At 55.2% G+C, this 240468-nt stretch overlaps 60 protein-coding genes and 1 non-coding gene across 61 annotated transcripts; 33 read left to right on the forward strand and 28 right to left on the reverse strand.

Moving 5' to 3' along the window:
• The first annotated feature begins 237 nt into the window (after positions 1 to 237).
• On the forward strand, positions 238 to 2634 carry BZA05DRAFT_402713 (uncharacterized protein). Its single transcript, XM_051484138.1, has 3 exons — positions 238 to 646; positions 746 to 1926; positions 2006 to 2634. Exons 1-3 carry the CDS (start codon positions 412 to 414, stop codon positions 2450 to 2452), a joined length of 1863 nt encoding a protein of 620 aa, XP_051337869.1. The 5' UTR covers positions 238 to 411; the 3' UTR covers positions 2453 to 2634.
• Positions 2635 to 3042: 408 nt separating this feature from the next.
• Positions 3043 to 6041, forward strand: BZA05DRAFT_402717 (uncharacterized protein). Its single transcript, XM_051484139.1, has 5 exons — positions 3043 to 3702; positions 3759 to 4140; positions 4215 to 5110; positions 5165 to 5655; positions 5723 to 6041. The coding sequence occupies exons 1-5, from the start codon at positions 3163 to 3165 to the stop codon at positions 5868 to 5870; spliced, it is 2457 nt and encodes an 818-aa protein (XP_051337870.1). The 5' UTR covers positions 3043 to 3162; the 3' UTR covers positions 5871 to 6041.
• Positions 6042 to 6190: 149 nt separating this feature from the next.
• BZA05DRAFT_446320 (uncharacterized protein) lies at positions 6191 to 9023 on the reverse strand (the record flags this gene model as incomplete). Its single annotated transcript, XM_051487071.1, has 5 exons — positions 6191 to 7523; positions 7575 to 8177; positions 8242 to 8266; positions 8329 to 8585; positions 8638 to 9023. The coding sequence occupies 5 exons, from the start codon at positions 9021 to 9023 to the stop codon at positions 6191 to 6193; spliced, it is 2604 nt and encodes an 867-aa protein (XP_051337871.1).
• Positions 9024 to 9412: 389 nt separating this feature from the next.
• BZA05DRAFT_322844 (uncharacterized protein) lies at positions 9413 to 10561 on the reverse strand (the record flags this gene model as incomplete). Its single annotated transcript, XM_051480455.1, has 1 exon — positions 9413 to 10561. A coding segment is annotated over one exon (1149 nt), but the record flags the coding sequence as incomplete, so codon positions are not given.
• A 276-nt stretch (positions 10562 to 10837) lies between these two features.
• BZA05DRAFT_355460 (DNA polymerase alpha/epsilon subunit B-domain-containing protein) lies at positions 10838 to 13142 on the forward strand. The gene is made up of 3 exons (XM_051481385.1): positions 10838 to 11564; positions 11618 to 12863; positions 12929 to 13142. The coding sequence occupies exons 1-3, from the start codon at positions 10903 to 10905 to the stop codon at positions 13082 to 13084; spliced, it is 2064 nt and encodes a 687-aa protein (XP_051337873.1). The 5' UTR covers positions 10838 to 10902; the 3' UTR covers positions 13085 to 13142.
• A 1011-nt stretch (positions 13143 to 14153) lies between these two features.
• Positions 14154 to 15901, reverse strand: BZA05DRAFT_402724 (Alpha/Beta hydrolase protein). The gene has a single exon (XM_051484140.1). It carries the CDS (start codon positions 15593 to 15595, stop codon positions 14318 to 14320), a length of 1278 nt encoding a protein of 425 aa, XP_051337874.1. The 5' UTR covers positions 15596 to 15901; the 3' UTR covers positions 14154 to 14317.
• Positions 15902 to 17666: 1765 nt separating this feature from the next.
• On the forward strand, positions 17667 to 18877 carry BZA05DRAFT_339957 (origin recognition complex subunit 4 C-terminus-domain-containing protein; the record flags this gene model as incomplete). The annotated part of the gene is made up of 2 exons (XM_051480953.1): positions 17667 to 18311; positions 18359 to 18877. The coding sequence occupies 2 exons, from the start codon at positions 17667 to 17669 to the stop codon at positions 18875 to 18877; spliced, it is 1164 nt and encodes a 387-aa protein (XP_051337875.1).
• Positions 18878 to 20534: 1657 nt separating this feature from the next.
• Positions 20535 to 23366, reverse strand: BZA05DRAFT_419943 (fungal-specific transcription factor domain-containing protein; the record flags this gene model as incomplete). Its single annotated transcript, XM_051485617.1, has 1 exon — positions 20535 to 23366. The coding sequence occupies one exon, from the start codon at positions 23364 to 23366 to the stop codon at positions 20535 to 20537; it is 2832 nt and encodes a 943-aa protein (XP_051337876.1).
• Positions 23367 to 33867: 10501 nt separating this feature from the next.
• Positions 33868 to 35366, forward strand: BZA05DRAFT_446326 (uncharacterized protein; the record flags this gene model as incomplete). The annotated part of the gene is made up of 3 exons (XM_051487072.1): positions 33868 to 33946; positions 34011 to 35297; positions 35350 to 35366. 3 exons carry the CDS (start codon positions 33868 to 33870, stop codon positions 35364 to 35366), a joined length of 1383 nt encoding a protein of 460 aa, XP_051337877.1.
• A 2073-nt stretch (positions 35367 to 37439) lies between these two features.
• Positions 37440 to 39517, forward strand: BZA05DRAFT_402735 (S-adenosyl-L-methionine-dependent methyltransferase). The gene is made up of 10 exons (XM_051484141.1): positions 37440 to 37763; positions 37838 to 37863; positions 37915 to 37970; positions 38040 to 38106; positions 38184 to 38203; positions 38259 to 38367; positions 38422 to 38506; positions 38556 to 38980; positions 39032 to 39142; positions 39221 to 39517. Exons 1-10 carry the CDS (start codon positions 37647 to 37649, stop codon positions 39264 to 39266), a joined length of 1062 nt encoding a protein of 353 aa, XP_051337878.1. The 5' UTR covers positions 37440 to 37646; the 3' UTR covers positions 39267 to 39517.
• A 367-nt stretch (positions 39518 to 39884) lies between these two features.
• On the reverse strand, positions 39885 to 41827 carry BZA05DRAFT_419948 (cytochrome P450; the record flags this gene model as incomplete). Its single annotated transcript, XM_051485618.1, has 4 exons — positions 39885 to 40406; positions 40471 to 41286; positions 41345 to 41379; positions 41443 to 41827. The coding sequence occupies 4 exons, from the start codon at positions 41825 to 41827 to the stop codon at positions 39885 to 39887; spliced, it is 1758 nt and encodes a 585-aa protein (XP_051337879.1).
• A 411-nt stretch (positions 41828 to 42238) lies between these two features.
• On the forward strand, positions 42239 to 43930 carry BZA05DRAFT_87301 (alpha-2-glucosyltransferase Alg10). The gene is made up of 3 exons (XM_051488732.1): positions 42239 to 42433; positions 42484 to 43015; positions 43075 to 43930. Exons 1-3 carry the CDS (start codon positions 42341 to 42343, stop codon positions 43791 to 43793), a joined length of 1344 nt encoding a protein of 447 aa, XP_051337880.1. The 5' UTR covers positions 42239 to 42340; the 3' UTR covers positions 43794 to 43930.
• A 466-nt stretch (positions 43931 to 44396) lies between these two features.
• On the forward strand, positions 44397 to 44869 carry BZA05DRAFT_402745 (HotDog domain-containing protein). The gene has a single exon (XM_051484142.1). The coding sequence runs from the start codon at positions 44468 to 44470 to the stop codon at positions 44807 to 44809; it is 342 nt and encodes a 113-aa protein (XP_051337881.1). The 5' UTR covers positions 44397 to 44467; the 3' UTR covers positions 44810 to 44869.
• Positions 44870 to 45408: 539 nt separating this feature from the next.
• BZA05DRAFT_426260 (uncharacterized protein) lies at positions 45409 to 47890 on the reverse strand (the record flags this gene model as incomplete). The annotated part of the gene is made up of 4 exons (XM_051486000.1): positions 45409 to 45902; positions 45954 to 46473; positions 46534 to 47456; positions 47542 to 47890. The coding sequence occupies 4 exons, from the start codon at positions 47888 to 47890 to the stop codon at positions 45409 to 45411; spliced, it is 2286 nt and encodes a 761-aa protein (XP_051337882.1).
• Positions 47891 to 50197: 2307 nt separating this feature from the next.
• Positions 50198 to 51212, forward strand: BZA05DRAFT_87390 (uncharacterized protein). The gene is made up of 2 exons (XM_051488733.1): positions 50198 to 50766; positions 50984 to 51212. Exons 1-2 carry the CDS (start codon positions 50266 to 50268, stop codon positions 51059 to 51061), a joined length of 579 nt encoding a protein of 192 aa, XP_051337883.1. The 5' UTR covers positions 50198 to 50265; the 3' UTR covers positions 51062 to 51212.
• Positions 51213 to 53542: 2330 nt separating this feature from the next.
• BZA05DRAFT_339849 (ribosomal protein L10e/L16) lies at positions 53543 to 54514 on the forward strand (the record flags this gene model as incomplete). The annotated part of the gene is made up of 4 exons (XM_051480949.1): positions 53543 to 53582; positions 53751 to 53979; positions 54043 to 54246; positions 54301 to 54514. 4 exons carry the CDS (start codon positions 53543 to 53545, stop codon positions 54512 to 54514), a joined length of 687 nt encoding a protein of 228 aa, XP_051337884.1.
• A 476-nt stretch (positions 54515 to 54990) lies between these two features.
• Positions 54991 to 58112, reverse strand: BZA05DRAFT_475140 (adaptin N terminal region-domain-containing protein; the record flags this gene model as incomplete). Its single annotated transcript, XM_051488166.1, has 6 exons — positions 57902 to 58112; positions 57719 to 57842; positions 57423 to 57611; positions 56871 to 57366; positions 55137 to 56810; positions 54991 to 55077 (listed from the first exon to the last, which is right to left on the reverse strand). Exons 1-6 carry the CDS (start codon positions 57909 to 57911, stop codon positions 54991 to 54993), a joined length of 2580 nt encoding a protein of 859 aa, XP_051337885.1. The 5' UTR covers positions 57912 to 58112.
• A 74-nt stretch (positions 58113 to 58186) lies between these two features.
• BZA05DRAFT_402759 (uncharacterized protein) lies at positions 58187 to 59256 on the forward strand. Its single transcript, XM_051484143.1, has 2 exons — positions 58187 to 58544; positions 58597 to 59256. Exons 1-2 carry the CDS (start codon positions 58422 to 58424, stop codon positions 59230 to 59232), a joined length of 759 nt encoding a protein of 252 aa, XP_051337886.1. The 5' UTR covers positions 58187 to 58421; the 3' UTR covers positions 59233 to 59256.
• A 774-nt stretch (positions 59257 to 60030) lies between these two features.
• BZA05DRAFT_455175 (uncharacterized protein) lies at positions 60031 to 62712 on the reverse strand. Its single transcript, XM_051487536.1, has one exon. It carries the CDS (start codon positions 62348 to 62350, stop codon positions 60329 to 60331), a length of 2022 nt encoding a protein of 673 aa, XP_051337887.1. The 5' UTR covers positions 62351 to 62712; the 3' UTR covers positions 60031 to 60328.
• A 160-nt stretch (positions 62713 to 62872) lies between these two features.
• Positions 62873 to 63865, forward strand: BZA05DRAFT_402766 (uncharacterized protein). The gene is made up of 2 exons (XM_051484144.1): positions 62873 to 63727; positions 63790 to 63865. The coding sequence occupies exons 1-2, from the start codon at positions 63117 to 63119 to the stop codon at positions 63797 to 63799; spliced, it is 621 nt and encodes a 206-aa protein (XP_051337888.1). The 5' UTR covers positions 62873 to 63116; the 3' UTR covers positions 63800 to 63865.
• A 5561-nt stretch (positions 63866 to 69426) lies between these two features.
• On the reverse strand, positions 69427 to 69497 carry BZA05DRAFT_t225. Its single transcript has one exon. It is a non-coding gene; the product is annotated as a tRNA-Gly (tRNA).
• A 1325-nt stretch (positions 69498 to 70822) lies between these two features.
• Positions 70823 to 72371, reverse strand: BZA05DRAFT_87581 (dimethyladenosine transferase). The gene is made up of 2 exons (XM_051488734.1): positions 71903 to 72371; positions 70823 to 71832 (listed from the first exon to the last, which is right to left on the reverse strand). Exons 1-2 carry the CDS (start codon positions 72113 to 72115, stop codon positions 70933 to 70935), a joined length of 1113 nt encoding a protein of 370 aa, XP_051337889.1. The 5' UTR covers positions 72116 to 72371; the 3' UTR covers positions 70823 to 70932.
• BZA05DRAFT_402774 (BAR domain-containing family protein) lies at positions 72350 to 74251 on the reverse strand. The gene is made up of 6 exons (XM_051484145.1): positions 73975 to 74251; positions 73756 to 73838; positions 73675 to 73693; positions 73590 to 73613; positions 72856 to 73530; positions 72350 to 72685 (listed from the first exon to the last, which is right to left on the reverse strand). The coding sequence occupies exons 1-6, from the start codon at positions 74086 to 74088 to the stop codon at positions 72650 to 72652; spliced, it is 951 nt and encodes a 316-aa protein (XP_051337890.1). The 5' UTR covers positions 74089 to 74251; the 3' UTR covers positions 72350 to 72649.
• Positions 74252 to 74663: 412 nt separating this feature from the next.
• BZA05DRAFT_375587 (putative GMC oxidoreductase) lies at positions 74664 to 76678 on the reverse strand (the record flags this gene model as incomplete). Its single annotated transcript, XM_051481792.1, has 6 exons — positions 74664 to 74872; positions 74921 to 75524; positions 75593 to 76141; positions 76201 to 76417; positions 76479 to 76598; positions 76653 to 76678. The coding sequence occupies 6 exons, from the start codon at positions 76676 to 76678 to the stop codon at positions 74664 to 74666; spliced, it is 1725 nt and encodes a 574-aa protein (XP_051337891.1).
• Positions 76679 to 78650: 1972 nt separating this feature from the next.
• BZA05DRAFT_355503 (uncharacterized protein) lies at positions 78651 to 80493 on the reverse strand. Its single transcript, XM_051481386.1, has 3 exons — positions 80462 to 80493; positions 80045 to 80394; positions 78651 to 79963 (listed from the first exon to the last, which is right to left on the reverse strand). The coding sequence occupies exons 2-3, from the start codon at positions 80233 to 80235 to the stop codon at positions 78730 to 78732; spliced, it is 1425 nt and encodes a 474-aa protein (XP_051337892.1). The 5' UTR covers positions 80236 to 80394; positions 80462 to 80493; the 3' UTR covers positions 78651 to 78729.
• Positions 80494 to 81540, reverse strand: BZA05DRAFT_402780 (ETC complex I subunit conserved region-domain-containing protein). The gene has a single exon (XM_051484146.1). It carries the CDS (start codon positions 81420 to 81422, stop codon positions 80691 to 80693), a length of 732 nt encoding a protein of 243 aa, XP_051337893.1. The 5' UTR covers positions 81423 to 81540; the 3' UTR covers positions 80494 to 80690.
• Positions 81541 to 98752: 17212 nt separating this feature from the next.
• On the forward strand, positions 98753 to 100712 carry BZA05DRAFT_87648 (uncharacterized protein). The gene has a single exon (XM_051488736.1). The coding sequence runs from the start codon at positions 99063 to 99065 to the stop codon at positions 100590 to 100592; it is 1530 nt and encodes a 509-aa protein (XP_051337894.1). The 5' UTR covers positions 98753 to 99062; the 3' UTR covers positions 100593 to 100712.
• Positions 100111 to 102522, forward strand: BZA05DRAFT_87662 (regulator of G protein signaling domain-containing protein). Its single transcript, XM_051488737.1, has 5 exons — positions 100111 to 100616; positions 100688 to 101651; positions 101746 to 101958; positions 102019 to 102209; positions 102265 to 102522. Exons 1-5 carry the CDS (start codon positions 100602 to 100604, stop codon positions 102412 to 102414), a joined length of 1533 nt encoding a protein of 510 aa, XP_051337895.1. The 5' UTR covers positions 100111 to 100601; the 3' UTR covers positions 102415 to 102522.
• Positions 102523 to 103385: 863 nt separating this feature from the next.
• Positions 103386 to 104895, forward strand: BZA05DRAFT_355508 (RNA pol II accessory factor, Cdc73 family-domain-containing protein). Its single transcript, XM_051481387.1, has 3 exons — positions 103386 to 104082; positions 104164 to 104276; positions 104349 to 104895. Exons 1-3 carry the CDS (start codon positions 103492 to 103494, stop codon positions 104854 to 104856), a joined length of 1212 nt encoding a protein of 403 aa, XP_051337896.1. The 5' UTR covers positions 103386 to 103491; the 3' UTR covers positions 104857 to 104895.
• Positions 104896 to 109872: 4977 nt separating this feature from the next.
• BZA05DRAFT_419962 (uncharacterized protein) lies at positions 109873 to 110622 on the reverse strand (the record flags this gene model as incomplete). The annotated part of the gene is made up of 1 exon (XM_051485619.1): positions 109873 to 110622. The coding sequence occupies one exon, from the start codon at positions 110620 to 110622 to the stop codon at positions 109873 to 109875; it is 750 nt and encodes a 249-aa protein (XP_051337897.1).
• A 384-nt stretch (positions 110623 to 111006) lies between these two features.
• Positions 111007 to 112780, reverse strand: BZA05DRAFT_402799 (putative aldo-keto reductase). Its single transcript, XM_051484147.1, has 6 exons — positions 112530 to 112780; positions 112280 to 112468; positions 112105 to 112223; positions 111578 to 112045; positions 111392 to 111520; positions 111007 to 111339 (listed from the first exon to the last, which is right to left on the reverse strand). Exons 1-6 carry the CDS (start codon positions 112599 to 112601, stop codon positions 111297 to 111299), a joined length of 1020 nt encoding a protein of 339 aa, XP_051337898.1. The 5' UTR covers positions 112602 to 112780; the 3' UTR covers positions 111007 to 111296.
• Positions 112781 to 115778: 2998 nt separating this feature from the next.
• On the reverse strand, positions 115779 to 117061 carry BZA05DRAFT_87781 (uncharacterized protein). Its single transcript, XM_051488738.1, has 2 exons — positions 116514 to 117061; positions 115779 to 116464 (listed from the first exon to the last, which is right to left on the reverse strand). The coding sequence occupies exons 1-2, from the start codon at positions 116793 to 116795 to the stop codon at positions 116048 to 116050; spliced, it is 699 nt and encodes a 232-aa protein (XP_051337899.1). The 5' UTR covers positions 116796 to 117061; the 3' UTR covers positions 115779 to 116047.
• Positions 117062 to 118980: 1919 nt separating this feature from the next.
• BZA05DRAFT_375602 (uncharacterized protein) lies at positions 118981 to 120566 on the reverse strand (the record flags this gene model as incomplete). The annotated part of the gene is made up of 6 exons (XM_051481793.1): positions 120393 to 120566; positions 120253 to 120325; positions 119981 to 120192; positions 119791 to 119924; positions 119541 to 119728; positions 118981 to 119481 (listed from the first exon to the last, which is right to left on the reverse strand). The coding sequence occupies exons 1-6, from the start codon at positions 120476 to 120478 to the stop codon at positions 118981 to 118983; spliced, it is 1194 nt and encodes a 397-aa protein (XP_051337900.1). The 5' UTR covers positions 120479 to 120566.
• Positions 120567 to 122817: 2251 nt separating this feature from the next.
• Positions 122818 to 123630, reverse strand: BZA05DRAFT_426272 (uncharacterized protein; the record flags this gene model as incomplete). Its single annotated transcript, XM_051486001.1, has 2 exons — positions 122818 to 123168; positions 123229 to 123630. The coding sequence occupies 2 exons, from the start codon at positions 123628 to 123630 to the stop codon at positions 122818 to 122820; spliced, it is 753 nt and encodes a 250-aa protein (XP_051337901.1).
• Positions 123631 to 124105: 475 nt separating this feature from the next.
• BZA05DRAFT_87857 (uncharacterized protein) lies at positions 124106 to 125685 on the reverse strand. Its single transcript, XM_051488740.1, has 5 exons — positions 125030 to 125685; positions 124871 to 124975; positions 124589 to 124816; positions 124402 to 124521; positions 124106 to 124326 (listed from the first exon to the last, which is right to left on the reverse strand). Exons 1-5 carry the CDS (start codon positions 125315 to 125317, stop codon positions 124231 to 124233), a joined length of 837 nt encoding a protein of 278 aa, XP_051337902.1. The 5' UTR covers positions 125318 to 125685; the 3' UTR covers positions 124106 to 124230.
• A 7841-nt stretch (positions 125686 to 133526) lies between these two features.
• BZA05DRAFT_455218 (carboxypeptidase S1) lies at positions 133527 to 135801 on the forward strand (the record flags this gene model as incomplete). Its single annotated transcript, XM_051487537.1, has 9 exons — positions 133527 to 133733; positions 133788 to 133862; positions 133907 to 134368; positions 134422 to 134645; positions 134757 to 134856; positions 134896 to 135076; positions 135143 to 135283; positions 135350 to 135502; positions 135776 to 135801. The coding sequence occupies 9 exons, from the start codon at positions 133527 to 133529 to the stop codon at positions 135799 to 135801; spliced, it is 1569 nt and encodes a 522-aa protein (XP_051337903.1).
• Positions 135802 to 136068: 267 nt separating this feature from the next.
• On the reverse strand, positions 136069 to 139289 carry BZA05DRAFT_88007 (fungal-specific transcription factor domain-containing protein). Its single transcript, XM_051488742.1, has 6 exons — positions 139059 to 139289; positions 138807 to 138870; positions 138396 to 138727; positions 137637 to 138336; positions 136726 to 137585; positions 136069 to 136673 (listed from the first exon to the last, which is right to left on the reverse strand). The coding sequence occupies exons 1-6, from the start codon at positions 139066 to 139068 to the stop codon at positions 136336 to 136338; spliced, it is 2304 nt and encodes a 767-aa protein (XP_051337904.1). The 5' UTR covers positions 139069 to 139289; the 3' UTR covers positions 136069 to 136335.
• On the forward strand, positions 139059 to 140341 carry BZA05DRAFT_88056 (uncharacterized protein). The gene has a single exon (XM_051488745.1). The coding sequence runs from the start codon at positions 139511 to 139513 to the stop codon at positions 140219 to 140221; it is 711 nt and encodes a 236-aa protein (XP_051337905.1). The 5' UTR covers positions 139059 to 139510; the 3' UTR covers positions 140222 to 140341.
• A 391-nt stretch (positions 140342 to 140732) lies between these two features.
• On the forward strand, positions 140733 to 142320 carry BZA05DRAFT_88058 (uncharacterized protein). Its single transcript, XM_051488746.1, has 2 exons — positions 140733 to 141186; positions 141243 to 142320. Exons 1-2 carry the CDS (start codon positions 140816 to 140818, stop codon positions 141970 to 141972), a joined length of 1101 nt encoding a protein of 366 aa, XP_051337906.1. The 5' UTR covers positions 140733 to 140815; the 3' UTR covers positions 141973 to 142320.
• Positions 142319 to 143843, reverse strand: BZA05DRAFT_87935 (uncharacterized protein). Its single transcript, XM_051488741.1, has 5 exons — positions 143604 to 143843; positions 143452 to 143520; positions 143277 to 143383; positions 142809 to 143191; positions 142319 to 142744 (listed from the first exon to the last, which is right to left on the reverse strand). Exons 1-5 carry the CDS (start codon positions 143639 to 143641, stop codon positions 142571 to 142573), a joined length of 771 nt encoding a protein of 256 aa, XP_051337907.1. The 5' UTR covers positions 143642 to 143843; the 3' UTR covers positions 142319 to 142570.
• A 773-nt stretch (positions 143844 to 144616) lies between these two features.
• BZA05DRAFT_88038 (uncharacterized protein) lies at positions 144617 to 146119 on the forward strand. The gene is made up of 3 exons (XM_051488743.1): positions 144617 to 144804; positions 144887 to 145028; positions 145080 to 146119. The coding sequence occupies exons 2-3, from the start codon at positions 144950 to 144952 to the stop codon at positions 145952 to 145954; spliced, it is 954 nt and encodes a 317-aa protein (XP_051337908.1). The 5' UTR covers positions 144617 to 144804; positions 144887 to 144949; the 3' UTR covers positions 145955 to 146119.
• Positions 146120 to 146606: 487 nt separating this feature from the next.
• Positions 146607 to 147302, forward strand: BZA05DRAFT_88054 (uncharacterized protein). The gene is made up of 2 exons (XM_051488744.1): positions 146607 to 146971; positions 147068 to 147302. Exons 1-2 carry the CDS (start codon positions 146714 to 146716, stop codon positions 147113 to 147115), a joined length of 306 nt encoding a protein of 101 aa, XP_051337909.1. The 5' UTR covers positions 146607 to 146713; the 3' UTR covers positions 147116 to 147302.
• A 4192-nt stretch (positions 147303 to 151494) lies between these two features.
• BZA05DRAFT_446357 (uncharacterized protein) lies at positions 151495 to 151794 on the forward strand (the record flags this gene model as incomplete). Its single annotated transcript, XM_051487073.1, has 1 exon — positions 151495 to 151794. The coding sequence occupies one exon, from the start codon at positions 151495 to 151497 to the stop codon at positions 151792 to 151794; it is 300 nt and encodes a 99-aa protein (XP_051337910.1).
• Positions 151795 to 152126: 332 nt separating this feature from the next.
• Positions 152127 to 153032, forward strand: BZA05DRAFT_419974 (uncharacterized protein; the record flags this gene model as incomplete). The annotated part of the gene is made up of 3 exons (XM_051485620.1): positions 152127 to 152500; positions 152596 to 152876; positions 153016 to 153032. 3 exons carry the CDS (start codon positions 152127 to 152129, stop codon positions 153030 to 153032), a joined length of 672 nt encoding a protein of 223 aa, XP_051337911.1.
• Positions 153033 to 155309: 2277 nt separating this feature from the next.
• BZA05DRAFT_419975 (uncharacterized protein) lies at positions 155310 to 156218 on the forward strand (the record flags this gene model as incomplete). The annotated part of the gene is made up of 5 exons (XM_051485621.1): positions 155310 to 155329; positions 155484 to 155514; positions 155562 to 155696; positions 155741 to 156056; positions 156091 to 156218. The coding sequence occupies 5 exons, from the start codon at positions 155310 to 155312 to the stop codon at positions 156216 to 156218; spliced, it is 630 nt and encodes a 209-aa protein (XP_051337912.1).
• Positions 156219 to 158828: 2610 nt separating this feature from the next.
• On the forward strand, positions 158829 to 162750 carry BZA05DRAFT_419976 (uncharacterized protein; the record flags this gene model as incomplete). The annotated part of the gene is made up of 4 exons (XM_051485622.1): positions 158829 to 161463; positions 161506 to 161700; positions 162016 to 162039; positions 162503 to 162750. The coding sequence occupies 4 exons, from the start codon at positions 158829 to 158831 to the stop codon at positions 162748 to 162750; spliced, it is 3102 nt and encodes a 1033-aa protein (XP_051337913.1).
• Positions 162751 to 167719: 4969 nt separating this feature from the next.
• On the forward strand, positions 167720 to 169660 carry BZA05DRAFT_88213 (uncharacterized protein). The gene is made up of 3 exons (XM_051488747.1): positions 167720 to 169158; positions 169234 to 169305; positions 169399 to 169660. The coding sequence occupies exons 1-3, from the start codon at positions 168116 to 168118 to the stop codon at positions 169556 to 169558; spliced, it is 1275 nt and encodes a 424-aa protein (XP_051337914.1). The 5' UTR covers positions 167720 to 168115; the 3' UTR covers positions 169559 to 169660.
• A 2335-nt stretch (positions 169661 to 171995) lies between these two features.
• On the forward strand, positions 171996 to 172488 carry BZA05DRAFT_446363 (uncharacterized protein; the record flags this gene model as incomplete). The annotated part of the gene is made up of 3 exons (XM_051487074.1): positions 171996 to 172230; positions 172323 to 172387; positions 172459 to 172488. 3 exons carry the CDS (start codon positions 171996 to 171998, stop codon positions 172486 to 172488), a joined length of 330 nt encoding a protein of 109 aa, XP_051337915.1.
• Positions 172489 to 183883: 11395 nt separating this feature from the next.
• Positions 183884 to 184877, forward strand: BZA05DRAFT_88231 (uncharacterized protein). The gene has a single exon (XM_051488748.1). It carries the CDS (start codon positions 184088 to 184090, stop codon positions 184691 to 184693), a length of 606 nt encoding a protein of 201 aa, XP_051337916.1. The 5' UTR covers positions 183884 to 184087; the 3' UTR covers positions 184694 to 184877.
• A 5457-nt stretch (positions 184878 to 190334) lies between these two features.
• BZA05DRAFT_426274 (fungal-specific transcription factor domain-containing protein) lies at positions 190335 to 192508 on the forward strand (the record flags this gene model as incomplete). Its single annotated transcript, XM_051486002.1, has 2 exons — positions 190335 to 191254; positions 191317 to 192508. 2 exons carry the CDS (start codon positions 190335 to 190337, stop codon positions 192506 to 192508), a joined length of 2112 nt encoding a protein of 703 aa, XP_051337917.1.
• Positions 192509 to 193252: 744 nt separating this feature from the next.
• BZA05DRAFT_402849 (methyltransferase-domain-containing protein) lies at positions 193253 to 194709 on the reverse strand (the record flags this gene model as incomplete). The annotated part of the gene is made up of 2 exons (XM_051484148.1): positions 194646 to 194709; positions 193253 to 194570 (listed from the first exon to the last, which is right to left on the reverse strand). A coding segment is annotated over exon 2 (938 nt), but the record flags the coding sequence as incomplete, so codon positions are not given.
• A 698-nt stretch (positions 194710 to 195407) lies between these two features.
• Positions 195408 to 196344, reverse strand: BZA05DRAFT_455226 (uncharacterized protein; the record flags this gene model as incomplete). Its single annotated transcript, XM_051487538.1, has 2 exons — positions 195408 to 196231; positions 196286 to 196344. The coding sequence occupies 2 exons, from the start codon at positions 196342 to 196344 to the stop codon at positions 195523 to 195525; spliced, it is 768 nt and encodes a 255-aa protein (XP_051337919.1). The 3' UTR covers positions 195408 to 195522.
• A 3334-nt stretch (positions 196345 to 199678) lies between these two features.
• On the reverse strand, positions 199679 to 200906 carry BZA05DRAFT_402850 (uncharacterized protein). Its single transcript, XM_051484149.1, has one exon. It carries the CDS (start codon positions 200806 to 200808, stop codon positions 200098 to 200100), a length of 711 nt encoding a protein of 236 aa, XP_051337920.1. The 5' UTR covers positions 200809 to 200906; the 3' UTR covers positions 199679 to 200097.
• A 6941-nt stretch (positions 200907 to 207847) lies between these two features.
• On the forward strand, positions 207848 to 209888 carry BZA05DRAFT_402893 (uncharacterized protein). Its single transcript, XM_051484150.1, has 2 exons — positions 207848 to 208782; positions 208856 to 209888. Exons 1-2 carry the CDS (start codon positions 208146 to 208148, stop codon positions 209587 to 209589), a joined length of 1371 nt encoding a protein of 456 aa, XP_051337921.1. The 5' UTR covers positions 207848 to 208145; the 3' UTR covers positions 209590 to 209888.
• Positions 209889 to 212439: 2551 nt separating this feature from the next.
• Positions 212440 to 213724, reverse strand: BZA05DRAFT_475164 (RNA polymerase I-specific initiation factor-domain-containing protein). Its single transcript, XM_051488167.1, has one exon. It carries the CDS (start codon positions 213651 to 213653, stop codon positions 212514 to 212516), a length of 1140 nt encoding a protein of 379 aa, XP_051337922.1. The 5' UTR covers positions 213654 to 213724; the 3' UTR covers positions 212440 to 212513.
• A 2-nt stretch (positions 213725 to 213726) lies between these two features.
• BZA05DRAFT_402898 (ATP synthase subunit H-domain-containing protein) lies at positions 213727 to 214546 on the reverse strand. Its single transcript, XM_051484151.1, has 4 exons — positions 214380 to 214546; positions 214231 to 214314; positions 214102 to 214154; positions 213727 to 214040 (listed from the first exon to the last, which is right to left on the reverse strand). The coding sequence occupies exons 1-4, from the start codon at positions 214388 to 214390 to the stop codon at positions 213943 to 213945; spliced, it is 246 nt and encodes an 81-aa protein (XP_051337923.1). The 5' UTR covers positions 214391 to 214546; the 3' UTR covers positions 213727 to 213942.
• A 183-nt stretch (positions 214547 to 214729) lies between these two features.
• Positions 214730 to 215894, forward strand: BZA05DRAFT_402904 (ribosomal protein L37ae). The gene is made up of 4 exons (XM_051484152.1): positions 214730 to 214887; positions 215049 to 215070; positions 215215 to 215379; positions 215453 to 215894. The coding sequence occupies exons 1-4, from the start codon at positions 214860 to 214862 to the stop codon at positions 215514 to 215516; spliced, it is 279 nt and encodes a 92-aa protein (XP_051337924.1). The 5' UTR covers positions 214730 to 214859; the 3' UTR covers positions 215517 to 215894.
• Positions 215895 to 216862: 968 nt separating this feature from the next.
• On the reverse strand, positions 216863 to 218298 carry BZA05DRAFT_88593 (uncharacterized protein). Its single transcript, XM_051488750.1, has 4 exons — positions 218153 to 218298; positions 217584 to 218085; positions 217410 to 217508; positions 216863 to 217348 (listed from the first exon to the last, which is right to left on the reverse strand). Coding segments are annotated over exons 1-4 (855 nt in total). The 5' UTR covers positions 218155 to 218298; the 3' UTR covers positions 216863 to 217096.
• Positions 218299 to 220002: 1704 nt separating this feature from the next.
• BZA05DRAFT_375628 (uncharacterized protein) lies at positions 220003 to 222286 on the forward strand (the record flags this gene model as incomplete). The annotated part of the gene is made up of 4 exons (XM_051481794.1): positions 220003 to 220264; positions 220355 to 220468; positions 220523 to 222022; positions 222095 to 222286. The coding sequence occupies exons 1-4, from the start codon at positions 220199 to 220201 to the stop codon at positions 222284 to 222286; spliced, it is 1872 nt and encodes a 623-aa protein (XP_051337926.1). The 5' UTR covers positions 220003 to 220198.
• Positions 222287 to 222316: 30 nt separating this feature from the next.
• On the forward strand, positions 222317 to 222949 carry BZA05DRAFT_402911 (uncharacterized protein). The gene has a single exon (XM_051484153.1). It carries the CDS (start codon positions 222412 to 222414, stop codon positions 222751 to 222753), a length of 342 nt encoding a protein of 113 aa, XP_051337927.1. The 5' UTR covers positions 222317 to 222411; the 3' UTR covers positions 222754 to 222949.
• Positions 222950 to 233970: 11021 nt separating this feature from the next.
• Positions 233971 to 235935, forward strand: BZA05DRAFT_375630 (S-adenosyl-L-methionine-dependent methyltransferase). Its single transcript, XM_051481795.1, has 8 exons — positions 233971 to 234076; positions 234139 to 234262; positions 234324 to 234485; positions 234547 to 234612; positions 234679 to 234800; positions 235065 to 235303; positions 235426 to 235603; positions 235658 to 235935. Exons 1-8 carry the CDS (start codon positions 234066 to 234068, stop codon positions 235689 to 235691), a joined length of 936 nt encoding a protein of 311 aa, XP_051337928.1. The 5' UTR covers positions 233971 to 234065; the 3' UTR covers positions 235692 to 235935.
• The last annotated feature ends 4533 nt before the right edge of the window (positions 235936 to 240468 follow it).

The raw sequence follows: 240468 nt of genomic DNA on the forward strand, positions 1-240468 counted from the left end.
GCAGCATTTTACTGGGCTGGCTAGCCTTTTTTCTTCTCGCTTTGGCTGCGCTGGGCTGTGATTTTCGCTGTGTGTGCGACGTGATTTGCTGTAGATTTGCTGCTTGATTTGCTGCTGCTGCCGGGGGCGGTGTGCGCTGTGCATGGTTTGGTGGTGGTGGTGGTGGTGGTGGTGGTAGTCGGTCGCTTGCTCCGCACCGCAGCTGCAATGCAGCAGCATGGCCGCAGGTTTCATCAAGGAGAGTGAGAGACAGTGAGAGACAGAGAGAGAGAGAGAGAGACCACGTTGGCGCCGGCTGATTGATTGATTGATTGAATGATGATATAAGACGTCCGATCCGCCGCGCAGCCACCGTAGTTTCATATTCCGTTCCGCTCCGTTTCTGCTTCCTCGGCCATCCTATCCATCAGCATGACTGCCACAGCGACTGCGAACGCGACCGCTCGTCCGAATGTTACCACCACCACCACCGCCACAGTGCCAACCGACGTGCCGACGGGCCTGCAGCACCACAACCCGCTCGTCGACGATGTCGCCGCGCGCAACGGTCGCCTCACCGCCGATCGCGACCGCCTCTTTGCGCCAGAGCAGATCTCGATCGATACGCTCGACGTCAACCTGAGCGCCGAGGGGGAGCAGTGCGAAGGTTAGTCGCGGTCGCTCGTGCGGGGGGATGGCGGGGGAGGGGGGGGGTGGGGGGGGGGGGGGGGCGCGCGAACAGAACAGCCAGTTGACCTAGCTGCAGTGAAGCGAACATGGACGGACGCTGCCGAGTTCAGTGCGCAATGTCTGCAGCAGCCCACTCACGACAGTCGCTACTACATCCTGAAGCCGTTCCGGCCGAAGGTGATATCGCGGTCGCCGCTGCACATTACGGAGGAGGCGGCGCGGCAGCTGCTCGCGACGCACGAGGTCATGCCGAGTTTTCTCGACCACCTACATGCGTACGGTCGGCGCAAGAACCGCGAGCAGGATGGATGCTTCGGTGGTGGACGCTATCTCCTCGGGTTCTCCGAGGAGTCAAAGGTTACCCAGCACGAGATCGCGTATACGGTTAAGTTTGGCGTCAATAATGGCCGCAAGGAGGAGACCAGCCCGTATCTGTACAGCATCCGTCAGACAAGTGTGTATCAGAAGTTTTGCTACGATGAGCGGAAGTCCGTGTGGATCCTGGTGCAGCCGTCGGACGCGGTGCAGCGGCGGCTGTACGCGGCGGCGCCAAAGGAGGTGGTCCTGGCTGGCGGGAACCCGCTCAAGATGCATCTGCTGTTCTTCTCTGCGGCGAGCGAGGGGTGGCGGGACTACTACAACCACCTTGAAAAGATCTTCTACGAGACGACGGCGGCGGCCGTCAACTACACCGTGCAGCGGAGCAACGAGAAGTACACGCCGCAGGGCATGCAGGGCCCGCAGGTCCAGCACTTTGAGGGCACGCGCGGCGATCCGCTCGAGAAGTTCCAGGTGGATTTCCAGGATGTGCAGGATCTGCAGCGGCTCGAGGAGCTGCTCCGCCGCGTCAAGACTGCGATCGAGGTCAACTCCGACTCGATCCGCAGTCTCAAGGCTTTGAACAACAAGCTGCGGGAGCTGTCCTCTGCGACGACAGGCGGGATGACGCTCGCCGCGTGGAGCGAAGTTGACATCGAGGCGTCGCAGCAACTCGCGATCCTCGAGAGCCACAAACGCAACTTCGAGTCGCTGCTGCAGAACGTGCACGGCCGCTCGCAGCTGCTCTACAACGTCCTCGACTTCAAGAACGCGCTCACAGTCTCGCACCACTCCCAACGCGCGGTCGATATCCGCGCCCTCCAGGCAAACGAACAGACTATGATGACGATGCTGAACGAGATGTCGATGCGCGACGCCATCGGCGTGCGCATCCTGACGCTGCTGGCGACGCTGTACGTGCCCGCCTCCTTCGTGGCAGTAAGTGATCCCCCGTTCCCCATCCACCTCCTCACCCTCAAAGCCCGGGGAGCCAACTGATCCGCTAGATTCCACTCAGACATTTCTCGACGCCGGCGTCGTAACATTCGACGAGACGCGCAGCACCAAGGCGGGCATCGACTTCAGCCGGATGCGGGTGTCACGGGAGACGACTGTGTTCTACCTGGTATTCACCACGCTGCTGATGGCGATTACCTACGGCTGCTGGTGGCTGTGGCAGCGCACCGCCACCGGTCAGGTCGAGAAGAAACTCTCCATCACCCGCGCGAACTCTATGGAGCCCGAGAAGGGGCTGCTTCGCAGCCCCACCGCCGGCACTGCGGGAAGTAATCCCATGAGACAGCAGAGGAGACTGGGAAGTCTGCTCCCCATCTCGCCGCAAGGTACGCACCATCATGGTGCACCGCCGCCGATGACGCCCGTGCCGATGACCCCTATGTCACCGACGTCCCCGATGTCGCCAATGTCGCCAATGTCGACTAAGTCGAGGAGTACGTGGGCTTGATTTTTGGGCTTGATTTTTGCGTTGAGTGTTTTTGCTTTTGATTTTGATTTTTGGGAATGGGAGTTTGGGGGCATTTATTGGCGTTTGGGGATCAAAATGTAATGGAAACGAAGGAATGAATCATGAACTGCTATGCAGAGGATTACTCATGTTCCGAACAAGTACCTGCTATGTACCTGAAGTACTCTACAGCGAATAGCCGGCCATTCCAGCAGGAACGTGATCATCATGGCCAATGGCATGTACTATCCATAGCTGCAAGAATTGGCAGGTTAGTGGGCCTGATATGCACAGGTATGTACCATGTACTCTACTTACTGCCCGCAACCCACTACCTACATACTTGCCGTACTTCATATGTACAAAGTACTTGGTTACTGTCCACTCTTACTCGAACGTATCATCCTTCATCAACGGGCATCTACTCCGTCCCAGATAACGTAGACCATCCAAGCCAACCGATGCTCACGAATCTCAGCTGCACATGCTTGAAGAAAGTTGTCCAACACCACACCCGCATCGACGCTAGACCTATTAATGCAGGTCGTAGCACCCATCGCAGCCACGGGCTCCCCCGCACTCAGCCCAATCGAACCCTTGGGCGGGCGGGCGGGCGTGCGTGCGTAGATAGAGTAAGTAAGTAAGTAAGCATCCCGCGCTCACCTCTTACCTCCACCGATCAATGCACCCGTCCCCCCTTACGCTCCACGATGAGCAGCCGCGCCGCCTACGACGACCTCGCGCGGACCCTGGACCGGCTTGAGATCGTGAACTGCGACAAGAAGCCGTTCATTCCTGCGGACGGCTTCGACGGCGCCGTGACGCGGTCGTTCCTATCCACGGTCGTTTCCGACCTCCTCCCCTTCTCCGACGGCGGTGCCAGTGCACACGTCCACCTCCAGCAGCTGTACGAGTCGTACCGCAAGGTCATCGCCATCCTCGTCATGATGCGGTATGAGCAAAGCTTCGTCCGCTTCTGGGAGACCAACACGTGTGATCGCGACCTGCCGCTGGATCAGGAGCGGCTCGCGGAGATTGATGGGGACCTCTGGTGGCCCAAGTGGAATGGCCTGCAGTATAAGTTCCTCGCGAGGATGTACTGTGAGGAGACAGAGTCGCAGCAGTGGTCGGACGATTATGTCCTCCCCATCCTCGAGAAGGTCTATAGGTCCAGAGGAGCGTTCTCGGAGGTCTACAAGATCCACATTCATCCGCACTATGACCGACTGAATTTTCGGGGACATCATGAGGTGGGCTGGGGGGGACACTCTGCACATCTGGAGCACGGGCTGACACTCTTCCCTAGCCACACTGGTACGCGCTGAAGCAACTCAAGACCTCAGCGGACGCCAAAGTCAACGAGCGCAAACTGCGAGAATGGCAAGACGAAGTTGCGGCAAACGCGCTGGTGCGCAAGCAGCAACACAACAACTACGCATACAGCAGCATCCTGCCGCTGCTGCACTCGCACACGTATGGCAAGCAGTGCAATCTCGTCTTTCCACTCGCAAACTACAACCTGCGCGAGTTCTATGCGAAGGAGCCAATGCCCCCCTCCAGTCTCCACCGCTTCAGGTTTGTAGAACAGATCTCGAGGCTCGTACCAGCGCTCGGATTGATACATCAGGGAGAGATTGATTCTACCTGCCAGTGGCAGTGGATCGGCCTGCATCGCGATTTGAAACCAGGTTTGCTCCCGGGAGACGAGTGGAGTGCGGAGCTAGGCTGGGCTGGGCTGGCGGCGCTAACTAACGCACCGCAGATAACATCCTCGTAGTGTGCGGCATGACGCCGCGCTTCATGATCTCTGACCTTGGGCTCATGAAGTTCCGCAAGGTGAAGTCGGGGTCGCGCGAGTACTCCGGCGAGGAGTGGAAGCTCGGTGTGTCCGCGTACAAGGCGCCGGAGTGCGACGTCAAGGGCAAGCGCGTGGGGCGCGGCGCCGACATCTGGAGCTTGGGGTGCATACTCGCCGAGGCGATCACGTGGTGCGTCTGCGGCCTCCAGGGCATCCGCGAGTTCCAGCGCCGAAGGTCGACCGAGGACTCGTACGGCGACTCGTCGGACGTGTTTTTTTGCAAGAGCGGCTCGCCGGGCGCGAAGGAGGTGCCGCGCTTGAAGACCGAGGTGCTGGATTGGTTCGCAGAGGTGAAGAAGGCCGCTGGCGAAGAGGACCGGTTGGTCGCTGAGACGCTGGCGCTGGTCGAGCTGATGCTGAAGGAGAACGACCGGGGCGCGAAGGGCCGCCCCAGCGCGGAAAAGATCGATTGCGCGTTCTACACGATCCTGAAGCAGGAGGCTTCGAAGCAGGCGTGGCCACTGTCGATTTCGGAGCCGGCGTACTACTTCAAGAATCTCGACCGGCGCACGCACGCGCTGCCACGCGACATCCTGCCGTTCTCGTACTCGCGCTCCACCAGCTTGATGACGCCGACGACCCCCGGGCCCATGCCGTTCAGTCCGAATTTTCCGAGTTTTCCGAGGTCGGGCGGCCTGGCGAGCCCCGCTGGTGGTGCTGGTGCCGGGAAGCGCAGGAGAAGCGAGGACGACTCGTTCGTGCCGCCGTCGCTGCCGAATTCCTCGACTGGCAGCACGGTACGGCCCGTCAAGCGCAAGCGCGAGGTTTCCGCATTCGCACATCTGAAACGGCTGGATACGGTGAGCTCCCCCGGCCCGCATACGTGCACTCCACGGCTCTAACCACACCCGCAGATGTTCCTAATCGACGACTTCGTCTCGGAGACTCCCTGGACCCGAATCCGCACAACCCTTCAAAAGCTCTCCTCGATCGCGACGCAATGGGACCAAGACGGCGTAGACATTGCGTTCATCAACAGTTCGTCCTACGCCTCGTGCCTATCCACGCCGTCGGACGTGCTCTCAGCGCTCGACAAGACTGGGTACACAGCGACAAGCACGAGCACGCTCTCGTTCCGCCTGGACATGCTCCTCTCGTCGTACATCAACCTGTACAAGCGCGATGAGTTCACGAAGCCGCTCAACATGATCATCATCACCAGCGGCGACTTCCTGGCGCACGACGAGTTTGAGAAGGTTGTCATGACGTGGGCGAAACAGCTCGACGAGATCTATGCGCCCAAAAGTCAGCTAAGCCTGCAGTTCGTCCTCGTCGGCTGCAAGGGCGAGAATAGGAGGAGATTCGAGGACCTCGATGATGAGCTGTATAAGGAGTATGGCGTTAGGTATGCCCCCCACCTCTTTCTGCTTTGCTTCGGCTGTGGCGAGCTGCGGCGGCTGATAGAAATACAGAGATATGGTCGACGCCACCTGCTACGACCCAAACGAGCCGGATAGTCAGGAGGTCTTTGAGAAGATCTTGTGTGGAGGCATGATTGCCACGTACAATCGTGTGCAGGACGAGACTTCGGATCTGTCCATGATGGCGGTGGACCTGTGAACAGTAGTGACAGTGGTGACAATAGTAGGGATGTTGGGTGTAATGGAGTATTTCACGGATGTGAATGATGTGTGACTATGATCTTATATGTCGAAGTATAATACCATACAAACCCCATTTCTTGGCTGGATGAGGCTGGATGAGGCAGGATTTTGCGGAGAGAGTGAGGGAGGTGGTGGAGTGATCTCACGCAGTGACGCAGAGGCTATCGATTTTTGCACTCGAAGTTTGGAGATACCGCGGCCGACGTGAACCGCCCACTCTACTCTATATCTACAGAAACCACCCGCACTCCAAACATATCCAACCCCGCCCCGCCCCTAAGACTTCTCACACTCCCTCCACCTCCTCAACAGCACTTGATACACCTCCTCCTCCCCCCTCTCACTCGCCCAATCCAGCAACGGTTTCGCCGCCGGAAACGCTATCTTATCGACCCCGGCGCCCCTTTGTACCAGCATTCTAACCACTTTGTCATGCCCGCCCGCCGCCGCCCATGATAACGGCCCCCACCCGGCCCTATCCACGACCTCGACATCCGCACCAGCGTCCAGTAACGCGGCGACGACCTTCGCTCGCCCCGCCTGCGCCGCCCACAGCAGCGCAGTCCAGCCGTCGATATCCATGCTGTCCACCGCCGCGCCGCGGGAGAGCAGGAAGCGCACGCAGTCTGCGTGCCCGAAGTGTGCGGCTTGTGACAGCGGGGGTTTGCCGTGCGTGTCGGCCGCGTTGATGTCCGGCGGGTGCGTGGAGGATAGGAGCTGGACGATCGACAGGTGCCCGGCCCGCCCGGCCCAGGAGAGGGGCGTGCGCGTGTTGGGGGGGGATGGGGAGGGGGAGAGGAGGGACTGCACCGTGGGGAGGTGTCCAAGGACTGCGGCGCTGCAGAGGGGGTAAAGACAGAGGGAGCGGTAGATATAGTATTCGCGCGTGGGCAGGGTTAGCGTGCGGAAATAGGTGGATACACAGCCGGGGCGGTGGAGGAAGGTTGTGAGGGCGCGAGTGATGGTGTTGGGGGAAGAGGTGGTGGTGGTGGTGTTGGGGGAAGAGGTGGGAAATGATAGGTGGTGCTGCAGGTTCTGCGCTGCATATTCGAGCAGTGGGTCTTCTTCCATGATCCGCAGGTTCTGTGCGTGCGAATTCTCGTGCGCGGCTAGAATCGAGAAGGCGTCGAACGAGAGGTACGTTATACACCCTGCGGCCAGCAGCATATCGCCGCCATACTCGTTGAGGACCTGTTTCCGGAGGAGATATTCCTGCACCGTGTAGTGCACCAGCCGCACTGTGCCGCCGGTCTCGTCGATCTCGACAAGGCCCGCGCAGACGTCCGCAAGAGTCGAGGGATTGGCCAGATCCTCGTCGGGATCGAGCTCGAACTCGCCGGGTTCCAGTGCTACTGCGATGCACAGCTCGGCGATGGAGAGGGTGCGGCAGGCTTTGGTCAGCCAGGTCAGGATTCTCATAGCCAGTCCGATTTCGAAGCGGCCTTGACTACGGAGGAGCGTCATTGCGCGGTTGTAGGTGGGGTCCAGTGGGCGGTCCTCGCCGTCACCGGTGACAGTCGAGTCCTGGAGTCTTTGCAGTTCCTGATGCACTTGCCGCACTGTTGTGAGCTGACACAGGTGGTCGATATGGAATTGCACAAGGAGGAACCTGCCATCATCAGTGGCCGTCTACTCGCGGGCTCAAACACATCGCACCTACATCCCCTTCGCAGATTCCACGAGTGAGTCGATGATCTCAGATTCATATTTACTCCCCCTGATCAATTTCTGCGCCCTGCCACTATCGTTGATGCGAGCCTGCACATATCCGCGCAGGTCCTCGGCGCGCGCAGAGAGCTCCACCTTCTGTGCTTCAGCAAGCACTTCCGCTATGTCCTCGGGGTACGGACGGGAGGTGGCGAGTATCCGAACGCCATCTCTCGCCATACGATTGAGTAGCTCCAGTACGTCCCCCCTCCTCTGCGGCTCCAGTACGTCCCCCCTCCTCTGCGGCTCCAGTACGTCCCCCCTCCTCTGCGGCTCGCATTCATCCAATGCATCGGCTACGATGTAGACCACACCCGGGAAGAGCTGTTTGATCTCTAGCAGCACGGTGTACACCTTTTCTAGCCCCGGTCGTGTGCGGGTGTTGTAGAGCTCTTCGAGTGCTGAAGGGAACTGAGGCAGCTGCCGCTGGATCAATTGCTTCACAATCGAGGAGAGGACGGTGAGAGCCCTTGAGTCTGGTGACTTGTAGTCGAAGTAGATGTATGCCAATCCGGAATCCGGGAAGGCGGTGAGGAGGTGGTCTATTACCACTGATCTGCCGTAGACCATGGTAGTATCAGCCATCCGACCCTTCAGTGAACAAGGCAGTGACTTCTAACGCAAGAAATGTCTTCCCAGCTCCAGCTATTCATCATCAGCTATTCATCATCAGCGCATGCCTTCGCCCGCCAAGAGAGAAAAAGAACCCACGAATACCCTCCCCCACAATACTCCCCCGCCCTCGGCATCTCTCCACCTCAGAAACTCTGGACTCTCCAGCAACCACGCCCCACTCCCATCCGTCCTCCGTTCCCTGACATCGGCATGCCTCCTCTTCGCCGCATCGCCAGTACTGATCCATTCCAGCACCTTTTCCCTTCTCTCACATTCCTCGCCGATCTCCAGCGCCGCCAGGGAAAGATCCGTATTCAACGCATACTCGCGCAACGCCTGCGAGAACTTACTGCCTTGTCATCAGCGGCGTCTTCGCCTCCGCAGCATAAAGCGCAACCCACAATTGATCCACGGCCAGCGCCGTAGCCGCCAGAGCACACACGTTCCTGACCCTGACGAAGAAGCCCCTCGTATCCTTTTCCTTGAACGGCCACCGCCACTTCTCCCTTGCGCCTCGTGCGCCGCCCAATTCCTCGCGCACCCCCGCCAGCTCCTTCCAGAAATCCTGCAGCACGCCCTCGAGCCCGGCGATTCCTCGGCTTCCGTCGGAGGGGGATGAGGCGAGCGAGTGCAGAGACGTGAGGACAGAGGATAGTGTCTCCAGCTCGCTGGTGAGCAGCGCCAGTGTGGAGGGCGCGCTGGAAACGCTGTGGATGTACGCGGCTATTGCGCCCGTGATCTGCAGGATCGAGGCTATCGAGGCGATGAGTCCGATTGGTTCTGCCATCTTTTGGGAGTTCGCGATCAGGTGGAGGTGGAGTTAGAGGTGCTGCTGGCCACACTAATTATCGATTGCTTTGGCAGATCATACATGGTGGGGTACAAGGTGGGGGCCGGACTGCCTTGTACATACCATGTCAACACCCATGACCCCCCTGCCGTTCTGCGCAGTATTCATGTCCTCACGTGCACGACTGGGACTGTTCCATTATCCGTACTACTATTCATCCACAGAAGAGTCGAGAAACTAAGAACACATGCGAACCAGAATCGATACAGCGTAAAGTAAGAAAATCAGACCAACCACCACTACGCTTCCTCTCCGTCCTCGACCTTGGCCTTCTTACTCGCCTCCTCATCCTCGGCCTCTTCCGCCACATCATCGAGCTTTCGCTTACTGTTGCTACCACTCGACTCGGCGCCAGCCGCCGGGGCAGGGGCAGGCTTCTTCCTGACCAACGTAGTAAGATCATTGGCGCCCTTCATAGCCTTCTCGAGCGCCTCCTTCGCCAGCAGCGGGTCCTGATCGCCACCAAGGATCTGTCCCAGCAGACCCTGGAGCGCCTCATTACCCTCTGCCTCTTCGACGGGGGGATTCCTGAGATCGTGCAGACGTTGCTCCAGCTCTACAATCATGTCCTTGACGTTCTCGATCTCCTTCGCCTCCTTGGCGTGGTTCTTGTCGGGATTGTCGGTGATCTTGGCTTCCTCGACAGTAATCCGCGCGCGGCAGGAGTCGATCGATTTCTCGATGTGTGTTGCCGCGGCGTCGCGCAGCTTTTGCGCGTCTTCGTCAGACAGGTCCGGTTCCTGCGCCGAGAACTCGAGCGCGAGTGCCATCTTGAATTCTGCCTCCGAGATCAGAGTCGACTCTAGCGGGTATAGCTCGTGCTTGAGAACGAGTGCGCTGTCAAAGTCCTTTGTCGCCTGTGGGAAGTTTTCGGACTCGAGGGAGACCTCACCGAGTAGGTCGAAGACGTCGGAAAGCATCGTTTTGGTGTCGGTGATTTGCTGTGCGGAGAGGGTAGGTGGTACGGAGGCAGACGTCGAGGCGTCGCTGGTGGTTGGCGCAAGCTGCTTCTCGAAGAGGACGCGCGCGAGGTCCAGCACATCCCAGGCCAGACTCATCTCGTCGTCTTCCTCCTCCTCGCCCTCTTCACCTTCGGCTTCCTCATCATCGTCGTCCTCTTCATCGTCGTAAGCCTCGTCACCAGTGAACTGGAACAGTCCAGCCGGTTTCTTCTCCCCCTCCGTATGCTCCTCTGTTTCCTTTCCCTTCCCCTTTCCCTTCGCACTCCCACTGCCACTCGCTTCTGTGGGCTTCTCTTTCTCCTCGGGCGCGGCTCCGCCGAGAACATCACTCTTTTGGATCGCGACCTTGTACAGCGAGCGGCCGTAGAGGTAGAGTAGGTGCGCATTTGTCGGGTTGTCCTCGCCGTGGATCTCGGTCTGCAGCGTGCAGGCTTGCGCGTACAGGTCCGCCGATTGGGGGAAGTCCTTGGTCGCGTACGCCTTCAACGCGCGCGCCTTGAGGGAGGTGAGCTCCGAGAGCTTCTCTTTGTTGGCCGCCATTGCGTGTAGTTTTCGTGTGGGGGGTTCGTGAGAGTGGTGGTTGGTGGTCGTTATTGAGTGAGGAGAGAAAGGTGAAGTAGGTTGAGTTAAGTCAACGTAGACAAGAAGAATAGGAAGAAGATTTCCGACGCAGAGGAAAGTGTAAGAGTGAGAGTACGCACGCGAGCCAAGACTGCTGTGTTACACACACACTAAACGCGTCGCGTCTTCTCAACACACCGAAGAAAGTGGCAAAGTGACGAAGCGTGAGTGAGAATTAACCACGACACATCGCAATATCCAAAACACGGGCCGATCGATAGAAACAACACAAGATGCCTCCCCAGACTCAAAGCAAGCCAAAAACAACCCTCACGTCCTTCCTGCGGCGTGCTCCCGGCCCGCCCTCCAGCGAGCTCACCAGTGACCCCTTCGTCCCTCTGCCGCCCTCCTCCACTCCCTTCCGTGGCAGTCCAGCACCACCCCCGCGCGTCCTCGCGGTCGAAATCCCGCTCTCGACTCTCCGTCCAATCGCCTTCCGAGTATTCACAAAAAAGCACAATCTCACACTAAAATCCGACGCGTTAACGCTGTTATGTCAATTCGTTGGGCGCAAGTGTGGTGCCGACTGGCGAGACTCCGGGGCGGGAGAGAAGCTGCTCGATGAGGTTGCACGTAGATGGAAAAGGACGGAGGTCGCCGGCAAGATTTTGGTGGATGGAGGCGAGGCTTTGAAGACGGTGCTCAAGGGAATGGATGTACCGGCGGCTGCGGACAGGCCGGGGCTTAGCAGGAGTAATTCGTCGCTGTTGGAGACGGGCGCCGAGATTCCAAGTAGTATGCTCATGGGAGGGGGTGCTGAACCAGATGTCGAGATGGCGGAAGAGGAGAGGGATGAGATTGAGGATGGGGTGGATCCGGCGGAGTTCTTCAAGGTCGTGGATGCGTTTGACCAGCCAAAGATTGTCTACAGCGCGGTGAAGAAGATGTTTGAGCGGTATTCATCCAACCCATATGCCTTAGTGGACGATAGCTAACATATGATTGCAGTGGCCAGAAACCATCACTATTCCCACCTCCGGCCGCCAAAACCACGCTCTTCCGTTCTCGATATCACACGCTGCACTCCCGACTCCTCCGGAATGAATCCTTCCTCGCCCCCACCTACAGCAAATCCACCGCCTCCGCCCCAACATCCAACTACAAACTCACACCGATCTCGGCGTTGCTGGGACGAGCAGGCAAGAATTTCCTCCTCTTCGGCATGCTCGGACACTCCCCTTCCGGCACTCTGTCACTCTACGATCCTACCGGCGACATTACCCTCGACATGACTGTCGCCCAACCGGTGCCGGACACCAACGCCAACTGGTTCTGTCCGGGGATGTTCGTGATCCTCGACGGCGTGTACGAAGAAGACGGCCGCTTCACCGTGTATACAGCGCTATCGCCACCGCCAGAGCGCCGCGAAATCAGCGCAGACATCTACGGCCATGTTGACTTCCTAGGCACGGGGATAACGCTGGACATGTCCTCAGCCAACCACGGCGGGCAGCAAGGCCGCATCATGCGAAAACTCGAAGCGGCACTCACGCACGTGCAGTGGGTTGCCGCGGGAGAACTCGCCCTCGACGTTCCGCGCACATTCCAAGCGCTCCGGCAGCTATTCACGCACTACGCCGACGATCCGCCCATGCTATTCATCCTCTCGGGGAACTTCTCATCCATCCCGATTGCGCCGGGGGACGCCAACTCGATCCGGGGGTACAAGGAAACCTTCGACACACTGGCCACGCTCCTCGCCGACTTCCCGGGAATCTGCACCCATTCCACCCTCCTCTTCGTCCCGGGGGACAACGATCCCTGGGCCTCGCACTTCTCGGGCGGCAGCGCAACTGCATTCCCGCGCAAATCCGTCCCGGAAGTCTTTCTCAACCGCGTCAAGCGCGTGGCCAAGAACGTCCGCTGCTCGAGCAACCCGTGCCGCCTCGGCTACTTCACGTCCGAGATTGTGGTGTGCAGAGACGACGTCGTGTCCCGTCTCCAGCGCTCCGCAATACGCTTCAGCAAGCCCCCCGTGGAGGACATGGAAATGGAAGGCGACAACGCCGCCGGACCCACACAGACCCCGACACCGGCCGCAACAGCGGTGGGGACTGAGGATATCACCCTCGCTAGGAAACTCGTCAAGACCCTCCTGGACCAGGGACAGCTCTCGCCGTTTCCCGTGTCAAAACGTCCTGTCCTGTGGGATTTTGCGCCGCATACGCTCAGTCTCTACCCACTCCCCACAGCTGTAGCTACCCCCTCCCCCTCCCCCACTCATATCCCGTTACCCGCAGTCGCTAACACGTGATGTAGTTATTCCTCGTCGACCCCTCTACACAGCCGTTCACGGTAACCTACGAGGGCTGCCATGTAATGAATCCGGGCAGGTGTGTGCTGCGGCATACGGCTAGGTGGATCGAGTATGCGCCGGCGAGGGGGAAGGGTGTGGTCATCGAAGAGGGGTTTTGAGCGTATGTACTGGGGATATGTAGAACCGGTGGATTTACCAATAGACGGATGGATGGCCAGTGACGAGTGATGCCCGCGCTTCGTGACTGCTCATACGGTTTTCTTGCAGACTAGTACCACCTACGGTACTGAGGCTGAGTCTGCGCAACGACCGTTCGTAACCAGCCTAACAGGATCTTGATTCTTACTCTGTATCGCTATGGATACCGCTACCGCCATGTGTACGGTCCTGCTAGATACATGACGGAAAGGTTTCAGCAGGATCCTCCGCTACCGGCCGGCCGGGCGAGCAGATCCTCGATGTTGTGTGACACTGGCGGGGTGAGCTTGCCGAACACCACTGGAGGGATCTCGCAAGGATGGCACTCGACTGCCTGACGATTCCGGCTATGAGGGCAGAACCTGAACGTGTTTTCAGTATTACTAAGATCATCTTGCCGGACCGTAGGGGTCGCATAGATGACGATACCCTCGGAGCCCTGGAGTGGCTAAAGAGCTGGCAGCGAGATTGATTGACTGTGGCCACTAGGGGCGAAAACAAGGTGATTGAGGAGATGCTCAAGGAGTACTTAGGGGCGAGGCTTAGCCTATGTGTTTATTGGTTGGGCAGGTCTTTGGCGGGCATATATATGCACGCAATATCTCTTTCCCCTTATCATGGCATAGAAATCTTTTGTTTTTGTTTCATCATGATGTACCTATTCGACCTAGGTATCTAGGTCATGACCTTTTGCAGTCCGTTGTTACGGCACATTCGTCACCGTGAATCACTAATATCTGTCGAATAAAACGGTGGTAGTATAATGACTCACTCGTTTGCGAAATTCAGACCCCGGGCACTTTTGGATGTCTCCTTGATAGCGCCGGACGGAGTGTAATGGGGAACTCACATCGAGCCGACGACCAGCGGTTGCGGACAGTGGGGTGCGAAAGGATATGCATTACTGCCATGATTTAGCTAGGTAGCTAGGTCGTACGCAGTATGGGTCATCATCGTTTGGACAGTTACTAGTGATGATGGTCTCCAGTATATCTCGGCTGGGCTGTGAGAGACTACCTACGATAAAACCCTCGACTAGGTATCCTTAGCTTTGTAGAATCATAAGATATCACAAATACACCGCATGATCTTTACAATTTGGATATCCCTTTGAAAATACGAATTACAAATAGGAGGCTGGTCAATTTGGATATCAAACGCCGTACCGTCCCAAGCACCCAACTGGATATCATTCAGATGGCCGTGGCCAATACATCCGTTGAGACCGTCCCGACCTCCTTCACGGAAACCCAGGCGTCACCGTAAAAGACTCTGCCGAGCTCTGTGCAAACCCTGCCGTAGACTGCACGAGCCTTCTCATCCTCCCACACTGGATTCGGCCCCTTATCCCACCCATGGGCGACGCCTTCCACCAGCTCACTCCAAACCTTCTTCCCTAGTCCCCGAAGCCTATCCCTCCATCGTTCGCCCTCCGCTCTCAACTCATCCCATTCGCACAGGACAAGCATTATTTCCTCCGGAAATGCAGCGAGGACTTCCTTATCCCCCGTCATCGCGGGGGAAAGGAAAGGATTGTCCATCGCAATATCCATGGGCGGATGGAGATAGCTGGCGTCGAACAGATCAGTAAAGACCTTCGGCAGCTCCTTATCCGGCCTAATATTTGTGGCCCTCCTGTTAGCCCTCGTCGCCGTAAAATCCGTACTCGGATAGAACGCAGCGATAGCCACGATCTTCGACGACGTCGGTCTCGGGTGCAGACACAGCTCGTAGTGCAGCCGCAGCGGAACAGAAAAACACATGTTCCCGCCCGCGCTGAACCCCGAGATAGCGATGCGCGTGGCGTCGAGATTGTACAGCACCGCGTGCGTCTCGAGCCAGAGAAGGACGTCGGTGCCGTCTTCGACAGCGGTTGGGAAGGGGTATTCTGGTGCTAGGCGGTACTCGACGCTTATGACCACCGCGTCGAGCTGTTGCGTTACCGCGTAGCACCAGCGGATGTCGTCAAGGCTGTTACCGATGGTGAAGCCGCCACCGTGGAAATTCACGATGACGGGATATGCCTGCGGTGGTTTTGCGGATGGAGCCGGGGGAGTAGTGGCGGACCGGTGCGGGTGTGGCCGCGTGCTGAGCTTGGGAGCGACATACGACGGCGGTGTGAAGAATGAAAGGTCTATCGTACCCCGGAATTTCGACAGCGTGCTAGGGATGTGTAGCGTGAAGGAAGGAGGAGGTGGGACCGGTGATGCACATTTGTGAAGATACATCCCGGCGGCCATGGCCGAGCGCCAGAAGTTTGCCTCGACGGACAACGCCCAACGAGGCCGCGGCATTTTGATTATTTTTGCGAGATGTAATGAGATTTGTGAATGGGTTCGACTGTGCGATGGGAACAGTGGGGTACGGTATATATCGAGTTCAAAAATCAACGCTCGAGATGAGGCAGTGGAGGAGATTGAGGCAGGGTCCTGACGTCTGAGTAACCACTTAATGTATGTATGCCAAACCATGGTTGACGCCGCAATGACGTTAGCCGTATGTCATGACCATCCCCAAACGAGGCCCAGATATTGCCACAAAGCGGAACGGTGAATGGATGGCGAGGATTTCGGACTCGGGGGCGACAGTGCATTCGGGTGTTGAGAATGGGAAAAGTGAATGCAGCGGCATGACTCCGAGAGGACTCTCAGTGCGTAGCGGGTGATTTATCGTCCGGTAGTGATCACGATTCACGACAACGCTCCTGAATATCAGCGAGCACCGGTGTAGTGCACATGTTGACCGAATACGGAGTATCCTCGTTCCATCGGTACTACATACGGCGTCGTTGCTTTCTCTACCATCTGAAGGCACTAAAAGTACTCGTGGAGCCTAACCAATAGTAGCTTACTAAGTCCTCACCGAGCTAACCCTTATGGGCGCCCTGCAAGCGGAGATGCCCGCAAGCCACGTGCATGTGGCCTTGGCATTACGTTCAACACCGCGCCCACACGTGCCGGTCGCGGATCCAATTCACGACATCTAGCTCACAGCTCCAATCACCACGCACCAAACTTTCAAAACACCACCACTAACAACAAAATGCCTCCCAAACGAAAAGCCACCGCTCCTGCCGTTCGAGACCCGAAACGTACACGCGTCAATGCCTCCAACGAATCCGACTCGGAAGTAGAGACACGCGATTCCATTCCCGTCGCCCCTCTACCACGAGTGAAGGGAAAGGATATTTATGATCTCCCTGACGAGGATGACGACGACGAGGATGAGTTGGTGGCTGTGGTCAAGAAGGCGCCTGCGCCGAGGAGGAAGAAGGTTGTTACGTATGGCGCGAAGGCAAGGGGGAAGAAGGTGGAGGCGGTGGACGATCCACAGGCGGATGAGCTCGCGTCTATGGCTTCGCCGATGGTGACGAGGGTGGTGAGGAAGCCCACGGGGGTGAAGGGAATGACTACACGGGTGGCCACCCCTAAGGCGCCGAAGATAAAAGCGCCCGCCGCGAAGAAGAAGAGTGTGAACGGCGCGAAGGAGGTGGACGACACGCTAGAAGAGAATAAGGATGACGAGGAAGGAAAGGCAACAACGAAGATCTCGACGGCGCCGAAAAACAAGACAGCTCCTGCGAAGTCGGCCGACATCGATGCATCGAAAGCGAGAATGCGTGCGAAGATCGTGGAAACGGCGGAAGAGGAAGACGAGGCAGGGGAGAAGAGGGACTGGGGGGTGATGCCAGAGACTACAGGAAAGTCCCCGGAGGCTACAAATACCAAGTCGGTGCCTGCGAAGACACCAAAGGCGAAACCGCGGGCGAAGAAGGTTACAGTGGTGGAGGACGAAGACAGAATGGAAGCCGAAGCGGAAGAGCATGATGAGGAGAAGGTGGAAGGAGTGACGCCAAGGACAGTGGTAAAGCTTGCGAAACCCCCGAGAACGGAGCGTAAAAAGGGCACCAGCAGTGCTCCTAGAACGCGAATACAAGGGAAAATGGGAGTTGGTGTTCCGGCCGGCGGAGAAGAGCTTACACCCAGTGTTAAGCGGAGTGTCATGGTCCCACCGCCGGGCGACGGTGAGGCGAATGAGGATGAGGATCTGGTTCTGGCCAACGGTATGATTGCGCCGGCGAGTGTGGCGCGGCCCGGTACGGGAAGAAATAAGAGACCGTCGGGTGTCAGGCCGTCATTGGGTATTGAGGGATTGGAGGATCCGTTTGCTGTACCGAAGGCGGTCGCGGTGGCGCTAGGAGCAGACCGGGACGAGGAAGAGGAGGAAAAGGCGGAAGAGGAGGAGGAGGAGGAAGAGGAAGAAAAGGCCGCTTCTCCGAAAGTTTCGTCCGCAGCCAAGAGTCGCACTCCAAAGAAGGACCCTGTCAAACCCCAGAAAACCTCCTCGAAAGCTACCGCCGACGAATCAACACGATTGGGCGAGGACATTGAGGTCTCGGCAGACGCTGTGTCGGTGGTTCAGAACTACATCCTCAGCAAGATCATGGGCCGAAAACGGCTCAACCTGGTCGGCATCGATGAGGAATACAGCAATGTCCACCATCTCCTCGAACAGACCGTTACCGCAGGTGAAGGTAATTCAATGCTCATCATTGGTTCACGCGGTTCCGGAAAGACTACACTGGTCGAGACGGCGCTCTCCTCGCTCATGTCAACTCACTCGGGTGACTTTTACACCGTCCGCCTCAACGGTCTCCTCCAAACTGACGACAAGCTCGCCCTCCGCGAGATCTTGCGGCAGCTAGGCGTCGAGATGGAGCTAGAAGGGGAAGATCAACCCAAGGCTACCAATTTTGCCGACACCTTACAATCCATCCTCGCCATCCTCTCGCATCCGGATGAGCTCCAGGCGCAGAATGAAGAGAGTGACGATGCACCCGAAGACCCAGCGAAGACCGCCGTTGCTGTAATCTTCGTGCTGGACGAGTTCGACCAGTTCGCTACTCACCCCCGGCAGACTCTCCTCTATAATCTTTTCGACATCGCGCAGGCAAAGAAGGCGCCCATTGCCGTGCTCGGATTGACGTGCAAAGTGGATGTAGTCGACTCCCTTGAGAAGCGTGTAAAGTCCCGCTTTAGCCACCGCACCGTACACCTCAAGCTCCCCGCTTCGCTCGACGCCTTCTGGGACGTGGTCAAGGAAGGTCTAGTGATGGACGTAGAAACCGCCACCCTTCACGGCCGCGAGACGGAGCGCTACGCCGAGGCATGGAGCCGGTATATCGATGTATGCCGACACCCCCTCCCTTGCGGACCACTAGCTAATTTCCACAGAACCTGCGAGAAACCAAGGAATTCACCGCGCTGATCCGCAGCGTCTACGGCTCCTCCAAAACCGTCGCACCAATCTTCAACGCCGCCATGCTCGCGCTCCACACGCTGTCCCCGGCCACGCCCTTCCCTGCCGCCACAGCATACACGCGCGCGCTCGCGCCGCCCGCATCGAACCTCTCGCTCCTCCCCTCCCTCTCGGACCTGCAACTCGCACTGCTGATCTCCGCCGCGCGCCTCGAGGTCCTCGCAGACACGGAGACGGTCAACTTCGAGATGGTCTACGACGAGTACCTAAAGCTATGCACCAAGACGCGGGCGCAGGCCACGCCCAGCGGAGGCTTAGGCCGCGTGTGGAGCAAGTCCGTGGCTGTCGGCGCGTGGGAGGGATTGGAGAAGATGGGACTTGTGGTGCCGGTCGGCAATGCCGCGAAGCGATGGAGGGTCGATGTGGGACTCATGGAGATCAGGGACTTTGTCAAGGGCAGTCAGTGGGTGCGCTGGTGTAAGGAGGTTGTTTAGTGTAGTGTAGTGTAGTGTAATGTGTTGCTGCCGTACCGTGCTGTAGGATGTTTACCGTACGTAGGTGTGTCGTGGCGTGGCGTGGAATATAGATACCCATTCTGTTCTGTCTGTCTGATTTGCGCAGACCGCGATTGGTGGCGGGCGTTTAGGGTGGATGGTAGTTGATGGTTGATAGCAGGGAGGGAAGGGAGTGCTGGGCTTGATAAACAGTAGAGTAATTCTTGTAATTCTTGTATCAGCCCAACCCAATGACAATGACAATGACAACTGCCAGGCGGCTCGGCTGTGGGGATGAGTGAAGGTGAAGCTGCCTTCGATTCCAAGTTCCAAGTCCTCAGGTAGGTCTACGTCAAGGCACTCAGTATTACTACCAGCGATATCATACATACATTGGAGGACCCATTCAACCTGCATCGGACACCACTAGGTAGCCCAATGACAGCTTCCAGGCGGCTGTATATAGCCTGTGGGATGTGTGAAGCTGAAGCCGAAGCCGAAGCTGTCTTCGATTCCAAGCCCAAGCCGCCGGGTCTACGTCAAGGCATCATTACCGTGTCTACATACGATACATTAAAGGATCCATTTAACCCACATCCGCATCGAACCCCCACCCACCATGGACAACCGATGGCCGCCGTAGATGTCGCAGAAGCCGGGCTCCCTTATGTACTATATTGTATTTCACCCGTTTGATTAGAGCCCATAGGCACTCAAAAGCACACCAATACCCTCACCTAGCAAACCCGCACCACCCAAATCCCGAATCCTGAATCCCCGATATGTAGCAACTCCAGTCTTCACTCTTCAGTCTTCAATCTTCACTCTTCACTCTCCAGCACCAACACCAACACCAAAACATGGAATATCGAATATCGAATTTTATTCGCCGAACCCGATACTATATCCGAGCGAAAATCCCGAGCTAAGTACTTCAGTACCTACATGATAGTAGAACCATTTGAACCAACACAAATAACGAAAAACCGGAAGCCCCTTACAAGTGCGGAAACAAATGTGATATCCTCAACCAAAAGCACCAAAAAAGCGAGAAGAAAAAAACAAAAAGCAAGCAGAAAAAGCGAGAAAAAACACCAGACCCCACACGTACCCACACCCGTCTAATCTGCCCTGCCCTGCCCCACCGCCATTTTGTATACGAGAAGAAGGAAGAGAAACTACTACAAGTTTTTAATAAAAGGTACATAAGTAAGAGTAAAGAAGATCCGTATAAAATATCAGAAGGAAGAAAAAGAAGAAAGAAAGAAAAGAAAAGAAAAGAAAAGAAAAGAAAAGAAAAGAAAAGAAAAGAAAGAAAAGAAAGAAAAGAAAAGAAAAGAAAAGAAAAGAAAAGAAAAGAAAAGAAAAGAAAAGAAAAGAAAAGAAAAGAAAAGAAAAGAAAAGAAAAGAAAGAAAGAAAAGAAAAGAAAAGAAAAGAAAAGAAAGAAAAGAAAAGAAAAGAAAAGAAAAGAAAAGAAAAGAAAAGAAAGAAGAGAAAAGAAAAGAAGAGAAAAGAAGAGAAATACGAGTGGATGGATGGATGGAAGAATGGAAGGAAGAATGGAACCCCTGGGAAAAACAGAACACAGCAGAACACAGCAGTCCGAAACACCGGCGAAAAACACAGCAAACAGACAGACCGACAGACCGACAAGCGCTACTCCTCGTCCCTCGCATCGATCGGCTTAAACAGCAACTTCATATTATACGTCAGATCCTCGACGCCATAGTTCTCATCGATATCGCCGGCCCTACCGCCGGGCGGGGGGACCAGCGGTCCGGGGGCCGTCTTCGCGTTCTGCAGCATAGCTAGGGTGAGCTTGACATTGCTCTCGTCGCCTGATGCTCGGTAGCCGGCCTGTCTGCGACTATTGTAGCGCAGGAACAGCTTCCCGAGGTAGTAGTACTGTGTGCCATTGCGCGAGAACCCGACGCGGGATGCAGGGCCGGGGTACTGTGTCTGCGTGTCGCGGAACCACACGTCCATCCACTTGTCGAAGGCGCGGGCGAGCGTGGCGACGCGCCCGTCGTCGAAGAACTCGCTGCCAGATGGGTCCATTCCCAGCCAGTAGCTCATCCACCCTGCGTCTGGCTGCTCCGCGTGCATGTGGTGGATCCACAGCTGGATGTGCAGTGCGTGGATGAGGATGAATTTGGAGTGCGCGTTGGTGCACGCGGGTGGGAAGCTAGGCTCCGGCGACATGAACCGTTTGACCGCGTCCTGGAAGCGGATCTGCGTGCCGTTCTTGGTGCCGTGGGGGTTCACGGCGTGTGCGCGGTCGTGCCCGAAGATGCCAAGCGCTTCGGCACAGGTCGTGCCGTCCCAGGCCTCCCATGCGGCGTCGTCGGAGGGGAGAGGCAGGCTCATCTCGTGCGGCTTGATCTTGGGCGGTACGTTGTAGTACAGGACGTATGCTGTGTCGAGGAGGTATATGGTGTAGGCACACCTGTTGCGTCTTTCCTGCGTGATCCAGGACTGCCAGCTCCACGAGACGGAGCCCTTGGGGCGGAAGCTGACGTCCGTGAGCTCGCGATAACATGTGCCGTTTGCGGTCGCGCACTCCTGCCGGAGCTCGTTCTCGTCGAGCGATCGGAAGAGGTTGGCTCGTCGAGCCATGTTCACCACCACATCGTATCGCTCCTGCGCGATCGCTCGCTGCTTCGGATTGCCGTGCCACGTGAGGAGTACGTGCAGCAGCTCCATTGCCTGGATGTCTTCGAGTCCCGTGACGGATAACTCGTCGGACGAGTACGGCGATGTGCGATGCGCCATGGCCATGTACTGGTAATCCATCAGCCGTCGCACCTGGTCCACGGTGATTCCGCGATCCGAGTACACGGCGCCGATGCAGACGATCGACATCAACAAGGTATCGTGAGTGGTCCGCAGATCGAACGAGGGCTTGTGGATCATGGGGAAATGCTCCTCGAAGTGGGTGAAGAAAAGGGTCACGAAGTGCTCGACATGATTCGGACTGAGCCATGCCTTGAGATCTTCGGTATCGGCGTTTTGGTATTCCTTCTGAAGTTGCGATGATATCGGCGAGCCCGACGTCTTCTCCGAGAAGCAGAGGGCGATGATGCGGTCGCACTGGTGCTGGATGAGACTGGCGCTTTCGGCGATCTCGCTTTCCGGCCGCTGTAGCGGACCAGGGGGCGGGTACAATGACGCCAGAGTATCCAGTGGCTGGTTGTATCGCGGCGCAAAATTGTACATCAGAGTGTTGATTTCATCGTCATTCTGCATCATCCCCGCGATCGTAGGTGTTCCTATAGCTTGTGGCGTAAAATATGGGCCGGCGAACGGAGGGCCCAAGAGGCCGTTCCAGTCTACCACATCATTCCCCGCAGAAGTGGCGGTGGCAGAGGTGGCGGCGGGCAACGGTCTTCCATCCCTCGATCCGTAGGCAGGTGTTGGGGATGAGGATTGTCGCGCTTGATGTTTCTGGTGTCGCCGCTGCTGCGCATTTTCGTTCAGTTTCGAGCCACCAGCTAGCAACGAAGAAGCAGAAATAGAAGGAGAAGCCGATGACGCTGGGGATCGTTGTTCCAACCTTTGCTGTTGCTGCTGCTGGTTTAAGCCCAAGGAGTGTTGTTGTTCTTGGAGTGCTCCCCGGTCGGTCATATGTGCGTTGGGATGTCTCACAGGTGGAAAATGGAAGCCATCCCCGTGGCCAGCTGGCTGGTCGGGCGTCGAATCGAAATCTTGTCCTCCACCATCATACAGGTCGTCGCCATCCATCATTCCGGCGATGGGGCTCCGCTTCTGGTTCCTGAGATAGGTGCACACCACCCCTTTGGAGTCGCACTTGGCGCAGGGGGAACGAAGGTCGCACGCGATCTTCATGCGAGCGCAATGGTCGCACGCCTTTCCCGACCCCTTCCTCTCGCGCGACCCCGCGGCCGACACGCCGGCACCCGACGCGCCCCCCGGCGATCCCTCGGCCGACATTGACGTCACTGAGACGGCGGCGCCGGCCCTCTGCGCATCGGCAATCCTGTCGCGATTCCTCCTCGTCGCGTCGAGATGGCCGAGATTTTGCGGGTTCCCGCGCCGCACCGCGCACTTTTCAAAGTGCCGCTTCAGGATATCCGATCGCGCGAAGCTGTCACCGCACAGCCCGCACGTGTACGGACGGGAGCCAGAATGCCGCAGCATGTGCCGCTTCAGGTGCTTCGCATGCAGGTACGTCTTTTCGCAGTTTTGGCACCTGTACTTGCCGTCCTCGTCTTTTGGCGGCGAGATGCCGGCAGAGGCGGCGGCTGCGGCTGCGGCAGATGCGGCGGCCGCGGCGGAAGCGCCCCGACTCCCCTTTCTTCGCACCGGCGCAGTGGTAGCGCTGCTGCTCTCGCCATCTTCACCGCTCGCGGAAGGTGTAGACACCGCTGTGGCGTCAGCATTGTTGTTGTTGGGCAAGAGCAACCGGTTACCCGACATGATCCCGGAACCGTTACCGAACATGGGGCTGCCGGGAGAATTGCGCGTCATGGATTGTTCGCTTGATTGGGAGTGCGAATGTTGAGGCATCGGTAACAGTGGCGGTGGCGGCGGATGTGGTGCATGGGCGGAGCCATTGTGGAATTGGGGTAGGATATCTTGGTTGCGGTCATGGTGTGGTGGGTATTGGTAGAGGAGGAGGGAGTGCTGCTGCTGTTGATGTTGTTGTTGATGTTGTTGATGTTGTAGTCGTTGTTGTTGCGGAGGCTGGGATGGACGACCTGGCTGCTGCTCTTGCAATTGGCGTCGCGGCGGCGGCGGTTGAGGCGTGTACGCGATCAGATCGCTGAAGTCTGGCGGACCATTAAACTGCAAATGCGCGTTAGGGAGAGGGATTGAGTGGAGGATATTGTGGTGTGGTTGTTGTTGGGTTGGTTGGGGGAGTTGGTGGTGGTGCTGCTGGTGGTGCTGCTGCTGATGTTGTAAATGTTGTAACTGTTGCTGTTGCTGTTGCTGTTGCTGCTGCTGTTGTCGAAGATGTGGTGGTAGATGGTGGAACTGCATTGACTCCACTGGAGTTCCGGTGTGCTGATTCAGGCTCGTAGTGGAGTTTGTGACCGCGGATGAGGAAGCGGAGTTAGCGATGTGGATCCGGTGTTGTTGCTGCTGCTGCGTCTATTGAAAAGTGGATCCTCCTCTTGTTTTCGGTTGGCGGCAAGGTGGTGGTGGTGGTGGTGGTGGTGGTGGATAGTGGAAAGTCGGAGGTGGGAGACGGGATAGTAGTGGTGGTAATGGCAGTGGTGGTGGTGGTTGTAGTGAAGGTGGTGGTGGGGATAACTACAGCAATGACTGGCGGTCCACTTTCTCGTTGCTGATACTGGACCGCGGCTGGGCTGGGCTGGGCTGAAGCGAAGAAAAGTCTTGTTACTGTTGTGGGGTACGGGAGGAGTGGAGACTCGGTTGGGGGGTGCTGCAGAAGTCGATGGTGCTTCTGGGGGCTGAGACTGGTGTTGGTTGGGGGGGTATTTTTCTTGGTGCTGGATTGGGGAATCGTGGTGTTCAGGACGGGGATGGTTGGATCTGGTGTGGAGTGTGGGAAGGTGGATCCTGATGAAAGCGGCGATGGGGGGGTTTTGGTTAGTATGTGGTGGTTTGGGGTGGGAGCACCTTGTTCCCCGTGTCTTCCACTGCGTCTTCTAGTTGAGTGTTCCGTTGGTATGTATGATATGTATTATTATTCCTCAGGCGTAATGGTTGCTTCCGTGTTGGTGGAGGTGGTGGTGGTGGAGGTGAGTGGTGGTGGTGATGGCGGTGGTGGTGGTGGTGGTGGTGGTGGAGTTGGTTAATAATGATGATCAAAGCAACTGCATACGAGATTGTGGCTTGGGAGGGCAGTAATGAGTGGAAGGATTTTTATTTTTTTTGGAGGAAGGGGAGCGAACTACTGCATAACTACTCCCAGCGTCGTCGTCGTCGTCGTCGTATGTAGTCGTCGGGGTGTGCGTGTTGGATCGAGAAGAATTATCCGTGCAACTCGCGTTCGCGTGACATCCACCAGGGGTCGCGAATCGGGCGCACTTGAGACAATGATGATGATGATGATGGGGCGAGGGAGAGGACGGTGATGGTGGTATGTACCCTACATTCCTAGTGTACCGGCCGGCGGTGATGGCGAATGAAGGCTGGTTTGCTATTGTAGTTGTTGTCGTCGTTGCCGGTTGCGATGAGTGTGCTCCTCTTCCGTCGGCGTCGGTGTCGGTATCGTCGTCCTGTTCTTTTTCTTCGCCACCTTCTGACGAATTCCGCAGCCGTCTCCATCGACCTCTTCGCTTTCTGCATCCCATCCCCTTCGGCGGCGGCGGCATCTTGCTGCTATCTACTGCGGCTGCATCGGCTCGCACTAGTTATAGTAGCTCGAGTCGAGTTCGAGTCTACCTTCTAGTTAACCACTCTAGTCCGTGGGCTGATGATATGATATGATAGATAATTGCTGAAATCATATGGTGTCCCGGAAACAACTCGATAAGAAGCACCGGTCTTTCTCCTCCTTCTTCTCCTTCTCCTCCTCGCTTCAGAGCTCAACACGATTCCGATTCAGATCCGGAGTAGGCATCAAAACAGCGTTGCTCCTTCTGCTTTTTCTTCTCAAAGTCCGTCGGTTGTTGCCGGTGCAGCTGAGTCACGGGGAAAGCCGTGAAGCATTCCTGGTACCCAGCACTCGCCCTTTCCCCTTCCCCCTTCACTCACTCGCTCGGAATCTGTCCCTGGCCTCCCACGTCGTCGAACTACTGGCCAGCCGGGCCGAGCCGGGCGGAGGTCCACCAGGGGAATTCACGTCAAGCTGGAGGCCAGCGGTCTCGCAGATAAACGGTTATGTAACTGCCATGATCTAGAGCAAGTACCTACGAACAAGGTCGAACGACAGATGGAGAAAGAAAAGGCGGAAAAAAACTACCGGCGTGCCATGGCATTTGGCAGACCGAATGGACACTCGCAGCCCACACTCACCATCACCCTTCACATTTTTTTACCGCCGCCTCGAAAAATCTTCTGGCGTGCAGTGTGCACGAGATCTCGCACTCGCTCCCACGCGCTACATACGGTACGCTACTGATACATAGTGCCTCCCACCCCTCCCGAGTCCCGAATGCCAGCCTCGCGGCAGCTTCCGCGGCCTGTCCCTTCTTCTTCTCTTTCTTCTTCTTCTTCTTCTTCTTCTTCTTCTTCTTCTGCTCACCGCAACCCCAACCCTCACTATCCCAGAAACATGTAGCACTTATGTCTACTTAAGTCCGGTCTTCCGCGACACACAAAAAGTAGGGCGAACGAGGTTGCGAGGTCGGAGGGAGGGAGAGACCACCGGATATATGAATAACCACATACATACATAAGATGGATGGGATGAACCTGACCACGACCAATCGGCACGACCTCCCAGGAGCTCTCTCTCTCACCCACCCTTCCACTCACCCAACCTCTCGCTTCCGAACAGAATATAGTACCATACCTAGATGAAGAGAAAAGGAAGAGCGGGGATGAGACGGGAGGGTTGCTGGGATTTCGAGGGCTCCTTCCTCCTTGGCTGATGACCTACATATTTGTGCACTGCGAAAGAACAGACACGGACGGACATGGACAGACAGACGGCAGCTTGGCGGGCGAGGGAAGTGAGTGCACATGCGAATCGCCGGAAAAGACAAAGGGCAGACTTGTTCTTCATCTTCTTCTTATTCCTCTTCTTTCCTTTTGCCAGAGGGTTGTTTTTTTCTTTCTTTTTCCTCCTCTTTTTTCCTTTCTTTTTCGCGTAGTCCGGGGTTAGATTGGGGGGAGAGTTCTTAACCACCAACCGCGCCGAGGGCCGGATCGAGAGGGAGCGCGATCGGGGGCGAGGGGGGAGGCCCGAGGGGAAGCTGGAGGCCACGTGGTTTCCCGCCCTCTAGTTAGGTGCCGGACTTCGAAGAGGTAATCGCTCCAGCCGCGCGCGCGCTCACTCACTCCACGTATCTGTGTAGAGTTGTAGAGTATCTCCGTCGCTCTACTCCGAGCACATAAATATGTAAGTCGGTAGGTAACTACTGGACTGCGGGAGATCGAGTCTGCAATGGCAGAAGCATGTACATAGAGTACTCTATGTATGTAACTAGAGTAATCTGGCGATCGTGCTGGTGCCCCCTCTGTTGGCGGGTTGGCGGAATGCAGAGGCTGGGGAGGAGGAGCTGGGGGACTCGGGGGGTGCATTGGAGGGTCTCACTCGTGGCAGGCGGCCTGGATCTCACCGATCGTGTCGGTGCGACGATGCCGATGCGAGATTCCAATATTCTAAGATTCAAACCCTGAGCTGGGTGCATAGGTACTTAAATACTTATGCAGGGACTGGCTACTGATCGTTGAAACCGTTATTACTCCGTCTTCTTCGCCTTCGTCTTCGTTTCCGCTCCGAGTCCCTTCTAAGTTCTTCCATTCTAAGTTCCTCCCTCCTTGAGTCCTTGCCGGCTGTCCTGTCAGGAACCAAAAAAAAAAACCGCCAGGATCGGATCTCCCTCTCTCATGCAGAAGCACGAATACCTAGCTTGTAGCTTGTAGGCCCTACATAATAGTTCCCAAGCCTAGCCCTTCCCTTTCTTCCTCTTATTCTTCCGCCTCTTCTTTTTTCCGTGTCCGTATCACCAAGTCTCGGCCTTTACATACTCTAGAAGCATGTATGTAGACTCGAAACTGCCGCGCGCACAGCCGCCACACGGCAGCAACTTCCTCCTTCGATCGAACGGCCAAGAACATGCAGGGCGTTCAACCCCCCCCCCTCCCCCCCTGCCTCACGCGTCTCGCCTGGTTTTGGTTTGATGCTGAGTATATAGGTATATAGTAGTGGGGGGTACTGCAGGGATGGCGGTCGCTGAGTTCTCCGATCTTTGTAGGGTTGTAGGTCTGGAGGTGGTGGTGGTGGGGGTGGGGGTGTATCTTACGTCTAGATGTGGTACCTACCGAAGCAAGTGGTGGGTATGTCGTGACCGGGCACATAATATACTCGTGTATGAGGTAGCTGGTAGCTGGTACTTGGCGGATCTCGTCCACCGCCAGCCAAAGCAAGCCATCACACAAGTGATCACTCGAGACCGAGAGTTGAGACCGAGAGTCGAGACCGAGTGCGGAGCGGGAGCAAGCTTGTAAGTCGTCTATCGGCCGAGAATGCGGTTTGTATGTACATATTTGGCTGTCTCTCGGTCGTCCGTCCATCCGTCCGTCCGGGAGAAATGTTCGGACGGACTGGCCAAGATAAATCGAGGGCAGGATGGACTGCAGTCCAATACCAAGAAATGCAGAATGATCGTACGTTTCAACTTCTACATCCAGATGGGATTCTCGGGGACGGCAGAAGTAAAGAAGCAAACACTCAAAGCTGTCGAACAGCCGTACATGACCGTAACCACCCGAACTACCTAGGCACTCAACGAGGGAAGTTTCAGCACCCAAAGGTATTTTGTTTCTTCGTTGGTCATAAGTGCAACCAAGTGCACATCATCGGACGGCAGTCGACTGCAGTCTGTACCCAATCCACGAAATCCATGGACTGCACGGACTATATTTACGCGGTCCGTCCAAATGGCCGAACGGATGCAAATCTTGGCAGTCCGTTCATTCCAGACTGCAGTCCGGACCGGACTACTTATGTCGAACACTGGGTAAGGCGCCGCATTGTTACGGGATGTCGTGATGCTCGATGTCGCGATACTCTACAGTACTCTAGATAGATACCTAGCCAGACGTGGACAGCCGGTTGACGGGTGCTCGGGCAGAGAAGATTGATTGACCGTAGCCGACTTCCGATTCTGACTTGCGACTTCCTTCCCTACTTCCTACTCCCTACTTCCTTCCCTACTCCCTTCCCTACTCTGCACATCCCCGCCCGCCCGCCCGCCCGATCCGCTTCGGCGAACCGGAGTATCCTGACCCTTGAAAGTTGCAAGAAATCTCTAGATGTTCCCCTACGGTGCCGGTATCCAACTTTGACGCCGGGGCTCCGGGGTGTCTTTATCGAGTCAGTCTACTCTAGACGGGAGCTGACTGGCCACTGATCCGGACAATGAACAACGGCCTTATCTTATCGCCCCCGCCGGTTCGAAATTCGAAATTCCAAAGTCGAATCATCAGCCGTGACTTGGCTTAGTCGCCGAGTCCGTGCGCGGTAGGTATGTAACTATTTGTTGCGTCGCACATCCCGAACTGGCCGGCAATGTAGAGTAGAGTAGAGTAGAGTACATAGAGCAGGTAGGTACTCTGCAGTTGAGTGCATTGGGGGCTCCGTATTCCGCCGTTGTCTCCGACTCCCCGAGTTTTTCTCTCCTCGGAAACCTCCAAAGCTCGCACACAGCACACAGCACACAGCACACGACTGCCCCTCCCCCTTGATTGATACTGTACTGTTCCTAGTCGGGTAGCGCATCCATCATCATCCGGCACCGCTCTATATACCCCCAAGCCCAAGCCAGGATAGATATTCCGCGTCAATATCCACGTCCTACATACATAGCTCATACTTACATACCGCACGGTCCCTATGTACCTAGTATATACTCAAGTACGATACTTGCGTAAGTTTTGTATATAAGTACTATATCCCGCATGCGTTCCGTCCTGCATTCCGGGGAAGAACTCGGATTAACTACGCTGTATGTACCTACACGGAAATCTGCTGTGTTTAATATATGTACATACGAGTACATCCCGCTAGAGTACGCTATGTACTCTACTGTACTTTACTCGTACTCTACTCTCCCCATGTAGATACATATGTTCCGACCTCCCCTGCGGCGGCCGCGCAGGCAGGGGGGGTTTCGGATAAACTCCCGACAGTCGACGGTCGACGGTCGGGCCTGCCTCTTTGGTGCAGTGGGGGATGGCGAACGGCCGCTTTGGGAAGTGGGGAGCGGCCGGATTAGGTCTGGCGGCGGTTGCCGTGGGAGCGCGGAGCGGGAGTGGGAATGTGAGTGATGGGAAGAGGGAATGAAGCGTCCCCCCCTAATCTATCTACCTACTCTTTACCGCTCGCCTCCGCTCGACTCGCGGCTGAGACGCAGGCGACAAAAGCAAACGCGCCAACCGCCTGGGAAGGGGCATAGCGGTGAATGGGATATGGAATATTACTCGCCACCCGGCACCGGACGAAGCGATGGAAGTTGGTCGGCCTTTAGACGTTCTGTATACCGTAATTTGTGGACACATCAGCATTGGCGGGATTGGTCTCTGTACTATAGTAGTAGTCTCGACGATTGCGTTGCCGGACGGCCGGTGTGGCAAGCGGGAGCACGGGGAATCACTCGACGACTTGCGGCTGCTGAAGCGATGTCAACGCTGGCTTTCACGGCTCATGGTATTCACAGCTATCTAAAGCCTGGGAGTTTGCTATAGGAACCAAGTGGCAGCCGTATCCTAGGCTTGCTGCATCAGTACCGTATTAAACCGGAGTTCTGTAACTAGAATCCGGCTTCTGCGTAAAACCGGTCAGTAGGCGGGTACTAACAGCAGTCAAAGACGGTATTTCTGTGGCCCAAAGTGTTGGTGGGTATTCACGATGTTGCCATGGGAACCGGTGCTCTCGCAGCATACGTCATCTTCACAATACCGCGCGAACAATAACCTCCGATAAATACCGATTCTGCGGCATACGTTGTTTCTGACAAAGCGAGCTGATTTTGTCACACCGTATCCACCCCTCCTTCTGCAGAATACGGTTGGACGACGGAGTCAATTTTACCCCGGTTTTTGCTACAGTAGGTAGGTACTCTATGTATCCAGCAGGACCGTATGTATGGCAGGACCGGTATCCATAGCGATATAATGCGCCATCCTCGACAGCAGGCCCCGCCTGGACAGGGCTGGGCTGTGCAGTGCTGTATCTTCGGTAGGATTCATTCCAGACAGAAGCAGCAGCGGCTTCTGCTGTTAATAAGCCGACTCATCGGCACGTGGCTCGGAGGGTCGTCCTGGGTCCGCGACCAACGGATGGAGACTGATCTCGTCCAGACTGTGGAGAACACTAGCGTCTCTCTCGAAAAGCAACAGTCGTTGCACTCAATATTCGGCTTCGGCCGAATAAGTCTCGGCCAGCGGGCTGATCTGAATGTATGTGCCCATCGGGCGCCAGGTCCTCGGGAATGAGGGGCTCTCTTGTGGAGAAGCGGAAATACCAGAACCAACACCATTGGCGAGGGCGTTAGCAATAGCAGCCTCATTGCCAGTAGACGTGAGCGCGGCCGACCTGTCATGAACGGCTCCTTCGTGCATCCGATGCTGGGTGGGGGGGGGGGGGGGGGGTCATCAATTTGATTTCGCATCTATGAGCCTTTGTAGACTACGGCGAACACCAATTACACAACCAACCCTACTCCGTCCGCGAGACTATCTATGTGGCTCTCCCTATTGCCCTACTGGCCCGATCGGTGGTTACCACTCCTCCCCACCATCCTCCTCAACTCCTCCCACCTACTCCTCCCAATTTTTCCTCAGAAGTAGACTCATCTCCTCTTCCTTCCCCTTTTTCTCCCTGGCCCTTCTCCCCACATCGGTCGCCTCCAGAAATTCCAGAACTGCTGCTGTGCACCTCTCATCCGCCAACAGATCTCCAATTCGGAAACGATCTCGTCCACGCTTTGTTTCCAGCCGGACTGCTTTCCATAGTGCTTTCTGTTGCTCCCGCCATGCGGTGCATACTTTAAACAGATGTTCGCGTGTTTGGCAGGCTCCAGGTTTGGAGCACCACCAGCACCAGTCGTTCGATTGGCTTCCGATTCGTTTTAGATATGGTGCAATAAGGGCATGCCTAGTCTTCAGCTGGTGATGCCTGGATGCAGTAATCTTCTTCGCTTTTGATGCAACTGGGTCAGGCCGGTTTTTCCGCCACTTGCGGCACTCGACGTTGTATATTGGGTTGGTTATCCGTCCGATCCTGGGTGGTGGGAGTTCTCATTGCGGGAAGGGTGGCGGCAGTGGCGGCAGCAACCTCGGCACGGTACAGGGCACAAACCTCCGCATATGTTATTTTCGGCTCGCTGTCGCTTTCGGACCTGTGGATAGCCTTTAGAAAATCAGACATCGTTGCGTGTGGTCTTAGAAGGTCGCGAATATGAAGGCTACCTGGATCAACAGCCATACCCGTCGCATGTCGTGCGGGGTGGCCGAGTAGCCGAATGCCTTGCCGAGAGTAAAGCGGGTGGTAGTGGAACCGAATGGTTTTTAGTTCTGATTTGTTGAGCGGTGGAGTTGTCCGGTTGATGGTGTGGGAGGAAGAAAGTGGGAGGAAGAAGGTGGGAGGAAGAAGGAAGGCGAAGAAGGAAGGGGAAGAAAGAGAGGGAGGGGGAGGGGAGCACTAGAATGGAAAGAACCAACACGGTGTTGGGAACTTAATCGCCGTTAACAGTCTGTCGCTGCCGGCGAAGCATGTTGTATCACTCACCTATTGAGTGATGACGTGTGGAGCGTTGCCCGAGATCCAGGGAGCAGCTTTTCGCCATAGTCTAGATAGACTGCATGCGAAATAAACTGAAGATCTTTCTCTCTATAGACAATCCGGGCTAGCACTGTATATAGCCCGGAGTCGACGAGGCGAATAGACCATCACCTTCTCATTCATCTTGTTCCTGTGCATAACAGGACAGCACCAGCGGTGGGGGTCCAGCGGTGCCGTGTGCTCTCTTAACCTTCGGCTCAACTTCAGCTTCTCTTTCTTCTTCTTGATCTTTTCATCATCATCATCCTCCAGATGAACTATCAACCCTCACATCCTCTCATTTTCTCTGTGTGCTTTCTTTTAGATCCCGCCTCCGGCCTGGAGGAGTGTTGCCCACGAACCGCTCGCAAAACCGCCACCCCAAAACAATGACCAAATCCGACAGTAAAACCAACACACCTGCATGTCTTTGGCAAATGTAACTGCCGGCCTATGAGGGCCTCTGATGAATTTCGCTCCCGCAGTCTCGGACCATGGAGCGTAACTCGATCTAACAGCGTCGATACACGGCCTACTGGCCTTGCATATGATCTTCTTATTAGTATGAGACGAATAAAGGTGAGAATTGTAAATTTCCAAAATCTCTGTCTAACGAGATGCTTCCTTATCGTCACTCGGACGGCCGGAGGAGAAACGATAAGATAGGACCGGCCGGAAGCCCCGTCATCCTCATAGATTATTACCATATTTACTAAAATCAATCTGTCAATTATTGACCAATAAAATTGCTTGATCGCCTTTTAAAGGCGGCGATCAGAATGCTAATCTCGAGTGATATTCCATGAACATTAGTAGGCATGGCCTACGACTCAGTCCTGCTTTCCCGCTGCCCAACGTGCATCGGATTCTACTTACTCAAACTCGGATATAGATTTAAACTTGAGACATCGTCGGATAGATCGATTCAATCTGTTTCTCGCCGAGATGGTGGTTGTAAGGTGTTGTCTTTGCGATGTGTGGCTAGCCAACAATCTCAAAGGGCGACAACGACAACTAGTGGAGTGGTCACAACGACAGCTCGCTCAAATAAAGTTGTCGTCGAAGCAAATAGGGCTTCACATGCCGTTCAAATCTTGGGGTCGAAGCACTTAGGGCTTCACGTTGTAGCCCACACACCCAAATAGTTTTTGTGCAGCCCTCCGATTCTCTACCACCACCAACTCTCTCACCTCCTTCTCACTTCAACCTCTCACTTCAACCTCTCAGCTCAACTTTTCCGCTACCACAACTACCTACGGCCTTTGATATCACCATCGCTACCACAAAAGACTTCACCACACTTGTTGTCACTCATACCTCTTGATAGACATGAAAGACCAGAATAAGAATAGTAAGTGAATCATACCCCTCTGCTCTCTCCTAGGTGAAAATACATCTGGAGAACTTGTGGGAGTTTTGCCTGGGCTCGCTGTGAGGAATACAGACACTCCATGGAGCATGATTTGCTTCAATTGTTCCATGGAATGGGATGGCATCCGGTTTCCTTTAGCTGCGCAAGGGCCAAAGCTGTATAGCTGTATTTGGCTGCGAATTTGATAATAACGGACCATGGCAGATCGACCGCGACCGCGATGGCTACCATCGTCTGAAACAGCACCGGAGAGTATCCAGTCACCTTCGGGTTCGGGTATGTCATTTCTGTTGTGATCCGTCCGCGATGCAAACCCGTGCATAAGCTGATATTCAAGCAGTGAGATACATTACCACAGCTAAACGCCCGTCTGGCGGCTCTAGGCTCCAGACAACTAGACCCCCCGCTGCGGACAGTAATCTGGACAAATCCACATTTTCAATGTTCACTGTCAAGATCCCGCATAAAGGACATGGAGGTTCGAGCCAGAAGAAGACTTCCTCAAACAAAGACCACCGCACCCATCCTAACGGCGGATTATCTCCTAACAACAAGTATGCGTTTGAAGATATGGCGAAGACCGATATTGGAGATACTCGCTCACAAGCTCGGGCCAGTTCAAGTAAGAATACGGAAAAGAAACACCTTGCCATGAAGACCCCCCCCAGCAACATCAAGCACTATGTGTTTGTAGATGTTCTTCCCGAAAATAACGACAAAATTTTTGATTCCCGCGATGCTTCACTGGGAAGTCAGCCCCGATACATGTGGCACCAGCAACAAGCGGGCCGCAGTAAGCGACCAAGGGCCGAAGATCCAGTAGAGGTGCCCAGCGAGGAGGAGTCGGATGGTCCAGGTTCTACCAGATACGAGACACCAATGAGGCGCACAGATGTGGGTGCCGGATATGATCTCCGGGTGGGGCCGCCGCCAACGAAGGCGAAGAAGCCGTGCTTGACGATGCCTGAGAAACCACCCTCTGCTGCTACGGTTGCTGCCGAACAAGTCTGGAGAGACAGATCCGAAGCCGTGACTCCTACACCTGCTGGTAGATATTATGACACAGCCCCCCGTCCGCCGGCTTCAAATGGTCCATGGAGGACCCTCTGCATGCAGGATATCAGGCCCGATGGATACGTGAGCGACAAGGTGCCGAAAATGGTATATGCGGAGGTTTGTGCACTGTACCGTGCCGAGGTTGCTGCCGCCGCTTCCGCCACTGCTGCCGCCGTTCCCGCAAGGAGAACCCCCACCATCTCCGATCCGATGCCCCAAGGGGATGTTCGTGACAGGTCGACCGCGTCGACGCCTACGGGCAGTGAGGCTGCTATTTCTAACACCATCGCCATTGGTGCTCGTTCTGGTGTTCCCGCTTCTTCTAGCGCCGACGCCTCTTCCCCCGCAAGAAGGGCTCCTATGTTCATCGACCTGACGCTGGACGATAGCGAGGAGGAGGAGGAGGAGGTTGCAGCTCCGGCTAGCAACCCTCCCTGGGCCACTATGGACATCATTGAGATTTTCAACGCTGCCATGAGGGAGGCTGCTGCCAGCTCTGCTCCTCCCGCTGCTCCTCCCGCTGCCGCCGGATACCACGTTGACCGTGACGGGTACGATTTTTGTCCCGAATGTGAAGAAGCGTGCTCAGCCAGGATGAAATCTATATATAAGGCCAATTGCAGGTGTTAGCGGCCTGTGATGGGGGGGGGTGGGAAGAGTTGGAAGCTGGAGGTGCCCGTTCCCCGCATCCGGCTACTCCCATCCCCATTCCCTTTCGATGATACATTTTCTGTTGTTTCCTGCGTTTTCCTGCCCTTAATACTCCTTGCCTTAATACTCCTTCCCTTAATACTCCTTCCCACCTACCATTTTCGTTTTCTTTTTTGTTTCTGTTCTTTCCTTTTTTATTTTATTTTAATGTTTGTTTGCTTCATGAGCGGTACCTGTTCTACTAGTACATAGCTTCAATGGAACACATTCATTCATTCATCTGTCAGTGTGAAGTTCGGTCAGTCGGTGCTTTCACAAAAAACAAACTTCTATTCGGTACCTACCGGTAGGTATCCGAGTCTATGGGGTGAGAATATATGATTCCAGAGTCACTCCATTAAGAGAAGTTCGACGGGATAACGGGACAAAAATGATTGGACGGGCCCCGTTCTCCACCAAAACGGCCATTTCCACACAATCAAAGCCTACCCAGGGGGCCGGCTTTACTTGGCGGGAAACCTTGGTATCTTTCACAGACTCCAGACTCCAGAGGTCTTGGAATGATCACTGCTAATAGGTTTCATCGATACAAAAAGGCCACTACGTTTATCGCGGATTCATGGCGTACAAGGTCATGCTATGCAGCAGTTGAAATGTGACTTTGGATTTCCCATCCAGAAAGCTGGGGTACTAGTAGTACCTGGTAACCACCAACTTTTCTCCCGCACCACATTGCTAAACCACAACTATAAACCCATCCACACAATCGCCGAGGTCTTATTGTAGTCCATGAGGGTTTTTAACAAAAAAATGTGGTCGGGATGTTACAGTTATCTACGGCTGAAAATGGCTATTTCTGAGTGAAACCCGGGTTTTATCCAGTTCTTTCCGTCAGGGCGGTGAATTCTACTCAATTTTCGTCCACATATTTACACACCGGTACTCTGTTTATTCCCATCCCAAGCCCCCGGTGCTCGATTCTCGATGTTCGATGCTCGGAACTCGCTAAACATTTAACCTGGCACCACCACCACACTTCCGAAAGACGTGCAGCGGATGGATGCGTTGGTCACGCCGCCACACTCTTGGTGGCTGCCGGTTAGCGCTTCGGCTCGGCCCTGGACATCGGTTGGATGAATCCCTGCGGCGGCGACTACTGGTATCTAGTACCACTGGCCTACGGTACAGGCAACGTGGTTCCTATGTAACCGCACGATTTCTATGTAATGCTCCTGACATGACTGTGTTCGAGTACACTTGTTCCACTATTAAGGGCTTCCGGTATCCTGAACAATGAGCACCCCGCTTCTTGCCTGCTTTTGTCCATCCGTAACTATCTGGGAACGAAGATCTAGGTACTAGGTATACCTACATTTCGAGCCAGATGCGCACGCACACGTAGGCAGGAACTTGGGTATTCCTCGCCTGATTGCTGTGCATAAAGTTGATGGTAGTTGGCGCCCAGCTTGAGGATTTCCAACAGGCCCGTACCGGTGAACGGTCGAATGGGAGTACTAGTAGACTAGAGAGCTAGGTACACCGCCGCGTCAGATGTCTCGTGGGATATGGAGGCCATCGTTGCTTCCTTCCTTCCTTTTGCGAGTTCCCCACCATCTACCGAGCACCAGCTCTACTTGGTGGGAGAAGAAACAGTTGGCTATCTAGAGCACTTATCTACATACAACCCACGCTTGGGCACAATCCAGCCGTGGCCCGTAATTGAGTGATGTCCCATGATACTCTCGAGTCTCTCGGTGGGCATAACCAACATCTCTGGCGTCCTCGGGTTTCCCCAACTGTACTAGGCGAGAGCCGACTTTAACTATTATTGGCCGGCCGTGCATCGGGCGGGTGTTATGCATACCTACCGCATGGGCGAGCTAGGAAGTGCATATACCTACTAAGATGTGCATATACCCACCACATATCCAAGTCTCCAACACACCTGCGTGAGCGGGGAACTCTGCCATGGATACCGACTGACTGCGGGGTCGGGGACTATCTTTCTGTCACAGCTGGACGGCGGTTGGTTGGCTGGTTGGCTGAATAGCGGCCGCGATGCACTGTATCTCTCTAGCCAGGAATGTATGTAGGGTACGGTATTCTTGGAGTACCGCGCATGCAGAAGCATCTGTAGGACCAGCCCCATGGTTTGATTTTGAATGGATTGCTGTTCACCGCCACCGTCCCATCCCATCCCATAAAGCGAGTGGATACCCCTCCTTTCTTTGCGAGAGAAATTTCGCTACATACAGACAAATCCAACATCATGTCCGCTCCTGCTGCTGCGTCTCCTGCTGCTGCTTCCGCTGAACCGGCGGCTGCCTCTACTAATGCTGCCACGGCGCCCATCGACCTCGGCGTTATCGAGGCTGATAGCGGTGATGTTCGTCTCCATCCGATCTTCGCCTCCGACTCCCCCCTTCCCTTCCCCCACGATGGCTAATGTTTTGATTCCAGGACGACTCCGCTCTTGGCTCTGGAGTGTATGCACCCCCCGCCAGCTGTGAATGGGATTTGCGCTCACCCGTGCACAGTGACACCGATACGACAAGTCTGAGCTCTACACTACAGGACTACGTCTTCGAGAATGGTACATATCCATCCCGTGTGTAGGAACAGGGGAAACTATGAGTTGGTCTAACGCGGCGTTGATCGATAGGCCGCCGGTATCATCGGTATTTGGAAGGGAAATATCCTCTCCCGAACGACGAGACTGAGCAGGATCGGTACGTACATGCAAAGCTCCACGACTCCGAGACAGACAAGTACACCCCGTGGCTAATACGAGTATCCTTGTCTGCAGCATCGACTTGCACCACCACAGTACGGCGTTCCTTTCTTTCCTCGTGTGGGAACAACTGCTAATAGGATGTCCCAGTCTGCCTCCTCTCCGCCGGCGGGAACATCACCTTCGCCCCCGTCCAGAACCCCCAGCGTATCCTCGATGTCGGCACCGGCACTGGTATCTGGGCTCTCGACGCCGCCGAGTAAGCCTCTAGATCTCCCCCTTCCATTCAGAACCCAACCCCTAACACGCCCAGAACCTGGCCCTCCGCAGAAGTAATCGGCACGGACCTCTCCCCCATCCAGCCAACCTGGACCTTCGCCAACTGCCGCTTCGAAATTGTGAGTCCGCCTCCCCCTCTTCGCCCCCATCCACTAACCGCATCCCTAGGACGACGCCGAAAACACGTGGACCTGGCCCGCGGACCACTTCGACCTGATCCACAGCCGGTTCATGGCGCAGACGATCCGGGACTGGGACAAGTACCTCGGTCAAATCTACACGCACACGAAGCCGGGCGGGTACACCGAGATCGTCGAGATCTACTGCGACATATTCTGCGACGACGGGTCTCTGCCGGCGGACGGCGCGCTGCGAAAGTACTACAACAAGTGGAACGAGCTGGCCGAGATCGCGTTCGGCCGGAAGCAGCCGCTCATGGACGAGTATATACGTGATGTTGAGAAGGCGGGGTTCGTCGATGTGAAGTGCTATAAGAGGAGACAGTTCCTGAGCCCCTGGCCGAAGGATCCTGTCCTTAAGCAGATCGGCAGGTATGGATTGCTTAATATTCAGACGGGGTTTCACGCTTATGGGTATGCGATCACACGACTCCCCCCTCCCCTTGGATCTACTGACATGCATAGAATGGCACTCTTCACCCGCCTGGGCGGCATGACCGTCGAGGAGGCTACGGCTATGTGCGAGGCCGCTGCAGTCGCCGGCGCGGATGTGCGCCAGCACTGCTACAACAAGATGTACATGCACTTCCTCCCATCCTCCCAATCTCCCAATTGATCGTTGCGTGGTGCATGGTGCTAATACTCAGTGAATAGCTGGTTCATCGTGGGAAGAAAGCCCGGAGGCAGTGACGATAATTGATCAGTGACGATAACTGATCACGGGTGATCACGCTGAGGGTTTAGGACGGACTGAAAACGAATTTATTTTTGTTGGTTCATTCTGCATACTTCCTAGTAGGCAGGGCAGACTTGAGTATGGGATGGATACACACATAGGTACAGACAGACGTATCTCTTTGTCCCAGGAATTGAATGACTTTTATGTATCATACGGCCGAGATTTTCCGTGCTGCGTGTGGCATATGTAGGTACAACTCCTGCACTTCCGACGTCCGTGAGTCGACTGTTGATCGCCTGCTGGTACTGGTGCTGGGACTTGCACTTCTGGTAGTTTTAGTAGTTCTTGAGACCGTACTCGAGACTGCCCGCCTCCTCCGCCATCACACGGCTCCAGACTCAAGTAGTTCCACCCGCCAGTGCTACAGTTAAACACAGCGCATCACTCGTCCTCATGGATCACGGTCGAAATTTTTCTTTTTTCTTTATTTACCGAAGTACTTTTTACCACGGTTCAACCGCTCCAATGATAGTTACAAATGGTGTAGGTTCCACCAAGATCCTCTGCCGAACAGAACGGGTAGGAAAGGCGAGTTACTCCAAGCAACCCCCCAACAGCACCCCTACCTACCTATTCACACTACCGCTCCTCCAGCACCACCCCGACCTCATCAGTCATACACAGCGCCATGAGGCCAGTACTCCTATCGACACAGCCCCTGACCCTTTCCATCGCCTGCTGCTGCGTCTCCGCCCCCTTCCTCGCGCATCTGACCCTCCTGCCGCGCATCACGACCGCGACGACAGCAACAAACTCGACGCTCGCAAACTTCCGTCCGAGACAGACCCTCTGGCCGCCACTAAACGGAACGTAGCTGCCCATTCTGGGCCTGTATAACCCCGGCGCCTCGGCCCAATCGCCCTCCGGCTGCGGGAACTGCGCGAGATGGCTGGTCTTGTTGGTGGCGTCCCAGAGCGCCGGCTGGAAGCGGGAGGCATGTGGCCCCCAGTACGAGGGGTGCTGGTGCAGACCCGCCGCGTTCACCGTTACCATCGTGTGCGCGGGCAGATGGTGCGTTTGGCCACGGAAGGTGAGCGGTTGCGGCGTGAGCGTGGATTTGGCGTGGCCGGGGACCGGCGGGAAGAGGCGGAGGGTTTCGAGCTGGGGGTGTTAGTTAGCGGGGGTGTTAGTTAGCGGGGGTGGGGGAGCGGGGGGAAGTGCATACCATGAGGCAGCGGACGACTGCCAGGCGGTCGTAGACTTTGTAGTCCCACTGGCTGGGGTCTTCCGGCAGCCCGGCGAGCTGCTCATCGAGGCGGTTGAGGAACCACTCCTGCTCCTCTGGGTGGAGTGCGAGCATGACCAGTGCGTACTGCATGGTGGTAGCCGTCGTCTCGTGCCCGGCAATGCTGAAGATGAACGTGTTGCCGATGATCTCGCGGTCAGTGAGCGTGTCGGTGCCGCCATCGTCTTCTGTGTGGGTGTGGACGAGCGACGAGAGCAGGTTCCCCCCACCTACACCTGCGGTGGACGCGCCCTTCTCCTTCACCTTCTCCCGCTCCCGCCGGATCAGCGCGTTGACGTAGCCCTCAACGTCGGCGATCGCCTTGCGCGCTCCCCGCGACGCCCACGCGGGAAGCGACAGCGCCGCGATGATCGTGGGCAGGTGCAGGCTGATGTGCTCGAGTGCGGCGCGCCAGCAGCGAGAGTAGCCCGGCGGCGGTGTGCCATCGCTGAAGAACGCGTTCTCTCCGCCGGTGTTGGCGGCGTCGACCCCGGTGGAGAAGGATAGGCTCACTCCAAAGGCGGCGCTGGAGATCACGTAGAGGGTTATCCGCCGGAAATCCCGGAGGGTGCTGCTGACGAGAAGTGAGTTCGGGGATGAGGGCGCGGCGTAGTCGGCTAGCGGCGGCTGGGTGTGCCAGGACTGGAGCATCCCCGTCGCTTGCGCGATGGCTTGTGTCCACACCAGGCCGTTGTTGCGCTCGTTAAATGGCGGGCCGACGTGTTTTCTGTGGTGGACCCATGTGGTGTCGTCACACTGTGTACGAAGTCAGATCTCCCGGGTAGCTACAGGACAGCGGGAGTGGGATGCTTACCGCGACAACATTATCCCCAAACAGCTTGAGATGACCTACGCCGACACTGTATTAGCTCCAATTCATCCTTCTCCTCCAATCCCTCCATCAGTACACACTGTAATTCCAACTCGGCTTCCAAAACCTCCCTCGGCCATTCAGCACCTCCTGGGCGGCATCGGCATCGGCGACGTAGACATGCATAGCGCCACTCGTGATCATAACCAGGACATCTCCAACCTCTTCATGGACGGTGTACTTCGAGTGCCAGCGTCTCAGATACGTGGTGAAGTTGACGTAGGCGGCGAGGCGGTGGGGCAGCAAATGGAACAGCGGCCCCATGTTCATTGCGATGAAGTACCATGTCTTGTTGTCCGGAATGATGGATGAGAAGTACGGGAGGCCGATGCGGCGGGCGATGGTCAGGTTCTGGCCGTAGAGGTATAGGTGGTAGAGGAGCCCGCTGAGGAGGGCGAGCAGGACGGTCGGCAGGATGAGTGACATCTTGGGATGAGCGCTGGGAGCTCACGGTGGTTGCGAGCTAGGACGCAGGGAATAAGTACCTCCTCCCTCTACTTGGTACTAGTTACTTTCATACGACTACATACTATTACTGTGCAGTCGCTCATCGCCGCTAGCTGGTAATGTCTTTATAGTCGAAGCTCGTATTGACGACACGGGGACCTTGCTAGTTGCAGCAGTCAGCTCCAGAGTCCAAAACAGCGTAGGCAGCGCAGGTCCTGAGGTACATAGTGATAGGTACCCATTGCTATTATAGGTGTCGGCCTGCTGGTATTCCGACTCATGAGTCATGCGCTAGGGAGCTATCGGGAGCTGGTTGATACCCAAGAGATATGTACCCAGGAGCTCGAGAAACGCATGTTCAACTTTAAAGGCTAGCTCACGCTAGCTTACCCGGCGCGAGGATGCTTAACGCGCGACGCGATACTGCTAGTAAAAGTACTTTAACACCTCCGAGCTTCAGGCAACGTGACAAGATCACGATCGCCACTGACAATGCACCCACTACTTCTCCGGCTGTCATTCCTTTCAGCCGCAGTCGCGATTACGAGCTACAGCATCAACCGGATCGTTCCCGAGCCATATCTAGTACTCGTGCCTCCATCCAGTGCGTCCAGCGGTGGTGCTAACATCGCCAGGATGAAGCCTTCCACATCCCGCAAGCACTCGCCTACTGCCGCGACGCATTCGACGTGTGGGACCCCAAACTGACCACACCCGCCGGGTTGTACCTGCTCAGCTACCCGCTGTCCTTCTTCGACGCGTGCACGCCATCGTTCCTGCGTGCAGTAAATGCCTTCGGCGTTGCGGTGCCACTGCCAGTGCTCATCTACCGGATCCAGCAAGCGATCCACGGGCGCCGCGGTGCATCCACTAACGCGGATAATGCGCAGACGGCATTGAACGTGGCGCTGTTCCCGCTGCTGTACTTCTTCGGCGGGCTGTATTATACCGATGTCTGGAGCACCATCTTCGTGCTGGCCGCGTATCTGGCAACGCTCAAGAGGTCCCCGTGGGCCGCCGCCGTGTTTGCCTGGCTCAGTCTGTGGTTCCGCCAGACGAATGTGGTGTGGACGGTGTTTATTGCGGCGGGTTGGCTGGTCACGAGGTTGCAGGAGGTGGATGCGGGAGTGTATAATCCGCCGATTTCGGCTGAGCTCGTGCTCGGAGGTAATGCTGCGCACCGCTCCCTTGAAGTGGCTACGTAGGTAGATATACTAACGAGATAGACTTCATCTCCACGCCGCCCTCGCTCCTCCTCGCCGCGCTCCGCAACCCCGTCGTGACCCTCAACGCCCTCGCACCGTTCTTAATCCCACTCACCTCCTTCCTCGCCTTCCTAATCACCAACAACTTCACCATCGTCCTTGGCGACGCGAGCGCACACGTTGCGTCACTACACCTCCCGCAACTCCTCTACTTCACGGGCGCGGTGTCCTTCTTCAGCTGGCCGCTCCTCCTGCCCATCCTGCCCAGTCTCCGCCCCACGCCCACCAAAGCGCTAAGCCTCACGCTCCTCGCCGCCTTCCTCGCCGCAGCAATAAAATACAACACGATCTTGCACCCCTACCTGCTCGCTGACAACCGGCACTACACCTTCTACGTATTCCGGCGGGTGCTGCTGCGACTACCATTCTTTTTGCCGGTGCCGGCGTACGTGCTCTCGTTGTGGCTGCAGCTGCGCGCCGCGACCGCCAGCACTACGGCCGCGTGGATGCTGCTGTTCGGCGCGGCAACGGCTGCAACATTAGTCTCCGCCCCGCTCGTCGAGCCCAGGTATTTCATCACCGCGTGGACGCTGTGGAGGTGCCATGTGAGCGTGCGTGGAAGGTGGCTGTGGGTTGAGGCCGCGTGGTATGCGGCTGTCGGGGCGGTGACAATCGGAGTGTTCTTGGCGAGGACGTTTGAGTGGCCCGGGGAGGAGGCGAGGATGCGGTTTATGTGGTAGTGCAGTGGTGGTGGGGGGTGATAGTTAGTGATGGAGCACGAGTGTGTAGAATAGTAGGATACCCTGTGCCGAGGTTGAATAGACGCAAGTTGCAACGCGTTGAACCGCGATCGTATGTAGCCGTACCCGGTCCCGGTCCGAGTGCACGCATACATACCCGTAGCTGCCCAGCTGTCCAGGTCCCAGGTACCACTTACTCCAGAACTCAGTATATCCTCAACCTCCCTCCACCACCCCCAATTCACAGCCAAAAGACCCAAAAGAAACCCAAAAATGTCCAGAACCTCCCTCACCAGCGCAAGCGACCGCCCCCTGCGCGGCGCAGACCTGAGCATAACCGACCCGAAAGCGCGAATCGAGGACTTCCTCTCGTTCGCGCGCGAGCCGGAGTATCACGTACGCCCCCTTCTGCCCTCCCTTTTGCCTCAGTCCCCCCGCTCCAGCAGCAGTAGTAGCAGCAGCAGCCCCTCCAGCTGCCCCGTCCCCCTCAGTAGCAGCTAACAGAGAAGAAATAGGGCTTCGACACTTTACTCCTCCCCCACCTGACGCTCCTCTCCAGCACCCTCCCCACCCCTTCGTCCCCCTCCCCCCCTAGCCCCAGCACCCCCAGCACCCCCAGCACCCCCTCTTTAACCATCTTCTCCTTGGTTATCCCCCCCACGTTAACCAACCGTATGTCCAACCTGCACGGCGGCGCGGCCTCCTTGATCTTCGACGTATGCACAACCTGCGCGCTCGTTCCCTACGCGCGGCGCGGGTTCTGGCAGTTCGCCGGCGTGACGCGGAGTCTGAACGTTTCCTACCTGCGGCCGGCGAAATTGGGGCAAAAGGTGGAGGTCAGGTGCGAGGTTGTTAGTATTGGAAAACGGTTGGCGACTGTGAGGGGGGAGATATGGGGGGAGGTCGAGGGGGACAAGGGGAAAGAGGTGGAGGGGGGACAAAAGAGGCTCATGGTGTGTGAGCATCTCAAAGTCGGGATTGATCCGCCTGTTAGGGGGGAGGGGGCGAAGTTGTAGTGGTGGGGAGGGTGGTGGAGGTGGTACATATGGGAAGGAGATGATGAACGAGAAGAGGGTGGCATTAATTGGTTTTTTTTTGTTTGGAATTATAAACATGCAAACACCCCAGCAGGCAACACCTCCAGCAGGCAGGGCAAACACTCCCATCCGGCAGCCAGTACAATACAAAGCTTCTTACATACTTCAACGAAATGGTATATAGCCCAGTCCCTTAGTCCTCCCCGTCCATACAATAAAAAAGGCAAAAGGTGCAAAAATAAAGTAAACCCCCAAAGAAAAAGACAAGAAAAAAAACAAAAGATGACGATGTGATTCCACTATACACTTTCCCCCCTCCCTCCTCCCTCCCTCCTGCTCCTGCTCCTGCTCCTGCTCCTGCTCCTGCTCCTGCTCCTGCTCCTGCTCCTGCTCCTGCTCCTCCCCCACCTCCTCCCCCACCTCCTCCCCCCCCTCCTCCTCTAAAACACCCCCCACCCCCACCCCCCACCCCCCACCGCCCAGAAACGATCACAATCCGCCCCTAAACCAGCCCATACAAAGGAACCCAAAAGAAAAAGTTGAAAGCGCGAACCAACATCAATTATGTATCCAAGTCGCTAGTACGCCTGCGGCGGCGGCCTAGCGCTGTGGGAGAAGTCATCAAAGGCGCCACTCTGGGCCCTCCTATTATCGAACGCGCCGGTGTGTCTCTCACTCGTCGTCCCACTAAGCGGAACATGGCTCATCGCCATGGGCGAGGCAGCATCGACGAGTCCGCGCTTGGACGCAGCCGAGTAGTTGCGCTGATGATGCATGGGGTCGAGCGAGTGCAGCGGGATGGTCCCGGTGCTCTGCGCGGCGTCATCGTTGTTGAAGTAGAAGTTGTCCTGCGGGGTGGGCTGGTAGTGACCCTTCCCGTCGCGGCCGTAGGCGCCCGAGAGCAGCGAGTTGCGCGCGTCGAGTGGAGTTAGGTCGGCCTCCCGTAGCTTTTCGGCTTCCTTGCGCTTTTGTGTGTGCGGGTTTTGTTTGCACATGGCGTAGATCGCGTTCACGGCGATGCAGATCGCGAGGACGGCGGTGAGGGTGGATTGGATCGCGATGAGCGCGACACCTAGGGTTGGTCAGCAAAGAATGTATTTGGTGGATCACTCGTCAGACTCACCAGTAATCGTCTTGGTGTCGGCGGCGATGCCGAGCTGGTCGACAAACACGATAAGACACACGACAGACAGCACGCGGACGCAGGAGATGATGATATTGAGGACGTTTCCAGCCTTAGTGTTGTAGGGCCTATTCCAGAGCAGCAGCACGAGCAGCAGCATCTCGCACGCCAGCTGTCCAACCGTCTGGATGAGTCCGTGTCCGTCACCGAGCGCGATGAACGCTCCCTTGGCGAAGGCGTAGATGATCAACGGGAAGAAGATCCACCAGAAGTTGGACTTGAATTGGTCGTAGAACAGTCCGTACTTGCGCATGTACGGCTTGTGGATGAACAGCTGCTCCTGCCCTTCTGCCGATTTCTTGGTGTGTCGAGCTACGACGAAGATGCGCCACGCGAAGAAGCCGAGAATCGCAGTGAACGTGGTGAGCGTGACTCCGGCGAGGATGTGGGCTCCCCAGGAATCACCGTTCCGGAACTGGTAGAGGCAGTAGAGAGTCCAAGTGCCGTACAAGATCAAGATCTACATTGTTCGATATCAGCACACCATCCCCCGCACCCCGTAGATTCCAATGCAACTCACAATCCGAACAATCGTCGTCATCAAGAACATCCAGTATCTCTTTCGGAACCCGGTCAACGCCTTCGGAAACGACGCAAACAGCGCCCAGACCTCGAGGATAACCTTGAACAGCAGAATGCACACGCAGACGGCAGCAATGACGATGCAGAAGATGAGCAGCACCGTCATGAACGTATTCGCCGACGGGATCCTGAGCGTCTCGACCTTTGCCTGAATACCGTGGACATACGTCATGACCTTGTCGTTCTGCGCCTCAGTCTCGTTGGCAGCGGTTCCGTCCATATTGGTACCGTTGACCGAGACGTTGACGTCCTCACGCGCCCAGAGCCCCCCGAACGCATACTCGAGATCGCGCTTCGACACCTTATTCGACGTGCCGTTGGCGAAACTCGGATCGTACACCAGCGTCTTGTTCTTGAGCAGGTACTCGATCGACATTTCCGTGGTGTTTCCTCCCGTGCCTGCGCGGAAATTATCGATCGACACCTGCATGTTGTCCCACGAGAGGAGACCAGTGCTCCACTGGAAGTTGTCGGTGAACGACCGGTAGACGCTGGGATAGCTCACGCTGAGCATGCCATCCATGGCGATGCTCTGGAACCAAAACAGGACGTCACCAAAGTTCGGTGAAGAGCCGGCAGCCGTTCCCCCAGCACCCGCGCCGAGCGCCGAGATTCCCGACAGCAGTAGCGCAGCCGCCGCGATACCCGCAGAAATGTATTTTCCTTCCGGCACGTTCATGGTCTTTCCGTTGGCGACCACCGACGTCAGACAAGCGAGCTCGGCATTATCCGACTTGGACCTCAATTGCAGCGTCGCGACACCGTCCAAGTCCGGAATCTTGAAGGCGATGTCGGGCACATTTGCAGCGATCTCTGGAGTAATATCGATCGCATCCTTGGCCGCGAAAGTTCCCTTCGGTACTACGCACAGTCAGCACACAAACGAAACAAACAAACAAATAACGAAAAAATCAAAAAAATCTCGTCAGCACAGAGTTCCGCGTACCTGGACACAGCTGCGCGATCCCCTTCTCACAGGGGTCGAATTCGGTCGAGTACACATCCCTTCCATACGCGGTGACCTTCAAGATGGCCTGCACCTTCTGTTCCTGCTCCGATATGCCGGCCAGGTCGAAGGTCACCTTTCCGGCGGCCCTATCGTACTTGATGTTCATTCTCTGCACCACGATATCCGAGCCGTCGAGACATGTCGAAAAGCCACTAGTTTCCAGCACATCAGCTGCCTGGGCCGGCAGTGCAGTGAGAGCCGCTAGCAGTATGAAGCTCGTTAATATCGACGGCATCGATGTGATTGAAGATGTGGCGCCACCGGGTAATAGTCGTCGTAATAACATATTGAAGTCGTTGTGTCTCGAAGCCTGCTGTGGTTGATCGCAGGATGTGGGTATGTACTTTGGTCGGGTGGGTTTGTAGTGTATGTACGGTGACGAAAAGTAGGGCGACGCCGATGGACCGAGGGCTAGAGTTGTGAGCAGCGACCGCCGATGCGGAGGTCCCCTTTCTCTTTCTCTTTTTCTTTGAGCGCGAGGTACCCCCCTCCTATGCGATGGGCGATGGGAGACGTGCGATGGTGTCAGATGTCACCGATGGTGCGGGTAGTTGGAACGTCAACGGATAGGGTGGTGTCTGGCACGGCGATGTTGTTTACGATGTCTACGAGAGGTTTCAAGTTTGACCCCTTGGACGAGGTTAATTGAAGCTGTGGGACAGTGAGTGGATCGGCCAGGACATACCTACGGCCACAAATAATAAGGGAGTCGTGTGTAATAGGTACTCAGATCTGCAGCGAAGCAAAGCAAATACGAGAACGATAACAAGCAGAAGTCAATCAAAAGAGTGTACGAGATGGGATCCGGATTCGATGACGGTATCAGCAGCGACAGAGACAGTGGCGGTAGGAGGAGGTGGAGGAGGAGAGGAGGCGACGGTGAGAGTGGGTCCGGGGGGGCGAGTTAGTGATGGGTGTGGGTGGGGTGGCGGAGCGAGCGAGCGAGCGAGCGAGCGTGTTGTGTTTACTGGACAGTTAGCAGCAGCTACAGCAGTAACGAAGGACGAGCTGCGGCGGCGGTGTACGAAGTAAAGGAGAGTTGGTGGTGGTGGTGGTGGTGGTGGTGGTGGTGGTGGTGGTGGTGACGGCGGAAGCAGAAGGAGGAAGGAACGAGCAGAAGATACGAAACGAACCACCTCCGCTGCTGGTGGTGGGCGTGTGCGGTCACTGTACCTGCTTAGACTGCTTAGGTGCTCCTCTATGAGTGCCTACCACTTCGTTTTGGCCCTCAGCGTTGTCGCCGTAAGGGGCAAGCAGCGGAAAAAACAGAAGCGTGCATCCAGTCGGTGCAGGGAAGGGGCCAAGAAGGCTCGCGCGCGATCAGAAGCGACCAGGCTCCGAAGCAAGAAAGAGCAGTTGATACTCGAGCCATTGCTTCTTGCGGATTGGCGCGGGTCGCGGGGGATGCCTGCTGACGCCGAAGCTTGCGCTGGAACACAGGGGGGGCGCAGACTGCCAGGAAGGAAATAATAATACGGTGCTGTCGGGCAGGGCCAGCATCGAATCCGCAAGGAAATGCGTAGGGGGGGCACTTGGACACCTTGGGCCAAGCTCGTGAGAGTGGATCAGCCCCGAGCGAGCACATCCGCCAGTGGCCACTTCCCCGGAGGCAAGGCCAAGAGGAGGGAAGGAGAGAGAGGGAGGAGCTTCTCGATAGCAGAATGCTCTATATCGAAGACTGTTGGGCAGCAGCGGGCTCTCTTCTTATCGTTGCGCAGGGCCAACCAACCAAGTATCTCCCGGTCAGTCGGCGGGAATCGAAATAGAGCGCGGCCCGGCACTCGTCGCTCATGCAGGCCTGGGAGCGAACTGAACATACCAGAGAACTTATGCATAATGAAACCCGGGCACGTCCAGCATAGCCTTCTTCGTCTCTTGTTCTTCTTCTTCTCGAACATACCGGGAGAGCAGAGTAGAGTACCGTCCCTTTTCTCGAATCATGAAAACAGCCACTCTGGTCACCGGTGTCCGGAGTGTCCCTTCCTCACCACTCCAGCTCGAGGCCAACTTCCAATGTAGCAAGTGCCCGAGCAGATCCCATCATCCCACTGTCCAGGGTCCCACATGTACGGACATTCTCATCCCCGACCCGACCGTCCGTCCACCACCCAGCATCCATCCCATCCCTCCATCGCCCACTATTTCAGCATCCGCCCCCTCCCGGCCTCCAGCCCTAACGAGCAATAGATCACCAGGCACGTAGAGTACTACCATCTTCAAAGTTCAGCTCGGTAGAGGGATTTTGCAACGGGTTTGGGATCGAGTTTGGGATGAGAAGTGGGGTGTAACTGGGACAACCGGTTGACTTACATATCCACAACACATCCCAAACTCCACAGGTTGGCGTTGCAGCCCCAACCTGTAAACACCGCTAAAAAGTTATAGTTGGCTGTGTTGGGAATAGTAAACATGCTCTTCTAGGGAAGATAAGGAATAACGAAGGAATAACGTTGACATGGTGAGCTTGGCTTGCGCAAGTCCCATCGGTAGCGCCAAACTATCCTCATCCCCAACCCGGGATCTGCAAAACCTCTTTTTCTGAAGTTTGGGTTCGACATGGGAAATTGCACTAACATCATAGCCAACTTACATCCCCAACTCGACTGCAAAATCCCTCTGGTATTCGCCAGCGGAAAGTTGCCGGACGCGTTGACGCGCGGCATGATTGCCGGCAGACATGGTTGGATGCAGAATTCTGGAACAAGGCAACGGGTAGGTTGTCTCGTACCTGCGTTCGTTCCTTCTGGAGAAGCGATTCGGATTCCCGATTCGACCGCCGCTTTCTTGTATTCTCTGTGCGAACGGACAGCTCGTGTGTCTTCCTTCACTCCCTCGTGCATCCTTAAAGTCCAAAGTGCTTGCAAGTTGCACTCCACTCCACTCTGGCATAATTCTGCCCATACCCAGGAACCCTATGTACCCCCCCATGTCACGACCCTGCTGTTCCCGATCCCAACTTCCCAACTTCTGCGAGCCATTTCCTTCCATTCCAGAAATAGCACAAATTGCCATCTCCCCCTCCAACCAGCCGGCGGCGGCGGGTGGCCGTTTGATTCTGAAAGTCCGTGCGACCGTGTGGCCGCTGTCACAGAGCCACTTCCGTCGCTGCCGCTGGCGGTCAGCGATGATCTCTTCTCTTCTCCAGTGAAGGGTGGGCGAACGGTCTGTTTTACTTTCCTTTCGTTCGGTCTTTCGGTCTTTGGTTCTTTCTTTCGCTCGGTCTTTCGGTCTTTGGTTCTTTCTTTCGCTCGGTCTTTCTTTCTTTCCTTCTTTGCGGGTTGGTTGGATGAACTTCGTGGTGGTGGCGGTAGGGCCGCAGGCGGGTTCCAAGGGTGCATCATGCCAGGGGTGTGCTGCTCACTGATGGTGCGGTTGGAAGTTGGAACAGCAACAGCAACGGACGTCGGAACGGATGTCGGACCCTGCCTTGGTGGCGGCGGTCGGCGGGCGTATGTAGACGGTGGGCGCTGGGCGGTGGGCGGTTGCATACCTGCATACCAACCTGCATAACCACCCGTCGAGACTCAACGTTGACGTCGGAGAAAAAGGACCTACATATATTTTGGCTTGCGTGAGAGTCGGTATACTTTAAGAGTCTGGGTATTCCCACCCTCGTTGCGTAGAGAGCTTATTTCGGACGGCAAGGACACCCCGTTCACAGGACCCGGCCCGACCGCGATCAAGCCAGCTCCACATACCGGTGCCAGTCGGTAGATCATCCATGGCATGCACATACCGGTTCTCTCGGCAGAGCAGAGGCGAATACGGGATCATGTGCATCTCCATTCTCAAAGGCAGTTCATACCGGTACTGTTACATACCGTGCTACGAGTCTCTGTTGCGGGTTGCGAGTTACACTTGCGAGTTGCGACATCACCTGCACTGCTGCACTGCGAAAAATACACTTTTTGTGCCACTGTCCACAGGCTGGATTTCACGATAGGCCGTCCACGAGACCTGATGCCGTGCACTGTGATTCGTGATATCACGCCATGTCACTCGCGCCACTTGTCTACACGACTGGAGAGTCCTGTCGAGATCACATTTCAAGGCTCCTTCAAATGAATATTCTACTCTATAGTTTTCCGTCCGATCTACACAAACATCACGAAGATTTCTATGTAAGTCCTGTCTCACCCACTGCGGTACTAGCCCATACCTGTTGCCCAGGCGGCCGCCCAGTCATAGGGCACACCCAAGCCCATCCCAAGCCGCAGCCCAAGCCGCAGCCCAAGCCCGAGGCCATAGCGCCGCGCCGGTCCGGTGAACTCGGAGATGGGCGCGCCGCTCGAATTCCCGGGGCAGGGCGGGGCGGAACTCGGCAAGGAAGTAGGGTAGGGGAGATCCGCTCCGGCTATGCGCTCGAGAGTTGACGCCTTGTCTAGTGCCGCCTATGAAGACCTGCCCGCATGCCCGCAGGCGGGCGCCAACGCCGCAGCAACAGCAACAGCACACATGATCCGCGTAACCGCTCGACTACGCACTCCACCTACATGCGCTGGCCGCTGGACGAGGAGGGTACGCATTTACAACACTCTATGTAGTAGATACGACCGTTGCAACTTGCAACTGCAGTTGGGCGGTTCCAGAATCCAGATTCGCCCATCGCTCGTCACTCAACGCTTGACATGTGCAGGTGAAACCCGCACGGCGATCGGTCGGGAGAGTATTTGCGCTCCGGGTATGCATCCGAGATATGGTGATGACGGGCTGAATTTGCTACCGTACTGTCCTGTCCTGTCCTTTCGGTTCGGAAGCAGTGCGAACCTTGGGGACGGCGGCTTTGATAGTTGCAGTACCGATGTAGGTGATGGGGAGGAGGAGGACCATTTGTTACCATATGCATACCGTATGTACCTCGAAGGACCTGGGGAGACACTCACTTTTTTTCCATCCATCCAGCCTTTGGCCGGAGCGCTAATAAGAGTTAAAGTAATCAAATTGCGGAGATGCGAGATTAGAGTAAATCCCTGGGTTGAAATGGGCTTGATAGGATAATTGTCTGTTCACGATGGGGGGGTTCTGCCCGATAGGTACATACCGGTATGTTCGTTGCGGGAACTTGATTGAGCTACCTATATTCGTCTCCCGTGATGTGTTCTCCCTATCGGTACCAGTGCCACCAGTGACCACCACCAATGCCGTACCGTACATAGGGCTGGACTTTGGAGAGATCTTCCCGGAGATTCACGCCACAGCCGCGGCCGCCGTGGCTTCCACCACCTGGCACCGAGATCATGTTCGAACGTTCCTCTCAACGTGGCGCACTCTTGTCCGCTCCAAGAAGATCTCCAGAGGAAGACTCGACTGCACAACCTGCACATCCGGCCGGCGATAAGCCATTAAGCCCGCTCTGTCTTCTCGGCGTTCGTTCACATTCCTTCCGTCTCCGTCTCGAATGCCCTGTATAGGCATGCGCACTTTGCGGGAGTTGAAGTTTCCGTCCGCCGTTACAGGACGAGGATTCGTGCTTGAGCTTACAAAGCGCGGAACTCACGCGCCACCATGTCTTGCCACCACATAGCACAGCACAGCGGCGCCGCGCAAAATATACCAACACGTAGAATCCTTTCGGCGCCGTGAGTCGACGAGATCTCATCGGATGTCTGATTCTCCAGCGTCGGCTTCGGTGTATTACACATCATCGATCGACTCACGCTGAGTGACCGACTATGGTGGTGGGTGTGGTGTGTGTGTGTGGTATGAGTGGCAGCACCGCAGGTCTTAGCCCTAAAATCCCTGACTGTGGTTCGCGCACACACGGCACACCGACCCGTTCTGAGAAATGCGCTGACAAATCCTACGTTGCTTCGAAATCAAGCTTGCCCCCCCGTTTACTATTATACGACTCTCCGCGACGGACGACGACGGACGACCTAACGACAACGACAACACACACCACCATCTCCCCCACGACACCAACACAACTACAGCAAAAATGGCCCGCCGTCCCGCTCGTTGCTACCGCTACTGCAAGAGTACGTTGATTTCTCCACGGTTTTCGGTTTCGCGATGAATAAAAGAGGAGGAGGGGAGGGGATGGAGCGGGGTTGGGGGCAGTGCGATGAGGCTCTCAGAGAGGAGAGCAGCGCACAGGAGAGGAAGCGATGGGAAATCGAGCGCATGAAGGCTGATGGTGAAATTAGACAAGCCTTACCCCAAGTCTCGTTTCAACCGTGGTGTGCCCGACCCCAAGGTCAAGATCTTCGACCTTGGACGCAAGCGTGCCGGTGTCGACGACTTCCCCCTGTGCATCCACCTAGTGTCGAACGAGTACGAGCAGCTGTCGTCCGAGGCTCTCGAGGCCGCCCGTATCTCTGCCAACAAGTACCTCGTCAAGCTCGCCGGAAAGGATGGTTTCCACTTGAGGATTCGGTATGCTTCATTCAACCTATAACCCTCTCGCGAAGACGAGTGCAAAGAACTGACGGATCGCAGTGCCCACCCCTTCCACGTCATCCGCATCAACAAGATGTTGTCGTGCGCTGGTGCCGATAGATTGCAGACTGGTATGCGTGGTGCCTGGGGTAAGCCTAACGGCTCCGTGGCCCGTGTCAACATCGGCCAGGTCCTCCTGTCCGTTCGCACACGTGACTCGAACCGCGCCACCGCTCTCGAGGCTCTGCGGAGATGCCAGTACAAGTACGCTTCCCGCCCTGCACCACCCCCGATCAACCACTGACACAGAATCAACAGGTTCCCTGGTCGCCAGAAGATCATCATCTCCAAGAACTGGGGTTTCACCCCCCTGCGCCGCGAGGAGTACGTCGAGAAGCGCGCCAACGGCGAGGTCAAGCCCGACGGTGCCTACGTCAAGTTCCTGAGGCCCCACGGAAACCTTGCCGAGAACGTCCGTGCCTACCCCCAGGCTTTCGCCAATGCTGCCGCCGCTGCCACCGCCTCCGCATAAATTGTTGAGATTTAGTGGTGTTGTAGTGGTTGTCGTTGCTGTTGTCGTTGCGTTTTGTCTTCGGAATGGAACTGGATGCAAAATACATAGCAAGTGGTATTTGTGATCCATATTTCGTGCTGTGCTTGCCGTGATTCGCCGTGATTGGAGTACCTGTATACATACTCGTAGAAAGATTACGTATCCCGCGCCATGGTGATCATTAGGCACAAATCCCTTATGAGCTGTATGACGTAGATATTGCGAGCGAGCCACGCCAATGCCAGCCGAATTATTTTATCTCCTCCATCATCACCCACGACCACTCCACTGCAAGCCATGCCCATGCCATGCCGAAGCAATCAAATCAAGCGAAAGCACAAAGCAAAGCAAAGCAAAGATACCAAACAGAACAGAGCAACGACAACCCAACATTCGCGCAAGTCCCATCAATCCCTCCATCCATTCATCCACCGTTCCATTTCAATTCAGATTCATCACCTCTTCTCCGACCAATCGAACTGATCCTTCACCTCGCCCTGCGCGCCTTTATACGAGATCTTGAAGCGGATCCTCAACGGAGCCTATCACAATATATCAGCAACCTTCCAAATTCCAACCCCTTCTTCCAGAGAAAACTTACGCCATTACTCCCGCTCAACCTCATCTGCAGCTGCGCGTCGCCGGCGGGGTTGATAGTGGTCGTACTGATTTCCTTGAGCTCGAGTTTCTGGCCGCGGGGCGCCGCCGCCTGCAGCTGCAGCTCCGACAGCGACTCCGTAAAGCTGGTATTTGCGAGGCGTGCGCGGATGTATACCGCGCCGTCGGCGGGCCGCTGTAGTTGCAAAGAGATCTCGAGGCTGGCTTTGGTGTATACCGTTATTGCCGCTGGTGGCGCTGCGGCGGCGGGGGTGGGTGCAGAGGAGGGGGCGCTGCCCATCACGTCCAGGAGGCCGCCCATGCTGCCCATCCCGCCCATCCCGCCCATGGCCGGTGGAGAGGTAGTAGGGGGTGCAGGGCTAGAGGTCGCCCCCGGGAAGAGCCCGAGGATGTCGGACATGCTGGATTGCTGCTGGCCCTGGGGTGGAGGGGAGACGGGGGCGGAGGAGCCGCCCAGGATGTCGGCGAGGAGGTCGAGGTTTCCGCCGCCGCCGCCGGTGCCACTGCCGGTAGTGTTCATGACTCCGCCGCCAAACCCGGGCCCATCGTCGTTGAGCAGCTCGAGAAGTTCCATTTCTTGGTTCTTTTTCTGCACCGGTTTTGCCTTTACCATCTTCTCGCCCAAGACTCGGTTTTCGTCGCGGATCTCGGGCATGGGCATCGCTTCGAACACGCCGAGGCGCACTTCGTCCGGTTGCTTGAACATGTTAACGTACTCGGTGGTCCGCTGCTGGATCTCGACGTCGAGGGACCGCGCGTGTAATGACAGGATCCGCTTGATGTCGGCCGTGTTGTTGTGCTGGCCTTCCTGGGCGGGGAGTCGTGTCGAGAGTTTCATCAGCGCGTTAGTAGCATACTCATTCATGATCTGGGAGTTGTAAGAGTGCTCGAGCACGCATTCCAGCAACGTGATTATGTCGTGTCCGGATACCCCCGATTCTAATAGCTTGTGCCCGTATTCCCCGAGAACCCAGGAACTGGCGAGCGTCAATCCCTCCGTGAACGCGGGCGAGGAGGATCCCTCGTCGACCACTACGTTGCCGTTTCCGTTTCGCGGAGACTTGCCGTCCTTGGCCTGTGCCATCGCCGCATAGAGCTCGCGCACGCAGTAGTCCTGCTCGCTCGGGGATGTCGCGATCAAACGGATGAAACTGGACATGATCTGCTCCTTGACGTAGTTCCCAGCCAGCTTCAAGACTCGCAAGATGGTATCGATGTGCCATCTCTTATCAGGCGCAAACCTATCGGCCGCTACGGAAACCTTCGACGCCAGGGCCGACTTGAATTCATTGTCGATTTTCCCTCGGCTCAGCAGATTGAGAAGCTTGTCAACCAGACCGACGTCCTTCTCGTTGTTGATCAGGGTGAACGCGAGTTCGATGGCACGTCGCCGGATCGAGATGTCGGGGTCCTCGAGACAGGCGAAGATTGTCCTTTCGTGTCGCCGCACAGCCTTTGGATCCATAGACACCACTTTGTGGAGCGTGTTCAACGCCACATAGCGGATATTATTGTCCTTGTTGGTCAGGAATTTACCCAGGATGTTGATACCGAGAGTGGTGCGACCGCTGTCGGACTCGATGTCGAAAATGGTAAGCACGGCCTCGTAGAGAATGGAGTTTCCGACGTTTTTCGACGAGTCCGTATTCGTAGCAACCTGCAGAACACTTGCTGTAAATTACACACCCCAGTACCGGGCGCGTGGGTGGAGTCGTACCTGCGTCAAAATGTCGTTTATCTGCTCGCTAACTTCGGGATTATTCTTTCCCAGTATTCTAAGCAGATGCAGAATCTTGACCTGTAGGAACGGATCCGTAATTCCCGTCACATCGTGTTCGGGTGCATATCCGGAGCTCGTCAGTTTCTTCAGATGCTGGACCAGTACCGGCACGTACGGCACGTATTGGGGGATCAGATCCGGATCGTGTTGGCAAAGGTCGGTAACCAGTGTCAATCCGCAGAGCAGCACACCGTGGTTCTTGCGGTCCTGTAGCAGCGGCTTGGTCTTGTTGACGAAGTGCTCCTGGAGGTCGGGCACCTTACGGATGATGCGCATCGTGCAGAGAGCAGCCTTCTTCTGGATGTACGGATTTGCGGTGGAGAGAAGTCCCTCAACTTCCTGGAATAGATCGCGGGCCATCTCTTGAGATGCGATGTTGCCGAGCGTGCACAGCGCCAGTCCGACGACGTACTGATTCTGGTGTTCTAGATCACTGATTTCCGTCTCAGCCCCCACCAACCAACCGAGTAGCGGGGAAGTCCAACTCACTTTTTGAGAGAATTGGTGACCAACGTCAGAACCTCCTGGTTCTCGTCCAGCAGTAACATGGTGCCTAGATATCCCAACCGCTTATCCGCGAATCTCGGCGAGGCAAGTAGCTTTAGGCATTCGATCTGTCCGAAGTGCGTCCGTTCGCCGAGCGTAAAAAGGTATAGGAGTTTGGCGACATTGTTCCTCCTGCGTGGGTTCGAACGTTTCACTGCAATTTAGCTTCCTGTTCTGCTGCTGCTTACGGGGGGGGGTCCGTTTTCCCATCGCGGGGCAACGAGCTGGAGCTGACCGACCTTACGTTCTGATCGCCGGACTCCTCCCGGAACGAAGCTCTGATGGCCGCACTCTCCTTCTGTACGACACTCCGCTCATCCTGCAGGGTTTTTGCCTTCCGCACTTCCTTGATGAATGTCTTAACTGTGTTCACATGAGCAGCCGTCCACCAGAGCTCAGAGGTAGGTAGGAGGAGGACTGACGGGAGCTCATTATGGCCGTGGATAGGCAATAGCGACGCCGCGTGCCGCCAGGGGGGTTCGAAGGGAGGTAAGGCCGTTGGATCGGGGGACTTTCGAGATCGAGAGGATATTGCTGTGTTGCGGGAGTCCGGGGATGTGCGTGGTGGAAAGAGGTTGCTCAGCTTACACCTTGTGCGCGCCAGCGTTACACACGTGGCGGAAGCTACCCGCCGTTTTGTTACCCGGAAGGCATGGATTGGAACTGGCCTCGACAAGCGTCCGCTGCATTTGCAGTCGCAGCCGTTCCCCGGTTCCACCACCGGAGAGAGAGGCCTACCGCTGCTTTTAGAGCTTCGAGAGAGGGAGAAAATCGATTCATTGCCTCTGTCGTAGCTTCGAAAGGCATCTCACAGCACGAGAGTAGTTTGTCCGAGTGCTCAACCATGTCGCTCATGTGATTTCGTTTCGAGCATAGCGGATTCGCAACTACCCTAGAGCACCTCACCCCACCAGCTCAACTCTCCCGGCGGAGGAGACAGCAATGGCAGCAACAACGCACACCGGCGTCGGCCCGCTCACGCCCTTCGAAGTCTCGTTCCTTGCCGAAAATGACATGATCACCATTGTCCCACGGCAGCGGCTGGAAAGCCTCGACCTGATCTCCGTAGCTTCCCCGGAGCCTTCCTCTCCTCCTCTCGCTGACATCCCATTCCTAGGGCCACATCCCCGCCTTCCGCCCTCCACAGCGCGCAACGATCCCACTCTGGCTCGCCCTCGTGCTCAAGAAGCAAAAGCGCTGCAACATCGTGCCGCCCACGTGGCTAACCGCGCACAACCTCGACGCGCTGCTGACATGGGAGACGGAGCACCCGCAGGCGTTCAGCTCGTCATTGCCGTACCGATGGCTCGAGACGAGCGAGATCCTATTGTCGGCGGCCGCGGACGACATCCCGGACGGCGAGGGGGATCTCCGCGTGCTGCTGCGTGGCCTCAGAGAGGTCCGCCAGACCAAGGCTCGCATGGGTCTCAAGCAGCTCGAGAGCACCTACCTGCAGATGAACGGCCTGGGGCTGCTGGAGATCACGGAGCTAAGGGGGTTCGCGGGAATGGTCACGGATGGCCTCAGGAGGCTGGGCGCTACGAGGGAGGAGGGGAGGCGCGCCGAGGAGGAGGAGGATGATGGGGACGAGGAGGATGAGAGTCAGACTACGAGCAGGTATGGGGCTAGTACAGTGGGGAGGAGTATGGCGAATACTAGTACCGTGGGCAGGAGTAGCTTGGCCGTCAGAGGGAGTACAAACACTGGGAGGAGCAGTGTGGACACGTTTGACAATGATGAGGATGATTTTTAATGAACTTACTGCACCGGTGCTGACCACACATGATGAGCCGATGCATATATGCAAACCCATATTCGTAGCAGTAGATTTCGGATAGTAATGTGCGTAGAGACTCTGCAAAGTAGAGTCCAGCCAATGATCGAGCCGTAATACCACCCATCACTCGGTTTTCATCTGACCTGGAAAATCCAATTGGCAAGCCGAATGACTGGCAAGAGAGAGAAGTACGCCGCCATAGTTTAGAAAGACTGAATGCGAATTACCAGAACCGTTTTCCGTTTGTTCGTTGCGCAGGTGACGAGAGCTGGGACCAGATGGAGGAGAGAACGCGGGAGCAACCGAATGTACCATCCCACTCTCACCCGCTTGCAGCCCGCTGTTCGTTGGCACCCTTCTATTCCATTCCAAGCAAACACCCCCCTCCCTCCCCATATTCACCCTTACTCTTCCCATTCATTGCCTTATAAATTCTATCCTTCCCCATTCCGCCTAGGTACCTCCCCTCACTCCTTCCCCCCCTCCACACAGACGCAACCAACCAACCACCATGTCAATATCCACCAGCTATGACACAGATGAAGCCATCGCCTCCTTCGACGACGGCGATTTCCACACGTACTCATTGTGCGAGAACATAATTGCCGATGCGGACGTGGAGAGCGCTTGCAACGAGTTCAACGTAGAGTTTTGGACGCCGTACTCCTATCTTGACTATTTTCCTTTTCTCTGGGGTGGGCAATGATGATGGGAGGCAATGATGATGGGAGGTCACGAGTGATGGGCCGTGTTGTGTTGTAAGAGTAAAAATATCTGTCTTAATAAGCTAAACTAAACGGAACTGAACTGAACTGATAACTCCTAACCCAGTGACCACAACACCGTACCATACTCTACTGTCTGTCCTCCTTAGCAGCGACCAGCGCCGGGTCATAATGTCATAATGAAAGCAAGCAAGCAACCCAAACGCCTCGACACCGAACACACGCTCATAAAGGTTCAATCCCGCGCAGTCCCTGTGCGTTAAACTCTAGTGCCTTACCTGCTCCACGGAGTATAAATCATCAGCGGGTGTTGGATCACGAGATGCCAGAACCATACCTACTCCCCCCTACTCCCTCTCCCTCTCCCACTCCTCCTGCAGCAGCGCGCCCGGATGCACCGTATTCACCGGAAAATGCGGGGGAACCGGAGTCACCAGATCACCCACGTCGAGGTTTAGTCTCTGCACTCCCTCGCGTGCCGATTTCTTCCCTCCAGCAGGATACTTCCCCAGTCCAGCAATCTCGCGGACCGCACTGGCGTACGTCAGGCTGCTATCCGTGCTCTCGGCGAAGTCCTCGACAGGATGCAATCCGATCACGCCGCTGTCGCGCTTCCGCCGCTTCTTCTCGGCGAGGATGACTTCGGCCGGCTTGACGATCTCGAGCTCGGCGGGGTCCTGGCCGCGCCGCAGGGTGCGGGCGGAAAAGTTGGCGTCGGTGATCACCGTGCTGGCCGAGGTGGACGTGCGGCGGATCCACTTGAATGCCGCGCCGAGGCGGGAGGAGGGGCGGGAGGGGAGATCGGGTTCTACGAGCGGTTGGGCGTCCGAGGGAGGTTTGCGGTAAACCATGCTTTTGGCGTGGAGAGAGGCGCGGCGGAGTCGCTGGTGTATCGCGGCTTTGGCGTTGGTTTCACAGTGCCGGTCTTGCTCCATGAACGGGGCGATGGCGCGGCAGTCTTCCTCCGTGAACTGTCCGATGAGCGATGGGCCTGATGTTGTTGGCGTCGCCGGTGTTGCTTTGGGGTCCAGCCGTGAGCAGTATTCGCCGACAGGGGCGAGCGGCGGCTGCGATTGCACCATGTCTGCTAGGCTGAAGTAGTTCATCTCTTTTGCGCGTGGCATTACTTTGCCGCCGAGACGCATGGGGTTGTAGACGGGGTACTCGCGAGGTGTCTTGACGCCAGTTGCTTCCGACGGCAGAAATTCGAGCTCCCAGAGGCTGTTGCGCGGTGGAGCGGACTGCGAGCGGGCCGGCGGTGTCGGGAATTCGAACGACGATGTGTTGGAGAGGGACCTGCGAGTGGGGGTAACTGCCGTGACAAAGCGGTTGAGTTCGACGCTCAGCTGACGGACACGAGACTTATGGCGACCACTACTAGCGGTGAGAGCAGAATCGACAGCGGATAAGAATGGGGCAGCAGCAGGGATAGGGTCGGTCGTGTTTGGCGGAGAGTGTCTCGTCCCGGTTCCATCATATATATCGATGTTTGACTTCGAGGAGGTTTCTGTAGCTTCTGGTAGGAGCACCATCGCCGTGCTCGACCGTTTCTTGAGCCTGTGAGGAATCTTCATCGGATGTTTCCCCTTGACCGATCCTGCCCCATCCGAATTATATCCGATACTCCGAACATCAGTTTTCCTTCTGACCTTCTTCTTGATCCACTGCAGTGAGATGACCGATCTCTTCGGTTGCGCCAAATCCTCACTGAACCTGCTCCCATTCGATCGTGTCCGTAGCGGTGGCGACGGCACAAACACCTTCGACGACATCTCCGGCGACGGATGCGAGCTGGGCCCATCATTCTTCGCAACCCCGCAGTGACTCCTCCACGCACCACTGGCTTCCGCCATCCCGGGCTGATCCAGCAATGCCCAAGCAGAGCCCCCTTTCCTACCCCCGCCGAAAGAGATACTAGGCGGATCAACCCTTCCGTCCTGATCGTGGAACTGTAGCGACCCCATCGACCGTAGCGACCCAGCAAACGATCCAATCCGACTCCCGCGCTCATCCCTCACCGGGTCCATTCCCACATCTCCATGCGCATCCTCAACCTTCGAGTCGACGCTGCTCATGTCGTCGGGAGTGCCGGCTTGCGAGGTCGGCGTGCCGAAGATGTAGGTGCGGCAGCGGCGGTGGGCTTCGCCGGGGGAGGTGGAGCGGGAGCTGTCGGGAGAGGCGGGTTGCGACGGGGCTTTATTCGAGAGTGGCGAGGTTGCACCATCGTGGTGGAGCGTGAAACTCGGGATGTTGTAGAGCGCGTAGAAGGGCTTCGGACGGTGGGGCGAGGACGCTCGTGTGGATGGCCAGTAGCAGGTTGTTGATCGCTCGGAGAAGGAGGACATCGACGAGGGAAAGCAACTGGACATTTGGCGATAGTTAACTGTGGAAGTGCTTCTAGAAATAAAGAAAGCAATACAGAATTAGAGGAATAAAGACGGTGATGGCCAGCATCAGTCGAGGGCGGCAGGCGGTAGCGGGTGGTAGCAGTGGTATGTCGTAGTGAAAATAGACTCTGGAGTGGGGCTAAGTGGTGGGATGGTGCCAAAGAAGATTTCGTCATGCAGCCAGCAACCAGCCAGTGGGCGACCGGCTTCCCTCTCTTCGAGAAGCCTGCAGAGACCGAACAACTCACAGTCCCGATGTGCTTTTAGACGAGAACATGAAACACGGAAGATGGAATCCTCCATCTACATATGTGCGGAAAATCATCCGCCCACATACAGAAAATCCTCGATGATTGCACATCCGTGGTTTAGGGTTGCATTCTGAGGATCGTGGCTACGCGAGCAATTTGTCCGCGGCCCTACGTCGTGCCCTCGCCATCTAGCCCTACCCTGACACCTAAGGCCCTGCAACAATCCGTTCTTGGTCGTAAGTAGTATTCGCCTCCCAATCACAGCTAGGATTCAATCCCAGTCAAATACCTTCATCTTCTCATTAACCACCGTAACACCACATCGAACATCAACACCTTAGGCAGCACCGCGTCACCACCCCACAGACAGAAGTACCTCAACCATCACGACAGTCTGAGAGCGTAACAGATACCATATTTCCCTAGTCGTGGGTTTCCGTGCTGACTTCACAAGGAAACTGAAAATCTCTCGTCGTGGTCGTGCGGAAAGGCCTGCGATGTACTTTCGTCGCCTTGATCCAATTCTGCGCCAGTTCTCCCCAATCGCCCCGCGACCCCGCCTCACACCGCACTGCGGTGGAGCCCCAAATGCGGGCGTAGACGGAGAGGACCCAGCTGTTGCACGGGAGGCTAGAACTAGAACTGTCGAGGCCGGCAATGACGCGTCGACGAACGTGTCGCAGTCAAAGCGCAAGCGTAAAGCGAAGCGTCGCCTCACGGTGGGGAAGGATGTGAACAAGAGCAAGCGGCTGAAGATGCAGCAGCAGCATCTCGAGGAGGAGTACATTCAACAGATCCTCGCAGGCAGCGATCATGATGTCTATGAGGACGACGAGGAGATCTTCGACTCGATCCACGTTGCCAACGGCAAACTGATGAAGCTGTCACCTCAGGCACAGGATCCGGCTGCAGATGGACCTATAGAGCTAGCACCTCTGTCAGCCGGCCTTGCTCCTATTGGAGCGGGGACTGTGCCTGTCAATAAGTCCGGCAGTCAGCCGACAACACCCGTTGCTGACGCGAAATCAGCTGCTACCAAGTTAGCGAAGAGCGAGGGGCAGAAAAAGACACAGGGAAATAAGCAACCCAACCAATTACGTCAGTCCCTCTTAACGCAGTCAATCAAAGGAACTCCGTCACGAAATAAAGTAGCTGTAACAGAGGACTCACCGCTGAGTGACCTGTCGGAGGCCAAGACGAGGCAGCGAGAGTGGACTTCGAGCTCGAAAAAGTTATCGAAGAGGGGCCAACCGGGTCCGGGTGCTGCAAAGAAGAGGGACCAACCCCAAACTCTTGTGCAGACCCGATTGGGAGGGACGGGTCTTGGCAATAGCCTCAAAGCCACCCGCTCACCTCTACCCCCACAACAGCAACCCTCCAACGACAACGCGACAAATCAGAAGAACGTCTCGACCTCGACCACAAAATCTACCACCGCTGTCGCACGCAAACCCAATACTCTCGCATCTATTAGTTTAGTGAGGGAAATTCCTGGAACCCCCGAAGACGCAGTCACACCTCCAAACAGCTCAGACGAAGAGAGTTTCGGTGTTGCTTCAACACGGAAGGAGAATTCCTCGAAGGAGAAACCGCAGCTAGGGATTCGGACCCCGCCTACGAGGAGTGTTGCTGTGACACCTAAATCAGCTGGAACCGTTTCCACCGAAGCTGAGATGCCTCGCAAGACTCGGAGCTCTGCGAAGAAGAAGGCTGCCAAGGCTGCTCCTCCGCCGGCAGTGGCAGCGAAACCACCGTCACAACCGAAACTCAATGGCCCGCCGCCGACCCCTGCCACCGATGATTCACCAGTAGCGGTTCTACGGTTCGACATTCGGAAATTCCCCAGTGACCCCAAGACGATCTCGATACACGGTAGCGATATCTACAGCCCGGAGATCAGATTCGTCTCCTACGATTTGCTCCTAACCCTCGTACGGAAGGAATGGCCAGTGGATTGCGGGAAGCAGCTGCTCCTCATGAATTGGACCTTCCGGTTGATGAATCAGGAGGCCTTCAATCACTGCATCGTTCAGCTATGCAAGCACGGGAGGAAGATGCACGAGATCGTGTTGTGCGATTTGGAGGATGGGAAGCTCCCCGAAGGGGTTTTGAAGATACAGGCGGGACTGAAAAAGATCGACAAACTCTTCTGGCAGGGGAAGCCTAACGCAGGGACGGTCCCATGGAGCTTCAAGGATCTCCCGAAGGACAGGCGCCACAGCGAGGTCCGGAAGGCAGTTTCCGGCGAGGCGCCTGCGGAAAAGAGGCGGCAGACCATTGCTGGAGGGCCTACCGGGAGTGTCAACATATGGAGTAGTCCTTTCTCACCTGTCGTTGCCAACGCCACGTCGCATCCGAGACCAACTGAAACCTCCGAGAGCGACCACCCTGCAAAGCGGAGGGTCATTGAGTCGGAGTCAACCCCTATCACACCACCAGGAGCATCGCCTAAGAATCGGTGGTCCAGTGCTGGTGCCGCAGGAAGGGTGGCCGGCCGGTTTACTAATCCGACGGCATCGCCTTTGCCATCTCCCAGTCGTTGGACGAAGGGAGAGGATAATCGGAGGGCACCAGAGGTCGAAGACCGAAAAGATCCTGTCACTCCAGATGTTGAAGTTGGCCCCAAACCGGTCGTCGATGTTGCTTCCCCAAAGGAACCAGAAAACGTCACGGTGGAGAAGGAAGGCGTCCCGCTGAAGAAGGAAGTCATCGCCGTGGAGAAGGAGGCCATCACCGTGGAGAGGGAGGGCAGTCCCGAGGAAATACTCAAGGAGCCAGAAGGCATCGCCGTGGAGAAAGAGAATATCGCTGTGCAGAAAGAAGGGATCACCGTTGAGAAGGAAGGTGGTTCTAAGGAGATACCAAAGGAGACGATTCGGCTTCTGGACACTAAAGCCCCTGACACCCCTTCGGCTGAATCATCATCGGCTCCGGTGTCAAAGCGATGGCAACATCGAGGACCGCCGAGGAAGGTCCCACTGGAGGGTTACGACATCAGTCCAGTGTCCGGTTTCTCCATTGTTCGAGCTCAGCCACAGGGTAAGTGTCTTTCGTGTGTGATATTGATTCCAATCACTAATTCTATCAGCATCGGGCCCAATAGTATTGCAGCCTGAGCTTATGACGGGTGTGATCGCTGGTCAAAATGCATTCAGAGCTATCCGTACTCCTACACAGCCTGCTGAGAAGGACCGCTTAACCCCTCTGAGGTCGATTGGAGCGGCCCCGCCACAAACCCCATCGCCATGTGCTCCCTCGGAACCGATGTGCGGCAAGTTCCAGTCGCCCGCACCCTCACAGGCAGTGGCGGAATCCTCTCTCCCAGTTGTTAGCGCAATACCCACGAGCTCGACGAGCATTTTAGGTGCTCCGCCAACTCCTAAACCATCACCACCCGAGCCGGCTGCGGCGACAAGCACGACGGAAGCCAACGGGATATCCGTCCCTGAACCCATGGATCTAGATGAACAGCCTGGAGCTCTCGAGTCTGTCTCTATCTCTAAAACACCATTCCAGGCTCCTGCAGAGAGGAAGTCAATTCCTGGTCCGGGTGAAGAGATCGACGAAAATTCCCTTTCTAAAGAAGTGCCTGGATTTTCCGAAACTCCGGTTACTAGTGGGTTCGTTGCTGTGAATGCTGGTGCCGCATCCAGGAGTACACAACCTCAGCGTCCCGAGCAGAATGGAACGGTCGAAAATGACAAGGCGCGAGCGGGTGAAGACCCAACGATCGGGAATGACATGGTAGGATTGGCTAACGACCCAACGATCAATGCTCAAGCCGATTTTCTCCTCCAGGTCTTTTTATCTACCGCCAATGAGGCGCCTCCTGCCGAACCCAATGCCCCAGTTTATCCGATGGTGCAGAAGCCTGCGGCGAAGCAGCCAGCAAAAAAACGGGCACGGCAGAGCGCAACTAAATCGAAGAGATCATCCACGAGCAATTCAACCCCGGCGCCTGAATCGGACAGCCCGATGCCGGTATCCCAAATGGCTTCGCCGGCTGTAGGACAGGCTACTACCTCGGAACCGCCTCCGAGGATGATTCCAGATTCAGCGTTGCCGCCATCTTCACAGCGTGTTGCTTCATCGGCTGTATCATCGCCAATGCCGTTGCCAATGCCATTACCATATGCCAACCCAGCTGGAGGAGCATCGCCTATGCCAGCTGCGAAGCCAGCTGAAGGACCATCACCAATGCCGTCCACGAACCCAGCTGAAGTACAGCCGCAACGTGTTGCTTCTTCGGCTGTATCATCGCCAATGCCGTTGCCAATGCCATTACCATATGCCAACCCAGCTGGAGGAGCATCGCCTATGCCAGCTGCGAAGCCAGCTGAAGGACCATCACCAATGCCGTCCACGAACCCAGCTGAAGTACAGCCACAACGTGTTGCTTCTTCGGCTGTACCATCGCCAATGCCGATGCCATTGCCGTATGTGAACCCAACTGAAGGACCATCACCGACGCTACCTACAACCCCAGCTGAAGGACAGCCGCAACGTTTTGCTTCCTCGATTGTGGCATCATCGCCAATGCCATCAGCGAACCCGCCTAAAGCACAGCAGCAACAAACAGCGGTCACGGCACCTGTTCTGAGGCAACGTAAATCAACTACGGCGACTCCACAGCCCCCTGCAACGGACATACTACAACAACCGCTCAAACGGACATTTGACCAGGCGATTTCAACGTCAACATCGCGCGCTACGACGGTATCGGCTTCGCCTGTATCTATCCAACCTGTACTAAAGTCTGGGACCGCACGAAAGACACGAAAGACTGTCCCGCGTGCACCAGTAATCCCTGCGGCGAAAATACCTCGCCCGCAGCCCTACCGGCGTCCGGTTCCCATAGCCAACTTGTCCGACCAAGTCGTTGCTACGACCGCTCCTGTCCCAAACAACCCCGTGTTCGGACAAGATGCTGTTCCTGGTTCGAAGTCCCTGAAGGGGGCAAGCGCCAGCACGCCCGACTCGCGCAAGAAGGGTGACGATCAGCAGCGTCGGCCTGCTGCTCGCCTTGATTCGCTCAACCAGCGTCCAGGTATGCCCTGGCTCAACCAGCCCAACGCAGCGGCCGGTAGTGGGATTGGTGCCAGTAACAACGGGGGCAGGGGATCAGTCTCCAATGGTTCCAATTACGGAATCCGGCCCCTCTTTACCGAAGGGCCCAGCCCAAGGCAGGTTCCCTTGCCTCCGGCGTACGTTACGCAGCCAAGGGCAGAGGAGCCTAGGCCCCAGCACGTCCTCAATCCCCTCGCAGGACCACTCGGTTCTCCGAGAATACCACCGCCGCCCAAGTCGAATGACTTTCGTCACGTTGTGGCTAGGAACGGCTCGTCTACTGTTGGGGCTAAGAACGGCTCGTCTACGGCTAAGGCTAGGAACGGCACGTCGAGTGGTGGGGCTTGGAAGCTGCCCACACGTAAGTCGATTCTCTTTGACCCCACTACTCAAACATCACTAACCAGATCAGTGGAACGTACTGGCTCGCCGACTCTCCCGCTTTCGCTGCCGTCGCTCTCTCTCTTCTTCGGCGCCGGCTCAGGCGCACCTCGTCCATTCGGCGTAGCCGCCGGTGGCCCTTATGGCCCTCCACCTCCTATCCGCAACCTCACAGGCATCGCCCCCATCAAGCCCCGCGACATGGTCTTCACCATCCACCGCTGGGACGCGCCCGAGACACGCCTGTGTCTCGAGGGGATCCAGATCATGAAGGCCAGCGACAACAACCGTCTCTGCTGGGAGAAGCTCCTGACCTACTGCGCTTTAAACCTGCGGTTCGATGATAACCGCGAGGCGCTCATCATCAACTGGTGCACGCGCGTCGAGGACCAGGAAACCCTGGACAAGGGCCATGATCTGGGCAGGTACTATGGCGGCGCCAAGGGGAACGAAGTTGTCGTCGTTTCCGTCGATGATGATACCAGACGCCTGGTGCACAAGGAAGTGGCGGAGAAGCTGAAGAGGGGCAAGAGGCTCATTAGAGAGCAGGAGGAGGGCGAGGCGGTTTGAGCTTTCTCGTATTTACTTACTTTTACTTCCTTTTAGCTGTTTGCATTTTTACGGGCGTTACCAACTGTTTTTTTCTTGTTCTTTTTTTTTCTTTTTTTTTCCAATTCCATTTCTTACTTACATTTCTTACTTTCTTGCTTGCATTTCTTACTCTTTTACTTTCTTACCTTCTTACTTGCAGAACTGCATCTCTTACGGTTGTGTTTTCAGCTTTTTTTTCTTTTTTTTTCTTTTTTTTTTCTTCATTTTTCCCCTTATAGCGAAGCGGCTAAATCTTTTTTTTGTGGTTTCTTGTTATTTTCGTGGTGTCTTGTTCTTTCTGCGGTTTCTTATATATTTTTTCTGTGGTTTCTTGCTCTTTCTGCGGTTTCTTTTCTTTCTGTGGTTTCTTATTCTTTCCATGGTTTTTTTCTTTTTGTTTTCTTGTTTTGTTCTTGATACGATAGGTTTTCTTAGACGCGCTTTACTCTGCGGCGCGACGCGCTGTGACTTGCTGGCTGGATGGCTGGCAGGCTGGATGGATGTGGTTTTCTGATCCGGGAACTTGTTTTTTTAGATGGGGGATGCGAGATTTTAGATGAAATGAGACGGAAGTTGTATTGTAGATATTTGGCTGAGAGACGGTAGGATAGGATACCTGTGAGTTGTAAGATACAGAGTTTGTACATTTGCTTGCTCTTGCACAGTTGCCCACTCTAGACGAGTTTCTCCAGATTAGGCCAGACAAAGCAAACAAAAGAATAGCTACTTGCTGACTTGCTCTCAAGTGATTTTACACAAAAAGAACAATGCATCCGTCGGGAGTCGAACCCGAGCCAATTGCTTGGAAGGCAATTATCCTACCGTTGGACCACGGAAGCTGCTTGAAAATGTTCTGGTGAGATTCTATAATTCAATGTGGAGTGAGGAGATGAGTTTCTAAACCGCTCAGTATGTTCAAAGGAGGATATAGACATACAGATGATAATAGTGATGAACAGTGACCTGGTTGTTTGTGCCAGCCATTGCGAACTGTCTTTTGTCAGAGAGGAGTTTGTTTTTGGTTTAATCATTGATTGCATGCGACCTATCTATCTAGATCATGGCAATATCACCCCGTTTCACCCCCACTTTCCACGCCACTGTCCAACCCGACTTGCATCGAGCGGCTCGATGTGGCTTTACTTGCTCTCCGCCGCGGCCTGTCCTAGAAAAGTAGATACACGGTAAAGACTGAAATGGGCCTGCATGCCCGCCAGCCCCTTCCCACCTCTCCTCTCGCCCCTACGGACTGACTCACCCGCTCTTCCCACCTGCCATTTGTCCCTTCGTTTGAAGGTTTTCGGAATCCTTTAAATGGGGCTTGCGTGCTTTTTGCGGCCTGGAATTCCTGCTCCCGCCGATGAAGACGGTCACATAACTATACGCCGCCCCTGCCACGAGCATTATCAACCCACGACGGGACGCTTTCCTCTCTTCCAAGTCCTGCCCCTCTCTTCTCTCTCTTCCCTTTCCCTGTTCGCTTCCTCTCAACCTTCTTCCATCCCTCATCCATCTCACCATGGAGAAATGCGGGATCGGGGCCGCGGCTGATGTCGACGGGAGGGGTTGCTTGGGCTCGGTATTCACATCGGCATGCAGAGCGTCGGACAGTGAATCTGAGGAGCTATGATACAACAGACATCCGAGGACTCAGGAGCCTCTCTGACTGTCTGTCATGTGCGCATCGATGGTGAAAGGCAGATGGATGGAGGAGGAGAAGTGGAGTGAGCAGGTGGCCTTCGGAGGAAAGAAGGGCTGAGAGCCGTAGTAACTACATGGTTTCTGCAATAGGTACACTGAAATTATGTTTCATGGAACGTCACATCACGATACCTACATATGTGAACACTTGTTCTATAGCCAATGCAAAGGCTGAACCACGAATTCCAATTCCAAAGCACTCAATTGAGAGCCTGGTCCTTCACTAGTCTATAGGCCGACTCGAGTTTGGTATGTATCCAAATGAGAGAGAGCTCTTGTTGCTCGCCGGAATCGGGGTGTCGACGGGATGTATGTAGTGCGAGGCATTGGTCAATGGTCATGGCATCCCAGAGCGAGTCAGTCCCATCAACTGTCATTCGCAGCAAACATCCCCCAAAAAATAAGGCAGTACACTGGCTCGACCGGCTAATCACTTCTGTATCTGCGGATACCAATTTGCAAACCTCTGACCAGTTCATCCGTCTCCTAAAATCCGACTTTTATACTCATGTACTACCTATAAAATAGCAAACGCCGAACGCCATAAATTATCTCCCGCTCCCTCCCACTACTCTAGCTAAAGTGGATACCCTCCATATTGAAAGCATATAGCAGCTTCAAGAAGTCTCCCTCCTCGCACTTGACGGCACGCTTCTCTCCCAGCCCCGTTTCCACGAGCACCTTGTCGACCTTTGCCCTGACGAGCTCCTGCACACGGCCCCTCTTCTTCTTCCCCACCTTGACCTTGATCTTCTGCACCTGTCCCGTGCCCATATCATCGTCGACCTCCATCTCCTCAACCTCCTCCTCGCCATCCACAGGGACGTCCTCCATCTCGACCTCCTCATCGACGGGCACATCATTCGTGGCACACCAGGTCCTATAATTCTTCTCGACGATCTCCATGACGGCCCTGCTCGCGAAGCCAGCGCGCATCGTCCGATTTCCGCGCACAAACACGATGCGCAGCAGGCCATCCCACTCCTCGTAGCTAACCGTGGGCCTCGGGTTCTTTGGCTCGATGCGCACCACGGAGCTCTCCACCTTCGGCGGCGGCTTGAAGTTGTTCTTCCCGACCTTGAGGATGTGCGTGCAGCGCGCCCACATCTGCGCATTGACCGACAGGCGGCAGTACAGCGGGTCGCCGGGGCGGGCGACGAGGCGCATCGCGAACTCCCGCTGGAACATGAGCACGCACACGCGCGGGGCGGGCGACAGCGCTAGCAGCTTGAACACCAGCGGCGACGAGATCTGGTACGGCGTGTTGGAGATGCAGACGTCGAAGTAGGGCAGCTCGGTCTTGATCACGTCGCCGAGGAGGATCGAGAGCTTCTTTTCGAACGGCGTGCCCTGCACTCGTTTTGTGAGCTCCGCCGCCATGCGCGGGTCCATCTCGACCGCTTGCACGTGCCGCGCTTTCTCGAGGATCTTGACTGTCAGGTTGCCGGTTCCGGGTCCGACTTCGAGGACGATCTGCTGGGTGGTTAGCAGCTAGTTACACGGATGGTGCGGATGCGCGTGGAGTAGTGGAGGTGGCCCGTACATCGCTCTGCTTGAGCCCCGCTTTGTCGACGATGGCTTGGGCAACTCCAGGGTTCTTCAGGATGTGCTGGCCGAGGTCTGTGTTCATCTTGAACACCTTGTTGACCGCCTTACTCGCGGCCTCTTTCGCTGATGCCGATGGGCCGCTGCCTCCTCCGCCACGGGAGTAGGGTTTGTCGCCGCCGTGGCCGGAACGCTTTTGGACCTTGCCCATGATTGTGGTTGTGAGAGGATGCGAGGGTGTCGTGCAGTGTTGGTGTGTGCGACTGACTGACTCGTTGGTGGGGCGACTCGAGCAGGTGAAAGTTGGGTTGAGGCTCAAAAGTTTAATTTTTTGCGCCGGACTAACCGAAAAGAAACAACCCTAAACCCTTGGTGGATATTGGTATGTATTCGTATTCGCAGCCGCACTCGCCTCACCTTTCCGGTCCCTGGTGACGAGCAAGTCGCCCGCTGCCGTCGATAAGCCCATTACATCTGTTCATCAGTCGAGCTACCTAGTACTCTGCATAGTCAAATGATAGAATTCCATACTCTGGACCCAGGGTTGTCAGGGATTTGGGGTTCAAAGTCTGCACATTTTCTGCACCATGGAGTCCACTCTTCAGGCGGGCGAACTGATCTCACACGCGCACGATATCGTTTCATCATGTACGCACGAGTAAACAAAGATGCAAGCGAGAAAGCGAGCAACATAACATCAAGGCAGTAGCAAAAGACAGAACCCCTCCCAAACTATCGCCATGGCTTACGCTCCCTCCTCTCTGGCTTTCCTGTAACTCGCCTGCAAAAAAAACCCAATCGCATCAGCACCCGCCGTTTATTCATCAATCATTCATTCATTCCGTACTCCCGGCTCCTCTTGGACTTGAGGCCATCCGATATCAGCCACAACAAAGGAAATCCCCCGTAATCGGCTAAAGAGAAAGGACGAGGCGAGGGATAGATTCATACCTCCTGTTCAACCTGAAGACTATCAATCAACGGCGCCAACTCGGAGTAAATCTCGAAGGCCTTCTTGTGGAACTCCAGCTGAGCTTGCACAAGATCGGCCAGATTCCTAAGTGGTTCGGGAGTATCCAGCACATTCTTCATAACACCGACGGCCTCCTCAGTGCAGCCCACGAACTCGTCTTCTGCTGTCTCGATCTCGACACGCTGAGCCTCAGTGAGGTTCTCGTCGCCAGTGTGTTCTTTCCTGCCCGCAGCACCGATCGCCGGGAACCCAAATCCACCGTTCTTGGCACTCGACTTGGCCGCATCGAGCGTCAGTCGCGCGTTCTCGACGTTCTTGCGGGCCTTCTGCGCGAATGTGATGTTGGTGTTGAGCGTAGTGGTGAAGGCGGAGTTGAACCGCGAAACGATCTGGGCATCCTGCTGCAGACGCGCTTCGCCGACCTGCTCGGAGGCGAGCGCATACTTCTCGAGGGCGGTAGCGAGAGGGTCATTGGGCTCGAGGAGATGCGCAGATGTGAGAGAGGCCCGACCAAGGGCGTGGTTGAAGGTCTTGGGCGCAGACTTGGTGCCAGGCTTCGTGAGGGCCGACTGGGCTTCAGCGGCGGATGAGGCGGACGCTAGGAGCTGGACCTTTTCCGAGACGGTGCGGGAGAGGTCCAGGAAGCTCTCGCGCTGCGCGGGGAGGGGGGGGTTAGTAATGCGTAAAGCGACAGGGTAGTGAGATGACGTACGAGGTTAGGAGGGTAGTCGTAAGACTGGAAGGGTTGTCAGTCAGTCAGCAGGGTCCCTTGTCACGAGCGGTGTTTCGAAACAAACCTCGTTGGCGTACTGGGACCTGCGAAACGGGGTTGTCAGTCGGTGTAAGAAAGGAGGATTCTATTACTGGGACAAGCTCACGTAACAGATAGCAGCTGCTGGTGCACTTGCTTGAGCGCATCGACGCGTTTCTCGAGCTCAAGGTAGTCCGCCGGGAGTTGAGTCTGTCTCAGTTAGCTGCTGCAGCCAAGTGCGGGGCACTTCAACTCCATCCGCGAAACGGAACCGAAGGGAAAGCTCGAGAGGGAGCTCGGTCGAGGAGGATGCAGCAGCAGACACAGCGTAGATGGGGAAATCAACCTTATCCTCAGCTTGTCCGAACTGCTCGCGCACGAACTGTCCGGTGCGGGCAGCGAACGGCGAGAAGCTCGCGGTGATGTTCGTGCCGATATTTTGAAATCTGCTCATATCCATGGTGGGCGGTGTGTAGTGTATGTGTTGATGGTTGAAGTGAGGAGGTAGACGATACTGGTGGATGAGGGTTTCGAAGTGGGCAGCGGGCAGAGGTGAGGGACAACTCCGGGGGTGTCCCGCACCACCACGCTAGTCTTGGCATCCAATATCGGTTACATTAAAGGGTTCTGAATGGGGTTAGATGTAGACGAGGCCTTGCGCTGAGTGTATCTAATCTTATCGTTCATTCAACGGAGCATCATTCATCATTCGATTGCTGCATTTCGGGCGCTGAGTGTAATTTTGTCCTCCATTCAGTCTGGTTGCCATAGTCTAGTAAGGCCGTATGCGACAATAAATTGATGTTCTCTCTCTCTCCACCATTCGGTGGAGCATCATTCATCATTCGATTGCCACATTCCGCCCGCTGAGTGTAATTTGGTCCTCCATTCAGTAGAGCATCATTCATCATTCGATTGCTACATTGTGCGCGCTGGGTGTAATCTTCTTCATCATTTGATTGCCACACCGAGCCTACATGTGTATATCTAGTACAAGAGATCGCTAGAAAATCCCGCCATATGATTCCGAACTACCTACACCGAATTGTCTTCGGTGATCATGCTCGCACACTTCTCACCCACAGCATACGCCAGCATTTGCGTATGCCCACAGATGAGAGTCGGCATGACACTCGTATCTGCCACACGCAATCCTTTGACGCCACGAACCCGAAGTCTCTCATCCAGGACGGCCTGCGGATCCTGATCGATGCCCATTCTACACGTGCCACTGGCATGATAGCCTGCTTCATCAGTCACGGCCATCTCGACACGGGAGGGGGAGAGCTCACAAGTCGTGGCGTTCTTCTTCACGAACGCCGCCCACTGCTCTCTGCTCTCGTACTCGTGATGCTTCGCTTGCGGTGGCCAGGCAGCCTTGACGATATCCCTGGTACCGGCGCCGTTCATGACGATCTCGTTCGCATACCTGCACGCCTCTGCAAGCACGAGGAGATCCAGCGGGTCGTCGAGGTACTTGTGGTCGACGACCGGCGTGTCGAGCGGATCGTTGCTCTTCAGCGTTACCGTCCCTCTCGACTGCTGACCGAACAGCTCGGGGATGATGGCGAACGCGGACTCGCCGCCGAGCGGGAAGTCGGCGTACTGCGATGGGCCGCCGTAGCACTCGGTCGTGAAGAACTCGATGTTGGGTTGCGCCGGCGTGAGGCCCATGGGGTCGTAGCCGTCCTTTCGCGGCGCATCCTGCCACAGCGAGGAGTCCGAGAGGCGCTCGTCAAGACGGGTGTAGGCGAACGCGCCGAATGGGAAGTCGGTAAGGAAGCCGGTTTGGGTTTCCTGCCACTGCTGCACGGCCGCCTGATGCATGCCCTCGGCGTAGATGCCGCGGTCTTTGGTGACCCCGGCTTCAGAGACTTCATAGAACATGAACACGATCTGGCCCTCATCAGTACATGCCGGAATGAATGGGGGATTCCAGCCAGAATGAATGGGGGGATTCCAACCAGATGATCCATCAAGTTCTTTCCAACCCCGGGTAGATCGACTTTACTCTCGATGCCGAAGCCCTCGACCCCCTCCTTCGCACCAATGCCGGAGCGCATAAGGACGGCTGGCGAACAATACGCCCCGCCACTAACGACCACCTCCTTCCTCGCGCTCACCGTCCTCCTCACGCCATTCACACCCACGATCTGCACGCCCTTCGCCCTCCACTCGGCCTCCTCCCCCTCCCCCTCCCTCTCAAGCACAACCCTATCTACCATGGTCTCAGTGCGCACCTCCAAATTCCCGCGGGCAGTAGCAGTCCTGACGAAATCCGCCGCGGTGCTCCTGACCCCGTTATGCACCGTCCTGACCGCATGCCCACAGCCCACGGCCGTCTCGCCAGAACTGAAAATATCTGCGCCCAACGGCATGCCCACGCCCACCATACTCTCCAGCACCCGCTGCGTAATTGGTGCCGGGTCCATAGGCGCCGTATGGAGCATCCCAGCCGTCCCATGACTCGCCGGATCATACGCGAACCAACCCTTGGGATGAAAACACTCCGCCTTCCCTCCCACACGTCAGCCCAGCCCCCGCCACACCCACAGCAGCAGCAGCAACACACCTTATTCATCCATGCCCACACCTCGTCCCCGCCCCAGCCCGGCAGGCCCCACTCATCATAGTCCCGCTTTACGCCGCGCACGCACAGCGTGCCATTGCACGCACTGCAGCCGCCCAGGAACTTCCCGCGGCTCACCGCAACCTGCCGGCCGTCCAGGCCTGCCGACGGCACCGTCTGTATGTTCCAATCCGCGGAAGTGTTGAAGCCGGTTTTCCACCTGCGGGGGAGGTCAGCACGGGGAGAGGAGGGGGAAAGGGGGGGAGGAGGGGAGAGCTAACCCCCCCGCGAAGCGTGTGAATGCGTGCGAGAGGTGGTCTTTGCCCGCTTCGAGAAGCAGGACCGTTGCGTTGGCGTCTGAGGCTAGGCGCGCGGCGAGGACGGCGCCCGTGGTGCCGCCGCTATGTATAGCATATATAAGCATGTATGTAACCACGAGGACGGGGAGGACAAACCCGCAGACAATGTAGTCGTACTCCATCGCCGCCGCCGCCGCCGCCGCCGCCGCAGCGGGATTCGGCGAGTGATCGTGGGAGAAGGAGGAATGGGAATTGGCAGTCATTATCGATCTTGTATTGCTTCTGAGGATTTTTGGACGGGCAGGAGCACTCTTATCTCCTCCTCCTCCTCCTCCTCCCGGGCTTCCTACCGATATGGAACCGGCGAGACCCGACCCAGCCCAACAACCGGTATGTTGTGCGAAATTGGAATTCGACGCGTGTCTCACATACGGATTACCTATGTTTCGAGTGCTGCATCATGCATGCATACACAGTGCACGGCGCAAGGCGTTGTGGCACGGTACGGTACGGTATGGTATGGTATGGCCCCCTGCACTGGCACTGGCACTGGCACTGGTACTGGCACTGGCACTGGCACTGGTACAAAGCAGAGCACGTAGGTATGTACCTAGAGTACGCACATAGAGTGCGCACGCACGCATGTGTAGGATACTGTAGTTATCTCTGCAGACGATCTGCAGAAGATCTGCCGAGTCGGTCTTACATATGGGATCTAGATTTCTTGGACGGACTACCTATGGCATGTGGAGTATTGGAGAAGAAGGAGGAAGGGAAGGAAGGGAAGGGAGGGAAGGAAGGGAAGGAAGGGAAGGGAGGGAAGGAAGGGAAGGAAGGGAAGGGAGGGAGGGTGGGACCGGGGGTTTTGAGGCGCTTTTTCTTTACTGGTATATCTTCATATCTCCATATCTCCATATATCCATATCTCCATATATCCATATCTCCATATATCCATATCTCCATATATATCTCCTCTGTTTTTCTTTCCCAAGATCTCTCGTCCGTTAACTACTAGATCATACGCTTTTTGTGGAAGAGTTGGCCGGAGAATCGGAGATCAACAGGGAACCCCCCCCCTCCCACCCCCCACACAAACATCTCGCGAGCGATCGGCCGACCAGCGGTCCGAGACAGTGCAGTGGCGAGAAATCGGACGTGTACTACTCTACAGCCATGATCTATCATCTACTCTAGAGTACCAAGGCCGAATGCTCTGATGATTAAATAAAAATGAAAAATAAAAAACAAGTCAGTGGAGGTGGAGCATACTAAGTCACTCGTCAGCAGTTACTCGCCCGGGGAATCACGAGCCTTTTTCGTGGATTACATAGTACTATAATACTGTATCCTTACCAGTTGAGTTGTCCGGGACTCTGCTGGATGCAGCAGCACCGATCTCCAGCCATGCCATGCCGGAACCAGAACCGGAACCGGACCGCAGACAGACAGACAGACACGCGGACGGCGGGAGTGCACAATATCGCCCTTCATCTACCTACATAAGGTAGGTAGCTAAGTAATCAATGATTACATACGAATAGACGAAGAAAAAGAAAGAAAAAAGAGTCGTTCATTGGGGGCAGCCATCCAACCATCCAACCAGCCATCCAGCCATCCAGCCATCCAGCCATCCATCCATCCATCCATCCATCCAGCCATCCATCCAACCGGACCATGCGGCGTACATAAACAGTGACAAAACTCCGAGGGTTTACGCCGCCGCCGCCACCGCCGCCGCCGTGGGTGGGGGGGACGGACTGCGTGCGAGTGAGCGTGATTAAACGAAAGGAAAAAAAAGAGTCCTTTCGTACATAGATCCAGAGCGGGTCCCCAAGATCCAAGATCATAGGATACCTGTGAATTGATATCTACAGAGTTTGTTTGCTCGTGCACAGTTTTGCACAGTTGAACTCCAGAGTCGACGAGTCCCTCCAGCCCAGCCCAGACCAGACCAGGCGAGACCAGACCAATATCCTCGGCAACACGACCATCCATCGATTTTGGGGCGGGAACGAACCCCGTAGGTAGGAGGTATGTATGTATGATGTAGGTAAGTACATGGCTATTTCGTTGCATGAAATATCACTAGACACCCCAAACCCAAACACCCACTCTGGATAGGATAGGCGACAACAGCAAATTACAAACCCACCCACCCGGCCCCACCCCCCAGCACCATCTATTTTGAATTCTTGCCCGCTCCGCTACCTAAGTACCTAGGGTGCGTAGCCATCTACCTTTTCGCAGTCCTCGAGCCCTCCGCCTCCGCGGCCAGCTCCCTCGCGACCCTTCCGAACCATCCAACACCGCCATAGACCATGCCGGTGTATCCCATAACGGCGTTCGCGCCCATCTGCACGCACCTCATAGCGTCCTTGCCGTTTGTGACGCCACCGCTGGCAACAATCTCGACATCCCTACCCAGGCGGCGACGATACTCGCCTACGAGGCTCAGGGTCTTTGGCAGGAGCGCGGGGCCGCTGAGGCCGCCGGCCTCGAGCACCGAGATGCGCTTCTCCTCCTCCGAGGTCTGCGGGGAGCCGGTGAGGCTTGCGGGGCGCGCGGTGGTGGTGTTGGCGACGATGACGCCGGCGACGCCCGCGTTGCGGATCGCCGCGCAGATGTCGCTGATCTGGTCGGGCGAGTCGGAGTCGGGCGAGACCTTGACGACGACCTTGGGCTTGCGGGCGCGCGCGGTGACTTGCGACGCGGCGGTGACGACGGCAGATAGGAGCTCGGTGAGTGGCTTGGCTGCCTGCAGCGTGCGCAGCCCCGGCGTGTTGGGCGACGACACGTTGACGACGATCACGTCGGCGTACGGGCCGAGCTTCTGCACGCACTCGACGTAGTCGCGCTTGACGGCCGCGAGGTCGGTTTCTGGCGTGGTCTTGTTCTTGCCGATCTGTACGGCGAGGACGCGGCCCGGGTGGAGCGAGGCGGGCAGCGAGGCGTCGGCTAGCACCGCGGATTCAGTGGTGCCGTTGGCTACTGCGTAGCGCCGCACTCGGTCGCGGAGACGCCGCGCCACAGTGTCCGCGCCCACACTGTTGAAGCCGTAGCGGTTGATGAAGCTGCATGAGGTCGGGAGGCGGAAGAGCCGCGGGCGCGGGTTGCCGTCCTGGGCTCGCGGCGTCACACAGCCCACCTCGATGAAGCCGATCGCGGGCGAGAGCGTGAAGAGGGCGTCAATGCATTCCGCGTGCTTGTCGAGGCCGGCAGAAATCCCAAGGGGTGTGTTTACGTCGAAGCCCCAGAGCGTGCTGCGAAGGGTCGAGAGGTAGTCGGGTGTACCGCGCTCGTGCAGAGGCGCTCCGAGGTTGTAGGCGAGGTTTAGCGCTCGGAGTCCGAAGACGTGCGCGGCTTCGGGCCCGGGACGCGAGACATCGTCGCCGCTAAAGATGTACCGCAGCAGAGGCGGGACCATGTATGTGTGGATGGAGGAGCGGGTATCGGTTGCTTCCACGTAGCTGTCATGCCCCACCCGCCTCAATCAGCCACCCATTCGCCGCCGCCGCCGCCTCCCCCCCCGCTATGAGTAGTAGACCTACCCGAAACCGAGGAGTCCCAGCAGTACCGTGCCGTAGATTCCATTGCGCAGACGGTTGAAGGGGGAATTGAGGGCGCGGGCTTTGGAGGAGATGGTGCGATGGGAGGTCGTGGTGGTCGTGGTGGTGGTAGAACGAATCGCGGCACTTCGAACGGCCCGGAGGACTGTCGGTGTGGGCCGGAGGAGCGTCATGGTGTGCTGGTGGGCAGGTGAGTGTGTACGGCGGTGTGAAAGATTTCGCCGTTTCGGCTGCCAACAGCTTCGGGTGTTGCCGCGCGAGTGACGTCGGGTCCCGAAGTTACCCGGAGAGAGTGGAAAGATGTCAATGTGGAGGGAATCACTTCAGTCCAAGTAAGTACCTATATCTCCATCTTGAGCTGAATTCAGTAGGTATGGGAAGTGGCCTGAAGACAACTAGGGCAATCACTGCAAATTTGGGATTTAGACTCGGCCCGAGACTTGACCCCACGAAGACAGATGACAACAAAAGAAGTAGCTGGCCGCCATGTGTATGTATTTTGCAGCAACACGAATACACACGTATTCACAATCAAGAAAATGCTGTACAAAACTCCCTTATTCTCATCTTCTACCGAGTCGTAACGGACCCCCCAGTTTCCATCCCTCATTCTTATCCCCCCGCCCCTCTACGGGGTAGCAATCTGCCTCTCAAACCCTACCCACTGCCCCTCCTCCGGCACAACCTCCAGTGGTTCCCACACCTTATCATCACGCATAGTCTCGGCGCACTGCAACTCACCCCATCCCTCCTCGATGACTTCTTCCAAGAGCCCCTCGCCGATCTTCTCCTCGATCTCCATAACCTGTTCAGCGGTCAACTGGGGCTCGAGGTCGATCTCCGTCTCCTCCTGGCGCATCAGCCTCTGAAGCTCCTCGTTATGCTCCGCATCGGCCAGCAAGTCCTTGACGAGCGGGTCCGCGGTGTTCTGTGGCAGCTTGCGGGTGTCATGGCTCTCAGGCACAGCGAAAGCGCGCCAGTGCTCCATCTCCTGCTTCGCATACGCGACGTTTCCCGAGAAGGTAGTCCTGTCGACGAGAGTCTGCAGCTGGGCGCGCATGTACACGGCGACGTCGGTGATGTCGACGTCGCCCTGCAGGCCGTTCTGGCGGCGCGTGGCGAGGTAGTCGTTCCATCCCGCGGGCTTGACCGACTTCAGGATCTCGAGCCGCGCCCGCGTCAGGTTCTCGGCCGACTGCCGGTACACGCTGTGCGAGGGCAGCGAAGAGAGCACGCTCAGCGTGTGGTTGTACAGCGCGATCAGCGCCGGCCGCGGGTGCGGGTGCGTGAGAACGCCGGTGATGCCCGTGGGGGAGAAGGCGGGCAGCCGCGCCGTCAGGAGCCGGGTGGTCGGGCGCATCGTGGATGAAGAGTTGGTGGGGGTGCTGCTGCTGGTGATGGTGGTGGTGGTGGTGGCGGGGTGCGGTGGTGATGATGAGGGGAGAGAGATCCCGGTGACGGTGCTCTACTCCGGCTAGTGGTGGGTTGATTGGCTTTAGCGATTGGCCAATCGAATCTACGGTGATGCTGGTCACCACGGTGGATGAGATTACTAATACGGGGCACGGCGCATCACTCGGCTCGGACGATACTACTCGGCATCGGAAACTTCGAGAGCTGTACCATAATGAGCTCGGACGGACACGTGCATATCACCATGAGCTAACAAGTTCGGATGCAAAGATGATTGAAACAAAATTGAGAGGGTTCTACACCGCCGCCGCCGCTGTGGGTGGGTTCAAGAACTGCTCTGAATGAAAGAGCCAGCAGAAAATCCTGTGGGCACAGGTCCGGAAGCATACGAGGAGGGGCAAAGGTCGATTCAAGATCCAGGACCTCTTCGCAGACGCGCGATGTAGCAAGCGATTCTGGAATTCCTCTCCTCCACTGATGTGGGCCGACGGATGCCTGAGACCGCTGAGAGCGAGGTCTCCGAGTGGGAGCTCAGGGAGCGGGAGGAAATGGAGGCGGAACTAAGGCGGGAGGAGGAGGGAGGTGCTGTGGGTGAGGAGCCGGGCTCCGGCCCGCTGTTCTTCCCCACACCGTCTTTCATGGCATCCCCTTTTGAAGAGGCAGGAAGCGGCGACGACTAAGGACCTGCGGCAAGGCAGGGACAAGTCGAAGGAGTGGAATTTGGTTTTTCCTAGTGTCATTTCGTTGATGCGCTCATCCATTGCTGGGACAGGCCACGGCGGGGGCAGGGAAAGCCACATCGGGCCACTCGATGAAAGTTGGGTCGGACAGCGGCGAGGAAACTGAGTGTGTACATATATTGCCATGATCTACTTATGTAATAGTACTCTACGGTACTAGGTATACCCAGTCTTTGCCAACGGTGAGTGAGTGAGGGATTGAGTGAGTGAGTGACTGCGTGAGTAAAGTGAGGTGAGTATCATGTACTTGTCGAAGTGAGTTCGTTGAATGAGTAGGGCGAGTTGCTGCGAGCATGCTGCCGGCAATCTTCGCACTGAGGGGAAGGTGCATACTAGATAGTAGATACCAAGTACATACTACTTACATACCGGTAGTAGGAGGTACTTGGGCATGCTATGTATTACATACATACATTCGACCACGCGTGCCCCACGACCCGGATATCGATGTCCAGCTGATCTCCCTCTCTCCCTCTATGTATGTATGCATAGAGTAGAGTACTCTACAAACACGTTTGTTTTTCATCTATGGGGGAGGAGGGGACCTTCTCCGAATCCCTCCCTCGCCCCCCCCCCTCACCCCCCCCCCCCCCCTCCCCCCCCCTCCCTTCCACCCACGTTGGGGGCACAGACCATGCCCCGCCCCGCCCGGCCCCAGGTTAACAATTCTACTTAGTACTCTACTCTACCTACCTGCATAACTGCATACAGATGTCGATTTTCCCTTTATTTCACGGGACTTCTTCATTCGCTCGCTCGCTGCTGATGGGTTATGTAGAGTACTTCAGGTAACCGCTTGCGAATCCACTCACTGTCCAATCCACACCCAGGCCAGCCTCCGGGCCGGGGCGCAGCTGTGGGATGGGATGTCCCACGTGCACGTATGTATCGTATGTATCGTATGTATCGTACGTACGTAGAATAATTGGCTGCTGCTGCGTGCTATAGTACTTAAGTAACTACCGTAACTGTTAGTTAGGTAGCTGGTAGCTGGTAGCTATATAGCTATGGGGGTAGTAAGGTAGTAAGGGTTGCCTGAATATGTACTCTACTCTACTCTACCCACTGTAGCTCCGCGGAGTCGGCGAGGTGGGTAACAAGTTTGTATGATGTATCTACTTTATGTAGTACGGTAGTTTTGAGGTGACAATCACGGAGAGATGAGGTAGGCATAGAGTATGCGTGCACACTGCACTCTACTCTATGTATGTGGAGACTCGGTACTCTCGGTACCGGTTCACCGGTGTTGGGAGGCGAGCGAGCGAGCCCTTTCGTATGTACCTACTCTACATACTCTACATATAGAGAGAGTGGCCCGTTGCAAACTTGCAGTTCCAAGGGAGCAGATGGATGGAGGAGAGCACCTACTCTACGGTATTTCAACTTCAAGCGAAGCCCGCAACTGCCACTGCCACTGCCATCGCCACTAACTACCGTTGCTCGGTACCGTGGTTTGATGACGGTGCACGGACGGGGACGGGGACAGGGACGGATGATTGCGGGGGGGGAGGGGTCGGAGCGAGAACGAGAACGAAAGGGGACAGACACTGGACGGACGGACAGACAGACAGACTTGAGTCAGTCAGGCAGAGACTGCACGAAAACGAAATGCGTAACTGGGTATACTAGGTAGGTATACTATTATACTCTACTCTACCTGTTGTGCTTTGTATATGGATAGGTAGTCGAAACATAATAGGTATATCAGGTAGATAGCGAGGCGAGTAGGTACCGTATGTACTCTATGTAGGCATGGAAGTGGCCGGCCGTTTTTCATGTCCGTCCGTCCTCGCTCCCCATCGGGCCCATCCATCCCTCCCCCTCCGATTCTCCGAATTCCCATCCCGCTGCACCAGCACCAGCACCAGCACCAGCACCAGCACCTGCACCTGCACCGCTCAGCTGGGAGGGGGAAACCATCCATCGGGTGAGTCCGTCCGTTGGGGTCCGTTAGAAGTTGAAACCTGGGACACCCATCCACCCACCCATCCACCCACCCATCCATCCATCCACCCATCCATCCATCCAGCCCCAACAAACAAACAAAATTTAACAAACCGGTCGGCTTACCTACATATGTAGAGTACTCTACATATGTTCCAAGCAAGGCGAGAAGCCCCCCCCCCCCCGACTCCCCTTCCCTTCCCCGGAGATACCCACTCCACTTCACTCCAGTGACTCCACTCCACTCCAGTGACTCCACTCCACTCCAGTGACTCCACTCCATCCAGGGCCCAGGGGCGGGGGCCGACCCATCCATTCGTTCGTTCGTAACCTCGTCTCGTCTGGTTTCTTTTCTTTTTTCGCGTACCTACTCTACCCTACTCTACTCCACATACCCAACTACAAGGTAGAGTAACTATCACGGTTCGCCTCGCTCGTGGGATGTATGTATGTATGTGGGCGGCGTAGATATGTAGGCGTGGTGGGTATGTAGGTGGGTTTCAAGGCAAGGCAATTGCAAGCAAGACATGCAGTCCGCCCCACCAAGCACCAAACCACCAAGCACCTCACGCACCTCAGCAACCGACCGACTCGCGACTCGCGTCCAGCGAGTCGGTAACTACCTCCTATGTACGCTGATGTATGTACGAGTAGAGTACCGTACCGCGGACCGGGACCGGGTTCGCCAGCTGAGCTGCACTGCACTGTCACAGCCTCACAGACAGACAGCCTCACAGACTCACAGGGGGAGCGGGATATGTACGGTAGGTAGTCAACTCTGTTGGAACTTGTTGGAACTTGGACGTGGGCGCGCGCGGGGGGGGGGGGGGGCGCTCAATTAGGCGAGTATCTACCCACCTACCCAAGGTACAGGATGGAAGCGGTGGCCTCGGAGTTGCGGTGTCGTCCGGTCAGTAAGTTGGTACATAAGTTGGTAAGTCGGTAAGTGCATACATAAGGCACCTCGTATGTTTCGGCGATGCCGGCGGCGAGCCGCGGCAGAGCAGAGCAGAGCAGAGCAGAGCAGAGCAGAGCAGAGCAGAGCAGAGCAGAGCAGAGCAGAGCAGAGCAGAGCAGAGCAGAGCAGAGCAGAGAGAAGGGGGGATGGGGGGGGGGATGGGCGTGCAAACGAATATCTGTACCTAAAGTACCGATCATCCGCACCGCACCCACCGGACGTCGGACGTGCTGTGTACCCACTCTGCATACTCTACATACTCTACATACTCTACTTCCCTCCCTCCCGGCGGCGCCGACATCCCCGTATACCTACCTACATCATACCTAGTAGATATAAGTATTGTACATATTGTACTCTATGTACCTACCTATGGCCGATCATCTACTTTCTCGCCGTTTCATACTGTCTCGGTCGGTCGGTCGGTCGGTCGGTCGGGCGAGTGATGGGCTGTGATGCGATGCGATGCGATGCGATGCGATGCGATGCGATGCGATGTGATGTGATGTGAATCCCACCCACCCTCCCTCTCGTTCTGGTGTCTGGTCTGCGTGCGGTCCTCCCCGTGCCCAAACCCATCGCCGCTCGAGGGGGTGAGCTGGAGTACTCTACTCTATGTAACTCATCCACGCCCACGTGATGGTGCGGAAAAGCCACGCCTGGCCAGGCAGGCAGGCAGGCAGGCAGGGGTGTACTGTACTGTACAGTACAGTACACAGATCGCCGGAACGTCGGAACGTCGGAAACCCGTGGATGGAGATGGAGGTTTTACACATTAACCGAGGAATATGTGCTGTATCTACCTATGTATCTATCGAACTCACACATCATCATGCACGCACGCACGTGATATCACTCGAGTCACCCGCCCGCCCGCCCGCGCCATCCGGTTATGTACATAGACACATACATACCCAGTGGAAGTTGTACTCTATGTAGCGGGTATGTAGATCTACGCGGCTGTGCTGTGCTGTGCTGTGCTGTGCTGTGCTGTGCTGTGCTGTGCTGTGCTGTGCTGGGGCTCGGAGGCATGACTGACTGACTGACTGACTGACTGTTCGCCACAATATGTATGCACATACATATTCCATCCGGCTATGTATGTATTATTCTCTCCAGTCTCCTCGGCGCTCACTGCGGGAGGGGGGAGGGGTGGATTGGGTCCAGACAGACAGACAGGAAGACAGATGGACAGACAGACGGAACTCAATTCCATTCAATTCCAGGGGCGTCCGGCGTCCGGACTCCGGACTCTGGAGACCGGAGATATCATAGGTTGATCACTGCTACTACTACATACCGGTACTACTAGTAGCAGTAGTAGTAGTAGCAGCAGTAGCAGTAGCAGTAGCAGTAGCAGTAGCAGTAGCAGTAGCAGTAGCAGTAGCAGTAGCAGTAGTAGTAGCAGTAGTAGGAGTATGTACTCCCGAGTTTACCGAGACTCCGAGATTCCGAGTCTTAAGGGCCGAGCAAGAGCAGGAGCAGAGCAGAGCACTCATGTCCATTGCTCATGTTCGTTGGAACGTGGCCAGACGGACAGATACTATAGACAGCTCAGATCCCCACCGTCCATGGGCCATATCTACACTCTGGATTAGGTATGCACCCACCCCACCAGTAACCACCACCACCAGTAACCACCACCACCGCCGCCGCCAGGGACGTTTAAACAATATATAAGTTAGGTATGTATCTATGCAGTTAATGCAGCCTGCAGGCAGGGCAGGGCCGAGAAGTTGAAACCTGAAACCTAATACTTGAAACTTGAAACTTGAAACCTGAAACACGCGCTGGCTCCAGGCTGGCTCCGGGCTGGGGGGTTGTTTTTCTGTGCGTGCGAGCGTGCGAGCGTGCCGTCTTTTCAGATCTCAGGGTATCGCAGGTATGTAGAGTACTCTACTCTATGTATATACAAGGTAGAGACTGTGGTTAGTAGTATGTAGTAATCGCCGTTACGCATAGTAGAGTAGAGTGGTATCCGTCCGTCCGTCCCTGCTAGGAGAAAGAAAGAAAGAAAGAAAGAAAAGAGAAGGAAAGAGAAGAGAAATTAACGTGCTCGTGATCGGGCGTGTGCAAGTACTGTGCAGATGTATCGTATGTACTCCACACATGGATACCAACTAGTGTACATTGTACCTAACACTTACATACACACCACATGGCGACCACACGAGCGATGCAGCGATGCAGGGGAGCCATGCTGCTGCTGCTGGTGGTACATAGTGTTGGTTAACTTAATTTAACTAGTGCAAAAACGGAACAATGCAATGTTCATATTAATGGCGGCGGCGGCTGTTGACTCTTGAGTCTTGAGTCGCGACGGGACTCGCAACGCTTGATTCTGGATCCGGGAGTGAATACGAACGAACTTCTGTGTGTACCTACTCTACTCTACATATATGTGTAGAGTATATGTATAGATGCATACGGCACTAATGACGATAATGGTGACGATGACGGCGTATGGTGATGATGATGATTATGGTGGTGGTGGTGGTGGTGGTGGTGGTGGCGGCGGTGGTGGTCACTGGTGGTCACTGGTGGTCACTGGTGGTGGTGGTGGTGGTGGATTGATGATATCTTTAGGTGAGACACGGATAGGTAGACGACGGACGTATGTTTGGGAGTATGGGGAGCCCATCAACTTTCAAGGCAGCTGACGGTATGTACAGTAGATACCATAGTTACAGCATCACGCGGTGGCGAAGGCAATAGTTAGCATTACCATAGATATCATACTACGAGTAGGTAGCATCATACTAGGTATCATACTTCATGGAGTACAATACAGAGGAGGGTACTATAGTTATAGCCCTTCCGACCAACTCGAGCTCGTACGATATATAAATTTATCTGATGGAAGAAAGTTGATTACATGTCCATTACCGAGCCGCCGCCCTCTCCTCTCCTATACATATACTGTATATATATAGAGCCCGTCACGATATCCCTGAGTCTCTGACACCCCAACACCCCAACACCCTGCCACGAGGGGGGGACGGGCTGTGTAGTGTTGCATTGTGTGGTGTTGTGTTGTGTTGTGTTTAGGTTTCCCACCCCATCCCGTTCCGCATCTTCCAGAAGCCTTCGCGCGGCCGGCCAGCCAGCCTCCACGAGCTCGCCACGAGGTCGCCACGAGGTCGCCACGTGGAGTGGGTGGATCCCCCTCAACGCCGTGTGGAGGAGAGGAGAGGAGAGGAAAGGAGAGGAGTCGGTTCAGGTTGTTCTAGAAGCTAATCCAGCAGCGGAGATAACACTTCCTCCCCCTCCCCCTTCCCCTCCCCTCCCCGGTGGCCAGTGCTGTGACCCACCCACCCAAGTGGCAAGCCTATACTTGCCCTACATACTCTACTCTACATATGTACCGGTAACTACACACCGGTACATACCGGTAGGTATATAGAGTACTCTGCCTACATACTTGCATTGGTATGTACTCTAGGTGCAGTGGTAAACAACTAGGGCTGATCGGTATGGAGGCAGTACCAGAGCCAGGCGGCAGTAGAATGATTGGAGGCAATCCAAAAACAGCGGAATCTTTACGGCCAAAAATGATTATACTGAGAAAAGTAATGCGCATTGCCACGTCGGTACCGATAGATGTGAATCATCCTGTTCTTTGATTTTGGTCGCGCTATGGCAGCATGCTGGCATTCAAATGAATGCGTCTTCGCACAAAGCTCATAAACTTTCCAGATCGGTATGGCAGCATGCTGGTATTCAAATGAATGCGTTTTCGCAACAACACTCATAGCCTTCCCGGATCTGTATGGCAGCATGCTGGCTTTCAAATGAATGCGTCTTTGCACAACTCTCATAGTAGTACCAGGATGAATGCTGATTTTATATCACTACGGACCGGTTTGTATGCAGTAATCCAGTGTGTCTCGCATTGAACTTCTATCTAGTATTCTATCTACTTCTATCTAGTATTCTATCTACTTCTATCTAGTATTCTATCTACTTCTATCTAGTATTCTATCTACTTCTATCTAGTATTCTATCTACTTCTATCTAGTATTCTATCTACTTCCTTCACTATTTAATATTCTTTCTACTCCCGAGCTTTGGCCACCTGTGCCAAGTGGATGTGTTGTGCTAAGTGGATGTATTGCACCGAGGGGAATGGAGAGTTGCGCCGAGAAAAGCTATAATAGAGAAGCTATTAGCGAGGGTAGAGGTGCGGCCAGAGTAGAGTTAGCTATAAGAGATATGAGCCATCAGCGGGAGTAGCAGTAGCAGCAAGGGGGGGTGATAATCACAGAGGGGCCAGCTGGGCGAGCAGCAGTAGTGAGTGGGTGATATTCACAGCGCAGCCAGTGCTGTATCCACGGTAGCAAGAGGGCATTTCTTAAGCGAATTCAGTACTGTATATATGCACGTTAGCAAGAGGCGCTTCTCCAGGGCTAATCCAGCGAGAGGGCAATCCTTAGGTGAATCCAGTGCTGTATCCACAGCGAGGCCAGTAGGACAATAGTAGCAGTAGAAGGGGGGGGGGGGGGGGGGGGGGGGGGGTTACTCACAGCGCAGCCAGTGCTGTATCCGCGGCGAGAGTAGTAGTTGCGACGGGAGTAGGAGCTATATGAGAGATGAGCTATCAGCGAGAGTAGCAGTTGCAGCAGGAGGGGGAACAGCAATTGCGGCGAGGGTAGAGCTGGAGCGAGGGTAGAGGTGCGAGCAGAAGAGCTATAAAACCGAGGAACATCAGCAAGAGTAGAATTGCGGCGGGGGGAATAGCAATTGCAGTGGGGGAGGGAGTTGCGGCGAGGGGGGTAATAGCAGTTGCGGTGGGAGTGGGAATAGGTGGGAGTGGGAATAGCAGTTGCGGGGGGAGGAGTTGCGGGGGGAGGAGGAGTTGTGGGAGAAGAAGAAGAAGCAAAAGAAGAAGAGGCAGATGGCTAAGAGGGCATACGACCCGCCATGCCCACCATGCCCGCCAACGTTGGTGCCCTCTACTAACCACATTCGTCTTCTCCCACCGACAGGAGTCCTTCATCTCCTCCTGTTGCCGACACCTCCTCCCACAGCTCCTGAGCCATTTCACGAGTTGACTCAGTCATTACTAGAGTCATCTCGCGGATTGACTCAGTCATTCCTGTTCGATGACTAGAGTCATTTTTCATCCCCACCCCCACCAAACTCCCATTACTCCCTCCCGTGGCAGCTAGCCCATCGCTCCCCCACACCGGAAAACAGTAGAAAAATGCCAAGAAAACGTGTAAATCGTGGAAACGTAAACGGCTATATCGCAGTCAGTATTCGCCTGTTTCTCTTGACCAGACACTCGCTGGGACCCCCAAGGTAGCTCATACATGATTCGTAAGACAGCTAATAGTTGGTGGCATAATTCCTTTTAAATGCCCGATCTCTGTGCTGGGGTCTAGAAGGAGGGAAGGAGATGACAGAAAGGATGGCAGAAATCACCACTGATCACTCGGATCTGATAAGATTAGATAGACGGGATAGGCTAGTGCAAATAAACTACCATCTTCTCATAATCTTGTCCATGTGCATAACACTATATCAATACAGCAGTATGACCAAATTTATTGAAAACTCTTAGTTGATTAAATACCCTAGCACTGCTGGATCGCTGTGGTAACAGTACGGCATCCTTCAAAGTAGCCCGCCGGCAAATGCAGCATTCAAAAAGTCTTGGGTAGTCATACGATTAAGCATTTATCACCAGCATTCCAGACAAATGTGCATTGTAAAACTGGTACAGAGTGATACAACTACGGTAGCGCGACAGGATTTCGGGTATGGCGCATTCATATGAATCTGCGTTACATTGAGTGCTAAATTCTATCACGGTACTGAAGCAACATGGAAATTGCACAATTCAAGTTGCACTCTGGTCCCGAAAAGCCCATATTTTTTACTACTGTAGTTACATGCTCGCAAGCGAGGGGCGCGGGGCGAGGAGTGAGGAGCGAGGAGCTCGTGGCGAGGGGCGCGGGCGAGGGGCGAGGGCTGAAAGAAAGTTTAAGTGCCACGTGGAAGTGGATGCGGCTGGGGATAGATATGTGAGTACCTGGGGGGGGGGAAGCTTTAACTTTGACTGGCATGACCTGTCCCCCCCCTCACCCTCACCTGGCAAGGCCAGGCCGGGTCGGGGGCACGAGCGTCGAGCGGACGGACGGACGGGCCACAGTTGAAACGAAACGGGCGGATGCATTTCCCGAGGATATGTAGAATACATATCACGACGGCGGTTGGGGGTTACAGTTGGGGGTGGGGTGGGAGTTCCATGGACTCTTGGAGACAGCCTACGGGCGTGCGTGCATACCGACTATGATACCTACTCTAGATACTCTACAGAGCTTCACTGTTCACTGTTCACTGACTGTTCATATGTAGAGTACTTCCGTATGTCGGAGTGGCGAGATTTCCTTTCCTTTCCTTTCCCGGGGCGGGCTCATCTCCCTGGGCCCGGGCTCCTCATTGTCGTCGTCGTCGTCGTCGTCGTTGGCAGAGTTCAGCCCTTCCACCTACGTAGCTGGTGAACATACATACTCTACATAGACAGAGAGTAGGTAGAGTAGTAGGAGGTAGGAGGGAGGTAGCTGAAACACCCACCACCTCTATCCGAGATTTCTCCGGACGGACCGACTCCACTCCCCGGGCCTCCCCCCCCCCTCTATTTCCCTTTCCCTTCGCACGCCCGGCCGTCCCCTCCTCCCCACGCCTTCCGCACTCGGATACCGGGGGAGGGAGCGAGAGAGGGAGGGAGGCGATTTCAATCCGGGCTGGGCTGGGGCTGGGGCTGGGCTGGGGCAGGAACGTATGTAAGCCCCCTTTACAAACATACTTCTCTTCTCTTCTCTTCTCTGTATGTATGTATGTATATACGAGTACCTCACAATGCTCACGCGGAGAACGGAACGGAAGTGTGGCTCAATTGACGTTTCCCTCGTTGGTGGTTGGTGGTTGTTGCGCATCTGTACTCTATGTAGGTAGAGTAGGTAACCATAAGGCCGGGGTGGGTAGAATACCTATTGACATATGGATGGGCCGGCTGTTGGTTGGTTGGTTGGTTGGTTGGAACTTGGGAATCCCGTTAACTGCACTGCACAGCCATGGGCCCGTTGCGTTGCAGCCAGTCAGTCGGCCAGCCAGTGCGCGCAGTTTACTGCAGTGCAGTGCAGTGCATGCAATGGCCATTCGATCCCATCCTGTGTATGTATGTACATATGTACCCCGGAGATGAAGACCCAGAACTACTCTACGCGCGGCCACGTGGAGTGGAGTGGAGTGGAGTGGAGTGGAGTAGAGTGGAGTGGAGGGGAAAAAGTAAAACGAAGGGAAAAAGAAAAAAGAGGAAAGAAACGAGCGCGGAAGGAAGGAAAGGATGCGGTTGGTGGGTTGGTGGGTTGGGTCGACGGCAGGCTGACAGACAGACAGATAGACATGCAGGCAGACAGGCAGGTGCGTTGAATGTTCGCGACTCGCGGATTTGGCTGTATGTACTCTACTATACTCTAGATGTCTACCTCATGTAGATACTCTAGGTATGATACGAGGTATGGATGGTATGTAGAGGACAGCCTTCTTACTCTCTATACGGACGGGCGTCGAACGTCCTTCTCGCGAGTTCTCGCACCGTCGGCCGGCATCCGCAATGCAAACGCCCCATCACCATCACCACCACCACCACCACCACCAGAAACGTCTGCTCCGCCCCGTGCGGTGCAAACGGCCATCCATCCATCCATCCATCCATCCATCCATCCATCCTCCCTTCCTTCCCGAACACCGCAATCCTTCCTCTGACCGACTGACTGAACACCGCGCGCGGCATATGTACAAGAGGTAGTGTACAGTACATACCAACGCCCGTCCCTCCCCCCCCCCTCCCCCCTCCCCCCTCCCCCCCCCGCGCCCGCTGCCCACCCCACCCCCGGTCGGGAATAGTTAGAGGCATACCCTATGTACATATATAGAGGCTGGCATCGCTTGCGGATCGTTCACTCTATCCCATGCGCGGTTGAAACACGCACTCTATTAGTAGTACTACCTATACTCTGTGTATATACCCTATCCTCTATATTATGGTAGTTACCCTCTGCCTTCGGCCCTCTGCGCCCCCACGGCGATGGAGGACGCGAGTGTATGTGTGTGTGTGTGTGTATGTGTGCACATATGTGTAGCGACGAACCACCCGCGATCCGATCGGAGGAGCTCGGTGTCGGTGTCGGTGTCGGTCTCGATTCACCATGCCTGGCTGGCTGGCTGGCTGGCTGGCTGTTGTCTTGTCTGAAGAGGAGGAGAGAGAGCGTGTCTGTCTGTCTGTCTACTACGGTAACTAGTATCTGTCTGCCATAGGCCTCCTGTTCTGCTCCGGAGAACGGAGAATCCTTCACTTCCCTCCCTCCCCTCCCATCCCATCCCATCCCATCCCACCCTTCAGCCCTGGCAGCCGGGGTCGGATGGGCCGACGGATGGACGGACGGGTGGTGGTGGTGGGAGGAGGGGAGAAGACGGTGAGAAACGTGAGAAATGTGGACGAGTCGATATCTACAGTATGTATGTAGATACGGTATATAGATACCCTCCTTGCCCTGCCCTGCCCTGCCCTGCCCTGCCCTCCTCATCGTCCTCCCCTTCCCTCCCCTCCGAGCCCGAGCCCGAGCTCGAGCACACCTTCGACGCGAGAGACGAAAGACGGATTCTGACGAGATTCTGACGAGAGATGGATGGATGACATGACAGCGTCGCGTGGATGCCGGGATCAGTACTTAGCGACTTAGCGAGGGTCTTGGGGGGGGGGGGGGTCTCGGTCTTGGTCTTGGTCTTGGTCTTGGGGGCGAGAGGGGAGGGGTATCGAAGCATACCCTACTCCCTACTCCCTACATACTCCCTACATACTTGCATACCGCCCACTGTCCCATATGTCCCATGTGTAGAGTAAGTACCATCGAATCGAAGCATGCCGCCCATCCCATGGCCATCCCATCCTGTCCGCCGCATCGACGTTCCTAAGACGGCTGTGCGAGCGATGATCTCGCGTTTATCTATTTTATGTATGTACCGACGGAAACAACTGGACATTGGAGGGGCGCGGGGGGGCGGGGACGGGAACGGGGACACGGACTGGCGGGAGGGAGGGAGGGAGGGAATACATAGCATACATAGCATAGGTACATAGCATACATAGCATAGGTACATAGCATACATAGCATAGGTACATAGCATACATAGCATAGGTACATAGCATACATAGCATACATATCATGCATAGCATAGCGAGGAAGAGGGGAGAGGAGAGGGGAGAGGAGAGGGGAGAAGGGAAAGGTCTATCAATCTACATATGATGACGCATGCAGCAGTGCGACTGACAGTGACTGTGACAGTGATTATGACTGTGCGAGCGCGAGTGGGTGAGTGGGTGAGTGGGTCAGTGGGTCAGTGGGTGGGTGGGTTCGGGCTCTGGAGTCTGCGGGGAAGAAAGAAAGTCCCCGTCGTCGTGACTCGTCGTTGCGTAAGTAGAGTAGGTATTTCTGGCCGTCCATCGACTCCATAGTCCATCCATCCATCCATCCATCCATCCATCACCGCTGACTCGCTATGTACATTATACATATGCTTATTACATACTACTAGGTAGGTAGTATCTCCAGTGTCAGTGTCCACATCAAGACATCAAGAAAGGCATCTACCTATCATACATAATCACACCTAACAATCAAGCCAGACCTAACCCAACCCCAACCCCAACCCCAACCCCAACCCCAGGCTCAAAATCAAAATCAGAATCAAAATCAGACTCAAAATCAGAATCAGAATCAAAGCCCACAGATCGGACACGGACCGGACACGGACACGGACCGGACACGGACACGGACACGGACAGGTCACAAACGTGGACAAACGTGGACAAACGTGGACAAACGTGGACAAACGTGGACAAACGTGGACAAACGTGTTATAGAAACGTGGAGTGGCGTGGGCGTGGGCGTGGGCGTGGGAGTGGAGTGGGGGGGGGCGGCCAAAGATGGATGGTCAGGGGAGGGGAGGGGAGGGGGGGGGCAACTGGGCAATCTCATCTCTCGCACCCAACCCAACCCAAGCAAGGGGTTGCTTGCTGGTCTGGTCGGTCGGTCGGTCTCGGGTGAACTACTCCAACTACTCCAGTGGTGTCGTCGAGACTCGCGAAGGAGAAGGAGAAGGAGAAGGGTCGCGTTGAGAAATGAGAAATGAGAAATGAAGGTCGGCCGGTCGGCCTGGTGTTTTTTTCTTTCTTTCTCTTTCTCTTTCTCTTTCTCTTTCTCTTTTGCGGATTTTTTCAAGCAGAGGGGGGGAAAAGAAAAGAAAAGAAAGAAAGAAAGAAAGAAAGAAAGACGGAAGAGAAAAAAGGAAAGAAACACAGATACAAATACTCTACAAACAGAAAGAGAAACAGAAAAAGAAAAGAAAGAAAGAAAGAAAAGGAATGGAAGAAGAAATAGAAACAGAAAGATAAACAGAAAAAGAGAAACGGATGGAAAACGGATGTCGACGGAACGAAAGAAAACAGAATTCGACTATACTATTCGAGTGCGTGGGGGGGGGGGGGGAGATCGACACTCGCACTGGGGGGGGCTCTTCCCCCTCGCACTCTACACACGATTGATAGGTAGCAACATCTTGGTAGATACTACTTCCTTATGCTGGTTGCTGCTCTATGTCGTGCCGCAAACGTGCTCAGCAGGTGTAGTCCACGCGGCAAAAACGAGGCAGTCGTGGACGGGGAGGGGTGGGGGGTTGGGTCGGTGGTGGTGGGTGGTGTGGTGGATGGAAAATTTCCCATAGGCGTTAGCTGCCGGCTAAGATTCCGTTCCGAGACAGAGCAACACGAGAATGCGCGACGATCCCAACTGTGAAGTGAGACTGAGCACCGAGGATTGGCTCGCGCGTCGGCAGCGATGGAGGGAGGATGGAGGGTTATTTTGAGCGAAGAAGAGATTCTGAGGAGGGCAATACTCTAGAGTATGGACGCCCCGACCGACTTGGTCTGTTTCTTCTTCTTCTTCATCTTCTTCTTCTTCTGCGTCTTCTGCGAACGAATACCTCTCGACTAGCAGGCAAGCATGTAGAGTACATATGATGTGTAGCACCCATCATCTTGCTCGGGTACTTACGTCTTACATACGATACATACCGTGCTCTAGTTACCTCACATCCGAGTTTCTGCAGGTACATCAGTGTCGGTCACTCTACTATATTCGGGTTATTGCGACCACGGGCGGCGGTGGTGTGGGTGCTCATCTGCAGTCGGAAACCCTCGCGATTTGCTCGCGCGACGACCGGTATGTACGGGGGCGAGGAGGAGGGTTTGGTACTATGGCAGGCACTGCGGAGAGGAGGGTTTGGTACTATGGTAGGTACTGCGTATGTATCGGGGCGAGGATGGTATGGAAGTAAACTACTGCGTATGTATCGGGGCGGCAGGACGGATCATGGAGTAGAGTAGAGAGATGGAGTAGAGCACCTCTGCATACCCAGATGGATGCGCCTCATGCCCGTCCATCGCGTTGACCGCTCTGCTACCCTAGCAGGCACTCCGCCGATAGGCACGTTACATCGGAGACATACACCTATCTGGAGCACGTACGGTAGTTGGATGTCAGCTCCGCCCGACGAGCTGTCTGCCTGTCAGAGTCTGTCCGTCCGTACGTCGGAGGCTCGGAGGCTCGCGTCGCGTGGCTCGAGATGCGATCGACACGTCTCTCGAAGCTTGTTGGTTGGCTTCCTTCGACCGTGAGCATCAGTGCTGGCATGGAGGCTCTGTCTGTCTGCCCGCCCGAGACAGACCGTCCGTGCTTCAGGTCTTCAGCCTCTGAGTTGTAGAGCCACTGCATGCTGCCACCCATCAGCACTCTGCTCGACGCACCTATTTGCTCTCTCCACGTGCCATAGCTGCCTGCTCGACTCTACTCCACCCATGCGGCTGCTGTTTCGAGCTAGCCGAGTGGTTGTGTAGGTGGATGGACCTCGCGTTCTTGACACTTGTCGGCCGCACCACTCGGCACGACTCGACTCCCTTTCTCGCTCCCTCACGCCCTCGCTCGCCCTCACCTCTCCGAACCTCCCAGTGCTCACTGCTCGCCTCGCCTCGCCCGCGTCGCCCAATCTCACTTGGAAGACCGATCTGCACCCACCACCACCCGCCACCACCCGCGACCTCCGGCCAAACGTTTGCTTGACTTGCCCTGCTCGCCGCTCACGCTCGCCGCTCACGCTCGCCGCTCACGCTCGCCGCTCACGCTCGCCGCTCACGCTCGCCGCTCACGCTCGCCACTCACCGCTCACAGTGAGCACAGCACCGAACTCGATCGTCCCTCTCCTGCTCTCCTTCTTTCCTTTTTCCGCCCCCCTCCCCACCCCCGACCCCAAAAGCATAATTTGGCTACTTGCTCACCCAAGTCCCCACTCAACTCTGCTGGCTCACGTATCGCTCCTGTTGGCTGTGTCGCCTTGAATTTCCTTCAACCCCGTAGACTACTCCCTCCCTCGCACCCGCAACATCCCTCATCCATACCACCCCCCCAACAACACGCTCCCCAATAACCCTCCTCCCCTTGCTCTCAGACACATCAAACGGACGACGTGTGTGAATGATCCCCAAATCTTCAACCCAGCAGCCGCCGTTACATAGGATCCCACCCAGCTATCGCAATCGCATGCTCGCTCGCTGCTACTCTGCTACACTGCTACGCTGCCCCCCGGTCCCACGTTCCCCCCATCCATCCACCACCGCCTTGCCTGCCTGCCCTTTGCCTGCCATCGCTTTCTCTTGCGCCCTTTTACCGTTTCCGCGCCCCGGCCACACGAGCCCAGCCCAGCCCCTTCTTGCCCCTCCCACCCCATCGCATCACCCCCCAAATCCCCCATCCCACATCCCATCCATCCCATCTCCATCCGCATCCCCATCCCATCCCCCATCCCATCCAGATCAAATACTTCCACACACACACCCCCCACCCGTCGCCTGTCTCGCTTTGGCTGACCGACCGACTGCCTGCCTGCCTGCCTGCCTGCCTGCCACACTTGCAAACCGCCCCCCCTCCCTCCCCCCCTCCCCATCCCCCCCCCCCAATACACAGTCGTCTCGTCTGTCCCTGATCCGACGGGTGCCTACTCTGGGTATACCGCTCCGCACTGTGCTGCACTGCTGCACTGAACTGAACTGTACTCCGCTCGGCTCTGTACCGGCTGCCACTCGCTGCACTGCACTGCACTGCACTGGCTGGAAGCACAGGCAAAGTCCGAATCTTGAGTCTTGATCGTGAGGACCCACTCTGGTGGTTTGAATTAGCCACTGCCAGCTACATACTACATACATATCTGCATACGTTCATACATACATTCATCATACATACATACAATTTTACATACTGCTGCTCCACTCCACCCTACCACTCCATTCCACCCTACCACTCCGCTTCACTCCACCCTACCACTCGATTCATTCCACTGGCCACTGTTCTACTCTGCCATACCCACTCTACTACGTACCGAGACGGCTAGACAGACAGCTTAGTCCTCACCCTTTGTTGTTTCGTCGGCTGGACTAGGTCCGACGTAGTAGATCTAGCAGAGCGGAAGGACAGGAGAGTGCCAGACCGGTCCGGCAGTCTGGATAGGAGAGAGAGAGCGTGCGTGTCTGTCTGTCTGTCTGTCTCTGTCTCTGTCTGTGTCTGTGTCTGTGTCTATCTCTGTGTGTGTTTTTGTGTCCCAGGTCCAGCTGGAATCCGTCTGTCTATCTGTCTCTCTCTCTGTCCGTCCGTCCGCCTGTCCGTCGTCCGCCTGTTTGCTTGCTCGTTGGCCCGAGACGTACAAACCCTCCTCATCTCGTAGAGGGACCCGCTACCGAACTGCTTGCTACCGCATACCGGAGAAAAGTACCAGACCTATATCCACATCGCTCCTTGGTCTTAGTGGCAGCCCGCCTACATCCCAGTTCATGACGGACCTCACGTTGCAGCCCGGACTTTCCGCCAAACACAGAACCAGATCCAGACCCACCACCACCACTACTTCCTCCTCCTCCTCCTCCTCCTCCTCCTCCACCACCACCACTACCACCGACGTAACACCCCCCAAGGAAACCAATCCTCTCGCAGCGTCACACTGCTCCGACCCAAAAGCAAAAGTCGACCACGTTCTTCCCGCGTTTCCCACTTCTGTTGCCGCTACTGCTCCTCCTGTTTCCGTTCTTGCTTCTGCTGCTGCTGTTGCTGCCGCTTCCGTCTCTGGTGTCGTCGTCGTCACTTCTTCTTCTTTTTCTTCTTCTCCTTCTCCTTCTTCTTCTTCTCCTTCTCCTTCTTCTTCTTCTTCATCTTCTTCATCATCATCTTCTGCTGTCGCTACCAGTACCGCTACTACTGCTTGTTCGTCCGCATCTACATCTACATCTACGACTACTACTTCACCTACTGCACCCGCTTCATCTGCCGCGACCATCTCGACTACCATCGCTTTGACTTGTACTCCCACCGCCACCACCTCCACCACCGCCATCAGTAGTACATCCGACTGCTCCCACACCTCCCAGGTTCAACAGCCACTGCCACTACCATTGCCTCTTCGACCTTCGCAACCTCACAGCCCTCATCCTCCTCCTCCTCCACAACCACTACAACGGCCACTATCATTGTCACGTCACTCTCAACCCCCTCCTCGCACAATCACATTTGAACCTCCTCGCATACCTCCTCCCGTAGTGCTATTGCCTCCTCCGCCGACCTACCGCCAGTCGCCACGTTGTACTAGTACAGGTCCCGGCTCAAGTTCAGGCCCTTCTTCCTTTTCTGCTGATCGTCTGTCCTCACTCGCTTCCTTCGTTTCCGAGAAGACGCACCACTACGCCCGTCGCGCCTCCGTCACTCTTTCCGCCTCAACGGTCGCTGCCGCCTTTTCGACGAACTCCTCCTCCTCCTCGGCGTTCGATCGACATCACCACCGTAACAGTAGCTTGGCCTCGTCGCCGACACCCCACCACAACCACCGTCATAACTCCTCCACCTCAACCTTCTACCCCAACACTTCGGACGAACGTATAGCGGTTTCGAAGGCGACACCACCCACCACTCCCACCTTCAGACCGACATCGTTCCTCTCGAAACGTGCACCGCCGCTCTCCGGATCCTCCTCTGCCACACTCGACACAATTTCTCTCCGAAAACAGAAGAAATCGACTTCGACCGAGAGTCTGCTCGACTCCGCGGGACGCAACGTCAAGACTCGTGGGAAGGAACCTACGCCTCCTCCCCCTCCGACCAACACCAAAAAATCCGCCGGCCTCTCCGGTCCGACCAGCAAGATGCATCAGACAAGCTCCCGGTTGCTCAGGATGACGGACGACGATAGGCCTTTCACTCGGGTACGTATTCCTTCCGCTATCGCTGATACTGTCGAGAGCACCGTGACTGCTCGAGAGTCGAATAGGGCGGTGGAGATTGTATGGTGGTCTTCGTGGTGGTGGTCAGAATAGCATTTTCCAATGTGCCAATGGATGGTGATCACGGCTTGCTGCGAGATTGTTGTTACTGTTGTGGTGAATCACGATGGCTGACGTTGGATACGTAGGACTTTAAAGATTTGTTCTCGACGTTGATCGTCAGTTTACCGCTATCGACGCATCGATTCCGCTTCAAGACGTACCCTTTCTCTTTTGCGTCGGAGGAAGCCATCAACAATCTGGGGTCCCTTAAATTCTCGCAGTCGAATCGTATGCCCGATCCGAAAGACCCGAGTCGGATCGTGACCACTACCACAACCACCACCTTCTCCATGGCGAAGGAGATGGCTAGGTCGGTGTGTCAGCGTTTCATGGATGCGCGCTTCATCGAACTGGCCGACGGAAAGACGATGCCCAATTTCCCGCTGAAGGGCTGCTTGTGGCAATTGACGCCGAAGGGGATCCACATCTTGGAGCGATTCTGCCAGAGGAATGGAATCCAGCAGGAGCACGTGCTGAGACTCCTCAATTCGCCGTTCAACACCATGCGGCTGGTCATCTTGGAGCGGGACCCGAAGACGGACAAACTCTCGCACGACAAGTTCACGACGGAGGTGATATTCCGTCGCTTCGCTGGGCAAACCCCAAACATCAAGGCCAACATCTCGATATCGGACAACGACTCGGTATCGGACTACCAAGACGGCCAGACCGGGGTCAAGTTGGCGGAGTCACGGAAAATCTACGACAAGGTGATCAAGATGTCCTTCACTGGCAAGTGCGCGGTGGACTGGTTGCTCGACTGTTGTACCACCGTGGAGCGTGCCGAGACGCACGAGATCTGCACGCTGTTTGTGCAATTCGGCTTGATTCAGTCGGTGTTGGATGACCGGGTGTACATCCAGCAGAATCCAACCGGGAAGGATTTCCAGCCCACCAAGAATGCTGTCTACATTGTCACCGACAAGGGGAAGCGGGTGGCCGGATGGATTGAAGCCGAGAGAGTCAGCCTGGGAGATCGCAATGGCGACGGTAATGCTAATGGTACTTCCGGCCGGGGAACGTCGGCTGTACGGAACCGCGAAGATAGAGGTATGCATCATGCGGTGGTGGTGGGCGGCGACGGCGGTGTAGTTGCCGTGCTTCTTCTTTCAAGGAATAAACTGACGTGACCGAGCGCGTATAGGTCACACGGACCAACGGGAGACGAATACCACACGTCTACAATCCATCTTGAGCGATCCTGCTCTGCGATTGCTCTACAGGGAGTTCCTTCGGGAGACGGTCTGCGAGGAAAACTTGACGTTCTATCTCGACGTGACGGAATTCAACAAGAACTTCAATGCGATCGACCTGTCGAAGCCTGATGCCGTTAGGGAGACATTGGCTGCTGCATACGGTGCGTTTTGTGCCGCCCATTCGTGATGGTGAAAAAAAAAACTGACTGATTGGATCGCAGGTCTTTACAATGCGTTCCTTGCCCCTGGCTCTCCTTGCGAATTGAACATCGACCATCCCCTCCGGCAGGATATGGCTTCGCGCATGACGCGTGCCGTTGCAAAAGACGATGCATCAATGTACACTTCCCTCAAGGAAGTTGCTGCACTGTTCGACCGCGCACAGCAGCAGGTATTCAAGTTGATGGCCGGAGTATGTACCCTCCTCCCCACTCTGTCGTGCCTTGATGGCTGACTTTTTCCTCTAGGATTCCGTACCCAAGTTCATTCGCACGCACAAGTACCTCGAGGTTGCCGGCGACATACTAGACGACGAGAGAATCGCGGCCGGAAACGGCCTTCACCGAAGTGCCAGCCGGAGTGCACGATACAACAACAACGGAGGAGACAGCCGATAGTACGAGGGAGATTTATCTGCGTTGCAGTGACATGCCTGTGGATCGATGGAGTGGCTGGTGATATAGATGAGCGAAGGTGTTTTTTCTGATTTTTTTTTCCTTTCATACTTTCCGTTTCTATTTCCTTTTCCATTTTCTTTGTCTGGGGGGTTTTCTTTCCATTTCTGTTCGAGGTTCATTGGGAAAAGATACTTGGTTACAATGGGCATGATTACTTTAGTTTGCTGTTTCTCTCTTCGGGGCCATAATGTGGGTACTTGAGTAGGTGAGTTGGGTTTGCTCGCTGAAGAGTGATGATGAACGCATGCATTTTCTTTCTTTCTTGTCTCTTTTTCTTCTGGCATGGGGAAGGTTTTGTTTTTTGTTTTTGTTTTTTTTCCTTTGAGTTTTTGCTTTCAGGTTTTCTTTCCCTGACATTATGGGTTTTGGTTCACATTTATGTTTTTCTCTTCTTTTTTTCTTTTCGCTTTTCCTCTTCGGGTGCATATACTTGTGTCTCCAGGATACTTCTTTTTTGACCTACCTAGAATGATGCGGGATGTGGGGAGGGTGAGGGAGGTTTTGTCTCGCTCTACATATCATCTAAAAAAACTCCTACTGTTCTAAGTTTGTTTGGTGTATTCGAGAATCAGGTCTTCTCGTGAGCCGAGGATGGGTTCGATGGTATGTACTCAGTACTACTATAGTATACCTAGTAGGTAGTCTTCATTCAGCCTCCGGGCGGGCGTGCATAGGATCTCACTCGCGTGGAGCCCTGAAGTTGCCACGCGTGACGTGGGTTTGTTACCCGGGAAACGAGCCAAGCCAACTTTAATCCGACCCAACCACCACCAGCACGACGCGACTCCTGCAGCCGACTGCAATCACAACCCCAATCGCAACCAACTCCACGACACGCACGACACGCACGACCCACGCACGACCCACTCAATTGTAACGGAACGACCAGCAGAATAGGAACAGGAACAGGAACAGGAACAGGGACAGGAACAGGGACAGGAACAGGGACAGGAACAGGCCCAGCAAGAACTCTGCCACCGCGCCCGCCCGCCGCCGCCCCCGCAACCTAACCTAACCATGACGTCCCCGCCGCCCGCCGATGCGCTCCTACTACTACGAGCGTCGGTCGCAGCTTCCGTGTCGCCAGTGCTCACACCGACCAGCAGCCTGGACACAGCGTCGGCGCTGACGTTTCCGGCGCTATTGCCGCTGTCGAGCGCGCCCACGACGATCCCGCTCAGCACGCTGACGCGCTTCATCAAGGACTCGTCGGCCGTCGACCTGCGCTCCATCTTCTTCGCGTGGCTGCAGCGCGAGACAACTATTACGGAGTATATCGCCTCCGCGCAGGCCATGGGTGTTACTCACCTCGGCTTCATTGAGCGCCTAGAGCTGGTTACTTATGTCGAGGGCGGCCAGGAGGAGAGTGATCATATTCTGCCGCTCGCGACGAGGGGTGCGGGTGCTGCTGGTGGTGCTGCTGGTGCAGAGGTGGGAAGGGGCGCAGGCGCAGACGGCGCGGAGAATAGGCCCGGTGACGGCAAGAGCGGCGGCGCCAGTGCGCTGCTGGGCAAGGTTAGGAATACGGACCCCAGGCTGCTGGAGATTTATGCCGGCGAGCGCGTCGTTACCAATAGGAATGTTATGTTGAGGGGGATTAAGCCGACGGTATGCATGTCCAAGGATGGCGAGCGGTGGATGGGTGGATGGATGCACGGACGGACGGACGGATGGCTGACGGCCCCGCAGGATTTCTCCCACGTACGGAAACAGGCTGAAGACTTCATCTCGCGCCTGCGAGCCGCCGGCGGTAACAACGCCAACGCCAACGCCACCACGAGCATCGGCAAGCCCAACCCGACGTCGTCGCTGCCGACGCGGCCGTCGGCGCCGTCCACCAGCAGCGGCGGCGGCGGCAGCGGGGGCAGCAGCAGCAACCGAAAGAAGCGACGGCAAGACCCGATCATCCTGCTGTCGCCGTCGGCCAGCTCGCTCTTGACGATGGCGAACATCAAGTCGTTCCTTGAGGACGGGGTCTTCATCCCTACGTCGGAGAGCACGAGCACGCCGAGCAACTTCCTTCGTGTGTCGCGGCTGCTCCCCTCGATCCACGCCAGCACGCCCATCCGCTTCGACGTGGTCGACTCCGCCGACAAGTTCAAGCCCGAGTACTGGGACAAGGTGGTCGCCGTCTTTACCACCGGCCAGGAGTGGCAGTTCCGCGCGTATAAGTGGGGGAATCCTGTAGACCTCTTCCGCGAGGTCCGCGGATTCTATGTCGGCTGGGAGGGCGAAATGGTCCCGGATACCGTCAGGAAGTGGGGCGGCGTCCAGGTTTTTCAGGTCGAGAGAGGCCGCCGCTTCAGGGATCGCGAAATGTGTGAGAAGTTTTGGGAGAATGTCGAGAGGTGGATGAAGGTTAAGGGGTGGGGGGGTAGGTAGTAGGTAGTCGTAGGTAGTCGGGGGGCGGGGGCGTTTCTTTTCCTTCTTCTTTTTCCTTTTCTCTATGGGATACTCTACTCTAGATCAAGTTGCCTGCGAAGTTTGCGAGTTTAGTTTGCGAATGGTTTTTTTTTTTTTTTTTGGTGTATCGAGTTGGCTACATACATCATACATAATGGATCAACGATCTTTGCTCTTCTCCATCTGCTCCATCTGCTCCATCTGCTCCATCTGCGACGCACAGCTATTCGGTCTTCGGTCTTCGGTCTTCGGTCTTCGGTCTTCGGTCTTCGGTCTTCGGTCTTAGATCTTGGGTGTGGCCCCAGTCCCCAGTCCCCAGTCCCCAGTCCCCAGTCCCCAGTCCCCACTCTGGACCGGATCTATGTACATACATACATACACACATACCCGGGGCACTTTTTCCTCTCTCTCTTTCGTTATACCATCCCACTCGCTCGCTCGCAGAGTCGCACGCCCGCCCGCCCACCCACGGCGGCTGTTTGTTCTTGTTTTTTGTTATTGTTTGTTTAATCAGTGATTTGCTTGCTTGCTTGCGACCTACCTACACACTCCGACACTCCGTTTCCTCGCCGCCACTGTCAGACCCGACCCGACTGACCCGACTTTCGTCAAGTGGCCCGTGCCCCGATGTGGCCCGATGTGGCCCGATGTGGCCAGATGGGGCTGCCCCCGCCGTGGCCGTGGCCGGTCCCAGCAAAGCAATGCATGAGCGCACCAAGGAAATGCGGTTGGCGTGGGGTTGGCGTTGGTTGGCGTGGGTTGGGTTGGGGTTGGGTTGGGTTGGGGTTGGGTTGGGCTGGGCTGGCTGCGTGCCGACTCCTCCTCCTCTGACGACGTGGATGTCTGGATGTTTGGACTCTTGATGCGGAGCAAGAAAGAAATAAAGCTGTCGCTCCGTCCCGTCCGGACGGAGGCTCAACTCCGCGGTTCGGGTTCAGGGTTGGTTACCCTTCCCTTATTCCCCCCGGGACTGGGACTGGGACTGGGACTGGGTGGGGACGGACTGGGACTGCGACGGACTGCGACGGACTTGGACGGACTTGGACGGACTTGGACGGACTGGGACGGACTGCGACGGACTGCGACGGACTGCGACGGACTGGACGGGGACATGGCCTGTCACTCACGCTTACACTCACACTCACACTTACACTCACACTCACACGCACACTCACATGAAACGCTCGGTCAGTGCCATCCTTAGAGTGGGCTACCAGCAACGGCATCAGCTTTGACCACGGGAAAACGGAAGCGATCCTCTTCACCAGACAGCGGGACCCCCCTCAAGCGTCCATCCAGGTGAGGGAGTTGGAAATTCCCTTCAACAAGGAAGCAACACGCTGGCTGGGGATCTGGCTAGACTCCTAACTTACCCTGAAAGAACATCACTCCATCCGCTTAAACAAGGGAAGGAATGCTATGAACCGGCTGCGACGGCTCGCGGGGCAGATGGGTCTATCGCCAGCAAACTGTCGCAAAGTCATGACAGCCTGCGTGCAGTCAGTGGCGATGTACGGGTCCGAACTCTGGTGGCAGGGCGATGGCATAGGAGCTAGGGGCACGATGGGAAGAGGGTATGACTTGCAGAAACTCATCAATGAAGAAGCCAGGGCGGTCACGGGCAGCTTCAGGACCACGAACCAGGGTACGCTCGTTCTGGAGTGAGGACTGCGACCCGTAGAGGTGCAACTCAACAATAGAGATAGACGATTCGCCCTCAGGCTCATCAGCCTCCCAAAGGGAAACCAGGCCAGACAATTGGTAGGAGCAGACAGTGAGCTCGGACAACGACTGATCATGTTCCTGGACAACCGGAAACGGATGGAAGAGACAGTACTCCTGGAAGAAGCTCAAGCACTCGATTGCACGGTCACTATGGACGAGGCAGTCACAGCGAAGGCGCATGCATTAGGACCGCAACCCCCAGGGCTCTCTATGTATACAGACGGATGTCGGACAGACTCCAAAGCTGCCGGCTTCGCTGTCGTCTGGCGCTCCGGCGACGGGTGGAAGGGACACAAAGTCCACATGGGATTCGAACAGGAGGCGTACAACGCGGAATGTGCAGCGATCGCCCGGGCACTGAAGACAGCTGCTGGTAGACTCCACACCTTAGAAAGAATCACCATCTACACGGACGCGCAAGCAGCTATCAGAAGGATGACTCACGACAACCCTGGCCCCAGCCAGAAGTACGCAATCGAGGCAAGGAAGCATCACGCCACCATCCGTCGACGAGAGCCAGGAATCACCATCGAAATCAGGTGGTGCCCAGCATACAAAGATGTTCCCGGGGACGAGAAGGCGGACGAATGGGCTAAGCTGGCAGCTGACCACCCGACCGCTCGCGGAGTGGAGGTCACTCGCCACAAGTACCGCTATGGCGCCAGTCAGCCACCACCTGCATCACTGGCATTCCTGCGACGGGGCATCATAGAAAGGAAGTGGAAGGAAGCCAAGGCATGGACAGACAGCAAGGTCTCTCACAAAAAGTACCGGTACAGCCGGAAATCCGGCCAAAAACCCGACCCAATCCCAGCGACAGCCCCCAAGCGTCTCGCCTCGAGGTTCTACCAACTGAAGACAGGGCACTGCCTCACCGGCCAGTACCTCTATTGGACGACGAACCGCCCCAATGCCCGCTGTGGCTGGTGCCGGTACAAAACTCAGACTCGGGAGCACCTTTTCAAAAACTGTCTCGAATGGAAAAGTCAGCAAAAGATACTCTGGGCAGAAGTCAAGAAGCAGAAAAGGAGGGGCAAAGACCGCTTCAAGATCCGGGACCTCTTTGCAGACGAGCGGTGCAGCGAAGCCATCCTTGACTTTCTCTCCTCCACAGCTGTGGGCAGGCGGATCCCAGAGGACGATGCGGAAGATGCAGCAAGTGAGGTGTCGGAATGGGAGCTGAGGGAGCGGGGAGAGCGAGCGGAGCTGAGGTGACTCGAGGAGGAGCAGGAGGAGGAGGAGGAAGGCACGGAAGTTGGGGAGCCTGGCGACGTAGATTAGCGGACTATACAGGTGCGGCGGAGGTGGGAAGACTCACGAGCGGGGGTGAGAGCGGGCAAAGGGTCGGGAGCGGAGGCGCGGGGGTGCGGGCGGGCAGAAGCGCGGGCGGGGGGTCGAGTGCGGACGTGGGTCGAGTGCGGGTACGGTGGCGAGTGTGGACGAGGGATGAGTGCGGGGGCGGGGGCGAGTGCGCACGGTGGAGATAAACTTCGGGAAAGACCAGGGCGGAGGGCAGGGAAAACTACATCGGGCCGCTCGGTGCAAGCTGGGTTGGACAGTGGCGTGGAAACGGGGGGGTGAACGGGGCGATATTTCCATGATCCAGATAGGTCGCATGCAATCAATGATTACACAAAAAAAACGCTCGGTCAGTGCAGTGCAGTGCAGTGCAGTGTTACGGGTTGGTCTGGTCTGGTCGGGCTGAGGATCGGATTCACTCGGGTCGGGTCCCGCTGCTGGCCGGTTGAGTAGAGTAGAGTAGAGTACTATAGAGTACCGTACATATGTGTGTAGGTATGTACCTATAGTAATGTAGCGGCTGCGTGCGATCCGGCTGTGGCGCGGGTTCCTCGAATATGTACAATACATCTCGAATATGTAGCGTACCTAGTACAACACACATCATTGCGTAGGTACATAGGTAGATACATATAGCCGGTAACTATGGGCCTAGTTATGGCTGGCTGGCTGGCTGGCTCGGCAGCTACGTACGTGAGACATCGAGTTCGGTGTACGTAGCGAAGGGGAGCTCCACAACGGGCGTCATTTGAATTTTGCTCCTACTGCTGGTGTACAGCGGTAGGCAGGACAAGGGAATGTGCAGTGTTGCATTATATTCGAGTCGCAGGAATGCGTGACTGCCCAGACTCCTCTCGCAGCCTCTCTTCCCGCGGCGCTCCCCGGGTTCTCACTCTGATCTGACACTTTATCTGCTGCATCTTCTTCAGTGATCTTTCTTCGTATGTACGGATCAGGGGGACGGATGGACGGACGGGCTGTGACGTGGGGCTTGCCGCTTGCTATAGCTATTATCAGCGCTTCTTTTTGCTTCAGCATTTCGTATGTATTCGGCCTTTTCCGATCATGACGGTGGATTAGGTAGGTACATACTAGGTACATCCTACTTCTATCTGCTAGGTAAGGCCGGATGAATGGTGAGGCTGGCCAATCATCAATGACAAAGATGGAGTGAGTGTCATCGTACGAAACGAACGAGTGTATGTTTGTGATGCTATGTGATGCTAACTAACTGTGTAAACACACCAATGGGATCTCTTGGACCACGTGGGAACAAAACATTCGCAAACAGTCATATCAGAAAGATCAAACAAGAAAGCAAGAAAACGTGAAAACAAGAAAACCGCGCACATCGCCCACATTTCCTCCCTCTTAGGATCAAATCAATCACGAATCTACGCACCCATCGCCACAAACTTCTCTTCAAATCCCTGCCTGACCAGTCGAAACGCTCGCAAAACGTCCTTGAGTCCCTTGGTATCCTTTCCCGTCCACGCCTCTCCGTCAATTTTCTCACTGCTCCCACGCTCCTTCCCCAGGGCCTCTCCCTCCTAAAGTCGCACAATCATCGGTATGCTCTGCGAGATCAAGTTTCAGCCCACCGTTCGATAAGAGCTCCGTGGTGCATCTTGCGATCCGGTTTAAGAAATGATTCAGTCTCCCCATGACCTTCCTTGCCCCAGTGGTCTCACCTACAAGCGACGTGTCCCACCGGCGTGCTGAGAGAGAGAGAGGTAGTTGAGAAGTGCGGTGTGCAGAAGAAATACCGATGCAAACTCAGCGTCTGCTCCAGCGAGTTTCTTCTTGCTTTCGGAGCTGAGGAGACGGACGAGGGTAAAGACGGTAAGACGCTCCCGAGCGGATGTTGTTCCGTGTACTGCTGGTAGTTCGAAATGCAATTTTGGGCGCGGGGGCGTAGTGATTGCTTCGTGAGCGGTAGGCAATGATCCGACACTGCAGTCGAGAATGTAGTCAAAGATCTTTCAGAGTCAGCGTCAGGTATGGCATGAGTTTCCGTAGAGGGTCCAGTACCTTGCTGTTCACAAACTGAACTCGGCTGATGAGCGCAATGTTGTAGCCCATGCCCATGAAACTGCTTATCATGACTATCATCCGGTGCTTAATCGCCATGCTGGCATGCCCATTGTCTTCGCTCTCTTCATCGCCGTCATCGTCGTCATCGTCGTCATCCTCGGAAGCGCCCACTTCATCCTCCTCGTCCTCGGAGTCGTCGGAGTCATCGTTTTCGCTGGTAACACTCTCCCAAGCCGCTCCGACTAGACCGCTCCCGTCGCCAGCCAACACAAACAACGGTCTCCTCTCCTCGATCCAGCCCAGAAACGTCCGTTCAGAAATCCCTGTGAACTGTCTAATCTGCCACTCTCCTCCCTTCACTCCCAGCAGATGCCGTATCACGATCTCCCTTGTGCAGAGCCACTTCGCCGCGCCCCTGCTGCCCGTTGGAGGAATGCACATTTCCGCATCAGAGTCCAGAAACACAATGTCAAACACACATTTTCGGCGGACTAAACCTTGCAGGAACTGCTCCACAACGTAGACGGTGTGAAGTAGCTGAAAGCTGCCGTCCGAGAATCCGATACGCTCGTCTGAGAAACAATGGCGGAGGAGGGAGTCCCCGTAGATCAGGAAGCGTGAGGAGCCGGCGTAGTCGCCAACGAGGTCTAGGCGGAAGGGGCGGAGCTGGGAGTACCAGGCTCGCATTTTGGAAACGGGCATGGATGGTGCGCTCTGATTGTTTGGATGAAGGAAACTATCGAGTGGAATTGGTGATGATATGGAGGGGGAATGCTCAGCAGAAGCGTGGATTATGTCGAACGTTCGAGAGAGCGGCTTCACAAGCAATCAACAAACAGTGAATCCACACTAACTAGATTTGGTATGATAGAACCTCGCTTATGACACTCGATTAATACTTAGCTACATCCTGATCTTTGGTTCATCAAGAGCCGTGATCGACGTCATATTGAAGCACTCAAACGGCACCTCTTATATAGCCTTAAACTCCCAGTCTGCTGTAAGAACGGCGATTGCGCACGGTTAATTTTGTTTACTGGACGGTTCCGGGGATGGCACCTAAAGGTCCAACTGGATTACTCTTCGGCTTTGAGGAAGTCGTACATATCATACTTCAGGATCCATTTTGCTCATTAAGTGGCCGCACAGTACTGCTCACAGAGCCAGCCACAGCCACATATCTACTGTTGCCCGACTATATTCCACAAATGTATCGAAGGCCATGGACGAGATAATATTTAAAGGTTCCCTACTTCTCGTCGGTTCACGAGAAAACACCAAAGTTGAAGGAGTAAGATGGGTTGGTTGACGTTTATGTAGCCGCGATACTCTAAATCACTACAGGACTCCTATGTAGCAACCTATTTCTTCGGGGCAGAAGATCCAAACAAGGCGCCCAGCATCCTAGTCACCGTGTAAGCACCTATGCATAGGAGGGGAGGGAGGGGTCTAATACTGTTCTGGATATCTGGCGCCGAAAGTTTCCAGGGAGTCTACCGCCTTTCGGATCTCTGCATTCTCCTCAGGCGTTAGGACGACCTTCAGCCCTCCGAGATTCTCCTCCAGATTCTCAATCCTTGTAGTTCTACCGCCGCATCAGTCAGCATCAACTTCACCACTACACTATTGGAGCCAACCTCACCCGAAGATTGGGATAAAGTCCTTGCCCTGAGCCGATACCCAAGCCAGAGTCAATTGTCCCGGTGTACACCCCTTTTTCTTCGCGATCTTCTCGATATCCTCGACGATCTTGAAATTCTTGGGGAAGTTCTCAGCGTTGTACCGAGGAACGTCACGGCGGAAGTCGCCCTCGGGGAAATCATCAGCGCTGCGGTATTTCCCGGTTAGTAGCCCACGGCCCAGAGGCGAGTAGGCAATGATAGTGACTCCCAGCTCCCGCGCGGCCTCCAGAACACCGATGTCCGGCCGCTCGATGTCCGTGAAGAAAGGGGAGTACTCGATCTGGTAGGCAGCGATGGGGGCAACGGCGCAGGCCCGGCGGAGGGTTTCAGCGCTGCACTCGGAGAGTCCCAAGTACTTGATTTTGCCCTCGGCTTTGAGCTCGAGCATCGCGTTGACGGTCTCCTCGATGGGTATTTCGGGGTCGGCACTATCATTGATCGTCAGCCCGCAACCACGACTAAGATGTCAGAGAAAACAGGCGCATACCGATGGGCGTAGTAAAGATCGATGCAGTCCGTCTGCAGTTTCTTGAGACTCCTGTCGCACGCCGCCTTGACATACTCCCTATCGCCGCGGAGGAACCTTCCCTCCTGAAAGCGGTTGATCTGTTGTTCCACGATCAGCTACCATTCAACTCCGCTGAGCCCGGAACAGAACCTACGCCAAACTTGCTCGCAAGGAAGATATCAGAACGCTTCCCAGTACGTGTGAACCACTTTCCGATCAGCTCCTCGTTGTCCATATACATATCGGCCGAGTCCCAAAAGGTCAGGCCGAGCTCGTGGGCACGGTCCAGGAATGCGAAACGCTCCTCGTCCGGCTTGATAGGGCCGTAGAAGGCGGAGAGACCCTACAGCGGAGTACGTGTCAGCGGGTTGGTAAACGCCTGTTGATGAGCTTCGAGTCCATACCATGCAGCCGAGACCGAAGGCAGTGACTTCAGGACCATCGCGGCCGAGGGTGCGTTTCGGGAGAGAAGTCATTTCAAGATGTTGGAGTGTAGGTATCCGGGTGTAGGTATCCGAGTGCAAGTATCCGAGTGTAGGTATCCGAATTGTGTTGGTGTAGGGATGGTGATGGATGCTGGAAGAGGAGCCGACTCTATATAGTGTTTAACAAGGCCCAAGAGACGTCATAAGGAGCTGAAAATCGTGGTTAGTTACCCCGCCAAAGAGTACATATTAACTCCGAACTCTAACGTCCGGTTGACATGGCATGGCACCTCGGCCGTATACAAACTCCGTGCGCAGCTATATACGAAATCGCCCCCCGACGTCTCTAACCGAGTAAGATCGACTCTAGGGTCTTCCTGGCTCCCGTCTATGTAAGAATTGTCTTCACAGGACCATACATAAGATACCTCGTGCGAACAGATATTGGTAGTTATTTGCATGTGGCGGCGAAGTAGCTGCAGAGTCGTTTTGCAGGCCTAAACTTCACCCCGCCATCGGCGGAAAGCATTCACGCCTCATTGATGTGTGTACGCCAGGGGCGGACACAAGAAATGAGGACGATGAAAAGATTGTCCTTCCAACTACCGATTGACTCCGGAGTTCCATGAAATGGACACACCCCTGGCTAGTTAGCCTAACCCAAACGCATCCCACGTTCTCCTCCTTCAGACGTCATCTCTCCCCTAGCCCACTATCTAATCTTGTATCTAGTCTTCTTAATCTTATCTTGTTGCATCATCTCATCGGATCTTTCCATCTTATCATTCCACTTGGGATGGCAGACAACATTAACACCCCACGATCAACATCAATATGGGCTGTATATAGCAAAGCTTCGATAGGATTTGCGGGACCTTTAAACCTAAAGAGAACCGCAAATACCAGGGTCCCATAAGCCTTATCCTGGTGACCATCTATGCACGTCCTCCTGCGCAACATCACCAAAAGAACCAGACTCGGTTTATCACATTATGAATCTGACAGGACTCATTAGGTCCGCACACTAACTCCGAGCATGCACAGTAGTAACTGCCGGTCTTCGAAAATGTTCCATCTCATAATATGACATCGGCAAAGAACATACGGATTCTGAAGGACAACATCTCCGAAAATTCACTCATAGTTTTCACCGGGCCCCTAGCACCACTGTGTTGATCAAGTCCACTACCTATTACAGCCTTCGGCGGCCCGGCGTTTACCTCCCGCAATCGCTGCGCGTTTCGCATCTGGGATCTCCGTGACGCGGGTACTATATTCTCTCCTCCGGAAAACAGACAATCTAGAAAACAACATCGCTGCTGAAAAGTTGCGGTCGCCTACCGGCCGGATGGAACAGCTCTCGACCGTCACATTTCGTTGGACCCTCCTTCGCGCCTACATACGCTGATAACGTCGCCCCCACTTCGATCAAATCGGACCCCCGTCACTTCCTACGACAAGGGAGCCCGGGATAATACGATCTATGTAGGGCTATCAAACCTTGCGAGATGGCTGGAAGATCATTCCGGACAGCGTTACAACCTTTGAAAAAGATTGGCGAATAATCGGGCGAAAAATCCTGACCGAGCGTTCACTACTGTATAGTGAAGGGGGGGGGGTAAAAAAAGCGTATTTTTTACCCCCCCTTCACTATACAGTACGTTCGAGGTATTGTAATTTTCCACTCGCCTGGCGCCGCAGGGGAGTCGTCGGCTGTTAAGAGGTCCTATGCGGGTGAGCTCATCATGAGCTTGAAAAACTTTGGCAGCGGCAATTGGATTCAAAGTTAGCCATAATGAGATTCAGATGGTTTCCTTTGTACGGAATCAGACAAGCTGTAAATGCGTGAGCATGAGACTCAATGATGCAATTTACTAACTGAAGTTACTGGACAGACGGGGTTTCCTCCGCCAAACTCCTGTTCCTGGGCAACCGCTCCGCTCCCGGCCAAACAGCCGCATCATGCTACACGAACGAGCAAGCCTTGATGTTGAACTCTCGACAAGACAGTGTAGCTCAAGCCATGCGCCCCATTAGGCTATGTACGTCCCGCAGTTCAGATTCTAGGATTACCAAGCCATTTACTGAGGGTTCTGTGAGTTTGTCAGCCCGCATAGTATGTCACTCGATACGAGTGATATCGAATGATAGAGTTGAAAGTCGGTCGCAGCTATATCATCACTCGACAGGTGGGGGACATCGGGCTATGCAATAATCCCGAATACGAGGCGAAGAACATGAGAGCTAGGGCAAGAATGGGGATACAGGACGATCGATGAAATTGATCGGAGGACAGATAATGGCACGGGTGGTGGGGATGAGGAACTGGATTCCTTGGTTGAGCTTACAGGAGGTTGGATGGGACGAGAACTGGATTGACGTTTAATACCTTCATTCACTCTTTATGTCTTTCTTTCTTTCCTTCTTTCTGTTTTTCTTGCAGGTGTTGCGGGGAGTTGGAGTCGAGCGGGGAGGGTTAAGCGGTGAGCGGGGAGATTTGACTCAAGGGGAGGAGCTGGGCGGAGAGCAATAGGAACCGATATCGAGCTCGCGGCCAGCGGTCGGTGACAGCCGGGTGGATGGCCTAGACCACTAGGCCACGCGGGGTTTTTTTCGTACTGTAAAAAAGACGACGTCCGTTATAAACCTCAAGTTGTCACCACAATATGAGACTAGCCGGCTTCACTTATAGAAAATGAAAACGATATTACAAGATCACGCAGTCAGCTAAATGCGACTCCGAAAGAAGAAAGCGCATGACCCCTCCCCCAATGAATACGGAAGCTATCTTGCCACAAAACCAACGAATGAACGAGACGACGTGGAGGAAGAACGAGAGGAGAAGGGTGCAGGTGTAGAATATAAGCTAGAGCCTGGAGGCTACACAGAGATGTTCGGGAATTGTATCAATCGTCGTGCAGAAAGGGAAATGAAGGTGAAGAATGAAAAGCCGGCTTAAACCGCAAGTTCCAAAGCCAAAAGGACTCAAACAGGGCTACAAACACGAGAAAGATGGCAGCCTGCCCAGCCCTTCCCCCCGTCACCCATAAAGCTATGCATCCTGAGCAAACACTAAACTAGACGTATAGCTACTCTCTTGCTTTGCCCACTCCTCTACCCACTCCAAAAACTCTTGATAATATATCGTCATTCCCTTCTTCGCCCAGGCCACAAGGAACAGTACAGCCTTTGTGCGCACCTTATCGAGCTCAAATTCTTCACAACAATTCTTCTTGGACCACTTGGCGAATTTCGCAACGAGATCCTCCGGGTGGATGAACGAGGCGATGAGCACTGCAAGCACGAGCTTGATATCGAACAATTTGCCTTCCTTCCATGCCTTGGGGGTCCGCCAAGTTTTGTATTGGGACCACACTTCGTGTCCCGGCATGTCGATGATGCATATGATCTCATATTCCTCTTCGGGAGCGATACCACGCAGATTTATCCCCCACAGGTAATCTTCGAGGTCCCAAATCTTCGCCACCGAGGTTGGCTTACCAACCTTGAACCCAGGAACCCGATTTGAGCGCCGCAAATTGCCTGATAAGAAATTGAGCGCGTTTCCGGAGATGAGGGAGGAGCGGTGGGTCCTTGCGCTTGACGACATCCCATTCACCGCGGATCTTCCGATCGATCCACACGCCGAGCGTCGAGCCGTTGTAGCCGCCAGCTTCCACAGTACGCAGGAACTGCTCAAGCTCGAGCTTCGAATTTGAGTTTTGAGTGAAGAGATAATCTTGAATTAGGTAATAGACGTGCCTTGCAACAGTATACCAGCCGTACTCTGAGTCCGAGTCTCTGGTCATACGGCATTCCACCAAGTGAGTGTTGTGAATGAGTCGGATAAATTTGTCGGTCTTCTGCTTGAGGTACCCCGGAACCAGAGGTGTGTTGCCAATACCGCGGGCGACCTGTGATGTTAGATAAAACTTGGGAATGAGATGATGGGAGACGGCATACGAGTTCAGTACGGTCGCCAGGCTCAGGATCTGGTACCAGCCAGAAATCCCAATAATGTGAAATAGCAATCTTTTCGATGTCGCGCGGTAGAAGGAAACCCAACATGCGCAAATGTTCTTCCTTGTCTTCTTTTGTCGCCCCCGGAGTCTCCCATATCTTCAAAATAGCTTCCTCGTCTAGTATCTCCATTGCCCGAAGTTCCTTCTCTTCCGTCGCCGACTCTGGAGATTCGTCAAACATGAACTCGTAAGTGTACCGTCCTCCGGTCGAGGCCCAGTCCATCAACCACTTCGCAATCTGCTGGTTCTCCAACTCGTAAAACCCAGACTCCCCGTCCAATCAATCCGCAATCGCCTTCAACAAATGGATTGTATCACACTTCATCTTATCGATATTAAGCTCCCTAGACCGCCCCCCAGAATTCATCCCTAGATCATAGGGATCAATAAACGTAGTGAGCAAACAAGCCGGCAAGAGAAACACATCGATCGCCGCCTCACTCAGGCGCCGACACCCCCATTTCTGCAATTCCACGAATGGATCTTTTAGCCAGACGGGACTAAACCGCATCATCTCGCCAGACCTTTGCGGAATCATCTGCAACCTCTTCTGAAATGCCCATATACTCGCCAAGCCCTCCCTATTTTCGGCGCGATCTTCTTCTTCCGGGCAAACTTCCAGACCTCATCCTCAGTCTTGAGCTCTCCCACGGGCGTTAACGGCGGATCCCCGTTACACAGAGACCACTCGCCCCGCCCCTTGCGGTTAATCCATGCCGCCATGTCCTCGCCGGCGCGACCACTGGTCGCTTGGTTCAACACCACTTCCAGCCCTCCTCGTTCCCGCCGCGCCCATGTAGGGTTTTGACGTGATCGAAACAAGTTTTCCAAGCTTGGTATCTCTTGGGGTTGGGGTTTTCTCCGGTGGGCGCGTATTTTCGCAAATGTCTGGTCTCGCAGCGCTTGAGGAACGCGGTGACTCGGGAACCCAGGTCGGGCGCAGGAGAAGCATCGACACGGGACGTTGGCTGCAGTTGGTTTGGGCGCAGCTTTAACCGTGACGCCAGGCCTAATCGGTAGATGAAAGGGCCGACTTTGGCTCGTGGATGTAGAGCTACGGCCTCTTCGATGGAAGAAGTCATGTTTGGCTGCATGGCGGCGGGGTTGGAGGCTTGCTTGGCTGCAGCGATTGGTCCAGTCAACGAGCTTCGGTTCTGGTTTTGCTCTGGGGGTTTTTGAGCGCACCGAAGTGGCGGCGCGTCCGTCATTACGCGTATGTATGATGGTTGTCGTGGTTTGGAGGAACGCGACAGCTCCCCGTGGATTCTGTTTTGGTCCTCATGTTGGCGCGCATAGACCTACATACGTGGGAGTGAGGGGCTGCATCACCAAATAGCGCTGAGCTGTTGGTTGGTTGGTCGGTTGACGTCAGACGCATGATAGGTACTCGTAGACGGTGGTCATGGTTACACTGTGCCATGAATCCGCCCGTTGCCGTATCCATACCTACGGGATACCCATCGACGGACATTTCTCTACCTTGAGGAATTTGGGATGCTCGCTTTGGTCCGCTCCCCCATCGGCCGCAGGTTGCTGAGCAAGAGTTGCCAGAGAGTTGATGGCTATGGACCTGGTACTTATGAACTTATGTCCAGTCCCAGATCTAGATAGGCCTCTTCGTGCAACAATATCCACAACAAAACCCCAGCAGCGCACTTGCCACTGAGAAGGTTCCAGGCGCTTGAATCTTGCCTGCTGGGGATAGATGGAATCGCTAAAGCAGCGTTTTCTGTTAGCGTCGCACGCGGGTAAAAAATATTCGCTACCAAGGCGCCGGAAGCTTATTCTCCCCACAGCCTGAATCTCAACATCAACGTTGTCCCAACCCTGGGCGGCATGCTCTTTCTTGCTCAGAATTCTTTGCAGCGGGTTTCTCTAAGGAATTCTGACGCGGAGAGAGTGAACCGGCGATGTCACAGTTCGGCTGTCAATCCTCGATAGAGACACATCATACCAGAAACTCCAAATACATGTGAATCATAACTAAAAACACCCCTCACGATTGGTGAAAGTTGGGGAAATGCCCCTTTGTCCATAACATCATCGCCGACGAGAAAGAATCACACGGTAGTTAATAAGTAGCAAGTACGGTATTAATTCAGCTCAAGACTCAACTAGAGATGATGCAACGAAAATATTTCCCATGATGGATACTACCGAGTGATAGCCAGTGTACACACGACACAAAGCTCTGCGCTGCGTTCTCTAGCATCCGTCCAACTGGGAGAGTGATTAGGCAGGCAGGAATTGTAGTAAAAGTTGTCAGTCACCATCCATGGCCCACCAAGATTGGATGCAGTGGCTGTGCACCAGGGAAGACCAAAGTCCGCCGGGCGCTCAGTGATACTCATACATACATCTATTTTAGCAAGCAAAAGAAAAGAAAAATCTATGTATACAGCGCCCACCTACGACGGCGTTAGGCGGTGAGCACTCTCAATATTAATCGAGTACTCGAAAGCGCTTCTCGCGCCCTCCGCTCCCACAAAGACCATTCCCTCCTCACCGCCCATATCCAGCCAGCTGCCCTGCGCCTTCTCGCTCTCGACGGTGACCGTAACCTCCTGCCTGATGACGCCGCCCTCGAGCTCCCTCTCCACACCCACAATCCTCTCCATGCTGTCGCTTTCCCACGCTTGATCGCCGCCCGATTTCATTTTGGAGGCGGACATCTTCGCGGTGCGCGTGCTCTGCGTCCGCAGCTCGACGTCGTTGGTGGATGTGGCGCCGTGGTTGCCGTACCGCGACATGCTCCGCGCCGCGGAGGAGACGGAGCTGGCGAAGCCGGGGATCACCCGCCGGATCAAGGGCCAGACCAGTGGGATGTTCGAGACGTACAGGGCTGTCGACGCTTCGCGGATATACCATTTCATGTACTCGGTGTTGTAGACATCCGACAGATTGAAGACCTAGGTAGTTATACCTTCTCGTCAGTAACCGTGGCGGGGAAAATGATTGAGGACGGTACCTTGGTGAGGATTGCGGCAATGATCACGAATACTCCCATAAGGAACACGGTACACACGGCGATCTTTTGCCTTAATGGTAGTTTACTTGCAATGAGTAGTGGCAGGGGAATGAACATCATCATGATATCACTGCTGATGTTGAAGACGGCATTGACGGTGGCGTAATGCACGAACGTGGTGCATTCCGCTATATCCGCTGTTAGTTGCGAGGGACGATGATGATGGGGTTGGGACTCGGATAAAGCTTACGATCTGGAGGTGGAACCGCCCAGTACCCCGTAAACGGCCGACACGCAAAGAAGAATGTCAGCTCGCATGCTACAAATCCCATAGCAACATAGCAGGCGACACCCTGGACTACGCGCTTCGCATGGAGTCCCGAGCTATAACCGTCAGTGAATGTACTTTCATGGCTTCCCTTCAGGACGGGGATACATACGTCAACCGCGAGTAAAATATCAGGAGCGAGACTTTGATGCCCCAAATGGTCAACAACATCGCCTGCTCCGATACGAGAACCAGCTTGCTGCCCTCAATACGCTCCGAGATGTTCTCGGGGGTGAAGGTCTTGAGGTCTTCGGGCGGGAATAGATTGCTGCCGCCGCTGACGGCAACGAGGTTCATGAGGGTTATCAGAACCGTGTAAGAGATCTTCAGCAGCTCCTCTGTCAGCAGGCCCCTAGTTACCGCATCCCATCGATAGGTACCAACCATGGAAAAAGTCATGACATAGTCATCACTCTGAATCCCCATCCGCCAGCCATTGTAATATATCCGGGTGAACCTATTACCGCCACTTCAGTCAGAACGTCTTGCACATGGAAGCACACATAGCAGGGAAGGATACTCGCAGCCGTAGACAGAAGATAAGCACCGCAATGGTAAAGAGTGTCCACGACTCAATCCGAAGGCTATAGACGAAATCCGGATCCATCATTATTGGCGACCACCGGCCGGGCCGCACACGACTGGGTGATCGACGAGTACTTGTACTACTAGTAGGTATATGTACCTACCTAGCTTCTCCTTTAGGTTGTAATCTTTTCCCTGCACGAGAACATCTGGTAATCGAGCTTGCTTTTTGGGGAGGGGAAATTGATCACAGTCCAGAGTGCTTTGGTATCTGCGGGGGGTGCACCGCAGCGCAGGGAGCGGTGATGAGTGGGGTAATCAGCGTGCTGGATAGTGGGTGGCCACTAGTCCTTCAGTTGATGCCGTCCTAAGGGGTTATGAACTTCAGCTGAAGATATGCGGAAGGAAGGCGGGATCAAGATCGACTCATCGAGAAGGGAGTGTAAGGATACCATCCCCAGGGAGGCAGATCGCACTCCTGCTGAGTGCAGCGATCCAGGAAGGAAAGAAAAAAACCCGGTAACAACAATCCACGCCAGCAGGTAGTTAATAGCGCACTGGGCCAAGTCGTTTCCGCGGCTACAGTACCTTAAACTTTGAGCTACAATTGGTGAATTAGCGAAAACCGAAGCCAAGACGTCCGGGCTCAGCTCGGGGAAGAGCGAGTGCACGAACACAATCGTACCGACCGCCTGGACTCGCCGGAAACCTGAATATATCCTAGACAGAGAAGAAGCAACAGAAGTTCCCCCCCCAAAGAGCCAACAACAGAGATCCCCTCCCAACCGCCTTGGGTAAAAGATAAGCAGAATATTCAGTAGCAACCGCGAAAGCGAACGCCGATCAATTCTATGTATCCTGATGTTCCATCTGACGATCCTCCATCGGATCGGTCCCCGTATCTCGTGGAAGGGGGAGTGGGGAGAGGGCAGTGGACGGTACCGTAGGATACCTGATTCACATCCCAGGGGGTCGGATTCTCGCTCTTCTTTTACATATGGTGTCCCGAGACGAAAAGACGGCAGACGACGAAAAGCAGCACTTACCTTGTACCAAAAAGCAAATGGTCCTTAAATTTTTTTATCCAGGGCGGAAGGAACCCCAGGTAAATTCTGTCGGTAAAGGATCGTGGGGGATGAAATAGGTCATGAAAATGCAAATGGCGTGAGCGTGGGGTGTGTGTGGGGCGTGGGGGGAGGGGGGGTTGCGTTCAATCAGAACGCGGCAGCCGAGTAGAGTATCGCCGTTCATTCTTCCACTCTACTCTAGGTACTCCAGGTTTCAACGAGCGAAACATACAAGATCGAGCCCAGGTCCTACCTGGTAGACGTCCAAAAGCAATCCGGAAACTTAGATTTTTACTTTTGGCTACCATTTCCTTTGGAGGATTTTCTGCATTGTTAATCGGCTAGGATCGGGCTTCAGCGAGTTGCTGTAGGTACACATAAACTAGGTGCGGACTATCACTCAGCCTTCGGCCCATCGCCGCCGCCGCACTCTCTTCAACTCGGGTTGAACAAATCCCACATAAACGCAAGGGAGTCCTACATACTATAAAGCTACTTCGCTGAAGGTTATTCGCCCAGAGTGCCCAAAACGCTGGCCTCAAAGCCTCCACTTCACTATCTACGACATCCATTACCGTACTCTACATACGTCTGTGGATGACACGCGGCAAATTTTAGTTAGTCAGACGCGTTTATCTAGCATTTAGGATCGTCCCGTGTCGGGAGGCGGGTGTCGACATAGACATGCGCCTCCGGGTGCTCCCGGTAATCATTGGATATTGGATGAGATGAGATACCTAGGATATTGAGTGGTGACCGTAACTAGAGTAACCATGTAGAAAAAAAGGAAAGAAGTCCAACACTCGGTATGGATGAGAGAAGGCGAGTGACGTTCCCATGAAAAGGCCGGTCGGTCGGCCAGTGGGATCCATCCGTATTCACTCGTGGCCTGGCCTGGCGGGGATCTCCTCCGGGTTTTTGTGGTTTCATCATCCTCGAGCCAAGAAGTGCATATTTCCCCTTGCTGGTGGTATGCCTTACCTACTCTTCACGATGAAGCGGCCCATCCAAAACTTCGGGATTGGAGGCTGGCCTGGCATTTCAATCCGTGGGATAGTTACCTGTGTAAGATATCAGGCTAGGCGGTAAAGGAGGTTCAACGCCATACCCAAGTGCAGTAGCGCTCCTTTTCCTGCCTCACGGTGCCGTTCCCGCTGTTAACTACTGGAGTGGTCGCAACTGCATCCCTCCTTCCCCTCCCACACCCCCACAAACCACTCCAACCCCAACTGAAGACGGCAGTTGAAGTTTAGTCTCGATCAAAAGGGCACGTGGGGATCGCGGTTGGTGCTCCTGCAGACCAACGGACCAGAACACCGGCCTCAAAGTAGCCATCATCATTATTATGCGTGACTACTCAATCCCGCGCCGAAACCCCCTGTGCAACACACCTCTCAACCGCCTCCTCGATGGGCTCGTCGCCATTCACAAGATCCAGCCAAACCCCCGTGCCCCCAGTGCCGCGCTCCAACAACTCCACGCCGATGCGGGCCACATCCTCCCGCGTAACGCCACCGGGCAGTCTCGCACGCCCCAGATCGACCTTTCCAGTCGCGGGTTCATCCGTCAGCGCTCCGGGACGCAGACATATATCCTCCCAGCCACAGTCCTTCTTCTCGGCCTTCCTACTCTCGTCCCACAGGAACTCATCGGCCGCACACTTAGCAGCGCAGTAGGCGGGAATAGCGTTCCACGCGGCTTTATACGTCTTTGCACCTCGCATCAGCGACCACCCCCAACTTTCGCACCAACCTCAAGTTAAACCTACCTCCAGATCCAATTCATCCCACCACTCGGCCTTCTCCCGTCTCGCCACACTGGCGGAGACCATCAAAAACCTGCTGACGCCCGGGGCGCGGATCGCGGCAGCAATGAAGCGCTTCGCCGCATCCTCGTCGACGGCCTTAGTCCGCTCCTTTGCGCCCTTCCCGCCGGCGCCGGCAGACCACACGACCCATTGCACGCCGTCCATGCTACGATCGGCGGAGGCGTCGGTCGCATCCTCGATGCTGGACACGATCGGAACTGCGAGAGGGGAGATGGATGCGATCTCCGATACGTGTGAGGCGTCGCGGATCACGGAGTGCACTTTGTGACCCCGCGCAGTCAGCAGCCGCGTCATGTGCAGCGCTACCTTGCCGTGGCCGCCGAGGAGGAGGATGGTTGGCATATTGTTTTTTTTGGGAGATGAGTGGTTGGAACTTGGAGGTGAGAGGTATCGTATGTAGGCGTAGAGTATTCGATGCGGGGAAAATGGTGGAAGAGACGTTGAAGTTACATGGGTGGTGACGTCATTCGATGATCCCTTCATGAGAGGTCATTCGCAGCAAGGCGAAACATCGCCATCTATAATCCTCCCATTTCGACTGTAGAGGCAGTGAACGGTAGATTACCTTTAGTCAGTCGGTATTGTGTACCTTCTTCGGCGCGTTTAACTATGGCTTCGGCGCCCATGTAGAGGTGGGGAACGGGATTGTTGCATCGGGTCAATTATCACGGCAGCAGACACGATCAGGAAGTGTGTATATCGCCAGTCTAGATGGGCTACATGCGATCATCTGTTGCTTTAATATTGGAACGCATATCTAGACTCCTAACAGAGGTTGGGATGCGGATCACATTTGAAGTCTACGAGGTATAAGTCCCTTTTAGCACACGCAAGATCTGCCCGGTACACACTACCGCGAGATGAAGCTATATACACAAGCTCACCATCTCATCAGAGGCAAAGAAGAAGAAAAAAAGCAGATCACTGTAAATCCACCACCGCCTACCACTCCCTGGGGTGGGGGTATGGTTTCTGCTTCTGGGCAGCCAAGTATCCCTCACTCCACTGCTTCATTCTCTCTTTGCGTCCGACCTTGGCCTACAACAGAAGCACTCAGTTAGTGACATGGAACGGCCATTCGGGCTAGATACGTTGTGTATCATCGGAACATACCTTGGCCTTCTTCACCCTCACCTCACGCTCGTGCACGTATGCCACAACCGCGACGTAATCCTCATGGTTGAGCTCTTTGACGAGCCGCTTCTTCTCGGCGACGCTCGTTGCATTGATGATCTACCAAAGTGTTAGGAAGCGCTGCCGCCGTACTGCTCGCGCGGTTGCGGTGTATGTAGGTACATACCTTGAGGGCATGGGCGGGGATCTTGTCGGCGGGCTTGTCGGCGGGCTTGTCGGCGGGCTTGTCGGCGGGCTTGTCGGCGGGCTTGTCGGCGGGCTTGTCGGTGGGCTCGGCCGCGGGCATGTGCTGCACGATGTACTCGCGCAGGTATCCTATCACCTCGAGGTAGTCCTCGAATGGGATGTCACGCAGGAGCTGCGCCGTCTCATCCAGGGTCTCGGCAGCGATGATCTGCTAAAGTGTTAAGGAAGTTCCGCCACTGTATTGCTCGCGTGTTGTACATACCTCGAGGGCGGCCGCTCGGCGCTTGTCAGCTCTCTCGGCCACGGACACGGGCGTTTCTGACTTATCCCTCTTCTTGCCATTGATCTTGTTCTCGGTGGGATTGCCCTATCAGTGTCGTGTCAGTAATCTCGTCTCGAAGGGGTGAGACGGGATGCATACAGCGAGCTTGGTGTTGCGAGTGCGCTCGAAGGACTCGGGGACGGAGTCGGCGGCCATGGTTGCGGCGGTGTCGTTACGGGTATACACCATTTTGACGTAGGCGTGGGCGGATTTTGATGGAGGATGAGATGGAAGTTGAGGGAGAGTGTTGATGGTGGGAGAGAGAAGGAGAAAGAGATGAAGGTGGGAGAGAAACTGTGCTTCTATAGATTCCGGATTTGTAGCATTGAACTTCCAAGGCAACCAAAGCCCGCTTATGTATTCGGCTGCTCGTCCCCGTTGAATCATGCGCAGCTGGCTGGATCGAGTTCGCACTAGTTCCGTATGGTGGAGGACTGTTGTAGCTGTCGACGGTCGCCCTACCTAGAAAAGGAAAACGTTCTGACTGAACGAGGGAATGTCGCCACAGATTACAATTTGGGTTGGACTGCAGCAGGGCCGGTTGACATACGATGATGGGTTCGACGACAGATATGGGATGAAGAGGACCCAACCTTCATTCCCAGACTATCTCCTCTTGCAACCGATCCGGTCATTCGGACCGGTTTGAAATGCAGACGTCCGGGCATACCACCGCTCTCACCGATGAACTCTTCATCCCCTCCTCTCAATCACCAATGAGCTCGCCCTGAAGACTTTCCCGGTTTCCGCGTGCTGTGCGTCCCACCTGCGAAACACGTCTCGCATATAACATACATATTCGCGTTACCCTTTCCACCCCCCGGCGAGAATAAATGCTCTAATCGTCCGGGTTGTGGACGCTTCTTTGGTGTTGGTGCTGGTGCTGATGCTGGACCTGCGAGTGTTTCGGCGTGAATCTCCGTGCACTGGCGAGGGAAGGCGGCATCGTACGCATGACGAGCAGTAAGATTCCAGAAATAGTAACGATAAGGGCTAGAAACGCAATGGAACAAAGTACAATAGCTGGACGGTAGTGTTTCAACCTGTTCTTCGACTGCTCTGCAGGCCTCTGGTCACCCTCATGGGCTATCACTCACAAAATTACCACCGTGGAGCGGCGTTGATCACATAAACAAACAGCCCATGGTCACTTTCGCTGTTACTCCCCACGCCCTCCTTTCTATGGTATCTCCCGATAAGAGGTAGGGGACGAGGCGGTGAGAGGAGCGGACGTTTGTTTTCCTGGCTTTATTTCCTTGGTGCGAGTCGCGACTTCGGTGACAGGCGGAGGGCAGAGGAAGCCGCACGCTTTGTCTATTCCTCTCATCTCCCATCTCGGCCCCAAGGAAGCGAATGACTGCAAGTCTGCAACCAGGACCTACTGCCACATGTTCTTGGCATCTGGTCAGGCCGACGGTTGCTCTGAATCTCGCCGTCTTCGCCTCCTGCAGTGCGAGCCGAGTGGGGAGACGATCCCGGGATGCCACTGCCCAACGCTCATCCGGGGAGCAAACCGGACGGACCGACGGCCAGCGAGATGCCAACGCAAGGAACAACCGATCGATCGATCTTTTGATTGCAACTTCGCGTGCAACCTCCTCTGTGTATGCAAGAGCCGTAGGGAAGATGCCAGAGGTACTATACCTAATGCGGTCTCTGAAACGTTTAAACTGATTCATGGTTTGTTCTGCTTTCTAATTGTTTTCCTCGTCTGTCGTTCACCACCGCAGAGATACTTTGAGGTTCAGAGGTCTGAAGTACACAAGCCTTCTTTTCTTGTTGCAGATCTAATCGAATCAGTCTCATCAGTTGCCCGTACTCATCCAGAGTCTCTCATCTGGTGCACAAAACCCGGATAACCCCTTCGGACCGTCCCGTCTGGAACCGCCATTGCACATTATCAGCGTCAACTCAAAAGGACGGACACGGCGGAGAAGGACGTCAACGGAGAAGCACGTACACGGCAGAAAAGGGCGTGCACAGCGGAGAAGGGCTTACACGGCGGAGAAGAACATATCCGGCTGAAAAGGACGTCAACGGAGAAGGACGTACACGGCGGAGACGAAGGTCAACGGAGATGGACGTACCCGTCGGAAAAGGACGTAAACAGCGGAAAAGGAGCGTAAACGACGGAAACGAGCTTCGGAAGTTGCTACTCTGGCTCCGTGGAACCGGGAGGCTACGAACGACGCCTACAGGACCTTCAAGGCTACGAAGCCGCTCGCAGGCTCCTGATACAGAGCCATCGACATATATCAGTGGACGGAGAATCATCGCCCTTTGGGCAGTTGCCCGTACCCGTCGAGGGTCTCTCACTATCTGGCTGTCTGTCGGTGGCACACTGCCGCCCGATTTTAAAGTTCAGAGGTGAGACGGTTTCAACTTCCAGGCACCAGGTTAAAGGTTTCGCACTGGACTGGACCGCGGGGTGCTCAGTCTTCGGTACCAAAGTACTCATCATCTCTGGCACCCATCAGCACAGTGCATCCCAGCGTAGCCCAGGGTACCAGACACGACACGACACGACAAACGGGGCGGGGGGTAGGCGGGACGGGGGGCGGACGATTCCGCAACTCTCCGACTGCAGCCTACGCAGCAAAATAAACACGTTTTGACATCCCCACTCCCAACCACCCAACCGCCCAAGCCACGGAGTTCTTTCTTACGGGGTTCGACATCGGCCGGAATGAGACGCCTCGCCCCGAGGCTCGACGTGACGTGTCCAGCCACACCACACACCACACACCATTCGACCACGACGGACAGCGGGCGATGATTGGGTATGAGACTATACGACTATGATATGAGTGCAAGTGTGCAAGGCCATGGGCCATGGATTCGGTGCGTTGTGATGCGCAATATATTACCGTGTGCGCGCCCGACCTGCGCTGCGGGGGCATCCGTTGCTTCGGCGTGGCTCCCGGGGTCTGATGTCGCAGAGGAAACCGCAGAGGAATGAGAGGGAAGTTGAGCCATGGCGGTGAGCGGCGAGCGAGCGCTGAGGTTGTTACTCACTCACTCACTTACTCACCGATGCGATCCCATCCAAACGATAGAAAGTTCCGAGCATATATGTGCACTAAGTATCTACTGAGACCCCCGCTCTGACGACGTGACGGACCGACCCATGGCCACTGGCCACTGCGCGCCCATCATCCATGTGCTTTGCATAATCGCTCGGTTCCTGGATCTTCCTGGATAATGATGGACAGCAAGCTCGTATGTACCGTATATATGGACAGCCACCAATGGATCACTGGCTACCTTCCTATGTGCCCGGATCTCGTACCCGTATCCATCCCTGTTTGGTCGATGCGATGGAGAGTGAGTGAGTGAGTGAGTGATGGGCAGCTGACAGACGTCCACGTGGACGAGTGCGTCGTGGGCCGTCGCCCACTCACTCACGTTCCTATATACGAGATATGGGTACTCTAGACACGGGAGCGGGGGACCGGGGGTTCGTGTGCACTGTGCACTGTCGACTGTCGACGTTCTCCCGTGCCAGGTGCCTTGCGCCCTGCATTTACCCCACTCGATATAGCTACCAGGTACGTACTCCCTACGATGTGCGTGCGTATAAAGGGCCGCCATCCCCCGCCCCCCCGAGCTGTCTTACACGGCTTCCCATCCCCCTCCGTCCCCTCGCCATCCATCAGCAACACGCAACTAACCTCCCAGTCCAACAAATAAACAAAAACCCTCCATCGCCAACCGCCGTCCCCATCACTAAAACCTCGCCCCAATAATAACCAGTTATGGTGTACCTTACCCGGCAAGCCGTACGGAACGGCGCAAAGCTGCCCGACCCGCTGCCATTTCCGCCGGCGATCAAGTCTCGCGTCACCAAGAAGAAGGGGCCGCGCAAGCAGACCTCCACCGCCAACCAGAAGGTTCGTTTCTTTTGCCATGCGCAAATCAGATCTTCGGGGTTGAGAGAGAGAGAGAGAGATAGAAACTGACGCGGTTGGTTGCGTTGCGTTGCTTAGCCGCCGCTCATGACTGCAAGGGAGAAATCCAATAAGAACTTGAAGAAGAAGAAGAAGGCGACGGCACTGGAGAAGAAGAAGGACGAGAAGGAGGTGGAGAAGATATAAAGGGCCTGACACGGATATGCCGCGATATGTGGGTTTGGGCCCGCTCGGGGTGAGGTGGTTGGTGCGGTGGTGGGGTTGAATTGGGCTGGGTTGGTGGATGAAGTGTGTTTCTTCCCACCGCGGGGAGGGGGGGCGTATGGGATCGGGATCAGGATTGGAAATGGGAATGGGGGATGGGAGGGCTTTGCGCTGCAACTTTGATTCGAGATTCGAGGGATTATGACGGCCGACACGGAAGACCGCGGTGTACCTGTTTGTTAGTGGTTTTCCTGGAAAGCGGGGTGGAGGGTAGTATGTGCGGCATGTGCTTTGGGGGATGGACGGACGGCATCGTGTGCTCTTTCGAAGGATTTATGCTACCTACTCTTGGGTCTTCCGCTCGTTAAGGCCTTGTGTCTAGGTCCGTTCAGTGGGCAAGATCAAACGTGTCTTTGTTGTGTTGGTCCACTGGCCTCCATTCGACGGCGAAGCGAGCCCAACACGGTGCCGTGTGCTCTTTGCTCTTTGCAGTCGTGAAGCCGCCTTCGCTCTCGATGGATTTCGATGCGAACATCGCTTGACATGTCCGAGCGAGCCGATCGGCACCGATCGGAGGAGGGAGGGAGACCGGCCGGCCAGCGTTCTCAACTCGGTGTGGCGGTAAGGCGCCGAGTTGGGTTCACCACGGTAAGCTTGAGGTTCCGGGTGTCGCGTCCAACAAGGGGTGCACGATGGTAGAAAAGCCCGAGCATCCGCCGAGTCGAGCACCCCTCGTAGCAAGCACCCCGCACACTACAACTGTGAAACGAAACACCCTATGTGCTCCCACGCTACTTACCAGCCTATGTCCAAGCGCGGGCTTCGAGACCGTGCCCACCGCTTCACCGCCGCTTCACCGCCGCTCCCCCGCCCCGGCAAGATGGACGGGAAGGCCCCGCACGCATCCTCGTGCTCTGCGCGCGGTTGCAGAAAGTCATTCCTTTTGTGCACCGATCCGTCCGTCCTGGCCCACCAGATCAGAGAGTAGGACGGCGCGGATGAGACGCGCTTGGTTGCGAACTTGCGATGAACGAGTATTACCTGCCATCCTGTGACTGCGGCTGGGGTTGAGGTTGAGGGTGGTGGATCTCACGGATCACGCCGGAGATGTGAGCAGCCGCTGCGAGACGATTTGGTCGCCGTGCGCGGATTCCTGACGGTACAAACGGCTGAACTATCGGGATTTATACGGATTTATTGCCAGGTAGGAGGTAGGTATGTTCGATGATGGATGATGGAGGTCAGCCCTCTTGTTCTAACTTCTAATGCTTTTCGACGAATGTCTGGTTTCCCACGGTACTCGTGGTCGTGACGGTTCTTGGTAAACGGTGAATACCTACCTCCTACATACAGATGGGTGACTCGGCTCTCGAGTCCGAGTTTTCGGTTCCCAGTGCCAGCTTTCGCGGGCCAGGAGGTGTGGAGATGGAGATGGCCGAGGAGAATGAGAATTGGAGCAGCTGACGGAGTATACCGTCACGATTCAATGGTGAGATCTGGAGATGTGGCACCGATGTACTTCCTTTTGTTGCAGAAGATGGTCTACCTACCGACTCTGTCTCCGGATAGTAGTATGTACGCAGCCGATGACCTTCTCGGAGTTGGGAGTTGATATGGCAGTGGGAACCCCTCCTTCCGGCAGTATAGGCAGTACAGGTCCCGAGCCGGAAAACCCAAGACTCGATGTCGAGACTCGATAATTTCTCAAAGCCGAGCCCGTAAGATATGTTCTAGCCTGCCGGGCAAAACTAGTATTTTATAAATGGACCGGCCACCAGACCAAGCGACCGGCCCCCAGACGAAGTGACTGGATATACGAAGTGACCGGACAGTGGGGAAAAGTTTTGCGAGCAGACCGGTCTGCCCGCATATTTTTGAGGAGGCCAGTCTGCTCGCAAGTTGCCGGCGCTACTCGTTAGCTAAAAAGTTCTGTGGTGCCATTAGAGAAAATCTTTTTCTCGCTACTACGAAAGAGCTGTTCCTCTTGCCACCATGAATAGACAAATATCAGGTTTGACATATTTGATATTCGGCTTCACATCTTCAAGCATCATGCCTTCACATATCACCGTCATTACTGCGATAGTAGAAGCTACAGCCTACAGATGCCTCTGCCGAACTTTCAAGTATTGGTTGACAGAACTGAGAACAGTCCACGAGTCGCCGCTGTTTGACCAGCACCCACAATAAGCCGCCGCAGTCTCCTTCCAGGTGCCCAAACAGCATCCAGCCAGAAAATGGCTCAGCCTACTGACAACATAACGAAGGTCATCTGCGGTGGTGGTTGTATTCAGGGGGAAGCTGGAGGAGAAACAGCTGAGGAAGACATTGGACGGGTGTTGAGTAAGAGAAAAAGGGTGCACGGCTAGGACGCACGGCTGAGGGGACGATAACGTGTAAATTCACATGAGGTCTGTGTGAAGATTTGTGCGTTGACTCGATAGAACATTATTGACTGCTGATATACTTCAATCCATCGCCGTAAATGTGATGCCCATGGATATGCACATAAATCATGTCCGGCAGGCTGGTCTACTCGTAAAATAATCTCGGTGGACTGGCCAGACGACCAAAATCACCCAGCAGGCCGGTCTATCGGGTTAAAAATTATCTGCAGAGACCGGTCTGTCCAGAATATTTTCTAACTCGGCAGTCCGGTCAGATTGCATATCCAGTCATTTGCCCCCCGGGCCGGTCTATTTATAAAAAAACACATTTTTCCCGGCAGGCTAGAACAAATATGTACTTGGATTACCGCTGTCGAGAATCCGGTGGTAGTGGTAAATAGTACATGAATCATACATACCCAGACAGTAAATCCAGCTGAACAGTGAACTCACTACTCATGAACGCCGGACGTCTTCGTCGTGTTACTGTCACTATGCACCTCCAAGAATACCAGACTATCTCAATACTCTAGGTAAATCACCGGGACCACGCCGCTCCCCAAGCTGGAGCCCAAGGGGCGAACTTCGAAGACCAGACGAAGCGTGAAATTCCACACTGTGCCTGAGAGCAGCAGCGAATATAAAACCATGATCCAACGACCTGCGGAAGCGGCTCTCGTGCTGATAAATACATACCGCCCCTCCTTCCAAGTCCTATGTACTGCGGATACCGTTACATATGTCGCAATCTAGATTCCAACATCATTTCTGCACATTTACCGAGACACAGGCAACCACGGGTTCGCTAGCTAGTAAACATGCTTGTTTGAACTACCTACCTGGCTAGTTATGCTGACCACCAAGCACTGACTGCAGCAGTAGGAAATTGAACCGGACACATACATGTGCACTTTACCTGCCTATCGCTACTATTTTGATCTAACCTATTAAGGGTGTGAATAGACATATGTGTTTGTAAATAGTACCCACGAGAGATCCGCACCGTGTAAGTTGAATTGGAGTGGGTATAGGCCGACTCGCGGGGTTCTAGAAGCTTTTCATTCCTGCAGAGTGTATACACACCGGCACTTGTCTCTGCAGAACCTATATATCTCCTTAGTCCCTTCATATCCACCATCGTCTGCGCCTGTTTGGCCTCTTTCTCCTTCTCCGTCTCCCGGTGTTCTCCTGCCAAGGTCCTGGTTCAACTTACCGCTGCAGCCGACCAATTTGAGGTCTGCTCGAATCTCGGTAGCTATCGACGATCGTCTTGTTCTCGCTGAGAGATATTGAAGCGTAACTACTCTGCAGAGAAGAGACGGTTGCATACCATATGACTTCCAGACGCTGGCCAAAATACCTACCTTCCGGTATTTCGTCCCATCGGTCGGGGTAGGTATGTCAAACTGCAAAGGTATATAGTCAAGCCCGGGGGGGTTACCCGACGATATTTATGGGCTAAACTCGCACTCCATATCTACTGTATTACCCATGTCTACTGTATGACTGTATTACTGCGGAACAGCATCTAACCAAACCACACCAAACCACACCAAACCTCACCACCGACCCGCCGGCAAACGGCCTACAACGCCGAGGAAATGAAAGAGACGGGATAGACAGGCAGTCCTTTATCTGCTGATGCTGATGCTGATGCTTTCTGTTGGAACGAAGCTTCATGTGCAATAGCAACCCTATGTGCATTCTTGCTTCGCTTCCTTCGCTTCCTTTGGACTTGGCTACAGGAAGTCTGAGTAGCGGGGCGAGCACTTGTACCTTTTCCAGCTCGAGATGCCATTATGTGCCTCGAGTGTACAGATTCGGCGGGGTGTGCTAATTTGACCATACGATTCCCTAATACAATGGGTTGCATCGTCACTGCAAGAGAATGAATGGAGTTTCTACATATAAAAGGCCATAGCGAGGTCTACCAATGCCCATTCAGCGAGCCCACCAGGTCAACATCCCACCAGTCAATAGACCAACTCCTGTCATTCTTTTTTCGCTATCTTCACACCGACATCTGTCTTCTTTCTTTTTGTCTATCTTCCCACCGCCGTCTGTCTTTTCAACAGTGAAACAGAGTACCTAGCCAGCATGCGTTTCCTCCTGCTCTTTTCTGCCTTCTGGTTTACCGGTGCCGTCGTTGCGAACACTCTTCCCGCCTCGGGCCTGACCTCACGCCAAGAACCAGTTAATGCAACCGTTGATGCAACTGCTCTTAATGCAACTATCGATCCAACTGCCGAAACCGCCATGCGGACAGCCTCAACCTCACATGGAAGCCAGGTCTCCTTCAAGAGGGTCAGTGCTGTGTGTTCCCTCATGAAATTCGACTCGTGCTAACCGTGCCTATAGACGACCGTCTGCGAAACGACCAGTGGCGCGAGAGCCTACAGTGGCTACATTCGCCTTCCTGCCGACAAGCTCTCCGTTTACCAGTCGTACCCGATCAACACCTTATATGGTACTTCCAGTCTCGGAATGCGAACCCGGAGCGCCAACTCACCGTGTGGCTCAACGGCGGATCCGGCTCCAGCTCGCTCTCGGGACCATTCGAAGAGAATGGCGGCCCGTGCCGTGTCAACAACGACTCCGAAACCACGACGCTCAACCCGTGGAGCTGGAACGAGCACTCGGACATGCTCTACATCGACCAGCCGAACCAGTTCGGGTTCTCGTACGATACGCTGGTCAACTCGTCGCTCACCATGACTGCCAACGGGCAGCACATCGACAGCCTCGAGGGTGTCCAACCAGTGCCGGAGATGAATGCCACTTTCTACACCGGAAAACTGCCGAGTCAGGTTGTCGAGAATACCGCAAACACTACCGCCATCGCCGCCGAGACTATGTGGCACCTCCTGCAGGGCTGGACTGAGGGTTTCCCGCATCATCGCCGCAGGAGAGGGGACAAGCTGAGCATTTGGTCCGAGTCTGTATGTGCCCCTACCACTCCCTGACTTATGGAGATTACGGCTAACACACCCAGTACGGCGGCAAATACGGCACCGCAATCGCGACCTTCATCAACCGACAAAACGCGCGAATCCACGCCAACACTCTGCGCGGCACCATTCTACCACTCGAGACGCTCGGGATAATCAACGGATGCGTCGACCTGATACAAGGTGACTTCCTCGCGCAGCAAGCCTACTCCAACGTGTACGACACGCCGATCTTCAGCACCCCCAAATTCGCCTCCGCAAACGCCTCGTAGGCCAGACCCGGCGGCTGCAAAGCGCAAATCGTGAAATGCCGGCGCCTCGCGGCCCTCCACGACCCCGCAGACCGCGGCGACGTCGTTCTCGTAAACGACGCTTGCAGGAACGCCCTCGACTTCTGCTCGTACACTATGTTCGGCTCGTACCTCGCAACCAGAATGGCGAGTCTGCACGATATCGCCGCACCCCCGCCGACGCCCGTCGTCTTGGAACCGTAGCTCCTGGGCTACCTCATGCGCAAGTACGTGCTCGAGGACCTCGGTGTGCCCGTCAACTCCACTGTCTCCTCGTTCACCTCGTTCCTAGTGTTCAGGTCCACCGGCGACTCCGGGCGCGCCGGCAGCGTAGGGGAGCCGGCGGACCTGCTGGATGCGGAACTGAAGGTGTCGATGCTGTATGGCGATCGGGACTTCATCTGCAACTGTTTGTCTCCCCCCCCCCCCTCTTCCGCAGTATGCACTCGACCAGTCGACTAACCCACCACCGCAGGGCTGGGCGGCGAAGCCCTATCACTCGGGCTCTCGCACCAGGGCGCCGCACAGTTCCGGGTAGCCGGGTACGCCGACGTCATGGTCGGCGGTGTACGCCGGGGTAAAGTCCGCCAACACGGCAACCTCTCCTTCACGCGCGGTATGCCCCCCTCCCCTCCATTCCCCCCTGTCCCCCTCCCCCCTCCAACGCACCAACACACCCCAGTCTTCGATGCGGCCCACCGCCTCCCGTTCTACCGGCCATTGACCGCATCCGCCCTTTTCGCGCGATGTCAAACTGCTGCTGCCCGGGGTGGGGAGGCTGCCGTGTTATGTTCTACATCCGCTGGGGTGCACGGGGCTGGAATGGGGGGGCGTCGTGAGTGGCGTGGCGGCGGTAGGGAGGTATTTACTTCAGGGGGAGAGGGGAGAGGTGTAGAGAGGGGAGAGGGGAGGGGGTGGTTGGGAGGGGGGTTTAGATCGTACGTTGGACGTTTGTTGTTTGCTGTTTGCTGTTTGCTGGTTAATGAGTAATGTAATTCATGGTTGTTGTTTGTGCTTCTGCTTCTGCTTCTGCTTCTGCTTCTACATCGCTAGACTCGCGAGTAATGTAGAATCGAAGTTGGTACTAGGTACCTATACTCTACTACAGTCATGATCGATGATTCGTTCTCGTAGTTCGGCCGCTGGTTAGCGTCTGCTCCGTTTTCCGCTTATTACCTCTGAGGCTTGTCATTCCCACCAACCCGCGGTACTAGTAGTGTGAATGAGCCATGAAAGCCTCGGTTGAAAAATGAGGTGTTTGATCTCTAAAATCACGCGCGAGTGACCTGATGTGAAGAGCTGTAGCATGTGGCGTGTGCTACAGTTAGTAAGCTCAAGTGGCTACGGTACTATACTACCTAGTATAGTAGATCCAGCCACACTCACGCAGCCGTACATAGTCTCACAGTTCACAGCCGACCCGACAAGGAGTGACACGGTGAGGAGTAATGCCATCACGACGAAGGTAGTAAGAAAACCGCAGACCCCGCCCCGGTCCGCTTTTTGCTCCGAATCCATGTCCACAGAGTAGGTACACAGAAGGTGTCTTCTCATCCACGTACACACAACACATAACGTACACCGCCCCATACCGTAAGTACCGGTACAATACACCCAGCCCTCCCTCTTCCTCCAACCCCTTCCCATCCCCCCCTCTCTCTCTCCCGCCTAAGCACCAAACCCCATCTCCGCCCCCGCGCCTCCCCCAAAGGCCGCTTCATAGCCGTCCATGCCCATATCGGCCATTCCCAGGGGTGGCAGAATGGAATGCAAGTACGTAAAATCGCTCTCGAGCATGAACTCTCCCAGCTGCGTTCTGAACGGCGATTTTACCTGGCCACCCTGGCCCTGTGCTCCCTGCGCCTGCTCGCCGCTGCCGCCGTACTGTTGTTGCTGCGCCGCGTGCTGCGCGTGCTGGATCAGCTCATGGTTTGTTGCCGGCGGGATCTGGGTGCGGTCGAAGAGCAGCGGAGGGTTTAGTTGCAGCGTGCGTGGGGAGGAGGCGGCTATGTGGGTTAGTCCTGCTGGTGAAGGGGGGAGGGTGGGAGGGTGACAAACCGAGTGGCGCGACGTAGCGCATAAGGTTCTTGAGGAAGAGACGGCATCGGTTCGCGATCCTGTTCCCCGTCGCGAGGACGTCGAGCGTCTCGACCGCCATCTCGAGGTGCTTCAGGAGACTGCCAGTCTCGTGCACGAAATCCTTTCTGTGTGCGAGTTGCCGCACCTGCGATACGATCAAGACCCTGCTGGCGAGGACGAGCGACGCGTTGAATGTGTAGTACAGCGTGAACCACCAGAAGCCGAGTAAGTCGCTGCGGTGCTTGACTTTGTGGATGATCTCGACGGTCTGGATCGCAGAGTCGCCGCACGCCTTAATGCTAGCCAGCCCAAAGTTCCAGAAGAAGTCGCCCTCGAAGCGGTTCGTGCTTGGACCTGCGCCCCAAATCTCGCTGAGACCCTTGACGGCGAATTGTCGGTGGAGGAGTGCGCGCGTGTTGTAGTAGCGCAGCGAGAGGATGATGCGTTGGCGCCAGAACTGGGACGGCGAGCCGCCGCCCTCGGGGATGTCCGCTGCCGAGACGGTCTGCAGGACGGTCGGCAGCGATTGTCGCCAGGTGGCGAGCTTCTCCTCGATTTCGGCGATGCGCGCAACGTCGGTGAAAGTGGGCTCGGATGGGTCTGTGCCGCCGAGGTTGCCGCCGTAAAGCGTGTCGATTATCCGCCCGAGAAGCGTGTACAGCTTGATCGAGACGATGAAGAAGGTCATCGACGTACACTCCGGAGGCTGCACGGGATTCACGGGCGGGGTCATTATCATGTTAGCTCGTAGGGCGTCATCTTCGACGTCGAGCGGGAGCTCAAGCTTATCGCAGTACTGGGCGATGGCGGATGGGCGACCGAAGGTCATACACAGAGTTCTGTCCGAATTAGTCTTCCATCATTCAGTGAATATCCAGCGTACCGCCTACCGGTCCAGTAAGACTAATCCGTACCACGCCCTCTTCCTTAATTCCCTCTGCAACGGCTGAAACCGCTGTAGCGCTTGCGTGCTGTGCAATCCCAGTTGTATCGCCACACGGATGGCAAGTCCATGGGTGGTCCAGCACTGAACTGGTCTTCTCGTGCTCTGTAGGTAGTGGCTCATCAACAGCAGCAGTTGTACGGAATCCAGACTTGTCATCCGTAGGAGATGTCCGTTACACAGCGCATAGCCCCTCTTGTAGAAGACTTCTGCCGCAGCGTACTTCTCCTCAGTGCTCACATCCTCCTCCGTACTCGCACGGGAACCCATTGCCATCACCAGATTCAGCAGCGCGAGCCAAGTCCGCCTGACTTTCGTGAATCCATCCTTCAGTGCCGCCTCGTAATCGTCGAGGAAGGTCGGCTGGTGCAAGTACGGGTAGAGCACGTTGGTGTTCGCAAAGTACAGTGAGATGTAATGTCGAGCTTTATGCTCAGCGGGTATCACATAGGGATTGACGTTTCCCGGCCGGATATCGAACTCGGTGGAGCCGTCTTGACCGGAAGAACCCCGCGGTGATAGTGGTTGTGATTGCGCTTCCGAGGCTTCTGCTCGGCGAAGATCTTTTTTGAATGCCCCCGCTACACTGACGCATGTTGACAGTGCCCGCGTAACGTGGCCAATGAGCGCAATATTCGATGAAGGGCCTGCAGTGACGAGTCAGTATCCGCTCCAATCTTGCCGGCAGTGGGATGAGGTGTACTACCGAAATACCCATAATCGTCCTCATCGCCCAAACTCAGCGCTCCCATTCCGTCCAACACCGTATCCGGCGCTGGAGTGTCGTCCTCCAGATGTCCATGTCTGACATTGACAAACATCTCGCCACTGCTACTACTACTATCCGGCGCGGACGATGACGACCTCGAGTGCTCCCGCTTTCTCTTCGACCTTGACGACTCACCGATTGAATCTCTTCTTCCGCGCTCATCCGATACTTCGTCTCCCGGGACCGCAGTGGGCGTGAGCGAGCTCCGTAGCTGCTCGTTGAGTAGGTTTTCAACGGCGAGCAGGCGAGTCTCGAGGCGGCCGATATAGCTACATATGCACGTCAATCAATCGATTCGTCCGCGACCGTTTGACTGTCTGCACCGGGTAGGCGGGCGGGCGGGCTTACTCCTTGCTTACTATAGTGTTTGCCGACGATGCCGACTGCTGATACACGCAATCAAAGTCAAGATCTGGGGGGTTTCCAAAAGTGATCCGTTAGCCCGGGAGGTTTCTTTTCGCTTTGCCGATGAGCTCGCTCGCTAGGGGGGATATTGGAGGGGGAGGGGGAAGGGCGGGATGGAGTTGCCGGAGGTGAAGGATATAAGATGGCGACAAAGTCAAGCTTTTGAAGCACGGACGGATGAGATGACCCACATACCTCTGCACATAGAGCATCTCGGACGCACACCATCGCACTGTCATCGCGCGGACCAGTAAGCCAAGGCACTTTACTACACTCAAGCTACGAGGTATCTCCGCGGTGAAGCCAGCCTCCGTCTCTCAGCCACTCTCCCTCCTCCTTCTCGATCGGTGCACTGCTGAAGATGAAGATGATTGTGAAGATTGTGAAGATGATGCGATGATTGATGACTGGTTATCCAACCTTTGATTTCCTCAATCTACAGGCATTGCAAGCCAGCGACACTCTCTTCCGCTTCGAACCGCCGTCGATGCTGCCAGCACCAATTGCGCCGGAGCCGCCGCCGCCGATGCCATTCGACGAGCTGATCGGCGTGCCGACTCCTCCGGGGCCACCAGGATTACTTGCTGCGCTAGCACCATCCTCGCACTCGCTATGGGCCCTATTCATCATCCACAGAATGATGGGTGATGAGTTCGGAGTGTGCGCGCGTATTTGTGATTGAGTGTGTGTGTTGGGTGAAGTCGCGTCAAGGTGGTTCGGACGGTCGGGGAATGGTCGGTTGGCGTTGGGGGCAAGGGGGGGAAAGAGCGGAAGAGGACAGACCGTTTCGCTTGCTCTCTTTTTTCTTGCACTGCGGCAGAAGGCGGGTTTACATACGGCGGGGTTACTTCGGATTGCGCGGCAGAAAGGGAAGGGGGCGCCGGGTTCGACGGGGATTGCGGCTGGACCGGGGTCCGAAATGTGGGGAAGTCTTAAGCAGGCGGCTCCTGCATGCAGAGGCTTTGTCAGGAAGCAGCGCGGGATTTAAGCAATGGCGTTCTGGCCACTTCGACTGGCGATGGGGGCAGCTGCGCCTAGACAGGGGCGACAGGGGTGCGAGGAGACCGAGACAGCGACCGACGGAGACAGGGCCAGGACCGAGGAGGACGAGGAGGCCCCGTGCGAGTACGGGCTCGGGGCTAGGGAGAGAACGGGGGCGACTAGGGAGCTGTCAGCCCTATCCGAGGCCAGTGTGGGAAGGGTGCTGGCTGCGGGATACGCGGCGTCGCGTCCAAGATGCCAAACAGGTGATGGACAAGCGAGCAGCCGATGATCGCCATGCCCGAAGGAGGCTGGTGATTACTGATCTCTTTCGCTCGCGACGAGACGAGACGGGTTGTGCGGGGTACATGCCGTAGTCTGGCGACTTCCGGGCGTGCATGATGCTGCAAATGCAAGGCCGTGTTCGCGTATGCTAAGGGGTGCGCGTCGCGTTCTGGCCATCTGGGGGCTGGGTGGACAATCTTGTCTGATATATAGGGGGTTGGAGATGCTCAAGGAGATTGCATTGACTTCGGAGTTCGTATAGCTGGGGGGCTGCTGGTGGTGGTGGCGAGCTGTTTGATATGTTCGGCTTCTGCCCACGGAAGCTGTGAATATGAATCATCGTATGCATAGCACGAATGGCCGTGGACAGTCGCGACGGGCGGCACGGTTGAGCCCCAATGCACAGAGCACCGCAATGGGTCGGAGAAACGTTTGGAGCCTTGCGTTGCGTTGCGACGACCGACCTTCCATCGTCATCACTACAATCACCACAATCACCACCACCACCACCACCCTCTGAGAGAGAGAGAGAGAGACCTTTCGACACTCGCTGCTTGCGTACCGAAAACTCAAACTCAATTCCCCCTCAGTACCACTAGCATACTCCAGAGTCTTTCTCCCGCTGTCACATCGCCTCATCCGGCAACCCTACTGTCGCTCATTCCCCTCCTCGAGCTGCAGGCAGAATGGACTCCAAGTCTCAATACTTCGAGCTATTGGGCCTCGGCGCACACCGATCCGTGCTCTCGATCGCCCCGTTCCTGCTCGGCGGCTACCTGATCCTCCGTCTCATCCGAGAGTACGTCTACCGGAAAAGCCGAGGTGCAGCAACCAACTCGGTCGTTGGCAACAAACAGGACGGAGGAGATACCGAAGTTGAACGCACGCCGGAGTTCGAAGAATGCGAACTCATTATCAAGGTCAAACAGGAACCGGGCCATGATCGCGATCCGAAGAGCTTTTCGAAACACTATCATGTCGAGAAGTGGGAGGATGCGAAGCTGTCCGCCCCGGCCTCGGCTGTGCGCGTGGTCGAGACCATGGCTGCCAACCCGAAGTAAGTAGCCGGAGCTGACGCATTTACATGGAAAAAGCAGCTGAAGAGTCAATCAGGGTTCCCATCCGCCGCCGGAAGGTCCCCCAATGGAATAACAGCGGCCCCTCACCGCCGCAGACACCTCTCTCACATGGCGACCGCGACCGCGACCGCCCCCAACCCACCGCCCCCAACCCCGAAACACCACGCACCCCCCGCCACAGTGTCCGCATCTCGAGCGGCACCAAGACTCCCTCGCGTGTCACCGTCGAGATCCCACCACGCACCACCCCGAAGCCGCCCTACATCCCGCCGCCCACCGACCTCGACGCACCCACCTTCTCCCCCGGCGACCTAGTCCTACGCCGGCGTCCCTCGCGCTTCGTGCACCCAGGCACCGCGGACGCAGACGAGTACGACGGCCCATTCATCCTCGCGTCGACGAGCAATCCCGCGCCTGTGCACCTGCACCACGTCCGCGGCGCAAAACTGGCCTCGTGGGCGAAGCTGGAGCTGCCGCCGGCCTCGAGCGCAGAGAGGTGGACACAGGAGTCGAAGCTTGTGCACTACACGGGTGCACTCACGGTCGCGGAGCTGCGGGAGGCCACGAAGGAACGCGATGGCACCTTCATCATGGATAAGATCCGGAGTGAGCGCTGGGTCCAGGCGAGGGGAGGCGTGCTCGCCAGGGAATTTAGGGTTTCGTGGCTGGGGTACCCGTGTGAAGACGATACGTGGGAGCTCGAGGGGAAGGTTTACAATACGGATTGGCACATGATTGAGGAGTTTGAGGGCAGGAAAGCATAGTTAGTCGATTGGGCGGGGGGATCTTTGTTTCGTGACGTGGTTGGTTTGATTGATTTGGCGCTTTTTTCTTTCTTCATTTCTTTCTAGATGGGATTGACTGGGCGATCTGGGCGGTTGAGCTTTTTCTGGGAGGCAGGCAGGACTGATTGGTGGGTGGCGTTTGTGAGCATTTGTCGGGGTTTTGTTTGGCATTTTTTTTCTTTTTTTCTTTTCTTTTCGTAGGACGGATCTGATCTTACGCTTGTATAATTTGGCGGGATACCTAGACGCATGAATGGATGGATGGATGGAATAGGCCTACTTGCCCGGTGCCTTTACGGCAGGGATCCGGTACCTTCTATGGCAGATGAAGGAAGCTCCGAGTCCATGCAGTGCAGTGCAGTGTGTGTAGTGTAGTGTAATATCGGTCAGATTCATCCTCCGGCAAGAACCTCCAGAAAATACGCAGGTATCATATAGAGTACACATCCTCCCTCTCCCCTCGCACTCCACTCCTCCACTCCCTCCCCTCACAACGACGCGCAAGCAACTGCAAAACCACCCGCTATGCAACAAAAGCACCCGACTCCCCGAAAGAAATCCCATTACGACTATGACTCTACCAGTCGACAGCCCAGCCGTTCTCCTTGAGGAACTCCTCGCTCGCAGCTCGCAGCGCAAGGTTCGGCCGCAGGTCGCTCTCCTTCAGTGGCTCGCGCGTCAGCGGGTCCGTCTGACTGCGCTTCAGGTGGTCGATCAATGTTGAGCGATCGTAGGAGTGGCCATGGATCGTCTACCCACACACACACATCAGCCTTGCCACGATCTTCCGGAGAGATGGAGGAGGGAGACCATACGATAACAGGATCCCACATAACGCCAAAGGTGATATTATCGATCAAGTAATCCGGGACGGTACGTTTCTGCAACCTCACCGCCTCCGCTCTCCCAAAGACGTCCTCAAGGCGTCTACACCTATCGACCTTCTCCTCGTCGTCCCCGCCTCCCTGCATCACCGCCTCACACGTCACCCGCAGCAGCGCGCTCTCGCGCAGCACGCGCTCGCGCTCCGCATGCTCCCACTTCACCTTCTTGGCCTGCAGGCACGACGCCGCGATCGCGGAGATGGACGGCGACCGCTGCGAAATTGCCAGCTGGTACGCGCGCTGGCTCATCGAAAAGGACTCCCCGGGTCGGTTCAGGTGCAGCAATGCTACGCCCAGGTAGGTGTACGCTTTCACTGGAGGACGAGCACTGGTCAGCCACGGCCCCTACCACCACCCGAGAAACAGAGAGAGAGAAAGAGAGAGAGAACGCTCACGCACACGAACTAGGAAGCAGGTCGATAGCCTTCTCGCAGTCCTCGACGACGGCTTTCCACTGCTCCATGCGGGTGCGCGCCAGAGCGCGGTTCGTGAAGAACGCTGCATTGCTGCGGGCGCGTCAGTCTCAAACCTGTCGGGGTAGGAGGGGAAGGGGGGAAAGGAAAGAGAGGCGCACGTGGGGTCCTTGATTATCGCTTGCGTGTAGAACTTCTCGGCGCCGACGAAGTCGCCGTTTTGGAAGCACCTGTGCGAGAGGGGACGTGTGCATTGTCAGCTCTAGATCCGAGGACGATCCGAGTATCCACTGGGTACGGCGGAGATTCTCACTGGTTGCCGCAGACTTTGAGCGCATCTGCGGTCGTCATCTTGAGAGTGTGTGTGAGGTGTATGTGTGTGTCGTGTGTAGCGTAGGTAGCGAAGTAATTGCAGAGCGAACGGGAGGGAGGCGAAGTCTTTACGATAGATAGCAAGTTGTCGTTGTCGTCCTCGGAGTTACAGGAGCAGCGGAGGACAGCGGAATCCCGAGTGGTTGCTGACTACGCTTGCTATCTCTCGCTACGACCCGTCACGTCCGACGAAGCTTCGATGCTCTTCGAACCAAGACGGGTTGGTTGGTAACTGGTTGTTGGGTTAGGGTTACCTGTCTAAAGTTACGCGTCACGATGCAGTTCCAACTCACCTCAAACTTTGGATGGAGATCACGGATTTTCTGTAGATCGCCAAACGAGCAATCGAAGAACCAAGCGGTAACCGGAAGTGGATTGATGTTTAACGCCTAATTATTCTGCAGAGACAGTCTATGAGAGAATTCAGCCGCAGTGTCTCTCTTGATGTTGCCTCTGTTTCATTTAACGAGTGCTGCTGAGAAAGCTGTGCGGCCTCTCGGAAAACGCCGTCGAGGGCTCGGCTTCCCATTTCCGTATTCGGGGTCGGGTTGGAACCAGCAAGGGGCCGAGCTAGAAACTTGCATGGGATTCTGCCAGCAACGGAACCAGCCAGCAAGTTGCAACCGATCCATCGCCGCTAGAGTACCGCCATACTTTCATCATACTAGCAAAGGCGACAGCGGAAGGATATGGCAGCAATAAATACGCCACATCACACGAAAGACAGTCAAGGAGTTAACCAACGGTCAGTTGCGTACCTAAGTCGAGCAAAATATACGTCAGTTCTCTACTGTTTAGCAGGAGTTACATACAAGGCTGGGCGAGCATGCCGTGTTAAGACTCGGCTAGGACCGACGACGGGGCGTAGGGGGTTGCTAAGGTCTTGGACACGGCCGGCTGTGGTGGTCGTGAGGTTTGCCCAGGGTGGTATGAGGTGACGGACAGGAGTGACTCAGAACTCTTCGCGAGTTATTATAATAGGGGTTGCGGATATTGTTGACAACTTGACATGGGAATGCTGCCATGGCGTCATGCATGATGAGGATTTACGTGGAGTACCTACATATCGTACGGCAGAGAGAGCAGCGCCCCAGCCTGGCTGGGGCTCAACTCAGTACTACAACCAAGCACAACTCCCGGTGGTGAGATCAAAGTCCTTTACCGATATGTACTTTGGGAGTAAGGCGAATGGGGTACCAGTACTTACCATGGAAACCCCCGTAGATACCCTTTCACCGGGTCGGCACCAGGCAGTGCTCTATCATCGTTCTCTGAGTCTCTGACCCGATGTTGTTGCTATTTCCAGCCGCCGTCGCCTCACCACTCAATTTTCAGAGACTCTGCTCCATGTACTGGGTTCATTTCGGCAAGGCACAACCTGTTGCAACTCTCCCAAAGCAGCTAACCTGTATTTCAGGAGCCGAATATGCCGGGCGGGAATCAGCACAGCCTGCCCACACTGGACATCTCGGTGGCATAAATAACACTCGTGGACCACTCGGTTTTCTTTTCAGCAACACTGCACACTCGCTGATCCAATCGTCACTCTCGCTCACTCACCCACTCGACCTCAGCTTCACCGCAAAACCAAATAAAAAAATGAAGTTCACATCCACCGCGACCGCCCTCTCCCTGGCCGCGCTAGCTCGCGCCCAACTCGACCTTACCAGCCTCACGCCGGAGCAATCGTCGGTCTACATGCCCATCATCTCCAAGCTTGCCGCGCTGGGAAGCCTCTCCCAATACTCTTCCTACGAGGCCGCGCTGGAGACGGCATTGACCGAGTTCGTCGCCACGCAGACCGCCTTCGCCTTCTTGACCATCCCCACCGGCTCGGCGTTGCAATCGTACATCGACGTCATGTCGTCCGTCAACGTCGAGTTCGCCGCCACCCAGACCGTGATCGACGGCCCCGCGAAGACCGAGCTCGTCGAGGTGCAGAGCGAGTTCTGGAGCGTCGCGGGGAGCATCGTTATGAGCGCTGCCTCCGCCGCCGGAGAGTCGCCGAGCGGGAGCGGCAGTGGGAGTGCCGTTGCGACTGCGAGTGGGAGTGGGAGTGGCAGTGAGAGTGCGACTCCGACGCCCACCGGCTCCAGCGGTAATTCGACGTCTTCGGCTACGGGAACGACAACCGTCAGGAGCACTTCGGTCATCTCGATCACCCGAGCGCCGACTGCGCCTGCTCCCGCCGCTAGCTCTGCTGCGCCCGATAACAGTGCGATGGGCTTGAGCGCCAGTGGGCTGATGATGGGTGTTGTTGCTGGTGTTGCGGCGGTTTTTGCGATGGTATAGGGAGCTGGGAGCTGGGATGGGGGTACCGGGTGATGTTTGTACGGCTTATGTGGGATGTAAATAGCACGTTTTGGATACGGTTGAAGTAACATGATGGAGTCTGTGAGCATTTTTTGGATACGACTAAAGTAACATGATGGAGTTTGTTTATGCAATGGAATTCGTGACCATAGGAGTGTTGACTCGGCCGAATCGAACTCGAGGGGATACCTACCTAATCCTCCGAAAAACTGGGGTGAAGCGGGGGAGAAAGCACATCGGAAAAACACTGCGGTCGAGTACCGCGCTCTACCATCCAAACACTGTGGGCGCATGAGAGATGTGACGTGATGTGCCCGTCTCAAACTCATGCAAGACCGCCAACATTATGCAAGTTAAGATTGGCCCATCCTTCCTCACAGTTCTGTGGGACACGAGATTCGGAGAATTAACGGTATCGCTACAGTGGTAACACGAAACCGGTACAACACCGCTTCCGAAGCTTCCACAGCCTACAGCCTACATCCTACAGCTCGCTACCGCATCCGCCCTTTGCCGCCAGGTTGAGCACGGCCAGTGCCACAATCTAGCGATACGTACCAGCCCGGGCAGACCGAATACGGGATCCAAATAAAGTGCGCCGCATCGTCGGGCCGACTGTCCCTCCCCCCTCCCGGCTATAAGCCGATATATACCTTACATTGATATAAAATCCCCTCCTCCCTCCTCCATCCTCCGCCTCCTTCCTACCCCCGTCTACCATCTACTCGCCCAGACAGAATGCTCCCCCACCTCCCCCTCCTCCTGCTCCCAGTCCTGCTGTTCGCCGCCAAGGCCACGGCCCGCTGCACCACCACAACTACGCCCACTATAACCCCGACCCCGACCCGCCCCGGCTGCAGCGACACCATCTGTATCATCTCCACGAACACCGGCTGCGGATGGGTCATGGGCGGCTGCTATCTGCATAGCAGCTGCGGCGGGACGTATTCTACCAAGGAGTGTAGCACGCCGGGGGTGAGCGAGGTGAGCTCTGAGGTGAGTGCGCCGTGCGGGGGGATTGGAAGGGATGGAGGGAGGGGGGGAGGGGTGAAAGGAGGGTGATAGGGATTGGCTAATGAATGGCGAGGGTAGAGCTCTACCACCACGACGACTACGGTGACGACGACGACTCCGGTTTAGGTGCTGTGGGACTGTGGGGAGGAGAAGGGTGGAATACAGCCATGTACAATGTATCATGAGCCCATGAATCAGGTTTCAAGTTCGCACGTATCTATGCAAACCTGTCAATTGTCACCTTTCACCTGTGTACCGTATGCGCCAGAGTGTTTGGCGGTCTAGTGCTGAGCGAAGCCTAAGTACGATGTCCCTTCCAGGGCTTTTCAGTAACGCACCGACTGCCACCGGGAGCTTCCCACCGGTTATATAGCCACCGAGAATTGGTGGGCTGGTGGTGGTAGGAACTGTAGTTGGTAGTTGGTAGAATACCGATAGTGAATGGTAATTCTGGAGGGAAACCCACAAACCACCAGAGGGTAGAAGGTATTCAACGTTATAGAACCCAGCTGCCACGGGGGTCCCTCACAGCAAGATGCCATCCGAGGGTGTCTTAAACCGGCAATAGGCGTAGTATCCGGGCGATATCCGTGGTGCTTTTGGCATGCAACAGTAAATCCGGTCTCGGAAGTCCAAGTCAGCATGGTGAAATGCTTTGTTTTGTGTTTTGTTTCTTCGGTGATCGCTCGCAGCCTACCTATGGCGAAACGCACCACCGTACGGATGGGTATCCTATCCTGTCTGATGAAATATGACCTCCGAGGGTTAGGGAATTTGCTCAATGATTGAGCGAGAGCAGACGATCGAGTTGAGAGTCAATAGCCACTCGAGGTTCACGTCTGGTGAGGAGTTCTTTCACAACCGCTGCTCCTCCTCCTCATTCTTCTTCTTCTTCTTCTTCTCATCCCCCTTCTTCTTTCTCTTCTTCTTCATCTTCACACACCACAGTCACCAGCACCGTCACCAGCATCATCACAAATTCCCCACAAACAACTTCTTCCAACAACAACGACTACCACTATCACTACCACCACCACCACTACCACCTCGAACCCCGTCCTCGAGGTCGCGGCCCCCTCCAACACTTTCCGCGAGGCGGTCACCAGCTACTTTGAAATTCTCGCCTTCCTCAGCGAGCTGTGTGCCGACTTCAGGGCGGAGGAAGAAGACGAGGAGGTCGCCGGCAAGGAGGAGCAGGAGGGGGTGGTCGACGGCGACAAGGAGGAGGAGGGCGATGACAAGGAGGAGGAGGAGGCGGAGAAGGAGGAGGAGGAGGAGGAGGAGGAGGAGGAAGAGTGCAAGGTCGACGACCAGGACGAAGGCGAGGAGGAGGACGAAAAGGAACAGGAGGAGGAGAGCGAGGAGGAGAGCGAGGAGGAGAGCGAGGAGGGAGGGCCTTTAGGGGCGGCGCATTGCTTTTTTTCTTTTTCCTATCATTATCAATAAACACACTTGAAGACTTGCTGTTCCATTTGATCATCGGTGATCGTAGATAGTGCTTTCGGATCCAAGTGAACTCTTGGACATACTTGTTGCCAGGTGTATTAGCTAAGTAGATAAGTAGGTCTTCGATCGAGATATCAACCTTTCGCCCATTTGGACTCACTACGACTATTGCAACCACCAACTTCCCAACCTTTCTTGCCAGCTCCGCTCTATTCCAGGCTGTTGGACTCATACTTACTCACTCGCATACTAAGTGACTTCCTGTGATATCAAACACATGTCGACACCTTAGAATGAAGCGGTCGTTTGCTGAAAAGCTAGCCTTGGAGTTGCGGCCAGTGCGCTAGTAGTAGTGCTTTGAATCTTACCTACTTCACTTATAAAATCCCACCTTTCCTCCCAACTCTTCCTCCCTCTCTCCTCCACATATCTAGAACCAACCGTTATCCAGAACAATCATTACCCGACCATTAACCTCATATTCTCCTTCTTTTCAGCATCCCAACGAGGATTTTGCTACGCTGCCCGAAACCATTCCAAATTCCGAATATGCGCAGCTGCCTACAGATGACAAGACGGTTACGCAACCCGCCAACGAGGATATTGCCCGTCCGACATTACCTACTTGTTGATTCATGCTACTGACTTATGATTGGTTTTCACGGTCCGATATCGACGCCGAGTTCTACCCTTTCCGGTACGTCCTCTCCCCCTCTCCCCCACTTTGTACTTCCAGGATAACCTTACAGAGCTATCCTGCTCAGCCGTAGTAGCGAGGAACTGATGGATCCGTGCAACCAGTCTACAAAGTAGACTGTCGCAGAGACAGTAGACGGATCCGACCCTCGAGGCTGAGCGGAAAAGATCGGGGTTTTCTTTTCTGCTGCCAGCAAAGTTCTTTCCCCCTTCCTCCGGGAGTCCAAGTTGGGGGAGAGCCGACTTGCTCTCGGTGGATGGCCTCTCCGAAACCGGGTGACAGGCAGTTTCGTGTTGAGGAAGAAAAAAAAGAAAGTATAACTTCCGAGTTATACGCGTATAGCTTGGTCTACTATCCACCCAGGTTATACGCGGAGGTTTTCTTCCTTTGCTGTGAGTCTGTGACAGCAAAGGTCTTTCCTCCTGGCCATGCATGCACATGTGTGAGAGGCATTTCGCATGCTTGGCCAAGGCCCATGCCTCCGAAACCGGGCTACAGACGGTTTCGGACGCGCAGATAAATAACCAAAGAAGTATAGCCTGGTCTGCTACCGCCCCAAGTTATACGCGGAGGTCGTCTTCCTTTCAGAGCAAAGGTCTTACCTCCTGGCCATGCATGAGTGAGATGCATGCGCCATTGGCCAAATGTTGTTGCTCTGGCCGCTGTGCGAGAGGATGGCATTGGCTTCTTAATCGACTGCGGTCTGCACTCTCGAGTCTCGATCCACGGCTGCTTCCCGGCGTCTCCCTGGGTTTTAGTTGTCAAATATACTGAGATCAATAGGAGGATGGGTACCTAGGAAGATGTGACTGTCTTATTACTTGCTTCTTCATTTACTACGATCCAGTGCCCTTCTATATATACAGAATATGTCTGCTGTTTGAAGATGGAGTCATCGACCCGCCGGCGAGACCATATAGCAGAATATATCTCCTCCTCCGGATACAGTTCGCATGACCGAGCCCTTGACTCTTGCAAAACAATGCTCCTTAAAACTTCACCATCACAAGCGACTTGCAGCGGACAAGAGGAGAAATCCTTCATGTGCTCCGGACGCCGTGATCTGACATTAGTCGTCAACCACAGTTACGAAGTACCTATTACGTTCCCCAATACTCCATTTTCTTTCATATAATCATGTCCTCCTAGTCATGGGTGACGGTCATGGCCGAAATCAAATGTTGCTGCTCTAGACGCTGTCGGAGAGGATTATATCGGTTCAATCGACGGCAGTTTGCACTCCCGATCCGCGGCTGCTTCCCGGCGCGTCCCTGGTTCTTAGTCAGCAACCACCGCCGGGCTACGAAGTATCACGTCACAATACTCCATGTTGTATCAATGCCTCTTTCATCCTGGCCATGAGTGACAGGCATGGCCGCCCAAGCCAAATGATGCTGCTTTGGCCGTTGCGCGAGAGAACGACATTGACTTGGTGTGCGAACTTTCGGAGATTTGCAGTGGGCGGCTTTAAGAGCCGTGTCAGTGACTCGTTCGGCGCGCGAAGTGATCAACCCGTCTCCAGCGATTAGGTCGTCACTTTTGCTCGCTCGTTTCACCGGATGAGCAAGTTTTGGTAGGTTCTAGCCGTCTGGCGGCGGCGAAAACCTGCTTGGAACCTGACGGCTCCTAAATCACCTATAAAAAAAAACCCCTTCTGCTCCTCATCCTCTCCTTCTCTTTACAACCATCACAGCTTCCAAGGGGATGATAACATGTAGATTCACATAAGCTCTGTGTAAAGATTTGAGTATTGACTCGATAGAACATTATTGACTGCTGATATACTTCACTACATCGTCATAATGTGCTGTGACCTGTCCACGGATCCGCACATAAATCATCTCCGGCAGGCTGGTCTACTCGTAAAATATTCTAGGCCTAGCGACCAAACTCACCCAGCAGGCCGGTCTATCGGGAGGAAATAATTATCTCCAGAGACCGGTCTGCGCAGCACACATATTTTGTGACTCGGCAGTCCGGTCGGATCGCATAGGTATCCAGTCGCTTGCCCCACGGGTCGGTCTATTTATAAAAAAACACAGTTTGCCCGGCAGGCTGGAACAAATACATTATGCGACCCCCAAGGGTTAGGGAAGCCGCTCGGTCAATGACCACTCGAGGCTTAGTGATTGAGCGTGATCAGACGATCGAGTTGAGAGTCAATAGCCACTCGAGGTTCATGTCTGGTGAGGTGAGTGGAGGGAGGTCCTCGTACAATCCGCCCCTTCTCAATATCCTCCTCCTTCTCTTCCTCTCATCCTTCTTCTTCTTCATCTTCACACACCACCACCATCATCGTCATCATCATCATAACTTCCTCACAACTTCCTCACGACCCAAACCACTCCTACGAATAACAACAATGGCCACCTCGACCGATACTACGGCCACCACTATCACTATCACCTCTAGCCCCATCCTCGAGATCGCAGCCCCCTCCAACACCGCCCTCCAGGCGGTCACCAGCTACCTTGAAATCCTCGCCTTCCTGAGCGAGCTGTGCGCTGACTTCGGGGCCGAGGAGGGGGACAACCACAGCGTCGAGCACAGCGACGCCGGCGAAGAGGAGGAGGAGGAGGAAGAGGCCAACGACGACCAGGCAGGGGGCAAGACCGAGGACAAGAATGATCAGGATTATGAAGGCGCGGAGGAGGGCCAGTAGTGGCTCGGGGGCCTGGGGACATTACTTTTTTCTTTTCTTATCATTGATAAACACACTTAAAAAACCTGATATCCGCTGTGATAATCGTTGACAGTGCTTCCGTATCTAATTGTAGTCTTTGACTTCCACGTCTTTGCTGCCAGGTGATTTAGGTACCTACAGATCTAATACCAGGTATCACGACGAGCTCAAAACGATCCGAAGTCATTGAGGATGCAGTTATTTGCGGTAATATTGTAAAGAAAGAGAAAACAAAAACATACACAGAAACAGAACTAAATCATGGCTCCCTAGCCCCTAGCACCTCGATCCATTGGAACTGGCGACGCAACATGTCCTGCATCCGCTTTTGGCAGTCGGGTTGCAGTAAGGCGCGGGTTCAGCGAAAGATGCTGTTTCCTCCATCCAGAGAACCGTCTTGCATGCCTAGAACGTCTTCTGCTGAGCCATATATGCCCAACACCCTCCCTCTCCATCTCCCCGTCGGCTTCGGCGGCGGCAGCAACAGCGCTGGCTTCTTCCTCCTCAGGGTTGTCACCCTCCACGTCCACCTCCATCTCCATCTCCACCCTCTCGCCCCCGCCACCGCCGCCGGCAGCAGCGTCGGTGGCGGTGATTGGGGTTTCTACCCCATTCGCATGCTCAGGGTCGTAACCCTCCACCCCCACCTCCTCGCCGCCAGGCCGCCAGCCGCGGCGGCCGCAGGGTCCACAACGACTGAGTGGAGCTTCGCCCTCCTCTATCGCCTCCCCCTTCGGCTATTTAGGGTCGTAACCCTCCCCCTCTATCTCCTTGCCGCAGCGCCGGCAGCAGCGCTGGGTTTGCATGTGGCTTAGGCTTCGGCGTCAGGTTCGTCCTCGATCTCGCTCTCGTAACGGACAGCAAGTCCATCCTCGATTTCGCTCTCGTAACAGACAGCAAGTCCATCCTCGATTTCGCTCTCGTAACAGACAGCAAGTCCATCCTCGATCTCGCTCTCGTAACGGACAGCAAGTTCATCCTCGATTTCGCTCTCGTAACGGACATCAAGTCCGCTCGGGAAGCCAGGGTTGTCAAGCCTGGAATCCGGAGTTGTCGAGGAAGTATGTCTGCTGCCTCGAGATGGGCATTGTTGCCGTTATTGCCCTTGCCACCGTGGCGGCGGGGGGTCGAGGCGACGGTGGTGTTGGGGGGCGAATTGGAGTTGGGATGGTGTGTTGGTGGAGACAATAGTCGGGACAGTTTCTGTTGTTCGGTGAATTGTGGTTGCAGGTTTGATTTGGTTTTATTTGCGACTTGTTGAGTGGTGGAACCGAATGGTTTTTATTTGCGACTTGTTGAGTGGTGGGGTTATCGTGCGGTTGATGGTGTTGGAGGAAGATGGAAGGAGGAGGAAGGAAGATGAAGATGGAGGAAGGTGGGATGAAGAAGGAGGGAGGAAAAAGGTAGGAGAAGGAAGGTAGGAAAGAGAGGGAAGGGGGACAGCACTAGCGGAGGAAAGAGCCTAGGCGGTGATTGGAATTGAATTGTCGTTGAGGGTTGACACGATATGCTGTATCACTCGTATCGAGTGATGGCGTGTGAGGTGTTGCCCGAGAATCACGCAGCAGAACATCTGACATATAGAAATAAACTGAAGATCTCTCGCATTCGATATATATCTGAGCCTGCAGGTATAGAGCGGTACTGTGTCAGTTTACAGCGGAATTCAAGCCCTGTCCTGTCCTGTTTTTTCTGCAGATCAGGGACGAGTAACCGTTTCCCCTGTATCAATCTTCACTGAGCCCCGCCGGACCCGGATGCTGTGCTGGCTCAAATACAAGCAATTCTGCTGGCCTTTCCTCCCTTATGTACGTACCTAGCTACACAGGTATTCGATCGAGATGTCGAACTTTTACTCAGATGAACTCACTGTTAGTCACTCGCATATGCGCATACGCATGCGCGTTCCGCTTCGTGCGTGCGCACAGTACTACTTGTTCATCGTTGCGAGCATTGCGTCTCCGGCTATGGAGGCGATAATCGTGATGCCTTTTTGACATGCGATTTTAAAGGCGGTCTCGGAAGTTTTTGTGTTGAGAGAGAGAGAGATCTTCCTGTTTTATTTCGCATGCAGCCTATATAGACTATGGTAAACCGTGGCACTACTTTCCTGCCCACTCTGGCCGGCCGGGGGTTAAGACCCCGTTACCAGTCAGCACGATGTGGCGCCGCTGCCTACCAAACAAATAACAAATGAAATCGCACTAAGAAAATATCACCGCCCATCCCCATCTCCTGCTTCCTCGCGCCGGCCGCAGACACAGTATAGTTTTTGTGTTGTTTTGTTTCTTTGTTGATCGTGATCAGACGGTCGAGTTGAGAGTTGAGAGTCAATAGCCATCCGAGGTTCACGGCTGGCGAGAGGCTCACGACTAGTGAGGTGAGTGGTATGGGGGTCATCGCTTTCATTTGTCAACCGGATCTTTCCGCCGCCACTTATACTTCTCCTTCTCCTTCTTCCCCTCCTCTCCTTCTTCCCCTCCTCTCCTTCTTCTTTATCTTCATCATCTTCACACACCACCACCACCACCTTAATCATCAACATCACAACTTCCTCACAAACCACTCCTACCAACAACAACTCAATTAGTCAACAATGACCACCTCGACCGAAACTACCGCTACCTCCAAATACAGCTTCACACTCCCGCCGATCCAGAGGGGTGGAATGGCTTACCATTAACAACCGCCCAAGGCGCATACCACCTGTCTCATTGGCCCATCTGTCCAGACAGATTGCTGAGAAGAAGTGGAAGGAAGCGAATGATTGGGCATACTCACGCATAACGAACCTTATATACAACGTCAAGTGCCGCAAGTGGTGGAAGAACCGACTTGACCCCGTTGCATCGAAAGCGAAGAAGATTACTGCATCCAGGTATTCCAGCTGAAAACTGGGCATGCCTTGATTGCACTATATCTGAAACGAATTGGAAGCCAACCGAACGACTGGTGCTGGTGGTGTTCTAAACCTGGATCCTGTCAGACACGCGAGCATCTTTTCAAAGCATGCACCGCATGGCGGAAGGAGCAGAAAATACTATGGAAAGCAGTCCGGCTAGAAACAAAGCGTGGACGAAATCGCTTCCGAATTGCAGATCTGTTCGCAGATGAGAGGTGCACAGCGGCAGTCCTGGAGTTTCTGGAGGTGACCGATGTAGAAAGAAAGGCCAGGGAGAATAATGGGAAAGGTCGAGAAGATGAGTCTACTTCTGAGGAGGGAGACGGACTGAAAAATTGGGAGGAGGAGGTGGGAGGAGTGGAGGAGGATGGTGGGGAGGAGTGGTAACCACCGATCAGGCCAGTAGGGCAATGGGGAGAGCCGCATAGCTAGTCTCGCGGACGGAATAGGGATGGTTGTGTAGTTGGTGTTCGCCGTAGTCTACAAAGGCTCATAGATGCAAAATAAAACTGATGACCCCCCCCCCCCCCCCCCCGCCGATCCAGATTCTACCTTACGGTGCCATCGCAACGTAACAACGCCAACAAAAAAAATGCACTGCCTACGGGCTCTGTGGGTTCCAAAGTCCAATGATCAACGTCGCACTCGCACACATCTGGCCCCCTTCAATCTGGCACTTGGGTACTACCAACAGTTCGCACAGAATGCATCTGTACCGACGAAGATGAAGATGAAGATGAAGATGCCCGTTACGAGTCGCCACTAGAACCTATGGCAAGCCGAAATCGAAAGCGGAGGTACGGAACTCCCCTCGAATCCACCGGCACTACTCTCCCACCGGAAGATGATCGTCGGTCAGATGATGTCCGCTGCGAGACGTGTCTACGGCCGATACTTCAACATTAGTGATAGTCACGCCGACATGCTTGTCCACAGGTTCTACCACGACTACCCGTCCTGTCATCCCATCCGCAAGAAGGTGCGTAAACATGTTCTTGAGTGGAAACGGAACGGCAATGCAAGATTATCCGCGCCATCCGAGATCATGTGTGCGCCGACTTCGGCGCCGCGGAGGAGGAAGAAGACCACAACGCTGAGTGCGCCGCCGGGGACGAAGAGGAGGTCGGCGGCGAGCACAGCGACGCCGGTGGAGAGGAGCAGGAGGAGGGGGTCGACAACAATGTCGAGGGTGAGGAGCAGGACGACGACCAGACCGAGGTCGACGACAAGGTCGACGTCGAGGAGGACAGCGACGACCCGACAGAGGTCGGGGATGAGGTCGACAACGACGACCAGATAGTGGTCGAGGAGGACAACAATGATTTCCACCAGGACAGTGGTTGAGGAGGACAACAGCGATGACGACCAGACAGTGGTCGAGGAGGACGACAATGATGTCCACCAGGGAGTGGTCGAGGAGGAGGTCGACGATGACCACGACGAAGGCGGAGTTAAGGAGGACGCGAAGTTCCAGGAGAAGGGCAGCAAGGAGGGCTTTTAGAGGCCTGGCCGCCCGGGGGGCGTTACGTTTTTTCTTTTTTCCTTTTTTTTTTTAGAACATTATCAATAAACACACTTAAAAGCACTTGATATCCGCTTGATCATCACCGTAGATAGTGTAGTGCTTCCGTATCTAATCTTCTGCCAGGTGAATCAGCTTGAGCCTAGGTATTCGATGGAGATGTTCAAACTTTTGCCCAGCGGGACTCGCCACTGGTCACTCGTGCATGGGCATGGGCATTTAGGTTTGGTGAGGTGTCACTCGTTGGCTCGCACTGTGGTACGGCATGTACTTCAGTTCTATTTGTACGCTGTTGAGCGTGGAGTAGAGTAGAACGGTGTGAAATCTTGCCCGTCCTCATCTTGAAAACCGTTCCATTCTTTAGCTACTGTTCAGTAGGTAGCATGTTCTTTCTCCAGGGCTCCGCCCCGTACATCTCCACACGCAGGCGGCAGGATAGGTACTAGTTGTATCCACCATCCAACGCGATGTCAGCGAGGCATCGGGTAATACCGCTTTGGTTCGCTTTTGACTCTACTGTAAACATCATACGTCCCTGCCTATAGGGGGTAGCGACAGTCATCCTCACGGTTCACCTCGGGCTTCGACGGTGTCGGCCATCGCTTTTCCTTCACACGGTCGACCACTCGACGTTTCGAGGAATGAATCATACGTACGAGTTATCTCGTGGAAACCAAGGTACGAACGGGGGAACATTACGTGGCCAAGAACACTTTTCGATGTGGTAGGTGCTCCAGCGGTCACGTATTTTGTTCGTTCTCAGTCGGTACTCCAGTACTTACCTTGTGCACCCCCGGCGAAAGCAGTCGGGGCATCTCGTCGAATCCCGATGCGTGACCCCGAACCTGAGCACACTACTCCACCAGGCACCAGGGCAGCCTGGGCCCTGGGCAGCCTGGGCATGGCAGGGCAGTTGTCGTTTGGTTATGCTTGGCCCCACCCCGCGTTTCCTGTTCCCCGTTCCCCGTTCCCCGTTTTCCTAGATCTCTAGGATAAACATGGCCGCGGGCCCTTGGGGGCGCTAAAAAAGCGGCATTCCTCCAGATCTCCAGAACTCCCGGCGGATCGGGAGCGGATGCCTCAGACCGGGGCTGCATACATAAATGGGTAAGTGTGCGCACGGCAGGGCACATGATCCGGGACAACACCAGCAGCAGGCTTCTTCAGGCGTCGACACCTGCAGAAATGCAAGCAAGCACGCAGGCAAGGGAAGAGACGGTTTCGATGAACAAGGGCCCGCCGAAGCGCGTTCCCGTCTCACTGAAGCCACATTCCACGTGTGTGTGTCGTTGTGTAAATTGTGCTAGCACACCGCGTGGACCTCCTGAAGGCTGACGCTGGGTGAGCAGAGGCGCACTTTTCAAGTTTCGGGGCCCTGCCTGCCTGCGCCACTTCACCGCAATGGGGAGGATTCGGGGATCTGCCCAGTGCCAGTCAAGTCAGTCCTTTGCCCAGTCAGTTCTTTGCCGGCCAGCCACCAATCCTGCACCCACCAAGCGTCATGCAGGCGACAGTTGTTCAATTCCCACGCTCCAACGCCCCACACACTTTTCCTAATTGCCGAGCCATCATGCCTGCTCTTCTGCTTGCGTTGCCAACGTGTCTTGCTCAGGGTTTTCCGGGAGGTGGAGAAAAGGGTTGCTGGGTGGCTGGCTGAGTGGATGGCAGAGTGGACGAGAGTGGTGGAGAGAGAGAGAACTTTCTGTCGCACAGAGCGAATGGTCTGTAACTATAGTAATAGTACGGTACTCTATCTACTGTACGCAGAGTTGTCTTTGTCTTCGCCTTCATCATCATCGTCCTCCTTCCCTCCAGCTCCGCTCCTCCTCCTGCGTCCTCATCGACAATCGAATCACCAACCCCGCATATCCCGACCGTACTCCACTCTTCGCCGTAACCGAACCTGTCGACAGTGGCCACGACATCTTCGCTTCCGCGCCGCGCACACGCCAACCTCGACTGGCTGCTTTTCGTCCATCGCACCAACTCTACATACTGGTAATTACCCCCCCACCCCCCGGCCGCCCGCCGCCGCCGCTCCCTTTCATCTCGAAAAAGTTCGACGACTACCGACGACCGACAACGAAACGAAACGAAATTCCGTGAGTGAGCCGTAACTGACATTCGGCGCAGTCCTCCGCCTGCCCGGTGCCTGGATGAGGGGTTTTTCGAGCTTCGAACACGCTTCGGTCCCATCCCTCTGCTTCGCCACATACCCTTTCATCACCGGATCCTGGGTGTGCGCGGTACAGGTGTAGATTGTCCGGCCCTGTAAGTGTGCATTTCTTCAGTCTTCCCTTTCTACAGCCATCAGCACCTCCACCTCCACCAACTCCACCGCCATTCCCCAAGAAAGAACTCCTGTGCCTTTCGAAAGTAGCACATGCTCACCTGCTGCCTGTGTCCACTTCTTTCACTCGCTTGTTCCCGCCGCTAATTGCATCGCGCTGTGCTCATGACAAACCAGTCCTTGCCAACCCTCCAGCCGTCCCGTCCACCACACTCCACGCGAGACCCCTTTTCGTCCCCACCGAGCCAAGCACGCCGCTTTTTGCCGTTCAGGGGCCCAGCACTTCTACTACCGCAGCTATGTCTTCCGAAGGGGCGCCTCCTCACCCCCGAATCTCCGCAACTCCACAAGGCTTCAACACCTCCATGTTCGACGACCCTCCCGTACTGTCACCGAGCAAACTCCGTTCACGAACACGATCCCGATCGGCCGAGCCAGCGTCGCGAACAGCCCGTCTGACGAACCTCGTCAATGCCCCGTTTCTGCCGCAGCAGCAGCCACCACCATCACCACCCGACACAGCCACCAACGAACAGAACGGTAACGGCGTAATATACCGGAGAGATCTTCCGCCGCCTCCTCCTCCTACTCGAGCCCCTCCCGCCGTCCCTACTACTACCGGCGCCGCAGAACAGAAGATACTCCCCAGGCTTGCTGATAGAGTCATGGATGTGAAGCGGGGTTCATTCGGCGCTAGACCTCTGCCGCCAGCAGTTCAGCGGTTCTACTCCTCGGAAACTCCAGTTCCGTCGACGATGTCGGGCTTGCTACAGCAACATCAGCATCGAGACGTCGATGGTTTCCGCGCCACCCCACCCATCGCCGGTATGCCTCCATCGCCGCCCCTGACGCGCAGGTCAACAACATCCCCGCGCTCGCCCGCCATCGGAAGGAGCATTTCCTTACACAAACCGATGTCGCCACCACCGCCATCGGTTCAAGAACAGACGTCGGAAGCGGGTACCACAATACACCATCTACCGCGGGCCGCATCGACAGCCGGCTCCAACGTCTCCTTCAAGGATATCGTGCGAACGGGGAAGAATCTCGGACAGAACCCCATCGACTACCTCATCCCAAATGGCTCCCTCCCCGCACCTGTTTCCCCATACTTTCACCCTGTGCATGATCCCTGCTCGCTAGACGTTCCGCCAAGCATGCGTGGCGACCACCCCGACGCTAATCCGGTAGCGGGCATTTTCGGCAACCTCAACTATCTGCTGGATTCGTATCTAACGATTCTCGCGTCGGGAGGATCGTTGGCCGTAGGCACGGGGTATCAATCCGTGGCGAGGAAGTTGCTGGATCGGGTGGAGACCCTGTTCGCGAGGGATCTCGATGTGGATGGAATTGGCTGGGCGGATGTGTTGGAGTTTTTGCGCGGGAGCAGACAGAAGCCATTCTTGTGTGTGCTGCCTGTCCGCGGGATTCTCGCGCGGAGGGACGAGGAGTCGGTTGTCGGCGGCGGCGGTCTAGATGTACCATGCACCACCCGTGAACTGGCGGAATCCGTCGTAGCTGGCGTCAAGACCAAACCGGCCATGAGCAAGGTGGAGCAGTGGCTTGAAGAGGTGGAGCAGGTGTTGAAAGCATCTGGTGACGACAGCTGTGGCGGGAAGAGTCTCACTAAAGAAGACGAAGACGAGGAGGACCACATGGTATGCGAGATTATCGAGGGAATCCTCAAAAACAACACCGAGGAGAACCAAATCAAGAACTTCCATCGCTTCCTCGACGACCGCGTTTTGATCGCGGATATGCAGCGCGCGCTGATCAGACTCTACGACGACCACCCCGCCGACTCCATCACGCCTCCGATCGTGGCGCTCTACATGCTCCTGCACCCCGAGCTGCACCCCATCCTCCGCGCCCTCTCCAACGTCGCCGAGTCCGAGCTCGAACTCATCAACTCCGGCAAGTTCGACAGTTTCCTCGACGGCGCAACCAATGTTGTCGCGCGCGACGAGGAGGAAGAACTCCACCTCATCACCCGACTTGACAAGCGCCTCTTCAACGTCCTCGAGGGTCTCGAAGACGAGATCGAAGAGCTGCACACGCGCTCGCTCGTCGTGCGGCGCGCGCTCAAGTCGCGCAAGGAGCAGATCGTGCGCAAGCAGCCGTCGATGGCGTCGATCATCAGCCGGTCGGCGTCGCCCGTCGGCTCGCGCCGGCGCTCCAGCGCGCAGGGGAAACCCGCCGCCGCTGCCGACGACGACCTGCAGAGCGTGGAGGAGAAGCGCCGGCTCGACGAGGAGGAGTGGTCGCCCAACGTGCCGACGCTGCACGTGCCCATCACCCCCGACGACAGCGCGAGCAACATCACGTTCAACCGTCGCCGGAGACAGGAGCGCACCGAGAAGATCAACCGCAACGATGACGAGCGCCGTAGGGAGAAGGAGCGGAAGCGCGAGAAGAAGGCGAAGAAGGAGGATGATAAGGCGCCGGGACTCACCCCCCGCTTCTCGCTAAAGGAGTTTGCGATTAAGTCGGGCGAGTTCGGACCTGCGACTGTCGTCGACGAGGAGAAGAGTGAGGGCGAGACGTTGCTCAGTAATAAGCGCAAGAAGCGGAAGGGAGAGCGCGGGGAGCGCGGAGAACGTGGAGAGCGCAGGGAGCGCAGCAGAAACCGCTGCGGCGAGTGTGGTAGCTGCGTCGGCGAGGGGGAGGAGGGCGAGAAGAGGAAACATCGCGAGCATCGCGAGCATAGGGATAGGGGGGATAAGGATCGGGACGGCGAGAAGGAGGGGAAGGACGGGAAAGAGGGGAAGAAGCGACACAGCAAGGAGAAGAAGGAGGAGCGCGCGGCCGAGAAGGAGAAGGAGAAGGAGAAGGAGAAGGAGAAGGAGAAGGAGAAGGAGAAGGACGAGGCCAAGGATGCAGAGAACGGCAAGGACAAGGAGAAGAAGGGAGAGACCGATAGCCTCAAATCCCGTGGTCGTCCCAGTTGACAATTGTGGAAACGATTGGTGCCCGAAGGTGGAGGTGGAGGCGGAAGCGCGGCGGGCGCGGCGGGAGGAGCAGCGGGCGCGGGTGCCATCGAGGAAATTATTGAGCCTAGCGAGGAGGAGGAGGCGCAGTTGCTCCAGCAGCAGCAACAACAACAGCAGCAGGAGGAGGCAGACGAGGAGGAGCGAATCAACCAGTCCACACTGGGCGTCGACGACGACATCAGTAGTGTCTGTACCGATGTATTACTAAATCTGCGGTAGGGATACGTAGCACGAGAGGGGGGGGGTGGAGGGAGGGGAGAGCATGACGGACGGACGGACGGCCTGTGGCGTTTTTTTCTTTTTCTTTTCGATATATATATCATGGAGTTTTATGTGTTTTTATTTTGTGGCATTATCAGCTTTGGTGGGGGAGTAGGGACTGGGGGTGGGGTGTGCACTGGGGGTTGCGAATGGACGAATGGTATCGGTATCGTTCGGTTTTATGGTACTCTACTGGTGAATAGTGAATGGTCGGTACGCATGTGACCATGTGTAGACCATCCGTATCATAATCTTCGAGGTATGCTGTCATAGTTGCCCAGTCGCCATCCAGAAGTCCTGTCGTGTTTTCGCTGCAGATCGGGGACGAGTGGCTGTTTCCTGTGATTTGGTGTAGGCATGTACAGTACGGCAATGTATCGCTACCTCGAGCCGCAGTCGGCGAGTGCATGGTTACTAGGGATAGTAGAAGCTGGGCACGAGCCTACAACTATCTGTTCAATAACATCGCAGCGTCACGACGAGCTCAAAACCATACGAAGCCATTAAGAATGCAATTATTTGCGGTAATATTGAGAAAAAAAGAGAAACCAAAACCAAAACCAAAACCAAAACCAAAACCAAAACCAGCTCCCTTCCGCCTTTCCTCCACTCCGCAGCCGCCCGTGATGAGGAACTTGTACTCGTTTTTTTCTTCAGCGGGCGCCTCCTTGGCCTCACCCCCTCCCTCCTCCTCATCCATCTGTTGGATAACGTTCTTCCAGTCTCTATCCTTCTGGGAGATCTCATCTCCATCCTCGCCGCCGCCGCCGCCGGCAGCGTTGGGTGCTTTCTCATCAGGGTTATCACCCTCCACCTCCACCTCCATCTCCTCGCCCCGGGCGGCCGCAGCGGCGGGTCCAGCTTCAGCCTCCGGGTAATTGGCGGCTTCGTCCGCAACCGCGAAACGAAAACGGACAGCAAGTCCGTCCGCGAATCCGGAGTCTTCAGTCGTGGAAGCCAGAGTCGTTGAGGAAGTATAGCGGCCTCGATGTGCGCACTGCCGGCGGTGGTGGCCGCTGGGGCCGAGCCGGCGACGGCAGCAGCGTCGGTGGTCGTGATTGTGTTCTCCTCCTAGTTCGCATGCTTTTCTGCATACTCAGGGTCGTCACCCTTACTGCCGTTGGGTGAATTTTAGTGGTGGAACCTAATGGTTTTTAGTTATAACTTGTTTCGTGGTGGTGTTATTGTTTGGTTGGTGTTGTAGAAGGAAGGTGAGAGGAAGGTGGGAGGAAGAAGGTGGGATGAAGAAGGTGGGATGAAGAAGGTGGGAGGAAGAAGGTGGGATGAAGGTGGGATGAAGAGGATGGGATGAAGAATATTAGAGGGAAAGAGAGTGAAGGGGGAGTAGAGCACTAGCGAGGAAAGTATCACGCAGAGCTTAGGGCTAAATCGCTGTTGAGGGTTGACGCATCATGCTTTGTCACTCGTCTCAAGTGATGCCATGACGCACTGCCGCCGCCCGGCTCATGACTGAGTTGCGACGGCACGAACTCCGTACATAATCTCTAGTACGGAGAAATCAGAAGCTTTGCTTCTATGGGAACTCATGTTGCGCACGGTATCTCTGCCTCGAGCGGCGAGCTGCGGCTGGCAATTCCACGACTTAGTAGAGCTGGCTACGAGCATACGAGTCTACAGCTACCTTGTACTGTCACGACGAGCTCGAAAGTATTTGAAGTCATTGAGGATGCAGTTATTTGCGGTAATATTGAGAAGCAAAAGAAAGAACAAAAAACTAAAACTAAAACTAAAACAAAAAACAAAAAACAGCTCCCTTTCGCCTCTGCTCCGCGCCGCAGCCGCCCGTGATAATTTGTACTCATTTTTTCCTTCAGCGGGCTCGTCCTTGGCGACAGCCTCCTTGGCCTCACCCTCCCCGGCCTCCTCTTCCATCTGCTCCATAACGTTCTTCCAGTCTCTGTCCTTCTGGCAGATTTCATCTCCCTCACCTCCCTCGTCTCCCTGCTCGCCGGCGGCGGCGGCAGCGTTAGGTGCTTTCTCCTCAGGGTCGCAATCATCTCCCCGCCGGCAGCCGCGGCGGCAGCGCCAAGTCTGGCTTCCGCCTCATGGCCATTGCCGACTTCGTCCGCAACCGCGAAGTGGAAACGGACAGCAAATCCGTCTGTGAACCCGGAGTCTTCAATCCTAGAATCTCGAGTTGTCGAGTTGTCGAGCAAGTATTGCGGCCTCGATACGCGCGCCGCCGGCGGTGGCGGTGTTGGTGGTCGAATTGGAGGTGGGGATGATGATCTTGGTGGCGGCCATAGTATCCGTCGCTGGGTGGATTGTAGTGGTGGAACCGAATGGTTTGTAATTGAGTGAATTGTGTGGTGAAATCGAATGGTTTTTAGTTGTGACTCTATTGAGTGGTGGGGTTATTGATCATCCGATGATGGTGGGGAAGGAAGAAGGTGGGAGGAATAATGTTGGAGGGAGAGAGAGGGAAGGGGCAGGACAGCGCTAGCGGGGAAATAACCCATGCGTGGTCACTCGTACCCAGTGATGTCACTCGTACCCAGTGATGTCACTCGTACCCAGTGATGTCACTCGTACCCAGTGATGTCCTGTGAAGCGCTGTCCGAAATCCTCGGAGCAGCGGGTAGTTGCGACAGCTGAGATTCCGTGCAAAGGAGCCACCATTTACGGAGAAATCAAAAGTTCCACTTCTACGGAAATACATGGTTCGTATCTACGGTGTTGCTGCAGCCGGCAAGTGGTGTTCTACATAGTCCAGCTCGTCCGTTTCTCACCCCTGACGAGACTAGACTGTAGATCTAGCTTCGAGGCTACGGGAACCATCTGGTACAATGTACACAGCTGTCACGGCCGGCGCGACCAGCTACAAAGTTCGAAGGATACAAAAAAACGGCATTGAGCATGCAATTATTTTCCGATAATATTGAAAGAATGAAAGAAAAACAAAAACGATAAAAAAACAAACAGCTCCCTCAGCCCTTGCTCCGCAGTCGCCCGTAACGAACTTGTATTCATTCTTTCCTTCAGCGGGCTCCTACTTGGCGACACCTTCCTTGGCCTGACCCTCGTCGGCCTCACGCCAACTTTCCTCCTCATCCATCTGTTCCAACACGTTCTTCCAGTCTCTGTCCTTCTGGGAGATCTCATCTCCATCACCTCCCTCATCTCCCTCCTCACAGGCGGCAGCGGCAGCGTCGGCGTCTTCCTAATCAGGGTCGTAACCCTCATCTCCCCGCCGGCAGCCGCGGCAGCAGCAGCGTGTATGATGACTATATTAAACCACGGGGTCATTGCCGACTTTGTCCGCAACCGCGAAACGGAAACGGACAGCAAATCCGTCTGTGAACCCGGAGTCTTCAATCCTAGAATCTCGAGTTGTCGAGTTGTCGAGCAAGTATTGCGGCCTCGATACGCGCGCCGCCGGCGGTGGTGGCCGCTGGAGCCGAGCCGGCGACGGCAGTAGCGTGACTAGAGGCCATCACGGCCTCCTCCTCCTACATCTCATGCTCTTCCCGCATACGCAGGGTCATAATCCTCCGCCTCGCCGGCGGCCGCGGCGGCCGCGGCGGTCAACAACAATGGAGTGCAACTTCATCATCCTCTATCGCCTCCCCCTTCGGCTGTTTAGGGTTGTCACCCTCTATTTCCTCGCTGGCGCCAGCGGTGGCAGCAGCGCAGGGTTCGTCCTCGATCTCCCTCTCGCTCTCGAAACAGACAGCAAGTCCGTCAGCGAAGCCGGAGTCTTCAGTCCTGGAAGCCAGACCCCAAATCCTCGGATTCTAGCTGAGTTCTTCCAATGACTACCCATAGTAATGGTTGATGATAACCAACAGCGATACTAATGTATTCTCATATGCCTAAGGTATGTTGCCAGCTTGCTGGGTGTAACAGCACGAGTTGGTTGGCTGGGACACCTTGTCGGATCAACTCAGCCAAAAGAGATGTTGCTTTATGGCTAGCAAAGATCTGAGGATCGAGCGGTGCAGCAGTGGCAGAATTGGCTGAAGTTGGTCCTGCGAGGTTAGAGGATGATGGTGGAGCAGCGGGAATAGCGGGAATAGCTGGGTGTGACGATGGAGTGACAGACAGTGTGCGGTGAGTGGAAAGGACGCGTTTTGGGCTGGCTGGTCTTGATGCTGGTTGGGCCTGATTGGTAGGTGGAAAGATAGGAAGAGGTGTAGCGCAGTCAGGACAGAACCGAGACTGTAAAGACGCATGGTAGGGAGGAGAGCAATAGGAAGCCAAACAGGTAGACATCTTGGATTATCGATATTGTGTATGGTAATATAGGTATGTGTTGAGATGAAAGTCACTACGTGGGCGAGAAGCCCCATTTATAAAGGTCCATTTCTCCTCCATTATCTTCATTCTAACTTTGCACCTTCATCCTATACCAACTCGCCAGCCTACCCACCGGCCCTACCAACTTCAATCTCCATACTTTTCTTTTTCCATTTGCGCTTATCCGGAACCATATATGCCTCCACTACCACATTCCTGCGGCCTCGTAGTCCAACCCAACATCTCGCTCGGCGGTGGGAGTGCCCTGCCACAGTGCTGAGGCCTCGTACTCCACCCCCAAACTCTCGCCCAGTGGCGGGAGTGCCCTGCCACAGTCATGCGACCTCCACTCGCTCGGGGGCGGGATTGCCCAGCCCCGCCAGCCCAGGGCCAGCCCATTGTTTTATTTTTCTTTTCTTCTTCTTTCTTTTCCTTCCGGGATATGTATGTAAAAGTACATATGACATGTGCTGGCCTGGCTCCACCACCACCACCACCACCACCACCACCACCACCACCACCACCACCACCACCATCATCACCTAAACCTAGCCCCCCTCGTCCTGCAGAAACGAAACGAGAAGAAAGGACGTGAGTGTGAGTCCGAGTCTGAGTATGTGCTGTGCTGTGATTATGTGATGCCAGGACCACGTCGACAGTCGAGTCGACGATCGATGCTTGCTTTTTGCCTTTACGTTTCGGCGCATATCGCATATCGCATAGCCATCGCAGTGCCAGCGCACCATGGGACCATAGGCCTCCGTCTTGTCCCGAGCCCTTCTGCATGCATGCATCGTGGGTAGGTATGTCACGTTTCACATGGTGATAGCGATGGTGGTGGTGATAGTGATAGTGATGGGGCTTTAGTTATGGCCAGCGATGACGACGCCCTGGGGGACGCGGCGGCGGCGGCTAGCTGGCCGCTGGACACGCGCCGCGCGCTCGAGGTTGCCTTGGATCTTGGACCTTGGAGGGGGAACCTGGAGTGTCTGTCTATAGTACCTGCCTAAGTACCTACCAGTCGTACTAGATAGGTAGAGCACCTAGGGACCGAGAAAAACGATTACATCCCCCGCCCCCCCGCCCCCCCGGCGAGCAAACATACAGAGCACAGTTTTCTTCTTTGGGCCTCGAGTGCTTGTGGAACCTGTGCTCTTCCCTGCCGCTTTCGCGTTGCGGATCGCGTAGGGCCTGGCTGATCCACTCAACAGTAAAAAAAAGGGATTGAACCAAGCTGCCGGAAAGTTGGGAAATACGTCCTGGCTAGAGAGCAGGGGCAGGGGCAGGAGCTGTAGCTGTAGCTGTCACATATCTGCCATTTTGCATTGCATTGCTTGGCAATGATTGGGGTGAAAGAGAGAAAGAGAGAGAGCTGCTGGCTATGGTAGACGGTGGGGCGCACAGCCCGCCTTACTTACTTGCTATACGAAACGGTAGAGGATTAGGGGTTTGGCATTCGACATGCGGTATGCGGTATGCGGTATGCGGTATGCGTAAGCCCGAGCTCGAGCGGTGCGTGTCGGTCGACCCCCATCCAGTTGATCGAGGATGCCGGAGTCGACCCCCATCCAGTTGATCGAGGATGCCGGACTGGGAAAGGGGCGCTCGCTCAGGTGACTGCGCCGCGTGCACATGAGCACGCGGCGAGCGAACCATTGCGCCAGCGATGCCGGTATGCACCCCCGTGTGTGGTTCGTCAGTTCCTCAGGTACGAAGCCGAAGCCGAGTTATTCGCTTCTTATTTTTCTTCTCTTTTTTTCTTTTCGTTTCTCTTCTTTCCTTTCCTTTTTTCCCTTTTCTTTTTCCGCCAGACTTCCAGCTGTGTGGAGTAGGTAAGGTGGGCAGGGCAATCGCCGGGGGAAACACAACCGCCCCGTCCCCTCGACATGGCAATCGCCGGGGAAACACAACCGCCCCGTCCCCTCGACATGGCAGTTTTCTCCAGCTGACTCGTCTAGCTTCTAGGAACACACACGAACGCATTTGGTCGGCACATCCGTCACGTTGGAAATTTGAGCATCCGACCATGGTATGAAAGTCGGTCCTTACTTGGGTATTGTCGACAATCTAGTACAAGGATGGAACTCAAAGGTTTTATCCGACGTCCTCCCCACGAATTCTGTCATCGTTCAGACAACTGCTGCTGCTTCTTATTGTTCCTCTTCCTCTTTTTATTCTTCTTCTGGTCCTTCCTTCAAATTCCTCACACGCCGTTCGTTCGCTCATTCGTTCTCCCGTTCACCTTCCAGTCAATATACCTGGTATCGCCAGCCATCGACGCAGCATCCGTCAACACACTCCCTTCGTTACGTGCCTTATACCGCCCACTCTCCTCCCGTCCACGGAATCTACAGCTATTTGTCCCACTTCCCCGAGTTCGAACCATGCAGCGAAACCGAGAAGACGAAGACGCTATGCGCTGGGGCCGGCAGCAGCAGCAGCAGCAACAACACCAGCAACACCAGCAACACCAGCACTTGGGATCCGGCGGTCATCACCGCTACTACGGCGACGAAGACTACTTCAAACGGTTTGGAGGCTACCTAACGGGCGGCGACCACGGTCACCACGCCATGGCGATGGCAACTCAACAATATGAATATCAGCTCATACCGTATGCGCTCCAGGTTCCCATGGAGCGCTTCCTCAACTCAAACACCTCTGCCGACGACATCTCGGGAAGCTACCAGCAACTGCAACTAGAAATTCAGCCGCACACACTACCACAACCTCAACTTCCCTTCCGGGCGCAACCGCCGATGCCGCTGCCGACGCCGACGTGGGACGTTGACCATAGCGTCTTGCCTAACCGATCGCCAGTCCAACCGACCCCTTCCTTCCCGCCATACCGCTTGACACGGCCGACCTCGCAGCCAAGCGAAGCCGACTCCGAGAGCCAATTCACCCGGTCCGATCGTGATTCGTTGCCGCACACGCCGATCGACTGCGACAGCGGTCAATACCGTGACGGATGGAGAAACAGGCCGAGCGCTATGCCCGCGTGCGACCCATCGCTCCTCGACGCTTACAACTCGACGCCGAGCACTTCGCCGTCCATCGCGAACCATCCCTATGCTTCTTCTCAGGCTCACGGGAAGAAACAAAACTCTTCGCAGTCGCTGTAAAAACCCTCCCCCTCCAAAGAAAAAAAAATACACTCCACCTCCCTCTCAACATCAACTAACATCCGCACCAGCCGAAGCTCCGAAACCAAAAACTTCGCCTGCCCCGAGTGTTCCAAAACCTTTACGCATTCCAATCATTTCAAGTGAGTCCCCCTCCGCCCTCCCTGCGCCTCTTTTTTTTTCTTTCTCTTTCCGAATCTCGGCCTACCATCCCGAGCTCGAGCTAACTGTTGCAGGAAACACCAAGACTCACACAAGGGTAAATCGAAGCCCTGCTTCCTGTGTTCGGGGGTTTACACACGGCGCGACACACTGCTCCGACACCTCAAGGACCAGCACCACCTCGATAAATGCACCGCCAACGAACAGATCGATCTGATGGAGCGGAGGGCGTAACTGCTACCTATGTGCCTAGTAACCAGTGAGGAACGAGGCCTTTCGCAGCCAACGACAGCGCTTCGACGGGACACGACGGGACACGCGACGATCAGACGATGACGATGCGAATGAGTGATGTGATGCGCTTCGGAGCTTTGCGATGGTTTTTATATATGTTCAACGAAACTATGGTTTTTGGACACCTTCCTCTAATCCATATGGATGTTTGTTTGGTTCGGCACTGGGTCTCTGGGATTTTGTCTTTATTTTGTCTTTCCTTTTCTTTTATTTTGCTTTTCTCGCACGCACACTCCACACCATACCCCATACCCCTCTCTGTTTCCACCTGTCATGTTTTCCGGGCGTGTACTGTACAAGTAGAGTAGATACACCATGGCGTTATTGCCTCCTTTGCTTCCTTTGCTTCCTTGGTTTCTTTCTTTCTATTTTTTCACTATTTTTTCAGTTTTGTTTTCCGCGACGACTCACGAGACGTCCGGCGCTCTCTCGTCGTCGCACCCTGTCCGGACTCCAGAGGTGTCGCCTGCTGCAGAGCGTTGAATTATGGGGCACCATGAAGAAGGCGGGGGGGACGCATATAGGCTACATACAGCACGATTGAATTTGAATGCATGTACGATAGAGTGCGTGTTACGGTAGTATGTAATATGTAGTTGACGGATAGCTATGATATGGGATGATATGATATGATATGATATGATATGATATTGGGATTGTATTTATGTATGTAGAATATCGCCTACAGGCAAGGAATTGAATTGAAGAGCATCGCTTCTCACTCACTCTTGCGTCGTCGTGACGGTTGGGGAGTCAGGACTCGTGACTGGATGGAAGGAACTGTTACATATCCAGAATGTGGCGACCGTACGAACCGACATACCTAGAGCACCAACTATAACTGGTAGCGTCTGTACTCTACTGCATAGTAGTTATGCGTACAGTAAGCGGGCCAGGGGGTGGGATAAACGGTTTGCGGGTACTGGAGTCCAGTCAGTCAAACACAGTAATCGCTGCGAGGACATCAACAGTGAATCGCAAGTAAGAGAGACAGCGAAGTACCAAGTTTAGGTAGTACTCAATCATAGATGGTAGTAGTAGCTACCGCATATTCGGACCCCACGGTAGTACCGTTTATTCCTAATCTACTGGTGGCCCGCACGCAAGTCTCAGTCGGCGGGTGGCCCATCGCCCAGCCTGTGATTACTATACACACTCCCCGCCATTGACTACCCTTCTCCCACTCGCACATCGGACAACCATCCATAGTTAGCGACTCCGCCAGTCGGGGGTAGGCACCATACATAGCAGCTCGGGCTCCACAAAGCCCGACGCGAACCCGCCATACCCTACCTCCTGTCATTCCGATCCGAGACACGGGCGCTTCCACCTCGCTGCGATACCGACGAGGAGTGCGCACTGCTCGTTATCTACGTCAGCTGGTACCTAGAGTACCCGGTCTGACAGGGACATGCCACGGTACGTATGTCCATATCTACATACATAGCAGCCGCGCTGACCGTGGAAAAAATCCTAACAAGTAGGGATACACAGGTACACCGGCGAACACGGTGGGGATGTCGAGACTCCACCGTCCTGCAAGAATTGCGACCGCGACCGCGACCCCGGCACTGCCGCTGCTTCAACTGCTGTAGTGCAGTGCAGTGGTTGATTCTGTTCCTTCTTCTGGCGCATTCTTGGCTGGAAGAATGCCGGTGCACAGCCGTGCTCGCTGTGGCTGTGCGTATCTAGTTTGTGGTTATTTGGATTTTTTCTTGTTGGGTTTTTTCATGCGGTGGTGTTGGGTACCGTATCGGGTGATGATACCAAGCAAATACCTGCGTGCTTCGTTTCGGAGCCCGGTTGATTCCACTGAGCCCTCGTTGGCAGCGGGATTCAGCCGCTGGCGAGGATGAAACCCTGATGCGCCCCCCAACACAAAAACCAAAAAAATGAGAGTTGGTACATACTCGGAAGGACCACCGCCGGATCGACTAGTTGTATTTTCAGTGTTCTGTGCTTCGGGAGCGGTCGGATGAGCTTCACAGCAGTGCAGCGCGTGCGCGGCGTTTCTCCTTGGTTGGTCGTTCGTCGGCCTTCACCAACGATTCGCTTTCCGTCACTCGTCATGTGCGGTTTGGTGGTTGAAGTTTTATCGCGTCTCCTGGCTAGGTCGCGTGTAATGTGGCCAAGCGAACAAGCGCCTCAACCGCCGTAGCTCCGCTGTCTTAGTTTCTACGCGTCCATCAATGAGTGTTGACGTTCCATTCTAGTTGCTCAAGTGTATCACTAGCCACTTGCGACTCTCGAGTTGCAACGGAACTATGGTAATCCACGCAATTCGAAGAACCCCCTTTCATCCTTCAGCTCTCTTGCTGTTCATCCTCCTTCTCCTTCTTCTCCTTCTTATTCACCACCATCAACCGCTATCTCAAAGATGGCCGCTGCTACCCCCACTACCACTATCACCCCCGCCGCCTCGACTCCCGCGGCCACAACCACCGGCAATAGCGCCATCCTGGAGGCTGTGAGCAGTTTCCTTGACATCTTGGCTTTCTTGGCCGAGCTGACGGCTAGCTTCGACGACGGCGATGACAACGTCATAATCGTCGGGGACAAGCCGGAGGATAATTCCGTGCACGCGAACGAGGAGGCAATGGAGGCGGAGGACGGTGATGTGTCGATCCGCCCAACATTTTGCCGCCACAGACTGTAGTCGATGTCAGTCGACGGCAGTCAAGTATTTGGGCACTCCTGCAATTAGCGCAGAGCCTGAACGAGGTTTCACTGGGGCTAAAATCACATACTCTCATCGCCGCGGCAGCATGGGTGATGGCGCACTGGAGGCACTGGAATGTCTCAAAAGCTGACAATGGGATGGGCTTGTATTTGCAACAAAGGGCGGTATCAAGGAGATGGGACTATACTAGATGTACTATACGAGTGGGATTTACAAGACGTATAGAAAAAAGTTCACCGGCGCTTTGTGCATGCATGACCAGGAGGAAAGACCTTTGCTGTCACAGACTCACAGCAAAGGAAGAAAACCTCCGCGTATAACCTGGGTGGATAGTAGGCCAAGCTATACGCGTATAACTCGGAAGTTATACTTTCTTTTTTTTTCTTCCTCATCAACACGAAACTGCCTGTCACCTGGTTTCGGAGAGGCCATCCACCGAGAGCAAGTCGGCTCTCCCCCAACTTGGACTCCCGGAGGAAGGGGGAAAGAACTTTGCTGGCAGCAGAAGAGAAAACCCCGATCTTTTCCGCTCAGCCTCGAGGGTCGGATCCGTCTACTGTCTCTGCAACAGTCTACTTTGTAGACTGGTTGCACGGATCCATCAGTTCCTCGCTACTACGGCTGAGCAGGATAGCTCTGTAAGGTTATCCTGGAAGTACAAAGTGGGGGGGAGAGCACGTACCTCAAAGAGTAAGCCTTGGCGCCGATATCGGACCGTGAAAACCAATCATAAGTCAGTAGCATGAATCAACAAGTAGGCAATATCCTCGTTAGCGGTTGGCGTAACAGTCTTATCATCTGTACGGGGGTATGAATATTCGGAATTTGGAATGGTGTCTGGCAGCGTAGCAAGACTCTCGTCGAGATTTTGAAAAGAAGGAGATGAGGTTAATGGTTGGGTAATGATTGTTCTGCATAGGGATTGGTTCTGGATGTGTGGAGGAGAGATGGAGGAAGAGTTGGGAGGAAAGATGGGATTTCATAGGTGAACTAGGTACTAGCGCCCCTAGTGTGGGACACATCCTTGACTACCGTTTTTGACCGGTATTTTGATCCTCGGACGTGGACCTTGGACGGAATTCTTTCCAAGGTGGTATGTCTGGTTGTCGGCTAGGGATCTGCGAGGTTAGGCTCGCTTGTTTTGCACTGACATTTCTGCTTTGTTTTGATCGTGCTTGCTCGTAGCAACGGTGTTTTTGCCGGTCTTTTGAGCTGGTGTCGCCGCGTCGGTCTGGTAGGGTCTGTCTGGGGTCCTCTCGGCTCTCCCTATTTAAACCAGGGTGGTCCCCACTTTTTGTTTCTTCCTTTCTTCTCTTTCTTTCCTTGCCTGCTTCCTGATTTGTTACAGTCGTTAGTTGGTCAACTTTACTATGTGTCTGGACTCGTGTGTCCGCTCTTTCTAGTGTGTCTTTCTGCTTGCCACCTGGACTCCACAGGTGGTCCTTTTAGTGTGTGTCCTTGGACTGCTGTGTCCCCTTCTCGTTGCATCTCTGGCACGCTTGCCGGAACCACTACTTTTCTGTCCTTCACGTTCGACCCTCTTGCCCCTCACTCTACCCCCCTTCTACAATCCCGTCCTTCTTCTGTCTACCTGGGGCCGTTCTCAACCTAGTGTCTCACTAGGCGTGACTCCAAAGCTAGCTTTCCAGCAAACACCGCTACATTCTAAGGTGTCGATGCACGTTTGACATCACACGAAATCATTCGACCACCGAGCGAGTAAATATGAACTCCTTCCCACAGCGAAGAATACTCTAGTGACAAACGCGCAAGTACTGTATAGTGAAGGGGGTATTTTTTGCCCCGCTTCACCATACAGCAATTACTGATTGAACAAAAACAAAAAAAGAACAGCGTTCGCCGCACACACAAAGCCGATATCATCCTCTTGCACAGCTGACAGAGAAACAACTCTTCTTAGCCGTTGTTGGTGACTAGAAACCAGCCGAGGGCATGGAAAGCAGCCGTGGATCGAGAGTGCAGAGTTACAAGTCGGCTCCAGTTCTGCTAGTAGCCTAGTACTCGAGATTCCCGCGAGAGTGCGGCTCGTATCCGAGTAGAACTTTGGAAGCATCAACGCGTTCGTCTATGATCGTCGTATACCGATCAAATGATCTAGTATTGCACCCTACTGTTGCGAGTCCGTGACTGTGCTACTAGTACATACCCGGGCGTGCACACACGGATCAGATGTTCTGCTCCGCGCGCTTCACTGAACGTCACCCCTACCGAGAGACATCTCATGTCTCCGTGGCTGCGACAAGCCTCAATAACGACTCATAGCGGCGATTCAGTTCAAGCACCGAGTGGGTTTTCTCCCCATCAGGTTTCTCCTTCATCCTCCATTCCTCTCTCTCTCTTCCCCGTCCTTCTTCCTCCCAGCTTCATATTCACCACCAACTGCTCCACACATTACACATCTCGTCGAGAACGAAAATAAGAGCCAAAACCCTCTCATTTCCCACAATCCACAATCACAATATCAATAATGGCTGCTTCTACCATCACTACTGGTGCCCCAACCCTCACCACCACTACCGGCAATAATGCCACCCTCGAGGCCATCAGCACTGTATGATGTTACCTACGATATTTAATCATTAAAAGCTTGCAACCTAACCAGATCATGGCAAATATGCCCCAGAATTCTCGGGCAACACTTCACGTGCCATCACTCGCTGGCCGAGTGACTTCAAACGCCTCGTTGGCAGCGACTCTCGCAGACGAGCGACGCAGCCAGACCATCTTCGATTTCCTCCCCAATTATGATGTAAGGAGACGGATGTTAGAGGCTGCTGATGAAGATGTAGCGAGTGAGGTATCCGAATGGCAGATCAGGAAGCGGGAAGAAATGGATGCAGACCTGAGGCGAGAGGAGGAGGAGGGTGCTGAGGCGAGGAGCCGGAGTCATGCCCGCTGTTCCTTCCCACACCATCATTCATGGTATCTCCTGATGAAGATGCAAGGTCGGGGCGGAGTAGGAAGAGGGAACAACATTTTTCTCTCCTAGTGTTATTTCTTTCGTGCACGCATATATCGTCGGATCAGGACACGGCGGGGGCAGGGGGCAGGGAAAGCTACTACAATGAAGCGGGCAAGGGATATCAACTATGGCCGCTGTAGGACGATGGATAGCGTTCGTCGAGCGTGAGCCACTTTCGCCCACGACGGGCGATCGGGCTTCCCGAAACAGACGTTGTACGAATCGCCAGTTTACCGGTCCAGCGGTAACGCCTACGCCGCGGATTCATGGTAAGGCAAATTCCGTCCTTCTTCAGCAGCTTGAACTGACTGTGACCATGCAGTGCCAACTAGGGTCCTGGGCGATATCACCAACGGACAACAACCACCGCGCCGTCGTGGAAGACGAGCGAATAGGACAACTTGGACGGACTTTGCGTCGAATTAAGTTCCTCTATCGAAAATAACTGCATCCTCAATGACTTTTTTTTTTGCACCCTTTGGACTTTCGAGCTAGCCGCGACGCTGCGAATACGGCGGTCGTAAGTGAGCAAATAGCCACCTGTTTTGCATTGTGCATTGCGCATTTGACATTTGGCATTTGGCTTTTTGCGACACGGGTTCTTGCCACCGACCGTTTTGAAAACAGCGCTAGTCGCCCCACCCCACACCACAAAAGAGCGCCCACAGAGAGAAAAAGAGAGAAAAAGAGAGAGCAAAAGGAAGCGGAAAAGGGCGAAAATTGCGACAGGATAGTAGGTGACAACAAGAAGACCATCAACCCCGCTAACTGGTAGCAGGCCGCCGAGCCAGATGTTGCGGGTGGAGTACGAGGCCGCACGACTGTTGCTGGCTGGTTGGCTGGAGCGCTGAGACGGAGTCAGGCATGGATGGAAACCCAAAAACAAAGCCCTCCGAGCAAGGAACTGTGCCCCATACACATACATGGCCGGACATGGCTAGTGAGCCGGTGCTGTGGAGTAGAGCGTCGACCAGAGGGGAGAAGTGAAGCACTCTACGCGTTGCTTTTTTATTTTTCTTCTTTTTTATTTTTCTTCTTTTTTCTTTGCTTCTTTTTTCTTTGCCTCTTTTTTCTTTTCTCTCCCCCCCGCAGCCCAACCCAAGGGTTCAGACGAAAATCATGGAGGGCAGGATAGAATGGAATGGAATAGGAATGGTGTATCGATGTGAGCCTCAGCCCGAGAGGGGAAGGGAAGGGAGCGGACTGCCCGATCCAGATTGCAGCTTACGGTGGCGATATCTTACCTACCAAGTGACCGCCGCAAACTCAAAGATGTGGTAGGTATCGGTCCTAGGTAGTAGGGTAGGGAGGGGAATGTGCACATTCTCTTCACTGTCTCATCTCAAGACTCAGCCTTGGTGTTCGCTGGTTTTCTGGGGGTAGCCACTGGTATCATAGTTACTACAGGCGAGGGTGTTCTGGTCCAGCTACTCGTATGATGTACAATACTCTAGGTATGATAGTGTTCTCCATAGTCCCGTCCAGGTTGCAGTGCGGACGGGACGGATTGCCAAGATCAAGTCCCATCCGACCTTTCTGGTGGACTAGTCCGTCCGAACACCGCTCCGGGACGGACTGCCAAGATACAGTCCAGTCCACTGCAGTGCGGGGCTCAGGACGGATGGGCTGGACTATGTCGAACACTAGATGACGAGGAGGAGGAGAAGGAGGAGGAGGAGAAGGAGTTGCTGACCGTCATAGGTAGCTCAGCCCGTCTACTCTACTCGATACCGTACCTGCCTACAAGCGCCCAGGCTTACTTGTCGTCGACGTCGAAGTCGCCACTCGGAGCGGTGATCACAAACCAACCGCATTGGAGCGGTTTCCGAGGCTGACCAGGCCGTGCCATCGGAGCGGGCAAGGGCGGGGCAGCGCCGGGGATTGGGGTGGCCGAGATCTCAGCTCATAATTAACCGTTTATTTTTTCGCTAGAGGCCGGGGAGCAGATGCGATGGGTCGGACTGGGGTGGCTGTCACGCTGTCACCCTGCAAAAAATAACGGGATGCGGTTAAGTTGAGAAGAAGAAGAAGAAGCTTATGCAGAGTTGCTGCAGGGGAGGAGACGGTGGACCGTGGCACGGATCCAACCATCCAGCTTCCAGACCGCGCAACGGATGCGCAGCCGCGACGAGGCTGCGGAGTTGGTCGATCATTGTTCTACTATACTCGGGGCACGACTAACCGAGTAGGCCGGGGCCTCGTTTTGAAAGAAAAAAAGTTTGCATACCGATGAAGCTTACTCCAATCTTACCGGTGCTGACTCAAGTAGGGTGAGTGACTCTACAACGGGTGACAGGTGCAGGAGACGGCAATTTCCCGCCATGAAGTTCGAGTGCAGTGAATCTCAACGAATGACATCATGCGTACGAAGTGTTTCGGAGGGTGCAGCTCAGGGGTATTTTTCTGACATCTCACACTGACGATACTGACAACACTGACAACACTGACAAACGCAGATCAGGAGTATTGTTCTTGACATCTCACATTAGCGACAGACAAAACAATGTGAACGCGGCTCCCCGGATCCACCGGTTATCGAGACAATCGCTCCCCTCCCGGGCCTCCCCTCCCTTGTCGACGTATTCGTCGCTGTTTCCTCTGTCAGATCTACCTGCAAACTGCAGGAGCCTCACCATCCATTGCCCCTGCAATGGCAAAGAATACAACCAAATTTTCTGTCGAAAGAACAATTCATGACAGTTGTAATTGTCATCTGAGATCCGAGTGTTAATGCCGAGTTATTCAATGGAAGGAGATATGGATTACCAGCTCTACCTCGACCTTCACAACAGCGGCGTCCTCCTCCACCCCATAGTTACCCCGCCCCAAGAGTCCTTACCGCCCATTTGGTGATCCTGCAGTAACTCGAAGGCCCTGCCAACTCCTCATCGACCTCCGAAAGTCGCACGAGTGGGAAGACTTCCATACACCGGATGTCAGCTAGTTATGGCCTGCAGAATGGCGCGAGATACGTTACCTTTTCGGCATCCGTCCGGTGGTGGACGTAATAAAGAGGGGGCATGTCTGCGGGCCGGCCAACGTCCGAACTTCTGGCGGTTATCTAGTGCGGGTACCTCCCGCATGATACAAATAACAATCGTCATCCGCTTTGATCGATGTTGGAGCACTCCAGTGTTGCTGCGATAGCATGATCTGCACTTCTCAGTTTTTTTGTTTAATCATCATTGCATTCGACCTTGATAGATCTTGGTAGATTACATAACCCTTTCCACCCCACTGTCTCCGACTACTGTCCCCAAGCTCGATGTGGGTTCCCAATTGCTCTCCGCCCGGCCCATCCGCACATCGAAAGAAAGATAGAAAGAAAGACAGAAAGAAAGAAGAAAAATAAGGTGATAAATGAAAAGGAAAAGCACCCGCGACATGCCCATCAGTCTTTTACAAAAACCCACATTAAAGTTCCTTTTTCCCAATCAGTTCCTATGTCCAGTCTAACGCCTCATCTCTCTGCACTTCTCAGTCATCTTGCCCACAATTACACTTGACAGGTTGGCTCACGAAAGAGTGCCTTTTCGCAGATACATTTGACCGGTTGGTTGACCGTAGTGAACATTCCCCTGCGCATGATCCCAAAATACACCCGCTTCGCCGGCCCATCACTCGCATCTAAATGACACCTTTCTCATCGGGGTTGAGAAGGTTGGCAAGCGTCAATACCGACAGCAACGTCTTGGAACTTACTTCTCCGCGTCCTATCGAAAGTCAAGTTGGTCTTAAAAGGAACGGACGGCATCGGACGCTCCAAACAGTGCCTCTCGGTGGTGTATCCATTTTTGCCGAGCGGTAATCCGTCAAGATCCAGCGGGCAAGTGCAAGTGGATTGCATGTTGATGGCAAGTGGTGTCGGTTTTCACTGCTTCTCACTCTTGTGAGGAACTCGTTCCCGGGGGCTGGGGTTATGTCAACGATGAACGTGCTGCGGTCGGAGCTAAGCTGCACGCCGGGGCGTGGGACGGAGAATGCGTGATGATGGGTGATTTTTTCGTAGATCTCGCTTTACTTCTTTCCCTTGAGTCGTGTACTTCGTGGTGAAGGTCATGGGCATGTCGCTATTTGATGAGGGATGAGGGAGTAGTCAACTCCAGAAAGCGGGAAGGGCCGGGAGGTCTCGAGCCACACGCCCGGCGTTGGAGAGGACTATTGACGGGGGCCGAAGACGCCGAAGAGGACCCGTTCGTCCCGAGATGATGAGGTATCATCGTTCCGTTCCAAGACCCCTGGCCAGAGAAGATGAGTCCGTAGCAGCATCAAGGGCAGCATGAACCCTAGCGGAATGCTAGTTGACCTGAATATGTAGTTCCCCAGACACTCTGTGCTTGATACGTACCTGACGGGTAAGGTGATTAGATGTCAGGCCCGCTACCGATAACCGCTGAACCTGTGGTGAGAAATGTGGAGAAAATTGTGGAAAGGGAGGCGTCGAGAGAGGTAAGAGAGGAAGGTGGAGAGGAATGTGGAGAAGAAGGTAGGTATTGGGGGAGGTAGAACAAAAGGGGAAGAGAAAGGTTGCGAGAAAGGTGTAAAATAGTGTAAAGAAATGTAGAGAGGAAGGTGGGGATGAAGGTGAAGAGAAAGGTGTGAGGGAAGGTGGTGAGGGAGGTGGGGATGGGGGTAGTGGTGGACTTCTTCGTGAAGGCGAGCGTCTCTGCTACTGCGGTGAGCTGGCATATAAGTAGGGTTGTAGAGAGAGTGGAATTATTGGGCGGTAAGGAAAAGAAAGGAAGGAATCATTACCGAGAGATGGAAGGGAACTCGTACTGCTGGATGGTGACAATGCCTCCGAGGGCTATGTGATGGATTGTGGTGTTATCGGACATGAGTTGGAAGGAGAACAGAGCTGCCTGGTGTTGTGATTGCATTTATATGACGGGTCGGCCAAAATTGAGTCCTCCAATGCACTGTCGGCCAAAATTCAGTCGTGCAAGCACTGTCGGCCAAAATATTTCCTTTGTTCGAAGTGAAATATATTGTTCAGATCCCTATTCGGGGAACTGAGATTCCACCACAGGTTAGCGGCATCTGCGGTGGAATTCCAACCAAGTAGTGACCGCGAGAACAATTTTATATTACCCCGTCTTCCCTCTCTCCCTTCCACTATCAAACACACCTCACCCCCCGGTCCTCCCTCCGGCCTTCCCTCCGCTCTCTGCCTTCCCTCTCCTCTTGCGCTGTCAAACACATCTCTCCCCCTGGCTCTCCCTCCCGCCCTCCCCCCGCTCTCTTCTCTTTCTCTCCCGCCTTCCTCTATATAAACCCCCCTCCCTCCCCCTCCTCTCTCTCTCTATCCGCTATCAAACACACATACTTTTCATGCCTCGCTGCAACTTTAGGTTCAATTTTCTTCTACATCTCACAGAATTTTCGAGACGAGTCAGATCTTTTTAAATACGTTTAATAAGTCTAAAAATATAACCAACAACATTCCCGCCTATGAATACCCTTTCCTCAGACAGTCGGCTACCAGGAATGACTTCTCGGACTTTCCCTTTTCCAACCTCATCCCCCACTCTTCCTCTGTTACAACCTTTTCCTAAGCCACTTGGCTACCTTTTCCGACCTCTCATCCCGCACTCTTCCTCTGTTACACCCTTTTCCTAAGCCAATAGGCTACCTTGAATGATTTCCCAGACTCCTAGAAGGCTTCTCGGTAAGTAATTATTTCCTCCCTGAGTTTCACGTCTTCGAACGAATCATGGCTAACATGGCAATGAGATGTATCACACAGACCAGGTCAGCCCTCACTCAATGCCCGAATGACCCATTGCTACTGGTCTCTTCGATGAGAGTTAACGGTAGATAGGTTACGATCATTCCGAAGCCGAGCTGCCACCTTCCAACGGTAATTATTCCAACCCCTACGTCAAGCTAGAGTCATGGCTAACATCAGAATCGAGTGTATAAGTATCGGGTTAGCTACACCAACCCGAGCACGGCAATGGCTTCTTGCCGGATGACATGTACATTGTTCTGCACGGCAGACATCGCCGCCACCGTCCTTCCCTCCTCATCCGCCGCCTCGTGGAGTTCCGCTCCTCGACCAACGGAGGTTCCTCGGAATTCCATCTTCACGACGACAGCGGCAAGGTACGCGACCTTAACAGGCCTCCGCCTCAACCACAGTTGGCAGACTTCAACTTTTGGTTGAGGTGGAAGGATCCTATGGAATAGTACCTCTCCCCTCCCTTCCTGGATCAAAAAATATGTTAATTTGTCTTTGCAACCAACAGAGGACACGCTTATATCCCAACACCTAGAGGTGGCGCCTCGCCGAATCACAACGGGGCTGGGGTGCTTGCCGGATAACGGCGGCAGCAGCCCCGGTATGCAAAAGTTCAGCTCTGGGGTTCGCCCAGGACTACTTTGGTCATGGAAGATGGCGAGGAAGAGGATAATGGCGATGTCCTGAGAGGTGGAGAATGAAATCGTGACGAGGGAGAGAGTGAGATTGTGATGAGGAGGATGGTGAGAGTGTCTGAGAAGGAGGACGGGGAGAGAGGTTGAGGCGATGGAGAGGAGAACGATGGATTGTTGTGTTGCACCTTGAGCTGTACTGTTGACAGCGGAGGCAACAGCCAAAAGAACCGACAAGGAGGAGAACGATAGATTATTGTGTTTCACGTTGAACTGTACTGTAGGTGGAGTTGCCAGCTGCCTCATTCTAATCATTTCACTTTGGTTGGAACTCTCGCGTGACATGGATTCGCACTCGCTCGCTTGCTCACTACCCATCACTCGACTTGGTACTCTACACCCCAGCCCACATGGCAGTCAAAATAACATCACGATCAACAAACGGCATACCTGGCAAGCTAATATATCCGCTACACCGCACGCTCTCCAAGCATCTACCCAGAGCACCGACGCACACATAGTGTACCTACATTGTGCCGTAGTCTATACATATCCTTCCCAGCAAGCACCTACTGTTTACTCTAGAGGTGTCTACTCTACCGGCATCTACTCTACTCTGTTCGAGCACGATCGATGCTCCGTGCGTACCTGCGTAACAGTGGTGGTGGTGGTGGTACTATCTAGAGGTGGATCTGTGCTTGTCGCTCCAGAGACTAGGGACTCGGTACCGACTTTGGCATGCTCGACGGGCAGGCTGGTGGACTGGTGGGCTGGCGGGCTGGCGGGCTGGCGGGCTGGCGGGCTGGTGGGCTGGTGGGCTGGTGGGCGGAGCGGGGATGGGGGCATCTGCGGATTCCACGCACTCCTGGTGCGGAGGTTACCTACGGTACATATTTGTTCGCAGGAGCGTGATGGAACAGCCGGAGGGATTTCGCTACCTACGGTATTCGCAGCAGACGCCGTGGAATACCGATATGTACCTGTATTATAGGTAACCGCGGCAGGTACTGGGCAGGCGGGCGGGTAAGAGCCCCGCCTCGACTCGTCTCTATGGGATTGGCTGCGACTGGCAGGATTGGCTGTGATGCTTCCTGTTGTTTTGCCCCTAAACTGCTGTACGGCTGGTCTCGTTTCGTCTCGCCCCCCGTGGTCTCGAATGCTCACTCACTCGCTTGCTGGAAGGATGGCGTCGAGACTCGACACTCGAAATTCGAAAGAGAGGTTTCGGCAGCGATTTCGGCGCGCGTATGTAGGATTGAGGATTGAGGATTGAGGAGTGATTTCGTTCGGCAGACGGGTAGGTACTCTCACTTTGGTTTCGACTGGTTCGACTGGCTTTGGCTCTGGCCCTGGCTCTGGCTCGGGATTGGTCGTGGTCAAGTTGTTTACCCTGTGGCGTCGCCGTCGCACGGGGGAGAGCGGATCGATTGGCTGTTCTATTCTGTTCTGTTCGTACTCTACTCTACATGTCATGTTATCTGTCCCATGGACCGCGGTTCCACTCGCTCACTCGCTCGCTGGGAGATCACCTCCCCCCGGATCCTCGTGATATCCCGTTTCGCTGGCTGTCAGGACTTAGGGCCTAGGGCCTAGGATTCAGGAGGGAGACTCGAGAGGCGAGAATCGGGTTCGGTAGTGAATTCGGTAGTGGTTTCGGTAAATAGCGATTTCGGTAAATAGCGATTTCGGTGCGCGTAAATAGGCGTGGTACCGTAGGGTGGGCGGCGAGTCGCCTCTCGCCCTCTGTGGCTTCCAAGTTCCGCTAGCACATGCTTGGTAGCTATTCGTGGCGACGTGGAGACTCGTCACTCGAGGGAGAAAATCACTCCTCCAAGCTCCCATTCATTGTCCAGTCACTCAGTGTTCCCGTGATCCTGCGATCCTGTTCGCTGGTGGGGTAAATTATCGTCTCTTCAACGAGTTCGACGGCGTCCATTCACGATCGACGGTGCCCATTCACGTCGCCCTTCACATTCAGCTCTCGACGCTCGCCGGTTCCCTGTTCCATTCACGATAGGTACAGTTCTCTACACGGTCTCATGCGGGTGCGTATGACCACTCCAGTCTCCATCACTGCTAGCAGTAGAAGTCATTGGTCCCCCGCGCAGATGAGTCAAGCCACCACCCCCCACCCAGTGCTCGATCAGTGCCCACCCACCAAAATTTAGAAAACGCGCAATCCATTAATAACCTCCCGAGTGCAGTGTGCATTGCTGTGCACAGCCTGAAGGGACGACTCTTTCAGACTCCAAAATCCAAAGTTCGCCGTTCAGGACTGCTGCGCACGTATTGGCTGCCCACCTCAGTTTCCCCATTTCCCCAGTCTCCAGTTCCCCGTCCCAGTTCCCTCTCCCCCCTCTCTCCCTGAGTCCCTGTGCCTACAATAGTACTCTCGATCTGCGGATTGTGTACTCTATCATACATACTCTACTCTATGTACTCTACTCTGCGGTATGCAAGTGACCTCCCCACCGCCCAGCCCACCGCCCACAGGACCCGCCCACAGCCCACAGCCTGGCAGCGGGTGGCTTCGCCCCACCGCCCCAGTCCCACACGCCCGCGACTAAAAATATCGGGCATTTCTTTTAAGTTTGAGTTTGAACTTTGGGGCCTAGGTGCTGCAATGGCGACTGCAATGGAAACTGCACTGGAGACTGCAACGGGGACTGCAGTGGGCAGGGCGCTGGGCACAGGGCAGAAGGCGCTGGGCAGAAGGCGCTGGGCAGAAGGCGCTGGGCGACCCCCCAGGCCCAAGGGCCCCCACCGGATTGGACGAGCGTCCGCTGCCGAGCGCTCTCGAAGATCGAGGGACGGGGTGGATGAGGGACGGGGACGGGGACGGGGTCGAGGGACGCGGTCGCACCGAGATACTTGGAGTTGGGGTTGGAGTAACTCTTCCCCCGGGAAGTTGCATGTTCACGCACTCCACCAACGCACTCCACCGGCGCAGTCCACTGAGCACGAAGCAGTCCGCCGGAGTACTGAGCACGGAGGGAAGGGAAGGGAGGGGGAAAAGGGTAGCTGCAGTGTGCAGTGGTGACTCGTGAGGCTGGACGGCCTTGAGCATACCTGGAGTACTGTAGAGTACCTACGCAGCGGAGTCCGAAAGAGTCAAGACATCGTGAAGACATCGTCATCTCCGCTCCGCTCCGAGACAGGCGGCCACAGTAACAACAACAACGACACTCTGGGAGAGGGCGCGGAGATGGGATGATGAGGAGGAGGAGGAAGGAAGGGACGCGGGACTGCGACTCCGCGACTCTGCCACTCTACGAGTCGAATCACCGTTGCAGACGGGCTCACAATCGCGTCGGCCGGTCAGGCGGTAGTTGGATCGCTTGCGAGTATCTCAGTATCTCTATCTAATCTACATACCCAAGTACATACCCAAGTACCTGATCATGTATCTACCGTTGTCGGGTTGTGGGTTGTCCTGGTTGTCGATGGAAAGCAAGAAGCAAGAAGCAGGAGTATGTAGACCAAAGGCTGTGCGACTCCGGAGACGCCGAGGAAGAGCTGGGACGCCGAGGAAGAGCTGGGACGCCAGGTCTAGAACCGAGCATGGACCAGCAGCAACGTAGAGTAGCTACTATGGATACAGCATACAGCATACAGCATACAGCATACAGCATACAGCATAGGTACGGCATAGGTGCGGCATACAGAATAGGTACGGCATACAGACAGTACGGCATACAGACAGTACGGCATACAGACATGTATGTCGCCGTCCATCTATCCAGCTCCAGCAGCCAGCTCCAGGATGCAGATAGAGTAGATACAGAGGTAGGGTAGATGGGTCTATTTATGCTTGCCCATGCGCATTGCAACTTGAAGGTTGTGAGCAGCGATCGAGGATGGGGATGTGGGGGAGGGGACTGGGAAAAGGACTGGCAAAGGGACTGGGAAAGGCATTGTACATACTCTACTATATTGTGTTCAGCTCCTCTCGGGCACTGCGCGCAGGTAACTCTGTCCGATCGCAATGCGCATATGTAGACGATGCTCCGTCAAGGCTTGCTCTGTCGGATACCATACGCGCTGCTGGCCCCTGGGAAGAGACTTCCATGGGGATGTCGGATATGCACCCCCCGAACGAAGGCTACGGTGGGCAATGGGCAATGGGCTTTCGCATCGCTTCATGGGTATCGCCCCCACACGAAACGATTCCGCTGTGCCTGCTTGCCTGCCGTCCACCTTCTATCTCTACATATCCCCGGAGAGCGTATCGTATCAAGCATCCAAGCAAAGCACAGCATCCAGACAAAGCATCCAAGTACCTGGGCAAGTACTCTAGATACTCTATCCAAGCACCCAAGCAAAGCAAAGAACCCAAGCAGAAGAACGCCCAAATACCCAAGCACCAAGCTTTTCATGGTCTCCTAGGCAGTACCCAGTACCCAGTACGATACACCTCATGTATCTATCGCGCAAGTCGATCAACAGATATGTAGACTATCGAACTATTGGGACTCTGCGCAGCAGTTCATCGCAAGTTGCAACGAGATTCAGCGCCAACAATCCTCCCACGCCCTCTCCCTGCATCAACTGCGTACCGTATGTAGCAGCATGATGAACGGTATCGTGCGAAACACCACGGACGCAAGGGGAACATTCCCAGAGTATCGATACCTGTGTAGGAGTGGGGGGTCAGGTTTGGGTTTGGGTTGAGCGGCGGAGGGGTGGACACCAGTGGCCGGGAGCGGTTGGATCGTGATGGGTGATGGGCGGCACCGGGACTCCGGAGACCCCCTTTTTTTCTTCCGTTCTGCATTCTGCCCGTTGGCCGTTGGCGGTTCGGAGTTGCTGTTCCGCCGTGTCTCTGGTATCGTCATTTCGGAAGAAGCAGGCAGACCAGTGAAAGACCAGAGAAGGCCTTGGACGTCTCGTTGGTCGGGACTCTGGTGCGGGGGGATGTTCAGACAAGAGTCCGGTAGGTACCGGAGTACCAGGTTGGTTGGTAGCCTCGTTCCGGTCCCAACCCAAATCCCCTGATCGCGCTCAAATTAGCACCGTAATCGTTAATCGCGCGCAGCAGCAGCAACGGAGACGAGGCGAGACGAGGCAAGGCAGAGGGCCGAGAAGCTCCAAGTTGATGCTACATACGGTATGCCATGATACCATGTACTGCAGCGTACCGTAGCATGTGTGGCCCATCGAAGTTTCCGTCTCCGTGTTGGTCTTCATCTTCCCAGCGCAGATTGGATTGGAGGCTCCCTATTGGGCGGCGGACGTCGAAGGGATGGTCCTTGCTGCCACCGAGTGTGGGAATTGAATTATGACAGAACGGGTTGGTCGGAGAGTGACCTGTCGCATTTATTTTCTCGGGTTGAGGTGGGCGGGCGGGCCAGAAGGCGGTGGCAGCTGTGATTTTCCCGCTTCCTCCACCACATCGCCCACCACCACCACCACCACCTCCCACCTCCACCACCACCCCAACCACATCCACATCCACATCCTCCACCACCACCACCACCACCACCACCACCACCACCACCACCACCACCACCACCACCACTGCCACGCTCGCACTAGGGTAGATGCCTCGCAGGCTTCTTTCGCTCTCCCTCTCGTTTTCGGTGCGCATTACGGTACTCTAGCTACTCGTGGGTCCTCTGGGTACGAATAGTACGCTACATACGGTGCAGATTCCCAACCAAGACACACACACCCCCCGTCCGATTCCCCTCCCCAACCCAAACCCCATCCCAACCCCAACCCTCCCACCACTCCCATCCATACGTTGCCTACTTCCATACCCATTACTACTGTCCAACCCCTGAAGAGGAATAAAGGCTGAGGGGCGGGTTTTATAGACTCTTCGTCTGCCTCCTACCTTACTCCACCTCCTACTGCTACTCTTCTCGCCTATCGAGAGAAAGAAAAAAAAAGGATCCACCCCCCCAATCCTCCGAACGAAGAGAATGTCAAGTCAGCATACCAGCGACGGAAATAGTCAACATCATCGTCTGCGATAGCGTCTGCATAGGAAAAGAAGAAGGAGAAGGAGACCGAGCTTCCGGAAGTAGGCGTGTGTGGAAAGTGAGAGAGCAAGAGAATAACACGGTCTTTGTTTCGCGGATTTCACACGGAGAACACTCGTCAACTACGAAGAGAAAAGAGAGAGAGATACCAACCATATCGGTAGTCGATCGACCTCTGGACGCGACGCATATATATTCGCACCACCCGATCACCGAACTGTACCCGCTCCCCGACCACCCCCCAGACCCACGATCCCTCAGTAGTTCTCTGCAGCTTCGCCGCCCCCCCGCCGTGCCCACACCACCAAACAACCCCCGGCCCGCCCCATCTGCTACCTTAGCATCTCATCACATAAGAGGATAACGCATTAACATAACATAACACTCCATAACATCTCCGCTACTGCCTTCGACCATACCGATCGCTAGCGACAGGTACCGCGCTACAATCGCCAATCCACCCAATCCACCCAATCCACCAGTCCACCAGTCCCCCAACCTACCAATCCACCAATCTACCCCGACTTTGGCTGTGGGTCTGTTATTGGTCGCTGCCGCTACTGCTCCTGCCACCACTCCTTTCGACCGGCTCCAAAGGGATACTCACGCTCTTTGGCATATCCGCCCCACTTCCCACGACATCCCTAGCGGCCGTTGGAAAAAAGTGGAAGGATTCCACCGGAACCCACCACCATCGTCATCTCAGATCATTGTTATCGAACTTGACCCTGCCCCGGAGAGAAAGGGAAAAAAAAGAAAGAAAAAAAGAAAGAAAAAATAGTTTGAACTAGGTGCCTGGTTAGTCGTCCATCATCGTCCTCCTCGCCGTCGGCCAAGCTATATACCAGACATCCTCGAGCCAGGAAGGAAACATTCACTCCCCCCCACCCAATACACCGAATACCCTCCGCCCCAGCCGACGCCGCCTACCACGCAGCCATCATGGCGTCTGACGGTTACAACCTCTCTGAGGCTTCCTCGATGTCTGATCGGAATCTACCCCTGACTAGTCCCACAATCGACGGCTCGGCATCGCACAGCAAGTCGACGGACAATAGCGACGGCGGATCCGGGGATGCAGGCTCAGGTGCGCCTAAAACCTCGAAGGTTTCACGGAAACGAACCAAGACTGGCTGTCTAAGTGCGAAACACATCTCATCTCACACACACATACACACTCTCTCTTCCTTCCTTCTGTTGCGGGTTCGAACGTGAAGACCGAGCATTGAAGACTGACTCTGAGTTTTCTCCGATTAGCCTGCCGAAAGCGACGCATAAAGTGCGGAGAAGAGCGACCAACATGCGGAAACTGCATCAAGTCGAAACGTGTGTGCGAGGGCTACAACCAGAGGGTCGTGTTCAAGGATGGGATGCACGGGTTGTTTCCTCCGCGAGCGATCGGCGCTGCGAACCCGCGCTTCGCGCAGCAATATGTCAACCTGCAGCCCGCTCCACCGGGTCCGCCGCACCTGCAGCGGCCAATCGCGCCTGCCCCGCCGCTTTTCCGCGACGACGGCATCACTCCGCTGGATCAGACGTTGCCTCCACATCTGAGACAGATCTACGAGGAGCGCGCTCAGAACCCGCCGACCTACGATGGTCCGAGGATCAACGTGCGCGTGCCGCTGTCGTCGCCCATCCAGCACGAAAGTGAATACCGGTACCAGGAACCGCTGCCCATATCTCCGGGATATCCGGATCAGCAGTATTCGCCCGAACAATATCAGCATGCTTCGACGTCGGCTGCAGCCGCTTCGTTCGCGATCCAACCCACTCACATCAAATCCGAGCACGACTCGGGATCTCTGTTTGGACCTCATCCGTCGTATTCGCCGACTGTGCCGCACCAGCCTCAACAGCAGCAGCAGCAGCAACGGCCACAGTATGATGAGCGGTCTAGCAGCGGCACACAGGCGGCGTATTCCCCTACACAATCTAGTGCGTCCTCTACCTCCACAAATAACTGTCCTCTCAACATTCCCTTGGACGGGAAATATGCAGAGGCTTCGGGAAGCCGAGGTGCCAGTCATCAATCCAATCACGACTACAGCGATATCTTCAACCAGCGCAGTGATCTTCGTAGGTCTTCCCATCCTTCGGCTGCTGCGCCTTCACATTCTTGATATTTCCTTCTTCATTCCTTGCCCACCTTGTTCCCGTACTTCCACCATTTCGTTTCTCCCCTTGTCGTACGTGCACTCCCAGAAAGACCACATCCCGGTTTGATCGACGTGCGGTTTCACGGCGCCGCATTCGGTAACCGGTGATCGGCATCGAGCTTGGTCTTTTTGGGCATCTCATTTCCCCTCCCCCGCCATTCTTCACAATTTCTTATCATGATTCTTGCCTTTGCGTATTCCCCCATTCCTCTCATTCCGAATGCATCATGATCCATGACCAACTCAAATCATCCGCTATATTCCTCCGGTCGTATTGTTCCGAGCCCAAACTTACGTTGAAGGCCTCCCGTCGTTGAAGCGACGCTGACCGTTTATAGCGGAGTCTGGTGTGGGAGGCGGTGGATCCCACCCGGATTACTTCGAGCTGCCAGAGGGGTACGGGCAGTCGGAGGTCGATCTCGACCAGGAGAGCGAAGATGACATGGACGAAGAAGAAGAGGACGATGGAGAGTACAGGATCGGTGCTCAGGAAGATGGTATGATTATGATGGAGACTACAGGTCCTGGTGGGCAGACGATGGGCACGCGGCAGCAAATATCACAGATCCTCGAGCCGTTCTCCCGGCACCTCGACGAGCACTCGCGCATCTCGTTCCGATCCTTCCTCCCCGAACCCGGGGTACTGGCGACGTACCGCCCCACGCTGTCGTCGAGTCCGCTGATGAACCCCATCACGGCAAAAATATTTTGTCATTTCGTTTATGTCCTCGGACCAAGTATGTCCTTATTCGAACGTTATCCTCCAAATCCGCATATCGCGTTTACACCTGGCGCAGGGTTGCATGGTCCGCAAAACGTGTGGTCGTATACGGTTCCAATCCTCTCGCTCTCGCATCCGCCGCTCCTCCACGCCATCCTCGCGCTCTCGAGCCTGCACATCTCGAAGCTCACGCACGGTCCCAGCGAACCCAGTCTGCTGCACTACCACATCGCACTGCGACGACTCGGAAAAGCCATCGCGAGCGATAGGCATAGAGGACACGTTGCCACTCTGGCTGCGACCTTGATGCTGGCTTACTACGAGACGATGGCGGCAGAACATGACAAGTGGAGCAGCCACATCCACGGCGCAAAACAGCTGCTTAGAGAGATTGATTTCGAAAGGGTAACAAGGCGTGTCGAGCTAATTGACGATGAGGAAGCTAGCGGCGAGGTGCAAGGCGACGCCCAGTATGCAGCTACTCCGGGACGCCCGTCGATGTTGGCGATGCGGAAGATTAGACGACAGATGATCTCCGAGGACGTCGACGAAACCCTGCAGACGTATCTGATGGGTGGTAAGCGAAGACGAGGAACCATCCACAAGTCGAACAAGCGGACGGCGGATAGACCCTTCACGAAGAAGGAGCTCGACAATTTGAAGCTGCAGGCTGACATGTTCTGGTGGTACGCCAAGATGGATTGCTACCAGTCCTTGTTGAGTGGCTGTCCTCTCGTGTGAGTTCTCGTCCGGTGGATAGTGATTTTCTTTTCTTCGGTGTTTGCTGAGACGTGCGAAGGCTCGACTACGTTCACTGGGGTCAATGTCCCCCGCGAGCGAGAATAGGGACTCTGGGAACGACGTATGGATCCTCGGATCACTACTTCCTGTTGCTCGGGCGTCTGTGCGACTTCCAGGTCCGGGATCTGAAGCGAAAGCGGGCCGTGCTGAGGGCCAACGGTGGCACATGGATCCCGCCGCCAGAAATGGGAGGTCCCCCACGCGGACGACACGGGCCACCGCCCAACGTCATGCCGCCACAGTCTCCGTATGGTCCTCCACCGGGCCAGTCCAATCACTTGGACGAAATGCAGTTCGGTATGATCCCAACGCCATCAGGCCAGCCCCGTATGCCGCGGGCATTCCAGCAGGGACTCTCCCCCGAGGAGCAGCAGATTCCCAATCACCACATCCCAGACCCCCTTCCCGAATCCGACGACCTCGACGCGGCCTACGATGAAGCCGAGCTGGAATGGAACGAGATCAGCAAAGCCTTCGAGGTCCTGCAGAACTCGCTCGGACCCGAGTACCAACCTCTCGGCATCGACTACATGACTCCCACCTCCTCCACTCCCTTCGGCCCGGCAATCTACTACCGCACTTACTCCATCGCGTCCCTCCAAATGCTCTACAACATGGCCATGCTGGTCCTCCACCGGTGCCATCCGTCGATGCCGCCGGTGGCGATGATGGCAACCACCATTCAGAGTCGTAAAACGCACACCCACGCCGTGGACATAGCACGCATCGTCGCCGGCCTCGTACCCACCGACTCCTCGACGCAAATCAACCCCGCCCTCGGCGCCTCCCTGATCGAGGCCACGATGCCCATGTTCTTCGCCGCAGTCCAATACGACAACGACGACCAGCGCTCGTGGATCGTCAAGAAGCTGCGGGAGATCAACCGTCTCACGGGCTGGGCCACCGCGTCGCGCATCCTCCTCGGATGCCAGCGCGCATGGGAGAAGGCGGCCGAGCTCAACGTCGGACCCGTGTACAACCGTCCCCCGTTCGAGGAGGAGGAGGATATGTTCTACGAATACCAGCAGTACTACGTCGCGCTGCAGAACGGCGCCAGGGAGGAGGAGGAGCTCGACGCCGGTGAACAGAACGGTGCGGGCGGTGGAAGGTTCCTCTGGAAGGTCGCGGCGAGGAGGACCGTAGATGCGGCGGGTATACTGGGGGATAGGAATGAAGTTACGAGGAGATAAAAGCAGTGGGTGGGGTTCATGACTTACGAGTTGTTTTTTGGCTTTTTGGCTTTTTTTGGTTTTTTTTGTTATTGTTTGCGTTGTTTTGTTTTGTTTTGGTTTTATCTGTATTGAGTTGAGTATTTTTGCGGTGTTTTTGACGCGGTGTTTGATCATCTTTGCTACTTGTTTCAAATTGCAACCTGTAGTAGGACTTGATTTTTTTTCTTTTCTATCATACATATACCCGGGGTTTGGGGGGGCTGGATTGGGGATTGGACTTTCTGGTGGGTTGGGAGGTGATTGGGGCGGGGGCGGGGGAGGGGGAAGGGGAAGGGGAAGGGGGCGGGGATTTAGGGGGGTGTGCGGAATGTAATGGATTCCTTGAAATCACTGCGTACTCGGGGCGAACGGAGGTTGTGGTCAAACTCCTGGTCAAACTGCTAGTCTGGTAATGGAGTAAGTGATGTGGTATGACCGTATGATACGGTTTTTGTGGATACAATCACTTGACGTCGAGACCGGCGTTAAGTAGCGAGTGATAATCGACCATGTAGCCTGCATAAAGTCCTTCCTTTGAATGCCCCCCGGTCAATCGGCGTTGCGGCCTGTGGGACTATTTGGAGGTGGTAGAATATGTAGCAGTAGAGTAGAGTACCTACCGGCACATAGTTAGCAGCGCTGGATTGCCGGCCGAGTGACTGGTGTGCGAACATGAGCTCCGCGAGTCGTCTGTTGACACCTCAATCGGCAGAACACATCGTTCACAGCAATGCATTCGTACTTAAAGTACCAAGTTATCCCCTCACCCTACGAAAACTACGAAGCAAACAAAACGCCAGCTTTTCCCTCTGCCCCTCCACGGTCTCTCCTACTATCTAAGCTTATACACACACGGCTTCATGATCATATCCTCCTTAAGGTCCTCCTCGATGAACTTCGGTTTCTTGGGCATTCTCCTACCCATGGCAGCACGGCCCTCCATCTCCTCATCCTCCTTGCCACCCGCCTCCGGCGGCTGCTTTACAAACTCCATGCGGACGAACATCTTATTCTGTCCGTCGACTGCGCCCTTCAGCGTGAACCCGCGCTTCTTGAGTGCGTCGACAAAGTTCATGTAGACCTTGGGCACGCCGCGTTTCTCGCCGCCCTCCATTTCCGGCTCATCGCCGTCCTCTGCGTCTTCAGTACCCTTTTTGCGGCCGACGGCGTTGGAATTCCCATCTGCAGCAGAGGCCTTGCGGTTGAAGCGCGACTTGATCTCGGCGACCCACAGCTCGCCGCGCCACTTGAGGATGCGGTGGGCCTCGTCGACGAACTGCAGGAAGTTTGTGCCCATGAGCGCGAGGCAGAATATGACGACGTCGACGCTCTCCTTGGGCAGCGGCAGGTTCGCCACGTCCGCTATGGTCACGTCGGGCGTGCTCGCTTGCAGGTCGAACGAGAGGACCTTGATCTTCTCCTTCAGGCCCTTGCCATGGTTGAACGTGGCGGCGATCTTGGCGTCGCCGCAGCCGAGGTCGGCCACCGTGCAGATCCCTGTGTCGCGGTCGCGCGGCAGCGGCTGCACGGCCGTTGAGTTTAGCGCGCGGGAGTAGCCTTTTTGGAACTTGATCTTGGAGCGGTCGCGGAGCGTGTGGATGAACGTGTCGACTGGGTTCGAGGGCCACACGGACACTTGCTGCCGGAAGCCAAGGTGGTACTCCGTGTACATCTCGGGCTGCGTCGCGAAGAGCTCGAGCGACGAGTTCGACGGCGTCGTGTACAATGTCTCGTTGATGTGCCGGAAGCGCGCGGACGTCAGTTTGGCGCGCATCTTTTGCTGCAAAGGCGTGAGTTTCGAGGTGTCGACCGCAGCGGGGAAGGTGGGTGCTGGCTTGCGGACGGGTGCGGCGGCGGCGGCAGTAGCAGCAGGAGTACCGGCGGATAGTGCGTCCAATCCCGCAGAGGCAGCCTTCTTCTCCCGTCTCTTCTCCTTGAGCGTCTTCTTCCTGGGCGGGCCCTGGTCCTCAGCATCATCCTCCTTCTTCTCCACCACCACCACCTTGCTTTCACCCGTCTTCACATCCCCCTTCTCAGCAGCCTTCTTCTTCCCCCCACTACTCCCCCTCTTCCTCTTCTTCCCCCCCTCCTTCCCCTCAGCTTCACCGACAATAACCTTCCTCCACAGCGCCTCTACATTATCCGCAGTGACGACCGTGGTCGTGTCACCGGTACCAGTAGCCTTCTCGATCTCCTTCTTCTCCTTATCGGCCGCCTGCTCGGCCGCCACGCGCGACACCCGCTCGCGCTCCTTGATCTTGGCCGCTACCTCCGGCGTAACGTCAACACTGTTCGACCCCGTCGCAAAATCCTTCTTCGTCTTCCCCCGCTTCGTCTTTTTCTTCGTCGCGGACGAGTCGATCTGCTCCGCGGGGCCGGTGGCCAAAGTCCAGCCGGGGACGGCGAACATTGTGTGTTTGTAGGGGGGGGATTGACGTGGGAGGTGGGGTGCGTGAGGTGAGACGAAACGAGGTGTGGTGTGGTAAGGTGAAAGTTGGGATTTTTTGCGGGTGTCGTCGTGGGTTAGTTAGTGCCGTGTAACCTAACCTTGGTGGGATCCGCAACCCTCGCCCTTAATGTGCTTTGGTTAGCGAAGAGGAGGGACGTCGACCCGAGGGTGCTCCTATGGCGGCTGTCAAGTACATACCGTGACGGCACGCTCGCCGAGGAAATGGATCGGAGAACATCTATTCTAGAAATTACGTGATGTGGGAGTGGCGGATAGGTACATATACGAGTCAGAAGATGGTGGCTATTCCAGTAGGCTGTGGGTGAGAGTGGCAATCACGATGAGAACGAAGCGGGAGTCACGAAATGTCCAGCAACCTTTTGTATTCAGACAGCTCTCTCGCGAGTGAGCGGAAATCGAACACTAAAAGCTAACCAGAAACCTTGTAGAAAGAAACACTCAGAAAGCACACAAACACAGCGTAGAATGCCCGTCCAAATCGGCTCAGAACGACCTCCTGTGTGGTAACCCCCCCTTCGTCTGTCTACCAGATCATCGCAGCGATGACAATGGCACCCGCGAGGACACCGAAGTCGCTCATGCGGACGATGTCGGCGCCAGAGTTCGGGGGAGCGGTGGGACTGGCAGTGCCCGAAGAGCTCCTGGTGGTGCGCCTGGTCGAGGTCGTGGTGGTGTCGGCCGGAACCTCGCTGGTCATGGTGACAGTAGCGATGTCTGATTCGGGGGAGAACATCGGGTCAGCGAACGTGTACGAAAAGGAGGAGTTGGTGATCGTTTGGATGGTGAGCGTGCCCGTACCATCGCTGTGGTTGGTGGTGGTATTACCTGTATTGGACTCAGTCATGACCATGCCCTCGCTGTGGGAGTGCGAGGCCATAAGGCTGGGAGTGACGGTCTCGAAACCGCCGCCCTCGGTGTAGGTCGAGAGATCGGAAGGAGAGACGGTAAGAGTGACCGGCTCGGTCTCCACCTCGGTGACCATCACGGCTTCCGTGTGATCCGTGTGATGCGGCATCTCTGAACCCTGACTGGGGATGAGGGCACCGGAGGTGACGTAGTGAGTGTGGTGGTGGGTGGTCGTAGACATGATCATGGTGACGGTGGTAGTCACCGTGATGGGCTCTCCAGCCTCACCTCCGAATGGCACAACAGAGCCGGACTGGTCGGAGCCACCGTCGGCAGAAACGAGACTGCCCTCCTGGGAGGCAACCTCGAGCTCGGCCGCAAGGGCGCTGGTATCATGAGCATGACGAATTAATAGCGACGGTATGGATGAGTTGACTTACGTCTTGAAGGAACCCGCAAGGGTCAGGAGCAGAACAGGCAAGAGGGCATTGAACTTCATCTTTATGTTGGTTTTGCGATGTTTTGGGGGGTGGTAAAGCGTGAAGTGTTTGGTAGGAAAGGGCGAAGGAAGGTGGTGGTCGATGAAAGTGAGGGTTGAGTAAGGTGAGGGTGGATGAAGGAAGAAGAAGGATAGGGCAGTTGTTGGGTGGGAATTTATGGCAGGTCGAGGCTAATGTCATTTCAAAGCAGTCCTTCGACGTGGAGTGAGGGTAGATGTTTGAAAGAATATGGCAGACCTAGCATACATTGTCATATCACTCGATAACTAACGGGGGGTCGTTAGAAAGTTATCTAAAGTGAAAGTTGGAGGATTAGAGACGTAGGAGGCTCCGCCTACGTCGGTGGCCATGGCTAGTTGAGCCCGCTCATCGCTTAATGCCCCGATAGTGGAGCTGTTGTGGACATATAGTTGGAGAAAGGTGGTGAGATCGTTACCGCACTTCTGGGTGATGCCGTAATAAGGCGGTATTGAAGGTATTATGGCTGCGATGCGTATCTACCTACATCATTGCTGCTGTCTAGAACCGCCCCGTAGGTGCACTAACTAGAGACTCAACACCAGAATATCTGACGTTTGGATGAAGGTCTTCACCAAGGTTCTGGCCTATCACACCCGGTTGCGCTATGCTCATTCTCAGTCAGTCGTTTCTATTGGTGCGTTTCCGTCGTAATAGAATGAACGTCTCGCAACGGCGAGTGGCTGTCAATGGAGTACGGCGTGACTTCCATTCTATGGCTGGTGCTGGGTGTATAACCTCCGCTCTCTGGTCTTCCCACCACTCTCTAGGCTTTCTTTTACACATCAATACCGTAAACCTCCTCAACCACAATCAGCAAACTGCTTCCTTCCAACGCTCGAAAATCTTCACATAAAGCTCCAATTCACACCTTCTACAATGGCCGTCCTTAGCAAGCCCGTTGCACCCCACCGCTCTCGCATAGTTCCCACTATCGGCGACCTCATCGACGGACTCCCCCGCTCGAGCATACGCTGTCTCGATTGCCAATGGCAACACCCAGTCACCGATAACATAAATCGCCTACATCTACTCTTAGACCATCTCTTCAACGCTCACAAAACGGACGAGCGCCCGTTCAGACAGCTCGGCGCCCGCATGGTGTTTAAGTGTCCGTGTGAAGCCGATACGGAGATCCCGCTTGATGCGTCCGGCTGCTCCGGCTGCGGAGAGGTCCTTTGGAATAAGGACGACGCCAAGCGACATGTCTTGGATATTTGGATGGAATGAACGGGGTTGATGGGGGGATGGGGGGATGGGGGGATGGGGGGATGGATGAGGGCTTGGTGGCTTTGCCTGTGTTTCTTCGTGGCGGTCGAGATGGTTCTATAGAGGTAACCTATGCTTAATTCTTGTCAGACCAGTAATCAAATGTTGAACAGTACTGCTTTAGTGTTGATCTTGGGGGTCTCTAGATATCGCGTTAGTTGTATCTCAGACGAGTGACATCCAGTGCACAGCTTGGTGGGATCGCCTGCCTCTGGTACGGCGCCGTCAATGTTATTACTACTTTTGCGAGGGCTTTTCGGCAATTCCTATCCATGCCAGGGGCGGGATCGAAAAAGACCGCACACGGAAGAAAGAGGAGTTTTGAAGGGTGATCATCAATTCGGCAGATGATGAAAGAGAGAAGAAGGAGCAGACGAGAGCAGACGACTCGGGAGCAGACAAGTAAGGATAAACGATCGGATGCAAAATTTCAGGTTTGGCTCGAGGGAAGGGCTGGTCGAAGAGCAATAAGGAGCCGGCATACAGCTCGTGGGCAGAGGTCGGTGACAGCCAGGTGGAAACAGACATGTAATCTGCCATGACCTACCAAGGCCCGAATCCCATGATAATTAAACACAAAAAAAACAGCGGCGGCGGATATCCCCGTGCTGAACCGGGCTCGAACCAAAAACCTCCACCACCCCCGGTGGGTGGCTTGGAAACCCCGATAGATGGACCACTGTCCATGCTAACTCTGCCAGGTACGTGACCGCTAGGCCACATGGGTTTTTTTCCGTGCTGTGAATTTACCACGGGCGGTTATGAACACGTCTGAGCTCTGCCAAGCTCTGACACGGCGAGTCGGCAGCAGTGCTACTACCCACTACATACTCTACCTTCACAAACATTAGCTCGGCCCTCAGAGCTATCGACAACTTCGTAGTACGTGTGAAGCTTTACGACTGCGCTGTAGGCCCGTTAAAGCACAGACCTGGGAGGTGCCGGCGGCGCCGCCGAGTCCAGTAGCCTCAAGCTCTCTGCTTGTCCCTCTATCCGTTTTCCGACCTCCCACTCGGACACCTCGCTGACTGCATCTTCCTCAGCGGCCGATTCCAGTATTCATCTACCAAGATCTGTGGCAGCAAGGAAGTCCAAGATTGCCTGACTGCACCTAGCCCTCTCGTCTGCAAATAGGTCTCGGGTCTTGAAGCGCTCCTTGCCCCTCTCCGCCTCCTCCAGAGCCTTTGCCCACAGGATCTTCTACTGGCTTTTCCATTCCCGGCAGGACTTGAGAAGGTGCTGCAAAAGTTTCGAGCCATGTATACGGAGTATGGAGCACGGAACAGCGAGTGATTATCGATGATAACCTGTGGACGTATAGTACTTCGCGCATGTATTTTCGGATTCCCTTTGCGCTGTGTGCCGCACTGCCCCTCGCCTGCCTGCCTCACTCTGTAGTGTGCCAAGAAGCACTCATCAGTCAGTGGTGACAACCTCCACTGCGCATACTCCGCAAGCAACATCCGGAAGCCGCCGGACTTGGTGGAGTACCTACATGAGTGAGTGCTAATGATCTGCTTGTGCGTCGGAAAGCCTTCCCTTCGAGAGCGAGGTTGTCCTACTTTGCGTTTGGCTCGACGTGCTATGTAAATGCTGGTCCATTGCTATGCTACAGCAGGAATTATATCAGCTTTGCAAATTACGGCCTCTTTCGTCAATACCTAGCCTCGATACTATCTCTAACGTTTACGACTCTTTCCGAACCTTCAGAGACCAGTACCTAAGTACGTAGGTCAAGGGGATGGAAGTGGAAATATGTAGCATCCAGTCAGCGCTTCGCTCAACGCCCGCAGAATTACCTACGTATTAGAAGCACGGCGGCCGTTCAGAAGGTGAGTGCAGTTCTCGGTCTATGTACCGGGGATAAATTGCAATGTTCCGGGCAGATCTGTGGCATTGCCATGATCTAGATATCTCTTTGTCTCGCAAATACCTGCATGGAAGACTGAAGCTATGCGTGAGCCATAGGTAGTGCTTGAGCAATGAGTACGTAGCAGGCTCTGGACTGTTTACTTAGGTCTACATATAGCTGAGTGACTGTTCGGTTGCCAATTTCCATGTATTCGCCGGACAGAGGGATAGTTAGTACTCTAGGTAGATGGTTTGATCACCCGGTCGAAATCGAAACGCTGATACTAGGTACATAGATGGAGCACGCAGTGCACTACGTACATAAGATGCCGACAAAGAACTGTGTCATGGACTCATGGAATGATCTCCCTGCCCTGTCAGCCCTCCCCTCCCCCTTCTGGAGTATGTAGGTAAATAGTTCCAGCAGCCGCCGTTACCCTTAGAAACTACCAGAGACGATGAGCCATCACCTTCAGGCTTCAAGCACCAGGCAATAAACCGACTTCTTGCAGGGCACAATGCTACAGATCCGAGTCGACTTTTGGGCGGAACACGGGTGGGGAGGGGGACGATACCCGCTCCCCTACATAAGTAGTCGAACAATACCACATCGCTCAACCCTCTTTCATAACCCCCAGCTCCTCCTCCAAAACGCCCACCAGCGTTCTACTGCCACTTCCGGGAAACGCCCTCGCACCCTTCTCCTTACTCAGCAGCGCCTTTTCAACCGCCCTCTCCAGCTCCCCCTGTCCCAACCTCCCCTCAACCAAATAATCCCCCAGCTCCTCCACCAGCTCCCTCTGATGCCCTCCCATGAGCTCCCTATTCTCAACGACCACAAGCGGCCTATCGTATCTCAACGCATCAAGCACACTCCCGGCACCCGCATGCGAAACCACCACATCCGCGTGGCAAACATATTCTCCCGCGAGATCGTCGGCGAAGTCGAATGCGTGGATAGTGACGGGGACGGTCGGGGGCGGGGGTGGGGGTAGCGATCGCGCGGCGCTGAGCAGCGACTGGAACGTTGCCGCGGATAGGTAGGACCCCGCTTGCAGCTGCAGAACGGAGATGCCCTGTGTAGCGAGGAAGCGAAGGAATGACGGCGATAGGCACGCGTGTAATAGCGTCGGGAAGGGCGCGGTCGCGCCGGTTGTCACGAGGAGCGTTTTGCCGGTGCGGGCGGATGTGGGGTGCGGTGGGCTAGTGACGGCGCTGGATGGTGCGGAGGAGGGGGGCGAGCTGCTAGGCAGTGGGATGAACATTTGTGTCCCCGGCGGGTTGTAGAAGCCGGGCGGGGCGAGGGGCATGGTGAATGGTGGCATGGCGTCGGGACGTGCGAGGTGTGAGGTGGGGGAAGACGCGTCAGCGGAGTAACAGCTCTACCCTGCAGATCCACGGGCACGCTAAACTCACTAGCCACACCGATCACAAAAAATCCCTCGGCCCAAAATTATTGTCGTCCCAAAACCTAACGGAGAACTGTCGGAACTACGGAACAAACGGAACCATACAAATTTATTGCTGCAAAGACTCTGTCTCTCCGGATGTATGTACCATGGCGGCTGATGGGCGTGTCGCTAGCCAGCCGGGAACACCAGGCTGCGGGTGGCTGTCAGTGATGTGACTGGGGATTCTAGGTGCTGCAGGTGTTTTGGATCAGTCAGTATCTACCCATTCTAAAAGGCGAAGGCTTGGAAGTTGCTCAGCAAACATCACAGACACAATGGCGCTGCCCATCATTGATGATGGGCAGCAGCTGCGCCAGCAATTGTCCGTCGTCGGTCGTTCGAGGGCCAAAACGCGAGTGATACCGAACGTACTCTACCCACAACCGACGCTGACTACACACCTAGTCAGCTCTCTCCATTATTCCTAGCGTCCCGGGTCACTTTCCTAACATCATAGCAAAATCATGATATCGAGCTCCGCACCAAGAAACGCCGTATCCACTATGCACTAGGCACTTACATATGTCCGGCGCATCATCACTACTCTAGCTACGCTACACTAGAGCATCTCCCGCCCCCATCCGCGGACCATCCGGGAAACTACCGGTGATCACGTCCTACCTATGGGATCACGTCCGCGCGCGGTGTGTGAGGGTGCCATGGGCCATGGCTCGGGCCCTATGTAGTAGATATGGGGTTCGCCGTGCGGGGGTATGTACCTAGATATCCAGAGTTCAGACGGGACACCTGGCCGAAACTCGAAGTTCAAAGTTCGAAGTTCGAGCGAAGTCACAACTTACAACTTACATACAAGTGCTGAGTGCTGCCGCTGGGGAAGCGGCATCGCTAGCTACTCTGTGACGGAGCTTCTGCACAACAGCAGCAGTGCAAAGGAGCGGCCGAAGACTATTGGCCCTAAGTACTATGTAGCATTTTGCTTCCTGTTCTTCCAGCCCTCGCAGCCAACCCTCGCCGCTCGCGTCATGCCGAACTTCGGTCGCGAGGAAGGGGCCGCGCGATGCGCGATGCGCGCTGACGGGCGGTGGCCGGGGGGACACATATCTACCAGGTATAAGGTACATGAGTACATGAGCACCTACGATGCAGTGCAGTGTGCAGTGTGCAGAATTGTGGAATTGTGGATTGTGGATCGGACCGGACGTCGTAAGCCCCGTTCTCGTGGTCCCTTTGGCTACATACCTGGTAGGAGGCAGGTACTTGGTAGTATGAGATAGATATTTTAAAAACGTCCTAACTCCTGGCCTCTAGGTACATGATGTATCCTAGATATCCTATCTTTATGTATCTGCATGTATGTAGGGGACTCGAGGAAGCGTGAAGTTACAAGCAAGTTAGGTACAGATGCACATCTGTAGAAGAATTTTTCTCGCACTTGAATCATACACGAAACCCAAACCCAGCACTCCATAAATAGCCAAAGCCAAAGCCAAAGCCAAAGCCAAAGCGCACCCGCATCTCGCTGCCGGCCCGATCGGCCCTCCCCAACACCGTGCGTCACGATCCGTCTGGATATACCCTCCCTCCCTCCCTCCCTCCCTTCCTCCCTCCCTCACAGTCAAAAAAATTCGTAACATCCCAGCGAGCGAACATGAACCGGGGAATTCAGATCAGTGAAACCAGTGAAATTAGATCAATCATTAGTGAGACCAGTGAGGTCATTCGCGAGACATTCAGTTTCTTAGCGGGCTAGTTAGCGGGCGCGGTGTGGAGGGCAGTGCTAGCGCATTTCTATCGCTGCTAACTAAGCCTGGTATGCAAGCACAGTTGCATGCACAGTTGCATGCGCGCATTTGTTCGGAGGTTTCGCACCAGCACCAGGACTAATGTGGCGAAGCGGTGGCTGTGGTGATGTAAGCAGAGCTGAGGAAAGCAGGCGGCGGACCGGACCGAACCGATCGATGTTAGAATCGATGTCGCCGAATAGTATCGATGTTTGTTTTGTTCTCCGAACGAATGAATCGATGCCGATGGATGTGCACGAATCACACAGGAAGGAAAAACAAGGAGTGTCCCCTGGCCTCTAACCACCGGGGACACAAGAAATATACAGCCCCTAACACCTCTTGTCTACGTAAGCCAGCCAGAAGAAATACAATGTCGCCAGACGCCACGAGTGATACATAGTGAACATGAACACACGCATCTACACACATCTACATCCACAAGCACCACCACCAACCTCCCCTCCTCCTCCCCCTCTCACCTCGCCTCCATACCTACCGCACCGCCATCCCGCACCGCCGTCCCGCACGGATGAAACCACAATCCCAGTTCCGCAGCGGCACACAGTACACTACACTCGTGGCCACCTGCTACTGGACAAAGCTGGCTTCACGGCTTGATGGGCTAGCGAGCCGAGATGAAGCTGGCCAGTGGTTTCTGATGCGTGGAATGTGGTCCGTGCGATAGGTGGTCGAGTGGATGGATGGTCGGTTGAGAGGAATGATCAGGATGGGCGAGCTCGGCTGCGCCCGTCGGTTGCGGTGGTATGCTATGTATGCTACGCACCGGTATCCTATCGGCTCCGGGAGTCTGGGGAGGGTTGTTATTGCGCGAGGGGTGCGCGGGGATGGTGGGGCGGGGATGATGCTGCTTGTTTGTTTGTTTGGACAGGCATGGACCTACCTAGTGTACGGAAGACCGTGGCCTGAGGTTGGCTGGATATAGGTAGAGTAAGTATCAAGGCACTGCCTGGCAATGGGCACGCATGCATGCATCACGGCCGAAAAATCTGCTGTTGGTTGATTGACCATTGATTGGTATCGTGGGATATTCCCTAACTATTCCCGGGTTGCCCGCCCACTCGGTAGGATGTATCCCGTTGTTTTCAGGCAGCATCCACATTCACATCCACAGCCAGCCGGAAACGATCTGCCTGCCTGCCTGCTGGGGTGGGGTGAAATCATAGGTGCATGCCTACCGTATCATACGTTGCAATTTGCTGCACCGTGCCAAAGCAAAGCATCGGATATCCTGTGGGGTGCTCGCGATGACGCCGTGACGTACGTCGCCATAGCGAAACAACTGACCGATCCAACGGCTGGCTGCGATTCGGGCGGGCGCCAAACGGAAGTTGAATCGTTTGCCAGTGCTGCGGGGAAGATAAGAGCTACCTGCCTAGTACCCAACCCAGTGGTCAGACGCTGACCGGCTCGAGTCCAGGTCATCATCCGAGACAAGTGTGGGAACTTGGTCGGGTACTACACTCGACGAGACGTCGGTTGGGGCAACGGCAGAGACCTGGGTCACATCCAAGCTGTAGCAAATCTCCATGGTTGCATCGTCAGCCTCGTGGGTATAGCACGCTTGGGGTTGACGGCCGCTCTCGACAGCACGGTCTTCCGGGCTGCGCTCCTGGTGCTTCTTCCCCCTCGTGCCTCGAGTCGATTGTCCTACTGCTGGCTGGCTGGCACCTGGCAATGGAGGTGGCCATACGTGGTATCCCGTGGATGTAACGTAATGCGAATTCAGGTTCAGCAGGCACAGCTCCGCACAGCTCCGGCCTCGCCAGCGTTCCGACAGCCAGATTGCCAGTCCAGTGGAAGTATGTACACAGCAGCAAAACGGGAAGCCCGGAGGACACGATGGTGCACACTGCCGAAGCAGATTCTCGAGCCCCCACGATTCAACTGTACTGTTGTGATAGATATGTGCTCAACTGTCGTGTTCACGTCTGGAACCTAATGCGGCATATGGCGTTTTGAGGCTTGCACGCCCTGGATGGCACTGGGCAGCACGGATACTTGCATCAGTTGATCATATCCGCTGGCCAGGGGCTGAAATGATTATTCACCGTAGGGCGGATACACAGGTAGGTCATTTCCACTACTGGAGGGTAGGTATCAACACATCCAAATGGCGTCCTATGTCGTCGTCGTCGAAGTGTGCACGGGCCACGTAGCGATGTAGATTGCCATTCCCAGCAGCTCTCCGCGTGTGTCGTACCCGGGGAGTGTCACACCGACATTCGTCCCGCCGCGCAGACCGACCGAAGCGAGACACGGAAAAGAGTGTGGCCAGGAGACGCCGGTTCCCGTGACGGTTCGGATGAATTTGAAATCCCTCGTTTCTGACTACCGTCCTGAGAGGCAGGCACATCAACGTGTAACAGCCTCGAAGAAAGAGGTGAATGCGGCGTGGCTATCGGACCAGTTTGGCAAACGGCTGTGTGTTGTCCATTCCCCGCGTCGTCGTCGTCGTTCGGCCGTTGTGTTGAGGGAAGGTTATTTTTTTGTGACTAGGTAGGCGCATTTGCCACAGAAACGTGTCGGTTTAGTCGAGTTGACGGTGCTTACTTACTCGCCACTGCCATGTGTGCGTCTGGCTCGGTGGAGAAGTCCGACCAAAACTTAAGTTCCTTGTTTTCCGAGAGGGTTCCGGACGAAGGGCGGCTCATGGCCTTCACCGGTGGAGCAGTTGGATAAGGCTATGGATGGCGGCGATACTAGTAGAGTAGGTAAGCCTCGTCTGGGGTGCAGCAGGCCGGGAGAAACACAGCTGTGTTGTCAGCGCATAGGTAGGTGGGGTGTGCTTGGAGGAAGTGCGGGATTGACCCCAGAGAAGCATTCTAGCGCATGCAGGCCGCTCAATGTCAAAAAGATTCCGCCACGGGATGCTCATCTCCTGGCGGGCGAGAATAAGCACAGTCGAGCAAGGATTTCTCCCCAGGGCGGATCAAGATGAACACACGGAGATTTGCGCGTACGATGAGTTGTCAGAGCCAGGCTCCACGTGCTAGATGGATATATCAAATGCGAGCCCCACCCTGTCGCCACGAGGAAAGCGGATGTGTATGTAGAGTGCAAAGGAGCTCGGGATGCCGAAAACGAGGTCATGCGGCGGTAGGGCGGATCCGGATCACGCCGGTAGATACCCCAGGTGATGGGCGGCGATGTATGCGTTGTCTGTAGGATCTTCCATGGTTCCTTCGCCGTAGCTCCCGTATCTGGAAGGGTGTTCTGTCAATGTTTCCAAAGCAGGGTTTTGAGGTGATCCTGAGTTATGAAAAGAAAAAAACAAACGCCGTCGTTCAGCCTTAACGTCCCTAGTGCATGGTCAGGAGCCCGACCCGAATGTAGAGTAGGTCTGTACTTGGGTAGGATATAACTGCAACGCCTAGCTGCAGGTGCAAGCCGGGGAGAATCTCATAGACAGGCCGCTGTCGACTCTTGATCTACGAGTGCCGGTATGTCAGAAGAGGTCCACTTCGATCGTCAGCTACGACGCAGAGTAGAGCAATGGGGCTGTGACTCTGAACTCTGACCTTGCGCATGTGCTGTGACTGCCGTTAGGCATCTGAGTACCGGTATCTAGTAAATTCTGTGGAATGTAGGCGGTGGTGCTCCAATAGAGTGCTTCAGCTACCTAGCCTCGAATCCGACAGGACGGGGATAGATGTCACCCAGCGTCTGGTGGCGAAAACCATCGAATCGCAGCAGTGTTCGATTCCGCAAGCCGTTCGGGTGGGTCATGGTCGAGTACCTAGTACTACTGAGGGTGCACCATGTACCAGTACCACAATCTCGGTGGATTCTGGCGAGGCGGTAGCGCGGTGGTGTCCCCCTCAGTACGAGGTTCGAACCTCGCGACGGATTCAGCACGGCAAACAGAGCACCCCGAGTCGAACATGTTCTCCGCCCTCGACACGATCCGGATATCGTTCGCCTTCAGCTGGACGGATGGATGCGCTGGCAGTAGGATCACCGCCGGAGCCTGCTCTTTCAGCCCAGCGCAATAGTTCCAATCTATTAACCTCACCGCTCCCAGGTGCTCTTACCAACCCACCGACTCACTTGACTCGGCTACTATAGAGTGCCGCACAGGTATGTGTGTAGATATCGCAGGGCTTTCACGATGTTTAGTGCGGAGGCGCAATGCATTGAGGCGGGGCCCATGATGTTCGTCTCGTCATGGGACATATTATTTTTTCCGATGTTCTTCTGGGGGCGTTTGAACATTGAGCGGAGCTTGGCCTCAGACGCAGGTGAGATGCAGCCAATTCAGCTGGGTGGACAGTTCTGCAGGTCACGGAGCGCAGACTCCTCAGACTCTTGTTCTTGCAAGTGAGAGAACGTCATAACCCTTGGCGGGGCTAGTATACCCTACTCACTAACTAAGCTCCAAGGCAGATCCACTCGGCCCCCAAGCAGGGAATTGTCCAGGGATGCCGCCCCCCCTTCCCGTTCGCTTGCTTTGATGCCGACTCTTGTATTTTTATTTTTCTTTCGTGTCGGAAACAGGCGCTGTGCTTGTGTAGGGTCTGACAACTCACCTGTCCCCGTCGTCATTCCATACAGGGCAGGTAGGCCTGCCGGTCCCAAGGGGACATTTCTCCGCTGCGACTACAAGAGGCCCTGAAACATGTAGAGTATGTCGCCCGCGCGGGCCCGACAGAGGCCGGACGTACGGCCGACGTCTGACTCCTGAAGTGTGCGTACATGGCGGGACATGCCTGCGTGCGCGTAAGGTGTCAGTGGTGTATTCACGTAGTGGGAGTGGGGCGGGGGACCAGACATATCCATCCTACCTGACGACAGATTTGACGGCACGTCCAAGGTGCGCGAAATTGTGGGCGGGCGGTGGTTGGGTGGAGGATATTGGAGGGAGGCGGGAGGAGGGCAGTGGTGGGAGTTTGAGTGGTGGTGACAGTTCAAATGGTGGTGGTGGTGGTGGTGGTGGTGGTGGTGGTGGTGGTGGTGGCAGCAGTTTGAGTGGTGATGGAGCTCTGTCACAAGTGTGAAGCACCTGCGGACTGATCTGGACCTCCCAGTAAGTGCGTCCCGCTATCTCCCTCTTCTAGCATGGGGGTGCGTCATGCACTAGGTCTCACTCGCCGTCGCTGCCAATGGGCGCGATCTCTCATCCCCACCAATCCCTTCCCCACCCCCCATTCCCACTAGGCCGCAGCTTGCCTCGCTGCTGCGCTGGAATTCCCACTCAGCCTGAGGGTGTGGCGAATATATAATATAGTTCTTCTCCGCTCTACCCTACTACTACCCATTCAACACAAACATCAACACAGAAGCAGATATACACACCCTCTTATCTCCTCTCCACACCCATCTGCCTATATATCAACAGCTAGCCCCCCCGCCCACAGTAGCATTCGAAGATCACAATATCCAGTCCACCTCGAGATCAACTACGAAAAAAGACACCAGAAAGCAGATCTCCAAATCCGCGTGAACATCATGTCTCCCGCTTACCCCCAAGTCCACAACCCGCGCCACTCGTCTGGCTCGCTTTCCTTGCCTCCACAGGGCCGCCCGTATGCTGGAGGCCTTCCTTCACCGACCGACTCGACTTGCTCCAACTGCTCCTGCGAGGATTCCACTTTGCCTCTGAACACCCCGTTCTCAACCCCACCAACCTCCGCCACCGGCTCGACGGCATCCCGTCGTCGCCGATCTTCCGTCGCCGAGCAGCCCCGCCCCATTCTGAAGGGCGCTCCTCCCGTCGTGGTCCAGAAGATGCGTGGCACCTCTCCCAGCCGCACCGAACGCCACGGCCACAGCTCCTCTTCCCGTGCTCTAGTGGTGCCCGCATCCTCGCACGGCCACCGCCGCTCCCGTTCCGAGACCAGCTACTCGAGCCACACCGGCCGTTACTACGAAGCCTACCAGAAGTCGGTGGCGCAGGACCAGGACGCCGGCCGGGACTTCCCGCGGCGCGGCCGCACCCGCTTCCCCAAGAAGCTCGTCACCCGCGAGGCCGCCGAGGAGAAGAAGTACCCGTACTCGGTCGAGGAGGACGGCGCGATCACCGTCGAGCAGGCGCTGGGACAGCCTGAGATCGAAGCGTTGGTGGCTCTGTCTGAAGAGATCCGACGTGAGTATACAGTATTTCCTCCCCACCTTGGTTCTACCACGCGACACCCGACTAACCGTTTCCTTCGCCACAGGTCGTAGTGTCCCATCGCGAAAAGCAGTATCATTCTACGAGAAGACAATAGTTCACGAAGTTCCCCCGAGCGCGCCCAGCCCACCACCATCTGAAGCCGCGATCTCACCCCCACCCCGCTCTGGCACTCCTTTCAGCCCCGCATTGCTTTCACCCCACAGTTCAAGTTCGAATTCATCCTCTCGTTATTCGCAGCCAGTCATTCTTGTTTCCGGCACAGGACCGAACGGTCGTCGCACCTCCCAATACGTTCCCGTCTCGCCCGCCTACTGTTCAAACTCCCCACCAAAATTCGAGCCCCTGCAGCCGCCGGGCCCCTCAACTCCCAAACCCACATCAAAGAATATGGAACTCCGCCTCGAGCCCGCACCCTCATCACACAGCAACAGCGCGCCACCACCACCGTCATCACACAGCGTACCACCATCACACAGCGCGCCATCATCGAAGACCCCCGAAGAGAAGCTCGCGAGAGCGGAGGAGAAGGCGGTAAAGGCCGCAAAGATTGCAGAGAAGAAGGAGCGTCGCGCGCAGACCACGGGAAGCGCCGTCGATGCCGAGGATGCGTGGAAGGCAAGGATGCGCGCCGAGGAGCTCAAAAAGAAGTTTGTAGAATTGGAGAGGAAGGAGAGGTCCCGGTACGAGAAGAGGGATCCCAAGCGGAGGTCCGATAAGGAGAAGAGGGTCAGGGTCGGCAGGAATCATAAGGGCGAGATCATCATGATCAAAGGTTAGAGAGGTTGTTTATTGGTTTTTGTTTTGTTTTTGTTTGCTCTTTGTTTTGGAGGTTGGCTGTTTGGTTGGAGTATTTCTTTGAGGCCTTTCTTTGGTTTTTTTTCATATACCCACACCATGTGTGTTTAAGCGTACTCTACTGCATATTTACACGGTGTTTTTGATCATTTTTTCTGTGCCTTGTGCCTTCTCTCCTTCTCGTTTCGCATCGTTTTGTTTTACTCTTCACGGAGGCCAGAGTTTTAGCCTGTACCCTATCTACGATAACAAGTACTTTTATGATACCTCATTCTCACCCTCATCGAGCGAAGCATTATCATCCCGCGAACCGCCTCAAGAAGTCCACAGAACAGAATAGAACAGATATCCGAGCGCATGCGGATTTTCCTGCCCGCCCGCCCCCTGCCCCTCCGATAACACTCCAATCACCGATAACACTCGAATCACTGGGGTGTCCAGCGATCGGCCCAATCAGAAATAGGCTCCGGAAACTAGGAAACACACCATACAAGCCCTGCAGCTTTCTTGCAGCCTGCAGTGCATGCAGGATTGAGGATTGAGGCTTCGAGCGCGCAGGCGGGCAGCGCAGATCACTTGTAAGTCGTGGGCCTGTGGCGGCTTACCTATGGTACCAGGTATGTACCAGGTATATAGAGTGTCGATGTGCCTATGACGGATACGCAGATGATGGTGATCGCAACCTAACCCAGCCTAATCCAACCCAATCCCTATCATTCTCGACAGCCTTGAAATTGAGCTTGATTTCATATCGCCCGCTCGCAACGGTTTCGTTCGGTTCGGATGGGACTGCTCTGGATCAGTACCTAGAGTAGGTACATAGACGGCTGGCTGGAAGAAGAAAAAGAGACACCCGCGGCCAATTGATACCGGTATTCGCGAATAATGGGGGGGGGGGGGGGGGGGGGGTGACGCAGGATGTGTTTATGTACCCAACGGCCAACGGCGCCGGCCCGCACCCGCACCCAGACGCAGTACTCTAGCAGCACAAAACATGTTTTTCTTCCTCTTTCTTCCTCTCTTTCCAGATTTCGTTACGGGATTCATCCTTCGCCATGAACTATGGAAGGAAGGAAGAAAAACTGGTTGCTTCCATGATGTGTTGCTCTTCGGGGATCTTTCGGAGATCAACGGCCGAGTACCTAGTAGTAGTGGTAGGTAGGGGCGGGGAGGGGATAGGAGGCAAAACGTGTGCAGTGTGCAGTGTGCATTGCATCACTACACGATACGATGCGGATGGGCCAGGTTTGGGTTGGGTTGGGTTCGGACTGCAACACACAAGATCTAATTCGCCTCTCGGGGGATCGTTGGATTCGGTCACGATGAAGGACTGAGGAGGATGAGGGTGGAAGGGAGGTGGAAGGAAGGTGGCTTCCCTGGTATCCTGTTTCGACTGCTGTTTGAGAGCGCCTTCACGTACCGCTGCGTTACCGGTATGATGGATCATGGTGAAATGATGATGCGGTGATGGGTTTCGGACGTTCATCCAGGCCTAGGGAACCTACCGTACGGCGGACCGGAGGACGTCTTGAGACCGTAGTCGTCAGTGCTATTTCCCCCCCCCCCCCCCCGGCCCCGGATCTATCAGTGTGAACAGCGACCCTGCCACTAAACACTGGGGGAAAGCTAGCGACAACAACCTCGCTCTCGAAGGGGAGGCTAGCAAATCATCAGCACTCACTCACTTACTCCATCAAGTCCAGCGACTTCCCCATGTTGCTTGGTAGTTGAGTATACGGTAAGCGCGCAGCGAAGGTTGTCACCACTGCTGAGTGCTTCCTAGCAAGTTAGCACACTGCGGAATGCGGCAGGCGAAGGACATGCAGCGCAAAGGAAATCCGAAAATCGATGGGCCACACGTCCACTGTCATAGATAATCACTCGCTGCTCCGGATCCGTGTACAGTTTCTTTGAACTGACGTAGTATGCATTTCGCCTTCACGCCCGGTTACGGACCACGTAGACATCTCCCCAGTACGAGTATTACTTCACAGGGAAAAGAGGTGGCACATGACCATCTCGATAGGTAGTTAGCTGTCGCAATAACGACAGATCTACATATCGGTTGCAGGCCCCGACTCCCATCCACCGACTTAGCAGTCCCAAACATTGCCGGATCTGCAGAGATCTGCGTGCAAAATTGTCTGGATTACCAGCCATGTCCTATGAGCCAGCCAATCTGGCTCTTCGTCGGTGGGAATCTTCACGGAGCACGGTTACTGAACCATACCTCGGTGGACGATGGAGCTGGCAAAAGTCTGCTTCACCGGCCAGTACCACAGTGGACAAAGAGCTGCCAGGCGCCCGCTGTGGAAATCCGGGCAGTCTCGAATCAGACGTGTATGTACTCTATTGTATTGAGCAGTCGAGGTAGATTCATGCTTGAGATCACTGATGTAAACCACATAAAAAAACGAACTATCCGCAAAAGCAGAAGTAACATAACGCCGAGCACACTCTGAAGTTCAAAATGCCCTTACAAGTTACTCCTTAGCCGGTTCCAAGGCAGGAGCATAACATACCTATGCTGTTCTGTTTATCGGATTGCCAGCATTGGCAACCTTGATCTACATATGGGCCGTATGAGTTTGAACCTCAGGTTGCATAGTAATTTACAATATAATACTAGTAAGGACAAGCTTCAGCACCTGGATGAAAGTCCACACAGACTGGAGCGGCGGTCCGACTGTACCATCATCGCATATCACTCGTGATGTTGGCTTTCGGCGTTGGATTTTCGGGTTGAAGATTGAAAACGGAGTATGTGTGGACATTGCCATGATCTAGCAACGTCGTATGCAGTCAATGATTAAACCAAAAAATGAGGTATACATTGTCTTCCACCTGGAGGCTATGTACAATATTCTGACCCCATTTCCCGCGCCGACTTCTAGCGTTTAGTACCACTACACATCCACCATCTCCTCATCCTCCTCATCCTCCTCCAAAAATCCCGTAATCCCCTCGGGCAGCGTCCCGCCCTTCTCCAAAACCGCACCAAAATGTCCCCTAGCCTCACGTCTCAGCTCCCTCGCCCTCTCCCTCACGCCTCCGTCCTCCTCAATATCCGCAATCCACAAGCAAACCATTCCGCGTAAACACAGGAGCCCGACCATATCGCTCCACGGCGGTGTAAGCATCAATTCTTCCAAGCGCTCCTTAATCTTCTCAGGACGCGAGACCTCCGCCTCCGCCTCCGCCTCCGCTTCGTCGGGACCCTCGACAGAGCGGAAGCGGCTGCCCTCAATCAACAGCGCGAAAAGCGCAGGATTGAACTCTACCGCGCTCGGGTACGGCGGGAGGCGGGACTCGACGGACGTCGCCGCTTTCGCCTCCGCTCGCGCCTTCTTCGGCGGCAGCTTCCCCCTTCCCCTTCCCTTCCCCTTCCCACCAACCTCCCGCTCCTCAGCAGCAGCGCCCGTCTGCTCCCCGCGCGCCACCACCGCAGGGTGGTGACTATGCAGCCTCGGCCTGTAGGGATAAAACAGGACGAGGCGCTCCATGTACTCTACCGCGACTCTGTGGGCCTCCGCCTTCCCCTCCCGCTTCCCCTCCCCCTCCCACTCCCCCTGCCCCTGCCCTTCCCCCTCCCGCCGTAGCAGCAACTGCAGCCCCACCCCCCAGAGTCTTCGCACATCGACGTCCTTCCCGCGGATGAGGCAGGCGAAGGCACGCTCCGCGCGCGGCCAGCGCTGCCCGAGGAGGCTGCGGTATAGGATCGTTGTTAGCACTGCCAGGTGCTGCTTGCGCAGGTTGCTGTAGGGTACTGCAATCACGGGGTGGGACGGCCGGCTGGGTTTAGCGTCGGCCGCGTGGGGAGGGGAGCCTGCATCTGCTGTGGAAAAGCGGTCGGGTGGGGAGGAGGGCGCGTGGAGTGGCGGGGAGGAGGGCGCATGTGTCGGTGGAGAGGAGGGCGGTGCGAGGCCGTCGGATGAGGAGGAACTGGCGGAGAGGCGCCGGAGAGCGGGTTTTTGCGGGGCGGCGGACGTGTGCGGCTTGATCGGGGTGGCGAAGAAGGAGTGTTGGAAGCTGGGTGGGTTCATCATGTAGTAGTGGTAGTTAGTAGTGGGTGAAGAGTTAATTGACGCGTCGCTCAGTCGGCTCGGGGTAACGCGATCTGGTGCGAAGTGCGGAATACATATGCAATGATTTACATACACGATAAACAAGCGCTCACAAATGAACCAAGCAGACATGAAAACAAAAGTAACAGGTTTAGTATACATCAACGATCAATGCCAGTGCCACAGTGCCATGGTCATCCCTTCGATTCCAGTCCGGTCGCCACTAAAGGTATCTCATCCCAACCGCTCCACCGCCCTCCACCCGCCAGATCTAGAACCCCATCATCCTGTCCGCATGAACGCTCTCAGGCCGCAAATCCGAACGTTTCGGCGAGATAAGCGGGTGTAGTTGTGCGAGCAGCGTGATAGCTATTCCCGTCGTTAGCCTTAGTCGCGCGCAGCATTCATCCCGCAGCAAGCCTTAACATACCCCACATCAAGTAACAAGACACGAACGCGAGGATCAACGAGGACCTCCAGATGCTGTTCGTCGAGTCAGGTGTCAGTCAACCATTCCCCATCCTCCTCCTCTTCTGCATGCGGCCTGGGTGCAACGAACGTTTGAGTCTCGCCCTTGGGAGAGAAGAGGTATGCGAGCACCGAGGCGATAACGACGATAACGAGGCCGACGATGATGCTGTACCTATGTTTTTACGTGGCGCGCGTCAGCGTCGGTTCATTTCAGCGAGAGCTTGAGCTGGAGCATACCCGTTGGCCATGTTGAGAGCTGGATTCTATGCAATCGGGAAGAAAGGAAGCGCGTAGTGCAGTTTATTCGTTCGTACGTGGGTATGTTTGTTCGTTCTGGTGCAGTTCTGGTTAAACCGAGTGAGTGACAGCTTCGACTTGCCTGTTGCTTACCTCCGGAGTCTAGACAGACAGGTGACGTTGTAGCGCGCCCGGTAATCACAACAACAAAGGCATTGTCATCCGCCGAGCCCCGGATGCGGCTCTGCGAGCCTTATTCATCACCATCCATGTCGCGCGGGGCCGGGTAACTCCGCTGACTGCTTTTCACCCCCTAGCCCTAAAAGCCACACACACACAACCCGGATCATGCGCACAATCGGGCTGCTGCAATTCCCGACTTGACGACCGAACGACGACGCCAGTGACTACACGATTAACCGACAACCACAACCCTCCCGAAAAGCTCCCCCAGTTCGGTAGAATCCACACAACGACAAGATGACGAAGCGCACAAAGAAGGTCGGAGGTGTGTATTTCCAGAGCACTCGGGAGAGAGGGGAGGAAGAGGAGAGAATGCTGGACGAAAGAAAGATTGAAGGAGAGAGCATGGATGGAATGCGGAGAAAAATATTGTTGGCTGGGGAATGATGGGATTTTGATTGAGCATGAGCTGACAGTGGTGAATAGTGACCGGTAAATACGGTGTCAGGTAACCTCACCCAACTCTCCCACACTCAATTCCTCCACCGAACATCGAGTCAATCGAATCGACGAACCCCTCCAATCGCCAACCTAGCATCGCCGAGTAAACGACCATGAAACGAACAACAGACCGCTAACACCACCTCCACAGGTACGGTGCCTCGCTCCGTAAGCAGGTCAAGAAGATGGAGATCTCGCAGCACGCCCGCTACACCTGCACTTTCTGCGGAAAGAACTCTGTCAAGCGCAAGGCCGTTGGAATCTGGGAGTGCAAGTCCTGCAAGAAGACCGTTGCTGGAGGAGCCTGGACCGTCTCGTACATCTCCCTCCCTCCCTCCCTCCCTCCCCACCACTCCCGTCAGTACTCCGCTAACACATACGAACAACAGGACTGCTGCCGCCGCCGCCTCGCGATCCACCATCCGTCGTCTCCGCGAGCTCGCCGAGGTGTAAATTTCTTCGTTTTCACTGGAGCTGCTTTTTCTTCGTGGTTGGCGCGTTGGGGAACTACAACTTTTTCGGTAGAATCAATGAATAAAACTCTCCGAGATCGTTGAAACAACAATGGGGTCCTTTTCGGAGTTTTTTTTTCTTTTCTTTTCTCCTGGCAATGGATTGTTTGCTTTACATACTGTCGGCTCTGCTCTGCTCGGATGTTGTTTTACTGCAAAATAAAACGGGATTCGAAGCAGATTGCTACAGAGAGTATCAGGCGGAAATCACCCAGATCGGACGAGCTCTTCCTTTATCGCAGATCTCGAGGCCGGTTCAGTGATGACAAGGCAACTGTCGAGCTTTGCTCTTGCTCTTCACTGCTCTGCCGAGACCAAGACCACACGTGAAACCCCTCACGGAAGACCCGCAAAGCTTCCCAGCACGCCCGAACGTAGATGTGATAAATGGTTTGACATTTGACAACTTACATACTATTCGACCTGCCCCTCTGCGCTCCATCTGCTAGCCATATGAAGCTCTGGAGCAAACACGCTTAAATCATTTTCGTCATCATCATCTAGGTTTATATCCACAGCCTAAAAATCACAGGTCTGAGACTCTGAGGTGAGTACCTATTCCCACACATTCCCGCACACGGTAGTTTCCCCGCAGTAACCCACAGTCATGTATGACACGCAGTAACACGCAGCATGAACACGCAGTAACATGCAGCATGAACACGCAGTAACACGCCCAATCCATTTCCATTTCATATGCGGACATTGCGGAGTCTTCACTGCGTCTACCTACCGCACCTCACCGCACCAATCCATATCCCCCAGACCCCAGTGCCCCCACAGCCAGCCAAAAAAAAAGTATGCATACTTCTCAACAGACCACACGGCAAAAAAAAACAGAAGTGTATAGTATCTATGATCGGAACGCAACCCCCTCATTCCATCCTACCTACCAACCTACCTATCCAAAACCAAAAAAATTCCCGCTCAGACAGCAGAGAGCCGAGACAGCAGCAGCGAATGCATTCACAATCTTCCAAAACCAACCCCATCCAATATGTGACAGAAGATGAAGGAGAAAAAAAAGCCAAAGGGAAAGAACGCCCTGCATAAAAGATCACCACAGCCTTCCCATTGCATTGCGTTGAAATCGTAAACACAACCAACCATCATGTTGAATGGTTGGTTGGTTGGTTGGTCAGTTGAACAATAAGTCAGCCGCCATGTCGACATCGCCATTGGTAGCGTCGAGAGCCGATATCGCCTGCTGTGGAGTGAATCCCAGGCCCACCAGCTGACTGACCACCTCGTCGGCATATCTCGCTCTGGGCGCATTATCACGTATTACCGGTGCGGGCGGCTCCACAATCGCGCCAGATCTCGCGCCAACCTTGCTTCCGCTGGGGCCCTCGACGGTGGGTTCATCGTCTTCGCCCGAGCTGTCCTTGGGGATTTCGCTCTCGCCGAGAAACGCGACCTCTTCGTCTTGGATCACGAGGCAGTTGCGTTTCAGGTCCAGCGTGGCGAGGTGTCGTTTCAGCATGTCGAGGCCGAGGAGGAGCTCAACGTGCTTTCCCTCCATCACCGTGAAGGAACAGGCGAGAAACAGGTTGCCGATCTTGATCTGCGCGCTGTGCACGCGGCCGAGAATCCGTGCTGTGCCCACGCCCCGAGCGATGCCGGCGAAGCGGGAGTCCACCAGCCGCATGATTCCGCACCGTTGCGCACAGTCGGGTGACATGATGGTTGCTTGCGCACCGCTGTCGACGAATGCTTTGACGGCGGTGCCGTTGACTTCGACGGGGATGTAGAGCATCGTAACACGGCCAAAAGCTACGCATATAAAAGTCAGTCTTCTAGATATGTGCAGGAGCATGTGAGGGGACGGAATGACCTTCTGGGTTGTGCTCGAGCGCGGACTGAAGATTCTCCATAACCTGCTCTTGCCGTATGAGTTCCTCGATCTTCTGCTGTGCCTCGATGTTGAACGGGTCTTCGTTGAGCATTTGCTATTACTGTCAGCACAGTTTCGCGAAAAGCGTGAGGCTGACGGGCGAGGGGAAGTTACAATTTCCCGCTGCTTCTCCCTCTCTTTTTCCCTGCGGTCGCGCTCCATCCGACCAAATGCATCTCGAAACGCAGCAGGATCATTCATCGCCTCCACGAGCTCAGGATTCGTCTCCCGCAACTGAGCCTGCAGCTGCGCGTTCGCCAGGAGCTGCAGCCGGATAACTTCTGGATCGTACTCCTGCTGCTGGGGTTGCGACTGCATCTGCATCTGCTGCTGCTGCTGGTGCTGCTGTTGCTGTTGCGGTCGAGCTTGCGCCTGCGGCCGCGGCGCGATGGTGTGAACCACCACCATGTCATCGTCCTTCATATTGTAGGCTTCGAGTGTGCGTGTTGCATCCGAGAGCAAACGGCCATTGTAGTAGATGTGCTGTGACGCTGAAGGCATCTGCGGGAGCTCGGACGAAATGAGAGCCTTCAGATCCTGAATGCAGATGGAGCTTGGGACATCGAGTTGCAGGACCTGTGGATTGCCGCCCGAGATGGAGGAGATTGTGAGACGCCTGCAGAGGTTCCAGCCGGTCAGCAAACACTCAGGACATGAACGCGAGGGGGAGATGAAGCTCGTACATTGCAGCTAGTTGGTTGGGATTGTGATTAAGCGAGGACGAGAGGGAAGGTTAGGTAGTAGCAGGCGGGGATGTCGCTGTGGGGGAAGAAGTTGTGGGGAGTTGGCTGATAATTGTAGTCCTTTGATGATGATGGCGGGGAGGGGGAGGGGAATTTCGTGTGGTTGGGCGGCGGTGGTGGGATTCGAGGGTGATGTGTAAGTACGTGGTGGAGAGTAGTGGGGAGTAGTAGCATGTAGTAGTTACTTTGTAGTATCTAGAGTTAGTGGTGGGTAACAGATGCTTTGCTGATCACTTTGAGCCGACACTGGTTTCAACGGTACGTGCATTCGATCCGGGCTTGGCCTCTAATCCCCGCAGCCCCACCATGCACAAGATTCCCGATACAACTCGAGCTTGGAATACCCAACGCAGACGTGGTAACAGGTCGCGGGACAGGTCGTGGGGACAGGGCCACGCATTGACATTCTGAACACGGCAGTGACACTGGAGTGGGGCTCTGGTCTCGAGCGAATTTGCTCGAACGGAGAAGTCCCAGATGTCCTCCATGCACAACCACGCTCTTTGGGAGCAATCTGCGTGCTGGGACGAATGGGGCGCTCGGGTAGATATCGACCTGCTCCATGAAGCCCGGCGGGAGTGTTACCGGGAAACCCGGCAGTCCGTGGGGTGCGGATTAGTCTCTTCCCCTCTCACTCCGTCTCACTCCATCCATGGTGGGGGAACGATTGCGGCAAGTTGGTGCTGTTCGGTTGGGATTGACGATTGATTGGTGCGCATCCATCGCCCACGCTCAAAGCACATCCAACACGTCTTCACTCCTCATCCTCCTTCTCCCCCTCCTCCTCCTCCGCCGGAATCTGCCATGGCTCCTCCGTCCATCACTTTATCGCGAAGTCTATTAGGCGTCGAGCCTGACGGCGGGCGTCCGCATGGCTTGCTGGCTTCAAGCTCAGCTGTTTCTGGAGGGGTAACAGATTCCGGCCCAAGGGAAAGGGAAGCGGGCGAAACTCAAAGCACGACGACGGTTCGGGGACGATATGTTGTCAAAGAACAGACGACAGGTCAGTTGATTGGACGAGAAACCGAACGTGTGGGGTAAGGCAGAGTCGTGTCCATGATATCCCATAATTCGCCAGGTCCTCGATTAACCCCACCAGTCCACCGCATCATGGGTGCTGACCGACAACTATTAGAAGCAGGTATCACGGGCCAACCGACGACGAAAGCCTATGGAGATCATGATTGGGCTCCACGAGCACGCCGTCTGACGACCTACAGAGCCGCTTGCGATACGTACATCTGCCGATATGCATGGCGGCGGCATGTCTCTGAAGTACGTAGGGACGGCAGGCTGGTATGTACGAGCGATCATGAATATCTGGCCTACATATCGAGGACACCCATTCCCACCAAAACAGAACGCCCACACACACACGCGCACACACATACACAGCTAAAGTTGAGCTGGAAGCAGAGACAATCACCCGGCAACACCGTTGGCCATGGCTTGCCTCACAGACCAAAACTCTTCAAAGTACACATGTTCGCCGTTATGCACTCGAATCGCAGGCGCTCAATACGGCGAGAGATGCGGATAGGTAGATATGCAATCGGACTACCCAGTAGGATGCGTCCTTCGCCAGCAGCCGTTCCATTCACCATGTGGATGTGGAGATAGGCGTAGAGTCGACTCAGTCGAGTAGATAAGTCGCCTCGGGCCTGGCCATATGTACATGGAATGCGAGGATCGTTGCTCGCGTGTCACCAAATGTGCGTGTAACCAACCGGCATGGCGGAACAATTTTTCGGGGCTTGGCAATGAATTGGCACTCGCAAACTCGTCTCCCATCAACAACCCGACTTCGACAGCATCTGATAACGGAATCGCAGGTGGTCGCCATAACTAGTCTAGTGAGGCCGTCTGCGACAATAAATTGATTATCTCTCTCTATTCCGGAATCGCTGCCATAGCTTCTTCCCCCCGCAGTGAAGTGAGTGTGCTTGTTGCGCGCGGGACGCCCCACTTCCCCGCCTCCAATCGATCATGGGGCTGTCCGTGAGGAGATCGGTGCTCAATGGCAAGCTATTCGCCGTTTCTCACAGGCATATCGTACGTCGGATCAATGCCCCGAAAGAACGAGAGACGGATTGAGTCGCAACGTTCAAGCTCTCGATTGCTAACGGTTGACTGACTCCACAGCTATCTACCGAGGAAGCCAAAAGCCAGTCGAGAAGTTACACGGACGGCAAGCGGTCGGGGAACCCAGAGGCTTTGCCGCGGGGTGGGTCAGTTAACAACGTTAGGGACGACAGGGTTGGTTGGCTGAGCCCGTCGTGACATTGAGGCATTGGCTGACACGATCGACAGGCAGAACTGCAAGATTTCTACCTTTCGATCCTCAGTGCAACCGCCAGTCGACGCGATGCGCGATCCTACCTCAAGCGCTTTACCCTGCCGCCGGTGACTCGACTCCCTTACGCCGGACTGGCGCCCAGGACCCCAGAGAAACCCGCCCTCTCTCCCAAAGCCTTCAACAAGCCGGATGAGACACACGTCAATGGCCCCGCCTACAATGCCGTCGCTCTGAAGCCTTCGAGCTCTCCCGGGTTGGGCAATCCGAGGCTCTTTGCTCCCAAGATCACCGACGAAGAGCTCCACATTGCGCTCGTCAAAGTCCGGGATATCGACAGCATTGCGGATGACACTCTTCAAGGCGTGGGTCGCACACTGGAGAGTCTGAAACGGCTAGGCCTCACGGCGGTTGTGGTGCTGGATGAGCCCGATAACGGCAGCGGATGGCGAGCGGAAACGGATGCACGAGCGGACCGCATTGTGTCCGCCATCGAGAAATCACGGGGAAGGGCCCGACGGATTGACGATGCTCTCACCATTTCGGCCGAATCCCTCTCGGTCTCCCTTCCTCAGCTCATTCTGGCCCCATTAAGCCGCGGCGTGATACCGATACTCTCTCCCCGCGCCTTCGATCCGGTCTCTCACAGGCACGTCGCAGTCGATGCCAATGATATCATCAGCACGCTCACCAACCTCTTCTCCTACCGCCCTCCCAGCTCCTCGGAATCTCCCATGGCCCAACCCATCTCCCTGGACCGCCTCATCTTCCTCGACCCGTTGGGCGGCATCCCGGCCCCCGATCGCCCAGCAGGCGCCCACGTCTTCGTCAACATGCAACAAGAATATCCCGAGATCGCCGCCAATCTGGAGGCCGACGGTCACCTGCACCACCTAAAGTCACTACAGACGCTGCGCTCCGCACTAGCCGTTCTCCCCCCCACCACATCAGCCGTGATCACCACACCCGCAGCGGCTGCCGCCGCAGGCGCGAAGCTCCCGGAACCCAACAGTCCCCGCATCAAGAACCCCCTGATCCACAACCTGCTCACCGACAAGCCTATCTTCTCCTCCTCGCTCCCGACCGCGACCTCGCCCTCCACACAAACCACGCTGCTAAAGCACGGCACGCCGCTGCAAGTATTCCCCTCCGGCACGAAACTCACCTCCCCAGACGTGGACCTTCGCAAGCTCGTCGCTCTGATCGAGGACTCATTCGGCAAGACGCTTGACGTGGCACACTACTTGGCGCGCGTGAACTCGCACATCGCGGGGCTCATCATTGCCGGCGACTACGAGGGCGCCGCAATCGTCACCTGGGAGACCCCGCCCGGAAAGCCACACGCCCGCGTCTGCTACCTCGATAAGTTCGCCGTCGCCAAGAGAAGCCAGGGCGTTGGCGGCGTCGCGGATGTGGTCTTCAAGGCTATGGCTGCGGGAGTGCGCCCTGGCGGCCTGTTTGAGGGCGTCGAGGGAATCGTCTGGAGGAGTAGAAGGACGAATGTCGTTAATAAATGGGTATTTCACCCCCCCCCCCCCCCCCCAGCACTGAAGACGGACAATCGCTAAAGATAGATAAATCATACGCAGTACTTCGAGCGCGCAAAAGGAACGTGGAAATTCCCCGGTGCGGGCGATGCCTGGACGATGTTTTGGACTACCGAGGATGTCAAGGTCGGGATGCAAAGGTTTGCGGATTACGCGGATGTGTGTGCGAGTATTCAGCCGAGTCTGAGGGATCGGGGAGGGAAAGGAGGGGAGGGAGGGGAGGGAGGTAGGTAGCGGGTGGTGCGGGTGGGGCGGGCGAGGGGTGTGCGAGGGGTGTGCGAGGGGTGTGGACTGGATGTGCTGTAGGTATATTGAGGAGTTGGGGGTGTCTTGAGGAGTTGGGGTGGAGTGGGCATGAGATGTCACTCGGTTTCGCGATATTGACAATGGTCATACGGATTTCGGGGAATACTTGTGCTGGTGGTAGCCATATACCCTACTATAGCCATATCAACAGTCGGTACCGCCCATCTGTAGAATGTATGCACGCGCCTTCTCGGTCCGGCGGGGCTGCGGGTGCGGATGCGGGTACTTACCGGACCAAAAGGGAGGGAGGGAGGCTGCTGGGAGCTGAATGGTCCATCCCGCACGACGAGGAGGAGGAGAAGTTGTGTGGCGCTGCAGAATTGGATGGGCGGGAGGGGAGGCATCATTCACCCTATCAAATTATTCGCTCCGGAGGGGAGAGGAATCATCCGTAACGTGAATGAGAGCTCGAACATTATTCATGTAAAATCACTCGCTTGCTGCGTAGTTGCGGGGTCAGGTCAACTTTCAACCGTCACTTCGCGCTTGGCCAGTCCCTGATTGGAAAAGTTGGTGGAGTTGGCGGAGTTGGCACAGTTGGCACAGTTGGGAAAGTTGGCGTTGGATGTGGCATGTGAAAAACGATTGACGATTGAGCGGAAAAGACAGTGGCGTTCGAACTTTGGACTTCGGGCAGTGAAGTAGCGTTGCAAGTTTCAATTCCTTCATCGCGATGAGGAACCCCCGCCTTTGGGAGCCTACGCCTACAAGAGAGCACTGATGGCATAGCTTCTATCATACCTACGACAACCTCGATGCCCGGAGAAGTTTTTTCTTCCGTTTCCGTATCAACTCCCACTTCATTGCATTACATTCGGCCGCGAATAGCTGGACTAGACTGGACTGTACTCCTGCGGATGCCCTCCGGCGTCCGCAGAAGTGCCCATAGAACTGGACTTATAGCCTCAGGTGCATCAACATCGCACGCTCCGGTTCTATCTACCTATCAGAAAAACCATATACCTATAGCTCTCGGGCCAAACTTTCTAGATCTTTCTACCTCTACATCTACCCACGGCTGTGGCAACGGAAAGGACCCGACGCTAGCGATAATATCTGTCGGCTTCTATATGTACCATGAGGTATGCTGGTATGTACAAGCCCCAAATCCTTCACCACCTCGTCGTCGTCGGGGAGCGGATGGATACCCATAGTACCTATAGGATGTACCTATATATTTCCCCATGTAGGTAACTTCAGTACTCGCCATGTAATCCAATCCAATCCCATTTATCTTCTGAGGCCACACCAGTCCCGGGCCTAGGTAACTAAGCATGTCCTTTTGTCATTTTGTCCCTTTGTCCCTTTTTATTTTCCAGATTCTTTTGGATTAGTTAGCGAACTTCCATCCCCCCCAACCCCAACCTAACCCCAACCCCTCAGCCAGCCAGCCAGATGTGGGATTCCCACGCGGAAGCGAAGCTTCGGCCGCCAGCATTCCGTTGGTCTGTGGTCTGTGGTCTGTGGTCTGGGCGAGTGGATAGGTACTTGCTTAGGTACTTACCCCGCACCACCGGTGGATACCTTTGTACGGGGGTAGGAGGTAGGTGGGTAGGTTGGTTGGGGGGTGGTGTATGTAGGGTGGTGGTGGTGTAGGGTGGTGTATACAGGGCAAAATATATCACTCTGGAGTCTGGCTTCATGCGTAGTACCTAGGTAAGTACATACCTCTTACATAGCGTATCCATAATCCAGCCAGCCATGGCCCATGGGGCCACGGAGTTTGGATCACCCTACTACGTAGGTACAGAAGCCGAGTGAAGGCGGGGAAAGCAGAGAGAAGGGCGATGATGCAAGAGTACATACCTTACACACCCAAGTCCATCATAGAAGGGTCTTGTCCTCCGGAAGCATCCGCAGTCCACCTCGGTACCTAGCATCTTTCGGGCACGCAGGAGGGCATCTATCCACCGGCCTATCCACCTATCCACCTAGTCAGTCAGTAGAGCCAGGCCGGGCACTCTTGTACCTACCCCATCCGTATGCCCAAAATCCTCACTATCCTCGCCATCCTCCCCTCCTTCCCTCCTCGCCCTTCCCCTCCCCGCCCTTTCCCTCCCCTCTCCCCTCCTCCCTATGTATGACATCTTTGTTTCTTGGTATATAGGCTCATACATACCTGGTAGTTAGTTTCAACCAGCATCGTCATCCTATCGATGTACGGTACCCCTCCACACCCCACCCCGCCCCACCCCACCGCGAAACCCCGCCCGCCTACTTAATTTTCTTCGCAGGGCAAGGATTCCCATGGTACCGGCACCACGCTAGGAGGTCGCAATAAAGTTGCCTTCGGTCTTTTGGTTACTTTACGTATGTACGGCACCACCGTAAAGTGCGTGCGTGCGTGCTTCCGGATTCCGAACAGCCGACTTCCACCGCTGGAGGGATGCTAGTTGTGGCTGGCTGTGGCTGGCGAGGGAGGAGGGGAGAGGGGGTGAGGGTGAGTGATGGTGTGTGATGAGCTAGAGCCTACATACCTACGTAGGAACCTGGGGTGGGTGTCAGCGACGAATCAGCGGGAATTGCGAGAGAGTTTGCGTACCATGATTCGGAGGTGTGCCACGTACGTTGTTTGTACTCTACCTAGGGTAGTGGTAGTATATTCCCCAGCTCCATCGAGACGAATATCGAATCTTTAGGTGTGTACAGTACTGCCAGGATAGCCTCGTCCGCGACTCCGCGATGTCGTCACCCCGCTTCTAGGTACCGGTACTCTAGTAGTCATCGTCAATCAAATTCGAGATACTCATCGGAAGTGGCGAGAATAAATCTCAACACACACCACCGTATCGCAAGGGCGCCCCTTCGCATCTGCGAAGCCCTTGCAGGATCTTTGCTCTTCCTACTATCGCATATCGAAACCGCTCTGCACAATCCGCGCAGACGCGATAGACGCCCTCCCGCTCCCGCTTAGTCAACCATGGCTTCAGAGTCCAGCATTGTTGCTAGACCGCTCCCCCCCTTTTCCGTTTGTCGGTAACTGGAGACGCCGATTCCCAGGACACACTTGAACGCCGTAGGGTGGTCGCCATAGGTAGTCTAGGTAGTAAAGGCCGCATGCGACAATAAATTGATGTTCTCTCTCTCTCTCTCTCTTGAACGCCGTAGACTCCAGAGTGCGTGGGTACATAATCTGAAACCCCAAACCCGAGCGCGCGGCGCGTTCCACATAGAGGTTTCTATTCCGGCGCGGGTATGTATGTAAATCCAGCACCCTACGTAGAGTAGAGTACCGGTATTGATAGTAATCCTCCCCACCCGGCCAGTGGCCACCCCTGGCTGGCCGGCCTTCTTGGGTCTTGACACGGTTCATCGACCCAGAAATCCGGTTCGGTTCTGCGACATGTGATGTGATGTGATGTGATGTATCATAGAGTAGAGTAGAGTAAGTAAACCCTTTCCCGGGTCAATAGGCAAAGAAAGAAAAAAAAGGGGGCGGGCTCCACCATCGACCCAAGAGGTCCCAAAACTTCATTTCTCGGTGTCTGCAAGTCCCATAGGTAGCAGCATGGCATGGGACGGGGGTGTGCGCACTCATACATCCATCCATCCATCCAGTCCAGCACAGCACCCAACAGAAGAAGAAAAAAAAACAGTATCCCGCGAACCCTCAGATCGCTCTCACAAATTTAAATATTGCAAAGGACAGAAAAAGAAAAGAAAAGAGAAGAAAAAAGAAAGGAAAAAGGAATGGTGGACTGGAGTGATACCCACACTACTATACTCCTTGGCGATGCCTGATGGTTGATGTGATGGCTGGCCTCCCACGGCGCCGCGCCCGTATCGTCGGAATGGAGAAGGGGGAGGGAAGGTCCCAACGAGGTGGTGGGTGGTGGGGTATGTCCCGGTGGGTTGGTAGCGTAATTGTCCCCCCTCCCACCTCCCCCCTCCCTCCTGTGTGCTCAGTTCAATAATTCATTCAACCGACCCCACCGAAATGCTTTGTCCTCTTTCCTGATCCACCACTTCTCGTGCAACTCGCAAAGGGTGTGCAAAGATGTGCAAAGGTGTGCAAAGGTGTCATGTCATCTAGATGCATCCGCCGGCCGCCCCAAACAAAGTCCTCACTTTTGCCCTTTGGTTGCGCACAATTGGATTTGTCCCCATGCCCGCAGGGAAAACCCGTTCGTTCCCACGCATCTGAGGCTTGAGCTCGATGGGAAAATCTGCTCACGACACGACTCCGCGCTGCCGTTGAGTGAGAGAGAGAGACGTATCAGATATCATATCCGCACCTGCAGCCAGGCCAGCCAGCTCGACCACCCCAGATGTCTGCTGCCTTGCAGGCCTATGTAGAGTAGAGTAGTTATCGGATCCGAAAGGGGCTTACGTGTGAGAGTGCCGCCCACGTGTAAATCCAGAATCGTGACACCTGCCGGTTCAGACGGACAGACAGACAAGGACGACGGGTCGACGGCTGAGCTGGGTACTTCCACTCTAGAGTATCGTATCTTCAAGAAACGGCATCAAACCGAGCCAGGGTGATCCCCGAAAAAGAAAACCCAGCCGTCATCAAGAAGATATCTCCTCATATGGGCAACGTGACGCCGGCATGCCCCTCCCAGTCACCCGGGATACTCTGATGGTGGGGATCTGGAGTTCCAGTGCAATGGTTGCGGATATGATACTAAGGAAAGCTTGAGAGGAGAGCAGATGCATAGAGTACGGCCTCTACCTTCTCTTCCCAGTATGGTCGTACATATCGTGCTCAACCCATCCCCGCGGATTCACCCTAATCACCTCCATGCTCGGCACCATCATGACATGTGGGAGGGCAACGACATCAAGATCGGCCTTATGATTCGCCGCAATTGAGTTCCCACTGCTGCGGATACTTGATAGGCTGACGGCAGGGACGAGGCTGTAGCAAACGGGACCGGCCGGAGGATGGCTGCACTTTGAAGAAAGTCACGCTCGATGAATGCTCGCATCCGATGCATTTCTCGTCGTTGTAGTAGGTATGTAGCTCATGTCGTAAGCGGTGAGCAGGTAGCCTAAGCGTGAGAGTGTCTCGGGCTCTTTTGAAACGCCTCTCTGGGGACATGACGGAGACTGTCAGGATACACCGAGTACATAGGTAGGTACCGATGATCCAAGTTGTCAATTCTCCCTCGCGGCTGGTTGTTCCGATCGAAAGATGGAGAGCGTGCTCTACGAAGGCCCGTAGAGTAGATTGCTTCGATGTGGGAAGTGGGCGTTGGCGAGAATTCATGCTGCCGAGGCTGATGCGGGGGTTCGTGGTTGCCGTTGCCATTGTTGTCGTGAGGATGGGAACATCAAGGAAGCTTCGAATAACAATCGGTAGTTCCACATTGATTGGCGCTCGTGGCGGTGGTGGTAGGTGGTACATCAAACCTCGAGCTCCCTGTCAACTCCACACCCCCATCTCACAGAATGGTGGTAAAAAAGCAGTCAATAAAAATCAGCCCTCACCATCTTCCGCCCACCTGCAACCCATCACGCCAACTCACCCCGCTCTTTTTTGTTCGCTGAAGTGGGTGTGTTGGAAGGGAATGGAAGGGAGGGGAGGGGAGGTGAGGGGGCAGGGCCAAACCAGGTCCATGGGAAATGTTTCCCACACACCCACACATTCCAGTTCCCTGTGATTCGTCAGGTTCCATGTTTTTGTTGTTTCCCATGTTTATTGCCCGTCCACCCACCACCGTCCACCCTCCATCCACCACATACCCACCCACACCCGACAATCAAGAAAAGGTTTTGTGATTATGATTTAATCGGGCAAGGCGGGAAGCGGATAGGAGAGGATGTGTGAGATGGAGGGGGTGCTTGTGTGTGTGTGTTGACGTTCATCCGAAACCCGCTTGGTGGGATGGATGGGACCCAGCCGATCGGTTCCATTCCAACCTCGCGCTTTTCTTTCGCTGCATTTTAGAGAGCGACCTGTAAGTACCATAGGTAGCATACTGCACCCAAGATTGCAATTGAAAAGCCGCGAATAATAGAAAAAAACATCCATCTCGTTTCGTTCGCATGTGGCCGTATGTAAACATGTTCGAGTTGTTTGGGGTTCCTAATGCAGGAGTGAGTAAGGAAATGAATACTCAATTATGTACATGGAGTTACATGCATACCTACATATCTCGAACAGAAGACCATGGAGGAGGAATCATGCATGCGCAACGCGAGTGGACCGCGAAAGACGGAAGGAAGCCGGACTGCTGCGAGGAGGAAGTGCGGAAGAGACAGAGGTGCGTGCGTGCGTGCTTGCGCTTGTGCTCGCGGTGCGAACCGGGCTGGCCAAGGCGAGGCGGATTCGCATAGACTTGTGGCTAACGTGGGCGGTTCGCATGTCCAGCCGTTTGTCTTGGGGGGTGGGGGGTCAGGGAGGAGGTGTTTCGAGTGTGGTTCGACACCACGGGAGGGCGTTAACTAAGATGCATTCGGAGCCGCTTCCGAGAGGTTGTGGACGGAGGGAGGAGTCAACTGTCAACCCTCCAGAGTCGACGGTTTGCACTTTTCAAGGGCTGCAGTGGGATGCATCGATCGAACGACAAACAGTCGGACTGGACTGGACTCGACGGGAGGTCAATAACTTTGACGGCGTATGTAGGAATGCCAAGGGCGGTGGAATATATACGGTAGTAGTGCGTATGATGGCCGTAGGTAGTTGTAACTCGTAATAGTTTGATTGCCAGTGGAAACGCAGATGCGGAACATCCGTAGGTCCTCGACGGGGCCGGGTCGGGCCGGCGTGCTTCCAGCTAGGCACTCTATAGCCACAGCTCCGGGAGAGAAGAAGGCACGGGCCAGGAGATTCAACGAAGACGTAGGTATAGAAGGACATACAGACAGACAGACGAGAAGGTGGATAGGTGGAAAGGTGGGTGGATGGATGGCAAAGACAGATGCAAAGACATATGCAAAGATGAGGAGCGGCAGGAGGACGGTTACGGAAGTGCAACAGTTGAATGCGAGCATGTGGATAGGTACTTACGTCAGTCATGCTGGGCTGCTATGGTCCTGGCGAACATCCGAAATGCCAGGACTGGAAAGCCATACCCAGCCTACATATCCACCGGGCTTCGAACCAGTGGAATGCCTTCATAAACGTCCACCGCATGACCTCCTCCACTGGGCAAGTAGAGTAAGCTACCGGAATCGGAAAGGACGGATGGCTGGCTGGCTGGCTGGACGACTCCTAACGGACATTTGCTATACGGACACACCAAGGGAGTGTGGGTGGGCATCAAAACGGGGAACAAAACACACGCTATCCCGATACTTTATGTACGCCTACTACGAGTATATGTCCAAAGAAATAGCACCCTCCCCCCCATCCCCCCCTCCCCCCCCAGTCAACCCTCGACCGGCTCAAGCATTTTAGAGTTCGAGGTAATATCATGCGGTGTGGGGGTGGTGATATTGGGCACCCGCTCTGCTAGAACTTCTCCATGAAGTCTAGTGAATAGCGAGTGGTACGGGTGCAGGAATCGAAGTCACGCCGCACATACCAACCACAGGAAAGGAGGATGGCAGAGTCGGAAATGATGCGCAGGAAAAACCTCTGCTCCAGCTCCGAGTACTGGTATATAGAGTACATACTTGACACAAATCTAATCGGTATGAGGCAGCGATGATCAGTGATCCCAAGTTGATAGGTCTCACCCGAAGCCCCGGTTGATCCGGATACCCCGATGCCCACTCCATTGGCAACATAGGTATGTAGGTACCTACCACGCTGCAGCAGGAGCGCCGGAGAGAACGCGGATTCGAAGCCATCGAGGTCAAGGCTGTGTCTGGACATCACGGTGGTGGTCCAGGAAAGGCATTTCGCCCAGGCCCTGAGGCGTGACACAGAATCCCGCCCTGGCACACCAGAGCCACCGACTGACCCGAGGGGGTGCGCCGTGAATCCGGTCCGGTAGATAGCGTCTGACCGACCGCAAAACCACTGTGCATGGGTGAAAAGAACGGCGACCAGCAGCTGCTGCTACGTGGTATGTATTGTACATGGTAGAGTGGATGCGGGCGTATGAGTTGGGTTATCCACGGCGTTTGTACATATCCTGCTGTCACTGGTCTACAAGGGTCTTGCGCGCAAACCACTGCTGGTCAACTTCAGCTTAGCTGCCGACAGCAGCTGCAACGAACGACCCTCCCACAGCCACCGTGGGGTTTGGCCCGACGAATCAGAGCTCAGAAGTCAAAAAAACCCCCGATCGTTGAGTTGGTTCACCTCATCTTTGACATCGGTACTAGAGCACCGTTTTCCATTCGATCTATCGAGATATTTCTGGTTCAGGAATCTTGGTCCGGGAGATATGCAGTACATTATCCTTTGTATGTATCTGTCAAGCAAACCGAAGAGCCATGGGGGGATGGGGGAGTGTAATGTTCCTGGATGGATGCGCTGGTGATGACCGATGCGGCTATCACCCACAGCAGCTGCATCGGTTCTGAAAACCACGGGAGTTAGCCATGCCGAAATGAAGGATAGGGACGAGCGCATGGTGTTCGATGTGCGTATCATAACGGGACTATGGGTGGAGTAGTACGTCGTGCCATAGTCGTGTCCACATTCGGCCGTTTGTCCGCCGCCGTCGGTTGGTGAGAGAAGTTCGGAATCCCGTCCTCCAGGTCTCGTCCTCCAGGTCTCGTCCTCCAGGTCACCCTCCCATCCCCTCCCGCCAGGTTTGCGACGACTGGGCAGCCTGCTCCATCTGCACTGGCGCGGATGTGCGTGTCGGCTTAGGGCCTTCTGGGACGAACGTTGTACGAAGATCCATATCTCGCAAAGTCGCACCGCGGGGGGTGGCGCTGCGGGAACTACCGCTCGACAACAGCCGTGGTGAGAGGCCTCGAGGGGAAAGACTGGGGAAGAGTGCCGCCGACTGGGATTCCTTATCCACTGACTGCGGTGCGCAATAGTTGTGCTCCCGATTCCGAAAAGTCCAGGTTCACGTGACCAGGCGGCGCATTTTCGAATAGCCAAGTAACCAAGTAACCAAGTAACCAAGTAACCAAGCAACCAAGCAACTAGTAACCAAGCAACTAGTAACCAAGTAACCAAGTAACCAAGTACCAAGTATGCACCGCACCTCGATTTCCGCAGTAGATGGGAATGTGTATAAATTTTCGTGCAGATGGTGGCCATCATCAGGAGTACCAATTATCCAAGGTGGATAATGGTGCATTGCATGGCTGGCCGGATCAAGAGTCAAAGATGACCACTCCGTTCTCCTCGGCTGATATGCATGAGATCAAATGAGGGGGCGCTGGCCTGTAAGAGGGCAAGTCGAGCATTTGCCTGAGAAAAGGAATTACGACGAATAGCATCAATGGTGCGGTCACTAGAGTTCCGCCCAGACATCAGTCAGAACCGGGGTTGCCTTGCAGCCAGATGACGCCGTGAGAAGAGTAGCAGATGAAGAAGTCTTCGGTGCATCGTAGGGAACATATGTATGGAGTGGTGTGTGCGTGCCGTCCGTGATTGGGGAGGGGAAGGGGCGACGGAATTTGCCTGGATCCCAACTTCTCGGCTGCATTGCTATCTGGTATGTACATACCCAGGGCCAAGCTGGATGTGGGAAATGCAGAGTAAGTAGTTAGGGTACGCCTCTGGGGGGTGCATGGCGCACCGTTGCGGCTTCAGATATGATACCTACCCGCACCAGCTCGGCAGCAAGTATCATATGTAGGTATAAGTCGGTCCTGGAGATGTCAGAATCGCCAGAGGCCAGGGTCACATCGGTCCGACCGGACTAGAGCGTTTGACTCGGGTAGTTAATTAATCTCGTATGTACATATCTGATACCGGTACCACCGAGTCGATAGGGATGGGGTTGATTGTTCGTTCCGGACCGAGAGTCTCCTCGTGCACGTGGCTGTGCGCTACCGATCGGAAGCTAGAGGAAATTGAAATGGTTGCTTGCTGCAAGACGGCTGAGATCATCTCTGGCTGAACCTGTTTCTTTCTTCGGGTGACTGCTGGTCATCCGCCATGAATCGGACACACAGCGAATACGGTATCTCCGGTGCCGATGCCCATTCACTGCAGGCGATAGTTAACTACTTACCTAAGTAAGTACTTAAGTATGTAACTATAGGCATGCTGGCACACATGGCCAAGCGATGAGATGGAGACAGTAGCTGAACTCCGATAGGCTGGCCAATCCCAAAATCATCCGTAAATTGGGGCCAGAAACCAAATATCCGTTTTTGTATCCAAGAGCGTTGTGGTGAAAACCAAAATACCGACAGGGGTGTGCCACGTCCTTCGGGGCGCTGTTCCGTGCGCGCAGTGGATTATAAAAAGAAAATTGTACCAATTTTGCGTACATGGAGTAAATTGATATCGAAACAAATTAGAGGTATAAATTCCATGTCCACGAAAAAAATGGTCCTGTTGATGTCGCCGAAAACACCTGGCCTCAAGGGGATGTTAGTGTATGGACGTTGTGCGGTCGCACACTGGGGTCAGCGCGGGGGGCCTGTGCACAAGATAAAATATCTATTGCGACTTCAGGTCACCTCGCTACCGAGCTGCCGGGTACGGAGAAAGACAACCGTCGAGCAGTGAACACGCTGAGAATGCGTCAACCGCTTACGTGACGAATTGGGTGATGGTGGTTGGTGTGGCGGCGGCGGCGGTGGTGGTGGTAACTAGTGGTGGTTGTGGTTGTGGTGGGTGGGCGGGTGGTGTTGATGGTGATGGTGGTGGTGATGGTTGTGGTAGTGGTGGTAGTGGTGGTGGTGGTGGTCATGGTAGTGGTCATGGTAGTGGTGGTAGTAGTGGTTGCAGTGGTGGTGGTCATGGTATGTAGTGGTGGTAGTTAGTGGTGGTTGCAGTGGTGGTGGTGGGTGTCGGTGGGACACAAGCCCGTGAGCTAGGGTCCCAGGCAGCTGCCGTAGATCAGCTCAGCCATCCACAGTCCCGGCTGTTTTCCGTCCATTGTTTCCATTGCAGGAGCTGCCTCTTCGGCGGCATCTCGGAGATCGCGTCGACGGTCAACAGGAGCGCCGATGGTCGCTCGATATGTTTCGCGATGCTTCCTCTTGCTGCTCGCCCAATTCGACTCATCCCGAGACTCTGGCTCGTGGATCTCCAGACCACCCCGCCCAGGCAGCACAAATCTTCGGAACCGCCTGGTCGGTGAACTACCTGGGGACATTTCTCTCAATAAATTTCCGACGTTTCCACGCCCTAAGGCCAAAAGCGGGCAAGTCCTCAGGGTCAGCACCGTCACGCACAGACTTCTGTTTCGCAGAGTAAGGAGTGTCATCGGGGGTTCGGCGCCCATAAGGAACTCCCAAGCGGGACTCACCCATCCCACACCGTGGCCCCATTTTTTTCTTCCAGGTCCACGGTTTAACCGATTCTTTGTATTGGTTGGTAAAATGCGAACAGCGTGCTAGAACGTGGGTTATCGCGGCAACCCGGCCCACTTACCAGCGGTCGAATAGAAATACCTATGCTATAAAATAGAGAGCTGCAGTAGGCTGGACACGGGGAGCCCCGCCGAACACCGAATTCAATCGCTGTCGTGGTGCGTGCTGCCTGTGTGCTCGTGCTTGTGCCTGTGTCTTCCTGTCCCGCTCCCTTAATATTAGTGTGCTGCACTTCCTGTTGCCAACACAGTATCCGTCACACACATCCCGGAATCTTCTCTCCCGCCGCGAGCGACGACGCCATTCCTGAATACCGTCAAGCAGCACACCCCATCGAGCAGCTGGGAGTCATCGCAGAATGAGCAGCAGGTACTCGACTCTGCCCGGCCCGTAAGACATTGTGATTCTGACTGTGCACTCTCGGATGACAGCACTATCGATTTGGATGACACCAAATCGCTGGACAGTCTCTACACCGAGACCATCAACATCGGCGGCCGGGTGTACCAGCAACTAGCCCTGGATAGGGGATTGGGCTTCACGCCGATAGACGAGGTAACTGACCCTGATTGCCACCCATCGTTCGACGCTCTTGCATTGACGATGCTCTGTCTAGGACGAGCGCGAGAGGCTGGACCAGCAGCACATGATTCTCCAGAAAGCGTTCGACCAGAGGCTCATATTTCCGCCGATCGAGAACCCGCAGAACATCTTGGACTGTGGCTATGGGTCTGCTGCTTGGGTTTGCGAGGTTGCCGAGCGATACCCACAGTGCGAGGTATGTATTCCCGGACTTGCTGATCCACCGAAGAAGACCCCTTTCTGATCTCCTACAAAAGGTTATCGGCGTGGATATTTCTCCGCATATGAAGCCCGATGAGATCCCTCCGAATTTGTGGTTGCAGGTATGTATGCTCGACAACCGAGCGGATAAACAACTTTGAGCTGCATACTGACGGTTGTGCGCAAAGGTCGATGACTTGAACGAACCGTTCACATTCGCATCGAACCAATTCGATCTGGTCCACTCCCAGCTTGTCGTCACCGGCATTAAAAAAGACCGTTGGCGCTCTTACATCAGAGATTGTGTGCGGTATGATCCCTTTCTCTTTCAATCGTTGTCTCCAGAATTTGCCACTGGCGCTGTGGAACATGAAATCCGTAGCGCGTCCCAATACCGACGCCACCCCCATCGCCGAGTGATAGGACCGTGTCGGAGAGCCGGACGGATAGCCTTGTTCGATTGGCCGGTGTTGGGAGATGCGAGTCGCCTAGTGGACCGTTCACAATGAAACCCGTTGCCGAGTTTTCTGATGGATGCCTGGTATACTTTAGTGCTGACTCGTCTCTCTGGTAGTGTCACGAAACCGGGCGGCTGGCTTCAATTCGTCGAATGGTACACCAACGTCCAATCCGACAACGGAAGTATGGGCGACGACCATGCCCTCCGGCAACTCAGCGGCCTCTACTTGAGGGCGTTGGATGACACGAGAGATATCCGGGTCCCTATGAAGTTGGGGACCATGATGCGCGAGGCTGGATTGGTGGAGGTCGACAGTCAAATGATTCAGTTGCCGGCGAATGGCTGGCCTTCAAGTGAGTACAATCAGCCGCGCTCCCTTGCCTGGTTGGTTGAGAGCTGCTACTGACATCACCATCCGCCAACACTCGCTCGGTCCGTTCGATAGAAGAAAAGTGCTGATCCGTGAACGTTGCAGCCGAACGCGAACGTGAAATCGGAAATATGAACAATGTACTGTACAAGGAGGGACTCGGAGCCCAGTGCAACTACCTGCTCCACGAGTACCTGAACATGGATATGCCAGAAATCCATGTCCTCGTTGCGAAGGCGAGGCAAGATCTCGACAATCTGGCTTTGAAGCCTTATATTGGCTTGTGAGTCCCAATTCTATCAAACGACGAGCGGACAGTTGACTGACAAACTCCAAGATACGTCGCCATCGGCCGCAAACCGAATTCTTAACAAGTGCAAGTCCCGAACAGTTTCCGGACTTGCACTTGTTAAGAATAAACCGGATCGTGGAGATGGCAGATTCAGCAGACGATATTCATCCAAGTGGTTGAAACTTCGAGAATCGAGTCATGCGATCGGGATGTGACGAATCTTGCTTTTGCGCGCGTGTATTGTTTCATTTTTTCCTTGGAGCGACTGTGCGTGTTATTGTCTGTTTTATTGCGCTGTCTGATAACTGCAGCAGCTCCCCGGGAAATTCATAAAACTCTCGATAATTGCCCCCCTAGTGGCGTGAGTTGTGATCATCGGTGCAAATGTACTAGGCTCTTCTCCTCCGTATCGTTGCTGATCAGGTCCATAGTGTCATTTCTTTCTTTTCGTTTCCGTCTGAATGAATTGGTTCGCTGGACGTAAAACATCGGAGGGTCATGCCGAAACATTGTCTCCCATGAAAGAAAATTCGTCGCAGTAAAACGGAGTAGGAGGCGGCTAACGGAGCCCTTCGTTGCCAATATGGCCAGTCATCGTTGACATAGCTACGGCACTAGAAAGGGCGGCAACATAGACTATCACTCTGAGTTGGGTGGCACAAGACCCGGGGACGTCGGCGTCAACGGTCAATCCCGATGGCTAGCGTTTGGAGAGGTCCGGCTGACTGTGCTCAGAAACCAACAAGGATGCTGGCGTGGTGTGTTGTCGTTGGGCTGCGTGGACGCATCCCGTCCACTTGATGCCGACATGCTCTGCAACGGCGATTGGACGGCATCGAAAACTCTGCCTGCGAGAAACGACGATCAGAAGCGGCCACGGATGTGTACTGTACATAAGAGTCGCACTTACCGTTATGTGCATGATCGAGGAACGGTTGAGGGATCTCCGTTGTCTTTCGACGACGCAGATCTCATCTGCGTAAAGGCGGCTAGAGGGCTGGAGACGAGCGCAGCAGAACTGCCGTCAAAGCAAGCGATGTCCTTGACGCACTACTCGTTGCCCATTAGCCGAAAGACGGTCACGTGCAGAGGGAAACAAGCGGGAAACAAAAGCACGCACGGGCCTTCAGTCGCGGACCACACGGCAACCAACTGGGAAACACGCTTTAGGCGAACGGTGCGGGGGAGAGAGGGAAGGGGGGAGGGCGTGGGTGAGTCTGTGGGTGTTGAGGCTGGAGACCATAAGGGGGCATCTGGGTGGAAGGAAGGAAAGGGCAACCGCCGATTCTTAAGAGGATGAGCCAACTGCCATCGTGAACTGGACTGCAGCTTGGTCGGAGAATCTAGCGGGACTGGTACCCCTACAGAAACCCAAACAGGTTTGCTGGAACAGGGACGGAAGGACAGGACAGGCAGGCAGGCAGGCAGGACAACTCACGGCTTCTCGCTCTGCAGGTCGACTGCACCGCACCGCACCGCAGCACGTCCACGCCCAGCTTCCGAAGCCCCCTTATTTACTCTCTAAAGGAGGGTTTCCTATCGGCGGCGAGCGGCGGCGGCGGCGGACGCAAATGGCGCACAGTCGCTTCTTGTTGGTCTTGTCCACGGCAGGAGATGTGCATGTCGTCGGAAGGGGGCTCGTTTGGACATGAGGTGAGGGAGAGGAAAGGCTTGCCAGGCTAACTAGCGGACACCGGACAACGGCGGGTCAACAGCGCTCACGGTGTCTGTCCGGGGATGCGCAACATTAGCCCAACTGGCCTTGGCCATGGGTTCTTGGTTGCGATTATCGACTCTGGCACCTGCCTCGGCATCCAAAGAAGTTTTCCCGAACGTTGGTACACACATACGGCTCGATAATGTTGCAATTATTGGCTGTGAATGCGGCTCGCTCGAGTTGGTCCGGTTGCTATGGGTTTCCGGTCCAACATTGCTGTCCGTGGGGACAAATGTAGGGGCTTGCTTACTTGGTTACTCTGCTGTGCTTGGTATGTCCGGTGTGACCCCGAAGGTCAACGCCGACAGCTTAGAAATATAGAGACATGCTATGTGTGTGTGTATCTGCATACCCCCCCGTCGTACCAGACACATCGTCCCAGCACAGTGGCTTTCGGATCCGTCGGGATCGAATCAGATGCGCTCATCCGGTGTGTACATACACACGTTCTGCAGATACCCCTCAACCCAGGCGCCTCCACCACCGACACATGTATATTATGGTACATGTACGTACGCACATACGTGCGTCCACGGATCAAACCTCTGCAGCATTGGATTTTCGGGACGAGAACGCCCGACACCAGACAGCGGACAACGACAATCCACCACATCATCCCTTTCAGTTGTAGCCCCCGCCCCCAGCCCGACCAACTTCATTCGGATGACTGTTGTGGCTGCCCAGAATATGCACTTATCCATCGATAAACGCCCGGCTTGGCCGATAGGTGCTATGCGGGTGCGGGTGACTTACTCCAGTGTGCTTTCTTCTGCCTTTCCGTCAGCATCTTCTCCTCGGTGTCGGTTCATCAAGTCCGTGGGTGCATAGAGAAAGCGGTCGCACGTTCGGTGTTTCCGAAAGATGGGGGGGCACCGATCGGGTTGGCCGTTGAGCAGCGGGCGCAGGACATCCCGCAACCTTGATGATCATGACTCACGAGTGCCACCTGACATCTTGGCCGCTGGCGTTAGTTACTCTCCATAACACCGTTGAAAGCTTGTTGTGTGGGTGGGTGGCCGTGGGGAATCTGGAGACCTTCGGCCATGCAATGCCGCACTTGCGCACAGACATCACCGATCCCGAGCAGCAGCAGCTCGATATGGAAATTAATTTGGATTCCCCAACGAAGATGCCCGCTACTACTCCATACCGCGGCCATCTGTTGGTGGAAGCCCTGGCCCTACATACCATACGCCCTCTTCTACAGTCCCCTATCCCTCACCGGGATCGCTTCGATCCTTGACTCGCGGCAATTTCATCTTTAGAAAGCGGAAGGGATTTGCCTGCATTGCTCTCAGGTCATTGGCGCGAGGCAAGTTATTTATGCCGCATATGGACCGTGTTGCATGCTCGACGCATGCGCTTGCCGCCAGTCAGAAGCTAAGCACGTACTCACTCCATAGCAAATATTATCAACCAGCCGGAAAGTCCTGTGTACTAGTAGTCCGGACGGATACATAGGCCACCAACCACCTCGGCGGCCCGCTAGTGTCTAACGTGCCTGCCTGGCTGCCTACTTCATGTCGAAACTTCGCAACAGCCGCGAGCTAGGTATGTGTTCTAGTCTACATATACGCTGACGGGCCATGGCCACGATTTGGTCACGGTCGGATTGAACACACGGCTTGCCAACTCACCAGCCGTACCATCTCGGCATCGAAACTTCTGATAGCATCGGAGCACCAGTGTGGGATCGTATTGGTGATTCGTTCGTTATCACTGAGGGAGTTGTTGGCGCATGAATACCGGTATCCTATTCTAAGACGCACGGGATGACCGCCGAACAGGTTCACAGAACCTATGCAGTACCCGTGGCCACGAATACAACAGATCAGCATGGACGGCACTCCGTCTCTGGAATCCCTCTCCTGGCTGTATGGCTCTCTCTCTCCTTGCTTCTTTACCTATACCGCCTTACTACCGATAGGTACGTACCTGTATGTATGTGCCCCTATATTCCTTGCAGAACCTTTGGTATCGTCAAAAGGGCCAATCTAGCTAGCACATTCACGAAGCTGTCGGCGTGGTGCCAGGAGTACGCGCCATAGGTTGGCCGGAGCGGAGGAGCGTCTTTCTACATACTGTCTGATTGTCCTATTATTTCTTTGCCTTCACCGGCTTACCCGCTTTCCCGAGACATTAACTGTCCATGGACCATGGGTATAGGACGGATCTGAGACCTACATACCTGCTTGGTTACTTTTCCGCAGCGGTACGGAAATCACCACTAGTACCATGGAGCTGATGGCCGCCCTCTCAGACTCGCAGCTCCTGCTGCCGCTGCCGTCGCCGTCGCCCATGGTTACTGTTATGTACTGCGTGTCATGCATGGCAGCATGGCAGCATGGCTCCATCGGTGGATACGGTACCCAGCCAGTTCCCTGTTTTCCAGGCCTGATATCATCAACCGATCAATACGGACAAAGAAAGAGCCGGCCTATAAGCCACGGCATGGCCCGCCCCATGCCGGTATGTCATTGTCTTCCGTTAGAAAAATAATAATCTGAAGCGTACCTATCATCTCTGGTACATGGCCTTGATTGGAGTCGGGTACTGTTCCGGGCCCGGCCCGGATCTGTCCGCTTCTTGATACCTAAGTGCCTGCGGCGTAGGTGGCTCGTCGGCATGGCTGCGGCGTGGGTTATCGGCATCTTTGCCGGCATGGTTGGTCGGTATGTATGGACATGGGAAGTGCCTGATCAATGGATGTATGATAATCATGATCCCCCCAAAGGTCAGCATTATTCACGTGCCGGGATTGACTGCATACCCACTGAACTGTGCCACCTCGAGGTAGAGTGATGTCCATAGCAACCCGAAATCCCCTCGGATCTCTGTCGTTTGGTTTCGGGGAGTGGCCGCACTGGCGGAAAGGCCGTACCGGTACTCCACTCCCCGGCATGGGTGTGCGGCGGACATACGGTAGCTATCCTGCTGACGCATACTAGTGGGTTTTGGTGAGTAGGACTGATGAATTTGTGTGTAGGTTTGCAGCATGCCCTCACAAATTACTTACATAACACTGCCAACTCTGGGAGTATATACGCTTAACATCATCATGACAAAGCAATAACACGATGTTTTTTTACTTCCGCATAGGTGCCACGTCTTTTCACCAACCACGTCCATAACGGCTCCT

The sequence above is a fragment of the Tricharina praecox genome, assembly GCF_024521635.1.
Source record: "Tricharina praecox strain CBS 144465 chromosome Unknown BZA05scaffold_18, whole genome shotgun sequence".
Taxonomy (NCBI): Eukaryota; Fungi; Ascomycota; class Pezizomycetes; order Pezizales; family Pyronemataceae; genus Tricharina; species Tricharina praecox.

Excerpts from the sequence above, each read along its gene's own strand:
- BZA05DRAFT_402713 (XM_051484138.1), top strand. The coding sequence starts at position 412 with ATGACTGCCACAGCGACTGCGAACGCGACCGCTCGTCCGAATGTTACC. Across the intron at positions 647-745 it reads CGAGGGGGAGCAGTGCGAAG|TGAAGCGAACATGGACGGAC; the intron begins GTTAGTCGCGGT and ends ACCTAGCTGCAG. Across the intron at positions 1,927-2,005 it reads TGCCCGCCTCCTTCGTGGCA|ACATTTCTCGACGCCGGCGT; the intron begins GTAAGTGATCCC and ends GATTCCACTCAG.
- BZA05DRAFT_402717 (XM_051484139.1), top strand. The coding sequence starts at position 3,163 with ATGAGCAGCCGCGCCGCCTACGACGACCTCGCGCGGACCCTGGACCGG. Across the intron at positions 4,141-4,214 it reads GCATCGCGATTTGAAACCAG|ATAACATCCTCGTAGTGTGC; the intron begins GTTTGCTCCCGG and ends AACGCACCGCAG. Across the intron at positions 5,656-5,722 it reads TATAAGGAGTATGGCGTTAG|AGATATGGTCGACGCCACCT; the intron begins GTATGCCCCCCA and ends ATAGAAATACAG.
- BZA05DRAFT_355460 (XM_051481385.1), top strand. The coding sequence starts at position 10,903 with ATGCCTCCCCAGACTCAAAGCAAGCCAAAAACAACCCTCACGTCCTTC. Across the intron at positions 11,565-11,617 it reads GTGAAGAAGATGTTTGAGCG|TGGCCAGAAACCATCACTAT; the intron begins GTATTCATCCAA and ends ATATGATTGCAG. Across the intron at positions 12,864-12,928 it reads TCTACCCACTCCCCACAGCT|TTATTCCTCGTCGACCCCTC; the intron begins GTAGCTACCCCC and ends CACGTGATGTAG.
- BZA05DRAFT_402724 (XM_051484140.1), bottom strand. The coding sequence starts at position 15,595 with ATGGTTTGGCATACATACATTAAGTGGTTACTCAGACGTCAGGACCCT.
- BZA05DRAFT_402735 (XM_051484141.1), top strand. The coding sequence starts at position 37,647 with ATGTCCGCTCCTGCTGCTGCGTCTCCTGCTGCTGCTTCCGCTGAACCG. Across the intron at positions 38,204-38,258 it reads CATCGACTTGCACCACCACA|TCTGCCTCCTCTCCGCCGGC; the intron begins GTACGGCGTTCC and ends AGGATGTCCCAG. Across the intron at positions 38,368-38,421 it reads TGGGCTCTCGACGCCGCCGA|AACCTGGCCCTCCGCAGAAG; the intron begins GTAAGCCTCTAG and ends TAACACGCCCAG.
- BZA05DRAFT_87301 (XM_051488732.1), top strand. The coding sequence starts at position 42,341 with ATGCACCCACTACTTCTCCGGCTGTCATTCCTTTCAGCCGCAGTCGCG. Across the intron at positions 42,434-42,483 it reads TCGTTCCCGAGCCATATCTA|GATGAAGCCTTCCACATCCC; the intron begins GTACTCGTGCCT and ends TAACATCGCCAG. Across the intron at positions 43,016-43,074 it reads GGCTGAGCTCGTGCTCGGAG|ACTTCATCTCCACGCCGCCC; the intron begins GTAATGCTGCGC and ends CTAACGAGATAG.
- BZA05DRAFT_402745 (XM_051484142.1), top strand. The coding sequence starts at position 44,468 with ATGTCCAACCTGCACGGCGGCGCGGCCTCCTTGATCTTCGACGTATGC.
- BZA05DRAFT_87390 (XM_051488733.1), top strand. The coding sequence starts at position 50,266 with ATGATTGCCGGCAGACATGGTTGGATGCAGAATTCTGGAACAAGGCAA. Across the intron at positions 50,767-50,983 it reads CAGTGAAGGGTGGGCGAACG|TTGGAACAGCAACAGCAACG; the intron begins GTCTGTTTTACT and ends TGCGGTTGGAAG.
- BZA05DRAFT_402759 (XM_051484143.1), top strand. The coding sequence starts at position 58,422 with ATGGCAGCAACAACGCACACCGGCGTCGGCCCGCTCACGCCCTTCGAA. Across the intron at positions 58,545-58,596 it reads AAAGCCTCGACCTGATCTCC|GGCCACATCCCCGCCTTCCG; the intron begins GTAGCTTCCCCG and ends TCCCATTCCTAG.
- BZA05DRAFT_455175 (XM_051487536.1), bottom strand. The coding sequence starts at position 62,350 with ATGTCCAGTTGCTTTCCCTCGTCGATGTCCTCCTTCTCCGAGCGATCA.
- BZA05DRAFT_402766 (XM_051484144.1), top strand. The coding sequence starts at position 63,117 with ATGTACTTTCGTCGCCTTGATCCAATTCTGCGCCAGTTCTCCCCAATC.
- BZA05DRAFT_87581 (XM_051488734.1), bottom strand. The coding sequence starts at position 72,115 with ATGGGCAAGGTCCAAAAGCGTTCCGGCCACGGCGGCGACAAACCCTAC. Across the intron at positions 71,833-71,902 it reads CGGGGCTCAAGCAGAGCGAT|ATCGTCCTCGAAGTCGGACC; the intron begins GTACGGGCCACC and ends ACCACCCAGCAG.
- BZA05DRAFT_402774 (XM_051484145.1), bottom strand. The coding sequence starts at position 74,088 with ATGGATATGAGCAGATTTCAAAATATCGGCACGAACATCACCGCGAGC. Across the intron at positions 73,839-73,974 it reads TCGGACAAGCTGAGGATAAG|ACTCAACTCCCGGCGGACTA; the intron begins GTTGATTTCCCC and ends TAACTGAGACAG. Across the intron at positions 72,686-72,855 it reads GTCTTCAGGTTGAACAGGAG|GCGAGTTACAGGAAAGCCAG; the intron begins GTATGAATCTAT and ends TTTTTTTTGCAG.
- BZA05DRAFT_355503 (XM_051481386.1), bottom strand. The coding sequence starts at position 80,235 with ATGACGCTCCTCCGGCCCACACCGACAGTCCTCCGGGCCGTTCGAAGT. Across the intron at positions 79,964-80,044 it reads CTGGGACTCCTCGGTTTCGG|CTACGTGGAAGCAACCGATA; the intron begins GTAGGTCTACTA and ends GGGGCATGACAG.
- BZA05DRAFT_402780 (XM_051484146.1), bottom strand. The coding sequence starts at position 81,422 with ATGCGCCCGACCACCCGGCTCCTGACGGCGCGGCTGCCCGCCTTCTCC.
- BZA05DRAFT_87648 (XM_051488736.1), top strand. The coding sequence starts at position 99,063 with ATGACGGACCTCACGTTGCAGCCCGGACTTTCCGCCAAACACAGAACC.
- BZA05DRAFT_87662 (XM_051488737.1), top strand. Across the intron at positions 101,652-101,745 it reads ACGGAACCGCGAAGATAGAG|GTCACACGGACCAACGGGAG; the intron begins GTATGCATCATG and ends GAGCGCGTATAG. Across the intron at positions 101,959-102,018 it reads GACATTGGCTGCTGCATACG|GTCTTTACAATGCGTTCCTT; the intron begins GTGCGTTTTGTG and ends ATTGGATCGCAG.
- BZA05DRAFT_355508 (XM_051481387.1), top strand. The coding sequence starts at position 103,492 with ATGACGTCCCCGCCGCCCGCCGATGCGCTCCTACTACTACGAGCGTCG. Across the intron at positions 104,083-104,163 it reads TGAGGGGGATTAAGCCGACG|GATTTCTCCCACGTACGGAA; the intron begins GTATGCATGTCC and ends ACGGCCCCGCAG. Across the intron at positions 104,277-104,348 it reads ATCGGCAAGCCCAACCCGAC|CAACCGAAAGAAGCGACGGC; the intron begins GTCGTCGCTGCC and ends GGGCAGCAGCAG.
- BZA05DRAFT_402799 (XM_051484147.1), bottom strand. The coding sequence starts at position 112,601 with ATGACTTCTCTCCCGAAACGCACCCTCGGCCGCGATGGTCCTGAAGTC. Across the intron at positions 112,469-112,529 it reads CCTTCGGTCTCGGCTGCATG|GGTCTCTCCGCCTTCTACGG; the intron begins GTATGGACTCGA and ends ACTCCGCTGTAG. Across the intron at positions 112,224-112,279 it reads TCCTTGCGAGCAAGTTTGGC|ATCAACCGCTTTCAGGAGGG; the intron begins GTAGGTTCTGTT and ends GTGGAACAACAG.
- BZA05DRAFT_87781 (XM_051488738.1), bottom strand. The coding sequence starts at position 116,795 with ATGGACTGGGCCTCGACCGGAGGACGGTACACTTACGAGTTCATGTTT. Across the intron at positions 116,465-116,513 it reads CTGGCGACCGTACTGAACTC|GTCGCCCGCGGTATTGGCAA; the intron begins GTATGCCGTCTC and ends CTAACATCACAG.
- BZA05DRAFT_87857 (XM_051488740.1), bottom strand. The coding sequence starts at position 125,317 with ATGATTCAACGGGGACGAGCAGCCGAATACATAAGCGGGCTTTGGTTG. Across the intron at positions 124,976-125,029 it reads CTCGCAACACCAAGCTCGCT|GGCAATCCCACCGAGAACAA; the intron begins GTATGCATCCCG and ends CGACACTGATAG. Across the intron at positions 124,522-124,588 it reads TCCCCGCCCATGCCCTCAAG|ATCATCAATGCAACGAGCGT; the intron begins GTATGTACCTAC and ends ACACTTTGGTAG.
- BZA05DRAFT_88007 (XM_051488742.1), bottom strand. Across the intron at positions 138,728-138,806 it reads AACACTATAGTAAGCAAGGA|CTATATCGGCCGCCTCGAGA; the intron begins GTAAGCCCGCCC and ends GTGCATATGTAG. Across the intron at positions 136,674-136,725 it reads GCGCTACGTCGCGCCACTCG|CCGCCTCCTCCCCACGCACG; the intron begins GTTTGTCACCCT and ends TAACCCACATAG.
- BZA05DRAFT_88056 (XM_051488745.1), top strand. The coding sequence starts at position 139,511 with ATGAGTTCGGAGTGTGCGCGCGTATTTGTGATTGAGTGTGTGTGTTGG.
- BZA05DRAFT_88058 (XM_051488746.1), top strand. The coding sequence starts at position 140,816 with ATGGACTCCAAGTCTCAATACTTCGAGCTATTGGGCCTCGGCGCACAC. Across the intron at positions 141,187-141,242 it reads ACCATGGCTGCCAACCCGAA|GGTTCCCATCCGCCGCCGGA; the intron begins GTAAGTAGCCGG and ends AGAGTCAATCAG.
- BZA05DRAFT_87935 (XM_051488741.1), bottom strand. The coding sequence starts at position 143,641 with ATGACGACCGCAGATGCGCTCAAAGTCTGCGGCAACCA. Across the intron at positions 143,521-143,603 it reads CTCAAAGTCTGCGGCAACCA|GTGCTTCCAAAACGGCGACT; the intron begins GTGAGAATCTCC and ends CCTCTCGCACAG. Across the intron at positions 142,745-142,808 it reads TTATGTGGGATCCTGTTATC|ACGATCCATGGCCACTCCTA; the intron begins GTATGGTCTCCC and ends GTGTGTGGGTAG.
- BZA05DRAFT_88038 (XM_051488743.1), top strand. The coding sequence starts at position 144,950 with ATGTTGTTGCTATTTCCAGCCGCCGTCGCCTCACCACTCAATTTTCAG. Across the intron at positions 145,029-145,079 it reads CATGTACTGGGTTCATTTCG|GAGCCGAATATGCCGGGCGG; the intron begins GCAAGGCACAAC and ends CCTGTATTTCAG.
- BZA05DRAFT_88054 (XM_051488744.1), top strand. The coding sequence starts at position 146,714 with ATGCTCCCCCACCTCCCCCTCCTCCTGCTCCCAGTCCTGCTGTTCGCC. Across the intron at positions 146,972-147,067 it reads TGAGCGAGGTGAGCTCTGAG|AGCTCTACCACCACGACGAC; the intron begins GTGAGTGCGCCG and ends TGGCGAGGGTAG.
- BZA05DRAFT_88213 (XM_051488747.1), top strand. The coding sequence starts at position 168,116 with ATGGAACTCAAAGGTTTTATCCGACGTCCTCCCCACGAATTCTGTCAT. Across the intron at positions 169,159-169,233 it reads CAAAACTCTTCGCAGTCGCT|CCGAAGCTCCGAAACCAAAA; the intron begins GTAAAAACCCTC and ends CATCCGCACCAG. Across the intron at positions 169,306-169,398 it reads ACGCATTCCAATCATTTCAA|GAAACACCAAGACTCACACA; the intron begins GTGAGTCCCCCT and ends TAACTGTTGCAG.
- BZA05DRAFT_88231 (XM_051488748.1), top strand. The coding sequence starts at position 184,088 with ATGTACTCTACTCTGCGGTATGCAAGTGACCTCCCCACCGCCCAGCCC.
- BZA05DRAFT_402850 (XM_051484149.1), bottom strand. The coding sequence starts at position 200,808 with ATGCCACCATTCACCATGCCCCTCGCCCCGCCCGGCTTCTACAACCCG.
- BZA05DRAFT_402893 (XM_051484150.1), top strand. The coding sequence starts at position 208,146 with ATGTCTCCCGCTTACCCCCAAGTCCACAACCCGCGCCACTCGTCTGGC. Across the intron at positions 208,783-208,855 it reads TCTGTCTGAAGAGATCCGAC|GTCGTAGTGTCCCATCGCGA; the intron begins GTGAGTATACAG and ends CCTTCGCCACAG.
- BZA05DRAFT_475164 (XM_051488167.1), bottom strand. The coding sequence starts at position 213,653 with ATGATGAACCCACCCAGCTTCCAACACTCCTTCTTCGCCACCCCGATC.
- BZA05DRAFT_402898 (XM_051484151.1), bottom strand. Across the intron at positions 214,155-214,230 it reads CCCAAGGGCGAGACTCAAAC|CATCTGGAGGTCCTCGTTGA; the intron begins GTTCGTTGCACC and ends CTCGACGAACAG. Across the intron at positions 214,041-214,101 it reads GTCTTGTTACTTGATGTGGG|CTATCACGCTGCTCGCACAA; the intron begins GTATGTTAAGGC and ends CGACGGGAATAG.
- BZA05DRAFT_402904 (XM_051484152.1), top strand. The coding sequence starts at position 214,860 with ATGACGAAGCGCACAAAGAAGGTCGGAG. Across the intron at positions 215,071-215,214 it reads ACCGGTAAATACGGTGTCAG|GTACGGTGCCTCGCTCCGTA; the intron begins GTAACCTCACCC and ends CCACCTCCACAG. Across the intron at positions 215,380-215,452 it reads GGAGGAGCCTGGACCGTCTC|GACTGCTGCCGCCGCCGCCT; the intron begins GTACATCTCCCT and ends TACGAACAACAG.
- BZA05DRAFT_88593 (XM_051488750.1), bottom strand. Across the intron at positions 217,509-217,583 it reads GGGAGAAGCAGCGGGAAATT|ACCCGTTCAACATCGAGGCA; the intron begins GTAACTTCCCCT and ends TGCTCAACGAAG. Across the intron at positions 217,349-217,409 it reads GCTCGAGCACAACCCAGAAG|CTTTTGGCCGTGTTACGATG; the intron begins GTCATTCCGTCC and ends TTATATGCGTAG.
- BZA05DRAFT_402911 (XM_051484153.1), top strand. The coding sequence starts at position 222,412 with ATGTCACTCGGTTTCGCGATATTGACAATGGTCATACGGATTTCGGGG.
- BZA05DRAFT_375630 (XM_051481795.1), top strand. Across the intron at positions 234,613-234,678 it reads CTCCGAATTTGTGGTTGCAG|GTCGATGACTTGAACGAACC; the intron begins GTATGTATGCTC and ends TTGTGCGCAAAG. Across the intron at positions 235,604-235,657 it reads TTGAAGCCTTATATTGGCTT|ATACGTCGCCATCGGCCGCA; the intron begins GTGAGTCCCAAT and ends ACAAACTCCAAG.